Here is a 266,003-nt window from a genome sequence, read left to right on the forward strand (position 1 = left end):
ACCATGAGGTTAGATTAAGGGAAATAAACGACAGCCTGAGGAAGAAAAACCTACGTTTAATTGGGGTTCCTGAGGGCGCCAAAAGGGCCAGAGGGCCAGAATATGTATTTGAACAAATCCTAGCTGAAAACTTTCCTAATCTGGGAAGGGAAACAGGCATTCGGATCCAGGAAATAGAGAGATCCCCCCCTAAAATCAATAAAAACTGTCCAACACCTCGACATTTAATGGTTAGGCTTGCAAATTCCAAAGATAAAGAGAAGATCCTTAAAGCAGCAAGAGACAAGAAAGCCCTGACTTTTATGGGGAGGAGTTTTAGGGTAACAGCAGACCTCTCCACAGAGACCTGGCAGGCCAGAAAGGGCTGGCAGGATATATTCAGGGTCCTAAATGAGAAGAACATGCAACCAAGAATACTTTATCCAGCAAGGCTCTCATTCAAAACGGAAGGAGAGATAAAGAGCTTCCAAGACAGGCAGGAACTGAAAGAATATGTGACCTCCAAACCAGCTCTGCAAGAAATTTTAAGGGGGACTCTTAAAATTCCCCTTTAAGAAGTTCAGTGGAACAATCCACAAAAACAAGGACTGAATAGATATCATGATGACACTAAACTCATATCTCTCAATAGTAACTCTGAACGTGAACAGCCTTAATGACCCCATCAAAAGGCGCAGAGTTTCAGACTGGATAAAAAAGCAGGACCCATCTATTTGCTGTCTACAAGAGACTCATTTTAGACAGAAGGACACCGACAGCCTGAAAATAAAAGGTTGGAGAACCATTTACCATTCAAATGGTCCTCAAAAGAAAGCAGGGGTAGCCATCCTTATATCAGATAAACTAAAATTTACCCCGAAGACTGTAGTGAGAGATGAAGAGGGACACTATATCATACTTAAAGGATCTATTCAACAAGAGGACTTAACAATCCTCAATATATATGCCCCGAATGTGGGAGCTGCCAAATATATCAATCAATTAATGATCAAAGTGAAGAAATACTTAGATAATAATACACTTATACTTGGTGACTTCAATCTAGCTCTTTCTATACTCGATAGGTCTTCTAAGCACAACATCTCCAAAGAAACGAGAGCTTTAAATGATACACTGGACCAGATGGATTTCACAGATATCTACAGAACTTTACATCCAAACTCAACTGAATACACGTTCTTCTCAAGTGCACATGGAACTTTCTCCAGAATAGACCACATACTGGGTCACAAATCGGGTCTGAACCGATACCAAAAGATTGGGATCGTCCCCTGCATATTCTCAGACCATAATGCCTTGAAATTAGAACTAAATCACAATAAGAAGTTTGGAAGGACCTCAAACACGTGGAGGTTAAGGACCAACCTGCTAAAAGATGAAAGAGTCAACCAGGAAATTAAGGAAGAATTAAAAAGATTCATGGAAACTAATGAGAATGAAGATACAACCGTTCAAAATCTTTGGGATGCAGCAAAAGCAGTCCTAAGGGGGAAATACATCGCAATACAAGCATCCATTCAAAAACTGGAAGGAACTCAAATACAAAAGCTAACCTTACACATAAAGGAGCTAGAGAAAAAAAGCAAATAGATCCTACACCTAGGAGAAGAAGAGAGTTAATAAAGATTCAAGCAGAACTCAACAAAATCGAGACCAGAAGAACTCTGGAACAGATCAACAGAACCAGGAGTTGGTTCTTTGAAAGAATTAATAAGATAGATAAACCATTAGCCAGCCTTATTAAAAAGAAGAGAGAAAAGACTCAAATTAATAAAATCATGAATGAGAAAGGAGAGATCACTACCAACACCAAGGAAATACAAACGATTTTAAAAACATATTATGAACAGCTATACGCCAATAAATTAGGCAATCTAGAAGAAATGGACACATTCCTGGAAAGCCACAAACTACCAAAACTGGAACAGGAAGAAATAGAAAATCTGAACAGGCCAATAACCAGGGAGGAAATTGAAGCAGTCATCAAAAACCTCCCAAGACACAAGAGTCCAGGGCCAGATGGCTTCCCAGGGGAATTTTATCAAACGTTTAAAGAAGAAACCATACCTATTCTCCTAAAGCTGTTTGGAAAGATAGAAAGAGATGGAGTACTTCCAAATTCGTTCTATGAGGCCAGCATCACCTTAATTCCAAAACCAGACAAAGACCCCACCAAAAAGGAGAATTACAGACCAATATCCCTGATGAACATGGATGCAAAAATTCTCAACAAGATACTAGCCAATAGGATCCAACAGCACATTAAGAAAATTATTCACCATGACCAAGTAGGATTTATCCCCGGGACACAAGGCTGGTTCAACACCTGTAAAACAATCAATGTGATTCATCATATCAGCAAGAGAAAAACCAAGAACCATATGATCCTCTCATTAGATGCAGAGAAAGCATTTGACAAAATACAGCATCCATTCCTGATCAAAACTCTTCAGAGTGTAGGGATGGAGGGAACATTCCTCAACATCTTAAAAGCCATCTACGAAAAGCCCACAGCAAATATCATTCTCAATGGGGAAGCTCTGGGAGCCTTTCCCCTAAGATCAGGAACAAGACAGGGATGTCCACTCTCACCACTGCTGTTCAACATAGTACTGGAAGTCCTAGCCTCAGCAATCAGACAACAAAAAGACATTAAAGGCATTCAAATTGGCAAAGAAGAAGTCAAACTCTCCCTCTTCGCCAATGACATGATACTCTACGTAGAAAACCCAAAAGTCTCCACCCCAAGATTGCCAGAACTCATACAGCAATTTGGTAGCGTGGCAGGATACAAAATCAATGCCCAGAAATCAGTGGCATTTCTATACACTAACGAGACTGAAGAAAGAGAAATTAAGGAGTCAATCCCATTTACAATAGCACCCAAAAGCATAAGATACCTAGGAATAAACCTAACCAAAGAGGTAAAGGATCTCTACCCTAAAAACTATAGAACACTTCTGAAAGAAATTGAGGAAGACACAAAGAGATGGAAAAATATTCCATGCTCATGGATTGGCAGAATTAATATTGTGAAAATGTCAATGTTACCCAGGGCAATATACACGTTTAATGCGATCCCTATCAAAATACTATGGACTTTCTTCAGAGAGTTAGAACAAATTATTTTAAGATTTGTGTGGAATCAGTAAAGACCCTGAATAGCCAGGGGAATTTTAAAAAAGAAAACCATATCTGGGGGCATCACAATGCCAGATTTCAGGTTGTACTACAAAGCTGTGGTCATCAAGACAAGACAGTGTGGTACTGGCACAAAAACAGACACATAGATCAATGGAACAGAATAGAGAACCCAGAAATGGACCCTCAACTTTATGGTCAACTAATATTCGATAAAGGAGGAAAGACTGTCCATTGGAAGAAAGACAGTCTCTTCAATAAATGGTGCTGGGAAAATTGGACATCCACATGCAGAAGAATGAAACTAGACCACTCTCTTGCACCATACACAAAGATAAACTCAAAATGGATGAAAGATCTAAATGTGAGACAAGATTCCATCAAAATCCTAGAGGAGAACACAGGCAACACCCTTTTTGAACTCGGCCACAGTAACTTCTTGCAAGATACAACCACGAAGGCAAAAGAAACAAAAGCAAAAATGAACTATTGGGACTTCATCAAGATAAGAAGCTTTTGCACAGCAAAGGATACAGTCAACAAAACTCAAAGACAACCTACAGAATGGGAGAAGATATTTGCAAATGACATATCAGATAAAGGGTTAGTTTCCAAGATCTATAAAGAACTTATTAAACTCAACACCAAAGAAACAAACAATCCAATCATGAAATGGGCAAAAGACATGAAGAGAAATCTCACAGAGGAAGACATAGACATGGCCAGTAAGCACATGAGAAAATGCTCTGCATCACTGGCCATCAGGGAAATACAAATCAAAACCACAATGAGATACCACCTCACACCAGTGAGAATGGGGAGAATTAACAAGGCAGGAAACAACAACTGTTGTAGAGGATGCGGAAAAAAGGGAACCCTCTTGCACTGTTGGTGGGAATGTGAACTGGTGCAGCCACTCTGGAAAACTGTGTGGAGGTTCCTCAAAGAGTTAGAAATAGATCTGCCCTACGACCCAGCAATTGCACTGTTGGGGATTTACCCCAAAGATACAGATGCAATGAAACGCCGGGACACCTGCACCCCGATGTTTCTAGCAGCAATGGCCACAATAGCCAAACTGTGGAAGGAGCCTCGGTGTCCATCGAAAGATGAATGGATAAAGAAGATGTGGTCTATGTATACAATGGAATATTCCTCAGCCATTAGAAACGACAAATACCCACCATTTGCTTCGACGTGGATGGAACTGGAGGGTATTATGCTGAGTGAAGTCAGTCAGTCGGAGAAGGACAAACGTTATATGTTCTCATTCATTTGGGGAATATAAATAATAGTGAAAGGGAATATAAGGGAAGGGAGAAGAAATTCGTGGGAAATATCAGAAAGGGAGACAGAACATAAAGACTCCTAATTCTGGGAAACGAACTAGGGGTGGTAGAAGGGCAGGAGGGCAGGGGGTGGGAGTGAATGGGTGATGGGCACTGGGGGTTATTCTGTATGTTGGTAAATTGAACACCAATAAGAAATAAATTAAAAAAAATAAAGTAGGGATTGGGGGGACAGTCTTATGTGACTGAAATCTTAACCTATGGCATCTGATGTTATCCAGATAGACAGTGTCAGAATTGAGTTAATTTCTCAGATACGTTGGCAGTGTTCAAGAACTGCTTGGTATTGTAGGGGAACCCCCTCAAACATTGGACTTGAGTCTGGAAATATTAGACTAAAGTACTGTAAATGTTAATATATGCATAGAAGCATTCCAGAAGGCATGTATACAAACCTAATGTGCTAAGAGGAATTTTTCTAGGGGCTGAGATTAAAGAAGACTCTCACTTTCTATGATAAAAAAAAATACTTTCTCCCATCCCTGCCTCACTGGGCCTTCATGATCACTAGAAACCCCTGGATTTCATTCTATCTCTCTGGCAAATTCTTGGTTAGTCTCTCCTCTTTATCTATTAAAACTCTGAATGTTGGAATTATTTATTCTCCTTTAATTCTATACCACCTGCTGTATCCATCACAGAGACACCCATGGATTCAATTATTATGTATATGGAAAAAATGTAAAGTCTCTAACTACAATATTATATGCCTAGCTTTTTTCTTGACTTTTGGCTCAAATGGTTCTCCTCAGGTAGCTTAAGATCAATATACTCAAAATCAAACTCATCATTCCAATTCTACTGCTCCCTCCAAAATACTAGCCCATCATGTTTCCACTTTAATAAGTGGTACCAGCCAGAAACTGGGAATCACCCTTGAACTTTAGATTTTTTGGGGGGAAAAGAATTGTTATTATTTTACAAAATGTCTTTATGTCCTAACTGAATATTAAAAGATTACTCCAAATTATGATCAAGAAATAAGGGACAGTACAAAGGAAGGATATAATTGCTTGCATAAAAACAATGAGAATAATTAGTTTTAAATTATTATTTTCTGGAGTGCCTGGGTGGTTCAATGGTTGAGTATCTGCCTTTGGTTCAGTTCATGACTTCGGGGTCCTGGGATCAAGTCCCGCACCAAGCTCCACATAGTAAGCCTGCTTCTCCCTCTATGTTTCTGCCTCTCTCTGTCTTTCATGAATAAGTAAATAAAATCTTTTAAAAAGTAATTATTTTCTTTTAATAAAGCAATGTGTAGTGAGTGAAAGGTTATATGTAAGAAGGAAAAAAGTAAGGCTGAATCACAAGGTTTAGGGACATAACCTGTGGGCTAATGACAATCAGGTATAAACTTGTAATGGCAGAGAAGACTAAGAAAGTCATAAGATAAAGATGACTAATACTTTAAATGTGATGCTATTGTTACATTCTTCTGTGACTCCCCATTTTGAATAAAAGTCTGATAATGCTTTATGATATCACTAGCTACTAGAAATAAAGAAATGAGTTTTAAACAAGATTTGAGGAAAGAGGGGACAGAAAATCAAAGGACATGTATCATATAATAACCACTGAGAATTCATAAGAGACAAGAGGTAAGTATCAGATCACTAAGATGCATAGTTACATATGAGTCTTGAGATACTGCAAGAAGAAACAAAGAACTAGATTTGTCAGTTTTGTGGTATGGGACTTATAATCATTTATTTTAAAAGTTCAGTGAAGAAGACAACTTTAGAAGGTTGTAAGATTTAGGAGTACATGGGCTTCTGATCCTTAGATTATACAATGAACTATTAAACCTACTTCCCAAGTATCTCCTTAAAATATCTATTTTACTCTGTTTCTATATCCACCATCAAAACTGAAATGTTCTCTGAACTTTTCTTGCCCTTTACACTTTTTCTCCCTTCAAATCCATCTTCAACTCATGTAACACATCTTCCCTTTGTAAAGCTAACCAGAGTAGACACTCTAAAAATAATATTATCTGATATTTTCAGTCTTTTAATAGGCAAATATAATATTCTTGTAGTTTATGACACATTTGGATTTACTTCTACCATATTATTAAGGGTTTATGTTTATTATGCTTATTCCTTGCTTATTTTTTCAACATAAAAATAAAGATCTTTGTTAATATTTATTAACAACAGGTTTTATGTTTATTATGTTTATTCTTTGCTTATTTTTCAATATAAAAAATAAAGATTTTTATTAATCTTTATTAACAACAGATTGATTTTTATGTTCTTACATTTTTACTTCAACTTTATAGATATACTGTTTTAGGGGTAGTCCCGACATTCTTAGTATGCATGTCTAAATTTTCTTGTGTTTCTAATTTCCTAGGTAATTTGTATCTTTACCAGTATCTGCAGAACTATGAAAGAATAAAAACTCATGCACACCATTTCCTCTACTAACCTCAGGGTGTTCTCTTTCTTCTGCTTAAAAATTCTGTACCTGGATCTTTTACTAACTTAGTTAACTACATCTTTGAAATTTTATTTCAGCTAAATATTACTTTCACCCTTCCCTCTTTCACCTGGTAAGATTCTGTTATATATTCTCAATGAGGTCTACATTTTTTTATATATAGCATTTCCCACAAATATTACAAAGCTTTAATATAATTATTGTTTATTATTTATCTCCTCCACTAGACTGTAAGTTCCAAGAGTACACAGATACATGTTCACCAATATCATTCAACATCTAAAACCATATCTAGCCCATGGTAGATTTTAAATAAATACATGTTGAATTAAATTATTTAAACACTGATAGTAAGGCTAAATTTCAGAGTACTGACATTACTAAATTTGAGAATATATCTACTCAAGTCTAACAAGTTGAGATATTTTGAACTTTAGAAGGCTCCAAATGCTAAATACACATACCACTGTAGGTTTAATTTTAAAATTCTTATTATAGGGGTGCTTAAGTGGCTCAGTCAGTTGAGTGGCAGCTCAGGTCATGATCTCAGGGTTGTAGGATCGGGCGCCTCACTAGGCTCTGTGTTAAGTATGGAGTCAGCTTGGGATTCTCTCTCTCCCTGTGCTCCTCCCCTTGCTTTCCTTCTCTCTCTTAAATAAATAAATAAGTGGGAACAGAAAGGGAGACAGAACATGAGAGACTCCTAACTCTGGGAAATGAACTAGGGGTGGGGGAAGGGAAGGTGGGTGGGGGGTGGGGGCGAGTGGTGATGGGCACTGAGGGGGGCACTTGATGTTATTCTATATGTTGGCAAATTGAACACCAATAAAAAATAAATAAATAAATAAATAAATAAATAAATAAATAAATAAATCTTTTTAAAAATCTCATCATAGTACTTTCTTTGAAAGGATTTAATTATAGTTTCCTTTAATGTCAGCCATTGTTAATATCACTGCTTGAGTCCCTTTCCTTCATTGACAAAAATATCTTTTTTGTCCAACTTCAACCTGAGTGTTTCTTCTCAGACATTTGCCTAAAGCTATTCTTCATACATATAAACGTAGAACACAAAAGTACCTCAAGTGATAGTGAAGAAAGACTAATATTAGAGAATATCAAGAGAATAATCAGTTTAGGTATCAAAAGGTCTCCCCAATTCCAGAAGAATGGCCTGGAGAATGTATGGAGTTGCTCACAACGAGGAAGCACAGAGAATGCAGTAGACTGAAAGCATGATTATGAATGAGCATGGGAATGATTCTAGAGAATGAGGCTGGGGAGGGAATCACAGAAATTTGTACAAGCGAGAACGCTCACAAGCAGACAAAATGTGGTCAGATGAACAAATTAAATGGCACCTTCTAGTTTACAAACAGAACTTTGAAAAAAAAGGTGGTTTTGCAGGGAGGATTCCCTATTTTTGGTGATCCTTACAGCTTAAGGGAGACTGATTACCGCAACTCTGTCCAAGCCTAGCTTTTCTTTGTGCTAAGTATTTGAAGTTCTGATCTTTAAACTCAGTTCCTCCAAATGAGAAGGAATACACAAATAAATTCTTAACAAAGTAATAGGAATTTTAGAGTAGAACAGATGGGAATAAAATGTTTATTTTTCAAAATGTAAAATCAGTAAGCCATAAATACATTTGGTGGCCACAGACATGAGGAATAGCCCCTTAAATTTGAAATGCTTTCATTTAATATGCAACAGGTCATTTCCATCAGTTCTTTTACATCTAAGTTAACGCATGCTCTTGGGACTCCCATCAGCTAAAATAACCACATCTTTCCTCTCCTGCCACACTAGATCTTGTAAGGACCCATGTGAAATGGCAATGTTGAGCTCCCTAGTGGATGAGGTGTTTCATACAGACACTTTTACTTATAATATAAACCATGTTTTTCAAGAATTTTAAAATAGTTCCACTTTCCTTGATTGCTTTAATTACTTTTCAGTGGGTGGTTAACAATACATAAATCTAGAAAAGTGAGTTATTCTTGACCTTTTTCTTTTGAGAAGCTGAGGATTTATCTTTTCATACATCAAATTTTTTATATTTTTACTTTTAGACCAATTTTTAGAGTTACTGGTGAATAAGGTAATTGAGCTTCTGAAAAGGTGCTAAAACAAAAAGACCCATTATTAGTTTAAGACATGGAATTTAGTAAATGTGAATTCATGATGACTACTTTAGTTAAAAGTATATAGCACCAATAAGATAGTCTCTATACTAAAATATCACAAACTCATATAGGAAAAAAGTATTTTCCTCATAAATTCTTGCCACTGTCTTTGATTGAAAATTGGCTGAGCCACTTCCCTGAAAGCTGAGCTTGCTCTTGTTGCTCATTCTTAGTTAGGAATCACCTAACCTAAGCTAGACTATGCAGCCAGCCTCAGGTTTCCAGGTCAACCATGTAGCTCTTCTCCAAGTAGATCTCATCTCCTTGGACAAGAGAGTTAGCTGGAATATCCTTCTCTTGAAGGCAGAAGTGCAAGGGAGCCAGACCACTCAGGCAATTGCTTTCTGTGGCTTTGGTCAATCACATTCACCTATATTCACTGGCCAAGCCCAAAGAGCAATAAAAGTATATAGCCCGCTTTCTGTAAAAGGACTTATAAAATTACATGACAAAGGGTATGAATAGAGAACAGTGAATAATTAAGATACAGTAATTCAATCTGCCACAGGCATATTTTTAATTTTACAGATAATTTGATTCTCAATTGCCCTTCAGTAATAGAAATGGCTGAGTAATTAGTGTGTTGGTTAAAACTGAAAAATGTCTACATATCTTTAATTTATTCTACTTTTACTCTTCTGCTAAATGAGATCATTCTTGTAGATATGAATCATGGGCATGCAACGTAGAAAAATGTAATATTAGAAAGTATAATGGGGCAGCCCGGGTGGCTCAGTGGTTTAGCGCCGCCTTCAGCCCAAGGCCTGACCCTGGAGACCTGGGATGGAGTCCCATGACAGGCTACCTGCATGGAATGGAGCCTGCTTCTCCCTCTGCCTGTGTCTCTGCCTCTCTCTCCGTGTGTCTCTCATGAATAAATAAATAAAGTCTTAAAATAAAAGAAAGTATAATAATTATAAAACTTTACAATTAATAAAATAGCAGGTAGATAAAAATGATTTATAGTGTTCCTGCATATATGGGAATACTGAAAACTAAGGTTTGGCTTTACACAGAAAACCAAATTAAAAGATCTGTACTGCCCGAGGAAAACTGCAGTCCTTATAACTCAAAGGTTGAAAGATTTATTTCCCTGTGGACCAAGCTTTCAGCAGATCAACTAATAGAGCATGCTCTTCTCTTCTGCTGCTGTGTGCAGGAAGAAAAATGTGTCGATTATGCCATCTCACAGTACTGTATACACAAAGTCAACTTTATGGGCTGGTCTAACCTACAGTGTAGGACTCAGAAATTGGGAAGCAGAAAATAATCAGTCTCTGTCCACTTGGCAGGATGAACTATCATGAGGGCCAGTGGCTGGCAGACAGCATTTGGAATCCCAAGTGGCTCTGGCTTCACAGCTTCTGATCAAAGGAATGAAGCTCCTGAAACTCTGTAAAGTAGGAGAATCAAATTACTATGTAACATATGCTCTAAAATTTACAAAGAGCTTAGAGCAATGTAACCTTCCCCTTCTAGGCAAGGAAATGAACACCATTAATATGTTTAGGTTTTACAATACTGCAAAGGAAGGAAAATGCCATTAATATCATCAAATGAGTTTTCTTTCAGCACAGGCCTTTTGGCTTCTTCCCCTACAGAATGATTTTTCTGTGTGGAGCCTCTATCAGGTTAATGGCAGACTTCTTGAATAGTAAAGCAATAACTCAGCCCCTTATTACTAACCAGCCTTCCTTTAATTTCATGATTTGTATATTAGTATGAAAAGATATATAATTTTTGGGATTATTTCTATGTATTTAAAAGACCTATTAATTCTAAAACACATGGTTATTAGGTAAAATAACAGCTCCTTCCAATGTGAAGTGATAACATTGCAATGTATCATTGTGCTTTAATACTGACAGTGACCTTGGAGATGCTAAATCCAACTTTACACTGTGGTAGGAATCTCTTCAAAAGTATCTCTGAAATGGGGCAGCCTGGGTGGCTCACCAGTTTAGCACCACCTTTGGCCCAGGATGTGATCCTGGAGACCCGGAATCAAGTCCCACGTCGGGCTCCCTGCATGGAGCCTGATTCTCCCTCTGCCTGTGTCTCTGCCTCTCTCTCTCTCTCTCTCTCTCTCTCTCTCTGTGTGTCTCTTGTGGATAAACAGATAAAATCTTTAAAAAATCTCTGAAAGAATGTCATCCACATTCTGATGGAGCACTTTCAGTAAATGAGACTCTTACTAAGAGACAGAACAAAATGAGGCAGGAAGCTTAGCAATATCTGTCAAATTCTCCGCTGGTCATTTCTTCAGGTCCATAAAATAAACTGTAAAACAAAACAAAAAAGAAAGGAAAAAACAGGAATGAATAGATAAAAAATTTAAAGCCCTGAATAAGAAATTTAAGGTATTTTCATTTCAATTTTTTAAATTTTAATCTAATTTAATTAATTGCATATTTGTATCTTCTCCTCCAGATTATAATTTTGAAGAAAGAGGAGAAGATGTGAGAAATGAATAGTCAGCTATATTTATGGTGCTGAAGAAAGAATTTGGTTTTCTGGAACACATCCTGTGATAGCAGAACAATGCCTGGCAAGAAACAGATTATGTTTGGCTAAAGAGACACTGGCACTATCAAGAAATATTAAAACTATATTTGAGAGGGAAGAAAGACCCAAGTAAAACTACAAACCAGGTAGGACAGAAAGAGCAGCAGGACAATTGAAATGTGGTCTATTGGTCAATAAAATTAACACAAAATTTTGCATCTCTTTTTCAGGTCACAGAACTCATGTTACTAGTCTTCATATTTCACTCAAGTCAAGGAATTAGGAAGATTTCTCAAGGTATACAAGTGGACATATTTGCTACCTTTCTCTTTTTTAAAATGGGACAACAGGTTTTTTTAAATTGAAATGTAATTCATATACAGTGTTATATTAGTTTCAGGTGTACAATAATTCAATAGTTCTATACATTACTCAGTGTTCATCACAATAAATTGACTCTTAATCCTCTTTATCTATTTCATTCCTCACTCTATCCACTTCCCCTCAGACAACCACCAATTTGTTCTCTGTTTAAGAGTCTATTCTTTTGTTTGTCTTTTCTTATTCTGTTTTGTTTCTTAAATTCCACAAGTGAAATTATGTGGTAATTATATTTCTCAGTCTTTCTTAGACTTATTTCACTTACATTGTATCCTCTAGATCCATCCATGTTGGTAAAATGGTAGTATTTCACTCTTTTTTTTTTTTTTTTTTTACAGCTGAGTAATTTTCCATTGTGTATATATAACACATCGTTGTTCATTCATCTACCAAAGAATACTTGGGTTGCTTCCATAATTTGGCTATTGTAAATAATGTTGCACTAACATAGGGATGCATATGTGTTTTTGAATTAGTATTTTCATGTTGCTTTGGGTAAACATCCAGTAGTGAAATTACTGGATCATATGATAATTCTGTTTTTAATTTTTTGAGGAGCCTCCATACTGTTTTCTACAGTGGCTGCACCAATTTGCATTCCCACCAATAGTGCAAGGGTTCTTTTTCTCCACATCCTTGCCAACGCTCGTTATTTCTTGTCTTTTTGATTGTAGCTATTCTAACAGGTAGAGGTGGTATCTCACTGCAGTTTCAATTTGCACTTCACTGATGATTAGTGATGTTGAGCATCTTTTTTGTGTCTGTTGGCCATTCATATATCTTACTTGGGAAAATGTCTATTCAGGTCTTCTGCCCATTTTTAATTTGGATTATTTGGTTTTGGGGGGGTTGAGTTGTATAAACTCTTTATATATTTTGGATATCAACCCCTTAATGGATATATCTATTGCAAAAATCTTCTCCCATTTAGTAGGCTGCCTTTTCATTTTGTTCAGTTTTCTTTGCTGTGCAAAAGCTTTTTATTTTGGTATGGTTCCAACAGTTTAATTTTGCATTTGTTTCCCTCGCCTTAGGAGAGTGATCCAGAAAAATGTTTCTACAGCTGATATCAAATAAATTACTGCCTATGTTTTCTTCTAAGAGTTTTATGGTTTCAAGTCTCATATTTAAGGACACTAAGCTGTTTTGAGTTTAACCTTGTGTATGGTGTAAGAAAGTGGTCTAGTTTCATTCTTTTGCATGTAGCACCCAGTTTTCCAGGCATCATTTATTAAAGACTGTCTTTTTCCCCTTGTATATTCTTGCCTCCTCTGTCATATATTAATTGACCATACAAGTGTGGATTTATTTCTAGGCTCTCTAGTCTCCTCTGTTGATCTGTGTATCTATTTCTGTGTTATTATCATACTACAGTTTTGCAGTATAATTTGAAATCTGGGATTGTAATAACTCCAGCATTGTTCTTTTTCAAAATTTCTTTAGCTATTCAAAGTCCAATACAAATTTTAGGATTATTTGTTTCAGTTCTATGAAAAATGCTATTGTTTTTTTTATAAAGATTGCATTAAATATGTAGATTGCTTTGAGTAAAAAACATTTTAACAGTATTGGTTCTCCCAATCCACAAACATGGATTATCTTTCCATTTATTCTAAATGTTAAGATATGAGAATTTTCCAGCAGGGTCCCAACTTTAATACAAACATATAAAAAGAAAGCAGAATTTTTCCTGGGCTTGTCTCCATTTGAAAGTAATAGATATTCAACTGTCAGAGAGGTTAGTTCCTAAGAAACTGATTCTCCCATAACTAACAGCTATAAACCTAGACAATGACGACGACAACAACAACAACAACAACAACAACAACAACAGATACCTGAAGACTCGGGAGATTGGATAAAAACAGGAAATTTGTGAATTGAGGTCAAAATTTGGAGCAAACATTCAACAGAGTGAGTTTCTTTCTTCTTTTGTTCCCCCTCTCTACTGTGGGCATATATAGTTTGACCTTGGCTGTAAGTCAAGTAACTCAAATTCTGACAGAGAATTTTACCATCTTTCTGGAACCAGAGGAAGAACCCCTGGGGCAACAATAGCCTCTAAAGATTGAGAAAGAAGCTCCAGAGGTACCCAGAGGTACCTAATTTCACCTTAAGTCCATGCTGTTCCCTAAATCACTACTATGTGGGCAAACTATAAGCAGCTAACAACTAAGGTTTAAAGAACTGAAATGATATCTGAGTTGCTGCCCTTATTTTTGTCTACCCTACTTAATTCCCTGACAAAAACAAACATATCAACACTTTGGAGCTTACCACATAATCTGGAATCCATCATATTTACAATGTTCAGAATATGCAAGAAATTTACTTAACATAAATTAAACCATGAAAATGGGACATAACCTAAAGTGTAAAGACAAATATAAGATATCAAACTCCCACCCAAAGGTAATAGAGATGCTGAAGATTATATGACAAAGACTTCAAAACAGCTATTTTAACTCTGCTTAGTGGAATAAAAGCACATGTGCTCATGATGAGTGAAATGACAGGAAGTCTCAGCAAAGACATGTCAACTATCAAAAAATAATCAAATATAAATTTTAGAATTAAAATATGTAATATCTAAAAGTAAATTCACCAGACTGTCTCAATAGCAAAATGAGAATGACAAGGGGAAAAGTTAATGAAGAGCAATCAAATAATACATTCTGAAGGACAGAGAGGAAAACAGATTGAACGAAATAAATAAGTAGATCTTCAGAGATTTATGGGAAAATTTCAAAAGTCAATTATATAAGTAATTGAAGTACAAGAATAAGAGGAAAAAGAAATAAGTGGAAAAATATTTGAAAAAATTATGTCTGAGAACTTCCAAAATTCAATGACAGACATACATGTACAGATTTAAGAAACTCAGCAAACTCAAATATGACAAAATCAAAGAGAACTAGACATAGGATTATCATTTTTAACCTGCTGAAAATCTTGAGAGCACTCAAAGAAACATGAAACATTAATTATAGAGAAGAACAACAAATTGAACACCAGCAAACTTCTCAACAGAAATCCTAAAGACTACACGACAGTGGAGCACCTTCTCTGAAGTGCTGAAATAAAAACTAACCAAAGTCATATATCTAATGAAAATATTCTTCAAAACTGAAGGCATTCTTTTTAAAAATTAATTAAATGTTCATGTTTTGGTCTAATTCTGAACTCTGTATTTAGTTCCAGTAATCCACTGATGTGTTTTTACTCCAATACCACACAGTGGATTCAAGTAATTCTTGAAATCAGGAAGTATTAATTCCTCCAGATTTTGTTCTTTTCTCTTTTTTTTTAAAGATTGGTAATAGCGGCAATGTCCACAATAGCCAAACGTGGAAGGAGCCTCGGTGTCCATAGAAAGCTGAATGGATAAAGAAGATGTGGTCTATGTATACAATGGAATATTCCTCAGCCATTAGAAATGACAAATACCCACCATTTGCTTCGATGTGGATGGACCTGGAGGGTATTATGCTGAGTGAAGTAAGTCAGTCGGAGAAGGACAAACATTATATGGTCTCATTCATTTGGGGAATATAAATAATAGTGAAAGTGAATAGAAGGGAAGGGAGAAGAAATGGGTAGGAAATATCAGAAAGAGAGACAGAACATGAAGACTCCTAACTCTGGGAAATGAACTAGGGGTGGTGGAAGGGGAGGAAGGCGGGGGGTGGGGGTGAATGGGTGACGGGCACTGAGGGGGCACTTGACGGGATGAGCACTGGGTGTTATTCTGTATGTTGGCAAATTGAACACCAATAAAAAATAAATTTATTATAAATAAATAAATAAATAAATAAATAAATAAATAAATAAATAAGAATAAAATAAAAAATAAAGATTGGTAATTACAATCATCATTGCTCGTAATGAAGTTTGCTTGCTTTCATGTTTCTAATAATCTAAAAATAATATGCAACATATTCACTATCATTTTATGACTCATACAAATTTTAGTGTTCACCTCTTCGTTTGCTTGTAATGTGGATACAGAGTATTCGCCTCTCATTAAGTATTTCATGTTTAATGATCTTAGATTGTTCTACAGTGAAAATGACAATAATTGTCCCAAATATGTTTGCATCTTTGTGGAAGTTTATTTACAATTTAAAAAAAGCATTGTTTCAGGTATAATTTATAAATTATATATACTTTTATAGAATAAACAAGTTTTTATTAAGTTTTTAATCTCATGAAAATAACACTATGCTTTGTACTATCTATTACTAATGACAAAAAGGTAGACATAGGCTTAATATGCAAAAGTTTGTGCCAAATCAAAATGATTTCACATACTGTATAAATAAAAATTTTATGGTTCAGATAGATAACAATGGTGACAAGTCCATTATACTACAGGTCCAGTACATTCATGACAAAAACATTTACAGCAATCAGTGTAATATGTTAGTTCCTGATAGTTATTTAGTTTTTATTAATTTATTATATTAAAATATAAGTATTGTGAATACTAAATACTTTGTAGTCTTGTTGACTTTAATTGCATCATGGTACAAAACGTGTGCATAAATTCATGTGTAGCTAGTTAAAATATTACATACATAGTACAAACATAGTCATTCTAGTCAATACTGGGTATCCAAAGAATTTTTCCTTAAAAGGTTTTCATTTGTTTTTTGTTGTTGTTGCTGAAGTTTAAGAAACACTGATTTACAACCACAACATTAGGAAAGTAAAATCTTTTTTAGGAACTATAGTCTTAACTTTATTCAAAAGAGAAATATTCTTGAACATAAACTATTTTGGGGATGTGAACATGAACTATTAAACACAAATATAATAGTGGAGGGAGAAATAGTAATTTCCAAAGTCGTCACAGTTGCTATGAGTTATAATTTTATAGAAAGTCCTATTAGTCATCACTGTGTGTGGGGTCTCTAACGAATTTCAGTCTGTTAACTAATTGGCTATAATTTCAATCACAGAGTATTTTGAAATGAAGTAATGATTAAACTTTACACATTTCTGTCAAAGGGTAACAAATCAGTTAATGAGAGGCCATGTAACTGCACTAAGGCTTAGATTATAAAGTCATATAATAAGCATTATAAATGCCACAAATTTGAATGTAGTCTGTGTTTTAAAATAGTCACAAATAAAAAACCTGGTGCCTCTACCTTATAGCATCGAAATTCTTTGGACTGCAAGTGAAATACATCTAACCTGATCTAACGAGCAAATAAAGGATCCACTGGCTTATGTAACCACAATAGGAGCAGAGAGAAATGAGTACATGGACTCATTTGCAGTAGAATTTGCAATGTCTCTCATCTTTGGTTCTCTCACTTGGTTAAATTGAATATCCCCTTTTCATAGGATTCAAGAAGTTGCAGGTTCATATCCTCTAACTTCTGAGAAGAGAGGAAAGGACTCTTTCTTCTCTCACTTCAATTTGAAAGTTTCCAGGAAGAGGTGTGATTGCCCAGACTGACTCTTTTGCTCATTCCTGTGCCAACGGCTAAGACTAGAGGCTGGAGGTATTTTTAATGTAATCATACACTTCCATTGCTCATGACTCCACTAATCACCATGAATAGGCAGAAAATCATTTAAGAATAGGTGGCTTCGACTCAGAAATTTGGAAGTAGGATATGTGATGGTACAAAAGAGAATAATGTCTCAAGAGAGGAGGTATTTTTCAAAGGAGACTAAGAGGCAAATACATTTTACAGTCAACCTTTGGTTGAACACACTCCAGACACCCAATCCCCACCTGCCTTCTTTTCACAATTCCAATAAGGTCCCCAAATTAACAAAATCCATCAGTAGTCATTTGCCCAAATAATGGTGGGTCCGTGATGTCACCAATGCCCTGGGCTCCTTCCATATTTCTTTTTACCACCTTTAACACATAGCTTTCATTCTCACATGTCCGTAAGTTAAATCTCTTGAATCTGTGAATTGGCTTGTACAACTTTAGCCTCACGACCACATGCTATCAGGAAAAAGAAAACAAGGGGTAGGGAAGGAGAACCAATATTAGAAAAGCTTAATTGTCATGGAAAAGCTATCAAATTTTAAGCTTGTATTTTTTTGGACAAAAGTGTAACATAAGGTTATGAGTTCTACAAAGAAAGCCGGAAAATGTTTTCTAGCTGGGCAGCTTGCTGCATTATACAAAATTCCGATAAAGAAGAATTTTTATTTATTTATACGTATTAAGTAATATTTTATTTATTTATATTTGTTGTATCAATAAAGAAGCAGCTTAGCAACTGAAATTGCGATAGCTCTTCCCTTTAGCACCAAGTTCAGGATTTCTTAGTAACTTTCATTTCCTTCAACTTTTAGACTTAGCTCTACAAACCTGTGTGATTAAAAACAACTGTAATCAGTTACCTGAAATCAAATGATGTTGAAGGTAAAACCAAAAGGAAAAAAAAAAGCTTTTCATTTTAGAAAAAGTACAAAGATATCGATATGCAATAGTCAGTAATTCATGACATACACCACATTCCACTGGACTAGGCAAGAAAGGACTCATTTCTTGGAATTGGACAGACCTCCCTGTCAGTCACTCAATTCCTCCCAGGTTCTACCTATTATAGGAGCTTATCTAAACAAACTGTCTCTGCGACTATGACTAGCACAAGTTGAGCAGCCACTTTTTGTTTCTGAAGTCCCTGAAAATCTCTTCAGGGCTTGAACAAGCATGGCCTTCACCCCTACTACCAAATACACATACCTTTTGAAATCAGGGACAATAAAAACTCAAAAATGTCTTTAAAATCAGTTTTCTGTCAATCTTAAATGGAATCAATTAATAACCAATACCAGAAATAGTGCTGGATCATCATTTTAAAATCTAGGCCCAATATTCAGAGGTCTGTCTATCCCTCTAGAGTTTTGCTTCTTAACAACAGGGGAAGTTCAGACACTGTATAAAGTGATTTCAATATGTACCAACGAACTAAAGCACAGTAATATATGGCATAGAGGGATAATGACCATTGCTCTAATTTTTTCTTAAAATAGCTTTCATATGAAGAGAGTACATAGAGGCAATCAAATGCAATGGTTGAAACACAGATTTGATGTTGAACGGTACTGGGTTTGAGACACAACTCTCCCAATTGGTAGATGTGTATGACTTTGGATAAGTTATATTTATGTTCCAAAACTAATTTTCTTACTGGTACATTAGGGATATTAGTATCTATATCATAAAATATTGTTAAAAAGAACTAATACATAGTGAATGCTCAGTAAATTTTAGTTATTATTATTTTGCCATTATTAAGGTTCAAATAGATTTGTTAAGGCGAAGGTACACACTACTACTCTACGAAATCAGGAGCCCTTTTTATGCAAGATTTTCTGGATATATTTTTCAAATATATTTTTGTAGCAGAACATTAATCAGAATATTGGATTTATATGCAAAAGCCACTGCTATCCCCTCTATCTACTGTGGTAAATCTACAATGGTCTAGAAAAATTGAGGTGAATGAAGTGAGAAAGAACAGCTTGCTCCAGTTCCTCCCCTGTGTGCCTGGCACCCAGATCTGGATTAAACATTCCTATTGCTGAAGGTATTTAGGAATCTGGGGGCTCTTGAGCTAATTGTGAGAAAATGCCCTTGATACACTGATTATGTGAATTTTTTCTTAGTAACACTTCTGTAATCCTAAAACATTTAAAACAGAACTAGGCATTAAACAAGTTAATGCCATTCTTGTGAAAATAGTTTGGGACAACCTATAATAAAATAAGCCTATGGGAAGAGATGAATCTCTGTAGGAAGAGAGCTAAAAAAGAAAAATAGGAAATTCTAGCAAAAACACAGAGATCAAAAGCAGCAATGGAGCCTAGAATGAAGCCTAGAAGTGAATCAGTCAAACTTGCTTAGGCTATATCAGGAGTAGATGAACTTCTTGTCCCTTTTTGTCAAGGGAAAAGAACAAGCATTTTGGGCTTTGCAGGAGAAGATGAAAAATCAAGAATATAATGTAGGTAGCTTTATAACATGAGATAAATACCACAAAAATTTTATTGATAAAATTTACAATATAAAAGTAATAATTGAGTACAGTTTCTTTCGTTTTTTGTAACAAAAGTCTAGCAAAAAAATGAAGTTTTTTTCTCGAAGGGACAACACTTTGCTTATTTAAGGTTCAAAGTCAGTGTTCCCTATCATGAAGTTGATTGAAAATTTTCATTTGTGATTTGAATCATGCTCATTTCTATACTGAATTTTGTCTCTTCCAAATTCGTATGTTGAAGACACAACCAAGAATATGACAATATTTGGATATAGGTTTTATAAGGATGTAATCAAAATTAAGTGGGGTCATAAGAGCGGAGCCTTACTTTGACAGGACTGCTGTTCTTATTAGAAGGAGAGACACCAGGGATGCATGAGCACATAAAAAGACCAAGTGAAGACACAGCAAGAATGCAGCTGTCTACAAGCCAGAGTCCACACCAGAAACTAATCCTGCCAACACCTTGATCTTGGACTTCTAGCCTCCAACACTATGAGAAAATAAATGTCTGTTGTTTAAGCTACCTGACTAATACAATCTGTAAAAACTGTTAACTCAGTGGCCATACAAAAACAGTGGCATGTAGGAGTTTGCTGATCCTAACTAGATGATCAAGAAAGAAACTATTTCTAGAAAATTTCCTTGGAATAAAACCAGTGATGTAAGGTAGTACATTCTAGCCCCATGGATAAGATCTTGCTCTAGAATCAGGGGCACTTAAGGCTCTAGCAGGTCCTCAATGAAGCCTTCTTTGGTTAGTCACTGTATAGGAACAATATTCCCTCCTAAAATTCAGAGATCATACTGTCTGTATTTCCCATTAAGAACTTACCCTCAATATTGTTATTAGACTTATACTGCTCTATTATTGTCACTTAACATTTTTTGTCTTCTAAACTATCATAATCTTCCTGAAAGGAAAAAGCAATGCCTTACAACCATCTGTAAATAAGTTAATTATTAAACGACCAGCATAGGAATTGGATTTTGCTCGGAGATATTCATATTCCCTGGTATTTTATAGCTATCTGGCTATTAGCTTTGCTTTACAACATGAACATGTATGGGTATGTCTCAAGTTATCCTAAATTACATTCTGTTTTAAAAAAGGAACAAATCGGGCAGCCCAGGTGGCTTAGCAGTTTAGCCCCGCCTTCCGCCCAGGGTGTGGTCCTAGAGACCCGGGATTGAGTCCCACGTCAGGCTCCCTGCATGGAATGGAGCCTGCTTCTCCCTCTGCCTCTGCCTGTGTCTGTGCCTCTGTGTGTGTGTGTCTCTCATGAATAAATAAAATCTTTAAAAAAAGGAATAAATCCATTTGTATGTCTTCCTTGGAAAAATGTTTATTGAGATCCTCTGCCCATGTTTAAATTGGTTATTTGCAGGAGTTTTTTGTGTTACGTTGTATAAGTTCTTTATATATTTTAGATGTTGACCCCCTGTCTGATAGATCATTGGATTAAGAGAGTATATATACTAAGTGAAATAAGTCAGAAAGACAAATTCTATATGATTTCACTCAATATCTATAATTTAAGAAACAAAATATATGAACAAAGAAAAAAAGATACAACAACAGACTTTTAAATACAGAGAACAAACTCATAGTTGCTGGAATGGAGGTGGGTGAGGGAATTGATGAAGTAGATAGAGAGCATTAAGAAAACAAATACTGGACAGCCCGGGTGGCTCAGCGGTTTAGTGCTGCCTTCAGCCCAGGGTGTGATCCTGGAAACCTGGGATCGAGTCCCATGTCGGGCTCCCTGGACGGAGCCTGCTTCTCCCTCTGTCTCTCTGCCTCTCTCTCTGTGTGTCTCTCATGAATAAATAAAAACTTTAAAAAAAACCCAAATACTATGATAATCACTGAGTAATGTATAGAATTGTTGAATATATTACACCTGAAACTAATACAACATTCTCTTAATTATTCTTCAATTACAAAAAAAGAGGAACAAATCTGTTTCAAATATTTTTAGGTTAAATAGACACATCTAACTTTTTTTTGTTGTTTTCTCTCAACACCTCTTACACCTCTGGAAAGAAGGGGATTGATGGAGGACAGTTGACAGAAGGTGGGTAAGAGTCCGTATATAGAGGTCCTATCCTAGTGTCTCATCTTTTTGGTGGTGTAGCATTAAAAATAACTGTGGAGGGGAAAGAGAATCTCACACATATAGTAATATGTTAGGTCACTTTCTTCTAGTCTGTCAGAAGACTAGAAGACCCATGCAGCAGTGACATCTTGGCCAAACTGTGTTCTGTCACTAGGAAGCTGCCCAGGAGGCTGAATGCATCCCTTTCTTGAGACACTAACTAAGGTATAATATCATATACTATCAGACAATATACCTAACTTTCCTCACCTCACCATAGCCAAACATTTATTCAAAATTCAAATCCACTTTATGTCACTCAAGAAAATATAACATCATAACAAAATTTTCTGTAATTCAGCAGATCATCTAAAGGATTTCCCATAATAAATTGCAATAATTGGAGGAAAACTGAGTCAAGAGGATTTTCATGGTTGTATCTTACCTTAAAAAACAATATTTTGAAATGGTATAACAAGGGACATTATTTGTACCTCAAATATATTTTCCTCTTCTCCCAAATTAATACAATTATTACATAAGCACAAACTAAAGTCTTTATTTCTCAGCCTCCTTTGCAGTTCTGTATAACCATTGGACTTAGCAGCCAACGTGACGTAGACAACAGTAATATGTGAGAATGTCTAGTCCCCATGCAATGGATAAGTAACATATAGCCAGAGGATCCCAGTAAAATTAAAACTTTAAGACTCTAGATAAATCTGGACTTTAGCATCCAAACTGATCTATACCACTGAGAAGACCAATAGACTAGGGCATCCATTCAGTTCACAATTCCTAGTACACTTTGTCAACAGGTAAAACATAGATTGTATTAAATTCTTCCCAATATTAGGAAGTCCCTTGCCAGCTCCTGGAGGAATCTGTCTAAAAGTGGGGTGAGGAAAGGTATCTCCATTCACAATACTACATGTGAAATGATGACCAAATAATTTATACAGAAAAAAAAAGGTATTAATGAATCATATAAATACAGAACTCAGAATCTCTTTGAGCCAACTGGCAAGTCATGTGGCAGTCTGCAGGAGGGGGGATGAAAACCAAATCTCAGAGACCAAGGTATTATCACTAGGGGGAAAGAAGACTAAAGCACATGAAAATGGGTTGCATTCAACAAGCCCCAGTTATCACTGTTCCAAAAGACCACTCAAAGGCCTCACTGATAGAGATCAGTGTGACTGAGTCAGAGTCAGAAAAGATCAGTGAAGGCCAAGAATCTGAATTCTGAGAATCAGCTAAAGATACTATCTCTGCCAATGTGAGCAAGGGATATAACTACGGGGGGAGAGGGGGAGAGTGAGTTTTGGTTCAGAAATCATGATGAGTCAAGAGGAAAAAAATGGAGCTACAATCAGTTTTATAGTGGTTTTATTCTTGGATATCATCATTTAATTAGAACTCTGCATAGGGAATTTTAATAGCTGAAAAAATATCTCAATAACTCAGTTTCAAATCATTTAACTAGAAATATCAATCTCTCTGGAAGATATTTTGGTTTGCTTATCAAAGTCTAACTTCTAAACTATTCTACTTTACTTAGCTAAATGATACACTTAGAGTAAAATACCAATTATTCAAACAAATTACTTAAATATATAAGCAATGGTGAGAATTAACAACAGTATTATAGCTAGAAACCTTTTCTGGAAATTGATTTTCTCTTATTAAGTCTTGAGGTTTTATCCTATTTAAAAGCAAGTTTTCACAGATTTTATTTTATCCCATAAGACAGCAAATTTTTAGCTACATAAGAACTCCTCTCTTTGAATGTAGTATAAATTATACCTGTTAAATTATTTTTAAAATATTTTACATATGATTTTCTAAGTTGTATTTTATTGATTCTATTTTATCAATATGCTTTTTTAAATCCTATTTAGGCAAAAACTGTTTAAACTGAATACTAAGAACAATACATACTTGTGAAGAATTCAGCTTCTTTTCTAAATGCTTTTTAGTTATATAAATAACCATTGCTTTTAGCAGGTTTTAGAAATAACCGAGTTTCTTCTTAAAAATAGTTTTAAAATGTGTGATTTTATTTAAAAATGATTTTAAATTTATTTTAAAAATTTCAATATTACGATCTTTTTTTTTTTTTTTTAATTTCCTAAATCCTTGAGAGTAAGTTAGCAGTAGAATACCTTGGTACTCCAAACGTTTTAAAGTGCAGTTCTTAGCAAAAAGGATACACCCTAATATAACTACAGTACAACCAACACTGATACATTTGGTGGCAATTTTACTGAAGTGATCCTGCCTCCTTCACACTATAAACTGTCAGGCTGTATGCAATATCCACAAATTTCACTCTTAATTTTTTTTTCTCTACATATTTGTGATTCTTGCTTTCAACAGTAAACCTGTGGACATCACTACATTGCAGGGGCCTCTGTGTGGACTTGTTGGTACAAAGAACCAAACTATGGGTCTCCTGGGCCTTGAAGTTGAGTGTGTGTGTGTGTGTGTGTGTGTGTATTATGTGTGTGAAATTTGAACAATCTCCTCTGAATGTAAACAATCTCATGTCAGTGCCACTGCTACTCATTGGAGATGTTTTCTTCATTCTTCTTCAGTCCCACATATTTTGCTGAATGACAGCAGCATCCACATCTCATGCAGATGCTCTCCTTATTTGGACTTTGATACGCCAAACTAGGCCACTCCCAGCATGGTTATTCCCATTCTTAAATAGATGATCTTTCTAAACTACTTGAGTGATAAGATTCTGCACTGCGTGGAAATACTTTGCTCATTCTATATTGAGTATATCTTGGAATGATTTATTCAGCAAGAGAAGAAAGAAGTAAGGAAGGAAGAGAGAAACTAAGCAGTGGCAGAGTATTTAAAACTATATTTAATTCTTCTCTTTAAATTTTATATATATATAATTTCAAATTATTTAATTAATTAAAATTATTTATATAAATAATATGGTTCACATATATCCTTTTATAACTACTGTACTCAAGGTTTTGAGAAAAAGTTCCTTAAGAAAAAAGGCATTTAATATATAAGAATAGGAAACGCTAAAAGACAGAGTCCTATATCTCAAAGAATATTCAATTAATACAAATTAATTATACCAGATGAAAATCTATATTTTTTCCCCTATGGAAACTTCACTCTCAAGTAATAAAAGTAATTATACTTCATAGATAGGAGGGATCTGAGAAGTTCTAAAAATAATCTTCTACACTGTAATAAAAGACTTTCTAATTGTTAAAGCAAAGTCCTTTCCTGCTCCTGATTTGCAAGTCACTGACTTAGAGATGCTGCTTGGGTTCAACCAATAATAACTACAAAAGGAAAATTTAATTAAAAGGCCACTTTATAATTAACGAAATTACCTGAAATGGAGATGAAACAACTCTAAAATTCTTTCTTTTTTTCTGAAGTTATTTTCAATCCATTGTAGTTACCTTCATCTGGATCCTGAGCCACAGGCTCCTGGATACAAAATAAGGGAGGACTGTCTGAGAATTGACCCAAGGAGGATTAAAAGCTCTGGAGACAGTTATTGCATTTTAGGAGCCATGGGCTTGTCAAAAGACTGGATAAAAATGGAGGAAACAAAGCAAGTCAAACTTAATAATACCAATTTTATGTATTTTGGACCAGAGTCTTCATTGTTAGTGCTTTGATTTTTAAACTGGAGCTGCCCAAAGTTGTCATTACACTTCTGTTGTGATTACTTCCTCAAAAGAGTTTAGCTCTTCAGTCAATTTAATAATTCATATTCACTGGTCACTAAGGTTATATTATCTTCCAAATATTCCTAGAAATTTTCCAAAATCAAGAACATTCAGAAAGAAAAGGAGAGTAAGGTTCTGTATCATGATTTTGGAAATTCTGCTTCCAATATAACTGCTTTTTCTTGTGATTTAATTAATTTTCTTTGTAGAATCCTTGAGAATTATTTTCCTTTATTTTTGAAGTCTAATCATTTTATTAGCATATTTCTCAAGGTTGATGATTCCAGATAATTTTCCCAGTTTCCTAGAGGACCCTTTCCATATATGGGTTCAGGCTTTCTATTTCTGGAAATATCTTTTCAATCACAATTATAAAAATTAATTTTATGCCAATGTGGTATTTTAAGCTTTAGAAACTCCAATTATACAAATACTATGCCTTTGTTGCCTGTCTTCCATTTACCATGCTCTTACTTGCTCTTCTCACCTCTTTACTTTTTGTATTCTTGGTTGTTCCTCTGCCTTTCTTAAATTATTATTTTGAGATTTTGTTAAATTTCATTCTTCATGCAGTTGTTATTTCTGACATGATTTTTTTCAATACCTTCCACTTTTTTACTGAATTTAATCCATCTTTCCTCATTTTTTTTCTTTTTTCTGATTTTAATTTTTAAATTTATGATTCAAGATATTTTTGTTTTTTATTTTTTTCATAGCCCTAAAGGCTTGAGTATATTTAACTAAGTTTGAAGTGTTCCCTCATGGTCATTTTTTTGCTACATGTTTTTCTTCTTGTTATTTTCTGGAGAGATGAAGAGTTTTATCAAAGTTCACTAAATTTGTTTTCTGATTTTTCTAAGAGTTCTGTGCAGAGGGATGCCTGGATGGCTCAGCGGTTGAGTATCTGCCTTTGGCTCAGGGCATGGTGTCAAAGTCCTAGGATCAAGTCCCACATCAGGCTCCCCATGAGATGTCTGCTTCTCCCTCTGCCTATGTCTCTGCAGAGACACATGAATGTGTCATGAATAAATAAAATCTTTAAAAAATTCTGTATAGATTTATAGAGTTTTCTTTTTTGTTCACTGTTGTGAACTGTGGGTGTTTAACAAAGCTTCTAGCTCAATGGCATCCTCTTTTGTCAGTTCAGCAAAATACATCAAAATCCAGACCTTTAGCAGGATTTTTTTTTTTTTTTTTATGGTTAGGGAAGAGCTTGTGTCTTTACTAGTTGGTTCTTTGTTCCTGATAATACCCTAAATTTTCTCCTTTTTTTACCCAATGGCCCAAAAATTCCTCTCATTTTTCTTTTCTCTGCTGCTCTTCTTGGTCTCTTCTTATTCACTGCTATCATGTGAAGATTTTTTTCTTTGGGGTTTGACTGACCTTTTTCTTTTTTTATTTTCCGTTACTTTGAAGTTCAGTCATTCTTTGTTTTCAAGTCATACTTAAGGCAATTTGCTAATTGTTTTTTTGCTGTTATTTTTGTTGTTGTTTTATGTTGCCTTTTTTATAGTGTTGAATTATACGGGGTGGATATATTGAAAGATGCAGATTTAGACAGTTGTTTTTATCTTCAGCTACCTGGAAGTTCTTTTTCTTTTAAGTTTCTGTTTTCATTTGGCCTATGACCTTTAAGCAATGTTATTTAGACTGAATTAAGTGAGCAATTTATATTATTTACTATTACTATCTCCTCCAGTAATCAAATATACATGTTACGTTAACAAGGATGAAATTTAGATTGTTCGTAATGCACTATAACCAATAAAGTGAAACTTGAACAAAATAATATCTAATCCTGAAGTTGGAGATTTCCATTCAATTAAACACAAGGTAGATGTGCTGTGTAATCAAGGAGAGCCTTTTATATTACCAAATTATACTCCTGCTGTACCTTTTATGTAGTTATAGACAAAGGAGTTCAGTCTTATGAATTTCAACTGGGTAGTTTTTACTAGTAATAAATTAAGTTTGAATACATTAAAACATTTAAATGAAACTGCACTATATTACCCAAAATGAGGTAGGTGTAGGTCATTAGAGCATAAATTATTACCCATTTTAAAAATTGCTAGTTTCTTGTTTTCTGGCAAGAAAACAGTGAGCCATTTTAGTGACTTGGCAAAGCCAAGTGTATTTTAGCACAGTTTCAAGATAAAAACAACTTGTCATGTCAATAGCTGAGGCAAAGAAGTTAATGAGATGTAGTTTAGTACCAATATATTCTATTTTGCCATGCAACTGAAGAAAAAGTAGTGCTAGGTTTGACTCTACATTTTACTTTACCAATGACAAATTACAGTGATTAGTGGAAATAACCCTTATCTAAATAATAAATAATGTTCTATTTTAAAATTTGTTCTCACTTGCACTCAGCTTCTTCTTTCTAGTATCCTTATCAAGAAAAACAAACATCATTTTCCTCTCTTCCAAACGTCTATAAGATGCTAATGTTATCTGGAATTTACATGATGAATTGTTACTAAAGATGTTCAAAATCCTTCCACATGTATTGCCCCAGGGCCCATCTTCAGCCACATCACAGCCATCTCCTCCTTTTTTTCTCTTTATCCACTTTGCCAAAGGTACTAATTTTTCTTTATTTCTGCATTTGTGGTTGCAACCAACTAATCTATCCTTTGGGGATTTCTCTTCCTCAAAACTTGAAGTCAAATGGGGATGCTGTCTCCCTTGTTCTTTCTCTTCTTTCTTGCCACTAAAAATAAACAAGCCATTGGATTTTACTGCTAATCACTAAAAGGAAAAAAACCAAGACTTCACAAAATTAAATACAAACAAGTTGCCAAAATTATAAATTTCCTACTTCATGGTTCCTGGAAAATGATTAATTTTCTTTTCTAAAATTGAAATTTGAGGCTTTTACACAAATTTGCCTGGCTATTAATTTTTATTCTTGAGATAAGGCTCATCAAATACATCAATATTCCTTATTTTTATCTGTCACAGTGCACTGTTTGAGATGCTCTTATAAGATATCCTACCTCCCAATCAGAAAATATCCCAAAGTTCAGCCCTCTTTTATTCAAGTGGGCAATTTGCATGTCATTAAGCTTCAGACTAAGCCAAAGGTTTTTCTTCTGGGTATCTTCTTGAGTCTCTTTGAATTTCAGCTCGGTCGTTTCAGTTTGGTTTCTTCTTCTTTTTTTAATAGAGTTTATTTTTATAGCAGTTTTAGGTTAATAGAAAAATCAAGTAGAAAGTACAGAGAATTCTCATATTCTCTCCTGTTTGTACACATGTACAGCCTTCTTCACGATCAACATCTCCCACCAGAGTAGTGTGTACATTTTTTATAATTAATAAACCTATATTATATTGACACATCATTATCATCCAAAGTCCACCACTGACATTAGAGTTCTTGGATTTGCACATTCTATAAGTTTGGACGAATGAATAATGACTTGTATTCACCATTATAGTATCATACACAATAATTTCAAATAATTTCACTGCCTTAAAAAACCCTCTGTGCCCGCCTATTCATTCCTCTCTTTCCTGATCCCCTAGCAACCACGTATTCTTTTACTGTTTCCATATCTCTGCCTTTTCCAGAATATCATATAGTAGGAATCATACAGTGTATAGACTTTTCAGATTGGCTTCTTTCATATAATATGCATTTATGTTTACTCCATGTTTTCACTTCCTTTTAAATAAGTTTTATTTTTTAGAACACTTATAGATTCAGTTTTGAGCAGAAGCTAGAGAGGTTTCCCATACACCTGCTGCATATATGCACAGCCCCTTCCATTACTGATGTCACCCAATAGAGTGGTATACGTGTTACAATTAATGAATCTACATCGATATATCATAATCATGTGAAGTTTACAGTTTATATTAGAGTTCACTCTTAATGTAAATTCTATGGTCTTGGACAAATATATAATGACATGACTACCATTTTAGTATACAGAGCAGTTTCATTGCCTTAAAAATCCTCTATGCTTTACCTATTCATTTCGGCCTCCTCACTAATCCTGGCAACTTTGAACTTTTTACTTTCTTCATAGTTTTGCTTTTTCCAGAATGTCATATAGTTGGAATCATATAGTAGGTAGCCTTTTCAGATTGGCTTCTTTTATTCACTATCATGCATTTAAGACTCTTCAATATATTCTCATTTCACTGATAGCTCATTTCTCTTTTGAGCCAAATAGTACTCTATTATCTGAATGTACCACAGTTTATTTATTCATTCATCTATTAAAGGGCATCACAGTTTCTTCCAAGTTTTGCCATCACTTTATTTCTCTTTACTATGCATATTTAATAGCTTGAAATTTTTATTTTTTTAATATGGGTGGATGCAAACTCTCTAGTTCTAGGAATGTTATCAGATGGTGAGTTGTAGGATCCTTTTCAAGCTAATCTTGTGACATTCCATAAACACAATGCTGATGTATTTATTTATCCCCATCCAGGAGCATATCTCTTCCATCTCTAAAAATAATAATAATGCCTTGGAATATTCTGAAATCAGTCAATTGGTAATAGGTTGACATTTTTTTCAATTTTTTAGATCATAAACTGAATATATTTCCTCTCCTTTTATAAATTTTAGAAAACAACCAGATCATGACACAGTGAATTCCTTTCTACAGCTTAACGTCACTATAATTTTTGGAAAAAAAAGAAATCTTTTGAAATAAGGGGACCTATTTTGAAAATTGGTGTATTCTAACTTCTTTTCTCTAATACCCTTAATGAAAAAAATACAAAGAAATGTAGGCATGAGGGGTGCCTGGGTGGCTCAGTGATCGAACATCTGTCTTTGACTCAGGTCGTGATCCTGGGGTCCTGGGATCGAGTTCTGCATCAGGCTCCCTGCAGGGAGCCTGCTTCTCCCTCTGCCTATGTCTCTGCCTCTCTCATGAATAAATAAATAAATAAAATCTTTAAAGAAAGAAATGTAGGCATGATTTTTTTTTTATGATTTGTTTATTTATTTGAGAGAGAGAGTGCAGGGCGAAGGGCATAGGGAGAAAGAGAAAGAATCTGAAGCAGACTCCCTGGTGAGCATGGAGTCCAATGTGGGGCTTGATCTCAGGACCCTGAGATCATAACATTAGCTGAAATCAGATGTTTAAATGACTAAGCCACCCAGCACCCCTACATGATTTTTATTCAAAGAAATTATATTTAAGTATTTTAAAAAATGAATCTTTTTTCTACTGTTGGCTCAAATAATGTAGTAGCATTGAACTGTCAAGATACCAGAAGGCTACATACCCCTTCCCAAAAGATCTTCATCTTTCATAATATCCTGGGTTAATTATCTGTGCTGGTCAATATAGATAGAATATTCCCAGAGGTTCTGTATCCGAAGACTGAAACACTTGGAGGAAAGTAACTTTGGAAATTTATATTTTAATAAACAGCTCATGAAAATGCTTACATTGAAAGGAGAATTTTCTTCCAGTGCAAAAGAATGTTTTTTTTTTTTCTACACTGATATTTTAGATATAAAGGATTTTTGTATCATTTTATCCCTTTCCTCAACCTGGACTAAGAAGAGGAAACTTGTCTTGTATTCTTTGGGTGACAAGGCTTATTATTGCCTCACTCTGGTCAGTCGATTTCCTAGATCCAACACTAGTAAATGTTCTCATACTTTGTCTTTTCTCATACGGTTTCTCTGTTTTGTACCTCAGGCTTCACCTTATCCTCTTCCCTTACAATGGAGATTTCTTTGAATGTTTTTCTGTCCCTTTAATCTGGTGAAATAACATGACCTAAAAGAAATACCAATATGAAAACATAGGATACTACAAATAGCACAGTGTGCAATTAAAGAGAGGTTGGCCATGTGAAGAAACTCAGAAAGAACATAAATAATGTGTAAAATACATTCACAGAAATTTCAGTATTTGTGTTGTGAAAGTCAGCATATAATTATGGAATGCTTCACAACTTGGCTTTTGACCTGTGTACACGAGCAATGCACCATTAGACCTTATTTGTCCTGAAAGATTAAAGCAGACAACAGGACACTGACAAGGTATTCCTATGAATTTCCTAAATCATCCTAAATGAACATTAGATTTTTTTGCTACATATATAATTTCCAAATGGTTTATCTCATATGCCTCTGAGGTAGTTAAGATTAAAGCAAATAATCCTGAAATCTTGCAAGGAATTATTGAAGCTGACAAATGCTGTATGGAATTTCACAAGCTTCCCTTTCTAGGAGAGAAAGCTGAGTGTGCAGTACTTGAGGAATCAGGAAATAAAGACACCTGGTTACAATTTATCTCCATTTTCTTTGGCTAGAATGACCTTCTTGTCTTGTGATCTTTTATTGCTCTTGACTTCCCTCATTAACTCTTTCAAATACATTACTGCATTATGCTCTCAAAGTTCACAAAGGTGCAGCAGATATAGGACTTAAAAACACTGTGTAGTATATAGATCAGAAGCTTTGTGTTGTTAGACCCTGGTATTAAGCAACAACAGTCATCCTGTGTAAGTTTAGGTAACGTTTGCCCTCTTCCCTTTCCAACCACCTACTGTTGCTTTGTAAGGTATCAGGGGAAGGCATGTCAAGAATTGTTTCTGTTCAGTAAAAATCCCATAGCCTATTGGCCTTGCTTTAAAAAAAATCAGCAGTAAAGGAGACTCTGCATCTATAATTGTCTTACTTGGTTGACCAGAAAATCTGGCCTCAAGCTACACCTACCCACAAACTGTTTGAAGCTTTCTTTCCAAGCCCAACATCCCCAGAGTTTCTGTTGGAATGAATAGATTCATTGAAATGCATCTGTATATATAATATTAAGAAATTTGAAAATTGTTGTATTCTAACTTCTTTTCTCTAGTACCCTTAATAAAAAAATACAAAGAAATGTAGGCATGAGGGGTGCCTGGGTGGCTCAGTGATCGAACATCTGTCTATTAAAGACATTAAGAAATGTCCTTAATATTAAGAATATTAAGAATTTTAAGAAACTTTTCTTTTAATATTTGTTCATTTTCCCTCCTACAATGTAACCTTTAGACTATGATTTCAGTACTTCCACAATTTACCAAAGAGAACTCATTCTCTTCTGTCAAAGATGTTTAAATCATTAACTTTAGCCAAGGAAAGTCTCTTGGGAATCAGATCCATATATCCAACTACTTACTGAACCTCCACCTGTAGGCTTCATAGTCATCTGAAACTAAACACTTCAAGAATTCAAGTTGCCATCTCCTCCCAGCTTTTTCAGTCGTTCCTTTACCTCCTTCTATAATTTTTTGGTACCTAAATGATAGCTATAACCCTGCATGCACTTGACCTAAACAAAAACTTTGAACTTTATCTTGGACTACTACATTTCACTCATGCTCAGATTCATCAACTGTTAAACATGTTGATTTTATCTTCTATATAGATCTTGAATCTATCCACTTCTCTTACAAATATTGCTTTGAACAAACCAGCAACATATTTTAGTATCTTTTTTTTAAGATTTTAGTTATTTATTCATAAGAGACATAGAGAGAGTGAGAGTGAGAGAGAGAGAGAGAGAGAGAGACAGAGAGAGAGAGGGGCAGAGACACAGGCAGAGGAAGAAGCAGACTTTATGCAGGGAGTCCGATGTGGGACTCGATCCTGGGACTCCAGGATCACACCCTGGGCTGAAGGCAGGCACTAAACCGCTGAGCCACTCAGGCATCCCTATATTTTAGTATCTTAATTTAATTCCTTTTTCTAAGCTTTATACATTCTCTAATCCATTATTCACATTAGAGTCATAGTATCTTAAAACAATCATCTTGTCAGTTTAGTGATTATGTCTAGAAACACTCTTTTGTTCTCTCAGAAATAAAACCAAATTAAGTACGATATCTTGCAACATCTTAAATGATTTAGTTAGTGCTTGAATTTTCTCTAGCTTCATTTATTATAATTTTTATTTAAAAACAAGCTTACATCATTTAAGTCATCATGAATTTATTAACATAGAGCTATTTAGTACCACAAACTAGGTTCTTAAATTTTTAAGTTGTTACATTCTATAATGAAGAATTATTCATTTTAATGGTAGGCACTTATCTCTCCAAAAAGATCGCACTATTGCCTAACAGCAAATCAACTAACATCATTGATGCTAACAGCTGAAAAATATTGAAGATATATTTAAATATCTATTAATCATTAGTTAAAAATGAGAAAAAAATTAGTGAAAATAAGGTGACACCGGTTAATATAAAGTGAAGATTTAACAGGTAAAAAAATATTTCATAAAAAATTACAAAAGAAAATATTCTTTAACTCTGGTATAAGGAAACCTTTCTAATTATGATTAAAAATCCAGAAACAGTAAAAGAATGATTAATTGGCTACCTCTTTTTTATTTGGCATAACAAAAACACCATGAATGAAACAGAACTGTAACTGACAAACTGAGAGATAATATTTGCAACACATATCACAGAAAAGGGTTAATAAATAAAGGACTCTTAAAAATTGAGAGAAAAATTACAAAAGCCTGAAAGTATAACAGACAAAAATAGTGATGAATAACTCTCAAACAAAAGATGAAAGTATTACCTTCAAACACATAAAAGCATGTTTAACATCAAACATAATTAGAGGAAAGCAATATAATATATCAATGAGAGAACTGTTTTTACTTACTGAAATAGTAAATTGGAAAAAATTAAAAGAAAAAACAACACATCTATTGGTAGGACTGAAGAAACTGATTTTATATGTTACCAGCAGGAACATAAATTTATAAAATCTTGTGGAAGAGAATTTGGTAAAACCTACCAAAAAATATGTATGTATTTACTCAATGACTCAGTAATCACAATTTCAGAAATTTATCAAAAAATACATCTCCAATAATAGTAAAATACACATGATATGCTCAAGGATACTCATTGCAACATAATTTGTTATTGCAAAGTCCTGGACACAATATAAATGTTCCTACATGAATTCTGATACAGTGTATCTTATAGAGTATTATGCAACTGTGAAAATAAACTGATATGGAGCAATTTCCAGAATATTGGTTAAGTGAAAAGGCTGTCAAGAAAAGTATCTTTAGTGTGTTACCTTTTATGTAAGAGAGAGGGGAAAATAAAACGTACAAGAAACACAGAACGGATAACTAGAGAGTAATAAGATTGACTACTTTCAAAAGTGAGTATAAAATGGCATATTTCCTATTTTCTCTGAATACATATCTGCACTGCTATCCAAAAGTAGAGCATACATATGAAACTTTCTTATAAACCACAATAACCTAAAGCAAAGAATATGCCCCATTTTCTGAAAGTTCACATTATACCATTTTGCTTTCACAAAAGATCTATATTAATTAGTACCTGTTTTTGTTTTCCTTTTGAAAGAGATCCAAAGATTTCCACTTAAAAAGTTTTTTATTATACTAGTGCAGATCTTTTATAAAACTATGAAAATGGTGAAATTAAAGCTGGATAGGCACAGAAAAGTGAATCTGTAGGTAACAATAGAGAATGAATTGTCATGAAAAATTGGGACTGATTGTATGTACCTCATGGGACAACTTTTAAGTTATTTTTAAAAAGATTTTTATTTATTTGAGAGAGGGAGGGCAAGAGAGAGAGTGTTCACAAGCAGAGGGGAAGGCAGAGGAAGAAGCAGACTCCCCATGAAAAGGGAGCCCAATGTGGGACTCGATCCCAGGATCTTGGGATCATGACCTGTGCTGAAGGCAGATGTTTAAATGACTGAGCCACCCAGGTGCCCTAAAAGTTATTTTTAACAAGTATTTTATAAATGTTAGGTTTTTTTTTTTCATGATTCTACCTATTGGCATTCAAATATATATAAGGATGGATGGATACTCGACCTTCTCATAGTCATGCTTTTTTGGAAATTTCCATCATCTTCAAGCAAAATAAATATCAGTTTAATATTGGAGGCTATATGCAAGATTGACTCATCATTCCATGCACTTGCTTTAAAAATTTAGTCCTGTGCATATTATGGTGTTTTTACTGTGCATATTTAAATTTTTCATGCATTTTTTCTACAGCCAATAATCAGCGGTGCTTTTTACCTGAGTTTTATGTGATTTTATTTTTTTTTGAGATTTATGTGATTTTAATAAAACATGGATAGTTGTAGGCACCTGCTATTTGTGGTTTAAAATAAAAAGTTTTCTTGCTTGCAAAATAAAATAAAGTGATTCAATGTGAACTTTTGGAAAGCAGAGGATACCTGTATTCCTTTTCTCTACATATCTGACCTTCTTTGTCATGTTAACATTTCATATATACAAAAAACTAAATAAAATACAAAAATACACAGAACTCCAAAACTGAACACAAACAAAAACATATTAATCTAAATGTGTTCAAGTGAACAACATTACAACTGGAAGAGGGAAGGGTTGATACCAAAACTGAGTCACTTTTAATATCATGGTTAGATTACACACCCTCAAGGTAAATGCAAAAGAAAATAAATAGTTTCTACAAACACTCAAAATAAATTGAACTCCAAGTGGATGATTTCTTTATGATAAAAGCATGAATAAACAGTTCTGAAATCACATTCTATGCTTTCTAGGACTAAACACATATGTAAAAACTGTAGAAATGAGAGATAGGGTTCTCAGAGAAGAGAGATACAAATATGCAAAATAAAAAGACAGACTAAGACCTGTGGATCTGAATTGGGCTTGGCAATATCAGTGAGAAAACTGCTGTTTCTGTATTCTAAAAATGCAGAAAAGCAACAATTCCCCAGTAGCAATGAAAAAATACTAGGATTTTTTATTTCTAAATACTACTTTCTCCTTAAAAGAACCAAGAATCCCTGGGAAAATGGCTGATTCCAGAACTGGGGTAGGAAAGCACTATCTTTTCCTTTTTTTATTAATAATTGATTCAGTCAAGAATCATCAATAGATGCTAACAATTAGTTTAACGAGAGTAAGAAGATATTTATAATGTTTTTGCATATCTCTTCACAAGGTACTTAATAATCACAAAATGTAAAATAGTTACATAACAGGGCAGAAATTTGACAGAAACCACTTCAACCAAATGATCTACTTAACATTGCCAGTAAAGAGACTAATCAACAGCAAGTGCTTCCAGCTATAATATACTGAGAACTTAGCATATTCTATGGTTCTGTGGTTCTATGGCATTTCTACCCAAAATTCATGCTCTCAATATGAGTATCATGAGAAAACACCAAACACACGAAAATTGAGGGATATTGTAAAAAGTAACTATTTTCTATTCTTCAACTATCAATGATGTAAAATACAAAGAAAAAATAATAAATTAAGAGAAACTGAAGTGATATGACAACTGAATATAACACACGATTTTGGAATGATTTTGCTTCAACGTCATTAATATAGATATTGGTGAAATCACCTAAAGTCTAGCATTCACATTATTTCCTTCTTTGAAAACTATACTATGGTTATGTTCTTGGGAAATATTTTATTGTTTATGATAAAGAGACATCATGTCTATTATTTATGTTTTAATGGCTTAGAAAAAAATTTTCTGTCTATCTATGTACCTAGAAAGAGTGATAAAGAAAATATGGTATAAGATGTTAGCATATGAAGACTTTTGACAAAAGGTATCCAAGAATTCTATGTATTACTCTTGCAATTTTTCTGTAAATCAGAAATTATTTTGAAAAAATTTAAATAGGTTTCAGTGGATCATAAATAGTTTTCTCAGGAGTACATTAGTTTCTTTCCCACTAATAACTATCTACATTTCTTCAAAATCTATTTCTGTTTTTTTTTCTTCTATTCTGGATTTTTTTTAATAGAAGGTGCCAGCTACTAATAGTCTCCAATAAAATGGTAAACATTATAGTAAATAGGATAAGAAGGTACTTAAGACCAAGTTTTTAAGAAGGCAAAGCTATTAAAAAGTAACGGAATAATATATTCATAAATAAAGATAGTTATATTTAAAGTAGTATTTTTACTTATATTCACTATTATAGGATGTTTGTCCTATAATGTATCCATGGCATTTTACACAAAAGGAAACTGAATTATTGACAAGCTGAGTGTCCAAGTTCATAGAATTGGGAAATGGCAGCTTTGGAAATAAGACAGATTTCTCAACTGTACTGCTGTGGTGGTTAGGATTTGGCACTCTCTCTCTTATTGGCTGGGTCTGAGTCCATGACAGAGAAGTTCTTGCCTGAGGGAGTATAGTTCAGTGTTCCTGAGATCAGGACAAGGACTAAGGAGACTTGTATACCTAAACCACCTCTGTTGCTTTATAACTATGTAACTTTGGGGAAATATCTTCCAGCTCTAATTTGAAGTGTAAAAATACTTCCCCAACTTTGATTTATTAAAATTAACAATAAATTAAAAGATTAACATTAAAACATGTATTTTAAAATGCAAACATCCATATCTCACAAATACAGCCCAGATAAATACTGAGTTTTTCAAAATCAATTCATAATTGAATGTCAAATTTGCAGATAAGCAAACAATGCTGATAAGAAAATAAATTATACTTTTTGAAGAATGATAAAACAATACACCTTTAAAACTATAGCCATTTGTATACACTTTCTCTAAAAAGTATACCAATAGGAAAAGTAACATGGCACAGTGGAGGAAGATAGCAGCAGAGTAGAAGGCCCTAGGCTTGCCTGGGCCCATGAATACAACTAGGTAACTACCAAATCATCCTAAATACTGCAGAAATTGACCTGGAGACTGGCAGAACAAACTCAACAATTAAAAATAGAGAAGAGGCTACCTCAAGATAAGTAGGAAGTGCAGAGATGGGGCTCAGGAAAAAAATGGATCATGCCTCCAGTGGTGGGGAGGGAGCCTTCATTGCAGAAAAAGGCAAGAGATGGACTATCATACAGGGGAGCACAGGGAAAAAAATGAAGCCTCATAGCAATTGGCTTGGAAGCCAGAGGGCATGAATTTTGTTGAGTTCTTGCAACCAGTAGTGTTTAAAGAATGGAATTTTAAAGATCAGCATGCTTGGTTCTGAGAGAGCTTGCATTAGAGCTGCTCTTGGAGAAAACACAGGGCAAACAACCCACAGACATATAATGTGAAAATACCCATTTAAAGAGTGTCTGGACCACATAGTCAGGAGGTTAGTTCCTCATCTGGGACCATGTCCCAGAGATGTAGCATTCAAAGAGAGACCCATTCAGGAACAAATAAACTAGCAGGCACCATTTCTCTGCCCTGTCCCTCAGCACAAACACAGAGCCACCTGCAGGAACCAGCAATGTCTACACTCACTACCTAATTTGCTTACTCCATGCCCTGCACTGCTGTGTTCTTGAGGAACCACTCCTCTCAGCCACACTTACCTTAGTGCCAGTGTAGCAGGATACTTCCCCCAGAAGAGTGGCCCAAACCACTGCAAATACCACATCTCCTATCCACGAGTTATGTAAGGCTTCAGTTTAGAGGGTGGTGGAAACAGGTCTCAATTCACAAGCAAATTGGAGCACACTTAGGTAAAAGTGCCACAATTAGGCCAGGGACCAAACACTGCCCACAACAGACAAAGAGAGCCTCTGCAGATGACTGGCCTGAGGATAAAGTGGCTAAGACACAACAATAGAGAAAATGCAGCACACACTGGAGTAGCAGACCCTGGGGAACATGAGACACTACACTGCAGGGCTCTATAGGACCTTTCTTCATAAAGCTAGTACCCTCAAGAACAGGAGATATAACTGATTTTCCTAACAAATAGGCAAAGAAACAGAAGAATTTGTCCCAAATGAAAGACAAGGCCAAGGCCATGGCTGGAGATCTAAGTGAAATGTATATAAGTAACATGCCTGGTGGAGAATTTAATGCAATGATCATAAGGATACCTACTGGACTTGAGAGAAGAGTGGAGAACATAAGTGAGACTGTGATGACAAAGATAAGGAATTACATAGTAAAGAAAGGGTTCGATAAATGAAATAAGAACTGCTTGATGGGGAATGAAGAGCAGGGTACAAGAAACAGAGGAATGAATTAATGACCTAGAAAATACAGTAATGGAAAATAATGAAACTGAACAAAAGAGAGGAAAAAGGAGTATGCACAAGGAGACTAAAATCAGGGAACTCATTGACTCCATTAAATTTAATAGCTTTTATATTACAGGGATCCCAGAAGAAGAGAGAGAAAAGGGGGAAGAGAATTTATTTGAAGAAATAACAGCTGAAAACTTCCCTAATCTGAGGAAGGAAAAAGATACCAAGATTTAGGAGTCTCAAAGAACCAACACAATCAACAAAAGCAGATCCACAAAAAGACATTTTGTAATTAAAATGGCAGAATAAAAAAATTAAAAAAATAAAAATAAAAAATAAAATGGCAAAATATAGTGGTAAAGGAGAAAATATTTAAAGCAGCGAGATAAAGAAGAAAATTACATACAAAAGAAACTCCAAAGGCTATTGGTAGATTTTGCAGTTGCTAACCTTCCAAGCCAAAAAGGAGTGGCATGATATAAAGTCCTGAATGAGAAAAGCCTGAAGTCAAGAATATTCTATCCAGCAAGGCTATCATTCAGTATAAAAGGAAAGATAAACAAAAGGAGCTGTGACCACTAAACCAGTCCTAGAAGAAATATTAAAGGGGGTCTGTCTGAGTGGAAAGGAAAGACTACAAATGGCATTATGAAAGTAGGAAACATAAAAGCAGTAAAATGAATATTTCTGTAAAAAATCAGTAAGAAACTCACAAAATCAAAAGATGTAAAATATGACACCCTATACCTAAAATGTGGGGAGTAAAGGAGTAAAAGAATGGGTTCAAACTTAAAATAACATCAACTTATTATATACTGCTACATGTCAAAGATGATATACACAAACAATGGTACCCACAAATGAAAAACCACTAATACATATACACAAAGAGGAAAGAAATAGAAATACATCACTAAAGAAGACCAGTAAACCATGAAAGAGAGAAAAACATCACTGGAGAAAAATCTTCAGAAACAAATACAAACCAGGTAATAAAATGTCAATAAATACATATATCAATAATTACTTTGAATGTAAATGGACTAAATGCTCCAATCAAAAGACATAGGGTGATAGAATGTATAAAAAAGAGACCCATCTATATGCTATCTATAAGAGGCTCATTTTAGGGCAGCCTGGAGGCTCAGCGGTTTAGTGCCGCCTTTAGCCCAGGGCCTGATCCTGAAGACCTGGGATTGAGTCCCCCGTCGGGCTCCCTGCATGGAGCTTGCTTCTCCCTCTGCCTGTGCTCTGCCTCTCTCTCTCTCTCTCTCTCTCTGTGTCTCTCATGAATAAATAGATAAAATCTTAAAAAAAAAAAAAAAGAGGCTCATTTTAGACCTAAAGACATCTGCACATTGAAAGTGAGGGGATAAGGAACATTTATCATGCAAATGGATGTCAAAAGAAAGCCAGAGTAGCAAAACTTCTATTAGACAAAACAGACTTTAAAACAAAGACTATAAAAAGATACAAAAAAGGACACTATATACTAATAAAGGGGAAAATCCAACAAGAAGATAAAAATTATAAACATTTATGTACCCAATATGGGGACACCTAAATACATAAAACAATAATAACAAACCCAAGGGAATGAAATGATAATAATACAATGATAGTAGGTTATTTAACACCCCACTTACATAAATGGACAGATCATCTAAACAGAAAATCAGGGATGCCTGGGTGGCTCAGCAGTTGAGTGAGTGTCTGCCTTTGGCTCAGGGCGTGATCCCAGTTCAGGGACCGAGTCCGACATGGGGCGGCTCCCTGTGAGTAGCCTGCTTCTCCCTCTGCCTATGTCTCTGCCTCTCTCTGTGTCTCTCATGAATAAATACATAAAATCTTAAAAAAAAAAAACAAAAACAAAATAAAAAAGCAAACAATGGCTTTGAATTACATAACTGGACTAGATAGATTTAACATATATTTAGAACATTTTATCTTAAAGCAGCAGAATACACATTCTTTTCAAGTACACATGGAACATTCTACAGAATAAATCACATATTAGGTCACAAAACAAGACTCAAAAAATTCTAAAACAGCAAAGTCATACCATACCACAGTGCAAGAAGTTAGAAGTCAATCACAAGAAAAAAATCTGGAAAGACTACAAATACATGGAGGTTAAATAACACCCTATTAAACAATGAATGGGTCAACCAGGAAACCAAAGAAGAAATAAAAAAAAATACACGGAAACAAATGAAAATGAAAATACAATAGTCCAAAGCATTTGGAACACAGCAAAAACAGTTCTAAGAGGGAAGTTTATAGCAATACATGCTCAAGATAAAAATCTCAAATAAATAACCTAAAATTACACCTAAAGCCCCTAGAAAAAGAGCAGCAAACAAAATCTCAAAACCAGCAGAAGGAAATAATAGGGATTAGAGCAGAAATAAATTGTATAGAAACTAAAAAAAAAAAAAAAAAAAAAAAAAAGAACAGATCAATTAAACCAAGAATTGGGGTTTTTTTTGTTGTTGTTTTGTTTTTTTAAGATTTTATTTATTCATGAGAGACACAGAGAGGGGCAGAGACACAGGCAGAGGGAGAAGCAGGCTCCATGCGGGGAGCCCAATGTGGGACTCGATCCCAGGTCTCCAGGTTCAGGCCCTGGGTTGAAGGTGGTGCTAAACCGCTGAGCCACCTGGGCTTCCCCCAAGAGTTGTTTTTTTGAAAAAAAAAAAAAATCAGTAAAATAGATAAAACTTTAGCTAGACTTACCAAGAAATCACTCAAAGTCACAAATGAGAGAGGAGAAATAACAAAAAACATATCAGAAATACAAATAATTATAATAGAACATTATGAAAAAATATATGCCAACCAATTGGACAACCTAGAAGAAATGGATAAATTCGTTGAAACATATAATCTACAAAAGTGGAAACAAAAAGAAATAGAAAATTTGAATAGACCTATAACCAGTAAAGAAATAGAATCAGCAATCAAGAAAACTCAACAAACAAAAGTCAGGACCAAGTGGCTTCACAAGTGAATTCTGCTAAACATTTAAAGAAGAAGTTAATACAAGAAAGAAAAGGAAAGAAAAAAAGAAAGAAAGAAGAAAGAAAGAAGAAAGAAAGAAAGAAAGAAAGAAAGAAAGAAAGAAAGAAAGAAAGAAAGAAAGAAAGGATGGACTTAATATATTCTTTTCAAACTCTTCCAAAAAAAAAAAAAGAAAAGAAAAGAAATGAAGGAAATTCTCCAAATTCATTCTATAAGACCCGGCTTACCCTGATACCAAAATGAGAAAATCAAATCACAAAAAAGTACTGTATTCCAGTATTTCTGATGAACTCGGATGCAAAAATCCTCAACAAAATACTAGAAAACAAAATCCAACAACACATTTTAAAAAATCATTCACCACATCAAAAGGGATTTATTCAGGGCTACAAGGGTGATTCAATATTTAGAAACCAATCAATGTGTTACATCACAACAATAGAAGAAAGGATAAGACTCATATGATCATTTCAATAGATGCGGAAAAAGCATTGACAAAGTACAACATCCATTCATAATAAAAATCCTCAACAAAGTAGATTTAGAAGGAGCATACCTCAGCATAATAAAAGCCATATATGAAAAACCCACTGCTAGCAACATCCTCAATGCAGAAAAACTGAGAGCTTTTTCTCTACAGTCAGGAATAAGACAGAGATGTCCACTCTCACCAAAGTGGGGCACCTGGATATTGCATCAGTTAAGTGCCCAATTATTGGTTTCAGGCTGAGTCATCATCTGAGTGAGGGTTCTGAGATTGAACAATGAGGTAGGCTCCATGGTCAGGGAAGAGACTGCTTTAGACTCTCTCTCTCTCCCTCTGCCCTTCCTGCCCCCTCTAAAATAAATAAATAAATCTTTTAAAAGTATAAAATAAAATAGTACTGGAAGTCTTAGGACAGCAATCAGACAGCATGAAGAAATAAAAAGCAGCCAAATGAGCAAGGAAGAAGTAAAAGTTACGATATTTGCAGATGACATGATACTACATATATAAAACCCAATGATTCCACCAAAAGCTGCTACAACTGATACACAAACTCAGTAAATCCATAGGATATAAAATCAACATGGAGAAATTTGTTGCATTTCTATACACCAATATCGAAGCAGTAGAAAGAGAAATCAAGGAATTGGTCCTATTTACAACTGCACCAAAACCCAGAAGATAACTAGGAATAAACCTAACCAAAGACATAAAAGTTCTATACTCTGAAAACTATAGAATGTTTATGAAAGAAATTGAAGATGACACAAAGAAATGGAAAAACATTTCATGCTCATGGAATGGAAAACAGATATTGTTAAAATGTTTATACTACCCAAAGCCATCTACACATTTAATGCAATTTCTATCAAAATGCCAATACCATGTTCATAAAGCTAGAACAAACAATTCTAAAATGAGTGTGGAACCACAAAAGACCCTGAATACCCAAAGCAATCTTGAAAAAGAAAATCAAAGCTGGAGGCATCACAATTCCGGACTTCAAGTTACATTACAAAGCTGTAGTTCAAGACAATATAGGACTGGCATAAAAACAGACACACAGAACAGTGGAACAGACTAGAAAACCCAGAATAGACCTATAACTACATGGTCAACTAACCTCTGACAAAGCAGGAAGGTATATCTAATGGAAAAAGAGTCTTCAACAAATCGTATTGGGAAAACTGGACAGCAACACGCAGAAGAATGAAACTGGGCAACTTTCTTACATGACACACATAAATAAATTCTAAAGGATGAAAGACCTGTATGTGAGATAGGAAACCATCAAAATCCTAGAGAAGAATACAGGCAGTAACCTCTGGTGTTGGCCATAGCAACTTCCTACTAGACACCTCTCTAGAGGCAAAGGAGAAAAAAGATAAAATGAACCAACCAAAACAAAAATTTGAAAAAAAAATCAATGTATAGAAAAAAGATAAAAAGTTTCTGCACAGCAAAAGAAATGATTATCAAAACTAAAAGAGCTTACAGGATGGGAGAAGATATTTGTAAATGACATATCTGATAAAGGATTAGTGTCCAAAAGAACATATCAAGTCAATACCGAAAAAAACAAATAATCCAGTTAAGAATTGAGCAAAAGACATGCACAGACATTTTTCCAAAGAAGACATCCAGATGGCTAAGAGACACATGAAAAGATGCTCAACATCACTCATCATCAGGAAAATGCAAATCAAAACCATGAGGAGATATCACGTCACATCTGTCAGAATGGCTAAAATTAACAACACAGGAAACACAGATGTTGGCAAAGATGTGGAGAAAGGGGAACCCTCTTAAACTGTTGGTTCCAATGCAAACTGGTGTAGCCAGTCTGGAAAACAATATGGAGGCTCCTCAAAAAGTTAAAAAATAAAACTACGTTATGACAGCAATTTTACTACTAGGTATTTCCCAAAGGATTAAAAAATACTGATTCAAAGAGGAACATGTACCCTAATGTTTACAGCATCATCAACCATAGCCAAATTATGTGAGGAGCCCAAATATCCACTGGTTAATGAATTAATAAAGAAGATGTAGTATATTTATACAAGAGAATATTACCTCAACCATCAAAAATAATGATCTTGCTATTTGCAATGACATGGATGGAGCTAGAGTATGTTATACTGAGAGAAACAATTCAGTCAGAGAAAGACAAATACCATATGATTTCACTCATATGAGGGAATAGAGGGAAGCAAACCATAAGAGACTCTTAAGTAGAGAACAAACTGAGGGTTGATAAAGGGGCATGGGCTGAACTAATGATGTGTATTAAAGAGGGCACTTCTGTTGAGCACTTGGTGTTACATATAAGTGATGAATCACTAAATTCTACTTCTGCAACAAATATTACATGTTAACTAACTGGAATTTAATTTAAACAAAAATTTGAAAAAAAAATCAATGTACAGAAATCCATTGCATTTCTATATACCAATAATAAAGCACCACATAGAAAAATTAAAGAATCAGTTCCATTTAAAATTACACCAAAAAACATTATCTAGGAATAAGCCTAGCAAAAGAGGTGAAAGACTTTACTATTCTGAAAACTATAAAACACTGATAAAAGAAATTGAATACAAAAAATGGAAAGATATCCCTACCTCATGGATTAGAATAAATATTGTTAAAATGTCTATACCATCCAAGCAATCTACACATTTAGCGCAATTTCTATCACAATACCAACAGCACTTTTCATGGAGCTAGAATAAACAATCCTAAAATGCTTATGGCACCAAATGCTTTGGCTTATAGCCAAAGCAACCTTGGAAAAGAAAATCAAAGCTGGAGGCATCAAAATTCTGGACTTCAACTTATATTATAAAGCTGTAATGATCAAAACAGTATGATACTGGTACAAAAATAGACACATAGATCAATAGAACAGAATAGAAAATCCAAAAATAAACCTACAATTATATGGTCAGGTAATCATCAACACAGCAGGAAAGAATAGCTAATGGGCAAAAGAAAGTCTCATCAACAAATGGTACTGGGAAAACTGGACATCAATATGCAGAAGAATGAAATTGGACCACTTTTTTACACCATACACAAAAATAAATTTGAAATGGATTGAAGACCTAAATGTGGCACCTGAAAACATAAAAATCCTAGAAGAGAACACAAGTAGTAATTTCTCTTACATCAGGTATAGCAACTTTTTTTCTAGATAGGTACCCTGAAGCAAGGGGAACAAAAGCAAGAATAAACTATTGGGACTTCATCAAAATAAAAAATTCTGCACAGAGAAAGAAACAATCAACAAAAGTAAAAGGCAATGTATGGAATGGGAGAAGATAATTTCAAATGAGTTATCAGATAAAGGCTTAGCATCCAAAATATACAAAGAACTTATAACACTCAACAACCAAAGAATGAATAAATGGGCATAAAACATGAACAGGCATAAAGATGGCCAACAGACACATGAAAAGATGCTTATCAGCACATATCATTAGGGAAATGCAAATCAAATCTACAATGAGATATCACCTCACCCCTGTCAGAATGGCTAAAATCAACAACACAAGAAGCAACAGATTTGGGTGAGAATATGAAGAAAAAGGAGACTTCGTGCACTTTTGGTGGGAAAGCAAACTGGTGCAGCCATGCTGGAAAACAATACAGAGGTTCATCAAAAATTTAAAAATAGAATACCCTACAATCCAGTAATCACACTACTGGGTATTTACCCAAAGAATAAAAAAACACTAATTCAAAGGGATCCATGCAACCTGTGTTTATAGTAGCATTATTCACAATAGCAAAATTATGGACAGCCCTGTCCACCGGTTGATGAATGGATAAAGATGTAGCACCTGCATACACACACACACACACACACACACACACACACACACTTATTCAGTCATAGAAAAGAATGAAATCTGCCATTTTCAATGACATGGATGGAGCTACAGAGTATAATGCTAAGCAAAGTAAGTCAATGAGATTAGACAAATATCATGATTTCACTTATATGTGGAATTTAAGAAACAGAACAAAAGAGAAAAAGAAAGAGATGGAGACAAACCAAGAAACAGACTCTTATTTACAGAGAAGAAACTGATGGTTACCAGGTGAAAGGTGGGTGGGACAATGGGATAAAATAGGTGATGGGGATTAAGAGTGCACCTGTGATGGCCACTGGGTGATTAAAATTTTAAAAAATAGAAAAATGCCATAAGAAAATAATCTAATACATACAAAAAATTATAAATAGAATACAAAAAACCTGAAACAATGTTAAGTTCTAGTAATAGTGGATTGATTAAATATAGAAGTGAATATAGATATTAAAATAGAACAATATTTACCAAACTTGTATTAAGAAACACTAGTCCCTGGAATGTAGAATATTTTATAGGAAAATATTTAGAATCTGTAAAACTATATAAAGCTAGGTGTCATAATTCTCAAATATTTTAATATTTTAACATCCATTCTGTTTCTCCACATAGAAGGAGACAAGAGACATTTACGGAACGCATCTAAATTTAATTCAATCCTGGAAACCTATTTTTATAGATAATTTATTAAAATCACACAGAATAATGGTTAACAGAAGAATGTATGATAAATACTGTTGAAGAACATTTAATGTTGTGGCAAATATTCAAAATATAGAACTAATTTAAATGTATGTCATAAAACATATACAGATTATATAAAAAGCTATAGGAGAGTGTGTGTATGTGTGTGTGAAATATATGTGTCAAAAAATTAATAATCTTGGTTTGAGAAATGAGAAGTAAATATTTCTTTCTCATGTTTAATTGAAAATATTCTGGGGATCCCTGGATGGCTCAGCGGTTTAGCGCTGCCTTCAGCCCAGGGCGTGATCCTGGAGACCCGGGATCAATTCCCATGTTGGGCTCCCTGCATGGAGCCTGCTTCTCCCTCTGCCTGTGTCCCTCCATCTCTCTCTCTCTCTCTCTCTCTCTCTGTCTCTCATGAATAAATAAATCTTTTAAAAAATATTCTATAATGTAAATAAAGTACTTACTTGATTCAAAATATTTCCTTCATGTTACCAAATGTTGGTATTTGTATCTTTCTCCCCTATGGTTCTTTATTCTTCCATCCCTATGTTGTTGGTAGTTTTTTAAAGAGACTCTACATCCTATAATCCATCACTTAGTATTATTTTGGACCCAAACTGAAAAAAAAATTTGTCAGTGTTTCTTCCTTCATAACGTCCTCTTCTTTGTTTCTACAGTGGAATTCTGCACATCTGGTAGATTTCCTCTCCCAGCTTCCACATACGTAGTCTCACCTCTGCTCCACTTTTTTGTGTTTCCATAACATGCGTCCAGACATCTCTGCCAAAATCATCTCTCAAATGCACTGCCTTGCCCACATCACTTCCTTCTGTAAAATCCTTCAAAGACAGTATTTCTTTGCATATGAAATTCAAATTATTCGTATACATTTTCAAACAGCTTTTATCTGCACATAAATATCCATGAGGTCTCTCATCTATCTACTCCTGCATACTGACCTTTGGTTAGTAAATAAAATAACCACATTCATGTCAACATTATTTAAGCATGTTTTTATATGCTTCTTTCCTTGTCACTAAATTATCTCTTCAACTTTTATGTTTCCTGAATGTTTACATAAAGAAGGAGGAAATTATTCCAACATTTATTATTATACACAGAATGCCAAACAAGTTGACTTAATCTATATCATCTTCTAAAATGTAACTGGAAATTAAGTAATTCTAAGTCAAAGTACAATGATTTTTATCAACTAAGAATTTAGAATGTTCTGCTAAATTCTAAGTTGTACCATTTTCTTCCTTCCTCCATACTCTTTGACTATGTTTTACTGCCAGCATGTTTTTTTTGTTTTTGTTTTTGTTTCTTTTTTTGTTTTGTTTTGTTTTCTTTTTCTAATTTGTGTCCCTGGTAAGTGGCTAAAGAGTAGGGAGCAATGTTTCTTTTTGTTTCCAAAATGAGTCCACTAAGGTTTTTTATTGTTTCTAACAGCCAACCTCTGTAGAGAATTAATTTTGTCCTTGCTTCCTAGATAGTTAAATTTCTCTTACCAATCCTGACAGAGGGTTATAAACTTCGTTATTTTATTAAGTAAAAGAAAGTAACAGTGAAAAAAACAAAAGGTATACCATCTACAATCAGCATCATATAAAAACAGAAAGATATTTTAGTATCAAAAAGGTAGAGTTATGGGTTTAATTCCCTAAAAAGGAGCCTGTCATTTCCCTAAAAGGGCAATTGGCTATCATACATGGACATATCCAAGAATCAAAAGAAAGGAAAAAAATTATGATACATGTACCTAAGTACACATACATGGGCAATAAAACCATAATCTAACATTTTATCATATTACATCATATATCATTGCTTTCTTGATATGTTGTTGAATTTGATGATCTCTATTTTATAACACATACATAGAATAACTTTAATCCCATTTGTTCTAGGATTTTATTAGTCATCGAAAACCTAGTCAATACTGATATACTAATTTGCTTGGGCTGCCATAACAAAATACCACAGACTGGAATGCTTAAACAACAGAAATGTATTTTCTCAGAGTTGTGGAGGTTAGAAGTCTGAGATTAAAGTGTCATCAGGGTTGGTTTCTCCTTAGGCCTCTCTCCTTGGCCTGTAGATGACTTCCTTGTCACTGTGTCTTTGCATGGTCTTTCTTCTGTGTAAATGCATCCCTGGCATCTCTTTGTGTCCAAATTCCTCTTCCTAAAGGACACATGCCAGACTGAATTTGAGCCCACCCTAATGGCCTCATTTTAGCATAGTTACCCTTTAAGGGCCCAATCTCCAAATACAGTTAATTATATTCTGAGATACTGGTGCTAGCTTTTCAACACAAGAATTTTGGGGAGATACAATTCAACCCATATCAACTAGCAATATCACTAAAAATAGAATATCAACCCAACTAAAATTTGTACTTACATTTGTACTTTCTCTCAAATTAAGAGATAATTTAGTCCAACTGATATTAAGATAGAAAAATCTAGAGCCTTGTACATGTTAGGTTGAACTCTCCGAGGGAAAGAATGTTTAGTTTTTCCAGGAACTATATTTTTAGTCATTTAATAATAATTACCCATTCTTCTGATATTGAGAAATAAAATGTTTTTCTAATTTTTTCTTTTTTTTAAAGATAGTGTTAGCCACTTAATTTAGTGGTTTTTCAACTCTAGCAATGGCATTCAGGTGACACTGAGATCAACAGGATGTGTTTTCCCTTCAGATTCCTCTTACAACATGAATCTGTGGTCTATGTATACAATGGAATATTACTCAGCCATTAGAAATGACAAATACCCACCATTTGCTTCGACATGGATGGACCTGGAGGGTATTATACTGAATGAAGTTAAGTCAATCGGAAAATTATATTGTCTCATTCATTTGAGGAATATAAAAATTAGTGAAAGGGAATAAAGGGAAAGGAGAGAAAATGAGTGAAAATATCAGTGAAGGTGACAAAACATGAGAGACACGTAACTCTGGGAAATGAACAAGGGGTAGTGTAAGGGGGGGTGCTCAGTGGAGAGTCTGCTCTCTCTCTCTCTGACACTCCTCCCCAGCTCGTGTTCTCTCTCTAATGAGTAAATAATCTTTAATAAAATAAAATGGGAAACTTGAAGGCTGTCCAGCATGGTGTGAAATGGGAAATTTTTTAAAATGTTCTTGTATTCTTGGTTGGGAAGTGAACTTCATCTTCAAGCACTGAATTAAAAAAAAAATCTTCTGACACCATTACAACTCCCATTTGTTTAAACATAGACATAATATATAACTAAGATTTTACTTCAAAGTGAAATTTTCACTTTTTTCTACACTTTTGTTCCAAAAAGCGCATATATGGGTGTTTTTTTTTTTTTTTTTTTTTTGCGCTATTGTGTCATATTTCATTCACTTTGTTTAGTAGATATAGGTCAGACTTTTGGGTTGTAAGCAACAGACAGGAACTCTGAGTAATTTCAACAGAAAAGTTATTCAGTTAGGTCACAGAACTGAGGATGAAAAACCTGGCTCATAAATAGGACAGTTGTTCCTGGCATTATGCAGCCAGTTTCCTGCAGATGTGGGCTCTATTGAGAGTCCTGCTGATACCAAAAGTGTCCCTCATACCATCAAATCTGCAATGATCTTACCCTGTCCATTGACCCAACTTGGAACATGTTCAATATCCAAGGTTCCTAGAAAAATTCTTGGAAAAGTGTTCCCAAAAGTGTCTTATTGGTGGAAGTACAGATATGTATTTGCATCTGAACTAAAGTATATAGTCTATTCATTTCCATGGTGGAGGTAGGTACTGGAAATCACCCTTTAAAAGACAACCCACATGGTAGATGAGTAATTCCACACAAGGAAAGCACTCTATGGACTCAGAGATAGAGAAGCACACTATATTTGTCACATCACCTAATAAGTTCTCATGTGGGCCTGGAGAACATGGAAGGAAAATCCTTTATGTGTGTTAAGTTCAATCAATTTCAAACCAAAATTTGGAGAAAACTCCAAATCTTAATTTACAGATTAAAAAACGGTTAAGTGTTATTAGGCATTTAAAAGTAGCAATAGCTTCTTTGGTAACAGGAGTTTTTCCTCAAGCAGTAAGTAGAATCTAGATACAGAATAGTATATTCATAGAAAGAAAAGCCTCAGATATTGTCTTATTTGAGCAAAAATTTCAACGAATCCTAATATTTATGTCTAGCTTCATTGCTAAACTCCGTTCTCTCATAAATGTATTCAGCTGTAGAAGTGTCACAGATGAAGTAGCTTGAAGATCTTGTCATCCTAAATACATAGAGGCTAAAGAACACCTTCAAATTTTGCTTCAAACTGTGCTACGTAAAGGCTGCTTAATAATAATCAACAAAGAGGATGTTTACTTAAATAACTAACATTTTACTCAATTAATTCCCTGGGTTATCTAGTAGTCATTCTTCGGAAATTCTAAACTGAAGAAATATTCCAAGAAAATATAATGCATAACAAACTATCCACCTACCAGAATTTAAAAGTGTTATAACTTGGTCATACTTGTTTTTTTCTGTTTTTATACAATCACTAACATGTATTTAGGGAACTCTGAAGTCCCTTTCCCTATGTCTAGTCACTTTCTCTTCACTTGAAATAAACATTACCATGAACTTAGCATGTATACTTGCAATCTTTTTAACACACATATACATATGTATGTTTTATTGAAGAGCATGTAGTATTGTTTTTATAAATGTAACATAAATTTTATATCTTATAATTTTATAATTCCTTTATCATTATGTTTTGAGATTTATTTTTGTTTTGTTAATTTTAGTTCATTTATTTAAACCAATATGCTGTATCCCATCTTATAAATGTTTTATCTGTCCCCTACTGATGGACATTTTGTTTGTAACCATTCTTTTTGTTTTCACCAGTAATGCTGCTATAAACATTTTTGTACATATCTTTTTGTGCACATGTCCTACAGTTTTTCTAGAAATGTACATTCTGGGTTACAAAGGTATGAGACACTTTTTATTGTGCTAGATGACTGAAAATTTTTTCATCTTGTATTATTTTTAAATTAATTTTTAAAAGATTTGTATTTTTACTGATCCTTACAATTTCTAGACATACCTTCCTCTTTTTGCTTTTATATCACAGAGGTAGATTTTTCTAGTAAGATAAAATGAGTAATAACATAAAATGATTTGTCTCAGGATTACAGTTTTGGGTAATTATTTAATTTGCCAATGTGTTCATTTTTCCTTGCAAAGTAATTTTGTTCTATGACTGGAGTCCCTTTTCAAAGTCAGGGGAAAATGCTTACTCATGAAAATTAAAGACAGATTTTCTTTTGGAAAAAGTATCTCCAAATTTACCAGCACAAATTGGCAGAGCCAAGAGTATTTATATAAAGTTTTGGGAAAACAAAACCTAATTAAAATTACTAAAATTAGACAAATAAAAAAATCCCTTAGTCAAGAGTTTAAAAAAAAAAACACATACTGAGTTTTGAAGATTTTAATAGGATAAAGTGTTTGATCATACAAAAAAAAACCTCATTATATTTGAAGAGAATATTTCACAATGGCTGTTACATAGATATATATTTATGAATTTCCTTTTCATCTATTCAAGTAAAAACTTTCTATTTTATCCTACTATTTCCATCTGTTTGATCAAGAACTGAGGAAAAGTAGCAACTTGGATTTGCCACTGTTTCTGTTGGATTCTGAAAATAAAACATAAGCTACTCCATAACATGGGTGACTTGCCATGGTGAGTTTGATTTATCTAGTAAAAGATAATGGGGCACTCTTTGTTATTGGGTCTGTGCCATCAGTTAGGATTTATTTTCCATCTTTTCTTGTTTCTCAATATATTATTTTCTAAATATGCAGTTTATAAAAGCAGAGGGGTAAGTTAATTCCAACATCTCTCTTCACAACTTGGGCTGACTTCGAAAGTTAAAGTGGAGAAGTCGGTTTAAGAGAGAGAGAGAGAGAGAGAGAGTGTTAAGGGAGGTGCTCTGCTTCTCTCACTGCTCCCATTCTGAAAAAGAGGAAATGCCCCCTTACAGTGCAAAGATCCTATCTGGTTACCAGCCAAATATATTCTGCACTCTCAGACAAGGGGAATATTTGAGGTCTAGAGGTAGACAATCTCTGGGGAGAGTGAAGTGGTTTTGTTAATGTAAAGAAAAATAAATTTGCTTGAATATTTGCATGTTTCCACTTATGTAGTGTATTGACTTTCAGCTCTGCACAGAATTTGGGCAATTCAGTGAATGTGAAGTTCCTGAGAGTTGAGTTTTCTGGAGATTAAAATGGGATTTCTTCTGATTTACTACTTCTTTCAATGCTAATATTAATGCACAGTCTGATTATCTGTTGTTTATGGTAGTTGGATGGATGACTGTTTTAATGGGGCAGTTGACCTATGTCATTTTACAAGACATTTTTAATATTAATATGTTATGATTCTATCAATTTGGCTCAGTAGTTGGCAAAAGCATCAAAGGAGGAACAGGTTCTGAAACACAAAAGCTGGGTAGAATTTTTATGTGTGATGACATATGTGAAAGATAAGTCAGTCAGAGAGCTAACCTGAACAAATGTATAACGGTGATGTTCATCCTGATATATGAAATTGCTCTAGGCCAAAGAACTGATTTGCAGCAATATTGAGATTAGAAACCAAATTTCCCCACTTCTGAGTGATCATTCTAACTTTATCAGCAGAATGAGAGAAAGTTACAGTTAACTTTCATAAATAACAATATATAAGATATATACTGTACATAGAGAAAATATATAGAAAATATAAAATGGGAGCAAGAGAGCTTTTTAAAGAATAAATAAGAGTATAAATAAAATATAATAGAAGCATGTGATTTTTATGTTACATTTTAAAAATTAAAGAAATATCCAAGTATTTATCACCAAACTGTTATCTATCCAATCAATATGGACAAACTCACGTTTATTAGTTCAATTAGGGATATAAATGCTTCATGAAACTGTCACTATGTTTAAGATCCTCGTTATCACTACAAAAAACATATCCATAATTCAACATAACAATTTGTCTAAGGGTTAAATGTAAATATCTTAACCAAATTATGATTTCAGGCAGTAGCAAATTAACGATTATATTTAACCTGGCAAAATCAGAAACAAAGATTTACACACACACACACACACAAACTTACTGAAAAAGCTAAGCTTTCACCTCCAGGGTAAGTCTGGTGTTAATGTACTTTACATCCTTCTAACTGCAATCTAGCTGGGGCCCACTTGCCTTAAGTAAACCAACCACCTCTTTTCAGCCAAAATTGAGCATAACATTCATTCAATTTCATGGTGTTTCAACGTGTACCTTTTAGAAATGATGAAGTAAGGGAAACTAACCCCAAATCAACTACTGAAGCCCATTAAAGTGGGCTTATTTGCATACTTTGGCTTTATATGGATAACATGCTCCAGAGAGCTGTATGAACTTCTGGGCTGAATGAGATACAGGGTTGCGGCTGATGTTTTCTTGTACAGACCATTCAGAACTCACATGCTAGCAAAAGTGTTGTTGATGGGTCTGTCATAAATCAGCACTTCTTGGTTATTTGAGCACACAAAGAGGTTCAGAAGTATTGAATCTGGAAACTTCAAGGAGTTCAAGGCCAATATAAGTGTGCCATTTAGAAAAATGAATCTATGTAGGCTTTGGTTATTGATATTTAATTAGTGCTCTTGGGATTTCACTCCTCCACCACATGATCCACCTTTCTGATATAAAAGTAGGAGACTTTATAAAATAAATATTGATGGTTTATTCAGTGTAGGATTTCAGCTTGTGAGGGCTAACAGAGAGCCAAACAACCCAGAAGAAGTGGATTTTGGCACAGAAGAAGATGGGGAAAAAGGTCTGTTGAGTGATTGACAGGTCAGATTCTAAGAGGAAAAAAAATCACTCCAACTCCAACACAGATAATAATGTACTTCTGAATATTTAAGTACATCCTGTTATTTTAAAGTTTAAATAAAAGTAAAAGAATCACAAAACTAAACTTAAAAATACAAATCCAATCAAGATAATCAGATAGGATTTTTAACACTAAAATTACAGTTCTACACTATCAAAAGTTGTATTTCATACTTGAAAAATTTCAAACCTGTGTGTTGCATAGTCCAAGGTCAGAAATCTTTGACAAGAGTGACTTCTGGGTGCCATAACTTATCCATATTATTCCTCAATTTATGTATATTTGCGTACAGAACACTTAACATTTGAGAATTTCTATAAGCCAATAAATGACAAATTAAAGAGAATGAGTTATTTGATGTTTAAAAATTTTATGAAGCATATATTTTTGGATAACTTGACTTTAATGTTACATATATATATATGAATAAGGAGCATATATTTTGGTCAAGTATAAAACAACTGGGGCAGCCCAGGTGGCTCAGCAGTTTAGCGCCATCTTCAGCCCAGGGCATGATCCTGGAGACCCGGGACTGAGTCCCACATTGGGCTCCCTGCATGGGGCCTACTTCTCCCTCTGCCTGGGTATCGGCCTCTCTCTCTTTGTGTGTGTCTCTTATGAATAAATAAATAAAATCTTTAAAAAAATAACTGTACTTTTGTCCATGCATTGGACCCTATTTTACATTGTTATCATTTGAAAAAATCCAAATATTCAAAATGATTTATCAGATACATGTGAGAAAACACTGATTTGTAAAATAGGTCACAAATAGAAGATATTTAAATTTACCCTGCAATTTCAATACCTGCTCAAGAGTCTATATTTATTTTTTGCAAACACTGTATAGCACTTACTATGGTTCGACCTTCCTGAGATGAAAGGAAATATATATATTGGTCCTTGCCCTCAGTTCCTGACACAGAGTTCCAAATCCCTTGTAATTACCTAACTGATAAAGAGTTACAAGCATATTTTGTTCTAATATTTGCTTTTTGGTTGTGACTTCTAACACAAAACTCCTAAATCTTTTGGAATATCCTCGGTTATAGTCGTGTCTTTAATTCTAATGAGGCTACCCTAGATGGGCTCCTAGATGGGAGGTGGTCATCAGAGAGACCAAGCCATATTTAGAACCTTGGATTTTCAATCCCTCCCCTCATTCTCCAGAGAGGTGAGAGGGGCTGGCAGTGGAGTTAATGATCTGTCATGCCAAATGATGAAGCCTCCATCCCAAAAGCATAGGTTGGGAGAGCTTCCATGTTGCTGAATATATGGAGATAGGAGGAGAGTGGAATGCCTAGAGAGCATGCAAGCTCTTCATCCTTTCCTTTTCCTTTGCCCTATGCCTTTCTTCTATCTGCCTGTTCCTGAATTACATCCTTTCATAATAAAACAGTAATCTAGTAAATAAAACATTTCTCTGAGTTCTGTGAGCCATTCTAGCAAATTATTGAACCCAAGAAGGGAGTCATGGGGACCTCAATTTATAGCCAGTGGGTCAGAAGTACAGGTGACAACCTGGAACTGGCCATTGGCATTTCAAATGGGGAACGACAGTCTTGTGGGACTGAGGTCACAATTTGTGGGATCTGATAGTAACTTCAGCTAGATAGTGTCAGAATTGAAATGAATTCTAGGATGCCCTACTGGTGTCACAGGGAACTGGTTGTGTTTCTCCCAGCACACACATTTGGTGACCAGAAATGTCAGAAGAAAAGTATTATATATGTGAATAGTAAAGAAAAAAACATACAGGAGGAGAAGTGAGTTTTACCCACAGAACACTGTTCCATACATTTTATTAATATTAATTCATTATTCACCATAAGATCCATATAATGTATTATCTCTGCTTCACAGATGAGGAAATTAGGCTGAGGTTATGAAATTTATCCAAGGTGACATAGATAGTAAAGGGCAGGTCCAAGTTCTTAAACCACATTCCACTGACTTACTACTCTTCACACGGATCTACTCAAGAGAAGACTATGTGGGACTCGAAGCTGGGCAAAGAGGAAATGTCATTAAATTTGAATTACCAATAATATCTAACTGTTGTCACTCTAATTTGTCAGATATGGAGATAATCATTGAACATATTTGACAACCAGTTTAAATTTGCATTTGGAATTTTCATTGAAATGGTTAGAGGTATGAATTACAACTACCTCAGTTATTTTTCAGGAAAGAGAGACATTATTGTTAAATTTTTAGTTCTAAGACAGTTTTTCCATCTTATTGAATGAAGACACTTATCTTCTGTGACATGGTAACATTGTTACAGATTTTGGAGAGGCAAATTAATTTTTTTAGCTGTTAAATCAGAACAAAAGGCCCTCAAAGTATTATATTTATTTGACAGATACTCAGCAAATGGAGTCTGTTTCTCAAAACGCAAATAGTTATTTATTGTCTCAGTCGAAGTATTTGACCAACCTCTCACTTTGGCAGAATATTATCATGAGAACATATATTTATATTTTAGTTGTTATTGAACTCCTCATCACTGCAAGTTAAGCTTCTGCTCAGAGTGGATTCATCCAAACCCTGCCTGGCATTTCACTAAGGGCAGTGCACATGTCTGTGATATAGTAATGGACTCATAAACATAGGTAGGCCTGAATGTAAAAAAGAAATGAAAGGCAAGAATCAATATATTGCTACAAATTTAATTCATGCTACTTAAAAAAAAAGATTTTTATTTTATTTTATTTTATTTATTTTATTTATTCAGAGAAATGCAGAGGGAGAAGCAGACTCCCTATGGGGAGTCTGATGTGGGACTCAATCCCAGGACCCCAGGATCACAACCTGAGCCAAAGACAGACATGCAACCACTAAGCCACCCAGGAATCTAGTTGATGCTACCTTTTTGTTTTCAATCAAGAAATCCAAATATATTTTTTAAATTAAATACAATTATTTAAGGACTACATAAATATGAGTCAACATGATTGTTCAAGTAAAAAGTTTTATGGTATTTTATTTGGTCTTTGGATATTTTTATGAAATGTAATTTAGAATGGGTATTTACTGTAGTTATTTTTACCAATTTAAAATAATTTAAAAAGTATAAAAATAATATAATTTGTTCCCATAATTTATGGGAGATCCTGAAGGACCTTCTTAGAAGTGGACCCAGTAGAAGAACTCTGTTCTAAAACTTCACTCATCTTAGGAAGATGAGGATATTTGGTTCACCCAGTTAGAATATTTCTGTTATACTGGCATACATTGTTTTATATGCGTTGGACACAGTTATAGCCCTTTAAAAATGTAGATTAAAGAAAACAATATGAAGAATATCTGTTTTACTTATCTGGTATATACATTTAGAAAATCTGAAGCTTGATCTGAAGTATTATGATATCTATCAGGGGCACCAAGTCTCAGCGTTTACAGATAGATGCTGACAGGAATAAAGTGCCAGGAAGTTCTAAAGGAAGACATTGGTTATGAGACTTCTCAGGACAAAAGACAAATTGGGCAATAGCAGAATCTCTAGTTAAACAATATAAAATTCTCTACACTTGTTGTTATGCTACTAGATATTAGATTTATTAAATTATGTTGTCTCTTTCCTTGTTTACACTTCATTATAATCTCTTTGAACAGACACAATTTAGATGTTTGCTTCACTTCAAATATTATTACCAATATTATCATACCATTATTACCATTGCTATGTATGGAAACTAGAGTCTTGTTAGAATCCAACAAGTCTTTCTTGAATCAAGCTCTATTTTTTGAGACCCTGAAACAAATTCAATGTAAACATATTTACTTTACCATACGATATTAATTCTACTAAAAAAAACTTATATTACTTTAAAAATATTACTTATTGGGCTGTCTGGGTGGCTCAGTCACTTAAACCTGATTTAGTTCAGGTCATGATCTCAGAGTCGTGAGATCAAGCCTTGGTCGTGAGATCAAAATAAAAGTAAAAAATAAATGCATAAAAATAAAAGCATCACTTACTACTAGAGAAATAAATGTTTATAGACACTCTAATGCTTAATTTCTCCAAAGAGCCTAAAACATTTATGTATTATGACTGAAATAAGAATTTGTTAGTTGGTTTTCTTCTGTTTGGACTGTCAGAAAAAGGTTTTGAAACGAGAAAAGAAAATAGCCTGAATTTGTTCTTGCCACAACAAATTTTTCTTCTAAAATAGGAAAGAATCTCTACAGTTTAAAATATACTCAAGAAAATACAAAAATGGATTTATCTGCAAGAGAACCACATACCCATGGAAAGTAGTAAGTTCCACATATCTTCTTTTCAGAGTTCGCTTTAAAAATTCCATGATCTCACTAATCTCTCTCTCCCATGAGTCATTTAAAATTAATAATATTTTACCAAATACAAAATCCAAATTATTCTTTTGGTCTCTAGAATGACTAGTTAGTATTTGTGGCACATTTGTGCATATGTCATTTAAATTCTAATGCATGTATTCATTTGTTTATTTATTCATTCAAAACATATTTACTCAGCTTCCATCGTACCTGAAACTGTGCAGGGCATTGATTAGTATTGAATAATAGATTTTGTGATTTTTTTAAAGGTTCAAATTAGTCAAAGCAAACATTCTTAAAGATAGAAATGTGATTTATTATGATACTAACAAGATTCACTCTTGAGGGTCTAGTTCTCCCAATATTGGTATTATCTATAGGTATATCATTCTTCTCTATTCTTTTAGAAGCTCCTATTATGAATTTCTTTAAATGTATCTATCTGCCTAGTAGTTCGTGAACTACAGTATGTTTTGGAGCAGCTTATACTGTCTTTGATTGAGTTAATAATTAATAACTAAGACATAGTTGTCTTTTTCCGCTGTATCCCAAATCACCAGGCATATATCACGAACAAAATTATAGTAAACATTTATTGCTACATTTTCCATTCCCAATCCTTCATTTTGTCCATTCAGATCTCCAAAAAGACTGACACTCTCATGATGCCTCTGCCTACTGTTATACTCAGGTGTATTCTCTTGAGAGATACCCTGATCAACTTCCTCCTTCTTTACATCCCTTGGCTCTCATCAAAATTTACCTGTTTTGCAATCAATAATATAATCCTCTCTAATTCCTAAGGTAAGAACTTTTTAATCTAATAAGGTCAATGCGTTGTTTCTATGAGATGAATTCATTATATATAGAGCAGAGCTCTATGCCACAAACTCTAAAGTTGATGACATCTGCTTTTATTTATTCATGAGACAGGACCACATCTGTTTTTTAACAGTGATTTCTTGAGATGATTTTTAAGCCTGAACTGATAAATATCCCCTTTTATAAACTTTTACCCTGAAAATTTTCAAACATTCATAAAATTAGAAAAAAACACAATGAACTCCCATGTAGCCATTATGTAACATCCATTATTACTGACATTTTGCTAATTGCATGTAATCTAATCTCATTTTTCTGGAGCATTTTAAGGCATCCCAAATAACTCATAATTTCACCTATTATAAATACTTCATAATGTAGTTCTAAATAATAAATACATATAACCACAATGTCAATATCACCTCCAAAAATTGACAATAATTTCTTAATATCATTTCCAGTTGCTTCAAAAATGTTACTTTATAGTTGGCATGATCATATCAGTACCCAAAGAAGCTCTGCATATGCCAAAGTCAATATTTTAATAGTGAATATTATTGTTTAGATAGAAAAGTTATGTCTACACCACAGTGCAAGATAAACACAATGGAAGACTGTTTCATGTAGTAACTAAGTATCTTAGCTCTATAAATCAGTCTGGGCCCAGATCAGGGGCTGTGTTACAAGCTGCATAATATTGGATAAATTATTTAGTCTCTCTGAGCCTACTTTTTGAACTGTAAAATAGGAGTTGTGACCATTTAATGGGCATGTATATTTATTTACCTTATTTTTTATTTGAAAAAAAATTAAAGAGTTTATTTATTGAGAGAGACAGAGAGAGCATGAACAGAAGGAGGGGCAAGGGAGTGGGATAAGCAGACCCCAGAGTGGGAGAGTCTGAGTCGGGGTTCAATTCCAGGATCCCAGGGATCATTACCTGAGCTGATGTTAGGCATTTAACCAACTGAGTTACCTAGGTGCCTCTATACTTTAAAACAGTTTACATGGTCCTCAGAAATAGTTTTAATAAATGCATTTATTTTATTATTTAATGTAGGTGGATTTTTTTCTTCCTATATGTGTGTGTATGTTTACATTTTGCCTTAGAATGTGAAAATCTTAAGGTTTTAGGCACCAAAGAAAAATAATCACAACAGAGTTAATTCTTCCTGAACCTTAAAGAAAGGAGATCTTTCCAGGTAGCCATATCAGCTAAGGTTTTAGAGATACAGACAAACTAAAACTAATTGACACCAGCCTTTCAACATGATTAAGAAACTTTATTGGTGAATTTTCATAGTATCTGCAGAGTCTGCATGTGTCCCAAGTTGATATGCATATTCCACTTACTTAGAATATCACAGAAACAACACTCTAGGGTTTTAGATGTTCCTATGAAATTCAATTGATTAAAAGTTTGAATGCTGGCCCTAATTTGTTTGAAACCAATAAAAAGTGTAATTGTGTTCATTTACTCAAAGATACAAGAGTGTCACCTAGAGCTCAAGTTTCATCAACTATAGGCACATGGACCTTAGGAACCCAGTATATAATGGAACAGGCATATACTACTCATCAAAGTAACAGAAAACATAATGATTTTAAATTTTATATGACTTTCTTATGGAGCACAATATGATGTTTATTTTGGTGCCACAATTTAGGTTTTTAAAATATTAGATTGTTATATCAGTAGTTTTGATAGTTCCTATCAGTTTTTCCTGAAATTTTGTGTATCATCATAAAACAGCATTAACATCTGGTGAAATCTGAGTAAACTGCAGGTAATATTCTAAGAACAGGTTAAGGGAACTTATATAGTGAATAATAATGCAATTATATTTTAGGAGATTGCTGTATGTTAGTGAACTTTGTTCTTTTTTTTAAATTTTTATTTATTTATGATAGTCACAGAGAGAGAGAGAGAGAGAGAGAGAGGTGAGACATAGGCAGAGGGAGAAGCAGGCTCCATGCACCGGGAGCCCGACATGGGATTCGATCCCGGGTCTCCAGGATCGCGCCCTGGGCCAAAGGCAGGCGCTAAACCGCTGCACCACCCAGGGATCCCTGTTCTTTATTATCTCTAATACTCAGGAATTCTATGAGTGAGTGATTATATTCATTTTATAGATGTAATTAAATCATAGAGTAATGTTTGCAACACTGCCACGCTGGTAAGTGTGGGAGACCTTATGATATGTGTAACTGATCTTCTTGAGGTGATATTGTACTAGATTACATGCCACCTAATTCCATAGTACTTCAATCATGTCAATTGTCAAACCAAAGCACAAAATGACCACAGATTAAAGATAACAAAATATGTCATTTGTCTCCTTATGACCTTATAACTGAAACCACCTCAAATATCTATGCCACAACTGTAGTTATAACAGGCACTAACAGAAAAATTAGATAATCAGATTACCTAGAAATATGTTTTACTCATGAAAGAACATGTTATTTTTTTAAAGTCATTAAATGATAGTAGTATTAGTATCTCTTTCACTCTTAATGAGAATTTATCAACTATTAACTTTGGCATTATCAACATTTTGGGCCGAAAATTATTTTATGTCAGGGACTTTACTTCAATTTTTAAAGAGAATATGGTCTGCAACCATCTATGCCCAGCATCAGAATGTTGAAATTTGTGTGGTGATTCTTGAGGAAGGCCCTCATATATATATATATATATACATATGCCAAAATAATGTTGAAAATACTAGACTCGGATAGGTAGTGGAGCAGAACAGTTGTGAATAAAACCAGGTCTTTTCTGTTGTGCTTAATATCTAACAGTGTGAACCATTACTTTTAGTCAAAGTTTAAGAATTACGTTACAGCAGAAATGAACTTCAAAATTATATTTCTGGTAGATATAGGCTCTGGTACGATGTTTTCTACAAAGGCCTGATCCTAAGATTTTTCTATTTGCAAAGGCTAATCATTTATATGATTAAAGTAGTATAGATTTCCTATAGTTTTATGGTTTATCTTCATTTATGTTGTTTTTTGAAAATTGATATCTAATTTTAGGTGGGGCATTTTAATGAACAGACAAAAAATAAGCAAGTAAGTTCTATACTACCTCAAATTAAGCAATTCTCTCTTCTCTTTTTTCTCTCCTTTCCCTCCCCTTTTTCTGTCTCTCTCTCTACATATATATATAAATATGTGTATATGTATATGTATATAGTTAGGTGGTAGAAAAAGGTTAGAAGTAGAACAAAAGGATTGAAAATTGAGCAAAGATAATCTATATGGGGTCAGCCCGGGTGGCTCAGCGGTTTAGTGCCACCTTCAGTCCAGAGCCTGATCCTGGAGACCCGGATCAAGTCCCATGTCAGGCTCCTTGCATGGAGCCTGCTTCTCCCTCTGCCTGTGTCTCTGTCTCTGTCTCTTTCTCTCTGTCTCTCATGAATAAATAAGTAAATAATCTTAAAAAAAGATTATATGGTAAAAAAATGGAAGCAATATTGCATAGTGAGGGGGACTTCATTGACATTTCAAAGATAAATTTTGTATAATTTTAACTAGTTGTATGACTATGGGTAAGGTCTCATAAATATCTTTTGGAAAAAATAAAAAGCTGAATAACTGAACTGTCAGAGTTTCATTTTCCTTCTATAGAAACGAATTATATATATACTCTTCATATCACTCAAGAAACTTACAAATATTAAGTGAATTAATGAGGTCAGAAGTACATTATTTGCAGATATAAAAGATGTGTATTATAGAAACCCTCTCAATTTCCCATTAAAATATCCATAAATTTATAGAGTGACAACAACTATTAATAGTACTATAAGACAACATTTAAGTCATAGCCTGGACAAAAATCTCAACTAAATGCCTAGTCACTCCTTTTTATTTTCTAAATTATTTTAGCAATACTCACTAAACATGGGGTTCAGTTTTTCTATTTGAAGTTTCCTCTACCAGTATAATTTTTTTAGTCTTTGCATTTGACCTTGTCTTAGTAATATCAACAATAATCCCAGAATTCAATAAGTACTTTTTAGTGGTTAGAAATTATCATTTTTAAATTTTCTTTTAGTAAGCTCATAGTTCTTTTACATTTATATATGTAACTTTTTTCTTCTTTGTGAATAGCAAAGCAAATAAAAAGAAAGTAAATGAAATACATTGTATGGAGAATTAATTTAGTGAGCATGTATAATTTTGCCTGCAAATAGCATTAAGATACTAAGCTACTGGAGATAGATTATTTGATGTGATATATTAGCATCCCAGAAAGCAAGCTACGTATCAATTCAAATTCATTAAGTCTAATACAATTTCCCCCAAGTCATACAAGAATCCTTCATGATGAAACAATAGAAGTAACAAAAAAGCTTATATACATGAAATTGACTTCCTGTGTGTATATAGATAGATGATAGATAGATAGATAGATAGATGTGTGTGTGTGTGTGTGTGTGTGTGTGTGTGTGAGGAAGCTATATGATATTTATTTTTAGTTGAATTTTTGAGAAAAAAATGTATTCAATCACATCAAAAATGTATTTTAAGTAGAAAACACTAATGCAATAGAATAGGTATGGATAAATTTTATAAAAGTTTTTAAATGCACAAGGATGAAACAAATATCAAAAGGAAAACTGAAGTATTCTTTAAGAAAATGAAGTTACTTCTGTTAAGTAAAAATTCACCTTATTTCAACTGCTTTGTATGTTCATGTTCTGGCATATTGGGTTTTCTTCAAGAGAAGCACTAATTTACTTTGTAGTGTGGAGAAACTTTCTATTAGTATTTACAAACTCAATGCTGCCTTGTCTTGTGAAACATGCTATTAACTGTTAATCCACACAACACCCCTTGTTAAATAGCTCATTATTATTATCTTCACTTTCCAGCTGAAGAAACACACCAAGAGAGGTCACAGAGTGAGTCAAGGCCAGGATTAGCAATGAAAAGCACCCAGTTGTTGGTGCTTTCCTTGGTCTACCCGGCCACGCTAAATAGGTGAGATGGCCTGCCTGGATAGCCACAAAGAATGGGAGCTGACCCAGAGCTTGTGTAACCAAACTCCTTATTAAAGACAGCCTGTGTAGTCCTTGCCTCTGGACTTCTTACAAGTTGCCCTAAATTTGAATTGGTGGGGCCTTCACTAATATTCTTGACCTAGATCCTGAACGTTGCCCTTACTATTCCTCACCTCATGTCACCATCACCACTGAAACCCTATGAGTTTACCTGTGGTTTGCTCTACTCTGAACCCATTTCTAAGGAGAGAAAGGTAAATAGTACTGAGGGCATTTTACAACCTAGGTGATATTTCTGGAGGGACTGGAACCTGTATTAATTCTCTGAAAAATTGAGACCAAATTTATCATCTTTGTGGGTTTTTTAATCTAAATGTTTGAGAAAAAATAAATGCACATGTAATAAAAACTAAGTGAAACTCTGGACAGTGGCTACAGTAGAAGCAAGATAGAGTATATTTTATGAAATATTGGTAGACAAAGGAGACATAAATTTTCTAAATAATTAATTTGGAATTGTTAGGAAGTCATTTACAGTAGCAAGTACTTTAAGCTTAAAAAGAAGTATGATCAAGAAAATAGAAGATAACTCTTAAAACCATCAATAGCCAGCACAAATACAGGGCTTTGTTGGAACTACATAGCTTCTATGTTTTTTGAAATGTGGAAGACATGGGTTACCAGTAATGTTTATCAAAAACATATTCTTGGGGTGCCTGGGTAGCTCAGCGGTTGAGCATATGCCTTTGGCTCAGCCCATGATCCCAGAGTCTAGGGATCAAGACCCATATCCAGCTTCCTGCAAGGAGCCTGCTTCGCCTTCTGCCTATGTCTCTGCCTCTCTCTGTGTGTCTCTCATGAATAAATAAATAAAATCTTAAAAAAAACATATTCTTATTTTAATTAATCTAATATCTTATTGAGAAATAAAGACAATTAAGGTTTACCTATTGGAAATATATCCTACTAGTATTAAAATATTTAATATATTTGATGTAACTGATGAAATTTATAAAATGTTTTGCTTTGTATCATGAAATGTGGTTCTAAGTCATTTTTTCTTTAACTTAAATGAAATGGAAAAAAATTCCCCAGGGTGGGGGAAATAATAAAATATGTTAAAATTGACAGGAAAAAAAAATAGAAGTTCAAATTATCCCATTATTTAGTAAAGCAACTGAATATGTTATTAAATTTTTCATACTAAAAAAAATCACATTTTAAATCTGGACCAGATAGCTTCACTATTAGCTATTCTTCCACACATTTAGGAAGAGATAATAATTCTTTTTTTTTTTTTTTTTGAGATAATAATTCTTCAGAACACTTTTACAGAAGAGCAAAACAAGGCACAGTCTCCAGCTCACCTTATGGGATTAACATAGACTTTACTCTAAAATTTTAAAAGGACATAATGAAAAAGGAAAATTACTGACAAATTTTTTTGGAAAACATAGTTGAAAATCTCTAAATGGAATGTGAATAATCAAACTTTTATAAAACAGATAACATAACATTATGTAGATTTATTTTAGATCTGAACAGCAGTTTAATATTCAAAAAGCAATCAATTTAATTCAACACACTGACAGAATAAAGGAGGGAAATGGTATAATTATATCAATAAACCAAAAAAAGCTTCTGATAAAAGTCAATATTCTTTCATGATAAAAACTTTAAGCAAACTAGAAATAGAGGAGAATCTTCTTAATCTGGTAAAGGGTATCTACAAATGTCTACAGCATACATTATATTTAGTTAAGACATATAAAAAATTTCCCATCAAGACTGAGAACAAAAAAGTCTGATATCATCACTTTTATTCAACCGTGCACTGAATGCACTGGCCTGTGCAATAATATTATCAACAGAAATAAAAATTAAAAGTTTAGAAAAGAATAAATAAATGGACACTGTTTGCAAATGGCATTATTGTGTACACAGAATATCCAGAAGCATTCATAAAGTGTTAGAATCAGTAAGTAAATTTAGCATGACTGTTGGATTAAAAAAACAATTAGAAAATAAAAATTTTAAAAGAAAGCATTAATTTTTGCATCAAACATAAAATTCATATATATTTATCTAATAAAAATTGTGCAAAACCTTTGCACATAAAATTACAAAATATTACTTAGAAAAATTAAAGGAGAGGTAAATAAATGAAAGAATTTACTAAAGATTGTAAATATGTCAATTCTTTCCCAAATTAGATAGATTAATTAAATTGATTCAATTCAATCCCAATTAAAGCCATAATTTCATTTTTATAGACACTGATAAGTTTATTTTAAAATTCAAATGAAAATACAAAAACATCAAGATGAAGCAAGGCAATCTTGAATGAAAATAAAGTCAGAGTATTTACATTACTATATATCAAAGCTTACCAAGAAATCATAATAAGACATTATGATATTGACACAAGAATAGAAAATCTGGCCAATGGCATATATAATAAAGCATCATATAAACAGCCATAGACTTATGTTAAGGGTGACATTGCATTGCAGTAAGGAAAAATTATGTTAATAAATCTTAATCTTTATGTCCTGAATACACCAAAATTGATTCCAGATGAAGTGTAATCTAAATGTGAACTACAAAACAATAAAGGTTGTAGGCAATAATATACGTGAATGTTTTCATGACCAAAATTGTAGCTTTCTTAATGAGGAAACAAAAGGCACTAGCCAAAGATAACACTAATAATTTGTGCCTCATAGAAATTAACAGCTCCTATTTATCAAAATATTCTATGAAGACAATTTACAAGGCAGAATGAGAAAAAAACATGTATATTTATATACATATACATTATATATACAATACTTAGGAAAAATAAAAAAACTATATAAAAAAACTTCTACAGCTCAAGAAACATAGATGACCCCATAGAAAAAGAGTAGGCAAAAGATTTGGAAAGGCATATCACAAAAAGGCCACCTAAATGGCTAATAAACCATTGTTTAAAAGTGATCAGTACTATTAGTCATCAAATACATACAAATTAAATCTACTGTGTGACAGATTTGTCTAATATGTACATGAGGAAAAGTATAAATTCCTGATGAATGAAATAAAATAAGAACTAAATAAATAGAGAGGTATTCCATGTTCATAAATAGGATTCAGTGTTGTCAACATATCGTTCTTTCCAACTTGATCTATAGGTTCAATAAAATTCAATCAAAATCTCAGCAAAATATTTTGTGGATATTGACAAACTGATTCTAACGTTTAGATGGAGAAGCAAAAGAATCAGAATCAACAGTATAATACTGAAGAACAAATCTGGGGACTCACAGTACCTGACTGAGACTTACTGTAAAACTACAGTAATCAAGACAATGTGATATTAATGAAAGAATAGAGAAGTAGATCAATGGAACTGAATAGCAAAACCAGAAATAAACCCATGCAAACACAGTCAGTTGATTTTTGGCAAAGGAGCAAAGGCAATAAATTAGATAGAAGATAATCTTTTCAATAAATGCTATGGAACAACTAGACATACACTTCTTGATGAATAATGAATCTTGATTCATAAAAAATGAATCTAGATAATTTAGACTGACTTTATGCCCTTCACAAAAATTAATTCAAACTGGAAAAAATTCAAAACTATAAAACTAGAAGATAACATAGGAGAACACCTAGATGACCTTAGATACGATGATGACTTTTTAGATACAACACCAAAGGCACAATCCATGAAATAATCAATAATCAATAAGCTGGATTTCATTAAAATTGAAATTTCTGTGAAAGGCCATGTCAAGAGAATAAGGGTATAAGCTACAGACTGGGAGAAAATATTTGCAAAGACTCATCTGATAAAGGGCTGTTATCCAAAATGTACAAAGAGCTCTTATTTTCTCAAGATTTATTAGAGAGAGGGGGAGAGAGAGAGAGCACAAGCAGTGTGGGGAGGAGCAGAGGGAGAGAGAGAATCCCCAAGCAGACTCAGTATGGAGCACAGAGCCCAATGCAGAGCTTGATTCCAGGACCTCAAGATCATGACCTGAGCTGAAATCAAGAGTCATACACTTAACCAACTGAGCCGCCCAGGCATCCCCCAAATATACAAAGAATTCTTAAAACTCAACAATAAGAAAATGAACTACTGATCTAAAAATGGGCCAATGATCTAAACAGACACTTCCCCAAAAAAGATATGCAGAGAGTAAGTAAGCATATGAAAAGATGTTCTACATCATATGACACCAAAAAAGTACAAATTAAAATAATAGGGAGATATCACTACATAGTTATTGGAAGGGACAAAATATAGAACACTGACAACACCAAATGTTGGCAAGAATGTGGAGCAATGGGAACTTTTATTCATTGTTGGTGAAAATGCAAAATGGTACAGACAACACTTTAGAAGACAGTTTGGTGACTATACAAAACTAATATATTCTTATCATATGATGAAGTAGTCACTCTCCTTGGGAATTACCCAAAGGTTGAGAACATATGTCTACACAAAAAACCTGCACACAGATTTTTTTTAAAGATTTTATTTATTTATTCATGAGACACAGAGAGAGAGAGAGACAGAGAGAGAGAGAGACAGAGACAGAGACAGAGAGAGGCAGAGACCCAGGCAGAGGGAGAAGCAGGCTCCATGCAGGAAGACTGACGTGGGACTCAATCCCGGGACTCCAGGATCACACCCTGGGCCAAAGGCAGGTGCTAAACTGCTGAGCCACCAGTGCTGCCCCTGCACACAGATGTTTACAGCAGCTTTATCCAGAACTGCCAAAATTTGAAAGCAACCAATATGTCCCCAGTAGGTGAATGAATTAATAAACTGTAAAACAATAGAATTATAGTATTCTAGATTATAAACAACAGAATATTATTCAATTCTAATAAGAAATGAGCTATCAAGCCATGAACAGACATGGAAGAAACTTAAATGAATATTGTTAAGTGAAAGAAGCCACATACTCTAGGATTCCAACTATATGACATTCTGGAAAGAAACAATTGTGGAAATGGTATAAATAATTGGATCACTGTGGGCAGGGGATAGGATAAATAGGTCACTGAGGATTTTCAGGGCAGTGAAAATATCCTGTATCATATTATAATGATGGATCCATGTCCTTACATATTTGTCTAAGCCACAGAATATACAACAGGAAAAGTAAATCTTACTGTAAATTATGGCCTTTGGGTGATTACGATGTGTCAGTGCAGTTTTTGCTCCTAATAAAGGTACCACTGGTGAGAAATGTTGATAATGGGGAGGGAGCATGCATAAATGGGAAAGAGGGCCTATGGGAAATCTGTACCTTCCTCTTGGTTCATTGTGAACCTAAAACTGCTCTAAACAAATTAAAGTCTTAAAAAAGATTACATAAAACACACACACACACACACACACACACACAAGGACACCACTATCTATCTGCCAGAAATGCTGGGGGCAAGTATGGTCAGTGAGAATATGAATAAGTACAATGCTTTTGGATAGCTGTCTAGCAGTTTATCTCCTAAAGCAAAACATGCTAATATCTCATGACACAACAAATACACTATTGGATATTGAAAATTTGAATATATATGTGCACTGAAAGATGTTTAAAAATTAACAATACCATTATCTGATATAGTGAAATACTGGAAACAACCTAAATATCCATGAAGAGAAGAATTAATATAATTTTAGAATACTGGTATTCTAAATGGAATATTTCATGGCAAAAACATAAGAAATCTATTTCTACAAGCAACAACATAGATAGTCTCACAGACATAGCAATGAGTGGAAGAAAACAGACATATACATAAAAATACTGTATAATTACATTTATACAAATGCCCCCAATAGGCAAAACAATCTGTGTGATAGAAGTCCTAATAGCTGTTCTTTTGGGGGATGTGGGAGGAGCATGGTTGCTAGATGAGTATAAGGGAAGCTTCTAATAATTTTGTATATCTTGTTCTGGGGGGTAGTTATATATTAAATATATAAAAATAATAGAATATTCTATGTAAGAGTACATTTATGTATGTATATATATGTGTATATATAACACACACACATATATGTTACGCATTACACATTCTTAGAAAATGTAAATAAAACGCAGAGATCAAAGACAAAGGGCATAAAATATTTTCCTTTTTTTTCACAATTGTATAACAATGACTAAATCCAGTAACAAATCTAATCTAAACAGACCAAGGTGAGGCTAAGAGAAAAATAACTACTACTTAATCCTACAATCAAATTCAACAATTTCTATTACTTGTCAATAGATATTTTCTCATTAAGCAGCCATTGTTCATAGATGCCAATTGTTTCAGGTGAATTTTCAAGGTAAAAATTTCCTTCTGTAGGTATATATTGCCTTTCTTAAATCTAGGCACTACTGTACAAATAAATTCTCAAGCCATAAAGGACATCAAAACAGCCAACATACCAACACTATTAAAAAATAAATCCAAAAAAAAATAAAAAATAAAAAAATAAATCCAAAGTACACATTTTTCTTGCCATGAACCAAATTCAAAATGTGTCCAGGTTATCTGTAGTGAAGCTTGAGTGTGTTTTATTCCCTTCTTGATTCAAAACACCAGAGAGATCCTTCATGCCAGCTGGTTGCAGCAGAAGCCAAACACAGAAATGAAACAGCAAATTATAAAGCCACCAGTGCTGCTTCCCACTTAAACACCCTGCCCTGTTATCAAATGTCATACTGTTCCTCATTCCAGCATCCTCCCCTTAGATTTGGCGATCTAACATTTTAATTTTAAGCACTCTATTCCATAATAATAAAATAAACAAAATTTTCTAAATCTACTGCCTAGATGCAGGCACAGATACTCTTTAGCTTTGCACACTATTACTCATGTCCTGAGCTAACTTTATTATGGTTACTCTGATTATTAATACTTTCCTGGCTAATCAGTATCTTTGAGACCTCTCCATATTTAGCCTCAGCCATTCTATTTCAGTCTCTTACCCGCCCCATTCTTTTGCAAATTTAGGATGAAAGACAAACAGACCAGGTCTAATGGGGCATTATCACTATCCTTGCTGCTCTGAGCTCTTGGGACTCAGGTGAAAAATCTCATGATAGCTTCATTATCATGGGTTAAAGAGGTAATATGTGTCCCTAAAGAGAAGCATATTCACTCATTCATATTGCAAGTTGGAATTAGGTTATAAGAAATCTCCCTTTTATTTCAGTTTAGTATTTCATACTGTTGAGGCATAATGTATACACAGCAGTACCTGTTCTGATCCATATACTGTCTTTGTCTTTCAAAAACAACCTAATAAATATAACACCATATTCTAACAATAACTGAAAGAGTTACAAAATCTTACCACTGAAAAAGATAAATCAAATTATGAAAGAAATTGTGTGTCATCCTTGTGCAGGGGCCATGCTAATCTTCTCTGTATCGTTCCAATTTTAGTATATGTGCTGCCGAAGCGAGCACAAATTACAAAAGAAATTTACAGACGAAGACATGACTAAGAAAGATCCATGACTTGCTCAAGATCACACCACCACTCACTTGGTATTAAGTAATGCTTGTATTTTATTACTGTGTTATAGAGGTAAACAGAGAAACAAAGGGAGTAATTTCTAGCCCTTGGAAAACTGGGTAGAAGAATATTCTCAAAAATGTTTTACTGATGGGGTGCATAGTAACAACTTTTGAGACAACTGACTTATGTAGGCTATACTACTTTGCCAGCATGCTATTTAGTAGAATACATATCTGTTATATATATATACATATACATATGTATATATATATGATATTTAGTAGGATATATATGTTATATATCTGTAACATATCTGATACATGTTATATCTGTTACATATATCTGTTATAAATACATAGTATATATGAGCATATTTCCTTTATCAAAATATGAACTTCTTGGTTTAATAATCCATATTTTGTACTCTTCAGTGTTAACCTTTTCACATCTAAAATCTGGAGAGTATGAATTAGGTCAAACCCTATTCAAACCCTAATCAAGTTTAGTTTTCATAGCATGAATATTCCAAATTTAATGGATCAGTTTTGCTGAGTCCAGTTTTGAATTCTTTCAAGAGTGGTAGCACATATCTAAACCTGCACTGTCTTTCAGATTCCCAAATCGATTCATGCAACAACTACCAAATAACATATTTCAATAACTACAACACACTGGCACTATTATATAAATTCCTATAAGAAACACACTGATGGATCCCAATTACCAAGGGAAATTGACTGGTGGTTTGGTGTAAGCAAGGAGGACTATGTTTGGAACCCAGGAAATTTTCTGAGGTTTCTTTTTTTAGTACTTCCATGCCAACTGTAAAGATTAATGGAAAACTATGGGAACCAGAAAAGGAACTGATTGAGGATTCAGACCTTTCAGGAAGGCAGGAAGGAAGACTTGGATCTATATCACCAGTTCCAAGAAACTGTGATTCTACCTTACATTCTTTTAAGGTCCCATAAAAATACGTAAGAGCTTTAAACACTCCCAAACTGGAACAGGTATTTGCAAAACCATTCCTCGCTTCCCTGGATGGTCACCAAGATGAAGTCAATGCTTGGCAAAGCATCCAAAGAGGCTGGCTACTATCCTTTCTGGGGCATGTGATGGAGAGGTTAGAATTTGGAACTTGACAAATGAAAATGTATCTGTACAATACAAACACATGAGGGTTTTATAGAAGGAATATGTACTCTTTTATGTGGGACTTCTTTTATTTTACTGTTGGTGATGACAAAACCGTGAAGTAGTGGAAAATGAATAGACCAGGTTATGGAAAGGGAGGAACCAGCCATTGCATAAATATTAGAAAAGGGAGTATATACAGGAATTGATCATCGCTGAAAGAAGCTGTTTTTGCAACATGTGGACAACAAGTAGACATTTGGGATAAACAAAGAGCCAATCCTACATATTCAATGACCTGGGGGTTCGACAGTATAACTAGAGTTAAATTTAATCCAATTGAAACATTTCTCTTGGGGAATAGTACTTCCAACAGGAATACAGTGCTTTATGATATGAGGTAAGGTATTCCTCTGAAAAAGATCATCTTAGAGATAAGAACGAATATGATCTGTTGGAATCCTATGGAAGCTTTAATTCTTACTGCAGCAAATGAAGATTACAACTTATATACTTTTGATATGTATGCACTGAACACTCCTGCAGTGGTACATAAGGATCACATATCTGTAGTGCTTGATGTACATTACTCTCCCAATAGGAAAGAGTTTGTGTCTGCCAGTTTTGATAAATCTATTTGAAACTTTCCTGTGGACAAAAATAGAATCAGGGAAATCTATCACACAAAAAGAATGCAACATGTTATCTGTGTAAAATGGACTTCTAACAGCAAATATATTACATGTGGATCTGATGAAATGAACATTTGTCTGTAGAAAGCTAATGGTTCTGAATATTGGGTATGCTTACATAACAAGAAAAAGCAGCCAAGATTACAACCAGAAGTCAAAAGAGAAATTTCAGCATCATTCGCATATAAAGTGCCTTGCTTGTCACCAATTTCTATCAAAATCTATCTACAGCCATATCCAGGAACAGCACATCATGAAAGAAGCCTGTCAACGAAAGGAAGTGAATCATCTCAAACACCGCAAGCCTGGATCTGTTCAGATTGTGTCAGAAAAGAAGTAGTACTTAGTGACAGTTGTGAACTAATACTTGGTATTCCCACCAATCCTGACATATAATTATTTATTACATTTTTATTTGCAAACTTAGCAAATAAAAATACTCACTCTAGAAAATAAGTTGAGTTACATGTATAGAACGCTACCCTAAAAAATTAACCTGAAAAGTAGCTTAGTTGATATCCAACATTTTATCCATGATCTGCTTTCTTATTTCATTGAGGAATACAGCATTTGTCAATCTAACCTACTTTTACTGTTAGAAAATGCAGATATACCTTCACTCTGATCTATTATTGTAGATATACTATACGTTTGGATTTACATTTAAGCCCAAACATCTCTTTTGTTAACTTTAGTATTACTTGGGATAATTATTGCAATGATTCTTCCTATGATTATCCATAACATGTGGAAGAATTATGTCAGAATTTTTTTCAATTCAATAGATTTTCTGTGCTTTATTTGAGTTTTCGGGACTTTAAAGATGATCACTTATATAACTTTTATAAATAATTATAATTTAGAGTCAAGATAATGAAACATCCCTTTTCTCAGAAAAAAATTCCTGTAGGGAACAAATTGTGTTGACTGTTTCCAAATCAAAACATTTTTCATTATTAAGGTTTGCTGATTTTTTAATAACATTATCTAAGAGTGTTACTGTCTGCCATATCTATTTGTTGATTTTTTGTCTTACATTTTATCTAAAATGTAAGCCTGGTGAAGGCCAGGGGAAGTCTCCCCAACTTCCTTCTGGGGAGACTTCCTGTATCACAAAAGCCAGAAAGATTAAACAAACAAACAAACAAAACCTTTTCCTGAACAGATTCCAGGTAAGTTTCCACATGTGGCTTATATTCTTGACCCATATACATGGGTCTGTTCACATGTGGAATTATGTTAAACATGGGGAAAATAGCTGAGCTTGTACAAGGCATCCATTTTGCTGGTGCAAATCTATCAGGTCTGATGAGGCTTTGGAACCTAGGGTTCTAGAAGTTGCTCTCTGATCTTGGAACTGCAGCTAAAGTGCTAAGACCTACACTAATTAATTAAACAAGTCTTTCTGATTCTCCATCTCCTCTCTTTGAAAAACTTTTTTTAAAAATAAAAATTGTATACATTTAAGGTGTATAACATGATGATTTGATTACCATCTTTTTGATTGTGGCAGATATGGCAGTCAGTTATGGAGGCCCAGCCATTCGAATGGTTTGGAAAAACCCAATTTCTTATATAAAATCCATTTTTGCTGAAAATATAGCAGTTTCTGATTCTCACAATTTATTTTTGACTGATACAGGGCATTCAATTTTTGTTGACTGGAAGAATGCATACAGTTGCAAGGAGGCATAAAATACATTTAAAAAGAAAACACTAAAAAGGAAGTTCATTTGTTGTGCTCCTGGGGAGGCAGACTCTAAGACAGCAATTTGCACACAGTTAGTTCACAGGCTAGTATTTTCAGGATCAATAACTGGCAATGAAGGTGAACTGTGATGCGTATCTAACAAAGGCATCAGCAATCATACCATGAAATGCTAGAACTAGAGTGGTTTTCGTGAGTTTCATGAGTTGTCAACAACTATGAAGAGTGACAGACTTACTATACCCTTGAGTCAACTAGTAACTGGATGTGAACTGACTTCTTCCCAAAGAGTATGTTCATGGGCTAGGCAATGCTCTGCTTGGGCTAGGGAAATTCCTAAAGATAACTTTCTGACTCATTTGGGAACTGTCACCCACCAACACTCCCAGGAGCTGGGGAAATGAATAGTTTAGTTCTGGGAGGGGGCAAGGGTGGATCTGGACAGTACGCCCTGGCATCCAACTCATAAAGAAAGTGTTAAAGAAAAATTGCCATGTGACTTTGAACCAGAAAACCTGGATTTGAGTACCATTTCTTCCACTTACTAGCTGTGGAAATTTGGAGATGTAATTTAACTCTCTGAATTTGCTTCCTTGTCTATAGAAATATAATAATAACATATGATTATATATATAATAATATTACATGTTGAAGGTTTATTATAAATGCAAAAGAAATGGCAATCTGCCGATCTTTCAAAAAGGTAAGTGTAAACTTAGTAGCTACTAGAGAATTCATACAGGTCTTAAAATTGCTTACTGAACTCATTGAGCTGTACATTACTAACATGCACACTTTTCTACATGTGTATTTTACTTCATAACAAGAAACAAAAAATGCTCACCTAGAGGGTAATCAGAATGAGTGAATTTACTATTCACTTAAAAGGTTGGCCACCTTTTAAGAAAAGTGTGTCAGTGTATCCTAAGGATGGTTTATTTATTTGTATTAAAACTAAAATCTCAGTTATTATTTTTAAGGAAGTCAGGCTCAAAATGACATGGCGTGTTTTTAAATCACTGCTTGCTTTACCCATATGGACATATTGGAATAATATAGAGAAAATTACAGAGAAAGTAAATCAAAGAGAAAGACAAAAATATAGTACATTTTGTTCATTCATTCTTACATTTATGAATTTATCAAATAATGGGTTACTGTGAATAGACTTTGTGGAATGATTCAAATATCATTAGGACATGCGTTGACTTTAAATGAAAATAAACTATCCAATCCTTTTGTTCGAGCATTATTTCACCTCGACAGGCCTGGAAGGGCATTCCAAATTAAGAGATATCAAGAGCTAGGTTCCCAAAACTAACCCCATTCCCCACTAAACTTTTCATCACTGTTATGTAGCATGTTATTTTCTTTAAAAAAAATACATTAAATTGAAACCATGGTTCCCCGTAAACTTCTCAACATAGTCTCCCACAGTTCCACTTGTATGTTAAGTTTCAATGCAGTAATCAAGGTCCTATGATGTATATCCCAAAGACAGCATGGTGATGGTGGAGGGGATAATATATGGTACCATCTACACAGTTTCCTTTATACTTCTTGTGACAGCACCTGTCATTAGAAGTATTGATAGTCACATATTTTTTACTTTCTGTCAAGACCCAGTGTGGTTGTCTCTTCTTCCTCAAGTGGATGAATAAATAAATAAACCATCCTCAGGCTAAAACCATAACACACCTCTCTTAAAAGTTGGCCAACCACTGGTTCAGTGAATAGGGTACTAAGTTTTCTTGTATCCGATTACCCTCTAGTGAGCTTTTTTTTTTTTCTTTTCATAAAATAAAATACCATGTAGAAAAGTGTAGAAACTCAGATTTACTGAGTCAGATTCTCCAGGGACAGGGTCCTATCATCTTTGCTTTAATACATTACTCCCCTAAAATGAAGAAAGATGGGACTAAGGAAACAGGGTTATGCTATTGCCTTGACTGTTTAATGCAGGTAAGCAGAAAATGCTAGTTAACTTGCTAGTGACATACGTACAGATTTACTACTAGAAAATAATAATTAATTCCTTATTTACTAAATAAAGTAAACCATCTTTTTCTAAGTATATGTAAACTTCAGGTTGTCTTGTCTCTTAGATAATGAGGTAATAATTGCATCTCCCACATTCAATGAGCAGTTACAAGAATTGTCTTGGAGGTTTCCTGATGACAATTTTCCCTGCTTTAATTGTTCTATACATATAATGGCTATAATGAGTAAACAGAGGGAGAAGCCAACTGAAGAGAACACTGTGTTTTTTATAATCCTCTCTTCTGACTTCCATTTACTTGGCTTTATTTTCCAATTGGAAATGGTGAAGTCCTCAATATTTTCTGAAAGCCAGAAACAATGTTTACACGACCTACATAATTTACATGGTAAATTCCACTTCATGAGTAACTAAATTTTAACTTCAGAAACAATATTACCTTCCTGAGTTTTCAAACAAGAAAAGCCACCTTTAAACATGACCAAAGTCAGCAGTCTTTCAATCTTGAAAATCAACAGATTAAAAAAAAAAATGATCCATTTTACATGTTGATTTAAATAATGATTCATTTTAAGTTTCAATAAGCCTTTGATTATCTGCTATGTACCAGAAACTGATTTATGTAATCAATGAAACCAGAGCACTTTTCCCCCTTTCTCTGTGGTGTATAAATCTGACCACTGTACAACTCTCATTTTATTCAAAAAAATTGGACATGTGTGAATTTCAAGAGAAATTGGAAGCATGATAGTATGATAACAGATAATATAGAGCATTGCAACCCAGGAAAATTAGCATGTAAGAAAGTAGTTAGAACTAAAAGAAAATGAGGAGACAAACATGAATTTATCTGAACAAAATAACTTCCATTAATTTTGGTCTTCTGATGCTCATGCTTTCACATAATTACTAGGTTAATATGAGTCATTACTAAACATTATAGGAAAGAGAAACTCTAAAACACTTGGATTCCAATAAGCACAGTGGTAAATATTAAAGAAACCAACCATGTGGTAACTTGTCTTAAAATACATAGAAGGGGTGGTAGAGTATAATGGACATAAGCCTAGTGTTTGGATTTACACTGAACTAAGTTGATTCCAAAGTCAATCCAAGCATACCAACTTTGGACAGTTCACTTAACCTAACTGGATGCAACTCCAAATTTAATTTCTAGTTCTACCACCTCTGACAAACTAATTGTCAGATTGGAACAAGGTCCTCATTTTAAGACGATTATTTAAAATATCTATCTCACAGAGTTTCGTATCTAGTAAATGTGACTGTATTAGTATAACAGAACAAGATCCCTGTGCTATGTACCCTTCACTACTATCCTTAACTCTATTCAGCTGTGATACTATGAAAAGTGATCAATATTAGGAAGAGGCCCCCCCATACAAAAGACTCCTGTTTTCCTCCTGTAACAGAAAGAAATAATATTAGCTCCCTATATCAGGTATGAAAGTCAGTCTCCCTCCTCCATCATGGATATATGGATATTTATCTTAGCACCAAGTAGGTCTAAAGGAAATCTTGTTGGAAGAATACAATATTCTAAAACATTTTTTTTTTGTATTCCAGGTGTGTTCCTGATAAGCTAGATCATTCTGTTTCATAATGTATTATATAGACTTACACATCCATTCAGATGGGGCAGGCACACATGTTAAGAAGCCACATTCTAGTACAGTGCCAATCACAATATAAACATTCAATAAAGGAGTTGGCCATGTTGCAGCCGACTTTATAGACACAGGGGCTGGTCCAACAGAAAGAGAAAGTATTGATCCCAAACATGTTTCTGTCTCAAGCACTGGGCTGCAGCACAGACAGACAGATCCTGGGTGATAGGGAAGATGAGGAGAGTGGGTGAACAGAGAAAAGTTCTTAAGATTTCTTGTGAGAAATATGGCAAACAGACAACTTCTGCTTTCCTCCAAAATAAAATAATTCATTCCAGGCAGTATTTTTATACTGAAAGCTTTCACACTTCAGAAGTATTATTAATTGCTCTTTTGCTCTGACAAAGACATGAACTAAATCCATAAATCCATAGTGTGTTTTATCTACTAAAAAAAGGTTATAAAGCCCAGAGCTTGAGGGAATAAGAGTGTGCAAGAGTGTCACATATTGTGTGCTTTCTCATAGGAAGTCTTGATAGCACAGAGATATCACACCTCTATATCACACCTTAGGCAAGTTACTTACCATTTACAAACATCAGTTTCCTTCCCTTGAAGTTGAGAATGAAAAAGATAATAAAAACAACTTTATACTATCACAGGGAGGAAAATATGTGATTTTAAACTAAAGAAACTTACTCTTGATTCTGCCTTCCAATCGGGTGGCATATTTTTTTGTGCCTAACAAAGCCTGAGAGAATGACACCATTTCAAAGAATTTACTTTAGAAAAAGCTTTAATTTTAATGCTTCTGGGAATGCTTTATACCAACAAAGTGTAGAAAAACAAAGAGAAGTGCTCTTTGTTTTAGAAAGTTCCTATGGGATCCCTGGGTAGCTCAGTGGTTTGGTGCCTGCCTTTGGCCCAGGGTGTGATCCTGGAGTCCCGGGATCGAGTCCCACGTCGGGCTCCCTGCATGGAGCCTGCTTCTCCCTCTGCCTGTGTCCCTGCCTCTCTCTCTGTCTCATGAATAAATAAATATTTAAAAAAAATTTTTAAAAAAGAAAGTTCCTAAAAGAGTTTTTTGGATGTACAAAATAGACCGTGAAAATAGTTTGCAGTAGAGAGTGAAAAGCTTAAATTTAAGAACAGCTACTTCAAATTCTCGTATTCCGGTATAAGAACAATCAAAATCGAACTGATAAGAGTAACACCAGTTACACATGTTCCAAAAATAAGATCACTGGCTATTCCAGCAAATCTTCGTTTATAAGATCTTTCTTCCTAACTTCTGCCCTAACATCATCCAGTAACTAATACCCCAACCCCCAAAGCCCTAGAAAAACCCTTCCCCAACTCTGGCTTTTGAGATACTCCTTCAAACTGATCCTCTCTTTGCTCGGGGAGTTTGGAAGCAAACTATTTTCCCTGGAACTGGATATAAGAGAGCTTTGACCAATTCTAGATGAGAAAAAAAAATAATTGTTTAATAGACAGTGGCAGAGTCTGTAAAAGAGGAGGGAATCTAGGAAGAAACAGAGAGTCCATTAACATGAGGGGGGCAAGTAGAGACCAGTAAGAAATTCCCAAAGTTGGAAACAAGAAAAGACATTTTCCAAACAGCAATCTACTATTAAATATTTAATACATTGCTAGCTTATAATGTCAACCCACTCTGCTTACTCCAACCTTTGTAGAAGTTCTGTTATGTACAATACTTTATGTTATTGCTAATTTACTTTCTAGATAAACTAAATAGATAGTGACTAGGGACAAAAGGAGTTGTCTCACATTTATTTTGACATAGCACAGAGAGAAAAGAATTGTAGCCCTTGGGAGTGAAATTTTCTCATGTTATTGAGATATAATTATTTAAAGGTACAACCAGGTGATTTGATACATGTATATGTTGTAAAAGGATTACCACAATAAGGTTAGTTAATACACCTATCCCCTCACATTTTTGTGTTGGTGAGAACATTAACATTCCAGCACTTTAAGAGAACATTTAACATTCTAGCACTTTAAGTATCTAAAAAAGTTTTGTGGGATGCTTGGGTGGCTCAGTGGTTGAGCGTCTGACTTTGGCTCAGAGCATGATCCCAGGCCCTGGGATCAAGTCACACATTGGGCTCCCTGCATGGAGCCTGCTTCTCCCTGCCTGTGTCTCTGCCTCTCTCTGTCTCTCATGAATAAATAAATAAAATCTTAAAAAAAAAAAAAGTTTTGTCAACTACCATCACCATGCTATACATCAGATCCTCAGAACTTATTCATCTTGTAACTACATGTTTGCACCCTTTGATCAACAATCTCCCCATTTCCTCCATCCCTTAGCCTCTGACACCCACCATTCTACTCAGGGAGCAAGACTTTAGAGAGGAAATAAATAATTCATGAAAAAAAACAAGCATTTAATACAAAAGATAATTAAATAAATGTAATTCCTGATAACCCACAAGAATATTGAATTCTGTATTTTTCAAATTACCAGGATTATATTCCATAGCCAATCTATTTCAAATATTAAAAGAAAGGGTAATTCCAGAATGTCAAAGACTTTAGAGATACCCAGGCTACTGACACCATGCCACTGCCACATGAACATTCAATGGGATGACAGAAGCAAAAAATGAAAAATAAATGTTTGCTGTTATTTCAAATATTAATAATTACCTTATTCTTAATGTCAAGGTATTTGAGTGGATTAGCAGAGAGGAGTATGGTAAAAAAGAATATAAAGAAGGAAGGTGTATTAGTTTCCTATTGCTGCCGTAACAAATTACCACAAATTTAATTTATTATTTTTCAGATCTGGAGTTCAGAAGTCCATAAAACAGTTTTACTGGGTTAAACTCAAGGTGTCAGCAAAGCTGTGCTCTTCCTGGAAACTCTAGGGAAGAATCTTCTTCCTTACTTTTTTACCAAGGTCTGGAGGCTACATGCACTCCACAGCTCATGGTCCCATCACTCCAACTTCTGCTTCTCTGAGTCTGATACTCCTACTTCTCTCTTACAAGGACTCTTATGCCTATACGGGGCACTCTCTGGTTAATACAAGATAATCTTCCCATCTCAGAAATCCTTATTCATATCTGCAAAGTCCCTTTTACCCTGTAAGGTAACATATTCACAAGTTCCAAGGATTAGGATGCAAATGTCTTTAGTAGGCTGTTATACTGTCTACTGCAAAGGTAGCTAAATGATTGCATAAAAATAATAGGAAGGAAAGCATGACAGCACCGGAGAGAAGTAGCAGGTAGTGATGTGTGCATGTATACATCTATGTGCATACTCAGGAGAGCAGGGCAATGGAATTCTTATCGATGCTGGTCTTTTCATTCAAGAGGCAGAGTGTAATAAAAAGTGCTTGGAATTGGAAGAATTGCTTTGAGTTTAAATTCTACAATATTCTGGCTTTGTGGTATTGAGCAAACCATTTACTCTCAATGAAAAATCACAGTAAATTTTTTTTGAGTGAGTACTTTTTGCAGGCACTATACCAATAAATGCTTCACCTGCACCCCCTAAGTTACTCATTATTGCTCCGTAAAGGTTGGTCCCCTTGTAAAAGGAAGAAGCTGAGACTAGATTAGCATAGGCATCCAAAGTCACTGAAAATTAATCTCAATAACTGACTCTAGGTTTATCATTAAAATAAGGTATGAACAGCGCCATCCTCATGGGCTTGCTGTGTAAATTAGTATGTTCCAGGAGAACACTAAGCTGTTATAAAATTAAATGGTGATATAAAATTATAGTATTTAACCAGAGAATTACATGAAACAACACTTGTAAATGATCCTAGTGGGTGCCTGACAAACAGCAAGTATTTAAAAAATATTATTTCCCTCAGCCTCATCCTTTATTCTTAGAAAAAGATTCTTTTCAGGGTGGTAGATGTATTGGACCTTGGAATGGCATACACAATTTCACATTCTTCTTGTTCAAACCTGGAAGTCACATTAGCCTCTCCAGATACAGTATTTTCCCCTTTTCTATACCTCAAATTCTTTATTTCCAGTTGATCTTTCCTATAGCCCTGAGGAATTAGAAGAGTGTAAACTTAGAGTGCAGGTAAAGTATATGTCAGTAAAGGAGGACTTAGAAGGAAAGAAGAGCATGGTCTAAACTTCCAGGTTCAGGAATCAGAAGGTCAGAAGAACTCACAATTAAAGTCTTCTACTCAGCAAATGAAATCACTTCCACTGCTCACTTTCCCTACATTTTACGCACTTGTGCTTTCATGATAACTTGCAAATTATCAAATCAGCTATTCATACCATAAGGCAAAGAAGATTTCCAGTAGAGAAATTTATTTTTAAAAATTCCAAAGGATAGAGAAACAGAGATGGCCTAAATTCTGCTTTGTACATTTGTAATAACACTATCAGTTCCTTAACAGATCAAATAAGCTTTTATGGGTCAGTCAAGGAACTTAGTCTATTTTGGCATTACTTCCTCACCAACATCACATGTATCATAGTTATAATAACTTAATAATTTACTGTGTCCCTGAAGCAGAACCAGTACTCTGTAAATATTTCATTTCAAAACCACAAAACAACTCTATCATCATGCCTATCATCCAAGTCAACTCTTAATTGCCGAAGTTTTCACTCTGACATTTTCCTAGTGAGTTGACACTACTAGCTAAAAAAGAGTGTACATATGTTACACACTATCATGTCAGCCCCAAAAATCATCATCTAGAATTTATTCTTCTCATTTGGGCATAGGCAATAGCATTCCTAGTCAAGATTAAATTTGTATTTAGTTCTGAATCCTTTAATTTGGATAGAATAATGTAGCTTCCCTTTGAGAAAAAGCATTGGGCGGAAAGGATTTCAATCCGTTCTTTCTTGGTTTTCTGATGGCATAAGAGTAGTTGTGGTTTGAAGTTTCTGTTTGAATAAGGAAGGCTTCCATGGAGATGGACTTGGAGGAAGGCATGGAGATTAATGATAAAATTTGAAGCTCAGAAATGTGGAGCCCACCCTTGCGCATATTGCCACAAATGACACCCTAGGTCTAAAAGTTCTAGGTCCAGGAACCAGGTCAGAAGAAAGAACCACTGAGATGAGCACCTTGACAGCAGTAAAGAGAAAGCAGACTCCAACTCTATGGACTATAAGATAATTCACCTGGACAGGTCGCCCCATGGGCAAGAATAAATACTCTCTTATATATGCTTTATAGCCGAGGCCAGCAATTGCCCTGAAATACTGAGTGTAGAAGCCTCATTTTACCAGTGCTTCAAGTCCCTGCCCTCTTACCTATTTGGCCATTCTGTGGATAAACTTCCTTTACTATTCTTGGGTCCAGAGGGCACCATGGGACATCAGTTGAGGTAAGGAGGAAGGTGATTCTTTGTGCATTGAGGCATATCTAAGACATGCTAAGGAACCCTGAGCTGGTTTGGGAGAGGAGTGGGCACAGCCATTTGTCATCATGTAAAAAATAATGGTTGTTTTGACATTGGTCTCCATTTCCCCTCTTTCATTGACAGGAGCCTGATTTGCTTTGGGGGATTACTCATTCCTTGCACAACTATCAGATTAGAGAAAGTGACAAGGGCTAAAAAGACCCAAAATGATTAACAAATGAACACAACAACAACAATAAAAATCACTCTACACAGAAAAAACACTGGATAAAAGTCAACATCTATTCAAAGTTTAAAGAAGGAAAAAACTTACAAAAATTTGCCATTAGTATGAAAATGTGTATTTAATAAATACAAAGGATCTACAAGAAAAAAAATCTTCAAAAACCATAATACTAAATGGTGGGACTATTAAAAACTGTCCTCACTATCAGGAGTGAGACAGAGATCTTCACTATCGATGCTTCAGTTTAACATTGTATAAGAATATATTTTGCATTCTGTATTTCTATATAATATATTTTAATTTTCAGAGATTTTCTTTAATAAACTGTATGAATTCTTTAATAGTTTTGTGAGACCAGAATAACATTTACTAATTTATGACTTATCTAAAACTAGTCTTAATCCTGAGCTTTCAGTTAATTAAACCAATAATTTCACTTTTAAAGTCAGTTTGAATTGGTTGTCTGCTATTTATCTCCAAAAGAGATTCTGCACTGATACAGATAGCATTGTTTCACTTTAGTTATTAAATATTATACTCTTGAACAGCCCACAACAGTGTATATTTTAGAACGTGAACTTTACAAAGGTCTACCTTTTAAATGCTGGAATCCCTCCAAACACAACGCCTCAATAAACACATAAAATATAAGCAAAAGCAAAAATTTTCTTCCAGATAATTGCCCTGAGTCTATTCACCTCTACTGTCCTACTGTTCTTGCCTATTACTTTGAACTCTTTTCTGCCTTGGCTCTTTATACCTTTGCTTTATGAATCTGCTTTTGGTGGTTAATTTGGAAGTTTGTTAATCCTTCCTCTTGGCTTAATTCATTTCTGAACTCTGAATGTATTCATGGAGTGTCTGGGAAGTAAACTTCTTCTGTTGGTTTGGTGTAGCTAAGGTCCAATCCTATCGCCTCCTATCAATAAGGAACCGTTCCTAGAGAGGAGGATTTCTTCATTGAGTCTTATAGGTATGTCATTTTTCCTGTAGAAATATTCAGAAATGAAATTTTATAATGCCAAAGGAACCTTTAAAATCACTGTATACATTATTTTAGTAGAGAGGAATCTAAAGTTCAGAGGAATAGTGTGGCTTGTTGAGATCACAAAATTAGTTATATGTATCATAAATCAATACTAAGAGCACCTGGGTGGCAGTCAGCTGAGTGTCCAACTCTTGGTTTCAGCTCAGGTCCTGATCTCAGAGCCATGAGCTCAAGCTCCCATCAGGCTCTGTGCTCAGCATGGTGTTTGCTTAAGTTTCTCTCTCTCTCTCCCTCTGCCCCTGCCCCCCCCCACTCTCTCTCTCTTTAAAAATAAATACATCTTTTAAAAAATCAATACTAAAAGTGGTTTGATTGTGGTTAAAATGTCATTTATGTCCTTTAATGACAATATAAATAACAATGAAGTACTAATAGAGAGCAGGGAACTTTTCTGTCCTGTGTATACCTGGGAGTGAATAAGTGATTGAATCATCACTGAAAGTGAAAGCTCTTCTTTTGTTAACACTTTTTAAAACCACCTATTCACTGTTTTGATAGAGAAATTTAGTGATACTCAGAACTGGTTTAAATAATCTAAACTTTAAAGGTAAAGATCTAACTAGTCTCCCACTTCCTACTGCTTATATTATTTTTTGCCTAAAATAAGGACTTTGTAAGTAGGACTAACTTGGAACTGTTCCTCAAGTAATTATCACTTCTTTGAATTTCTTCCTTAATATCGAGTCTCTATTCAAGCAGAACTATTAACTCACCAAAAACACAATTTTCCCCCATATTTATCCACATTCTATTTAACTTTTTGGTTCATTTACAAGAGCCTCTAAGGAATAATAGATGAAGTGGCTCAGAAAAAAAAACCATTCTGGCCATGTCTATGGAAAGTGAGGGAAAAGAGTAGAAATGTACATTCACTATCAAAGTGAATTTATCCCTTTTCTGATTAAAAGTTGGGGCAAATCTTGGCCTAGAAACCAAGAATTTTGTTTCTGACCAATTGTTCCACTTGTGCTTTGAGTTACATCCCAATCTCTTTTCAGAACTGGAGAAAATTCATTTCCTGTATCTTTATCTCTTGTTGCTTACCTAATACTTCCAATCATCATTTAAGTGGATCAACCTTTTAGAACCTAAAAATCACACACTTATGAAAAAAATTAATGAGAACAAAAAAACAAAATTCTCTTTCCCCAATTATTATCCTTTGTTTCTTTCCCTTTACAGTCAAACTTCCTGAAATAACTAGGCACGCTATTCCGTCTTCACCACATACCTACTTCTCAATACACTCCTTTTTTTTTCCAAATTTTTATTTAAACTCTAGTTAACATATAGTGCAATATTAGTTTCAAGAATAGAATCCAATGGTTCATCACTTACATACAACATTCAGTGCTTATCATAACAAGTTCAATACACTCATTATTGAATTCTATCTCCATCACTCCTGACTTCATTTTCTTGCTAAAGTCACCGGTAACCTACCTACTGCTAAATGCTATTTCATTTTTTGTCTGCATATTGTGAAGCTTTTAAGCTACATATTGTACAGTTGGTCATTCCTTCTGGGACATCACGCTATTTTGGTTTCCTCCCTGTAGTTCTGACAGTTCTTAAGTCATCTGTGCTGACCAATATAGATTCATGGTACTTTATAAAATGGCAGCCATTGCATCTGTTTACTAGGATTATTGTAAGAAATAGAGATGTTATAGAGGAAAACCCCTACCACAAAATTATAGAATATAAAATATCCTCAAATGTTATTAAAACATTTATTATATTCTTATATGATGATATAATTGTCAAGACCGTCCATTTTGCAAACTCTTGATCTAGAGACAGCCATTCTCTATGATTAATACAAATATATAGTCAGAGCTAACATATTTTGATCAATTCAACCGTTTCAGGACAGATTAATGGAATCCTTTCCAACTGTAAAAACTCCCAAATTGGGGGTCAGGACAAAAGTTCTTTAATAATAAGTTATTTTATGAATTTAAAATATGGTCTTTAAATTGATATAAGTATAATTAATTTTGAAAAATGCATGTAAGACTTAATTTTGGACTTCAGGAGTTCTAGGGATGAGTTATCCTTTTTTCTTCACAGAAAAATTTTTTACTTCTTTGGTAACATATACTGCCCCTGTGAACCCATAGGTAGGATAATCAATTAAGCTTGAGCAGTTTTAGAACTATAATCCCCCTTATCTTCAAGAGTAGTTATAATAGTCCAAATGGAACCAATCAATTATCCCCATTCCTGGTTTTATTATTTTTTTTCTATTCCTGGTTTTCATGTCCCTATCTCACTCCCTCTCCCTTAAGGTTGAGAAAAAACTATAACTTGCTTCTAACCAAAAGAATATAACAAAGGTGACAGGATGTCACTTCCCTGATTATATTATGTGAAACAGGATGTCACTTCCCTGATTATATTATGTGAAATCCTAACTTCCTCTTGTTAGAAAACTTTCTCTACTGACTCTAGCTTTGACAGAATAAGCCACCACACAAGTCCCATATGGCAAGGAAGTACTTTGAGTAGTTTTAAAAGTCTCCTAAGAGGACTTTGAGTTCAAAAAGCATTTAGTAGGACATATATAAAACAAACTTAATTGAGATTTCCCAAAGTTGACAATTTCTATGAAATTATTAAAAATGTTATTTTCTGGATTTTGTAGTGTTTGTGGCCTTTGTAACCTTTTGTATTTATTTTAAGTAATTTTATTCTATATCCTTTATCTTATAGATACAACCCAAATAGTATGAGCTTCAGGCTCCAGAAAGCCTAGGTTTTGTCCCTGTTTAGCATATAAAAAATACTCTGTAAATATTGGTTGATATTTTTAAATAAGTAATAGTTAATGTTTCTGTATTATGTATCTAGGACATTCTATTTCAGGATTTTACATATAAAAGAATTATCTGGAGGTCAATAACTACTGAGACAACTGGGCTTTTCCTTTTTCCAAAATCAGTACTCATAATATAACTTTGTTTTAAAAAATTACTCAAGATTTAGGTCAAAGATGAAGTAACCACATTAGAAACTCTGAAGGAAAAAGTAAAATAGAGAAAATATCCAAATGTTTCCATTTATGTGGGTGGCAGAGGTAAGGTTAGTGTCCAGATTTTCCTTCTCAGACTATTATCCAACAGCTAACTTTTGCTTTTTTAAGAAAAGTAATGCAATAGTTTTGAAAATGACAGAAAATTGCCACGGTCTACTGAAAACTGAATGAATGAAAAGCTTATTAAATAAGCAAAAGGATAGTAAAAAAAATGAATGTTTTTACTAATTCAAAAAAACAGTTCTATCAATATCATTTATTCTTTTCCTATCTTTCAGTAAAAACTCTTCTAACCAATTTCTTAGACTATGAAATAGAGAACCCCCCCCCCCACCCAAGAACACTTACTCAGATCAGATAAATGTACTTCCACTTCCTGTCCTTAAGAGCTAGCTGCTGGCCCTTATTCCAGTCAATATTATTGTGTTTGCCTTACTGTTGACGTTAAGGTCTTGCTATTTCTCATTATGGAAAGGAATATGAGATGGTCATTATGCATAGGAGGAGAATCTTAGTCCAGGATAATCCCATTGGGATAAGGAAGTGATAGTAGAAGTTATGATGGGAATTATTATTCGGAACAGACCTCATCAATGGAGTCCTAAGCTTTGCTATAGTATACTCATAAATCAAAGTATAGGAATCATAGTACAAAATTGGGTCGTGTACAAGGAAGAATCATGCATAATAGAAGCATCAGTCTTCTGCGAGAGACTAATTTACTTTAATCAATTCAGGTGGTCCAAAACGAGGTAGAAACTTTGTTTCATCAAAGGTCATACAAGAAGCATCAGAGAAGTAATCCCCTACTCTGATAATTGCCTTTTTTATGCCTAATATTTGAGGGCATCAGATCTATACCTGTACCTCCAGTCCACAGAAAATAATAAATGCTGTTTAAACAGGTGATTGCCATTGTTTTGCTTATAAAAACCTTAATCGTTGAGCTATATAACATATTCCTGAGAAATTAAGTGAAGTAACAAATCTGAAAGCCTCTAGTCCTATACTTCTTGACAAGCATGCCGTGGGTTTTTCAGAGTCTAAGAATAAGTAATTTAATGTTCCCAGCTTTATTGAGATATAATTGGCATACAAAATCTGCCTATAATTAATATATGCAATTAATGAGCTTGGAGAAATATATATATTTCTATATACACACACACACACTCATGTTACCATCAACACAATCCAGGTAATAAACATCCATCCAAAAGTTTCCTTTTTTCTCTTTGTTATTTGTTTGTCTTATGGTAAGACACTTAACATGAGATATGCTCTCTTAATAATTTTTATGGACATAATACTTTATTATTAACTATAGGCATTATGTTATACAGCAGGTCTCTGGAACTTAGGCATCCTGTATAACTGTTAACTTTACAGCCACTGAACAAATACCCCATATCCTCTTACTCCTACCCCTGGATAATCATCATCTTAATGTCTACTTCTATACTGTTGACTATTTAAGATGTCTCATTTAGGAGGAAGCATGCAGTATTTGTTCTTCTGTGACTGACTTAATTTGCTTGACATAATGTCTCTCAGGTTCATCAACAGATGCATAGATAAAATGTGGTGTATACATACAATGGAATGTTATTCAGCCATTAAATAGAAGGAAATTCTACTATTTGCCACAACATGGATGCACCTGTATGAATATAAAATTATAACATTTTAAAAATACCTCAATAAAATAAACCCATTGGCACTGTGACTATCAAGTGAACTCAGACTTAAAGGACAGTCAAATGAGCTCAAGAAAAAGCATTTTGTTTGAGTTCCAAACTATCAGAAATACAACTAGTTTTACATATGACTACAGAGAATATTTTTATATACCTGGACCTTCCCTTCTTCCTTCCTCCCCATCTTCCTCCCTCTCTCTTTCCTTCCTTTCCTTCCCTTCTTCCTTTCTTCTTTTCTACAGTGTTTTCTGATATTGGCATCCTATGGATACCATTAAATTATTGTCAAAATCTTTACTGATAAATAAAAGGAAACAAAATAAGGAAGCTAATACATTAGGAAGTCTAATTGGATGAAGAAAGTAAAAATAGCAATCCTACCTAAAAAATTTTGAGCTAGAACTTTCCTAACATGAATGAATAATAAAGACAAACCTCATAAATATTAGAGATAATATTTTGTTCCAATACCAACTTTCATTGTTATAATTGGTTAAGAATTTAAAATTTGGTCAAAAGTAGTTAAAAGCAATCTTAATTTGGTGTTTTAAAGAAAGCAACATGGAAAAAATATATAAAACAACCTTTTTAGAAATTCATTTCATAAGTATTTTGAAAGCTCTAAGTTAATGAAGGAACTTTTCATTCAATATGTAAGACTTTATTTGGGGCATAATGTTTAACCTCTACTTATTTAACATGAAAGATGATTTTATGAAAAGTCATAAATACATGGACCTCTTCTTTAAAAATTTATTAAAGAAATGTATCTAGTTAGAACCATAGTTTCTAATTTGATATTATGGAAATGTAATGAACTCAACTGCTTTTTAGATTCTATAGATAAAAAAATGCATGGTAAATCATTTTTATCTTTCAATAAATTAGCAAACTATAATTTCAAGTTTGAAAGACATACTCATTTTCATAAATAAAGACAATAATCTCTTAACTGAGAGCTATCAGATTTTGGTGATATTTCACAACCTTAGAGATATCTATTAAGAGATATATACACACAAAAAAATTTACGCATAAAAATTAAACCTAAAGTTTTATTCCAGCTTTCTAAAATTTTGAATTGAGACCTTTTCATTAAAAAAATTTAAAAGTTACAGGAATTTATGCCTAAAATAATTCTCTGGAATAGAGTTTGGAAACCAGATTTAGCTGCTAGGTAAAAAGGAAAAAATGTTCTATGTTGCCAAATGAAATAGAAATGGTTATTAAAAAACAAAAAGCTGATGTTTGAAAACTTCCTTTCCTAATTAAACATGTGAATATGCCTCAAACCACCTTCCAAATCCTGACTGGATTTGAGATATGAAATTTGCATTTATTATTTCATATTGAGCATTGTTGCCAGAGAAAAATAGCCTGGCTAACTTTAATTCCAAAGAAAACATTTTATTTCAGCAAATATTTAGTTATGCAAACTTTTCCAGCTCCTCTTTGAGATATATTATTTATGTCCTGAGATATAAGAACAAAGTTTTTCTTTCTTTTCTCTCTTTTTTAAAATATTTTATTTATGAGAGACACACAAAGAGAGGGAGAGACATAGCGGGAGAAGCAGGCTCCTCATGGGGAGCCCAATGTGGGACTCAATCCCGTCCCCAGGATTACGCCCTGAGCTGAAGGCAAATGAGCAACCACTGAGCCATGCAGGCATCTCTGAACAAAGTTTTTCTTAAAAAGTACAATTTTTATCAATGTGAATAAATATTTACCCAAAAATATATGATGACTTATTGTACAAATCAAATGTAATCATATACTTTTGTTTGATCTTAATTTTTCCTGCATTCCTACATTTCAGTATAATGATTGGTACAAGCAATAAAAAAAATGTTGCATGTAATAAAAATGATTCCATGTTCTGTAATGCCAGGACCATCCACATAGGCTTAGTTTATTTAAGCCTGGTCCAGTATTTAAAAGTGCTATGAAAGCTACCATTAACTGTTTGCTGGATTTTTGCAAACTATTTCTCATTTAATCTCCACAAAATAATTTTTAAAAATATGGCTGTGTAGGGGTGAGACAGATCATTGGCTAGAAGATATGAGACTTGGAGAGTGCTTCTCTTCCTCCTCTTCCTCTTCTTCTTCTTTTGGAAATGCTTGTATAAAAGCGAATGGGATTTAGGATGCAGACAACCACATGAGAATGTTACTTCTACCCTAAGGTAAAATGTATAGCTGACAAAAACATAATTTTGGCATTTTCTTAAAATGTTAAATATACATCTAATGTGCAAACCAGCCATTACATTTTTAAGTATTCAACCATGTAATTTCAAAACATATATTCACACAAATACATATATGCAAATATTCATAGCAATATTTTTTGCAGTAGCCAAAACATGAAATTAACCAAATGTCAACAAGACTAGTGAATAAACAAATTCTGGTATATTCATACAATGGAATACTACTCAATAATTAAAAGACAGGAAATACTAATACAGGAAGCAATATGAACAGGGGTACCTGGGTGACTCAGTGGTTGAGCATCTGCCTTTGGCTCAGGCATGATCCCAGGGTCCTGGGATAGAGTTCCCCATCAGGCTCCCTACAGGGAGCCTGCTTCTCCCTCTGCTAATGTCTCTGCCTCTCTCCATGTCTCTCATGAGTAAAACAAATACAATCCTTTTGTAAAAAGGGAAGCGACATGAGCATCTTGGGAGTATTAAGCTAAGTGAAAGAAGTGAGACACAAAAAACTTATATACTATTTTATTCCAATGATAAGAAATTCTATATAACATAAACTATAATGACAGAAAAAAGATTGGCGGTTTCCAAAAATTGATGTAGGGGAGGCAATCATCTCCAAAGACACACAGGGCAATTCTTTGAGAGATGAAAATATTGTATATCTTGATTGTGGTAGTGGTTTCCATGATTGTATGCATGCCAAAACACACTGGATTTAAAGTAGGTAAATTTTATTAAATATAAGTTACACTTTTTTTTAGGGGGAAGATTCCATTGAGAAATACATTTGATGCATACAAGACTATGAATAGATAATTAAAAATAAAAGTTTATTGACAACACAGAGGAGACATGAAACAAAATGCAAAGGCAGTACTGACCTAAGTAAGAAGTACAGCGTAGCTCTTGTTACAATAAGGAGGTTAGGGTAGGTACAGATGCAGACATGTATACATGTTTGGTTGCAGCTCTGATATTCCCAGCTTTGAAGTAATATGCTCTATCCCCATAGTACTATATTCATGTTGCTAATAGAAATGAGATTACATTCAAATTATTGTTGTATTTTGAGGGATCACTATGTGAAACTTGTATAATCAGAAGATCATGAGAATCTCTACCAAAAGGACTCATCAGTCATTGCATTAGATAGGTTTAGTCAGGATAGTAGAAGCCACTCTAGATATCTTAGTAGTAAAGTAAAACGGGAAATCTGTGATTTATAAAAACAACAAAAACAAAACCTAGAACTAGGGAAATGAGATCAGGAATGTTGCTTTTAGAAATTCAGAAGTGAGAACATCACACAAAAGCCACCATCAAAACTTATGGCTGGCTGTCATATTAAAATGAATGATTCTCAAGAGATATTTTGGAAGCTGCAGGCACAATTTCCCTCAATGTGCTGTCTGCCAGCCCCCATATGTCTGCCTACAGATGCTGCCAGAAAATAATGGCTACTCCCAGAGTTTATAGAAGTGTCTCCTGTTTATGGAATCTAATTGGAATCCTGCTGGCAAAAAATCTAGTTTCCAATCTTTTATCTTTAACAAGATAGGGAAATGTCTAGAAGTATGGAGATGATACTTAAACAGTAACTGTCATGGTATCATTTTACTCAATGAAACTTCCATGGTCTGTGATTGGGTCTTATTTCGCAGATGAAGAACTTTGATCTTTCTAGTTTCTCAGAGTTGCTGGACTTGGGAAGTTTAACTCAAAATATTTAGAATTATTTTATTTAATTATTTTATTTTAATTATTTAGAGTCCTAAACTAGTGCATCAAACAAATATAACTGTTACCTGAGCCATTTTAATAGGAGCAAGTCTTCCTACTTGTTGAATGGTCACCATGCATCAGGCTCTGGGCTAGACTTTATGCATTATTTAATTTAAACCTCATATTAACTCTAGGAGATAAACATATATTTACTTACTGATGAAGACAACTAGGATTTAGAAGTTAAGAAGTTTACCAAAGTTCTATTGAAGAGTACACTGGGAATTGAAGCAAACTCTCTAAGTTACTGTAAGTTACTGTACTGCCTTGAAATATGTGTTTCCACATGCTTAGTAGATTAATGCATTATCCATAATCTGCTTATTCTACATATAAAGCAAAATTATATGTCAGCCTGAAATCAGAACAGAGGACATTGAATAATCCAGAAGTAGTAGCATGTGCCTAACTCCATTATCACTAAAAACAACAACTGACTTTTACTTCTCATATATGCTGGCCACTGTTTTTCTATGTACTTTACATGTATTAACTCATTAAAGGCAGATATCATTAGTATCCTTTAAAGATAGGAAACTGAGGCACAGAGAGATTAAGTCACTCAACCAAAGAAACGTAACTAGTAAATGGTGGGCCAGGCAGTCTGGCTTCAGATGCTTTTCAAATCTTGTTTTGAAATTCTTTGTCTCTCAAATACCCACCGCTTCAACATGGATGGAACTGGAGGGTATTATGCTGAGTGAAGTAAGTCAATTGGAGAAGGACAAACATTATATGGTCTCATTCATTTGGGGAATATAAAAAAATAGTGAAAGGAGAGAAAATGAGTGGGAAATATCAGAGAGGGAGACAGAACATGAGAGACTCCTAACTCTGGGAAACAAACAAGGGGTGGTGGAAAGGGAGGTGGGCAGGGGTTAGGGTGACTGGTTGATCCCAACACTGGGCACTGAGGGGGGCACTTGACAGGATGAGCACTGGGTGTTATGCTATATGTTGCAAATTGAAGTCCAAAAAAAAATACACATACACAAAAAGAAATTCTTTGTCTCAGATCAAGACAATGTCTTTGAATGCTGATGAATCGATATTTAGCCATAGTTCTAATTTTCTCATGAATGTATTTCTAAAGGAAGTCAATCAAAATTTATTTGATTCATCAAAAACAAAACAAAAACTAAAACAAAACAAAAACTAAAAACCTGAATGAAAGAATGTTGCTACCAAACTTGCCTTTAAAAAAATTCTCTGACCAGAAAGGAAAAGGTAACAGAAGGCTTGAATTTCAGAAAGCAATGTTAAACACTATGCTTCATATAACAGGTTTCTCATGAGTTTCTAATAATACTTGATTGTTGAAGCAAAATTATAATACAATGTGATGTGGTACTCCATGCATACAGAAGAAATACTTCAGATAATTATATTTTCAAAGTAGGAAAGGTAAAGTATCTAATGAAAGTTTTCTACAAAACTTAAAGTGGCAAAACATCAGTAACAGTAGATTTATTGTAACGCTTAGAGCAACCATTAAGACAACTCTGTAAGGAGATATACCCAAAAATATTATAAATAAACCAGAATGGGATCCTAAAAAAGAGTTCAAATAATTCATAAGTTTAAAAAAAAAAGAGATAAAAATAGAGGAATAATAAACAAAGGAAACAGAAAACAAAATGGCAAACAAGACTTTACATGTTGACAATTATCTTAACTCTAGATCATCTATACCAGTTTATTTTATTTTTATTTTTTTATACCAGTTTAAAAAGAGGCATTAGCAGAGCGGATTAAAAAAAACATGAAAGACTCCTAACTCTGGGAAATGAACTAGGGGTGGTGGAAGGGGAGGTGGGTGGGGGGGGTGACTGGGTGACAGGCACTGAGGTGGGCACTTGACGGGATGAGCACTGGGTGTTATTCTATATGTTGGCAAATTGAACACCAATAAAAAATAAATTTATAAAAAACCAATAAATGTAATCCAAAAATATGCTGTCTACAAGAAACTCATTTCACATACAATGAAATAGGTAGACTAAAAATAAAAGAATGGAAAAAATTATACTAAGTAAACAACCAAAAAGAAAATAAAAGAGGAGTTGTCCAATGACATCAGATAGAATACAAAGAAAATTATTAAAGCCAAATGGGTATATTTATAATTTAAAAAAGGGTTACTTTACACCAAAACAAAGCATAGGCTGTGGCTTCATGAAAAATAGCTAAAACTCATCAGAATAGCTCAACTATTTTTTTTAAGATTTTATTTATTTATTCATAGAGATGCAGAGAGAGAGAGAGAGAGGCAGAGACACAGGCAGAGGGAAAAGCAGGCTCCATGCAGAGAGCCTGACGTGGGACTCGATCCAGGGTCTCCAGATCACGCCCTGGGCTGCAGGCGGCGCTAAACTGCTGCACCACCGGGGCTGCCCAGAATGGCTCAACTATTAATTAAATGTGAAAAATACCAATCCGTAAAGGTTTCTGAGTAACTTTCATTGTGAATAGTGTGGCACTATGGTAAAGTGAATAAACTATCTCCCATTCTGATGTGTATCTTTCAAAGCCCCTGTAGATTTATATTGATGGATAATTTATGGTTGCAGTTCTCAAACTTTAGCATGCTTCTGAATCACCTCAATGCTTGTTAAATCACAGGTAACTGGGTCCCAATCCCATGGTTGCATCTCAAAGTTCCCAAATAATGCTGATGTTGTTGGTTTGAGAACTACCCTTTGAGAGCTACCACCTTGCCACATCACCAGGAGATCAGTGGACAATTAAATGTTCATTTTAATTCATCACTGGACATTAGAAATGTTCTTGTATCTCAACTATGTCAACTATTTTTTAACAATGATGCTAACTAAAATGAAGTACTTTACATATTATTACAAGTATATTCTAAACAACTACCAGCACCATATAAACTAAGCCAAACGAAAGAGGCAAATACAAAAAGAAATCACTCTTTTAAAAGTCAATTACAGTATAGCACTATATACTTGAAACAGTAATATTACAACAAAAATTGACAACTAGAAGGAGAGCTGGAAAATAATGTTCAAAGTGGAATTGAGAGGATCAACATGTCCATAAACAGTGGACAGTAAAGTAAAACAGTTGCCAAAATATAATCAAGCTGCAGACACAGTGAAGTTCTCTCACTCTGTAATTGTTCCCAAAACTGGCTGTAACTGAACTAGCAAAGATGGTTTACCCAGCTTTTTTGTTAAGAGCTTAGCAACATAAGTCATTAAGTAAAAAGTCAGTGTTATCATGTGTTTCTCAATCTATCTCTAGAACTCCTTTAAAATCATTTAAAATGGGTAAAGAGCAATGAAAGAATTGGTATATGCAAGTCTGGTATGTCAGTGCCTTGACACATGCATGTGATTCTTAAAGCATTTTTTCAGACACAGAGTCATGGTAATAAGCCTCAGATTCTGAGAAACACAGCATGTTAAAATAAGAGATGGTGAAAATAAAAAGAACTATAAATAGTAACTGGCTATAAAACCAGCAACTATAGCAAAAAAAAAAAGAAAAAGAAAACATATTTTTATACATGTATACATATTCTAAAAATCATTTTAATGTTGAAATTGTCAGATTATATCACATATATATAAGAGATTGTTAAAGATAAATTCTGAAAAGAAAGAATTGTATATAGAACAATAACTAAAAATAATGATGCTATTTTTAACAGCAGTCACTTTAGTTGGCCTTTCACTGGTTTGAATTACTACATTATTTTCAGCACATTCCTTCCAACATTCCTCATTTCTACTCCAGTATTTTTATTCTGACATGCACTTTCTTATCTTATCATTTTAATTTTTCATGCAGCAGACCTACAATATTTTATTTCTTTTAATGTAGTGATAATTTGGTGGCCTACAAACTAGGACAGTGGATTTTAATGTTTCATTGTCAGTGACCTCTATCTAATCTTAGATAAACAACTTGGCATAAGATTATCTGCCTATGTAAATGTAGATAGGAAGTAAAAGGAAATCCTAAAGGCATGCTCTGAACCAATTTGAATAATAACCTCTATTCTTGAAAATACATATTCCTTGAATGTAAATTTATTCCAATTTCTTTGTATGCAGGACGATATCTGTAACATTCCAGGAATATCATATAGTTTCATACCACCTATGATTTGCTTCTGTAATTAATATAATATTATCAGTTTTCTGGGGGCACCTGTGTGACTCAGTCTGTTAAGCACTGAACTCTTGGTTTTGGATCAGGTCACAAGATCGGAGTCATGAGAGTTCAAGCCCTACATCGGCCTGTGTTCAGTGCGGAATCTGCTTGAGATTCTCTCCCTCTTCTCCTCTCTTCCTCTCTACCCCTCTCCTCATCCTCTCTCTCTCCTTCTCGCTCATAAATTAACTAATTAACCAATCAAAAAATTTAAAAAATATTAAGTTTTCCAGAAAAGAGGATCTCTAGTAACTTTCCCATGTTTAATTTTGTAAATATATTGTATTCTCTTTTCAAGAATTCAGATCTCTATCCAAGAGTTCAGTGACATCAGATAAGGGTCTAGAAAAATTGCAACAAATACTTCCCTGTGCTTTTCCTTCTGTATATTATTGAGTAACCAGTGCTATGTTGTTTGCTGTAGGTAAAGACACTGGAACTTGTTCTTGGGAGGCCTGCATTTTAAGCACTTTAAAGTTACCAAATATTTGAATAGCCTTGGGCATACTAATCATTCATTAAAAAATAATTATTGAGTGCTTGAGTGCTAGACATTGGGAATACTACAATTAAAGACAAAGTCTGTCCTTAAGTTGTTTACCAACTGGCAAGCAAAAACAGTTATATTATAGTTGCTAAATACTAGATAAGGTTAATTATAGGTTTCTAAGTATCTCAAAGCAGGATCACTAATAAACTATGGTTAGTCATAGGAGGCCTCCTAGCTTGACATGCAAAGACAAACTCAACTTGATCGGGCTGCCTGGAAACAGACTTTGAGATGGAGAATCATATGCATAAGAGGATGTAATAATGAGTTCTGCTAAAGAGAAAATCTGGAAAGGATATCATGTGTCCATTCATAACTAGTGTGTGTGTGTGTGTGTGTGTGTTTGTGTGTGTGTGTGAGAGAGAGAGAGAGAGAGAGAAAAGGGGCAGGGGGAAGGCCAGGGTGATTTCTTAGTTTCTGACTTTTTTTTAAAAAAGATTTATCTATTTATGTTAGAGAAAGAGGGCATGTGGGGGGGGGGGGAAGTAGAGGGAGAGAATTGTCAAGCAGGGAGTCCACTCAAGGCTTAATCTCAGGACCCATGAGATCATGACCTGAGCTAAAGCCAAAAGTCAGATGCTTAACCAAATGAGCCACCCAGGCACCCCAGTTTCTGATTTTAATGACTGGATTAACATGGTTGTCATTGACAGGCATGAAAACACAAAAGGAAAAGTTTATGGAATATCCAGATGAAGATGTTTAATAAAGAGTTGGAAATGCAAATCTGTGTACTAATGATTTGGGTAACTTACAGAAAAAAATAGAAACAATTATATAGATTAAAACAATTTAGGAATAGTGTAGAAAACAAAAAAAAAAAGATGAAAACCATTATTTAAGGTTGCACTAAAGAGAAAGAATCTGTAAAGTAGATTATAAAGAAATAGTTCTGTAACTTTTAAAAATGAACTTGTAAAAACTATAAGAACAGGCACTTTGCCTCTCCTATCTTCAATTGGAGATGGAAGTAAATTGTCTGACAAGAAAATTCCTTGGAAAAAATAAATTACTAGACAACTACTATTACTTTATTTAGGTGACTATTCAACTTATACACCTACTTCTCTCACTGGTTCTTGTCTCCATATTTATTTTTCTGCCAGAACCTTAATCTTAGGGTTACCTCAAGATTCATTCCTGGTTCATTATTCTTTTTCCTCAGTTTCATTTCTTGGTTTACCTCTTCTCCTCTAAAGATTTCAAATGCCATTTATATACTTAGAAGTTTGAAATATTTCCAGGTCTGGCAAATTTTCTGAGGCTGAGTCACATTATGAGCTCCTAAAGAATACAGTCAATGATGTGCCCACTAAAATCCCAATTTAATTTGCCATCTTCCTCAGAACTTTTATTTCTATATTCTTGATAAAGTTAGGAGTACCATAGTCATATAGTTATCCAAGTCAAACTTGAGAACATATAGACTCCTCCCTTTCTTTAAATTCCATAGTCATTCTTATGATTATATATTTTTTAAATTAATAAACTGTATTTTTAGAGCAGTTTTAGGTTCACAGAAAACTTAAGTGGAAAGTACAAGTAATTCTCATTACCCCATCCCTGCCACACACACAATTTTCCTCATTATTCACACCCCTACCACAGTGGAACATTTGTTACAATCCATGAAACTCTCTTGACAAATCCTTATAACCCAGTCTATAGTTTACTTTAAGATTCACTGGTGTTGTAAATTCTACAGGTTTTGACAATTGCATAACGGCATGTATCCATTATTATAGCATCATATAGTAATTGTACTGCCTTCAAAATCTTCTGAGCTACGCCTATTCATAACTCCCTCTCCACTAAACACTGGGAATCACTGATCTTTTTATGCTTTTCATACTTTTGTCTTTTCCAAAATGTCATATAGTTGGAATCATAGAATATGTAGTCTTTTCAGATTGGCTTTTTTCATTTAGTAACATGCAATTAAGGTTCTCATGTCTTTTCATGGCCTGATAGCTCATCTCTTTTTAGAGCTTAATATTCCATTGTTTGGATGTACCATTGTTTATTTACGCACTCATCTGCTGAAGAGATTCTGATCACTTTCAAGTTTTGGCAATTAACATATGTGTGCAGATTTTTGGGTGGGCATAAGTTCTCAACTCCAGGAGGCACAATTGCTAGATTGCTCCATAAGAGTATGTTCATTTTGTAAGAAACCACCAAACTGTCTTCCAAAGCTGCTGTATCATTTTGCATTCCCACCATAACAAATGAAGACTACCTGTTGCTCCACATCCCGCCAGTATTCGATGCTGTAAATGTTCTGGATTTTGGCAATTCTAATAGGTGTATAGTAGTATCTCGCTGTCATTTTATTTTTTATTTAATTTTTATTTTTTAAAAGATTTTGTTTATTTATTAGAGACACAGAGAGAGAGAGGCAGAGACATAGGCAGAGGAAGAAGCAGGCTCATCTCAAGGAGCCCGATGTGGGACTTGATTCCAGATCCCAGGAATAACACCCTGAGCCAAAGGCAGATGCTCAGCAGCAACTGAGCCACTCACATCCCTCTCACTGTCATTTTAATTTGCAGTTCCCTGATGGCATATGATGTTGAAAATCTTGATATGCTTACTTCCATCTGTATATCTTTTTTGGAGAGGTGTCTGTTCAGCTCTTTGGGCATGTTTTTTTTACAACGGGTTGTTTTCTTAATGTTGGATTTTAAGAGTCACTGTATATTTTGGAGAACAGTACCTTTTGCAAATATTTTATCTCCATCTGGGTTTGTCTTCTCATTCTCTTGACATTATCCTTTACAGAGCAATTTTTAATTTAATGAAATCAGGCTTAACAATTCTTTCTCTCTTGGATTGTACTTTTCATGGTGTATCTAAAAAAATATCACCATACACAATATCACCTATATTTTCTCCTATGTTACCTAAGAATTTTATAATTTTGCATTTTACATGTAACTCTATGATACATTTTGAGCAAATTCTTATGACAAGTATAAGGTCTGTGTCTAGATTCATTCATATCTCTTTTCAATCTACCTTCTCCTCACCATCCCCATTACAATTTCCTTAGTCATTGCCTCAGCAGCCCTTTCTGGACTGTTGCATTATCCGCTTAAGTTCGTCTTCTTGAAATCAGGAAAATCTATCTAACAAGCAAATCATGCCACGTGACTGGTGAAAGCCTCCTCTGGCTTCCATTCCTAAAAGGCTTTTAGCATGATCTTTAGCATATCATACAAAGCCTTCGTATCCTCTACTTCTCTAGTTTCAGTTCTCAACCACCTTCCTCTAAAGTCACACATTATTGAACTATAATTCCTTGCATGAAATTTGTAATCCACATCTCTTTGCATTCATGAATATTATTCCTTTTGCTTGTTTTCCCTTCTGACTTTTTCTGTGGCTAAAACAATAATCCTTGAAAGCTCGATCCAAATATACTTCCCCAAGACAGCATTCCCCAATTCTACATCTTACTTTAAATTCTGCACACATTCTCTGAACTTCTCTAATGCTCTTATACACTCTTGGATATTCACACTTCAGAGACTTTATTGCTATTGCATGTGTTTATATGTCAGTATCTTCTCAAAGATAGCAACAATGTCTAAATCATGTTTGCAGATTTATATAGTCCCTGGCACAGGCTAAATCCTTCAGGAATATGTGTTGAGCTGAATTGAAAAAAGTAAATAATAATACCAATGTAGTACTACTAATGCCATCCCACCTGCACTATTCCAAAATATCTCTGATTTAACTTCTCACCTTTTGTTCCTATAACTGATGACTGAGAACAGAAGAAATAAAAGAAGGGTAAGTATTAAATTCAAGTTTAATAATACCTTCTGTTCTGGGCTTTATTTTTCTTTTAAAGCCTGTTAGACTCTTGCTTTCTTAAGCACCAAAATGAACTGAAATAAATGATGCCAAAATGGCTCACTCTTTCACCACCAAAAAGTGTCCAAAATCTGGCAGTTGTGCCAAGAACTTGGAGTGAGAAGGCCTGTTTACTATTTCTGGCTTTGATTCCAACTTGCTGAATGTCCTTGAGCAATTTCCTTAACCTCTCTATTTGCTTGCATTTCCTGTACTATAAAAGATGCCTATGAGTACTTCACATGAGACTCATGGGAATCCTTATTTGAAAGGCAGTACAGAAATGTTTTTATTTGCATCTCTTTGAGAGCAAGGTACTTGGATATCAGTAAAAAGAAAGGCACCCTCCCAAGAGATTAAAATCAAGAAGCAGAGAAAACTTGAAATCAAGTTAGGTGATGAATTGCAAAGCCTATTCTGTTTTTTAACATGAGTAAGTTTATTGCCCCAAACCAGTGTAGATCATCACTTCAAAACAAGAAGGCTTTATTTTCCAGTCATTTAAGGCAGGCCAACCTGTGTGGCCACCCTACAAGCTAACAAAATATGTTTTTGTACAGCAGCATGTATCCTACTTTTATGTTTATACAGTCATGTACAGTACACTTGCTTAAAAATTATTTTCCAAAAAAAATGACAAGTTGTTGAAATTTACTCTTCCTTAATTATGTACTTTTAACTACACAGATAGTTGAATACATAAAATTTACTTTGACAAGATATAAAGGGCCGGACAAATCAATATGGATTTTGAATATGGAAATCTAGGGTATTTTATTAAGTTATTTTTATGACATGAATGGTAAAATCTAAGAAAATATTCCACATGACCTCTTATGTAAAGGTTATAAAGTAGATATTTATAAGGTTTTAAAGGCCTTTATTAAAAAAAGATTTATTTGAGAGAGATAGAGAATGCAAGAGTGGAGGGGAGAGGCAGAGAAAGAGGGAGAAGCAGGCTCTCCTGCTAACAGGGACCCTTATGTGGGACTCAATCCCAGGATGCTGAGATCATGACCTGAGCCAAAGGCAGATGCTTAACCAACTGAGCCACCCAGGTGCCCTTAAAGGCTCTTTTATTGTTGTTAATAGAGGAGAAAATACAGTTCTCAGGCCAAGCTATAATTTGTTAGAAAATATAAAGGTTGTGATAGAAAGCCTAAATAATGTATTTTCTATATTCTGATGCAGATACAAATCCAAAATATCCTTTAACTTTATAGCAAACTGATATAAGAATTAAACATTTCCATATTGCTTGTAACTAAACTTCCGGATTAAAGGCAGCTAATCATCTCCAGTGGCCTCTTTTTTTATACTGTCACATGAATAAGGAAGGGTTTTGGTTTGTTTGTTTGTTTGTTTGACAGAGAGATAGTGAGAGAGCACAAGCACAGGGAACAGGCAGAGGGAGAGAAGCAGCCTAATGCAAGGCTCGATCCCTAGACCCTGAGATCATGACCTGAACCAAAGGTAGATGCTAATCAACTGAGCCACCCAGGCACCCAGGTTTTAAGTTAGAAAAGAATTTCTTAACTTTACTTAGAAAGCTAAGCCTATCTCCTCTATTTCATCTGTACATTCAGGCTCTTTCAACAATTAGCCCTGAGTCTTTTATACACTGTTGCCAGGAGAGTTAGCTTTGGAAGGCCAAAAATCATAAAGTCTGCATGGTGACAAAAATAACTTTGATAGTTATTCACTGTTTTAAAATAACTACACAGGTGATGCCTGCTGCCTGGGTGGCTCAGCGGTTGGCTGTCTGCCTTTGGCTCAGGGCGTGACCCTGGAATCCCAGGATCGAGTCCTGCATCGGGCTCCCTGCATGGACCCTGCTTCTCCCTCTGCCTGTGTTTCTGCCTCTCTCTCTCTCTGTCGTTTATGAATAAATACATAAAATCTTTAAAAATAAATAAATAAAAAATAACTATACATTTACTCTAATCTTTCATAAATTGCTCCTCATCTGACATTCCTGTTTTATCTTTTAAGGAAGTCCTTCTTCCTACTAGTGAACATTTTTACCACTGTGATCTTATTTCAAAATCCAGATCAAAGCCCATTGTTCCATCCTCCTATGCTTTCCTTTGTCCCATGGCACATCGTTTAACTCTCACTATAATACTTATCATGCTGTAACCTTATGAGAAATGGTTATGATTTATTAGAGTATAATACAAAACACAATACTCATAGCACATAGAACAACCCTATTTAATTGGAGAAGATTATGTCTGAAAAATCCAGTGTTTTAAAGTCGCTGTTTTAAGACTCCATGCTGAGGTAGAAAATCACTCACCCATTCAGTCACTGCTTAACTGAGCATCTACTGGATAGTTAGGACTTTTTAAATCACCAGTGGTAGAGATTCATGAGTTAGCTAGCAAGCTTATTTGTAAGGCTATAGTTACGTTATGTGATCAATGATAGACAATGAAATGAAACTTTATTTAACATAAGCAAAAATAAGTTTTTAAAGACTTATTTATTTGACACAGAGTGAGAGAAAATGCAATGAGTAGGGGCAGAGGGAGAGGGAGAGAGAGTCTGAAGCAGACTCTGGCACTGAGCACAGAGCCCCATGCCAGGGTCAATCTCACGAACCTGAGATCACAACCAGAGCTGAAACCAAGCGTAGGATACTTAACAGACTGTGCCAACATTAGCAAAATTTTTAGAAATGAGAATAGTCATTTCTGATGAGATTGTGGTTAAACAGATGTTCTTATGCACTATTTTCAGGGCATAAATTAATGCAATACTTTTGGAAACCTATTTTATTGCATGTATAAGAGCCTTAATATATTGATTCATTTCGATACAATAGTTCTACATAAAATAATTTACATTTAGATAATTATTTGAAACAAAATTTAAAATACTACTTTACAAAAAAAAAGATTATGTTACAAAATATGTACACATGCAAGGACATCCTAAAACTTTAGAAATAAATGCCCCATGATAAAACATAGATAATTATGAGATAGCTTTAATTAGAATATATGTAGCAAGTTATTTCATCTTTCCATTTTAGCAATGAAGTAAATGAAATTTTTTCTAGTCAACAAATACTGAGTATTGATATGGGACAGAATATTCATGACATTCTGTTATAACATTTAACCAAAATATGAAAATCTCTGTCCTCAAGTAAATCACATTATCATGGACTGAAAATAAAACAAAATAAAATATCTACATTATGTTGTGCTCTTTACTAGATAATTTCATACTCTATTTTGCTTACACTCAGAACAACACTGAGGGGTAGAAACCGAGGCTCAGAGAGGATAAGCAATTTGTCCCAAATCACATAGCCAAGTAGCAAGGCTAAGATTCAAACCTCTATTTATCTGATTTTAAAGCCAACAATTTTTCTCCAGTTAGATTTGTCAAATTTAGGGCATTTTTCAGTTCTCTCTTTTGTTAAATTCCCCTTGGGGTATGAATCCAATCCAAAGTTGCTATAGGACTGTTTTAATTAATGACTTTTGGAGGATGGTAGGGGGTGTTCATTTTATCTTTTTAATTACATTTTTAAAGGTGAAAAATTGACCTTAAGGCCTTAGCCTGGGGACAGATATGCCAACCACTGGAAAGGTTGCCTTGGAATTAAATAAAACAGTTCTCTAATAGAGCTGTAGAGCTGCAACTTAATGAGAACATTTATATAAGCTTTTGGAGTAAACTCAGTGCTCACTGGAAATCTACTGTATTCAGTTTCTGCTTTTAATACACACTAATAACTCAGAGTCCCCCTAGGAGAGCTTGAGAATTTGGTGTAAAATAAATAATATGGAATTAGTTTCTCTGGATTCATTCCCGATTGTCACAACTAACAAATTATTGATCCTACAAATTATTTATCAAAGGTAAAGTTGGCAGAAAAAAGTAAAAATATGCCATCATTCAAAATTTAATGATGTAAACAGCTAGTCTTACTCTAGCCTCACTAGGCTAACTTGCCAGTCTACAACCTATGCCAATCATAATAAGCAAGGCTGACCTCATGCCAAGATGTTGGAGTATAAAGCTGAAGCTATTACAAGGTTTCCATTCTATAATTTCGTATTAAGTTGCTCTACTCTTTTCCCCATGTAAACAAGTGAATTTTTTCACATATGAGGTATATTAAGTTCAGAGATGAACTGGATAATCATCTGGCTTTGATTGTACAACTGTTTAATGTTCTCAGTATAGATAAATTCAAGTCTTGAGTGTTTTTTTGAAAGGTGGTGATTTAAGTTTTTTTATCTAAAAATGTTTCACTGACAACAACATAACCTAAGATTTTGGCATTACCTTTTCAAAAGTTCACAGGAAAAAGCCTCATTCCAAACTCACCAACCTAAGTATAGACACACATGTAAAGAAGAAGAAGAATTCATCAGCAATAACTGGCCTTCATTAACTTTCAAATTTTGGTAGAAATTATTCTAAAAGGAAAACATTATAACTCAGAACTATCAAAAGAAGATATAAACTCCTGATAATGTTGTCTGAGAAGGCTTATCGCTCTAGGAGGTGATCCTTACCTTTATAGATCTCATCTTTTCTTCCACATGAAGCAATACAGCTCAGATATCTATATCCATATCTTTATCTATATCTATGTCTATGTCTATACATATACACACACCCTCACTTTAACAGTAAACTAATGAAATGACAGAATTTTAATTTTTAATTTTAATTTCATTATAATGAATATTGCTATGTCATACTAAGGATCAAGATATGTATTTCTATATTAAAATACAGTTCTTCCCCCCCAAAAAAATTAAATGCTTGAGAGACAAAATCAGTAGAGTTAAGGCTTCTTGCTGAATATGGAATTTAAATAAATGAGACTGAATATACTTAGAGGCTGTTTACTCCTTTAGGGAAAAGTCCATAGAATGATCTTTGGTCCACTGTAGAGTACAAAAATTTCATTTCAAGAATTCTTGTGTCTCCCAAGTAGTGCTTCATGTCATCATATTGTGGTAAGCAAATGATGACAATTTTTAATTATGAAATATTTTAATTAGAAAACAGTAGTTTCATTAGAGGTAAAATACTGATTTCTCTACATGTGTTATATCCACATATTTCCTTTCCAAAAATGAATTGGCAAGGCTTTGAAATGTTTTCATCAGCAATTGCAGAAAGAAACAGGTTATATGTAGTTAGTGATCTTAACTCAAATTTGAAAATTTGGTCCAAACTCAAATTTGAAAATTTGGTCCAAAGAATGTTTAATTATTAGAATAGCTCTTCAAGCTAACCCAAGAGAAGTTGTATATTTCTTAATTTCACTCATGTAACCAGAAAATATTTACAAATTGATTCATTTCAATTCAGTCCAACAAATATTTATTGAACAGCCACTACATGCCAACCATTGTGTTGGCCACTGGAGGGTGAAAACACAAAGAGGTAATTATTACCCAGACATTAATAAATGACTGGCAGTGGGAACAAATTTAGGTTTAAAACAGCTTTGGTTTCTCTATGATATCTTATTATCATAAGAAAAACTATATGCTTCAGAAATTTTTTAAAGATAAGAGAAAAAATGTAAAAGTAAAATTCCAAATGGAATTCAGCATTCATTTTCTAAAAATGTCTATTTTCCCCAAAAAACAAAAAATTAGAGGATAAAAACAAAATATAGAGGTAGAAAAATAATCATGGTATTAAGTTATTATTGTCACTCAAAGTGGAAAATAAAATTTCAGAAATTGAATCAGTTAAAAATCATATAAAAATGGAATATTATGACTAATTTGAGTGGCATTTTTTCTAACTACTCTTTAAATAAATCACATAAGTTCTAAACATTAAAAACAAATAGAAATTTATTTTCAGTGTGAACATTTGGAGGTTTATATGGAGCATCAGAAAAACTGGCAAAAGTTAGGGCCACACAGATTAAATTCTGCATACCATGTTCCTTGTGCCCCCCTACATCATTCCATAAACCTCTAAGGATTATGAACCCTGCTTCTGGTATTAACTATTAACTAATGCTCTCCTTGTCATAAGATTATGGTATCTGCCAGCACACTTTTTTAATATTCTCATTTGAATGTTGACATTTTCACCTATTTCATTATCGGGGCATACTATTGCCTTTCTTGGACCTGCCTAATGTCACATATTTCCCTTACAAAAATTTCTCTCACTCCAGCCATCTCAATATGTATCATGTTCTCTCTGACTCAAGGGCTCCCTTACATCTTTCTTCTGTCCCTCAAAGTCCATTTGTAGGACAAACCAGTTTAAAATTTCTCACTGTGGTTAATATTTCCATCCCCATAGCCCTTCAAGACATTATAATGATCACAAATTTGTATTTGATCAATAATATTGACAATAATGACAAACTGATTAGATGGGAGACAAACTGGAGCCAAGAAATCTATCCAAAACTCTACTTCCATTATCAAATGAAAAGATAATTAGGGTTTGAGCTAAGGCAATTTTAGAGTCAAAGTGTTGACTGTTCTACCATCATAATCCTGCCCACTAAGCTTCATCTTCTGATTTCCATCTCTTCTATTATATCTTTTGAAATAACAGATGACCTTAAAATGATATATTTGCAAAGCCTGAGTTTATTTTCTATCATTTCATTAACCTCTTCCTTAACCCTGTATCTTCAGCTTCATCTTTCTGTCTAGTCTAATTTAAATTGTTTTGAAAAGTATTGATTGCCAAACGCCTATAATGGCTGGAATGAAATAAATAATAGTAATTTAGCATATTTATATCAAAATTTCATATAAAGAGAACTTCTGAACTTCCTTTTATTTATTCCAAATACAAATTTTCCAACTTTAAAAGATAACATATATGTAGTAGCCTATGGTAGCTTTTGTTTTATCTATCCAGAATGTCCTATCATTCTTTTTCTATTAGAAACAATAGCCTCTTTTTTGGGGGGGGGATAGCTACCCCCACCCCATCTCTATGAGGTTTAAGTAGAACTGTCAAACACATGCCCTCCATCCCTCAGCAGATACAGCAACAGCAACAGACAGATTATGTAAGTCTGGTCAGTCTAATTTCAGTTCAGAAATGACTAGTGACCCAACTCTATCCAGTAGTCATTGACCCAACACTGATTCCTCTCAGAAAATGTCTGTTAGAGATAGCAGGAGAGGCTCTCTTTCTTATGGGGCCAATATGCTGAAAGGAACAAGTCTAGACATCTTTGATGACATCTCACCCAGCTTTGAGATAATAAGAGGGAATTAGGGCAGTTTATGAAGAGTTTCATAAATAAATATGAGACACTGATGCATAGAGTGATTAAACCATCATTTGTGCCTCTAGAATGAGCTCTGGAATAAACATATGCAGAGTAAAATGTCTGGGTTTCAATTTAATTTTAATAGAACTCAACAAAATATCTATGTGCCAAGAACTGTTGTGTTTGTGTGAGGAAGACTGCAATTAAATTGGTTCCAAGAGCCTGGTGCCTGTATGCTCCCAAGGCAGGCACATTTCCTTTCCAAGCTTCCAGCCAAGCACAAACCTAAGTGCAGATTCATGAGCCATTCTTTCTGAGAAGGCTACTATAAACTCACACAGTCCCTACCTAGAACACTAACCATTCCTACAGTCATCAGTTCCTCAGCCAGGGTCTCAATAGGTTCCTGGATTTGGAAGAAGTTTGTATTCTCCAAGTCCATGCCCACATTCCACTGCCCACAATCCCCAGACAGAGGCCTAAACAGAGAACTCCAACACTGAGTATGAAGGGCGGTGTATCAACAGCACAGCTGCTTCACCTTTCCAGTTTTGTCTTACTGTCCTTCTCCATCAGAAATATTTACATCTAATTGTACTCAGTGTTTCTACCCCAGGCAACTTCCCTGGGGAGCCCTAAAATATCAACAGCTAATCAAAATCCAAACAAAATATAGGTTACTCAGATAATTTTTGGAAAATTGGTAGGAGTGGGAGAACACACCACATTAAGCAGAGACTGGCATAGGCTTGTAGGAAGATACTTAGGTGGAAAGTACTATCTGACCTTTTTGCATTACATGTGTAATCTGACCAGTAAGAAGCAAGAGACTGGTTCCCAGGGCTTTTTCACTGAGATAGAGGTAATTTTCCCATAGTTTTCTGACTTCTTCAACCTCCATCCAAGGAATCCACCAGATAGTTCAAGTATGCCTTTTGCTCTCAGCCTGCAGAGACCCTACTCTTCACTCCGATATATCTGGAGGTCAAACTGAGAAAGCCTCTGTAAAACATCCTATGATTCTATGGCTGGCCTACTGCCTATCCTACTGGGAAAGGCCTGGGCCCAGAGAAACAATTGTGGGAACAGGCCTCCTATCTTGAAAATGATGCCAAGCATATTAAAAGCATTCAGTAATGTGAAGAAACCTGACTTCACACAATTCATGAAAATGTTCTGTACAGCCAGAGTGCTCTTAACATCTTCCCCTGATTCAGGTACACACCCCAGGCAACTTAAGAGCCTGAACCTAAGACTCTTCCCTTGCCTTAGCACTTGTCCTTTTAGTTGTCCTGTTACAGACCCCAAGGTCATGTACACTGTGCCTTTTTTTATCAAGGACACTGCCTTTTATCTTTTTGGGTTCCCTTGTGCTCATACCACACAGGTCAGTGTCATTCTATTTCCATAATCCAGCCAAAGAAAGCTCATTGGACACCTATTTGCCTCAAGAAGAAAAATATCTGTGCTAAAAATCTTTTTCCAAAAATATCTTGAACGTAACTGAACTAAATGAGCATTTCACTTTTCTACCAATGACTTCTTAGAGTCAATGAATATGATTGTGTTTATATTTCTTTGTATGAAACACAAGTGCATAAAGCAGATTTCACAGGATTAGAGGTAGAATTGGTAAAGCAGGCCTGGAAAGTACAAATCCTGCCAGACAGGTTCCAGAGATGGCATGTCACTATTACTCATTCTCTTCTCATATCAAAAATCCAAAAAAGTGAGAATTACCTCTTAGTTACAAATATCTGTATTCCCCCAACCACATATGATCATGTCAATTGATATGCTTAAATACAAAAATACTCCTAATATCCAATATATTAAGAATAAATATCCTAGTCATCCTATGTATGTATATAGCTAAAGCCACTTGTACCATATGTAATAGATAAACATGCATAGAGTGAAAGAGATGCTGATGGACTCACTCAAATTCAGTATTGTTTTTCTTGCATCTAAGACTTGCACATGAATTAAATCAGAAATCAGTGGTTTGGGAGATACATATAGTACCAGCAACCAATCAGTGAATGTGACTATGTCATTGAGGAAAAGGAAGAAAATTTAATTAGGTGTTCTAGGCAAATCAAGCCACCCACGAGTGTATTTTCTGGACATGGTGGTATTTTTACTGGCATGGCATAGTTACATGATGCTGTTTTACTAAGTTAATATATTTTTTGAACAAAAGTTTGACCAAAGCAGTTGGCAAATATCAGATCTTTATTTTTTCAGTTGAAGAGGTGGTTCAGAGGAGGCATCACTTTGACGTTTGTCATGTATAAATGGCTGTAGGTTCTAAAATTGCCTAAAAGTGCACTACTGGAGTAACATTAAGAATTCTTAGGAGGGAAAAATTAAAACCTGGTGAAATCTGAAAGGCTCGCCAGGAAAACTGACACTCTATTTCATTTACCATTCCATTACTATTAATAATTAGCTCATCTTCCTTAAGAGAAAAAAAATGTTTCAGATGGCCAGTGATGAAATGAAACAATTGGAAACATTAAATAGATTAGGCAGCGAGAATCAATAAGCTAGTTAGCACTGTGCAAGCACTGTCAATAGTATGAAGATTTATAAGATGTGATCACTATCAAGACACATTAAAATTGGAAACAGCTAAAATATGTAGCAAAGAAAACAAGATGGTATATAATGTTAAACTGTACAGCAATATTCTTTCTCACCATCTTTGCCTGGTTAATTCTTATTCGTCTTTAAGATTCATTCTACAGGGCAGCCCCAGTAGCTCAGCGGTTTAGCGCTGCCTTCGGCCAGGGGTGTGATCCTAGAGACCCGGGATCGAGTCCCACGTTGGGCTCCCGGCATGGAGCCTGTTTCTGTCTCTGCCTCTCTCTCTCTCTCTGTCTCTCTCTCTGATGAATAAATAAAATCTTTAAAAAAATTAAAAAAAGATTCATTCTACATATTGGGTCTTTCAGTAAGTATGCCCCAATTTACCACACACTTTCCTTGTCCCAGCCCCACATCACACTGGGTGGTATTTCACTGCACACTATGCCTATCCCTAAAGTATACTGGAGGTCACACTGTTATCATTACAATCTCCCCAACTGGGCAATGAGCTCTTGAGAGTCACATCTTTTCATTTTTGTTTTCCAGTGCTTGGCATCACTGGCAGTTGAGTAGGAGCTCAGTAGGTGTTTGGTATATTAGTGTTAAACCATCAATGGAGACAGAAGGAAAAGGAGGGGATACAGAGGTAAGGTATATAGTGAATACGGATTTTAATATTTATCAATCCCTGAGTTAAAATGGACAGCTCTCTCTTCTCTGCCCAGCATCCCTCTTTCCAGAACAAAAGGACTCTTTTCTTATCCCTTGTGAGTCTAGGATGCCTACCCGTAATCATAGCCATGTGACCCCAAGCTATGTACAGAAATCAGTCAAAGAATTGAATATATAACTCAACAATAGCTGATTAGAACCATTTTTTTTTTAAATGCACCACCTAGCCACAGGGATGAGAGAGGGTCCTTCTTCCTTTTATATGTCAAGCTAGAAACCTGTCATCTACTACCTTGTCCTCCAGGTGTGTAGCACTATATGAAGGAGCAGAAGATGGTCAAGAAGAGAGGCAAGATTCACCAAGAAAAAGAATCACGGCAAGCATCAGATTCAGATTTGAACTTGCGATGCACATTGGTTTCATTTCAGCTAGAGTAAAAGGTATCTGTCACTTACAACCAATAGGAGCCCAGCCTAATCAATAAATTTATATTAAGCAGTACAGTAAACCTCTCCTATGATTAACTTTTAAATTCCCAAATGATCTTCTATGATTAACATTATTATTACTCCAGTTTTAAAAATCAGTAAGTTGAAGCTCAGAAGAGTCAAAATTATCTTGCTTATAATCTCACAGGAAATGTGTCAAATTTACCTAGAGAGATGCCTGGGTGACTCAGTGGTTGAGCATCTGCGTTTGGCTCAGGTCATGATCCAAGGGTCCTGGAATAAATTCTTGCATCAGGATCTCCACAGGGAGCCTGCTTCTGCCTCTACTTGTGTCTCTGCTTCTCTCTCCTTCTCATGAATAAATAAACAAAATATGTTTTAAAAATTTACCTAGATATTCTGATTTCAAATGCAGTGCGCTTTTCATTATACATTGCTGCTTTGGGTTAGAGTTAAGACTCCAGCTCAAATTTACAAAAGCACAAAACATGCTATGATGCAAATGTATAGTAGGTTGACCTAGGCTGAGTCTATCCCTCTGAGAATGAGGGCAGGAGAACAATAACTGTCCTCATTTCTGTGCAGAGTACAGGGTGGCTTTTGCTCAGAGAAAAGCATTTTTATCTTTTCTCCCCCTCTGGTCTTTCAGCAGCCCCATATGAAGTCATTCATACCCAATGTTATATGCTGTTTCAGCATGAAGCATACTCTACCCTTGAGAGGTCATATTTCAAGAATGACGTGATTTGTGTGTATAGGGTGGGGGATGGGAAGGTAAGGAGAAGAAGGAAAGGCTATGTATATATTCATATAAGGAACTGGGGCTTCCACCTGGTTGAAACACCATATAAACACATTATTGTTAGTAAAATTGAAGACCTGGTTAAACTGGAAAAACATAAGTAAGAAAGACTTTTTGTTTTAAATATGGAAACAGAAGAAGCCATAACTGAAAATAAAGTGGGGTTCCTGGATAGTCAGTCTCCTGTGTTTTTAGTTGGTGAAAGTCAATGGAATCCTTTCATAGCAAGCAAAAGTTGGCTACAGGGGCAGCTGACATTGGAAACATAGCACAGAGCTCATGTTTTGTGGAGTTTATTGACTGCTTCCCAAACAGAAGAAATAAACAGAGGACTGGGTTTTTAATTTTAGGATCTATTTGCACCCTACTAAATTAGAGAACCCAAATGACGTCTGCCCAGAGGAGCTCCTGGCTGCACCAGTGCTTTCTTTCTAGCTTGACAAAAGAGGATTCAGTTCTAAGTAGGCACATATCACTCCCTTGGCCACAAGTACCAGTCAAGTCCTTGGGATGAAATAGAAAATAATGCTGTTGCCATTGTGTTTGTGATAATGTTACAACTTTAGCTCTGCCAATTATTGAGCTTGAATCAGTTTTAAGAAGTCTATGCAAAAAACAAGTTATGTACTTAAAGTCACAAACCACCAAGTTTGCTAACCTGTGGCTTGAAGGGGGGGGGGGGAGAGCTTACAGCTTCCCTCTCAAATTTCCCAATTAAATTTAATTTTGAACTTTATTTTATAAACATGTATCAAACATTTTCCATATATATTATTTTCTTCTTTAGACAGAATATAGTTTGTTTAGATATTTTATGACTACATTATCTCTTTTTAAAAGATTTTATTTATTTGCGAGTGAGAGAGAGTGCACATAGGAGGAGGAGCAGAGGGAAAGGGACAAGCAAACTCTGCACTGAGCACAGAGCCCAATGTGGGGTTTGATCTCCTGACCCTGAGATCGTGACCTGAGCAGAAATCAAGAGTCAGATGCTCAACTGACTGAGGCACCCAGGCACCCATATTGTCTTTTAACATTAGAATGAGAGTTCAGAGAGTAAGGAAGAAAATTTTCTGTGTATTTGTGGGGCTGAGCATACTATCATATAGTAACTATACAATAAACAGTCATAAAACAGAAAAATAACGTGCACACACATACCTGTGAAAGATGGTGTGCTTGACTTCAGAATGATGTATTTTTAGCAACAGTTTTGCTCTGTATTATCTTATGACTTCCATAAAAATTAATGAATTATTATAAAAGACTTAACCTAAAATCTGTAAAGTGGCAACAGACAATGAACAATAAACTACGGATTTTTTTTCTTCCCAAAGTGGCTAAATTGTATAAGAGTCCATGTAGTTTTATAAACTTAAAGGCTTCCAGATGATTTGAACACTGCTTACCCAATCAGAAATAAATCTTATTCTAAAGACAGATAATAATTCCTGGATTTTTAGTTAAATGCTTCTATAATTGTAATGTTGAAAGAGAATGGTATTGATATTCTACTATCATTTTTTTTTACTTATGTAGCGACATAAAAGTTAAAAAACAAAAGGCAAGTTTTAAGAGACTACATTTTATTGTAATCTCAGGAAGAATATAGTTGAAATGATTCTTCAAAATAATGATTCATAAGTCTTCTTCCTTCCCCAAATGGAGGCACTATGGGGAAATTATGCTTTCGGGAAGTAGGCTTTTAGCATGCTTTCATGTTGTGGAGTCAAGCTGTTTATTTAAATCTAAATAACTTCTTCCAAGATTCAGTTCATAAATTCACAATGTAGGATGTTTAAAATAAAGACTACTTCATACACATGTATACTGTATGTGTTTGCCGATTTCCTTTATTGTTAGAAAAAAAATACCATACAAAGACATGGATTTGAAGAGTGGAGGCCAAAGTTACTAGTTAAGAAAAACAATACTATCTCTGTATCTTAGTGTTCTTATCCCCAAAACAGAAATATTACCTATTCTATCTACCCCCCAAAGTCTATGTAAGAATTAAATAAAACTAACTTGCATTATAGTGTTTTTAGAATTCTAAAATACTATATAAACAAAAGATATTATATTCAATAATACAATTAAACTTGAACTTTCAGATAACCATAAAAAGTAAAAATCCAGGAAAATGTGGCAACTAGCCAAATTTAATTTAATTAAAAATATGTGTTAATTGAGTATCACTATATATCAAACAATATTCAAGCATTTGAAATATGGTGAACAAAACAGACAAAAAACCCTGCCTTTAGGGAGTTTACCATCTTGCTGAGAGATGTGTCAGAGGGTCTGTTTTTAGAGAGTGAGGATATACATTTAAATGTGGGCAGAGGGATCCCTGGGTGGCGCAGCGGTTTGGCGCCTGCCTTTGGCCCAGGGCGCAATCCTGGAGACCCGGGATCGAATCCCACGTCGGGCTCCCGGTGCATGGAGCCTGCTTCTCCCTCTGCCTGTGTCTCTGCCTCTCTCTCTCTCTCTCTCTCTCTGTGTGACTATCATAAATAAATAAATAAATAAAAATTAAAAAAAAAAATGTGGGCAGAGAAGAAAGTTATTTTAAATCTTTTTTTTTTTTTAAGATTTTATTTACTTATTCATGAGAGACACAAAGAGAGAGAGGCAGAGACACAGGCAGAAGGAGAAGCAGGCTCCATGCAGGGAGCCTGACATAGGACTCGATCCCAGGTCTCCAGGACTAGGCCCTGGAATGAAGGCGGCACTAAACCGCTGAGCCACGCCTGGGCTGCCCAGAAAGTTATTTAAATCTTAAATGTACTGTTTCTCCCTTTTGTTTCTATGAGACCTAGCCTAATTCATATCAAATGGTGTATACAGGTTTTTATTTCATTATATAGAGATGTATTGAAGGAAGGGAAAAAATAGGTGTAAACTTCAAAACCACTAAGTCCATTTTAGTTAACTAAATTAACTCATGAGAAGCCATTATGAGTCAAGAATTATGTGGAATTGCTTTACATGACAGGTGAGAGGGTTTGAGTCCCCTGGTAGAAAAGAGGGCCTGGAAAAGAAATGAAAAGGATAACAAGATGTAAAACATCACCAATCTGGCTGGTGTTGTCCATTGGGACAAAATATGTATTGAATTCAAATAATGGAATGCCTAACGGATTACTAAATAACAAGAACTTATATTCAATTTTGAATCATTTTTGTTGTTTCAATTTAAATGCTTTCTATTAGCCTACACTAAAATAAGGTCCACTATACCATGCACACGCTTGGGTTTTAAGAAACTCAAGTAGAGTAATTTTTTCTTCTTTTTTGCATCTGTAATGGTGAAGCAAAGAGCATAGAGAACAACAGTCCCAGAAAGTAAGACATGAGTAAAGATTAACTGAGACCAGGAACTGGGATCCCAGTGTCACCATAAAAAATAAGATCCTAGAAATGCACAGCAATCTAAGTGAAAACTCCGAGATACTGCCTCCCGTCTTACACATACAGAAACAGAATATCGATTTGTGTGTCTGAGTCACGTTTTTGCAAATATCATGCAAATTTAAATGGGTGGCTTCAGTGAATGTTTTTCCAACATTCCAACATATTGTTTTATTCCAATGGAAAAGATTTCTTAAACAAGTAGAATCACAGAAGTAAAAAGCAATATACATTTAGATGGCGGAAATCTACAGATACCTTGGTGTAGTTGGGTCATAAATTCTGTAGCCAGAGTAGCAAGTAATAGGGCTGATTGTAAAGGAGACCCATTTCATAGTGATGGAAAGCTTTATATGGATCAAGGAGAAGCTTGGAATACCCCCACAGGCAATAGAGAACCTTGGAGATTTAAGCAGATAGGTGATTTATGACTTAGTAAAATCACTTGGCTTTGTGAATAACATGGTTATAAGGAAGATAGGTATAGAGTGAAAAAGACCACTCGTGAATCAGTTCAGCAACAGGATTAGCAGCCCTTCAGTTATCTAATACTTGAGTAAGTAGTTACATTCAAAATTTTCTTCAGAGGCCTAGCATCCCTGCCAGTGTAAAGTACTGAGGAGTAAGGAAATGCTGCCTAAAAAAATGGAAACTCAGATTCAAGTTAAAAAAGACAAAACCACAGGAGGATGAGTTTGGTATTTTCTTTTAACTAATGAAAACATCAAAAATTGCTAATACCCACAGTTTTCCAGGAAGAAAGAATTGCTTTACATGGCGCTTTCCTGCCAAAGTTTTCTTCTCCCCTACTTTTTAAAGGACAGCCTTTGGGGCACCTCATACACTATAAATTCAGTATTTGAGTAATTATTTTAGTTCTATAAATTTTGTACAGAAAGTTAATTTCTCTTACAAAAAAATCTTACTAGAGGGTGACTGACAATCAAGGGTGCCAGAAAATTAAGATTTAAAAAATGTAATTCAATGTGTTCAATAGATAGAAAGGAGGATCTTTAAACTATGATAAACTGGAAAAATAATCATGAATATATACTGCAAACAAAATTGAATACAGAATCACTGAAGACTAACTTCTTAAATTTCCTACACAAAAGAGCTTTTTAATTATGTTTTAGGGGTTAACACAAAAAGAAAATGCCTAATGGTTAAAGACGACCAAAAGAAGGCCTATCTATTCAAATGCTATTTTCTTTCAATTTCTCTGTCAGAGTAGTCAGAAAAAATGACTAAGAGGAAATTAATTCTTCCAATCCATGTAAAAGAATACCTTTCCATTTATTTGTTTCTTCAATTTCCTTCAGGAATGTTTTATAGTTTTCAGTGTACAGATGTTTCACCTCCACAGTTAAATCTATTCATAAGTATTTAATTTTTTGCATACTATTATACATGAGATTGTTTAATCAGTTTCTTTTTCAAATAGTTCATTTAGTGTATATAAATGTGAGTGATTTTTCTGTTGGTTTTATAACTTGCAACTTTACTAAATTCATTTATTAGTACTCAAAGATTTCTTTATTGAGTCTTTAAAGGGTATTCTATCTATAAGATCATTCATCTGTAAACAGAAACTATTTCACTTCTTCCTTCCGAATTCTAATACCTTTTATCTCTTTTTCTTACTTTATTGCCCTAAGACTTCTAGTACTCTGTTGGATAGGAGTATAAGAATGGGCACTCGTGTCTAGTTTCTGATCTTAGAGAAAAAGCTTTCAATCTCTCACCACTGAATATGATTTTAGCTGTAGGCTCGTCATATGTGTCTTTTATTATGTTGAGATATGTTCCTAATTTGTTGAGGAGTTTAAATCGTGATTAGTTGTTGAATTTTGTCAAATGCTTTTTCAGTATCTATTGAGGTGATCATATAATTCTTATACTTCATTCTGTTAATGTAGCTTATCACATTTACTGATTTGTGTACACTGAACCATCCTTGCATCCCAGGGATAAAACCCACTTGATATGATGAGTGATCCTTCAAATGTACTGCTGCATATGGTTTGGTAGCATTTTATTGAGAAATTTTGTATCCATATTCACCAGGGATATTGGCCTATAGTTTTCTTTTCTAGTAATGTCCTCTTCTGGTTTTGATATCAACATAATGCTGATATTATAAAATAAGTTTGGGAGTATTCCCTCCTCTGGATTTCTTAGAAGAGTTTTGAGAAAGATTGGTGTTAATTCTTTAAATGTTTGGTAGAATTCACCAGTGAAACAAACTATTTGGTCCTGAACTTTCTTGGCTAGGAGGTTTTGGATTACTGATTAAATCTCCTAACTAGTAATTGGTCTATCCAGATTTTCTATTTCTTCCTGATTCAGTCTTGGTAAATTGCATGTTTCTAAGAATTTTCCCATTTCTTCTAGGTTGTCTAGTTTGTTGGCATATAATTGTTCATAGTAGTCTCTGACGATCCTTTGAATTCATGAGCTATCAGTTATAATGTCTCCTTTTTATTTATAATTTTGTTAATGTGGGTTTTCTCTGATTAGTCTAGCCAAGGATTTGTCTTTTTTTAAATTTTTATTTTATCATTTCAAAGAAAGAACTCTTAGTTTGGATAATCTTTTCTATTTTTTGTTGGTTCTCTACTTCATTTATTTCTGCTCTCATTTCTATTATTTGCTTTTTTCTGCTAACTTTGAGCTTATTTGTTCTTCTTCTGGTTGCTTATAGCAAACAGTTAGGTAGTTTATTTGGGATATTTCCTACTTCTTAATGTAGGCAGTAATTTACTTTTAGTCTATTTTCTGTTATTTAGATCAGGTAAACCCTTTTGATCTGTTATCAAGTTAATAATTTTATCCTCTGCCATCTCCACTTTTGTAATGAAACCATCCAGAGAGTTATGTGTTCAGTTATTGTATTTTAGAATTCAATAATTTCCATTTGGTTCTTTGATATTCCACTTTTTAACTGAGATTTTCCCTTTTTTATTCATTTGTTATAAGAGAATTTTTATTTTTTTAATATCTATTCATTTTAGAGAGAGCATGAGCTGGGGAGAAGAGGAAGAGGGAGAGAGAGAAGCAAGCTCCTTGTTTAGCATAGAACTGAACACAGGGCTGGACATGAGATTTGATCTCAGGACCCTGAGACCATGATCTGAGTGGAAATCAAGAGTCAGATGCTTAACCAACTGAGCCACCTAGGTGCCCCAGTTTCAAGAGAATTTTAAATTGCTTAAGTGCTCTTATGAAGGCTACTTTAAAATCTTTGTCAGATAATTCCAACATTTGATTTGTCTCTATGTTGCCACTGTTTTTTCTCATTCACGTTATGGTATTTTCCTGGTTTTTGACAGGATTTTTTTATTGCATCCTGGATTTTTTGATTTTGTAATATAAGAAAATGAAATACACACATACAAATTTATTTGTGCTATTTTCAGGGATTTTACATATATTTAAATAAGTTATAAAATATATTTATAAAAGACTTTCCTCCTGTTGAGGTATAGCAAGTAGTTATTTAAGACTTGTTTCTTGCCTGGTCCTACCATACCACCCCACATAAGTGGGATACCTATTAATGGAACATTATTTTTTCCAAGTAGAGGTACAAGAGCACTTCCCTACCGGGTCCCATGCTATTCAAGGAAGAGAAAGGGAAAAGCAGATACAAACTAGTACTACATCTTACCATGTCATCAAATGCTGGGGCGGGAGGTAATAGAGGGGTAGGTAGCCTGTTTTGCATTACTTTTTTCAGTCTCCTTGATGTCAGGTGGAGGTTCACCAACCACTGGACCACACTGAAATTATCCGGTTGTAGTGAGGCGGGGATAGGAACACTGCCTGCTTCTGCTGGATGGGGAATGGAGATCAGTTTCCCATTCAGCCTCAGTACCACTACTCTAGCAAGGGAACCAAAATATCTCCTGATTAAGCTAGTTGAGAATGGAAGGTCAGCTGCTTGCTTGGGCCCACCAACATCCAATGGAACAATCAGCATCACTGGATGCTGTGAGGCAGATACAGTATGGAAGAGCAACTTCACCCTCCACCTCTCTGAAACCATAGGTATATGGTGGTTGTTTGTTGGTGTTAAACTGCAGTAAGGGAGGTATTGCCACAAATGTGTTGTCAGACTTTTTAAATCTGTACCCTCTAGACTAGAGGTTTCTGCACTACTCTGTCCAGAATGCATGAAGCAAAAAGAAAACCCAAGGAACTCCCATCCAAATAGTGAGTTCAAGTCTGAGTTTCCTAAGCAACCTATCTTCTTTCTGCCTTTGAGAGATGTCCTATGCTTCATTGTTGTGTGTTATGTCCAGGAATTTTTAGTTGTAAGGGAGAAGAGTTGGACAAATGGGCTACTCCATCCTGGTAGACTTCTTGAAGGATACTCTCAAAATAGTTTCTCCTCTTATTTACTACATCTAAGGGTATTTTCAGTGTGTGTCTTTGTATGTAAAACCTTTTGAGATTGTGTATGCCTGAGAATATTGCTCTGATATCTTCACATTTGAATTTAATTTGCTTGAAAAGTCTAAAATTTTAATTTATTTTCAAAGCATAAAAAATGCTATCCTTTTGATATTTTACACCTAGTGTGCTATTGAAATCTCTGATGTTCATCTGAAACTTCTTTTCCAGTTTTTTTTCCTTTCTTTCTAAAAATATTTACATTTTCCCTTAATCCTTTTAAAATTCACTGCACTAGGTGTGAATTTTCCTTTTTCCTATTTTGTACTCTCTGAATACTTGCAACCTCAGACTTTTTGTCTTTTGTTTTCAATCCTGGGAAATTTTGTTGTTTCCTCAATTTCTTTCTACTTTCATTTTTCTCTCTTCCGGGATCTTCAGTGCGAATTTACATTTTTTTAAAAGATTTATTTATTTATTCATGAGAGACACATACACACACACAGAGGCAGAGACACAGGCAGAGGGAGAAGCAGGCTCCATGCGGGGAGCCTGAAGTGGGACTCGATCCTGGGTCCCCAGGATCATGTCCTGGGCTGAAGGCGGCGCTAAACCACTGAGCCACCTGGGCTGCCCTGAATTTACATATTTCTATTTCTGGTCTCACTATCTCTTAGCATTTCTTGTATTTTTTCTATAACTTTATATTCTTTTACTGCTTTCTGGGAGAGTTCCTTAATTCAATCTGTCCAGCCTATTCATTCTCCAGCTATATCAATTCTATTATGAATGTGCAGAGATACATTATTTATCTGCCCTAAGCCAAAATCTTTAACCCTTTGATGTCTGTTCCATTATTTGAATTTGCTACGTCTGTCCTGTCTTCAATGTAACGCATCTATATCATGGATATTATTTTTACGCCTATCCTTTGAATTCTAAGTTCTAGCAATATCTTATCTTGCTTATACACATCCAGCTCGTCAAAGGTATCTGAACTGTTCCTTAAACAATGTTTATGAAAATTTACATATCTATACTCTTATATTGCATTTGTTTACAGAAAAATCTGATTGAAAGGTTGATGTTGGCAAGTTTTTTCTGTCTTGTCTATTCACAGATGTCTACTCATCTGTTGATACTACAAGAAAAAGTGGTTTATTGTTCTCTCTTCACGCAACTTAATCTGTACATATTCAGTTTATGAAAGGGGTTTGCTTGTAGGACAAGTGTAATGACATTAATAACCTTAAATATTTTAACCTTTACTTGTAGTTATTTTTAATGGTGTTTCCTGAAAATATATTTTTATTACAAGAGCTTAAATATTTGTTCCTGATCTTCACCGTTATCTTTCCAAAAATGAAATTTTTAGGTTTTATTACATAAAGTATAGAATAAATTATATGCACCTAGAACATACAAATACATGTTTTATTTACTATTATGATAGTTATGGTATGTTAGTTATGGTTATATTATTCTTAGGAATTCACTAATACTTCACTTTGGTTAATACCTTATAATTAAACATTCTTTTTTTAAAAAAAGATTTTATTCATTTATTCATGATAGACATAGAGAGAGAGAGGCAGAGACACAGGCAGAAGGAGAAGCAGGCTCCATGCCAGAAGCCTGACGCAGGACTCGATCCCGGGACTCCAGGATCACACCCTAGGCCAAAGGCAGGCGCTGAACCACTGAGTCACCCAGGGATCCCCATAATTAAACATTCTTAATGCAAACAAACATAAATCTTTATTTTTAATTAACATATACTATTTCTTTCACTTACTCTGTATTAGGTTTTGAATAGAAATATTTTTCAACATCTGTTCAACATCAAGTCCTCTCAATCTGACAATTTTTACCTGAGTGAAACAAATTACTAGTTTCTTGTGAAGACATAACTGGAAATGATAGCTAGTATACATTTATCTGTAACATTCTGAAGAAGACTCCAAAGGACGAAAACAGATTGGCTAAATTTGGCTCAAAAATGTTGAGAACAAAGACAGCATTTCCTTAACTATTATGGTAGCATGTTTCCCTGGAAGTAAATTTTCATCTTGTCTTGTGAGAACTGCATTTCTTCCAAGTATAAATAATTTATAAGAAGTCAATACTGTTGATATTTTTATTGAAACACTTTTTCCATTGTATTGTGTTGTTTTAAAAATCCATGGAAGCAGCAGTTAGGTGGCTATGAATTATACATGAATATTTTCCCCTTTGATTCATCATTCTAAAATTTTTATTTTTTTATTTTTAAGGAAAAGAATTGTTAAATCCTTTCCCCTCTTTTCCCCCTGAACTTTTCCATGTCTTCTCCCTCTCCTTCAACCCAAGTTTTAACATCTATGTTTCTCCTTTCCAGTCAAGGGCTCCAACCAGTGGGCAAGGCTGCCAGTAAAGTAAAGATTTACTCAACGTGTGAGGATGTGGATGAATATTGGCTGCTGCATGCACAGGCTAGCTTTCTCTGGCAGTGCTACACTAACAGCTACTGTCAAATAGAACATCATATTGACCAAAAGACCTGGGGAAGAGCCATTAGAACCAGTAGAAATTACCTGTGGCTCAGTATAATTTTTTGCTTTTTTTTAAACTCCTTTTTTCCTTACAGGATTGTCACAGATCTTCAATTGACACAAGGAAAATGCTTAAATGGTTTAAATAGGATGACTCATATAAAGAAGGAAACACAATTCAACATATGCAATAAAGATTATATTTATTAATAACTACTAGTAAAAAGCATATAAAAGACTTACTCATATTCTCATTTTCAAATGTTTGCAAAATCCTCACATTTATTGTATTACATGCCAAATGCCATAATTTCAACACTTTATCATCTGTGGTGTTATGAGGCAATAGATAAAAAGAACAGATAAAAAATAATGCATATATAAGAAATAAATTGTCTTGTGCTCATACTTAAATGATTCTTAATATGTATATACTGTATGTGTATACATTCTTGTATATAAATTCTTAAGTGTGCCAATATTTATGGACACTGTGATGCATAAAAATATTTTTAAATTATTAAAATGTAGTAATAGTTAAAGAAACCCTGATTTATACTGCAACGTCTCCTAAAGGCTGTACACATTCAAACTAGATCTTGCATTGCAATGGACTAACATTCCCTCAGATAATCTTAAGTGGGTCCACACCACATCACATGCATTACTACTTCCTTTTTATATAAAGTAGAGAGTGGATCAGACATTTCAATTGATTACACTATTTCAACAAAGGAATGGTACAATGATGAACTCTCTGAGAATAATATGTTCCGGATACACATTAACACCTAACTCTGTTGTATCTAATTTACACAAGCCTCCAGACCAGCTGTATATACATTTCTACTTGAAGTCACAAACAAACCTGTCCAGATACTTAATTTCTTCTGCATTTGCCCTGTCTTTATTTTTCTGTTATGTTTACCTTAACTTTAGGTATTCCAGGCTCCCGCCTAATTTAGCAACCAAGAACTGATCCCCACCATTTTTTGATCTTCCAGATCTTGGATTCTCCCAATGTCTTGAAACTATGAAAGCAAAATTTGATGACTCATTGACTTTGGTCCTAAGTGTCTGCTCTATCTGTGTAACTGTTAATAGCCTTGTTTCAGTTTGGCATCAATCAAATTAATGGAGGATAATTCCCCAGGTATAGCCAGGTATTTAAAAGTTTTTACTATTTACAATAATGTGATGAATATGTGGAGCAGATAGTTAGGAACTAAGTGAGAATATAAACTAAGTTAAGTGCACAATTCAATGTTGAAACATATTTTGCTACACTGGTCTTTTTGGTGCTGACTACAACTTATTGCCCATTTATATTAGGTAATTTTTTGTGATATGGTTTATACATTTATGTCATCAAAGTCCCATTTAAATGGACTAGGGCTGGTTTTGTAACAGGGGATAGAAAAAGAAAAGGAGGTGTCAACGGGCTCTGAGATGTATATGGGGGAAGTAGGGATACCAGCACATCACAGAGCATGACATATGACCTCAGGTCATAGCCTCTAGGGATACACTTGGCCCAGTTTAACAAGAAGGATAGAAATTATGGTGGCAGGAACTGCAATTATGACCAAAGCAAAAGCATAGGGTGTTCAATATTATATCTTTGTTTCTCAAACTGAACTATTTAATTTACCATAAAAATGACTTCTTACACTGAAAATATAAATTATGAGACTGGGAAAATTTTAAAATAGGAGCAGTAAGCCACACCAAACATTAAAAATATACTACAAAATAAATTAATAAAACATGCTAGTACTGGCTGATAGATAGCTAATCAGAAGAGGATAACAGATCAGAAGATAGAGTCAATAATTATATCAAATATTTATAAAAATTTAGTTAAAAAAAAGAAATTTATTTAAAATACAACAGTATTTTCAAACTTATGTAGAAAAGATGAATTATTCAAAAAACAATATTACAATAAACAGCTTTTTGGAAAAATATAGCTGGATTTCTCCTTCCCTCAGTTCTTATCCCAATACAAATTTCAGATTGATTCAGTATTTCAACATAATAAATGAAAACTTTCAAGTGCCTGAAGAAAATACTGAAGATTTTTTTGACATATGCTTGGAATAGGATGACCCTTCTAAGCAGATGACACAGAATTCACAAATTATTAAGGAAAAGGTTTGATAAATTTAACAACATACAAGTGGTTTAAATTAAAAGGAAGTGTTATTTCTTAATTAGAGTGGCATAATGTTATGAGTTCACATGCATGTTTGTACAGATTCATAAATACAGATAAAGATATGCATATCTGTGATTGTAAATGGACATGAAGCTTACTGAATTTATAAAGGGAAACCAGGAGTCAGAGTAATATATTTTTCATCATACATCTTTCAAACTTCTATATTCTTTTTCTTTGTCATCATGGGTTACATTATCTCTTCTGAATATAATACAATTTATGAAAATAAACGTGTGGCCTTCTGGTTCCAGCCATAGTAGTTTAGCTTGTTTTGGACTAATCCTCCAGCACAAAACGACTATAAAGGCTGGAAAAATTTATAAAGCATGGATTTGAAGGTTTTGGAAAGCTTCCAATATAGAAAAGGCTCAAAAAGCTAACCTCCTTGAGAGAATGGAATGTATAACACGAGATTCATATTCTCTCTGGCCTTGTTTACTAAAGTCATTTTCTAAATATCAGACAAGGGAAATCACGCATAGACAGGAAGTCCAAGTCTTGCTGCACTGAGCAGAGTGAGGGCAGATTTTGGAGCTGTCATACTGAGTGCCATTTAAAGGACAAGCACCAGGGGAGAAGGAAGCCCCAGAGACAGAATTCAAAAATTATAATACAAATCTCCCCTAAATCATTGGGTGACTTCTAAACTGTAGTCAGAGAATAAGACTTAGAAAATTTTTGTTAAGACTATAGAGACAGCATGTGAGAGGTTAAAATGCTAAAGCAGAGATCACAACAGCCACACAGTGTTCAGAGAATAGCTGGAGCTCAAACTCTGCCAAGGTGGGGTGGTAAAACCCAGGCTGTAATCTGAGACCCCAGAAAGGTAATGCTGTAATATTAAGGGCTACACCTTAGGAATAAAAACAAAAATAAAACAGCCCTAACAAAGACTAACACCAAGCCTTAATAGGACCAAAAGGATCCACTAGTGCTCTGGCTGTTTTCCAAAAGAAAATTCAGCCCACCTGGAGGAAGATAACATTTTGAATTTCTTTTTTTTTTTTTTTAAGATTTTATTTATTTATTCATGAGACACACACAGAGAGAGAGATAGAGAGAGGCATAGACACAGGCAGAGGGAGAAGCAGGTTCCACGCTGGGAGCCCGACGTGGGACTCGATCCCAGGTCTCTAGGATCACACCCTGGGCCGAAGGTGGCGCTAAACCACTGAGCCACTGGGGCTGCCCAACATTTTGAATTTCTATAGTTTTGATCCAGTCCAAACATATGAGGCATGCAAAATGAAAATAAACAAATGACTAAAAAAGAAAAATAAGAAAGAAAAAGAAAAATCTATAGGTGATTTAGATGTTTCAGTTACTTGTTAGTTATTAGGTTGTCAAAAAATAAAGAGAAAGAAAAATTTTAAAAGCAGCCAAAGAAAATCATACTTTGCTTTCAAAGGAGCACCTAAATAAAATATAAATAAATAAAACTTCCAGCTTCAGGATCATCATTGGTATGGAAGGCAGAAGACAATGGAATATCTTCAAAGTGATCAAAAAGAAAAAGACAATCCATCTAGAATTCTAACAAAAATACCCTTCAAAAATGATGGCAAAGTAAAGATGTTTCAGATAAATAAAAACTGAGCAAATACACAATCAGTAAGCTTCACTAGAGGATAAGATAGTTCCTTATATTGAATAAATATGACACTATATAGAAACACAGAACATCAGAAGTAATGACAAACATTGGAAAAGTAAATACAAATGAGTATTGACTACTTTGGTGAACAACAACAATGTCTTATAAGGCAAATCACAAATGCAGAAGTAAAATTTAGGAAAATACAAACCCAAAAGGCAGGAGTGCAGTAAACAGTGAAATTGAAAGTGTTTGCATTGAGAAGTGACAAATGTGCTGAATTAAAGGTAGACAGTAATATGTAAAAAAATGCAAATTATAATTCTAGAGATTAAAGTTAGACAATAATACACAAAAATGCATATTATATTCTTTAAAAATTAACACTGTAAGAAAAGAGAGCTAAATTGTTAATGGAGAAGGAAAATATGGAACCGTGAAAATCAATTTTAAACAACCTTTGAAAAGGCGTCAAGAGTCAAGAGGCTAGCATGGAGCTCTCCTGCCCTACTATTCCTATTTCCTGCAAACCCAACAGGAAAGTTGCAAGTCCATACTATTTTAGCTACTACTTCACCGGGGAGAGGAAAAGATTCTTCCCTTTTCTCTACCACAGTTCAGTCAATGAGAGGCCCAGTTTAGCCAATGTCTGAACTCCCTGTTACTCCAATGGACTTAAAAAATATATATATTTATTTATTCATGAGACACACACAGAGAGAGGCAAAGACATAAGCAGAGCCTGATGCAAGGCTCAATCTCAGGACTCCGAGATCACAACCTGAGCAGAAGGCCGACGCTCAACCAATGAGCCAGCCAGCTGCCCCTATTCCTGTGGACTTTTTGTTTACAACGGCCTCACAATTTCCCCTGTTCTTCCTTGAAAAGGTGTTCCTTTGCTTTGTTCTGCAGACTTGCCTATGGTTTTGCTGTAGTTTGCTTGTCTCAGATTGCAATGCTCTACTATTCCCAAAATAAACCTATTTTTTTTTTCTGGTTCAATAACTGGCAGTTTTATTTATTTATTTTTACTTTTTAAAAGATTTATTTATTCATTTATTTAGAGAGAGAGACAGAGAGTTATGGGGAGAGGGAGGAGAGAAAGTATCAAGCAGACTCCTTGCTGAGCACAAAGTCCTAGGTGGGCTCAAATTCTTACATCTTGAGATTACAACCTGAGTCAGAAATGAGAGTGGGGCACTCAACCTACCGTACCACGCAGGTACCCCAACCGACATTTTTATCTTTAAGATTAACAGAAAAATTAAATTAAACCTGATTCATCCAAAAGTAGATGAGAGGAGGCACAAATGAATAAAAAACAGATGTGCAAATGGAAAATATATACCAGCCATAGGGGGTAAATATATTTCAGAGCTGGTCAAGGAAAAATATATAACCACAGGTGGAAAGAGCACACACAAACTTTACTGGGCAATGAATGCTCTGACAAGTTTGCACGGGGGGACAGCCCTCACAACATGAGACTGCTCAGAAGCAAAGTTCAGGGGGACAGAGGGGAAGAAAAGAGAACATAGTCGAGGGGCCAGGGGATCTCATAAGGGACTTACGTGTCTAAGTGATGTCCCTTAGGAGCCCAGTGGGGAGCCTGTCTGGTTACTGGAAGCCTCCTCTGCAGTAAATGACTTCTTCAGGGCATTTGTTTAGAACAAAAATACCTTCACACTTTGTACATATTCTGAAAAAGATGTTTACATACAGAGATTAGACTGTCTATACAACTAATGTAAAAGATGCTGGCTATAGGAGGAGAAATAATTATTTAGAGCACAGAATCCAGAGCCATATTTTCGCAGTTCGAATCCTGGCTCCAGTATTTATTTTTGGGGTGATTTTGAGAAAGTTACTGAATGAACTCTTCTTGTCATCCATAAAATGAACATGATAATAACAGCATTCTCCTCACTGGATTTTAGTGTGTAATATATGAGTTTAGGTAAAAACTACTTAGGACAGTGCCTCGCACAAACACTATGTAAAATAGCTATTATTCATATTGTTTTTTTTTTTAATTTTTATTTATTTATGATATTCACAGAGAGAGAAAGAGAGAGAGGCAGAGACATAGGCAGAGGGAGAAGCAGGCTCCATGCACCGGGAGCCCGATGTGGGATTCGATCCCGGGTCTCCAGGATCGCGCCCTGGGCCAAAGGCAGGCGCCAAACCGCTGCGCCACCCAGGGATCACCTCATATTGTTTTTTAAAAACACTTGATACGCTTCTAGTTCACACAGAAATACTACTTGTCTGGTTGCTTTGTAATGTCTTTGAGAGTGTATATATGGTAAAGATGTATTTTACTTTTTAAAAAATAAGTTCTTGGGCAGCCTGGGTGGCCCAGCAGTCGAGTGCAGCCTTCGGTCCAGGGTGTGATCCTGGAGACCCCGGATCGAGTCCCACATCCGGCTCCCTGCGTGAAGCCTGCTTCTCCCTCTGCCTGTGTCTCTGCCTCTCTCTCTCTCTGTGTGTCTCTCATGAATAAATAAATAAAAATCTTTAAAAAAAAAAGTTCTCACGCAACAAATAAATATGCTCCTAAATTGACACATTTAAATACCCAATTAGGCTTATTTCTTATTAGTGTGGCACTCACCCTCACATGTACAGTATTTGATTACACTGCAATGGCTTTGGATATTTTCTGAAGTTTGTGAGGATGTATTCAAAGTATTTAGGCATCAGGACTCTAACATTTGGTTTGTGCTCTTATTTCTGGCTGTATCTCAGGGAAATATAGAGAATATGATTGGAAATATAAAGAATTTATTTGAAATTAATCACGGCTCTATGTGACTTTGGTGAAGGTAGTGCATATTCGATGTTTCCATCAGCAAACTGGAGAGAATCAATGGTGGCTACGTGAGCTCTCAGACATTTACCCAACACAGCATCACTCTGTGACAAATGGAAATTCACACACACACACAAACTCACACACAACACAGGCAGAGGTTGTCCGACTTCAGTTCTCAAAGGAGCCTAAGATGTTTTTGTTTGTTTGTTTTGTTTTGTTTTGTCGATTAAAACCATATCAAAGTTATGGGGCAAACTTCCAGCACATCTGTTCTGGATAATATTTCCATAATCATTTCCTTCCATCGAACATCTCAGCAGTACCAAAGCAACGAGCCAAGGAGGAGCAAAAATCTTATTATTAGGCAGTAACAACACTCTCCAATTCTTTTCTTCCTTTCATGTATGATAAGTGAAGCCAATTAAAAACTTCTGGTGGAGTTCTTTCAATTAACATAAAGGTCCTTTGTACTCAACAGCTCGAAAATGGACACTCACCTCTCAGCCAAGTGCAAATACGGGACGACCTGGGGTCTGACTCCTGCCAGGTCCAGGCCGCGCCCGACCTGGCTCCGGAGGCGGAGGCGGAGGCGGAGGGCGGAGCGGGCCACAGGTGCGACGTCCGGGGAACACGCCGACCGCCAAGTTCCAGGATGCCCGTTGCCCTGCGGCCAGATCCCTCCCACAGGGGCTGCTTGGTCCCGCCATCAGGGCGCTGTCGGGAAGTGGGCCGAGGGGCACCTGGGGGAGCTGACTTCCGCCGCGGGCCTCCGCGCCGGCCCCGCACCTCTGGCTCACGTGGCGGCCTCCGCGGCGAGGGGCACCCAGGAGGAGGAACCCCGGGCCGGGAGTGCCAGCATCGCGACTGCGCACGCGCGGTGCTTGCTGACTTGGCGTTCAGGCTTCCCGGGACCTTGCAGGATCTGCGTGCGTTGCGAAGAGCGAGGGCCCCCCGAGGGCGCCAACTTGAACACCCAGAGCTGCGAGGTTCCCTCTTCCTCCTCCTGCTGCGACGGAAGTGCTAAAGCCACGAACGCCAGATCTCGCGATACCTCAGAGCCCACGCTCCCCGGACCCCAGAAGCCAGCGCGGGCAGCCCGCGCACAGGGAGGCACGTGGGAGTTGCGGTTGACGGGCAGGTGTCAAGGCCGCAGGGCCTTACCGAGTGTCACGGGATGACCCTTCCGGACTGAATCCACGAGACACAGTGGCAGCGCCCTGGTGCTTTTAAAAAATTGAAACTGAAAAAAAAAAAATAATAAAAATAAAAATAAAAAAAATAAAAATAAAATAAAAAAATAAAATAAAATAAAATATAAAATAAAATAAATAAAAATAAAAATAAAAAAAATAAAAATAAAATAAAAAAATAAAATTAAAATAAAATATAATATAAAATAAAATAAATAAAATAAATAAAATAAAATAAAATAAAAAATAAAAAATTGAAACTGATCTAATTTAGCCTTGAATTCTATTATATTGGTGAAACGATCACATTATTTGGCTGAATTATTTCTTCAGTTCCTGAAAATTATGGTGCCAGCGTTGAAATAGCACCTCGGATAACTGTTTTAAGTCAACCTAAATAATAGGATTCTTCGTGCAGCACATTAGTTTGAACTCCAAATCTGAAGTCTGGTACATTTGCAAAACAGATAGCTCTGTTTGTTTAGCTCACTATGTTCCAAGAGTTTACAGTTCTTTTTAGATCATTTTAGAAGTGCTAGAGAACTCAGTATTCCAAAATATTGAAATATCTCCCAAATATTGAACTCAATATTGCAAAATGTAATATTGAATAGAAAAGCATACATTATAATGAGCCAATTATCTTAACAGATGAGGAGACAAATCTTGGAGAATTCTGCTTTGCGTGAAATACACAGATCACTTTTATTACATGCAGATATTGAAATACTGAAATATCTCCAAATATTGAACTCAATATTGCAAAATATAATATTGAATAGAAAAAGCATACATTACACAGATCACTTTTATTAGATGCAGATATTGAAGTATTGAAATATCTCCAAATATTGAACTCAGTATTGCAAAATATAGTATTGAATAGAAAAGCATACATTACAATGAGCCAATTATCTAACACATGAGGAGAGAAATCTTGGAGAATTCTGCTTTGTGTGAAATACACAGATCACTTTTATCAGATGCAGAACATTAAAGAAATAACACATGGTCTGGTAAACTGTAAAAGTTGAAACAATAATGTTAATACTATTTTATAAGCATTGACCTCTGTTTTATATCCACATTTAGAATGTTCATCAATGAACTACTTTCATTAGTTATAGTATCTTCTGCTGTGATAATATGAAACAATATTCATTTATGTCATCAAGAATAAAATTAAGAACTGTTGGAATATTCATTTAGCAATTTTGACCATTTATAAAATGTAAAAATCATTGTATCTCTGGGGTAAAAAGATAACTGTTAAAATTCTCAAGGAGCTTATCCTTAAGTTTAAAGAACTAAATATAATACAGGGCAAAAATCTAAAAATTAGTATGGTCAAATTAAAAGGGCATAATAGAAAGCATTATTTAATTCTTACCAGGAGAATTGCAGGAAGATTCCTAGAGGATTTCACTTTAAGTGTGAAAGATCAGTAGTGTAGGATGCCAGATACATAGTTTCGCCAAGGTAAATAACAACAGAAATTATTATATTAATAAGAAGAACTAACATATATTGATTGCATACTATGTGTTTGATGTTAAGTACATTTTGCATAATATCTCAATTCTTGGAGCAAACCCTATTAGGTACTATTCTTTCCATTTTTCAAATGAGGTAATTAGAGTGTAGAAAGTTAAATAATTTACTCAAGGCTGCATCTTGTGTACAAAAGCATAGGCAAGCAATATATACAAGATTACAGGGGTTCTTAAATGTTTTTATAAGATGATTTGGTTTTCCTAGGAAATAGAGTAATTCCAGTGAAAAAATTAAAGATGGATTGCAAAGGAATGGAAAGAAACTAAATGAGGCTCCAGTTGAAGACAATGTAATAGTATAGGAAATTTATGATGAGCATCTAAACTAAGGACATTTATGAGAATCTTTATACTGACAAGAAAATATAGGGCTTCCCCACTGGGAGGGGGAAACAATGGGGAGCAGAAGATGAATATGGGTAAAGTTTTCATTTCAATCATGTTATTTAAGAAGGTGTAATGTGTCTTTCGGGAAAAAAATGTTCCCACAGATCTGCTTTAAATTTTTAGTTTTTTAAGCTACAGATGCTTAAGTTTTGACTACCAAATTTTGAACCACTTAATTTCTGGCCAGTGCTTGATAAATGATCATGATATTATTTCTTTACCATTTACTCTCCAGCAAGGTCTATATGAGCCTCTCTTGTTTTTCCATTATTCAGTTCTCTTGTTTTTCCAGATGCCTGTATGCAATTTATCTCCCTTTTATCTGATCCTAAACACGTAGTCATTTATTTTCTGAAAATATATGAAGTATTTATTGCCTTGTCAATTTTAAAAAATTACTTTACATCCTTCAGTCTTTCCTCGTTTTATTCAAATTTTCACCTGATGCTTCTAAATAAGTGATTGTCTTCTCTTTCATTACAAACACCTAAATAATCAAGTTGACTTTGCAGACTTCTAGTATTAAGGATGTTAATCACATTAATGTCAATAACCCCAATTTAAAAGACTTACAATAATTTTAATTTAAAATTATTTCTAAATCAAAATAAGGAATAAAGGGGACTAAAAATATTTTGAAACATGATTAATTTTAATATGTTTACAGGGAAAGAGTAAATTCACCAGCAGAAAAAAAAAATACCAAAATTAACATTTTACAGGTTTTTAGTCTCAAAGCACAATACATTTTTCATAGAAACAAATATATCACCATCATAGGTACCATAATATGGCAATATTTATACACAAGGCCATTTACCATTAATAAAATCAGTGGCAATGGTGATGCAATACATTAGTTTATCTTTGTTAAAATTTTGCTATCATACTTCCTGGCCTGCAGGAGTATTTGCCAGGATACAAAAGAAAAATGTGTGACCTCACTTTGAACAATACATAGAAAGCTCTGGCTGCCTGTGCTTAACCCTAGATTTACAATATTATCACTAGGAATGTTTCCATACCACTACTCTACCAAGGAAACAAATAACGCATTCCACTTACTATTAAAGCCATTCCCAAGGAATCAAACATTTTAATAGATTCATTTGGATATCAAGGTATTATTTTATACAAAATAAGAAGTGCAATATTAGGACATAATATTTGATCTGCCTAAACTTAACAGAAGAGAAAAACTATACAGGTATTACGTGGAAAACAATTTCCCAATTTCAGATTATTTGGAGTAGGTAATGGCATAGTATTGAACTGGGGAAAATGTGATAATATGGTTCTTTTCATTTTTCAAGAGTTGATTTTTTTTAAATGCACCAGATGATTTTCTGAGGACCATTCACATTCAATGTTTAGATTCATTTTATTAGTGGCATATACAAAGCACCATATAAAATAACACGTGAAATGTAGAACAATCATGACTATGTAATTAACTATAGAAATAACTGCTAAGAAAATATAGCAATATTTAACACAGGATTTCTAAAACCATTACATATTCATTACTTTCCCCAAAGCTAATACTGTCCCATGTTTAATTTTTACAGAATTTATCTATCAAGATTTATATGCATTTGGCACTTTTGGGGGGGAGGGCTGAAAATAGTTGATATCTTCTGTACAGTAATGTTACAATTTTATACAAACTTTAGAAATATGGCATTTGGAATAGTCTTTAGGATCCTCTTCCAAGTGTTCCACTTCACACAACAGCAAATACTCTGAATGCCTTTCCTCCTGGAGGATTCTGTAAACTGCAAAAAAATACAGAAAGTATACTGATGTCACCTCCACACATAATCCTCCAAATAAATCATGCTTACTTATGACAGTCAAGAAAGCAGCTCTATGAATCCAGATGACCAACTTTCTTAGGCTACTATAATTTATAGTTATTGGAAAGCTTGAGTGAGGATGACATAATTCTTTAAATCTTGGCTCTATACTGGGCTGTAAGTTTACTAAAATTTAAGATGCACAGTGGTAATAATAGTATTTTATATAGAACTTAACAGATTCCAGATCATGTTTTCCTGAATTACCACCTTTCATTTTAATAAAGCAGAGTTAGGCAGCTGTTATTCCATTTTACTGGGGGAATATTGAGATCCAGGTTTACAACTGACCAATATGGTTAAAAGTTTACTGCAAGTTAAGAGGATAGTGATACTTAAGCAATATTCTAGAGTACTATTATTTTTGAGCACCTACCATGAATTTCCCAGATTAACAGATGCTAAAGGCAAAGCTGTCTTTTTTTTTTTTTTTTTTTACGGTGGCACTCAGATGGTTATGTGGAAGGCAATCTAGATACCCTGCAAAGCATATCCTTCAGTATCCTTTAGAGAAACTACCGTATATATAAAACTTCCACTGGCAATTTTAAATAACCCAGTAAATATCTAAAAGTTAGGGATTTTTCAGTATCTATACAATATACATGAAAGTTAATGTTACTTCCCCACGTATAAATGATTTGAAAAATGTGTATAGTTCTTTGCTCTTAACTTTTTAAAGATACTTGATAAAGTAAGTTATATGAATTTTCCTAAACCACTAAAATATATAATACTAATGGACTGAATAATATGAGATGACCAGAAGGTATTCATTTATGTAATATTAGATATCCAACTTCAATCAAAAAAAGAATATGGTTCTGGGGAAAATCAGACTCATTCTTTTGTCAAACACTTTGTCATATAACTGGATTAGAGAAATATCCAGTGCCCTGCTCACCTAGAAAGAATTACATATAAAAACTAATCTAGAAAATCCAAAGAGGATGAAAGAAATTTCCGTATTATAAAATCAATTAACAAAAGAGTGGTTCTGACTAATAATCCGATTTTCATGTTGATTTTTATAAGCCTGTAAGAGACAGGCACCTCTGGTACTACAGCTTCTCCCATTCCTGGAAGACCAACTATTTACACAGTATGCAAAGGAAACACACTGACGCAGTCACATAACTCCAAACCCATGCTAAAATGAGTTGGTTATAAAGTAAGCATAAAGGGGTGTGTGTGTGTGGAAGGAGAGAGAGACAGAGAAGGAAAGAGAGAGACTATAAATATATAAAATACATGTGTACATTTTAAATTTTACCTTTCTGAGAAGATTCCATTCTGAAAAGAAGCAGTGTAAGTCTTTCTTTTGTCCACAGGCATGACGTCAACATAACCACCATGATTTCGAACCACCCCAGCATGTACTGCTGCTCTGCAGATACTGGACAGCTGAGGGGATGAGAAAAATCTTTTCGTTATTAGGAAATTCCTGCTGAACTTACCCTGACTACTCTTCTATTAGGCTGAAGACACTGACACTTGTCTCTATATGGATATTCAGCAGTTACAGGTTGATGTTTTGTGCATAAAGGAATGTTTCAAAAGTCACAAAGTTAAAGCAAATTCTGAACAAGTCTGAAGCAGATCTTAAGGGTGGCTACAATGGTAAAATCCTTTCATCATTTAATCTAACAAACACTTGCCTTTCCAAATAGCAGGCTTTTTCTGAAATGAAGCAATCAGATGCAAATTTGCCTCTTTCATCTCTTGAAGGGCCTATTTATCATTCTTAAATTTCAGCCTTGCTAGTCCCAACTAGAGTCACTGTGACCAAATGTTCACAGGCTTATTACCTGTACCTCATTTATGTTTAGTTTTGACTTAGAAACAGATCATAGCTCTGTATATCTTTATGGTCCCTTTTCCAAAATACAGGTATATGTTAAATGGGGAGTTTTCTTCTATGAAATAATGTAATCTACTCAGAGAAAATTTGCCCAAGAAGAAAAATATAAAGAACAATCATAGCTTCTTATCTATATTTGCAACATCTATCACCCTGGTTTAAAGGGTCGGATATAAAGTACTAGGAAAGTGCTATGATTATTTGTTCCAGTTATATAGTCTTAACTGAATTGGATTTCTACGGAAGAGAAAATAATTTTCAGGTCTATGGATTTCTAGAAGTCGACTCTTTTCCTCTGCCCCATTAAAGTCTTTGCCAGATTTTGACATTTGCTTTAATCCTAATGTTCTACTGAAATTTGTCAATAGCTGAATACAGCCTGAGGAAATTCCACAAAATGAAACACTTGAACTGTTTCGGTAGAAAACAATCCCCCTCATATCCGAGGGGTCTTTTCTGATCCCACTGGTGTGTTCTTTTTTTATCTCTATGCACATGTGAGTGACTTAATGTGCTTTTTTTACGTTCACATAAGCATGTGCATCTTACATGACCTTGCTTTATTACTGTGCTCTGAACTTTGTGGCATCAGTCAGAACTTATTAGATCAGAGAGAGCCTGAATGCCAAGCTGTTTAATCCTTTTCATGTTTTTGCTATATCACAAAATACCATATATCTAAAACCTCGTATCCTTACTCTAAGGAGGCATTTTATTCAGTTTAAAGTCCCTCATTGAATTAATGTTTGTATCCAATATGGTTCATAAAAGATGAAGTTAAAAATAATTCTGTACACATTTCAGTATTTATCTTGTTCTGTTAAAAGAGTATTATCAGCATTTTCCCTAAGGCAATAAAAGTGCTTAGATATAGCATTCACTAAATCCAAGCACTTAATATGTTTTGAAACTATTGTTTTGCCCATAACTATGCAGTCAGCAGGCATTCCTATTTGAGTTCAAAGGTCAGAAGAGATTTTCTTTTTACGCCGCACTTCGTAAGAATTAATATATCATGAAAAAAAATTTATCTGTGAAAACACTGAAACATTTTTAATGAATTCAGAAATTAACTTTATTTGTAACAAATGAGAAAAGTTCAAAGGAATAGAAGGTACAAGTTGTAGCCATGTAAACAGAGAGAGACAGAGAGAAAAGTGGGGAGGGATGGAGAAAGAAGATATCTTTCCATATCTTGTATTTAAAGAGATCATGTATTTTGTGGTGGGTGGAAAGATTGGCAGTTAATGGCTGAATCTCCATCTGACTCTGTGCTGACCACACATAATAGTTATCTTTGTATTTCCAACTTACTCTTAAAAGGATCTACATAATAATACATAATCAACTCTGCATTGCATAATAATACATAATCACCTATGTACTGCACTAAGTAGGAAGATAAAATGACCTCAAGATATAAGTTCTAACAAAACATTAACTCTAGAAAAATAGATGGCTTATAAGCATAGAAGTGTATAGGATATTTTGAAAGATTTTCATCAGGCATGACTAAAGGGACAATCTAAAAAGAATACCTTTTGAAATCTCTGATGATTCTAGATAGGCTTATTCATGTACATTTACCTTTTTTTTCTTTTCTTTTGTACCTTTTTTGTTTTCAACACATATTTATGTGCAAGGTATGTGCTTAATTTCTAATGTCACTGTGTTCTCTAAGTTTGTTAAGGCAGGATGTAATTATGTCTTGTTCACAGGCTGGCACACATCAAATTGTTGATGAAAAAGTGGTGCACAAATTGCACAGCTGTCACCCTCAAGGAACTTCAAAATAATAAGAGATGAAGAAACAATCATAACACTAACAGAATCAGCTAAGTGCTAACAGGAAAAAAATAGTCATAGGGGTTGAAAGACAGGCTACATTATATATGTATTAGGAGATCCCGCAATACATTCCACAGAGGAAGTGGCAATAATTTAGGATGTGAAGAATGACCATGATTTTAACTAACAGAAAGACAAGAAGATAAGCACAACATGAGGACTAATAAATTAGATACCAGCAAGACATTTCAGCTGCAGATAAGTGCAAAGCTGAAGTCTGGGAGGGATTCAGATGTGGAGAAAATTTCAGAGCTAAAGCTGAACTAAAAACAAAAAACTGACCTCAATGAACTCACCAACAGAAATAAGGTGGTAAATACTATTTCGGGCCTCTTTTCACAAACCTATTTCCATAGTACTCTATTGCATATGTGCTTCAAGAATGTATTTCCTGAATTGGTTTTTGCAACTCTCTGGTTTAGGAATTTGTAATTTTTTTTAAATGTCTGCCACATAAAATCTAAACTCTTCACCATGCATTCAGACTCTCCATTTACATGTTTCAAGACCCAGACCCCCACCATCTCTCACACAAAATTGGCTGCAGTCCCTTTGATCACCTGCTCAGAGATAAGCAAATCTATGTGTTATGCATGCATCTCACCTGCTGTCACTTCTTAGTCTTTGTAGATGCCATTCATCCCACCTAGAATGTGTCCCTCATCCAGTTTATCAACCCATACTTGAATTCTGGTTCAAAGAGCACTTGTCCATACTGAAGCCCTTCCAGCTAATTATCCTTGTCCAACTCCGTAATGTTGTCTATTATAACATCCTCTCAAGTGGTTTCCTTTTGGAAGTATTTTAACATATTATATGTGATTGATTCTATGCTACTTAACTGCTCCTTTGGCAGAGAAAGATATTGTTTATACATTTGACGATTTCTTAATTATCAAGTTAACACTGCAAATTACTGAAGAACCAAAAGGAAGATTTAAAAAAGCAAAATGAACTTTTCCTTCGGAAGGATGTCTCTGTACTATTTAGTAAGTGTCTGATGTACAATGTATGGGTAGGATATAAAGAAAAATATAGTAAAACAAATTATTATGCACTCATAATAACAAATTATTATGCACTCATAATTGCAAAAGGATTGTCATTTTCAGTGTTATTGCTGACCAGCTTCTCTGAGAATGTCTATCAACATAGAATCTGTTCTCTTATTCTATGTATAAATGTACATACATACATTTAAATGTATATATACACATACATACACGAAGACAGAGCTGCATAAATTAGGATACTTACATCAGAATAAACTCTAGTTCCAATTACACGAGCATAATGTGGATTTGCCTGCATACAGTTACGAGGACAGTAGACTCTGAAAAACAAAATACACATATATATTTTAAGTAGCTGGTTATTTCAGTCATTCTTACTAGTAAGGCCACAAACAGGCATGCACAATAGTTAGCAGCATTCTCAACCCTTCTCATCTTTTTTTCTTCTGAAATAGGTCAATTTTACAAGCCAGGCAGTATATGCAATTGCTTCTGCTTAATTTACCCACTTCTAGCTTTTGGCACAAACGTGTTCTTTTCTTTTTTAACTTAGCCAGGAAGCTTTCTAATTTAGGGATTAAGCAGAAAGAAACATCAGGGTGCATCTCAGAGTATCTGGGAATTGGTTTCCAACGTGTCTGTAAGAATTTGGTAAACAGATAACTTGAAAAACTGACTCATTGTCTGCCTCATACATTTCATAGTTTCTTTCTTCTGTGTTCACACCTCTGGTATGTGGTTTTAATTATGATGATAAATTATTGACTCCCAAATTTATACCTTCAGTCGAGACCTCTTAATTACAAATTTGCATGTCCTATTGCTTATTCAATATATCCACTAACCCTAATAACCATTTCAAACTCTAGTCTTTATCATCTGGTGTCTAGCTTACCACTATAGGTTCTCCTATGATCTCCTTGCTTCCAACCTTGCCCCGTCTATTCTTTTATCCCCCTACTTAAAGCATACAGGTCCAAGCATATCATTCCTCTGCTCCAAATACTCCAGTGGTTTTCCATCTTATTCAGAATAAATGACAAGATCTTTACAAAATGGCCAATAAACCCTGCATATCCTGTTCCCCCACTACCTTTCTGATCTTATATCCTCCTCTTCCACTTTCTCCCCCAGATCCAGTCATACTGCCCTAATAGTTATTTCTCAAACGTACAAAAATAGTTTTTGCACTTATCTTTTCCTTTGCATGGAATATTCTTTCTCCAGATACCCTACTGCCTTACTGATATCTGATTGGCTTAGCTCATTTAAAAAACATATCCAAAGGCCTTTTATTTAAACACAGGGTCCAATTATCACTGTTCAATCAATTACATGTTTAAAAACTCACTCCAAGAGTTTAAGAAGCTATCAAATGGAACTTTTTTTTAGCAATGGGCTCTTTGATTCATACATACAGATACACAGACACTCATGAACTAAAAAGAAATTAAAAATTACAACTGGAGAAAACAGAATTCATTTTAGTAAGTAGTAAATCAGAGTCTCAGCAAAATGACTACATGAAAATCCTTGTGTGATAAAGGAATCAATGATTTTCCCAAAACTATTCCAAAAAAACTTCAATTGCAACTACCTTTTCCAATTGAAGCTATTCCTTCTTAAGATAGCTCTTAAGAAATAGCTGCATTTTGGGACCCTTGCGTGGCTCAGTTGGTTAACTGTCTGTCTTCAGCTCAGGTCATGATCCCAGGGTCCTGGGATCAAGCCCCATATTGGACTCCATGCTCCAGGAGTAGTATGCTTCTCAGCTCTCCCTCTGCCACCCTTCCCCACCCCACGCTCATGTTTTCTCTCTTTCTTTCTCTCTCTCTCTCTCAGATAAATAAAATATTTAAAATAAAAAAAGAAATAGCTACATTTCTTATTTCTAAAATTTATATAACATTGTACACTTTAGCATATACACGTTTCTTATAACAACTAAACTAGAACCATTTAAATATAAATAATAAATGAGTCTGAGTTTTTATAACCTTAAAGAGCTGACTTTTATAAAAGATGCTATGGGGATTTCTATAGGAGGAATGTTGTCCCCGTTGACTGCAATGTTTCCTCCAGGTGTTTGAGAACAGCTGGGCATTCACTATCCATCCTGTAGTCATAAAATCATCTGCTCTGCCTTTAGGATCACACTGTGCAAGCTCTACCTTGACTATACTTAGCACTTAGTTTGTGAGAGGCAAAGGTCAGTAGCTCCAAACTGAGTTAGCTTCCACTTAGGCAAGTTCAGGTCAAAGACCGAAGGAGATTTTTACTTGCTTGTGTTCTACTCCCTGGTTTTAGCACATTATGTACTTCTGAGAATGCAGATAGTGACCTGGTACACGTTCCTTTATACACAACTCAATTGTTATAAGTATTGATTAAAAATTTTGATACATTTTAATGATACCTGCTTTTACATCTTGAACACTCAATAAGTTTCAAAGATAGAGTTCTTTATAAATATATGTAAATCAGGATATGATTTCTGCCCTTCCTCTCTGTGCCCCCATCCCCAGGCAAGGAAAAAAAAAAAAGATTTCTAGTAACACACACAAAACATATGATATTTAGAAGGTTATGGTATTAAATAATAGAGATTGCTTATTCGGCGCTCTTTGCCTGCTAGGGAATCTCTCAAGGACACAACTGTACAGGTAAATATTGTTTCTTCATCCTTGTCTTGAGCTAATTTCCTTTCATGTATTTGCTCTTGGCATTTTCTCCAAGATTTATGTCCCAACTTATTTAAGTTACATGAAATTCTGAAACAGATGTACCAACCAGATGGTTCCCTAAAAGTTATAAACTGTTATATAAATAATACCATGATAGCATGCATAATTTATGAAACTGTTAAAAATTTTATATAAGAAAAGACAACCCTTGGTTTTACTAGACTTTAAAAGAAAACAGGAGGGAGACTTTCCAGACTACTATAAGGTCAAAATTATGTATAATTCATACTTCTACCAATTTGTTGTGTGGATAACAGTATGAGGTAAGTTTATTTTTTTTAAGATCGCATTTATTTATTTATTTATTTATTTATTTATGAGTACCCACACACAAGGGGAGGGGCAAAGGGACGGAGAGAGAGAGAGAGAGAGAGAGAATCCAGAGCAGACTCTATGCTGAGCATGGGGCTCAATCCCACTACCCTGAGATCATGACCTGAGTGGAAATCAAGAGTTGGATGCTAAACCAACTGCCCACCTAGGCACCACGACTAAATTTAGCTTTAAAAATTTCTCTCTTGGGGAAATATTTCCCTTCCTGGAGAAACCAAAGAAATACGAAACATTTATCAATATTTACATCAGTGATTTTTATTTCTTTTGGAACAATATTGCCATAAATTTTTCCACAGATATTAAAATAACCATTTACTGAGCATTTACTAGAAGGAAGCTTTATGCTGTGATGCTCTACTGAGATTTTACTTACTATTTGGTCCTCATAAGCCTGTTCACATGGCAGAGATATGGCCTAGTAGCACACTGCATATAGCAGGTATTTAATAAATATTTATAAATGGATGATTCTAAAATATTTTGGGTTTTTTTCATATCTTAATGGTAGAATTTACCAGCTTCACCTACTTGTAAGTAGTAACTACTTTTTATATCATCAAGTCTTTTATTACCTTATGAACAACCAATCTCATTCTTTAAGCAAAACACTGCTTTATCTTTAAAAAGCTAAGTGATGAAGCTGTTCCAAAATAAACTTTTCCACAAAAAGTGAGTTCCCTCAATTTTTAGTAATTACAGTTTATCAATTACAATTCTATCTCTAAATCTCATTACTAGTTCTTGGAATTATCATGTGCTTTCTTGGCATTAATGGAGGAAGTGTGGATAGAAATAAGACTGGATATGAAAAGACATATTTCGTCTTTCCTATGTATGGTTATGACTTATGGTCATAATACTTCTAACAATTTTCACCTTTGTGAGGTCAAGATAAATGAAGTACTTTTCCACTATTGTATAGTAGATAAACTCTATTATAATTTTCAAAAAGATAGTAAACAAAACAAAAATAAAAGAAAGGAGGAAGATGGGCTTTTTGACTTACCAATCACACTTAAATTTATCCAATTTAGGAACTGGATGGCAATGCTTAAAAATATGTTACATCATTGTAGGTGTTGTAGTAATGACTTGTGATAGACCAAATGTTGGTGTCCCTCCAAATTCATATGCTGAAGCCCAAGTCCCAATGTGACTGTATTTGGAAATGGGCCCTTATGGAGTTAATTAAGGTTAAATGAGATTCCAGGAAAGGAGAGTCTTCTCTCTCCTTCTCTGTCTTTGTCTCTCTTTCTCTCCATCCCTAACTCCCCTGCCTTGTGAGAACACAGAGGACAAGGCAGCCATCTGCAACAAGGAGAGAGGCTTTGGAAGAAACCAAACCTGCCAACACCTTGATCTTAGTCTTCCATCTTCCAGAGTTAGGTAAAGATAAATTTCTATTTTTTATACCACCCAGTCTGTGATATCTTGTAAGAGCAGCCTGAGCAGACCAAAACAAGTCTTCATGGCACAGGTGAACATACAGAGTATACCCACAGCCCTGGTAGTATGAGAGAGCCAAAAGCACTCTGGTATTTGCAGAAAGCAGACTTGAAGTGCCTAGAGTGCAGAAGTTTGTGATGAACAACTGCTCCCTTCTGCTTCCCAGCTCAAGACTAAACACCTTTCGTATCTGCAGACAGCCGAACTCCAGGCAAAAACAGGTATCACAGAGTAAGAGCCCCATCAATGTATATTCACTGGTCAAGAAGAATGAGAAAATTTAGAAAACATTACCTTGGACAATGTGAAGCAGGCTTATGAAACGGACAGAGCTGTTCCACAGTTGTTTCACAAGTGATAGCCTGGACTAAAGAGTTGAAACAGGAAACAGTAAGCAAATCTTTGGTAACAATAACATGCAACATGGTCTTAAGAAAATAAGATTTAAAAAAGTGCTAACCTGTTACTTTAGAGACTGTGAAGGAATTAGCAGACTGATATTTGCTGAAGATAAAAATATAAAGATGTCAATCATTTTTTAAATGAATCATCATCAACGTAACTTTTGGTATTATTTAGGTCTATGAATACTTTGTTTCTCCTGGAGCATTCTTACTTAAATATATAAATAAGCAGCAGTATAAGATTGCATCATCTATTTTAAACTAAGTTGATATTATCTTCAAGTAGGAACCAAATCAATGCCAACCAAATTAATCATTCTTGATATTGGAGAATGGTCTCTTCTCATGATCAATCTCAAAATGTATAAATAACAGCATAAAAACCACACAGATTTATATCTACATACTTGTTTTAATTAAAATTTTTAAAGTTAAAATTAGAACTCTAAACATACAAATTCTGTCACCATAGAACTAAATTATTTAATCTCTCACAATAGTAAATACAAGGTAGTATTGTGAAAAGACTACTGAATCATCAGTACCTTAAAGGAGCGTGTTTTATTCACATTTTTGTTCCCCCAAGTATCTTGTAAAATATCTACAATGAATGAACTCCCCATTATATGCATTGTGCATCATTAAAAAGCAGGGATAGAAGAACAGGTAAGCTATTATATATCCAAATTTTAATTGGTTTATTTATACCCAGATTTTCAGAAAAATATCTATTACTAAGGCTTATTTGTGATAGTATTCTAATGACACACTCTTCACATTTCAACAGTTTCTGTTATAAATACAATAAAAAACTAAGTTCACACAAAAACAGTAAATAGGATAAATATTCCTTAATCCAACACCCAGTGTTTGGTTTACTAAAGCTAATAACTTTAATTATTTGTTGAAGGCAATTAATAAATGCCTGCTGAATCACTAAGCTAATCAATAAATGCTTCTATAAAGTTTCACTTAAAGTAATCGCTAATGACTAAAACCACACATAAAGCCTTTGAACAAAATTGTATACATTGAATGTCATTCCACCAAATCTGTAAAGGTTTTTAATAAATTCTTTCTTATCATTGTGAATCCTCTACTTGTGGAGTTTCATGCAATTCTATACTTAAAATAAACTATGTCATATATCTTAAGCCATTCCATATGAGGCTCAAAGTTTGTTTTTTTACATAGAAGAAAAACACTACAAAGCTATTTCAAAAGGCCACATTGTTCTAATTTCTATAGAGTATATATCAAAATATGTAGTCTTCTAAAATATGTTTCATATATTTAATACAAGAAACATTTCAAAAGTTAATGCTTTTATGTTGAGTTAAATTACATTGAGATGGACAAGGGTACATGTATATGACATATTAGAGAACTTTTCAGAATGCTCTTCTACCTATTAATCTATCTCATTAACAAAGTTACTGTTGCATAAAATAAACCATTTTCCATAAGAAGGGCAAGGAAAATATGCAAATCAATGAGCCTTCTCTGGAGTATTTTCTTTCACAGCTGAATAATCTGTTGCTTCACATCAGGAAAAACTGTAACTTGTACATTCTTAATGAAACTCCACAAAATGTGGAGCTTTAACATGTTCTTTATCAGTAAAACTGTTCAACTCTAAATTTACATACTTTGGCTCCTTTTTGTCTGGAAATTACAGAGCTCAAATGAGCCTTGACAATGACCAACTTCTCTATAAATTCTTCTATGCTTGGCTCTGAAAGAATTTGCCAACTCATTATTACAATTTAAAATCATCTCATCCAACAGGTCATTTGGGTACTTACCCAATTGTTTGAACACCATTTCTGTTGGATTTGATGAAATAATGTTTTCTTCCTTGTCTAGTGATATCTACCCAACCACCATCATTGTCTATTATACCATAATGAATTGCAGCTCTACAGATGCTGGATTGCTTGGAGAGAAAAAAAGGAAGAGAAGGATATTAAGATGTTAAGAGTTCTGCATAGGACACAACTAATTACTATTTACATGACTTTAAATTAAATGAACATATCTGAGCAAAATATCTATACTTATATAAATTGTTATTTTTGCATTTAAAAAATCAAATATTATAAAAAAAGATCCTATTCCAGGATCATTGTATTTATCGTACTTACCATTTCATAATGTACACTGCCAATAACTTTAGCTTTACTATCCAAACAGCCAGCAGGGCATTCATATCTAAATGAAAGAAGTTGGAACAAAATTTAGTTTCTCTGAATGTCAGTGTAAAATGAAAGTCTCTCTTATGTTTTGTCAGGTAATTTTGAGAATCAATAACAAACATTACCTATTGCAGGTTGTTCCTTTGCACTGATCTCTTAATCTTACTTCACAAGAAACAATCTGGGCTGAAAAAGAGAAAAATACCAAAATAATTTAGATAATGTAAAAGCTGTTACTGTTCATCACAGAGAGTCTAATGTCAAGCTTTTGCCATCCTAAAACTGTCCCAATTAATAAAATACAGTTGCATATGCCATCTATGTCAACTTTAAATTTTGTGTAAATACTGCAGAGGCCTTACACATTTGCTGTGTGCTTATGACTTCATTTCTGTTACTATCGTCTGCTCTTGTCCGAACGTGGGTGTCACGGACTTGGGACTGTTGCCGTTCAATTTCATTTGTTTCTTCTTCTCGAGGAGGGTAGTATCTGTCTGAGCCTTCTGTTAGAGAGAAAGGATTTAAGAACTGTGAACTCATCTGAAATGTGCACAAATTATCAAATAATGATATACCTAATCATATACAAATGATAGTGATATACACAGTCTATGGCTGTGTAACATTTAAAACTAGAAAAATTCATAGTTTTTGACACTGGTGTTGACTTTAGGTGGTCTACTGCATTGGAATACATGAAATACATGGATAAGGTTTTGAACTCTTGAATCATTTATGCTTCTATGGGCTAACATTAAATGGAGTCATTTCTAAACTCGCTTTATATTTGAAAGTGGTATCAGTGATTGCCTTTCATAATGGTACCATTTAGTCTACGCAGTGATCTAATGAACTATTTATGTGCTTAGTGTATTTGAATGCAGTTTCCCAAATGAAATCATTTTGTTAAGAGGTTCACATTTAAAATTTTCAAAAGGGTCACGTTTAAAATTCTCCCCAAAGGAAATTCAGCCTAAAGAAGGCTTGCCCTTTTAATTTACTACAATGTCAGTTTCCATGGAAAGTTTTTCCCTTTTAGAAGAAAACTTAATGTGCAAAAATTTATACTTAACAATGGAGAATTTAATTTTTTTCCAGGTTGACTTATATCAAGGCTTTAACAGTGAAATACTTTGGAAAGGTATGTTATTTTCATGGATGTCCAAGAACTCAGAACATAGAAAAGGGAAGTATGAATTCAGAGGAGAGTCAATTTTAAGTAAAATAGGGGTTTGTTGGTGAAGGGGCAAGTAGGCTGGAAGTTTAGGGATATAGAAGACGGAAAAACACGCACACAATGAAAAATGCTTCCACGAATGAAAAATGGCTCATGTAACAGAGTGAAATAAATTGTTACCTCTCATCAGCTCATTATACTAATGAGTATTTGGTTGTCAAGGAAAAAAGACATCTCTTTATGAATACTAAAAAAAAAGTTGCATTAATTTATTTTTTTTAAGATTTTATTTATTTATTCATTAGAGACACAGAGAGGCAGAGACATAGGCAGAGTAGCAGCAGGCTCCCTGCAGGAAGCCCAGTGTGGGACTCGATCCCAGAACCCCGGGATCATGAGCCGAGCCAAAGGCTCAACCACCGAGCCATCCAGGCGTCCCTAATTCATATTTTCTAAAACAGTCTACTTTAATCTCCATTTGGTCGTCATTAAGAAAAAAGTACAAGGGAATAGAAATGTTCACCTGGATGCCCAACAAGACAGGATTATCACAAAGCTTTGTCATATAAGTTTTCTCTTCGTGTGCTGTAAACAGGATACCATATTTATATGTACATTTTGGCATGTCAAATACATTTCGGAGCACTGCTTTTACAACAGTTTTTTTTTTTTCACGTATAACAACAGTTTTACAATACTACTATAGCTTTTTAATTTGTTACTTTGGCATGAGAAATTATGTATTCTGTAGTAAGGAACACAGAATCAGTATAATTCACTGAGCATGATTTAGTAAGATTCATGGATAGGTATTTTGGCAAAAACTCTTGAAGTGCTAAAACCAAACTGTATTAGACTGCTAAATCCTTCAAATTGAAGACACTTATAAAAATAACTCTAGTCAATAACATACTAAGGTGTTTTTTAAAAATGTAAATGTATTTGGGGATCCCTGGGTGGCTCAGAGGTTTAGTGCCTGCTTTTCTGCTCAGGGCATGATCCTGGAGTGCTGGGATCGAGTCCCACGTCAGGCTCCCTGCATGGAGTCTGCTTCTCCCTCTGCCTGTGTCTCTGCCTCTCCCTCTCTCTCTCTCTCTCTAATAAATAAGTAAAATTTTTTAAAAATGTAAATGTATTTGTCACTCTGGGGTAATTTCAAAGTAGAATTAGAAGTGGTTATCTGAAAAAATAAAAAATAAAAAAAAGAAGTGGTTATCTGATAGAATGATGAAACTTTAAGAACATATTAGGAATGACAGACTTCCTAATATTTTATTTTGAAAATATTTGAAATGGCTTCAAAATATTTCAAATAGAGTTCTGGGAACTTTACACATAATAATAATAATAATAATTTGCTGTTTTTTTAAGGATTTTATTTATTCATGAGAGACACACAGAGAGAGAGGCAGAGATACAGGCAGAGGGAGAAGCAGTCTCCCTGCGGGGAGCCTGATGCAGAACTCCATCGCAGGACCCTAGGATCCCGACCTGAGCCAAAGGGAGATGCTCAACTGCTGAGCCATTCAAGTGCCCTCATGTAATAATTAAATGTGCTTTTTGCCTTTTAAGTACAAATGCTGGATTAAAACATAAATCACACGGATATTATGACACAACGGCACATACCTTTATAGCACAGATTTTCTCGACAGCCACCTCCAAAACTGGGTGGGCAAGCAGAACACGGACGTCCATGTTTATAGGGAGCATGGCCCCACCAGTTCCCCCTTAAAAAGATGATCCATTCTATTAAGAGGTAGTCTAATATAGAATCATTTAGAAGACACTGTAAAATATTACTATATTCTAAGTAATGATTTTGATGTATAGATTTAAGACATTTATATCTTCCATCACAGAGTCCCTTCAGTTACTAGGTTTATATATGAACTGCTGCCTCATTCTTTTGAAAATATTCAAAGTAAAATGCTATGTATACTGTTAAAAATTACAAATTTAAACTTTTACAGAATGCTAAGCTCTGTTATGAAATATTCATCCCTATTCCATTTGTTTTAATGAAGAGATCTGAGACTTAGATTTGACCCTAAGTACAGGTGTAATATTTTCAACATAATCATTCAATGTTCTTTACAAAGGTGAAAATACATTTCTCAGTTAATCTGTCATTTTTTATCTCTTATAAATCCAAAGTATTAAAAATATTTATGTAATATAATAATGTAATGAGTAATACTGAAGACATAAAAATATAATTCCTGTCTTCACAAAGATCATATTTTCAATCTTTATATTCCTTTAAGCACTGATTTTATGCATCGGGCAACCATAATTGTTGCCATATTAAGTAAACAGAGTTAAAACAATACATTTTACTCAATAATTCACAATGAAAATGAGAAAAAATTGAAAATATAAAGTTACTTCATGTGGTCAGGCAAAATTTACATATAAAAGTAATGTTTTGTCTACTTACTTTGGGGAATAATTGCACACCAAATAGACAGCTTTGGGCCATATCTGCCCCCAGATGTTCATGTTATGACACAAATTAATGGCACAGCCTATTCTGCTACTTGTTGCCCACACCACCTACATTAAGAGAAATTTTCAGAAAAAGTAGGCTGAGACAAAATAAGACAATATATCTCAGAGAGAAATGTATAAAACTCAACTTGAGAAATGAACCTTTATCATTCATGATGTAACAAGGCAATGTCAAAAGAATATTTTTCCTGAAACTTTGGGAAGTGATTCAATTTAAAGAGTACTACAGGGCAGCCCCGGTGGCTCAGCGGTTTAGCGCTGCCTTCAGCCCAGGGTGTGATCCTAGAGACAGGGGATCAAGTCCCACATCAGGCTCCCTGCATGGAGCATGCTTCTCCCTCTGCCTTGTCTCTGCCTCTCTTTCTCTCTCTCTCTCTCTCTCTCTCTGTCTCTCGTGAATAAATAAATAAAATCTTAAAAAAAAAAGAGCACTACAGGTAAATAACCCTGTCTATCTGTTAAAGGTAAGTATCTTCAAAATATGTGTTTAGTAAATAGTTCAAAAGTTACATCCTCACAAACCTAAATTGCTGTGTTCCTGTTTCTATGAAGAGGCTTACCTAACAAAGAATAGAATTTCTCATCTTAAACTGTACTGGAATAAAAATGTAGAGGCTCAAACTTCTTATACAATGTATATTTTAATCGCATGACTGCTTATTAGGGAATTCAGTGCTAATCTTACTCTTGTCACAGGCAAAGACGGAACAATTTGCTTTATATTCACTAATAATCAGCTATAGAAATTCTAGTAACTCAGATCTGTGGTGGGATTTATCTAGTTGAATTTAGCCTCAGTTGTTTGACTTAGAGGTTTACAACTAATCCAAATACCAAAAGTAGACACTTAATAAAAATAAATAAATGTACATAAATGCTGCACATATGTAAATATTGAGTGTCATGGTAAATAAAACTATATTTTTATTTTTTTGGAAAATAAAAAATAATGATACCTAACGTTGAAGATGGTAAACTTCTCCCCATGCGCATTTCCTGGGGCCAGATTAAAAATGTTTCACACAGAAAATCACTGAAATACTGTCTTTTTTAAATTGATGTTTGGACTTTTCCTAGTAACTACTTTTATTATTTATAGAAATCGATAAGTCTATTCCACATAAATCAATATTTATGTTTTTTAAATAATCATACCAGATTACATTAGACACAAGTTTAGCAGCATAAAACACTTAGAAAAATGAAGTATAATATACCCAAAACATACCTGTGTATAATGAGTACACACAGGACCGGAACATCTGAATGGACAATATGGGTTGCATTCATGTTCATACGGGTAGCTAAAGTCTCTTACTTCATCATACCATGCTTGTACATGAAATGTTGGGGGCCTGTATCTATTTGAAAGACAATAACCACTGAGAGTAAGTAAAGTTGGAAAAAATGTAAAACCAAATATTGCAAAATAGATTGATGAAGTTTGGTAGAGAGATAGTCTTCTGTAAGTTATACATGTTAAATACTTATGCCCATTACATTACTAATATGTCAATGATTTAAACAAAAGTAAGTCTAAAATATTGCTGGTCATTCTGCTATGACATTTTTAAAAATTATTTGTATTATTTGTATATTGTGATTATTTTTTTTCCTTAGGCTCTAAAAGAAATTTTAGAAAATTTTCAGTGCTGAATTAATAAGCATTTCAAGCCTTTATGTTAATCAAAAAAAAAAGTTACATTTTACGCTACCTTCCCCAGTGTGCTCCCAAATTCTGTCCAATTGACGGAAGCAAATTTGCAGGTCCATGTTCCCATAAACAAGTTTCAGCCCAGGATTCTGCAGATCTTTCCAGTTCTACATCCCAAGTCTATAGTTTAAAACAAAAACAACGTACAGATACAAACATATAAAGTATATGTAGAGTCTGGACATTTCTTCAAAATATTGTATGTTTCAGTTAGTTTCTTCCCTTCCTACTGCTTTGCAAAGTCAACATCTTAGTGTGCGTTCTCAATATCTCTCACCTAGATTTTTTTGCGCTAGTCTCCTAACTAGTCTCTTTGCTGCCATCTCTTTTCCCTCCAATCTGCCCCAAGGTATTTAGACTACCTAAGTGAGCACAAATACATCTAGGTGATTGCTCTAAGCACATTCAATAAATTCCCATATACATAAAGTCCAAGATCTCCTTGGTCCCATTGTTCCTTATAAAACATGCCATTTCTTGCTCTTGCTGGCATTGTTTCTTGTCTTAAAACATCCTTCTCCCAATTATTTGTCAGACCCCTATTCTTTCCTCATAACCCAGCTTTACATAATACACTCTAGATACCTTGTATACTTTCAGATGCAGGTTTCTCCCTCCTTGGGGCTCTTTTTTTTTTTAATTTTTATTTATTTATGATAGTCACACACACACAGAGAGAGAGAGAAAGTGAGGCAGAGACATAGGCAGAGGGAGAAGCAGGCTCCATGCACCAGGAGCCCGACGTGGGATTTGATCCCGGGTCTCCAGGATCACGCCCTGAGCCAAAGGCAGGCGCTAAACCGCTGCACCACCCAGGGATCCCAGCTCCTTGGGGCTCTTAAAACTTTGTAATACTTCTTCATTTAGCAGCTATTAGAATGCAATGTTAGTATTCGTCTACATGTCCATCTCTTTCATAAGACTATGAGTTTCTTGGAGGCAGTCATTTAATTCACTCCAGTATCTTTGGCCTATTTTTTGTGCTTTGTGTCTATCATATAGACAAGATGATTAATAAATACTTATTGAGTATATGAATGATTAATGAATTTGATTCCTATAAAACATATATGGATTATTATATATAACATTCAATGAGGGTGATTAATTTTTACTTTTAAAATAATTTACAAAGAAATATTTAAAATTACAAAATTATTACTGAAATTATTTTGAATGTCCTCGGTTTAATGTTCAATTTTTTATTTAGAAAACAGGCAGCATAGTGGTTGTAAAAACATAGGTAGAGCTAGGTTCAGTCTTGGCACAATAACAGAACTCTGGGCATGTTAGGGGATAGGAAACTGGAACATGAGGACCCAACCTAAGGTGATAGCAATGAGACTGGAGAAATGCAGACAAACTGAAATCATGTTTCAGAATTTAAATTCCTAGAAGTTGATGGATGACTGAAGGTAGGTGGTGAGGGGGGGGAAAAAAAAAAAGAAAAAGATGAAGATGATGAAGGTTACCAAATTAGGAGAAAGAAAATACAGGAAAAGAAATAGATTGTTGCCATGGAAATGTGTTTAATGTATTTTGATGTCAATTTTTTGGGTGCCACATGAGATGTGTGTTATACATACAGCATGTATGCCAAGGAGAGAGTGGAAAGATATGACTGGGGTTCTGGGGAAAGAAATCTGTGAAGATATGAATTTTGAAGTTATTCATCTAGAGATGACTTTCTTCAGGAAGATGATATAGAATAAAAAGAGAAATGAAAAGAAAATTCTGGGATTATTAACCTTGGAAAGGGAGAAAAAAACAATGAATTAGTAAAATAAACCAAGGAAATTGGGATCAGAAAGGTGAAAGGAAAACTGTAAGAGAGTTCAATTATAGAAGTAATGGGACAAGGATTCTAGGAGTAGAGTGGGCAACAAGATCAAATGCCACAGAGAAGTCCAGAAAGACAAGAGCTGCTAAGGGCTAATTCATGATTTCAGATCAATGCTTAGGAGAAAAATCAGAGCACATGGGCACATACTTGGCTGGAAGGAGAAAGAAGAGAAGACAAGTATGCATTACTTTGTTAATGCTTCAGAAAGGAAAGGAAAAAAAAAAAGAGAGAGAGAGAGAGAGATGTCCAGAAGCTAAAAAAAAAAAGTAACATGCCAGGTTCTAAGGAGAATTTGTTTGCTTTGATTTTTTTAAAGTGTGGAAGAAACCTAATCATGACTGTAGGCCAAAGGAAGGCACACTAGGGAAAAAGCAGCACAAAAAAAAAAAAGAAAAAAAAATGGTGTGGTGATTTTAAAACACTCTTTTCCACAAAGGTGGAGCTAAATTCCCTTCCCCTCCCTTCAATTTGAGCTGGATGGTAACTCCCTTCTAATACACAGAAGGACACTACAAGACTTCTCAGGCTAGGTTAGGAAATACAGCCTCTCTACAGTCAGTTCATTATCTTTTAAGACACACATCTTGGGGCACCTGAGTAGCACAGTGATTTAAACATCGGATTCTTGGTCAGGGTCCTGATCTCAGGGTTCTCATCTCATGGTTGTGAGACCCAGCCCTGGGCTCCATGTTTAGCGTGGAGTCAGCTTGGGTTTTGCTCTCTCTCTCCCTCTGCCCATCCACACATATCTTGACAGACCTGAGCCAAGAAATTGAGTCTAGCTACCCTGAAGGGGTAGCTGGCAAAATACTGTAGAGAGATCACACAGAGCCTAAAAAATGCAAGAGGGGTTTTGGTGGTTTGGGTTTTCCTAGCCCATGCATGAGGTCTAGCAGTTTGCAAGTCCAGGTCACTGCAAACTAACATGTGAGAGACTCAGAGTATGAACCACCCATCTGAGCTGGTAAAAGAGACCATAGTGATTAAGGGACAAGCAGGGCTAGACAGGGAAAGACAGACGGGAGGGGAGGGGGGGCTACGGAATCAGGTTCACAGAAATCCCAAGGATGCTGAGATATAAAAACCAGAGATAAGGGAATAGTCTAGAGGACTTGGCCCTGGATATTAAGGAATATCTTTCTTTGACAGCTGCAAAATAATCACAGAAATTCACCAGACCACAAAGAAATAAGTCATTAAGGATGTTATCAATAGTTCTCGCTCAAACCAAGACTGCACAAGAATCTCAAGGCCACAAGCTTCCTAGTCAGTTCTCAATAAAAGACTGTCATTAAAAGTGGTTACCCTCAGTGGCAACCTTGCCGGGACCCCTCTCACTTCCAAGAGCTTTCTCTATATCCTCACTTAATAAAATTTTTATCACTTTACTCACTCTTTGTCCACAAGGTTCATTCTTCAACTCCATGAGACAAGAGCCCAGCTCTCTCACATCATTAAGACCCTTATTCAAGGCCAATCTACTCTTGTTTTATACATGATTCTACAATCTCAGATGTTAGTTTTTCTGAAGACATTGAAGATGGATGCTTTTTGTAGAGGATAAACAACCAGCTCCCAGTTCACAAATACATTATATTGCAAAAGTTTGTGTACATATCTTTGTACAGACATTGAAATAAAATCTAAAGCACATCATTCAAATGCTTTAGGCTAAGTTTTCTTATTTGCAAAGTGAGTAACAGAAGATAACTCAGGTCCCTTCAAGGACTAAAATATTCAATTACTGAGTATGTACTATGGATAAGCTGTTTTTTAAGCCATGGCAATTTTTCTATGTAATGCACTAAAAATATGAGGGGGAATCATTATCAAATGAACTATAATATAATGTTAAAATAAGGACACATTATTTTAATATAAGAACTGAAGTAGAGGAGCATGCAACTAAAATTTACTACTAATATTTAACAAATATTAATTAGTGACAGTTTGTAAAGTAATTATCTATTTAAAGAATATAATCAAGCACAGGTGTTTAGGTAAATTCAATAATACAAATCAAGAAGACTCTTTAAAAAACTTAATGAAAATACAGCTGTCCTGGAGGAAACATTATTATGAAAACACTGTATTTTCATGCCCTAATGTTATATTACATGTTTTAAGGGCACCAATAATTCATAACTCATCCCATTTATTTTTTTGTGGTTTTTCTTTTTTTTACATTTGTTTTTATTTAAGTTCAATTTGCCAATATATCATATAACACCCAGTGCTCATCCCATCAAGTGCCCTCCTCAGTGCCCATCACCCAGTTACCCCATCCTCCTACTCACCTCCCCTTCTGCAACCCTTTGTTTGTTTCCCAGAGTTAAGAGTCTCTCAGGGTCATACCCATCCCATTTAAATGTAAGTTAGTCTCTACACGTTTCTATTTAAGTTCAAGTTTGTAAATAAAATCAAGATGGCTTGACAGACTTTTTTTTCTCTATGAACTATTCACCCAGCACTAATTTAAAGCCAAACCACACTTAAAATTACCATTTCTTTATAAAATGGGTACTTGAGGTGTGTAGAAATGAAAACCACTCTATTTTCCAATTACATCTGTAAGCTGTTCCTCCTTAGACCACAGTCAAGTGTTCAATGAATTTTTATTACTAAAAGAAACATTTAGAAAACTACTAAATTCTTTGTCTCCAATGATATTTTTAAAGCCAGTTCAACATGAAGGTTTTATCATTTCTTCTGTGTATTTGTGTGCCTATCTGAGGAATCCTAAATGTTAACAAAGGACTTTCAAAAGTAAACCTAGAAATAAAGTAATTTTGGTAATAAAATATTAAACTGGTAGAAATCAGAAAGTATGTAGCTATCTAAACACGTACAGAAAACCAGGACTGCTATCCTCCTGTGAAACATGAGTGGACATATACAATTCATATTCCTATCATAATACCTGCAATCCTGCTCTAATAATAATAATCCACAGTGAGGACAGCTGGAAATCATTCAAATATGTAGTTTTTAACAGAATTAATATTGGTAGGTTACCAGTAAGTTGTATCACTGTACATTAGCCAAAAATTGTCATTAGTGAATATTACCTTTTCCTTCTCTTTGTTACTGAGAATAGTTCTCTCTTAAAATTGCTTAAGTATTTTCATATGTATCTTCTTGACCACAATAAATTTATAACTCTTTCTAGATTAATAAAATTTGAAAATCCATGTCCCGGCTGGGATCTGTATCATGATAATTAGTCTACCAAAGAGAATACCCTAGGTGACACTAAAGTAAAGTAGTTTCATAGAGTTAGATTCACCAACAAAGAAAATATATAAATGATTAAAGACATTTTAAATAGACCAGCCTTAAATGGTCTGACACCTTTAAATGCACAAAGAAATTATTAACTAGAAACTCACATAATTTCATAACTGTAAAATCTCTTTCTCAGTAGAGAGAAATAGGATTGTAAGATTTTCTACCATTTTACAAAATTCTACCTAAGTGGACAAAGCTATAATAGGTCTTTTCAAAGACATGCTGAGAAAAATGCCTTTAAATAGTAAAGATAATTTTTTTTCCAAAACAACTGGAAAATATAATTAGTGTTGCATTAGCTAACAAATGGAAAGAATATCTAAATAATATAGAAACAATACATTATACCTTCTAATACATTATACTTTTTGCAAAATTTATATAGTTTTAGTGGATTTCCAACAGGGATAAATGCAATAGACAAAATTGATCTTTGATTATCATACTATTAGGTAGCCTAATTAAATGACAAACATTAGTCCATAATATGATTTGCAATTTAATATAGACTTTTTAAATCTGCATTGCTTTATGGCAAAGTAACAATATTATAAAAACACAGTGGTTTGAAAAAGGCAATTATGTTGGAAGTCTGGTCTAGGCTAGAAACTCTGGTCTACTTCTACCACTGAAAACTTGAAATAGCATGATGAAATTATTTTAAAAAATTATCTTAGCATTTGCAATAAATTTTGACAAAAGGAATTTCACATTCTTGTTTTGGAACATATATATCTACATACCTAATTCAGAAAACTACCCTTACATCTCCAAGCCTACCTCAGTCCTGAGCAATCAACGGCTGACAGAAATAATAATAGTATGCTAGCTTTCAATGGTATTGAAAATACCCTTTCCCTAGTGCTACGTCTTCTGGACACAAGCAAGTAAGGTCATTAGTCATAAATTTTCCTCTCGTTTTCTTGTATAGACAGTAAAAATAACCTTTTATTTGTTCAAAGTACTTCAATGGGTAATTCAAATAAATACACAGGGCACCTGAATGGCTCAGTTGGTTAAGCATCTTCCATCAGCTCAGACCATGATCCCAGGGTCCCTCCTCGCTGAGCAGGGAGCCTGATTCTCCCTCTCCCTCTGCCTGCCACTCCCCCTGCTTGTGCTTTCTCTAAAATCTTTTTTAAAAAATAAAATACATGATACACTCTGGAAGAGTTTTCTTTCTTAATTTATGTACTTTCAAATTTGTCTCTTGATTATGTCAAGTTTGGTTTCTGTTTCCTTATCTGAAATAATAAAAAGCTAGAATAAGTCTTTTCAAATTCTTTCAGCTTTAAAATTCTATTATTTTGCACTTATAGTTTCTTATAGAGTGCTCTTTATTGCTTATAGAAATGGATAAATACTTGCAAACTCTAAAATAATCTTTCTTATGACAATTAAAGGCATTTCTAAGAAGCAAAAGCTATTTTGTGATTAAAAAGTGGGCAGATAAAAAAAAAGTGGGCAGAGGATTTGAATAGACATTTTTCCAAAGAAGACATGCAGATGAGCAACAGAAACTTGAAAAGATGCTCAGCACCACTAATCAGGAAATGCATATCGAAACAATAATGAGATATCGCTCACACCAGTCAGAATGGTTAGCATTAAAAAAAAAATAGAAAGAAATAACAAGTGTTAGAGAGGATGTGGAAAGAAAGGAACCCTCCTGCACTGTTGGTGGGAATACAAACTGGTGCAACCACTGTGAAAAACAGTAAGTTCCCCTCCAAAAAATAAAAATAAAAATACCATAGAATCCAGTAATTCCACTACTGGGTATCTAACCAAAGAAAACAAAAACATGAATTCAAAAAGATATATCTACCCCTATGTTCGCTGTAGCATTATTTACAAAAATAAGGTATGGAAGCAACCCAAATGTCTATCAATAAATGAATAGATAAAGAAGTTATGTTATTAGAATACAACAGACTATTACTCAGCCACAAAAAAGAATGAGATCTTGCCATTTGCAATAACATGGATGAACCCCTAGAGGATGTTACGCTAAGTAAAATAATTCAGTCAAGTAAAGAAAAATACCATATGATTTTATTTATATGTGGAATCTAAACAAACAAACAGAAACAGAAACAGACTCATAAGTGCAGAGAACAAACTGGTAGTTACCAGAGAGGATAAGGTTGGATAAATTGGCAAAATAGTTGAAAGGGATTAAGAGACACAAATGGCCAGTTATAAATAAGCAGATGAAAAATACAGCATAGAAAATGCAGTAAATAAAACTATATAACATTATGTATAACAGATGGTAACTATAGTTATGGTAGTGAGCACTGTGTATCATATAGAATTGTAAAATTAGAATATATAGAATTGTCAAATCTGTTGTGAACCTGAAACTAATATAACATTGTATACCAACTACACTTAATTTTTTTAAAAAAAAAAAAGCTGTACTGTGACTTACAAGATTGCAAAACCGAAAAGGTTTCAGATCTTCCAATTATGAATCTAGAGAAAAGCTCAATTATTTCTGAATTATCCCTATTTAAGAAAGTTTTAATATTGTCCAAAACAGATAAACTGAAACGTAACTGAATATGACAAGAATATATTCTCAGTAAGAAGTTAAAACCAGGCTTCTTGCAGTTTAATGCCGAAAACACAATGGTAAAACCTTTGACTTCTACATGTAATTTTTCTGCACAGCCAAACAGCACAGTATTTTTTAGTCAGCTAGTACATTTTTATAAAATTGATATAGTTTTATGGATTTTCAAGATATAATATACATGTAACATATATACAACTTGTCTGCACAGCTAAAGGGAACAAGAATTTTTCAGCCAGCTCATGAACGTAGATGTCGCTGGAGAAAACCAAACCCTAAGAAGTTAGGTCTTTCTAAATACCACCTATGAAAGATAATTCTTGCTGTGCTATCACCTCTGGAAAAACAGGTTTGTAAATTATCCATCAGGTGTCAAAAATAAATCCCTCTCCAAATCACTGTTGTGTTCTCCTATTTGAATAAGAAAGTGCAATCCAAAAATCTGACAGGATAAATTGTCAACATGATCCTCTTGACAGCAATAACTTGACCCTCAAAAAAGAATCTGTTATTCTATGCGAGTCACACATTTGACACTTCACGAGATTTCAGATTCAAATTCCAAACATAATGCCTCATTATACCTTCTTTGCTCCCTGTTGGTGGCATTATCTGAACTACAATGAAGAAACTGACATCAGTGAAATAAATAAATAAGCAAGTCAATCTATGTTCAAAGAATGTATGATGGTTTTGTGTGTGTGTGTGATAAAGTCCTCCGGTGTAGAAAGCACTATGGAAATCTGCAGCAACGCATTCCTTACAACTCTAAAACTACCTCAGGTGTTTAACTACTGTGCTTCACCTGTCCTGAAAAGACTTTGTAGTGACAGGGAAAATGCACAAGGCTCAGATTTCAAAGGGAACACCTGTGCTACTATGCACACAGGCCAGATACTGAGAAAGCTGCATTACCTCCGGGCATTGCACTTCTGAGGGTTTCCTGGAAGTTACAGAGATAAGAGGCAGATGTGCCAGTATTTTACTTAAAGCCCACTTTAAAACAAGGCCTTAAAACCTTAAAAAAGTAGCAACCTGTAATTTCAGGAACTGCCTCTTCATTTCTTTAAAATTGAAATATTATTGAAATGGAAATTTAATGTGTGGAAAAACACACAAGATGATTTCAATTAAATCCACAGTTTGAATATTACACAGGGAGACTGAAAGTATAGTGTATGGAAGAATGTCCTTGTGAGACAGCAGAGCCATTAACTGAACACAAGTCTTACACAGAAATGTCTATTGATTCATCTCATCTCACTGCCAATGCCCACACCAGTCTGGCCATAACTGACTCACATATGTACCACCCCTATTCAACAGGACCCTTAACAACTGACTCTGAAATTTTCAAGAGTCCATAAATCACCAGAAGATCTTTTTTTAAAATGTTGATTCTCAGGGCATCTGGGTGATTCAGTCAGTTAAGAAGCTGACTCTTGATTTTGGCTCAGGTCATGATCTCAGGGTCCTGGGATCATCAGGCTCCTTGCTCAGCAGGAAGTCACATTGAAGATTCTCTCTCCTTCTCTCTCTGCCCCTCCCCACCCCCACCTCATCCCCGGGGCCATGTGTGTGCACTCTCTCTCTAAAATAATTTTAAAAAATTCAGATTCTGATTTGGTAGTTTAGGAGACAAATCTAAACTATAGTATTTCTATATATATGGTCCTAGGACCATACACTGAATAACCACACTTAGAGTTACAAGGTTCTAGCAAGGTTCTAGTCCAGTTTCTTGGCCAACTGAATCCATTAGAGATTTTCCCCAAAAGGAACTGTCCTTTTTCTGCTCTCCTACTTAGTTACTTAAACTTTATCCTTTCATCGAAGTCCTATTCACAATCTCTCTCCTTTTGAAAGTCATTCCAACTATAATATTCCATTTATCACACTCTTCTTTGAACCTTCTTAAACATGTAATTTATCAGTTACTATATATTCCCCTTGATTTGTCTCCATTGTTTTGGGTCTTAATTCCCAAACTAGAATTCAAAACAAACAAACAAACCTGTGTCTCACACTTTTTTGTGTGCTTTTCATGGCACCTAATATAAAACATGGCATAAAAATACATTGCCAGTATGTACTCATCAATTATCTCTTGTCCCACAACTGGCCTGGGAATGAGCAATAACTTAGAACAAAGACATATGACCTAAATTCTATGCTTCAAACGTACATGTGTGACATAAACTCAGATGGAAGGGTATTCATAATGTACCTATGCTAAACAAAAGGTAAACCTCTGAAAAGCTGACCTGTTGGATTATTTTTGTACATGTCATATCTTTGTTTTAATTTTGTGATTAATCCAAGGTGATGATGCTTTCATTATTTTTGTTGTCATTTAAAACTGAAGTAGTTAATCTTCAAGACTATGTTCTACATGTTTGAGGAGACTTTAGTATTTAAGGAAACCCTTTAGTAACTGAGAAAGTACCATTTATCAGTTCTCTAAGTCTCCATTTATAGCACTGGGTCAATTTGCAAGAAATAACACCTGTGTTTTAGTTATTTATAGCTCATAAATTTTAGATGGATGCAAGATTGATCAGTAAGTCAAGCCTAGAAAAACAGATGATAGGAAAGATAACCTCTCATAACAAATCACTCTACAGTATCTACTTATGCATTAGTTTATATTTTATATTTCAATATTTCAACATAATGGGTTTTGAAAGTAAATATTAATTGCTTCTATTTATTGTACTTAGAGATGCTTCTCTACTTCTCAGAAAGTAAGAAATGGGTTAGCAAATGAAAAACTTCTTCATAGGCAGATTAGTAAAAGAAAAAGCTGATAGACACATAGAAACCGAGACTTATAATTTAACACCATAACTTTAATTTAAACCAAACACTAATACCAGAAACATTTAAATGAATACGTTTACATAGTTTTCATGAATATGCTATAGTAAGTTGCTCATTGTTCCTATAGTGAGAATTTTGTTAACTCTTCACTAAGAATTCCTCTCTCAAGAATGATAAGTTGGTTTGTTTCCCAGCAGTCAATAAGAGCTATGTACACAGTTCCCTGTTTTCCTTGGCTGCTGGGAAACTCAACGCTAATTTAATAACCACAGCATGGGATCCCTGGGTGGCGCAGCGGTTTAGCGCCTGCCTTTGGCCCAGGGCGCGATCCTGGAGACCCGGGATCGAATCCCACGTCAGGCTCCCGGTGCATGGAGCCTGCTTCTCCCTCTGCCTATGTCTCTGCCTCTCTCTCTCTCTGTGTGTGACTATCATAAATAAATGAAAAAAAAATAAAAAAAGACTTTAAAAAAATAATAATAATAATAACCACCACAGCAATCAGGTTTTTAGGTGTCCTTCAGGAATATGCCTTTAGCTTTTTCTTCTTCAGTAACTGAACAATGACAAAGATGATGATTTTAAGAAATATGATTTTCAAAAGTCCTTATTTTGAAAATCTGAGAAAGAATATGTGTACAATATTCTTCATTTGTTTCCCTAAGCACCATTCTTTATGTCCCGAAAGGCTGAATTCTACATAGTAAGTCTCTTCAGGCTCTCTTAGCCTCTGGATTCCAATTGGATTTGGCTAAAGGGAGACACAAACAGTAAGTCAGAGGGTGTGAGGTGAATTTAAGTCTGTATTACTCCCTCACCAACTCTATGCATTCCCTTGGAATTCTATGCCTCACTGTGATGGTGACAGTGTCCTGTCATACAGCCCTACTTCCAGGCAATAGTCCTGACCAGGCTGTGACATCACCATTCAAGCCTAGGTGACCCCTGTCTCTTATGGCTCACTTTAGGCCTAGCCACAATTCTGCATATAGATCTTCATTTTTTTTTCTGGTGAACTCTTGTTATTGTGGCATTTTTTTCCTGCTAAAAAATAATATTTGAGAATTAGACTATCTCACAAAATTTATATTAGCAAACTGCCTAACGTATTAGCCGATATCTATTAGATCTTAATAAATGTTATCTTATTCCCTCATTCCTTTAAGAACTTGCTAAATTTTCTATGATTTGCATAGCCTTTTAATGGAACATTGCTGATATCCATGTGACTAAGGAAGAAACTCAAATCCAGTATTTTGAATGACTGAAAAACAAGATAATCATTGTCACCTAAAATCCCAATGAAAAAGTAAGTAATCCCCTTACAATTCAAATTTAACACAATATTAATTACACAAAGTTTAGAGTAAGTTATTCCCGGATTTGCTTTGAGTCTATTAACAATAAACATTGAAACCTAAGATCTTTGTTCCTATTAAATTTCTAGGATGATAGTTCCACAGGAGCCCCCAGCTACCTCTGAAGTTTAGGTATATATGATACACAAAAATACATACAGGAATAATTTTAAAAGTGTTCACAAACCTCAAGTTTATAAATCCATTGTCATAACTTTCACTTGCAAAAACCAAATGAATGCTGCCAAATTATGTCAAAGAAAATGTTTCTTTTTCTTTCTTTTTAGATATGAATGGAAAGATGAGTAGGGTTATGCCGCTCCAATCTGTTCCATTTACATTTGAACAAGGTTCTTTTCATCATACATAGAAAAAATACATCCCCAGATATCTCCATAATAGAAGCTTGGATCAGTTTTAACACAGTGTGGCTACAATGTCCTTGCCTTCAAATCACCTGTACACATACTCTTGTATCAACCCCTTTGCTAAGAAGGTTCTCATCCTCCAAATGCTCTCTTCAAACCCCCCACCACACAATAACTATAACATCTTTCAAATGCTATTTTAAAACATACCTCTTCTATGAAGCCCTTCCTGATTATGGCTTTATTCTGAAATTCTTTAAGGTTTATAGGCACTTTAAAATATATGAATTGTAACCACATTATGATTTACATCTTACAAATAGTTCTCTGGGAAAAGCCTTTTTTTAAGATTTTATTTATTTATTCATGAGAGACACAGAGAGAGAGGCAGAGACAAGGCAGAGGGAGAAACAGGTTCCCTGCAGGGAGTCTGATGCAGAACTCGATCCCAGGACCCCGGGATCATGGCCCGAGCCAAAGGCAGACGCTAAAGAACTGAGCCACCCAGGTGTCCCATCTGGAAAAAGTCTTCATAGTCTGGTCCCTATATCTCCTGAAAGAGTCTCTGGACTTGCTGAGGGGTCTAAACATCCTCACTTCATGAGATAGAGTTATCCATAAATCAATGTAACTCTCAAAGTCACTGAAATCCAGTGCCAATTTAGCCACCTGTCATACTTATTAAAGACTGACTTTATCTGACCCAAATGCAACTGCACTTAAAAATACAAAGTAAAACATTAAATATAATACTTCATTAAAAGGAATGTTTTTTCAATTTTAAGAACATTTTCTCGTCAGAATTAATCAAATTCCTTTACATTCTACCCATTTTAAAACTGTTGTTGAAAATCTAATCATTTTTTCATTTATTCATGTCAGTTTTACCCCTTCCAACTAGCATGAATTGAGCTTGGAGTATCTGTCAGCCACTCACCAGGGAAATGCAAAAATTACTAAAGCACAGCCCCTTTACATAAAGGAATGGAAGGTTAGATAAAGAGTCAGGATGCAAATATCAGAAGCAGAGGCAAATACGAAATGCTATGGGAGTCCGGGAAGTGAGTGGGAGTGCACCTAACTCTATATGGAAGGGTTTAGACAAAAGTAGATTCTTAAGGAAGAGGAAAGAAAGTCATTAGAGAGAAAACAAGGAGGTTATAAGCCAGCCTCACAGTGCTAAGGTGATCAGGTTTAGCAAGCTCTGTACAGCATCAAAAAAAAAAAAAAAAAAAAAAACCCAAAGCATATGGAATAATGGCATAGATGCTCCTGTGAAATGGTGATGCTTTTCGTTTAGTTTTCTGTGTTCACAGACTTCTTGGTGAACAGACCTCTCTGCTTTCTCTTTCTAGGCAGCAGTTCTGATGCTCAATCCAGAGCCACAGCTCCCCCAGTACTTCTAGGGCTCTGGTTTCTCTTCTCTGGACAACAGCTGATCTTATGATATACAGTCAATTATCCAGTTTTTCAGATACGGATCTGCCATGTCTTGAGGAAATGTAAGATGCATTTTTGTGTTTCAATCCCAGCACCTTTACTGGATTGCCCCCTTTGCAGGATTACCTTCTATTGTCTAAGGTACAACAATATATGTGGTAAAGTCTACGAACAGGAACTCTTGTGCTCATTCCTGGGTCTTATTCAATAGCTCATTATCCTTCTATCCAGTGGCACCTCTGTACTAGCCCAATTTGACATTCTACTTTCTTCCTCCTCACTCATATGCCCTCTTTATTTATCCTATCATTGACTGCACCTCTCTTGTCACCATCCCACAGAACTGTCCCATTAGCTAATTTTAAGATTTCATTTTCCACTTCTCCTCCATTTAGACTGATTTAAATATTAGGCAATGGGGAATTTTACCATTCAAATGTCTTCCTTATCTTTGGTAAGTTCTAGTAACCCACTACTCCAAGTCACATATTTGAATTGGTCCCATAATTTCATTTTTGGAATTCCCATATATCTATCTGTATTTAGCATTCAGTTTGCAATCTGAACCCCAAACATACTATTTGGTCTGTATCTATATTTGATTAGGATTATGTAGTATCTGAACACTTTAAAACTCAAACTCCACTAACATGTCTTTAATCACCTCTTTCTCATATCCAGAAGCTGCCTTAGTCAAATGTCTTCAAAGGTCAAGCAGGTGACATCACACAAAGTGGTTGGAAAAGAGTGATGGGACCTACAGCAAGTCAGAGCAGGAATCATTATTTTAAATGTCCCCATTTTTTGGAAACATTCTGACATACTTATATAGGAAACCTATCTATATCTGTCAGTTTTTAAACTTAAAGCATTATGAACCAAATGAACTGCAAACATCTCAAAGCATCCCAAACATTTGACTCCACATGGATCTTCATGCAATATGTCCAAAATTACCATTTTGTAATGTCCTATCCTCAACACTCATCATTCCTGCCTTCTCCATCTCTGCTGATGATCTCGCTTTATAATCTCACTGGGAAAAAAACAGAGGCACCCATATGAAAATTCTCTTCTTTCTCTTCCTCATCAAATACACCAAACCGTGTATATAAGCTTCTGAACCTACAGTCTCAGTGCTTCCTGTTAAATAAACGAGGTGACTTTGTGGTTATATTTTCTCCCTTCCATTGCCAAGTATTTTCTCAACTTATTCATTCTCATTAATCTACAAATATACTCTTTAAAAAAAATGGAAAAAAGCCCATATTCCCCTCTACCAATAGCTAGTTTCCCTTCTCTGATCTTCACAGCAACATCATCTTAAAGAGTTACTTGAGGTAATTTCTCTACTACCTCACCTTCCATTCTCTTCTTCCCACTTGAGTAAGACTTCCAGTCATACCCCATCACTGAAATTACTCTTACTGAGATCACCCACAACCTCCATGTTGGCAAGAACATTGTTGGCTTTTCTTCATTTTACCCAGCCTCTCAGCAATACTGAAACACTGACTTCTACCCTGATGAACTCTTGTGCTTTCTGGGACACCAGGCTACACTGTCTTTTCCTCCAATCTTGCTGACCACTTTTTCTCAGCTTCCTTTATTAGTTGCTCTTTTCTGTTCAACCTCTACATATTCCAGGACCTTAGGGCTCAATCCAAGGCATTCAACTGGCATTTGTCCATAAAATCTTCTCCTTGAAGGATTTTGTTCAGTCAGTTAATGAATAACATCTACATAATTTCCACATTTTATCTCCAGTCCCACCTCCCTACTGACCATTAACATCCAAATAAAGATGACATTTGGCATCACAATGAAGCTTGACCAGGAAGAAACTTGCAATTTCATCGTCACCTACTCCTGTCTGCTTCTCAGAAAATAATTCTACCATCCACCAATACGCTTAAGTAAAACCTATGAACATTTCAGACTTCTCCTTTTCCTTCATCCTTCACATTAAAGCTATCAACCAAACCATTGACAATGCCATGAATCATATCTTGAAACCACCCACCTCTCGCCATCTTTACCACTATCACCCTGGTCCCAGTCACCATCCTATCACACCCAGAATATAGCAAGGGCTTCCTAACTGTCTCTCTGCTTTCAGCCTTAGCTATCCTTCAGACCACTCTCCATAATGTGGTGAGGAATAGTTTTTGAAGTGGAAACTGACCAGGGCAATTCCTTGCAAGGCATTCTCCAATGATTTCCATCTCACTCAGCATAAAATTCAAAAACTTCCTCACCTATAAGCCAAAAGGACTTCTGGCCCATGCTACCTCATTTTCTAACACCTTACCCATTGTGGAATAAAATTCAGTCATACTAGCCTTCTTTGTGACCCCTGAAAAACCCCACTTAATTTTGGATTTAGAGACTTTGTGTCTGGTATTCCTTCTGCCTAGATTTCTGACTTTTGTTTAGCTGACTCCTTCTTGTAACTGAGCTCTCAGCTCAAGAGCCACCAACGCAGGGAAGTCTTCCCCAGCTCAAAGTCCACCAACATGATTAGCTCCACCTTTATCCTTCTCTATCATTCATTCTCCCTATTTTCATTAAGTTGTTGAACTTTTTATACACTGATGTATTCTCCAGCATCAAGAACAGTGCCTGGCACAAAAATGCTCAATCAGTATTTGTCGAATTAAATGCTTTCTTTTTAAAAAAAAAAAAAAATTTATTTATTTATTTATGACAGAGAGAGAGAGAGAGAGAGAGAGAGAGAGAGAGGCTGAGACACAGGCAGAGGGAGAAGCAGGCTCTGTGCAGGGAGCCTGATGTGGGACTCGATCCTGGGACTCCAGGATCGCGCCCTGGGCCAAAGGCAGGCGCCAAACCGCTGAGCCACCCAGGGATCCCCCGAATTAAATGCTTTCTAAAACACAAGGTTATCAATAACAAATTGGTTTAATCAATTTTAAAAGCTTTTCTGTAACTTATTAAAATTTTGAATGCAACAGACATACAGGAAAATAAGGAAACAGTTACTTAGACATATTGTAATACCTTCACTAGACAATTCATTACCACCTGAATTTGTACATTTTCGTCCAATGAACCAGTATTATATATAACAATATGTAAGATATATATGTCAGTTTTAGAAATATTTGGTTTTAACTGAATTAGTAAAAATTATCAAAAACAGAATTTAAATTTTAAATCACATATAATTATTTGTATAAAATCTAAAAGGACTGTGTAAGAGGACACAGCTGAACAACAGCAAACAATGTTCTTGAACTAAATGTCATTCAAAATTTGTAATTTATAAATTATTAAAAATGATTATTTTTTTTAATGAAGGCATTCAGTAAAAGTAAAAAAAAATAATTACTTAAAGAAATTGCATTGTCCTATTACCATCATTGTAAATTTGGGATATGTTCCCTATTTGAGTTATGTCTTTTAAAACTAAGTTGAAAATTTTTGGTTAGAAAACAGTTAACACTGCAGATACCACCTGGCCCATAAAAAATGAAAGACACATGTTTGATGAATAAGTGAATGAACATGCATGCTTATTTTTTTCATCCCATTCTGCCCAGCTGCCCTTGAATCATTATGAACTTACCCAAACTGTTTTTTCAGGCTTTCAATGTGGCCTCCATATTGTTAAACTCAAACCTCCTCATTTTATTTAATCTTTATAACCATCATCTAACAGAACTGATCATGACTTTTCCCTTTCTTCATTTAGCTTCCAGGATATCGTGCTCCCAGATTTTTTGTTATTGTTTTTTACTAATTTTTAATTCTCTTTGCTGTTTCTCCCCACCTCTCTTACCTCTACACTATAAAGTATATCTAGGGCTCACTTCTCAATAATCTCTATCTATACTCACTTCCTTAATGATCTACCTCTCTTCATGGCTTTAAATACCATCTAAATGCTGATAAACTCTAGTTTTATGTTCCAGATTGGATTATATCACTTTTGTCTAATTGCATACTTGACAAATTCACTTGGATATTTAAGCTAAATTTTAAGTTTATACGTCCAAAATTGAGCTCCAGCTTTCTCTACCAAAAGTTGATCTATCCACAGTCTTCCCTATCTTAAAAATATGGTAACTCCAATACTTCTAGTTCCTCAGGCAAAAACTATACAGCCATACACCATATCCAAAATCTGTTAACTCCAAAACGAAATAGAATCCTAATGATAACCCCCATGATAAAGAAATGGGTGATTACTGGACAAGAACTAGGCCACAGTCCTGTTCTGCTTCTCATGCTAAAGTCCTCTTCTTCTGTTGTTAATGGAGGGAAAGAGAGAATAGACTGGCTTTTGGAAGAGGAGAGAAAACTATGTGGGAAAACAGCAGGCATCCTTATCCCGGGAAGTAAGGAGGCAGAGGTTGGTTACACCTCCTCTAATCTCTTGGAATTTGGTTGGCAAAATGGGTATCAAGTAACTGGGTGACTTCTGGGATCTCTCTAAACATTCTGGAAGCCACCAAGTTGAAAGACACAGAATCTTGCCCATTGATCTTTAAACCAGAATAGAAAATGACATCAATGGGACGCCTTGGTGGCTCAGCAGTTGAGCTCAGGGCATGACCCCAGAATCCTGGGATGGATTCCGACATCAGGCTCCCTTCGTGGAGCCTGCTTCTCCCTCTGCCTATGTCTCTGCCTCTCTCTCTCTCTCTCTCTCACGAATAAAATCTTTTTTTTTGAGATTTCCCCCCAAATCCTCTGATCATCTTAATCATTTTATTTTGAAAATGCTCATCTACTGTAAATACTCTACTGATTACTTTTTTCTAAGATTTTATTTCTTTATTCATGAGAGAGACAGAGAGAAGGCAGAGGAAGAAGCAGATTCCTCACAGGGGACCCAATGTGGGACTCAATCCCCAAACTGGAATCATGTCCTGAGCTGAAGGCAGACACTCAACCACTGAGCCACCCAGGCATCCCAATAAATGAAATCTTTTTTAAAAATTTTTATTTATTTATTTATTTATTTATTTATTTATTTATTTATTTATGAGAGACACAGAGGGAGAGAGAGAGGCAGAGACACAGGCAGAAGGAGAAGCAGGCTTCATGCAGGGAGCCTGATGCGGGACTTGATCCCAGGTCTCCAGGATCACGCCCTGGACTGAAGATGGTGCTATACTGCTGAGCCACCCAGGCGTCCCGATAAATAAAATCTTAAAAAAAAAAAAAAAGAAAAGAGAAAGAAAAAAGAAACTGCCATCAATTTTCAAGAAACTGGATTGAGTGGATTTAGATCTTGCGTCAGATGCAGAAACCCCCAGCCTACTGGCTGCCTGGCTCACCAAGGCAATTTCATTAGTCCAGCAACCAGGCTTCCTTGAATTTTTCAAGACTGATGTTATGATTACAAAGGAGTTTTGGTGTGTACTCACACTCTTGCCACTTCTCACCACCTTCATGTCAACCAGCCAGCAGTGTTAAGTTGATTACTGCAAGAGGTTTGTCTACCTGCTTACACTTTTGCCCCACCTCCCACCACCCAACTTCTATTCCCAACAAAGCCAAGTGATTCTGAATAAGTATAAGATTATAGTATTCCTCTGTTCAAACAGTTCAGGTGGCTTCTTACTGCTCAGACTAAAAGTGAGTTTCTACAATGATCTGTATCTGTCCTTCTCAGTTAAATTTCTGATCTCATTTTCTACATTACTTCCCACCCTCACTCTGTGTCAACAACATGGGGCCCTTTGCTGGGTATGGTGATTTAGGGTCTTCACACCTATTCTAGGCAAGGAAGAATGTTTGTTGTGTTTACTTCTGGGTTCTAAAGGTGCCTGCCATATGGTAAACTGCTAAATGAAGCAATAAATAACAACAATTTCAAAATTTTGTGGCATTTTCTTGCTTTGAGTGTTCCATTCTCCTACTAAAACTACTTCTCTTTCCTTTCTGAGATCCTAGGTTTTCTTACATTTAAGGAGGCATCTTTACGCTCTCAGAACTCCAGGGTAATAACTAAATTACATAAAACTGGCCTTAATGTCACTTTCTTCCTATCAGTATTACCATTTACAATGCAACTTCTGAAAAGAAAAATACATTAAATATAAGTATCATTGTCTTTAAAAAACAATAGCTATCTATTCAAATTAAGGTCCAGTTTCTATGATTATCTACTATACTAAAGTATACGAAAAAACAGTAACAACTAGACTTTACTTCCTGTGTTAAACATAGCCATAGGAAAAAAATCTAAGTGACAAATCGGAACCAAGCTATTACAATATGCACCATGGATCAAAAGTACCAGTAGTTTTTTGGCTCAGAGACTGGATGCCTAGCAAAAGGAGAGGTATCCAGATGTATTTTGTTTTACATTTAGAAAAGTGCTAAGCCAAAGTTCTGACCATAGTTTCGCCCATATGTGAGGTGAGAACAAGCAGGCACAGCCACCAACCCTCCCAGCAGTATCTGTCAACGGTTCCCTAAAAGACATGGAAATAGATTTAAGAGCGGAAAATGGCTTATATAATTGGCCCATGTGTCCCTTTTTAGGCAAAGTATCCTGGCTGCTAAAGCGCATTCTAGACTTAGGTACCCTTTGCATCACAGTGAATTACTTGGGATTTCAGTCATTCTATAGTGTTGTAGGGGGTCTATGTCAAAAATTTGTAGCAAGAGGTAAATATCCACTAACTCATTTTAGTATCTGAATTCCAGAACATTTGAACATATTTATTATTATCTCATTAGCTCCATATTATAGGATAATTTTTAGTGTACCATAAATATTTTAAATATTGACTTATTTGAAACATTTATTCCCTCATCTCTAGCATTTCCAATTTCAGTATATCTCCGGTGTTACTGATATCCTACCTTCCACAACTTTTATTATTTTAATTCCTCTTTCTTATCTGTCCTTATATTTATCTCATACATAATCTTTACTCTTCCATCCATCCCTTCATTCAACGTATATTTGTTGAACAATCAACAATATTCAATCAACGAGTATTTAGTGAGTACTTCTATCCATCAGCCACAGGGTTATAAAAATAATTAAGGTATGATGCTTATCCTTCTAGGAATTTTAAGTCTTAGAAAGGAAAATAGACATGTAAATATTTAATTCCAACAAAATTTTGATACTACCAATACATTTTAATAAATGCTTTAGGAGCATAGTAGAAAGGCAGAGGAATGCATGCACCAGTGACAGCTTTGCAGAAAGACAACATTTGAGCTTAGTCTTGAGTAAGACATTATGAGGAGACAGGAAATGCAGAAATTCTGGGCACAGAAGAAACTGATAAGCAAAGAGACAGAGGAAACACAACCATCCTTAAGAACAGTGAATAGATAAATGTGAACACAGATTTAGATATACACAAGGGAGCTGAGGGCCATGGGCAAAACTGACAGGATATACCTCCTTGTATACATTAATCAAGGTAAGCTTCAACTTGTGAGCATCCAGAAGTTAACAGAAGTGTCATGCAGCTGAGTAACCACTATTATAGAAGTGTTTGAGGAAAAAAAAAAAACAGACTTAGTAACAATGAGGAAGGTGGACTCAAGTAAAAAGTAAAAATAAAGTAGGAACAAACTGGTATAGTCTGCTGGGTGAGAAGCTGTGGTACCAATCTTTAGGTGACATAATTAGCAAAGCTTAGGATGAAATGGAAGAGATGAATTCAAAAGACATTTCTGAGACAGAATCTACAGAGTTTGGCAAGTAATCGTATATTTATGTTTGCAGGTATATGTTATGTGAAAGTGGGAAGAATGAGAGTGTGGCAAGAGCTGGGGATGGGCCCAATTTTCTATTTTGTAAGATGTTTTGCTTTGATTTGCTTACAGAAGACTCAGCAAATGTTGATGAGATCCACTAAGAATCCAGGAAAAGAAGCAGGATCACAGATAAGGGTGGAGGTGGTTCATTTTCTTTTCAGACACCTTAAGCCTAAACTAGTAGGCAGCAGGAAATATGAAAATGAAGCTCAAATATGAAAGCGGAGCTCAATGAGATGACTGTTGGATGGAGATAAAGACTACGCTATGGACTAAATACCATCAATATATGGATGGTATTTAAAGTCAATGGAGTAGATATGGTCCTGTAGGAAGGGAGATGGCCAAAAGGAAAAACCTGAAAAACAAAGTTTCAAGAAACGAAGAAAACAAGAACATGTTGATGAAATAACTAGAAAAACAAAACAACCAAAGGATAAGGTGAAAACCCATGGGAAAGGAAAGGCTTGAAAAAAGACAGTATGTGCAACAGTATCAGATGTCTTATTATAGATTGTGGTTTTATTCTTTACACCAGTTTTACTAACAAGAAAAGCAATGCCAAGTATGGTTGCTGGCTAAGTTCACATCCCAATAAGCAGCAGAGGCAAAGTGAACGCACTGCTACTGAAGTCCAAAGCTAGTATTTTTTTCTTTTAAAAATCTATTGCCTCCTCAGCAACAAGAGTTCTAGTTTCTCAACTTACCCAAAATCAAGTGTAAAAAAAATTATAGGACTTCTTCATTTATGAACTTTTAAAAAGAAAGCCAATTAGGGGGATCCCTGGGTGGCGCAGCGGTTTGGCGCCTGCCTTTGGCCCAGGGCGCGATCCTGGAGACCCGGGATCGAATCCCACATCAGGCTCCCGGTGCATGGAGCCTGCTTCTCCCTCTGCCTGTGTCTCTGCCTCTCTCTCTCTCTCTCTCTGTGACTATCATAAATAAAAATTAAAAAAAAAAAAAAAAAAGAAAGCCAATTAGGGAGCCTTTCAAATCATCACTGATTTCCATAATCAATAATTTATTTCTCCCCTTCCTTATCCTGCCACAAGTCTGTGTTTCTTCAACCTACTCTTCTTCTGGAAGGTTCCCTGGAACAGCACTTGTCAGTTTCTCTTCCTCTAGTTGAGATATGCCCTCCACTCTCTGCCATAATTTAGGGTCCTGATCACCTTCCAGGAACACCTATTAACCATCTTCCTCACTGATTAACTCTCACCATTAGGAATATTCCATTATTTTGGGCTCCTTTGGCATTATTCATACACTTTAGCAGAGAATTTTACAACGTTGTTTACTTGAGCATTTTCAAATGTATCTATTCTTTCTTCTAAATCAGCCTATAAGCTCTTCAATGGAAGATGTGGCTTTCCAGAGTCCACTTTTAACCCTATTATTTAAATGAGGGTAAGAGTAGGGGTAGGCATGTGATGTTAATAAATGCGGATGTGGCTTGGCTGCCATAGGTTCCAGGATAAACAGTACACTAAATAAAGCACCAAGTGTGAATAAGGTAATTGGCTATTCACATTTTTAATGTGATATGGCAAATAGCATACAAGCAGACAAAGTCGTGGCACCTGTAGGGTATTGCGTATTTTACAGGAAATAGCTCTTTAAGCCAAATTTTAATTTTGTTTTCTCAGAATTAATATATTTTAAATAACTATTTAAATAAATATCATTTTCACAAGGTTGATCAACATCTGTACTTCTGCTGCTATATATGTTAACAGTATTTCAAATAAAATAGAAGTGTTCTTTAAGACTTCCCCTTAAATGTGTATTCTAGAAAATGTGTTCCAGTATACTTGGGCAACGAAGTCCTTTGCAGCCCAGTTAATGGCCAAGACACAGTTCCAGTGCTAATAGTATCTAAGGGCAACACAACATAAACCCTGGCTGGTTTCTAAATCTACATTTCAAGGATAGAATGAAACCAGTGAAACTAAAAAGAAACTCATATAAACAGCCCAGACTAGACATCATACAATAGGCAGTTATTTTCTTTGGATTTGTTTCTGTGAAAAACGAATCACTGAACTAACTTCTTTCATTATTTCCATATTACTTAAAACACACACAAATATTCTCAGATTTCTTTTTGTGGGTTCAAACTCCCAAGGTTTTCCTTATTTTAAGTAAAAAGCAACGGAACACCTATCCACATGGAATAAGCATATGGTGGCCTACTTGGAAAGGCTCCATAATTGGCTCTTTCTGTTTGAAAGCTCACAGTGAAGAACTCCTAGAATTTTTTACTTCGGACAAACATTTTAAAATATACAAAAAGGAGAAATGTATCATAGCCTGCACAGAATTTTGAAAAGAGCTAACAATTTCCTTATGTATTTTATTTAAACAGTATGGGGAGACATAGAATTAACTATCAGTCTATAGTAACATTTACTAAGACCTTGCAATATGCCTGACAAACTTTACTACCTAGGTTATCTCCTTCAATCCCCACAACAACCCTCTGAGGTGAATATACATGCTAGACACGAGGGAATGGAAGTAGAAAGAAATTAAGTTTCCCTAAATCACACAGCTAATGCATATCAGTGCCAAATTTTAAACCTAGATCACCAGATTGCCAGGCCCCATTCTTAACCTCTCATGCATTTTCTTGAGTGCTACCTACTTTCTTCAGGGTAAATTGTTTTTCTAGTTAAAGTTAAAATAATATGCTAAATTTTGTAATGGGTAATGTGAATTTAGAACTTCCATATATCATGAAGGTTGCCTAGAGAATATCCATCAGCACTAATGTGAATGCAGAAGAAGAAAAACTAGAATGCAATAAAATTAGCTATGCCCTACAATGTATCCAAAGGAGAAATGTAATTCCCAATGTTTATTACACATGTGTTGCTATCACCAATGATTATTTATCTCAGTTTTTGCTAGTACATTCCTAATTTTAGTATAATAGATATTTGAATTTTTTTCTAAATTTTCAAGGTACAAATATATTAATGAGCTATATCCTAATAGCCTTTAAAAAGTAAGTGTGTGTGGTGCCTGGGTGACTCAGATGATTAAGCATCCGACTCTTGATTTCGGCTCAGGTCATGATCTCAGGGTTGTGAGAGCTAGCATCTGGCTTTGCACTGGGCAGGGAACCTGCTTAGGATTCTGTCTCTGCCTCTCCCCACCTCTCTAAAAAAAAATTAAAATAATAATAATAAAATGTAAGTTTTATTATTGTTTGCTACTGTACTCTAAAAATAAATGAGATTATTAAGGATAAGTCACATATATATTTTGTAATCTTTGTCCAAGCTTGTTTTCACATGACAAAGTGCATAAATAAATCCACAAGAATAAATAAATCCACAAGAAAAAAAAAAGTCATTTCCAAAGCACTCCTTAATATAAAGCAACCAGAAAAGTGTACAATTTACAAGGTAATTTACATACTGGTAAGCAGCAAGGATCTATTGGAAAGTTATCACCAATCCAGAAAACTACTTCAAATTATTGGTCCCTGACTTTTCAGATCCACCATTCATAAGTTCCATCAGCTAGGAAGAGGAATTAGGAAGCAGTTGGTTCCACTAACTCACTTAAAAGCAAATGTGTTAGCTGTTCAGCATTTCAGTATAGGAATCTTCCTGGTAAGAGTAGAATTCAGAGTTTTTAGTAGGAACATTGCATCTAAAGGTATTTAATTCTACTATGAAATTCAAAGAGCTCTTAGAATAGAGGGAACACTAATAAGAATATACAGAGGAAGATACTCCCCCAAAAATCTTTTTTTTTTTAATTTCATACAGGACAAATGGCAAAGATTAAATAACAGCATGAAGAAATTTAACCAGGAAGACTGAAAGCATTAATAAACATTTTTTGTACATACCATTTGAATAATTTCCTTACCATATACTGCATATTAGATGCTGTTGGATACACCTGACTCCGTAGTTTATTATGAAGGTCCAAGATACTCTGCATGTCATTGTCTGTGATGGCCCTCTTCCCTCTTTGCTTGGCCATCCACCACTCACCATCCTCATCCACGTACTTTTCCAAAAGTTTCTCCAATAAAGTAGCATTGGGAACCACCATGGCTGGAATTGCTCTAGCCATGAATAGCACTGTGGTCACTCTGAGCCACTCCTGCGCGGTACACTTCATAATGAATGATCTCAGGATTTCCCCGGGAAAATCTCCAAGACAGGCTCTTCCACTCCTTTTGGCTATAACGACATGCAGTGTGATTAAGGTGAAAATCTAGGCAGGTACTAACTTTCCAATAACAAAAGTAAAATAGCAGTCACAAAGGAAGTGTGCCAGATGGATTGGTTTACATAACGCCAACAAACGGACATGGGTTTTGGATTGGAGAGAAGTTATTTTTAAAATAACTTCTCTCCAATCCATTTTTCCTCCAGAGGTTTTCCACGATGCATTATTTTCACCAAATAGACAACTATATTTACCAAGATAACACGCAAGAAGCCAAGATAAATGGCAAAAGTAGCCCCAAAGAGTCAAAGCTTGAGATTCTATTTCTGAATGGAAAAGCTTTAAGAGGCTACATATTACATACATACAGCTTGCAAAGGGGGTATCATCCACCTTACAGCGTTTTCTATCAACCTAGAGGTCCAAATTTCGCTGTCTTAAGGTATTATTTTATACCAGAGTCCTAGCTCCAGTTCGCAGACACTCAGGATGTCCACAACATGCTGAAATTGAGGTGAATGTTTTGAAGGAGTAGAAAATGTCATTCATAGGTATATCCACGGGTATATGCATCTAGAGGGCCCATGGGAACTAATGCGAAAGAATGGCCTGGGAGGAAGTCTCCTCTTCCCCAGGCGCAGGGCAAGAAGAATTCAATCATATTTCCTAGAAAGTGTGTGCCCAACCTGCGGCCCGCACCCGATAAAGCTAACAGGTCGCCAGCACCTCTAGCTCTTCCTCCCACGTGCCGCAGGCGCGCGCTCCCCACTTAACCCAAACGGAAAGCGCACGAGGATGAGGAAGAGGAGGAAGAGGAGGGAGAGGAGGGAGAGGGAGAGGAGGAGGAGGGAGAGGAGGAGGAGAGAAGGGAGAGGAGGAGGGAGAGGAGGAGGGGAGGAGGAGGGGAGGAGGGAAGGGAGGAGGAGGGGAGTAGGGAGAGGACAAGGAGGAGAGGAGGAGCAGGAAGAGGCGAGGAGGAGGTGGAGGAGGAGGAGGGAGAGGAGGAGGGGAGGAGGAGGGGAGGAGGGAGGGGAGGAGGAGGGGAGGAGGGAGAGGACAAGGAGGAGAGGAGGAGCAGGAAGAGGCGTGGAGGAGGAGGAGGGAGAGGAGCAGGGAGAGGAAGAGGAGGAGGAGAGGACGAGGACGAGGAGGAAGAGGTGAGGAGGAGGAGGGAGAGGAAGAGGAGGAGGAGGTGGAGGAGGAGGAGGGAGAAGACGAGTAGGAGAGGAGGAGGAGGAATGAGAGGAGGAGGGAGAGGAGGAGGAGGAGGTGGGGAGGAGGAGGTAGAGGAGGAGGAGGGAGAGGACGAGGGGGAGAGGAAGAGGAGGAGGAGGTGGAGGAGGAGGAGGGAGAAGACGAGTAGAAGAGGAGGAGGGAGAGGAGGAGGAGGTGGGGAGGAGGGAGAGGACGAGGACGAGAGGATGAGGACGAGGAGCAAGAGGTGAGGAGGAGGCAGAGGAGGAGGAGGAGGGAGAGGAGGAGGGGGAGAGGAAGAGGAGGAGGAGGTGGAGGAGGAGGAGGAGGTGGAGGAGGAGGAGGAGGTAGAGGAGGAGGGAGAGGTGGAGGAGGAGGAGGGGAGGAGGGAGAGGACGAGGAGGAGAGGATGAGGACGAGGAGGGAAAGGAGGAGGAGGAGAGGAGGAGGAGGAGGGAGAGGACGAGGGGGAGAGGAAGAGGAGGAGGAGGAGGTAGAGGAGGAGGGGGAGGTGGAGGAGGAGGGGAGGAGGGGGAGGAGAGGATGAGGGATGAGGACGAGGAGAGGAGGAGGTAGAGGAGGAGGAGGAGGGAGAGGAGGAGGAGGAGGGAGAGGAGGAGGAGGAGGAGGAAGCCACGGTCACTTGGAAGCACCAGCTCCCGCAGATCTCCATCGCTGCAGCTTTGCAAGCAGCCCACTCACCCTCCGCGTCCGCCCATTCTCTACAAGTTGCCTTTTTTTTTTTTTTTAAGTGGAGTTTTAGAAGGGAAAAAAGGTAGACGGGAGAAGGTGGGAGCGACGCGGTTTAGAAACGCCCTTACCTCTCCAGCGTGGGGCTCCCGAGGCGAGCGGGGCGGAGCAGCACGGCGGCCTCCCGCAGCCGCCCCAGCCCGCGCACAGTCGGGTCGGGAAGGGCCGGGGCGCGGCGGAGGGTGGAGGGCGGAGGGCGGAGGGCGGAGGGTGGACGCGAGCCTGGGCCTCCGGCGCTCGGCGAGGACCTGCAGCGGGCCCGGCGCCCCACGGCGAGAGGCCGGACCTGGGGCTGCGAGGGAGCTGGGGGTTGGCCGGCCAGGGGGGCGCCGCGCGTCCGAGCGGCCGCGGCGGGAGCAAGGGGCGGGGACGCGAGCGCGTCTGCGAGGCGACGGCTGGCGGCGGCCCCGACTCCCGCCCGGGGCGGCCGAGGTGCGCAGAGCCGGGCGCCGAGCGCTTCCGCCGCTCCCGCGAGCTCCCGGGCATTTATTGCGGCCCCTGCGCGCGCACGTGACGTGAGCGCCCCTCCTCGCCCACCCCCACCCCTCCCCGGCCTGGCCCCGTGCCCGCGGCGGAGCGGGGAGCGGCCGCCCTGCTTCTCCCCCGGCCCCGCCAAGCCGGGACGCCTGGCCTTTGTGGGCGCGCTTTGGGCGGCAGAGCCCGGCGTGCAGGTCTGGACCGTGCGGGAGGCGTGGGCTGGGAGGGCCCCAACTCCTCCCCACCCCACCCCCACCCCCACCCCCACCCCCAGCTCCTCTGCTTCCAGAGGTCTTCCTAGTAGCTTCCAGACGGGATGCAAGGATGACTTCAGCAACCCTGACGGGAGGGGAGGCGCCCCCGGGAGCCTGCGGAGGGGGAGCGGGGATGGCTTCGCATCTCAGGCTCCTGGAGATGCAGAAGAGGTGCTGGGGGGCGGGGTGGGGAGGAACGGCTTTACCTTTTATCCCCAACAGGAGATCACTTCTGTTTCCAGGACCCAGTGTCTAGCATAGAGAAGCTGTTCCTTTTGGTTCCATTAAACCTTTATGATGACCAGATGGGGAAGGAGTTTCATAGAGGGATGTAGTTAGGGATGTGTCACTTGGGATTGCCTGACAGTTGAGAGTCTCACTTTATCTATAAAACATGTGGCATTTGCTTCCCAAGTTGACCAGAGCACTTTGTTTTTCTGTTTTTTTCTTTCTAATGATGTAGGTATTTTTGGAGTTGATATATGAAGGCTACCCTCAATTAATTCATCAGCGTTATATTAACAGGGATTTAAAACCCAGCCCTAGAACTGATAGTGAAATGAGTGCCGATTTCCCGGTTGTCCATATTGTAATCCGGAGTAAAAAAAAAAAAAAAATGCTATCTTTAAATTCATGAAGACTCGCCCTACTGACTATGGTACTGTGTCTACAAGTAGGTTTCTTTAAATTAAGAAGCATTTATTTAATTCATTTACCTTTGCTTGCCTCATAGTGACCCATGATTCTAAGTCCTTATTTCTAAATGCTACAGTATATATAGCATGTGATCAAATGAAGTAAAACATTTTGATAGTAACTCCCAAATCATCCTGAACTGCTACCTCTTTCCACAACATACTTAAACTTTATCAAACCTAAAAACTGAGATTTAAGCCTCTAGTGAACTTGAGACCTTGCTTCCTCTCACAATGAAGAAAAGGGAGGCATCATCTATTAGGACACAGGAGGTGAAAGGTTTTGGTGCACACATGACTTTCATTGAAGGCTTTTGCAGCTTCATAGCAGTTTAAACACAAAAAGATTGTTGCTTTGTACTTTTTCAGTTATTTATAACTCTTTTGCACAGGATTCAGAAAACCCGCTTTCCCTCCTGGAAACTACAATTTTAATGTAGTATTGAAAAGTATACTAAGTATCAAATTAAAACATCTTGAGAGTAATAACATTACTTGAAATATTTTCAAAGTGAATTTGAATTGGGATGCAGGGAAGTAAGATGATAAGGACCAGAAGCTAAATGCATTGACTCTTGAATGTTTCCGTCACAAGCATTTCCACACAATATACAAATCAGACACCTAAAGGATTGCATTAAAAAAAAATAAGATTTGGTTTTAAGGCTTTATTTCCAAACTTTCCAGACAAGAAAAAAAAAAAAAAAGTTTATATCCCTTGACTCAGCATTTAAATTGGCTTCCAATTTGGTACTTCAGGTCATATTTTTATGTAAAAGAATGATTCAAATATTCATTATATTAAACATTAATTTTTGGATAGCACAGCTTTTCGATCTGATTTAATATATATGCCTGAACTGTTTTGAAGAGAAGTGACAATATTCTTGAACACTTAAAGATGGTATTTTCACATTTTTATTTGTTATTGAGAAATCTGTATGTAGACAGGGGAAACATCTTCTCCACACTGAATTCATGTAAAAATGGCACTTTGGTTTGTGGCTAGGATGTTACTTATAAAGCCATGGTTGTTTTTAGCATTACTACTTTCTTGTGGCAGAGGCTGTTGATTGCCTAACCAACAACCAACCTTCCACTCCTTTCTTCCAACCTTCCAGTTTACTGAAGCGGTCACTCTCTCGCATGCTGTCCAGCTGGCTTCTTTGGGAAGTGAATGTTGATTAGTTAAAGCCAATCATCACAATTTATCCCTGCTACAGTGACTGGTTTAGCAGGGACATGCCTGCAGGGACAACCTTGGTTACTGAAAGGGTGGAAGAAATCATCTTAGGTATGAGAAGAAGGGTTGGCAAGGTTTTCTTTGAGATAAAAAGAGATACAAAAAGAGAAAATGTCCCTGAAGGTGCTGGTAAGTTTGTGAAATTTAGAGACAGCTGTTATTGTGCAAAGAAGGGCAAGCCTGAGAGCAGAGACCTTGGACGGACATATTGCATCTGACTCTCTTTGCCACTGACCAGTCACTGAACACCTACTCTCCATTTTTCTGCTGACAAGAGATAGTAAATGCATTGCTTAGGCCACATTGACTTGGGTATTCAGTTACCTGCAGCTCTAAGTACTCTAACAGACATATCCCACCAAGAAGATACCTTCCTCTGGAAATGTCATTTTGTCCACGCTGCTATCATTTTCTGCTAATGTCCATACTTAGGTGGTATGTTTCAATATATTCTTATGTGTTTTTCTATCCCTGCCCTTGCAAAAGTAGGTACAGGCATACCTCAGAGATATTGTGGTTTCATTTCCAGACCATTCAATAAAGCAAATATTGTAATAAAGCAAGTCAAATGAATTGTTTTGTTTCCCAGTGCATATAAAAGCTATGTCTATACTATACTATAGTCTATTAAGAGTGCAATAGCATTATGTCTAAAAATACATATAAAAATGCCTTAATCAAAAATATTTCTAAAAAATGCTAACAACCATCTTTTTACTGATGGATGTTGAGTGTTTACTGAGTGCTGATGGCTGCCAACACATCAAGGGAGCAGTTACTGAAGGTTGAGGTGGCTGTGCAATTTCTTAGAACAACAATGAAGTTTGCCATGTTGATTGACTCTTCCTTTGAGGAATGATTTCTCTGTAGCATGTGATGCTGTTTGAGAGCCTTTTACCCACAGGAGGACTTCTTTCAAAATTGGAGTCAGTCCTCTCAAACCTTGCTGCTGCCTCACCAACTAAGTTTATGTGATACTCTAAATCCTTTATTGTCATTTTAAAAACCTTCACAGCATCTTCAATAGGAGTAGACGCCATCTCGAGAAGCCATTTTCTTTGCTCATCCGTAAGAAGCAACTCCTCATCCATTCCGGTTTTACCATGATGTTACAGCAATTCAATCATAAATCATATATTCAGGCTCCACTTCTAATTCTAGTTCTGTTGCTATTTCCACCCTATCTGCAGTGACTTCCTCCACTCAAGTCATGATCCCTCAAAATCATCCATGAGAATTGGAATCAACTTCTTCCAGACTCCTATTGATACTGATATTTTGCCCTTTTCCCATGAATCACGCATGTTCTTAATGGCATCTAGAATAGTGAAATCTTTCCAGAGGTTTTCAAATTTACTTTGCCCAAATCCACCAGAGAAATTATTACCTATGGAAGCTATAACCTTATGATATGTATTTTTTTAAATAAGATTTGGAAGTCAAATTACTCTTTGATCCATAAGCAGCAGAATGGATGTTGTGTTAGCAGGCATGAAAACAACATTAATCTCATTGTACATCTCCATCAGAGTTCTTGGATGATCAGATGCTTGTCAATGAGCAGAAATATTTTATAAGGAATCTTTTTTTCTTAGCAATAGGTCATACCAGTGGGCTAAAAAAATTCAGTGAACCATGTTGTAAACATGGTAGATGTGCTATCATACAGGCATTGTTGTTTCATTTATACAGCATAAGCAGAGTAGATTTAGCATAGTTCTTAAGAGCCCCAGGATTTTCGGGATGGTAAATCAACAGAGGCTTTGACTTAAAGTCCTCAGCTGCATTAGCCCCAACTAAAAAGTGAGCCTGTCCTTTGAAGCTTTGAAGCCAGACATTGACTTCTCTCTAGCTCTGACAGTCCTAGATGTCATTTTTTTCCCTAATACAGGGCTGTTTTGTCTACATTGAAAGTCTGTTATTTAGTGTAGCCACCTTCATTAATTATCTTAACTGGATCTTCTGGAGAACTTCCTGCAGCATCTACATTAGCATCTGCTGCTTCACCTTGCGCTTTGATGTTATGGAGATGGCTTCTTCCATAAACCGCTTAAATCAATCTCTTGTATTCACAGCTTGGCCTACTGGCCAAGAGGCCTAGCTTTGGGTCTGTCTCTGATTTCAGCATACCTTCCTCACTAAGATTAATCTTTTCTAGGTATTTTTGTTATTATTATTCAAAGTGAGAGATGGTGATTCTTCATTCACTTGGACACTTAGAAGCTATTATAGGGTTATTAGCTTAATTTTAATATTGTTGTGTTTCAGGAAATTGGAAGGTTCAGTAAAAGGGAAAAAGACCAAGTAATGGCCAGTCAATGGAACAGTGAGTCCACACATTTATTAAGTTCAAAGTCTTATATGGGCATGGTTCATAGCACCCTAAAAGTTAAGTTACGGTAGTAACATCAAAGATCACTGATCAGAGATCATCATAACAAACACAATAACAAGGAAAAAGTTTGAAATATTTTGAGAATTACCAGAAGTGTGACGTAGAGACAAGAAGTGAGCAAATGTTTTTGGAAAAATGGCATGATAGCCTTGCTTGACGCAGGGTTGCCACAAAACTTCAATTTGTAAAAACGCAGTATCTATAAAGTGTAATGAAACAAAATACGATAAAATGAGGTATGCCTTTATATTCATCTGTATATATTCATCTATATGTATTCCCCTGTAGGCATTTCATCTGCTGTATGGTTTCATGACCCTTAAACCTGAATCTCAAGCCAAGGCCCTGGTTGTTCTGTTAATATATCATGATAAGCCCATCCTCCCTAGTGGGTTTTAAGAGATGGAATCAGTGTAGTGGAATGTTTTAAAACATGGAATTTTAAATTAAGATGCTGGAGTTAAGCTCCATGACATGCTGCTAGTTGTGGAATGTTGATTATGCTACTTGGCCACTATGAACCCTTGATCCTTCCTCTTAAAAAGGAAACATAGGGGTACCTGGGTGGCTCTATTCTGTTAAGCATCTGTCTTCAACTCATGTCATGATCCTGGAGTCCCAGGAGCCAGCTCCTGGAGGGATCCCGCTTCTCCTTCTGACGCTCCCTGCCTTGTGCTCTCTCTCTCTCACTCTCTCAAACAAATAAAACATTTTTTTAAAAAAGGAAATAATAATAGTAGCTATCTTAAACTTTGTTACTTTGTGTATTAAAATGAGTTAATAATAAAAAAAAATAAGATGAGTTAATAGGGGTGCCTGGGTGGTAGAGTTGGTTAAGAGTGAGACTCTTGGTTTCGGCTCCACTCATGATCTTGGGGTTGTGGGATCCTTGAACTCCATTCTCAGTACAGAGTCAGCTTGAGACTCTCTCTCCATCTCTCTCTCTGCCCCTCCCCACTGCACATAAACTCTCTCTCTAAAATAAATAAGTGGATCTTTAAAAGAATGAGTTAATGCATGGGAGCACTAAAACAGTAACAAGTAAATAGAAAGTTCTCAATAAGAGTTAAAAATTATTATAAGAACCAAACTAGAGACTTTATATATGCTATTTTATAAACTCAATGGGATTTAATCAAAGTACTGTGCAGATTAGAAATTTAACTTTAAATAGAAGACAAGTAACTGGCCAGGGTGCCTGGGTGGATCAGTCAGTTAAGCAGCTACTTTCAGCTTAGGTCCTGATCTCAGGGATCGAGCCCCACATTGGGCTCCCTGCGCAGTGGAGAGTCTGCTTCTCCCTCTCCCTCTGCTGTGCCCTCTGCTTGTGATCTCTTGCTCACACACACTCTCTCTCTTATAAATCAATCAATCAATCAATCAATCTTTAAAAAATTAAATAATTGGCTATAGACATGATGAAAACAATCTAGAATATTTCTGGCAAATTTAGTCAATTTTCTTCTCACTGCACATATAGAATTTAATTCAGCTTACCATAGGAAACCATCTCCCTTCTTATTCAAAGCAGATCTTATCCAAGATCTGAAATATATATATATATATATATATATATATATATATATATATATGTATATATATGTCTTTCATATATATGATTGACTTTTAATAAATGCCATACTAGTCTTTCTATTCTAACTGCAAGAATATAATCAGTTATTAAACTTGATTATTGAAATGTAATATACATGCATTAAAATGCAAAAAATTAAGTGTGCAGCTTGATGGAATTTTACAAAGTTAAGACACCTGTGTGAAAACAACTCAGATCCAAATAGAGAACATAGTGATTTTAATGAAGTTCATTTTATCAGTCTTTTTCTTTTGGTAAGTGATGTGTGTGACCTGTTGGGGAGATATTTACCTATTCTTACGTCATGAAGAAATTTCTCCTATGCTATCTTCAGGCTTTATTATTTTATACTTTACAATCAGGTCTTTGATCCATCTAGAATGGATTTTTGGAGAACTTTTTTTGAAATTGGACTCCTCTACAACCACTGAGTTCAGTGATTCATTTTTAAGATATCTTCTTTTACCACCAGTGCTGTCCTTTATTATCTGGAAAAAAATGTTTGTCAATAATTTCCAGAAATACTTCTGTGCCTTTCTTGATCCTGTTCTCACTGCTGGAAGTATCTTCCATTTATTCTTTTCTGAGTTCCCACTCTCTAACCATTTTTCTCCACAAATATTTTAACTGATCCAGCCAACGATTATCTCTGTTATTTCATTTTCCTCTAACTCTTATTAATATCTATGGTATAAATGATCACTATTGAATTGATGTACTTATCTCTAACAATGCCAAGCTCCTAGAGAAGGGAGATCATGTTTATGTGACTTTTGTATTATTTACAATTTAGATTAAGTAAACAGATGAATTGGATTGTTAGAATATTCAGTATTTCTCAGAACGGTACACACATGTCCCTGGATATACAAGCCTGTGGTAAGGAGAACTAGAATCCACAAAACAAGGCACATAATACTAGAGATGATTTTTCACTTGGAGCTTTTTTCTTTAAGGAAAACATGTTGAAAAAATGTTTATTCATAAATGAATTGCAAAGCAGATGTGCAATTCAGATTAATTTTAAAATGAAAACCAAGCTTGGCATAACTTTTTTAAAAAAGAAGAATGCAATCCACTTTTAAGCCATTCATTCTTTTCAATATGTCACTTCTAAACATTAATAGGAAAATTATGTTTGCTAAAGTAAAGAGAAACAGGTCAAATGTTAATTAAAAATTATATTTCAGAATGATACACTACTTAACTGATATCCTCCTATGTATGTTTTACCTATTGATGTCTTGCTCATACTTCCATAGATCTCTTTACAACTTATATAAAGACAGAGGAAGGCAAACCAAAGCTTCTCTTTGCTCATTTATTTTGTTTCTGAAATTCCACATTTGAGTAAAATTATGTGGTGTTTATATTTCTCTGACTTATTTCACTTAGCATAATACTCTCTAGCTCCATCCACATATTGCCAATGACAAGATTTCATTCTTTTTGTGGTTTAGTAATATTTCATTGTGTATATATATACCACATGTTCTTTATCCTTTGATCAGTCAACGGATATTTGGCCCGGTCCATAATTTGCCATCATAGGACTACCCTACCATCCAGCAATTGCACTACTAGCTATTTACCCAAAGAATACAAAACAGTAATTCAAAGGGATGTAGCTTCCTTCATCTTTTAATAATCACTGTTCTATCTAGATCTGCAGAAGTGATTCACTATGTGCTGGGTCTAGAGTTTGTCTTTCAGGTTTACCAGGAAGGTCTGTTGTAAGGTAAGCATTATAAAAGGAAATATATTCATCCGTTCATTTACAGAATTAATGTCAAAGACAGGTTTTTCATCCTAATATAAGGAGAATGAAAATGTTCTCCACTATTGTTAGCTAACAAAACCCCTGAAGTCCACTTTTAATGATAATTTTAAAGGATCACATTTAACAAAAGTGAAACAATTAAAATGTCTGATGTTTTCTACAAATACGGACTCTCCACAATTAAAAAATATATATGGTTATAAAATACAAAAAATCACATATATAAAGTATATATAAACACATATGTGTGTATTGTATCTGAATGTCAAATATATTATTTTGCTAGATGATGAGAGAGATGAAGAAAATTTAATTTTAAGTTGATAAGTTGTAGGGGAAAACACTGGAAATATGGAAGAAAATGTGCAAATTTTGATTTGATATATGTTACCTTCGGTTCTGCTCCTGAATATAAACCCAAGAATTAATACAGATGTTAAAAATGCTTTGATCTAAAATAGTTGAAATAACAAGAAACTGAAGGCTTTGGAAAATCGTAACTTTATAAATAATAAACAGAGCACATGGGCAAATAAAAATATGCTGAAATAAACAGCTTCGCAAACAGATCTGAAACATTCATAATCTCAATATTGTGTAGCTGAATTTACACGAAGTGACTTTTGCTTCTGCTCCTGTCTGGCTTTGTACTGTACCTTTAGCTTCAGGACCCATTCTTGGTATGTCAATGTACCTCACTCTCTCCTAAATATTACTACCTCCGTGCTCTTTGCCCAAATTCTTCCCCAAATTATAACATTGTTCTGAACTACTGCATGGATATCTCTGCCCCTTTCTTTAAAGGTTTCATCTCAAATCCCAATTCTTCCAAGAAATCATTCTAATTGTCCTCCTATATAAATATTCTATCTATCCTCTAAAATCTCTGTGTATCTGCAAACATCAAAGGAAAAACATTTTTAATAGTAAAAGCATACTTTTTAGACCTAAAAAGGCCCTATTATTTTTAAGTGGAAGGGTTCATTACACTGGTGATTCAGATATTAGAAGCTTTAAAATATAAACCCTTTTATTTAAAAGAAATACTTAAAAATCTAAAATCATAAGAAACTCAAAATAAGAAAAATGAAACTTAATATATACTTGTTAGAATTTAGGTGAAAATGTGACATTTTAGGTATAAAATGTGACATTTTTAAGGAAGCGTCATGCTTTTTTTTGAAAAGCACTCACTGAAAACCTAGCATATTTTAGCTGGTGTTAAATTGAATTATTTGCCTACAAATCTTTCTCTTGCCATTGACTTTGGTCTTGTCCATATTGCTTTGCTCAATAGAACGCAGGTAGAAACTGAGACTTTTGGAGGCTTGGTAATTTCTACTCAACCTTTTGGAGCTTCTGTCTTCTGTCATGAGAAGAGCACGCCCAGACACCTGTTGCTTTTTTAGTTCCCAAACCTTGGAGTTCAGCCTTGTCCAACTGAGGCCAGCCAAGATTAGAGCCAACCTTTCAGATTTATTTAGAAGTAAATACTTCTAAAAGCTCCTAGGGTTTTGTTGTGTGCTGCATAAAACTATCACAGCAAGACTGTTGAGTAAATATTTTTATATTTAATGCATCCATATTATAACAATCCTGTGAAATATATATTGTTGACGTTTAGAAAGACTAAGTGACTTGCACAGAATGAAAATAAATCTTTTTCTTAAGACCAGTGTGCTCACCACAACCCCCTCTTCCTACCTCGACCCCACTGCTCTTTTCCTTTCTTTTTCAGGTACAAGTAAAGAATCTTTTCAAATGCAAATGTTGGTAGTAGGGAACAGGAGGTAAGGAGTAGCAAACTAATAGAGAATATCTATGCCAAATATATTTTGTTTTGAAGTTTCCAATTCTTCCTCATGGCTAAATACCCTCATTTGTGACTTTTAACAATATGAGAATATTTTTGTGAGCCTTAGCAAAATGCTGATTTATGTATCTTAACAAAATTACACTGCATGTAAGTAGTACTATATATGTAATCTAATGGATAAGCGTAAAAGGCAGATGGTGGGTGAAAGGTTAGGTTGTATCATGAAACCACAAATTTCAAGAATTTGATATTGCCCCTCTTTCGCAGAACTGTATCACTCCTTTAAAAGGTTTTTAATTTAAAAAGTTTGTTAGGCAAATTTTTGTTTTAGTCCATCCTAGGATAATGTTATATTTTAAGAAACAATAGTGTTATATATTTTTTTAAATCACATTTTTCCACATTATAGAAAAACAACCTTGGGAGACTGGTTCAATCCTGAGCAGAACTGTTGAGTTCAGAAGGGTCTGACGGTGCAAAGAAGTATATTCAATTGAGTGAGGAAACGAACAACAGGAAGCATATAGGCTCAAATCCAAGGCAAGACATATTTCTTGATATTGGAAAAAGGGAAAATGAAGTACAAAGGCTCTCTGCCCTCAACAATATTATATAAAGGAAGTTATGTTCTGAAAAGTAGAATCAAGCTGGTGCCAGGCAGGAAGAGGTAGGTGTGCGTGTTTTGAGATGTGAAGAATGGCTGTTATCCAGATGGCAGACAGGACGACTGAAGGAGGAATCAGAAGAATTCAAGACACGTTCTTCGTTTTGCCAAAGCAGCAGTCTATCCAAGTTTACTCAAGATTTAATACTTTAAATTTGAGGTGAAACTTTAATTATACATTTGGAATATTTGAAAATTAAGATTGCCTGTAGTTATAAAAAGAACATCTGGAAAGAAATATGTAAGAAAAACCATTACTTGTGCAAATCCCATAAGACAAATTCAATTTCTATTTCAAATTAATAGCTTATCTGTTAGTAACAATTCAGCTCACAGACCATCTATTAACAAGATGAAGCACTTCTCCCACATGTTGAACAAATTGCCTTCGCTTTATCAAACCAGGTTTCCTGTTCCACTTCTGGCTTCTCAGAATTTGTTTAAAGTCTGCCCTTGGCTTGCTTTGTTAGACCAAGGGATAGGAATAGAATTGGAAGAATGCAAACACAAAGAAAACGAATTCCAAGTTATACAATATACTCTTTTTTTCACTGTTTCCCTTTTTACTATTCTATCTGCTATAACTCTTTTCCTATCTCTTTTAAAAGACAACTCATTTTTGTGTCATTCTATTTTAGTTTTAATATCAATGTGTTTGTAATTTAAGTATGCATTTTTAAAAAGATACTATTTATGTATTTGACAGAGGGAGAGGGCAAAAGCAGGGGGAGCGGCAGGCAGAGGGAGAAGGAGAATCAAGCTCCTTGCTGAACAAGGAGCCCAATGCAACGCGGGGCTCAATCCTAAAACCAGGGATCATAACCCCAGCAAAGGCAGACGCTTAACAGACTGAGCCACCTAGGCGCCCCTAAACATGCATTTAACTAGGAATCATTTCTGCTTTTTAAAGCTATTTAATTTGGTAAATAATACCTTGCTATTGATCTTCAGTTTGTGGCATAACACTGGCATCCCTTACTACTGTTGCCATCTAAGGGAGATTATAATATCTTTAAACAGAAGTAGCTCTGTTTTGGCATTTCATGAATACTCAGTAATTATGACTTACTACATGACTTTGGTTGCTTTCCATTGGCAATCAACACCATGAAAATACCTACAGAGGGCTTCAATAAACCTCTGCAAATGCATTTTATTCATAACTTTAGTTTTTACTTACTCATCTGTTTTATAATAACATAGAAAATACTTTCAGGTGGTATAAAAATGAATAGCTTCAAATTATTATAGTCATAATGATATATAAAAAGGCAGGTTAAAAAGAATTTTCTTTATTCATGTTTATTGAAAAGTAATCTCCAGTTAAAAAAGATAACCATTCACCATTGTTTATGCATTTACTAAACCAGCTTATTTGCAAAGCATTGTTAATTTTTAAAAATTAAAACTTCACTGCCTTCGAGAGTTTTATTATGAGAAAATGTCATAATTTGGTTTGATGTGGTCTGTTCTGAAATACAAGAATCGTGTCTTTTATTACCATAAGAAAATAGTGAAATCATCTAGTCTTCAGGCTTAACCACTGGAGATACTATTTCAAAAGACAAAAGTGTTCAACATACCAATTTTATTTTTATGTGCAGTTATTTAAATATGACAAACTCAAAGGCTCTCATGCCTGCTAAGGGCAACTAGCAACATTGGTTCCGTATTCTGAGATAATATTTCCCCCTATTTTGTCACCTTTATTAAGACTATTTTCTTTGGTTAATAGCTATTTCTAGATTTTTGGCACAAGAAATAACTTTTGTTTCTGGACTCAAGTCTGCTAGAATCACAATTTAACCCATAAAGCTGAATAAATTCAAAAGAATGGAGGACTCAGTACATGAACATTTTCTATAGCCCTTCGTATTTTTTATAGAAGAATAAATTTCTAATAAAATCAATCACTCAGCTTTGCATTTATTCTGTCTAAAAGTTGATTTCTTAGAACTCTAGTCAAAGCACTCTCTACTTGGTTGAGCTTCTCGTGGAATTATTACATTACCTTCAAGAAAATTTGAATATTAGTCCTCAAAGCTACATTAGATCAAATTCTCAGGCATATTTGCCAAAGTGATGGCCTTTTACCTACTGTCAGGATCAGACACCTTATCTGCCATGGGTGCTCATAGTATAAAGGGAAAGTGGGGGAGACATCACCGGGAAAGTGAAGTTTTAATGAATTTAATGGGTGAACCATCTGATTATAAAACTGGTCTGTCGGGTTCTACTCCATTAGTCTATTTAGGTGGCAGATTTTCAGAGATATTCTAATTGTTTTGTACAGAACCCAGTTTATGGGGATGAAAATTCCATAAATGTATGAGGATTTCAATTCCTTCCATGTAGCAAAGTCATATTCTTTTTGACTTCTGATCTCAAAGCAGGTAAAATACATCTACATAGAAGCCAATTCTCCCAAGGACAAACCTTGAAGTACGGAATGATCCTAGCTACAAATTCAGGTGATTTTGGAAATTTGGGAAAAGTAGAAAACGATTTCAGTAATGATTCAAAAGAGGTAACTTAAATGAGACCTCTTCTGGTCAAGACACTTATTAAAAGATTAGGTATTGGGGAAAGCAATGCTTTCAAGTTGGAGCAGCATGGTTGGCAAACTTTGGTGGAATTTGTTTTAATAATGAACACTTACAATAGATTTTCTATGATTCTATCTCTCCAAGTTCATATTTTTTCAGAGATCAAATATATATGGGAACATCATGATCATTGATTTGGAAACTCAGCTGGATTATAATAAGGATTTTAATGACCATTCAAGTAGTCAGCAAGTCAAGAATTCAGAACAAAGTTGGCAAAGAGCCACTTCATGCTTAGATAGCATCCTATGATGATTTCTGCACAATGGAAGTGAGGTTGTTAAAGATCTCTAAGTATGACCTGAAGGAAAAATAGTCAATGCTATCCATGTGTTTGGCTGCAGACCTTCTTGTTAATTACATTCTATTAATAAAGTACTTTCTACCTGTCATTAAAAATGCTCACTGGTGCAGGTATTGACTATTTGAACCAATGCATCAGAACACAATAATCTAAGGCATATTTGGAAATTTGGTATATAATAAGTATGGCATTAAATATAAAGAAGTGGGACTGGATCACTCAATAAATGGTCCTATGAAAAATTGCTTTAATTGTGGAAAAATAAAATTCTGTACTTATTTCACATCACAAATATAAACAATATCAGTTTCATTAAAGACATTCATAGAGGAGCTTGAAACTTATAGAATAAATATAGGTGGGATAGCTTTTTAATACTAGGAGAGGAAAGAATTTCTTCCAAGATAGAAAAATCACAATATCCAGAAGAAAACTTGACATATTTAACTATTATAAAAATTAATGGTTTTTGTATAATAAAAGAACCATTAAAAGAGTTAAAAGACAAACCACAGATTAAAAGAAGATAATTGTAGCTTATATAACTAATAGATTTATATTCAGAACAAGCAAAGAAACTAAAACATTATTAAGAAAAACAGAAATGACCCAATCAGAGAAAATGACCTTAGAACAGAAGAAGAAAATTGAAAGGCTAATAAATTTCTGAAATGTATTACCCCATTATTAATGAGGAAAATTCAAATTAAAATAATAAATATCATTTTAAATAATCCTGTTGGCAATATCAATATCTGACACCAGCATGCAGAAAAAGACTCTTAAACTAACATAATATTTACTATACTTATGATAGTCTCTGTTAAGGACATACTACTACTAACACAAATTTACATATGGATAAATTATAAAACATGTAAGTACTACTTAGTGATAAAAAAGAATGAAATCTTCCCATTTGCAACAACATGGGTGGAGCTAGAGAGTCAAGTCAGAGAAAGGCAAATACTATCTAATTTCACTCATGTAGAATTTAAGAAACAAAACAGACAAGCAAAAGGAAAATAATAAGAGAGAAAGTCAAATCAAGAAACAGACTCTAATAGAAAACAAACAGATGGTCACCAGAGGGGTGGTGAATGGGGGAGATGGGTTAAGTAGGTGATGGAGATTAAGGAGTACACTTGTCCTGATGAGCACTGGGTGATGTATAGAAGGGTTGATTCACTATATCGTACACCTGAAATTAATATCGCACTGTATATTAACTACTGGAATTAAAATTAAAACTTTAAAAAAGTATAAAACATGCGAGGCACCTGGGTGGCTCAGTGGTTGAGCGTCTGCCTTTGGCTTAGGTCATGATCCCAGGGTTCTGGGATCCAGTCCCACATTGGGCTTCCTGCATGGAGCCTGCTTCTCCCTTTGGCTATGTCTCTGCCTCTCTGTGTGTGTCTCTCATAAATAAATAAATAAATAAAAATCTTTAAAAAACTTATAAAACATGCATAGGAATGACACATAATAGCATAGAGTAGAGAATGCCTTTAGGAATAATGATAGAGGAATGCAATCAGGGAATACAGTTCCAAAAAAGGTATGTCTGTAACTGTTTGTTATCTTTTTTTTTTAAGATTTTATTTATGTATTCATGAGAGACACACAGAGACAGAGAGAGAGGCAGAGACACAGGCAGAGGGAGAAGCAAGCTCCATGCAAGGAGCCTGACGTGGGACTCGATCCAGGGTCTCCAGGATCACGCCCTGGGCTGAAGGCAGCGCTAAATGCTGAGCCACCTGGGCTACCCATGTTATCTTTTTAGTTGAAAGAGATAGACAAAGACAGAAACAGACAGAAATTGGAGCCAAGAGGATCATTATTAGATTGTGTGCCTTCTGGTGTGTCCTCACCTCTGTCCTTTAACAGTCTCATCCCACAACTTGTGCTCTTAGTATCTCTATAAATGCTCATAGCAAGTTGAGATTATTATTATTATTCCACTTAATGTAGAAGGAAACAGAAACTGCAAGATATTAATTTATTTGCTTTAAGCTAGCAATTGAGGAAGGCATAATTAGAACCTACATTTGATATGGCTCAAAAAAAAGTCTGGCAAAGCATTCTACGAGCTATGACCAACTAAACGAGGGGACACACTGGCATCATCTGTAGCACAGAGGGAAGGCTATGTGGTCCAGGAGGTCTAATCCAAACTCTGCCCTTTATGAGCAGCATGACCTCAGGAGAGTCACATAAACTCTCAGAGGCTCTCTGAGACTTCTCTACTCATCTCTTAAAAAAAAGATGCAATAACACCTACTGCAAAGAGTTGTGTGGGTCAAATGTGATGCTAAATATAATGTACTTTATCAATGCAAAGAGAGGGACAATTTCCTTTAGAAAATGAAACAATTTCTTCTGCTTAGAACTTAGCAACCCCCAAATTTCCATTACCTAGCCCAGTGTTTGCACATAGATACCATTCGATAAATATTTGTTGTGATGTTGACTAGTCCACACAAGAACCTAGAAGTCAGTCATAACTGGCAGCTCTCATATAAAGGAGTAAAGGATCTCAGGTGGATATATTTGGGCTTGTTGCTAAAAGTCATTCATTTAGAAAGTAAATAGGAGAACACGGAGGAGGCTGTCTTGTTGGGATCTCAATAGACTCCCAGGACAGAGGGAAAAGCAGGACTGGGAGGATATGCATATCATATATTTCTTTGCTTTCTTCCTTAAATACTCAGGATAAAATGCGGAAAGATTAGGAAGTCCATAAAGTTTATGAAGGTCAGGATAAAAGTTCCTATGTGTAGCAGATGCATGATGGAAGGTGCCCACGTTCTGACAAGAAGCAATTAATTTCATTGGGTATAATCAGGAATCTACTTGTCCTTTGAGTCAGAGCCTGAGCTTTTGTTGACAAATCTATCAACTTAGAAAAATCTCGGGGCTCTCTTTAAGAAAGAGAAAACAAAATTATGAAACAACAAAATTCAACAATGACTATTATTTAAAATGAAAAATAAATTAGAATTCGCAGCAAAGTGCAAGTTTTAAAAAACCAACAAACCATACTAATATCTAATATAAAATTAGAAAGAGAACATAGTATATTTATCAATTACCATATGAAACACTTCTATAATATATAACCTTTGAGTCTTTGGATGCATAGTCTTTGATTGCCTTTTCAAAGGCAACAGTCTTGTGGTATTTCTTTTTTTTATCATTGACGTATGGTTGATACACAATGTTACCTTAGTCTCATGTCTTGTAATATTTTCTAAAGGGACAATGGAAAGGTATTTAGTTTTTCTTCCAGCATGGTTGATCAAAGAAGCCATTTCCAATGCAGACAGCTTGTTGTAAGCTGGTTGTAATAACAACCATATCTAGAAGAGACTGTGAATCACATGAATATATTCTAAACTGAATAGGTAACTGTCTAACTCAACTCCTATTTTCCCAACAGTCCGGGGAACACTTCAACATCAACCCTTTAAAAAGTGTGATAAAGGGGAGTTCTTAACAAGCTGTCATAAAAATACAGTATTTTGCAAATTTTACAAAAATATAATACCACGTGAATGTATTTCTTGAGATTCTGCGAGGGCAGAATGATGCAAGTGATGCATCATGAAGCATTATCTTCATCAGCTTCAGTTAATCTTTGTTCAGCTTGCCCTCTGCCCACCAAGATACACCATGGAGTGTAAAATCAGGATGTTAGTAACTAAGGGTTAGGGAGAGGAGGAGCATCCCTCCCAGTCCTGTTAGTTCTTATTGCCATTATAATAATCCTAGTTGTCAATCCTCCCTGAAAACTGGCCAGAACTCCAAGTCTGCTCTCCAGTGGAAATTGTAAAAAGAACACCACCTTCCTGCCAAAGCTCATGCTCTTTCACTGTTAAAGAAATTAAAATCAGAATGCCATTTCATTGATGTTTAAAGTAACTTAGCCTGACAGAAATGGCTTTTTGTTATCTTTGGAGAGAATTTTATTACTCCATGATAATGGATTAGGTAGATGCTTCACCACTCAGGCTTGAAAAGTCTAACTGGCACTATTAAAGCTCTGTGTTACCAAACTGTGTGCTGAAGGAAAGATTGGAATGCAACACATGTGAATTCGATTGCCTATTGGGTCGCCATTAATGTTTCCTTCCATGTGCTACATGGAATCTTGGTGGTTTACAGAATCTCTGTCCACCTGGGTTATCACTGCCAAGCGACATAACATACATGTTGTTATAGCTAGAAGACACATTTGGCATAAAGGAAAATAGGGATTGATGTGAGATGCAGCTCTCTTTTGCCTTTCCATCTAGGCTACAAGGGAGAAAGAACCAAGAACCGGAGGTTCAACTAGGGACAGCTTCACAAGGCAACAAGAAAAAAAAAAAAAGAAGAAGAAAACGAAAAAGAAAAAAAAAGAAAGAAAAAGAAAAAAAAAAAAAACCTTAAAACCAAACCACAACCATGCTCATACTAACCTGGCCCTGTGAAGCCCTAATTCCAGTAACACCCTTGGATTGCATCCACTCTTCCCAAGACTCTCTCCAAGACCGAATGAGTTGAGTAGTGCCTTTTTGCTCAACAGAGACAGTGAAGAACAGATTAAGAAATATGGTAAATCTCTTGGTTCTTCTGGGCAGAGGAGCAGGGTGACCAGCTTTGAAGGATACATTGATTCTTCTGACTCATGGGCCTCGGGTTGATAGCATGTGGATAACAGAGTCACCAAAATTTACCTTCTTTCATGGTAGCCTCTGAAAAAATCATTCCTGTACTTAAATCTAACAGGTGCATTTTATTTTACACCTGTATGTTCATGATTTCATATTTCATATATTTTCCATAATTCTAATAGTTAATATGGATAAGCGATTTGTTATTTAAAGGACATATACAGAGAAATGTAATAATCTTCAAAAGCATCTTATCTATCATGGCTAGTTTAGTCATGAGGCAAATCAGGCTGACATAAGTATTTTTCTCATCATTTAAATTGAAAAACAATCTTTGACACATTTTTGGGCAAGGTCGTCTAAGACAATATGTTGAATATATCATTGGTAATAAAAAGTGAAAACAATGAAAATTTATATCTGATATCATCCCTTTCCTCCAGTCTTCAAATGTCTGGTCTAAGGTAATTTTATATTGGCCATGAATCCATTTCCACATGTTATATTTATTAAGATATTAAAAAACAAGAAGTAAAAGATCAAAAGCATTATCTCACACCACTTAATCTGTCATTGGTTAAATAGTAAAAAATGACATTGATGCAATGGAAGAAAGATGGATAGCAATAACTATCTCAAGGCCATTAAACTATCTTTTGGCATTCTCTTTCTCTGTGGTTCCATCCTAACTGTGTCAATAGCTTATTTAATTTTTTCAGGAAAGGAAGGTAATTAAAAAATGATTTGTTCCTCGAAATTTATTGAAGTTTCTTATTATAATTTAGAAACTCTAATTTTCTTACCTTTTAAGGACATTAAAATTTAAGGTTCCAAAACAGGTCCAGATAAAACTGTAGCTAGCTTTCAAAGGTTCCATGTTGGTATAAATTATAGGAAGGTGGACAGATCAAGTGGAGACTAGATAGATTGCTCCCTCTTCTGGCAAATCAATATATTTGAAACATAAAATATGAACGTTTGGCACACGGTTTGCAGTAGTTTTAATTGTTCAAAGAAATAAAAGTTACTATAAACTATTTAAAAACAATTATAATTAATAGAGTCCCCAAACTGAAACCTTAAAAGGTAGCTTTAAAATAGGATCTCTGAGGGCTAAAGTGAAGTTCTCTTGCCCTTGGTAAACAATGAACATTTTTTATCCTAAAAACACTTAAGTATGCTGCTGACCATTACTCTCGCATACAATTACAATTCAAATTAAAACTTGAGATGTTTCATAAGCACTATATTGTAGCGAGGGTGGATAAGAAAGGAAAGCACTGAAGCAAAAATATGTTTTTCTGATTCTTTATGAGGAGGTCCAAAAGAAGATATTACCAAAACTCACTTTCCCCTGAGATTGTATTTATTTAATTTTGCCTCTTGATCAGCAGGGCAGATTAGGGACTGGGTATAAATGTGACAGAGCATGTTATAGCCAGAGGAAAGCAAACCAGACACTTTGGAATAAAGGATAAAAATGAAAATTTTTTATCCTTTTCTTTGTCTTGTTTGTTCGTTATTTCTGAGAGTCATTCATTTATGAGTGGATTGTGTCTAAAGTCAATTTGTAAATCATTGATTTGGAATTTGTAATTTTTTTCGGAGAATCAAGACTATAAATGATGAATAGTTTTATTTTTATAAGTTATTAAAAAGCCTAATAAACATGTAACATAGTAGAAAAGAGACTTTTTTTTTTTTTACTTTACCACTTGTTATCAAGAGGTAAGAGTTACTCAGGAAAATATCTCAAGAGGCTCCTTTGGAGGAGGAAAAGCTATAGCCCTGAGGATTTAGTTTGCAAAGAAGCACCAGATTTGAAATTTGCTGTGTGCTGAGAAATAGGAGAGGAACCCGGAGAGCAATAAGTGAAAGGGGTGCAACAGAGTAGAAGACCACCTTGGGGAAAATAAAGGTGATCAAAGGAACTATCAGGAGAATAATGAACTTGTAATAGTAGTGATGTCTTCTTGGTCTTCCCCAACCTTGATCTAAAGTAGTGAGAAGGCTGGTGCCCTCTAGAGGACCATTCTTGAAATGCGTTAGGGTTTGAAGTTTGGGGAATTAACTTAGTTTCATGGTTTGGGGGTGGGGAAGATGTCCCTGGTCTGGTGTGGTCACTGGCCTGGATACTAGGCAACCATGAATGTTCTTATTCAAAGTGGTCTCTCAAAGTAGTTCTGTAAATAAAACATGTCTCTCCTTCCAGGTGCTACAATAACAGTTTCTTCAAATCGGCTACATTTACTACATGTACATGTTAATTTGCCTTTTCAACTTGGGTTAAGAACTTACCACTATTTGTGGCCGTGTTTCTTAAGAAAAAGAAAGAGAAAGAGAAGGGGAGAGAGAGAAAGGGGGAGAGGGAGAGGGAGAGGGAGAGAGAAACAAGAGTGTACAAATTACATAGTGATTGAACAAGTCTCTACGTTAGCTCTGCTCACCACAAGCATAGCCCATTACAATACCATTGACTGTATTCCCTATGCTGTACAGTTCACATGTTGTTTATTCTTTTTAAATCTTCTATGATTTGAGGTTTGAGATATCACTTTGGTATAGAATCTTCATTATTTTATCTCTGTTCCTAAGGGCTGTTTCCTATCAAAATTGAAGGACAGTTTTTAGGCTGCTTTTAAACAATAGAGACTGAATGGTTGCCTTAACATATGGTGCAGTTTTAAACAGGAGCAATGGTTTCTTTCTTTCTTTTTTTTTTTTTTTTTAAGATTTTATTTCTTTATTCATGAGAGAGACAGAGACAGGCAGAGACATAGACAAAGGGAGAAGCAAGCTCCTAGAGGTGAGGCTGTGTGGGACTCGATTCAGGGATGGCAGGATCATGACTTGAGCCAAAGGCACACATTCAACCCCTGGGCCACCCAGGTGCCCCAGGAGCAACGTTTTCTCTTTTATTTATGAAAAGTCATTAGGAATTAGTTTGATGCTACATTTAAAAATAAAGTTCAGTTTATTTGCAAGTACTTCCTTATTTCTTCCCTTCAACAGTTAGTAATGTTTTTTGGCACAATATACTTACTTCAATTATGGTTATTTCCACCTTCTTATTACACACAAATTACTCTGGTTTGTTATTATTTGTCCTAACAGTTTCCTATTTCTTCTAATTGTCTTTATCTCTTCTTTCCAAATGTTTTATTATAATTATGTTCAGCCATCATCATCTTGTCTCCCAGTGTAGTCAACTAGGAGTTTTAACAATACAAATGCATAGTTTTATTATACATTATTTTCCTTCTATTTCTGCTTGCTGCTTTTAAACATTATATTTTCAGGTTAAAATTAGATTATATGAGATACACACTGGCAATTAAAAAAAAAGGGCAAGCTATCACTTCACACAAAAACATGGTAAAAAGGTAAACAAATCTTCCCTAAATTCTGAACAAAACCCTCCCGCATTTTACATAGTCGTTGCATCTCCAGAAAATTCAGAATATACTAAAACCAAACAAAAATTCCTGTTTTTATCAAGAAGAAAGATTTCAGCTCACATAATTAAAATCACATTTTTCATTGTTGAAGCCTAAGAAGACTTTTGAAAGATATGCATGATCTGGAAAAATTCCTTATTGTGGAGGATGGTTCTACAAAGTGAACTGTTATATTACATCACATTTTTCTACTTTTAAAATTAATTTTTATCTCTATTATATTTAATTTGAAAATTCTGTATTTGATATAGATAATCATGACATGGTAACTTACATAAACTTCTAGTTATTTTCAAAACTAAAAACCTGACAATATTACATCAAAATATGTGAATTTCCCAGATATCAGTTTGGTTTCATATAAAGAAAATCTATAAAGTCTAATTAAATGATTTTTGATGAAATATTTTTAATTAAATTATTTTGATGGTTTCCTATTTCACGTATGGGACTTTCATCCACTTTGAATTTATTTTTGTGTATGGTGTAAGAAAATGGCTCTAGTTTTATTCTTTTCCATATCACTGTCCAGTTTTCCCAACACCATTTGTTGAAGAAGAGACATTCCTTTTTCCACTGGATATTCATTCCTGCTTTGTGAAAGATTAACTGACCATTTAGTTATGGGTTCATTTCTGGGTTTTCCATTTTATTTTATTGATTCTGTGTCTATTTTTGTACCAGTATCATACTGTTTTGATCACTACAGCTTTGTAATATAACTTGAAATCCTGAATTGTGATGCCTCCAGATTTGATTTTTTTTCAAGGTTGCTTTGACTACTCAAGGTCTTTTGTGGCTCCAGGCAAATTTTAGTATTGTGTGTTTCTGCTCTGTGAAAAACGCTGTTGGAAATTTTGATAGAGATTGCATTAAGTGTGTAGATTGCTTTGGGTAGTATAGACATTTTAACAATATTCATTCTTCCAATCCATGAGCATGGAATGTCTTTCCATTTCTTTGTGTCATCTTCAATTTCTTTCATCAGTGTTTTATAATTTTCAGAGTTCAAGGCTTTTAAAATCTTTAATTAGATTTATTCCTAGGAATCATATTGCAAAACTAAAACAATTTGAACAAGAAATAAAGAAGAACTTGATATAACTAAGTGGAGATAGAGATATAACGTAAAATATCCATGAGTCCATATTGATATTAATGCATGAATAAGTCAATAAATGGGGAAGAATAAACAGTCTTTCTAGCAGAAAAATCCAGGTAATTACTATAGCTATCTGCCCTCATAGTGGAGCATAACTCCCCACCCTTAAGAATGGACTTGTGCACCATGACTATCTTCTAAAGCATACAGAATGGAAGGAAGCATAAAAAAATAACTTTACAAGTGGAGAAACCTGACAAATATTACTTCAATCAGGTAATCAAGGTCAGTATTTACAGTGATAAATCATGTTGAGAGTGTGAACATTTGATATGATGTGATGAAAATGGTACTTTACCTCTGTGATCTTCCTCCCCAAATGACAAAACTACTGTCGAATCATGAGAAACACCAGATAGATCCAGACAGATCTTCATTAAGGACATTCTACAAAAGATCTGACCACGATTCCTCATGTCTGTGAAGGTAATTGAAAATAAAGGAAGTCTGAGAAACTGTCACAGCCTAAGTAACAAGCCTAAGAAGACATGGTGCTAACTGTATTGCGATATCCCAGATGGAAATTTGGAACAGAAAAAGGACATTAGGTAAAAACACAGAAAATCAGTGTTATGTTTTAGTTGATAATAATGTGTCAGTATGTGTCTACTGATTGTAACAAACATAGCTTCCTAATATGAGATATTAATAGCATGAGGTATATGGGAATTCTTACTATCTTCAATTTTTTATGTTACAATCTTCCAATTACTATCTATAATTTTTAATCTGAAACTATTCTTAAATAAAATGTTAATTTAAAAAATGTCTTTAATCATAGATCTCATTTTCTAAATAATATTACCCAACAAAAAGAACCAGAGTTTCTTGGAGAAATGCCTTTTCTTCAAAGGGTGAGACATGATATATGTAAGATGAACTTGGAGCATTCTTTTTGCCAGAAAAGTAAGGCAGCATTTTCCTCAAAAAACTACAAAACAATAATAACGAAATAGAGGTAGGAACATGAAAAAAGAACATAGGAGTCAAACCAAAAGAACTCCAAATTGCCAAAAGTAGGACAATTTAAGTAACAAAATTAGTAATTAGAAAACATGAGACAAACACAAATACAAAGACATCCTACAAACTACCTAACCAGCACTCTTTGAAACTCTCAAAATCATAAGAAAGCAAGAAAAAACAAACTGTCACAGATCACAGAAGAATAAGGAGATACGGTGAGTAAATGCAACATGGTGCCCTTGATAAAATCCTAGAACAGAAAAAAGGACATGAGAGGAAAACTGGTGAAATTCAAATAAAATTTGTAGTTTTGTTAATAGTGTCATACCAATGATTTTTTTAGTTTTGATAAATGTGCCCTGAGTGTGTAAAATTGTCACCATTAGGGGAAGCTGAGTGAAGGGTATGTGGGTATCGTATCTACTATCTTTGCAACTTTTCTGCACATCTAAAACTATTTTGTAGTAGCTGTCTTTTTAAGACAACCAAGAATTAGTAAATCTATTGACTTTTTGAATCTGGATATGAGGAAATCAACAAAAAGAAAGGTGGATGGGGGATGGGGTAAATGAATGCCAGGCAATGAGGAAGGTACTATACTATATGTTGACAAATTTAATTTGAATTTTTAAAAATGTAAAAAAAAAAAAAAAGGAGGTATTTTGAAAAACTATACTTTGTGAATAACAAAATATCCAATAAATATATGAAGACCACATCTGATGATTGGAAAAAATGAAGTTAATATACTCTTATCTAACAAATCCCAGGTTTTAGACAGAATTTAATGGTAGACTTTTTCCATTTAAGCTGACCTTATACTATAGAACTTACATATTCCATACGAACCATCTTTTGTCACTTTTTAATATAATTTGAAATTTACCAACTGAAATCACTTTATTCTACAATTTTCAACCAGCCTGCTGAAATATCCAAGAGAACATGGGTAACTGTGATTTACCCCCATTCATTTACTTATTTGATAAATACTTGGTGAGCATCTACTAAGTTGATGAGTATTTGACTTTCAGAATACGTACTGCTCTATTAACATCAATTCTCTCATATCCATGTGAAATGTAACTCTAGTTATTGACTGCTCCATCAGTGATTAGGAAAATTTTCAAGCTCTGTTTATTATTGCATCATTGTGAGGGATGAGACAAGAAGAGTAGGAGTCAGCTTGTTATGAGGAATGTCCAAATGAATACTATTTTTATGATTGTCTCATTTGGGAAAAAAGAAGTCTAAATACGGTTAGTTTAGAATATGTTATTTTTAATGATTTTGAGCATATAATTGAGACCTGGCCATGGAATTATTTTGATTTCAATTCATAAATTCAAAAACTGAAGGGAAAAAAACCAGTAGAATTGACAAATGAATGCCTTAATTACAAAAATGGATATTTTTCAGAGGAATCACAAGGGTTTAAAATTGACCAGAGGTAGAATATTTGAATAGCAAGTGATCATGAGAGGAACTAAGATGGTTGCCAAATAACACTACTCTACCCCCAGAGAAAACACTGGCACAGGATGACTTTAATGTAAAATTCTTTCAAAATTTCATGTGATAAGAATACATATTCTATTTAAAATGATCCACAAAAAGAATTATTTTTACCTGAAGACACGTATAAAGCTAACACAAGCCTAAAAAACATTATAGAAATACCTCAAAGTTTACAAAAAATTAGTAGAAAAATAAGGAAAAATGGAAAAATGGAAAAATTAAAAACAATACATCAATATTACTGATCATTTGTGACTCAAAATCTAAAATAAAATTTAGCAAATTGAATTTAGCAATATATTAATATAATCATTCAGTATGGTCAGGTAAATTTTATTCTAAGAATTCAGTGTGATTTAACATTGAGTAGTTAGTTGATGGGCATTTTCATTACAAACAAGGCAGTTGAAAAAATTATATGATAATCCTGATATATTTTAAAAGTTATTTCATAAATCTTCAGGTTTATTTTAGATTTATAAAGGTATTAATATAACGGGAATCAGAGGATGATTTAGAAAACTCCATTTCAAACTCAGAACCAAGATTGTTTAGGAGTTTGGATTAATATCACTCCCATTAAAATAATAGTGTAATAATAAAGATAAGGTAATTACTGTAACAAACAGTCCCCAGATTTTAGTGACTTACCTAAGAGAAGTTCTCAGTCTGACAGTTCTACTAGGTAGCTCCTTTAAGGGGTAACACGAGAATTAGAATCTTCCTTTTTTTTTTTTGCCTCAACATCCACTAAGGAATCAAACTTTTTCTTCTAGCCTCAGATGAGAAAAGAGAAGGAAAAAGGAAGATCACTGGGGAAGTTTTTAGGGAACAGGTCTGGGAATGATGTCTATTATTTCTGCCCACATCCCATCTATTTATATGGTCTCGCCTGACTACAAAGTTAGATGGAAAATATAGTCTAGTTGGGTACTGAAAAGGATAAGGGGTTTGGTAGATGCACAGCAGTCAGCAGAAGCTACAGCTCCCCTATATCACTCTAAAACCATCATTCCGGAAAATGTTAGCTAATACAACCATCTCATATAGTTACAGATTGGTAAAAATACTGGCAAAGGTAGGAAAAATTATAAGGCATTTTTCCTAATATTTAGAATCATTTGATTAAAAGTTTATGTTTATGTTAATGTTAGAAAGCAAAAATAAGAAATGTTTAAGAGATGCCCTATAATTATTTGGATGACTGCACAAAATACTTGCTTAAGCCTTAGAAGAGAGTGTGCAGGACTTAGAGAAAGTGTATGGAGGATTTGTTATTTAGACAAAGTGTACAGTACTTAATACATACTTTAAAATATTTTCAAGTTCAACAATCAATGTGGGTCTTTTTTTTTTTTTCCATTTCCCTGAAGAGTTGGGAGGAATTCACTGTCACTCAGACATGACTAAGGAAGTTTCTGGAAACTGATAAGATAATCAGCTTTATAATTTATCTTTTTATAACTTAAATTTTGAAGAACGCCATCTGATTATTTCTAGTGTGTTATTCATTAATATAAAGAGCTATTTTTCCTTTTGAAACTTCCACTGTAGATTTTTATTTTGATCACAAATTTTACTTGGCTTTGGTTCTTTTTCTCATTTCAGGACAGGCTGGTATTTGAAGTGTATATCCCCAAATTTGAAGGAAATATATATCTATCTGAGGTACTATAATAATCTATTTTTTTACATTCTCTGATGTGTTTTGAATCATGCATGAGGTAATATTCACCTTAGTGTGAATTCTCCTAGAGGATGAGTTATTAATGTTAGTGAGAAAACAAAGAGTACCAAAGAGTTAACAAATACAACATTTCATGAAAGATTTTATTGTTAGTGTGATTGATATAAAATTGCTGAATAGAACAGAGTAACCATTTGTTACTTTCTATTGCAACATTATTCCAAAAGGAGTGAGAAAGGAATTAGGTGGTAGAATGGGAAGGGTAGTAGTCGAGCATACCTGACACTTTTTGCTCTTGGAGTCAGACGTTTCATCATAGCAATCCACCTACTTACTAGCTGCTTGTCTACCTTACTTTCCCTCTCATAAAATAGGCAAAATAAAGAAAATCTCCATGGTCTGTGGTGAGGATTAATTGAGATATCAAAGCACCTGCCATATAACAGCGTATTCTTGTTGATTTTTTTCCTTCATTGGGTCACATAGCTAGTCTGAAAAAAGTAGGACTATATGTCAGTAGGTGGCATGAATGTGACATATAAGAAACAAAATAAATGTGTGTTGAAATAGACAAAAAAGATGAGTAAATATAATATTTGATATTATAAAATGGAAAAGGAGATAGTTTTGGTCAAAGACTCTACACAAGACTTCTCAAATTATATCCATGTGTGTGCAAGTAAGGTGGCCTCCTGTACTATTCAACAAATAGTACTTCTCCAGACATTCTCTTTCCAGTGTCTAATCCTAATTATATATTCATTTGTAATTATTCTCCATTAATGAATATCTACTTGAGGGAGATTGAGGATTAAGGGATGGGCTGCTGGATATTTAGACAATGATAGAGTCAGACTATCTACGGAATTTGTGATAGAAATATTTACTTTATTGAGAGCACCAGGATATAGAGAACTATTTACTCATTTATTTATCAAATAATTACTGAGTCTGTACCATATACTTGGTACTATTTTAGTTATCTAGAGATATATTAGTGAATGAAACAGATAAACTTAACTACTCTCAAAACATTATACCCTAGAAGAAATTATGCAAGTATTAAATAATATAATAAATAGTGAATTATATGACATTCCATGAAAAAATGTAAAGGAAGGCTATCTGTACTGATCATGGAGGAAGTGATATTTAATAGGCAAATAAGGTGGATTTCACTGAGAAGATGAGATTTCAGCAAAGAACTTGAGGTGACAGATCAATCTAATGGACATTTGGGGGAAAGGGACTCTGCACAGGCATTAGGAACAACTGGAGGAAAGGTCCTGAGAGAAAACATACCTGGAGCAATATCAAGAGGAAAAGGTGGTAACACATGACAAAAGAAATTAAGAGAGACTATATCATGAGGGCCCTGTGAGCCTTTGTCAGACTTTGGCTTTACCCTGAGTGAAATGAAAAGATGATGTAGCTTTCTGAAAAAAGTTAATATGATAAGGCTTAGATACGAAAAGGTCCACTCTGAGAGCTATGCCAAAAAGAACTGTAGGTAGACAGAGACAGAAGCTAAGGGATACAGTAGGAAGGAACTGTAGAAAACCAAGTTGTAGAAGTGATGACTTGCAAAAGTTTACCAACAGTGGTCAGATTTGGGGTATATTTTAATGGTAGAGCCAAGAGATTTTCCTGGTGGCTTGGAAGTAGGGTGTGTGGAAAAGAGGTTCAATAGAAGACCAAGGTTTCTGTTATGAACAACTTCAATGATGGGGTCAACTGAGAGTAGGGAGGTGAAGTTAGAGCAGTTTTAGGGGAAATATTAGAAGCTTAGTTATAGAAATATTAAATTTCAGATTCACATCAAGTGGTGGCAGGTGGATTAATAAATCAGAAGTTCAGGAGAGAGTTCTAGGGTAGAGATATAAATTCTGAGCTTGTTAGAATATAGGTGAGATTTAATATCATTTATATGTGATGAGATCACCAAGGTGGAGAATACAGATGAAGAAGAGAAGAGTACCAAAAAATTAAGCTCTATGGGCATATTGTACATGGATAATTTCACAGTAGTAAGTATAGTCTGGAGATCATGCCTCCTTACTGGATTAGGGACTACTGATGACTCCAGACAGAGTGTGCTTACTTGTAATGGAATAAACAATCTAATTTTGAATCATCATAACCAAAGCATAAATCCTTAACAAGCTGGGGTGGTGTGAGTTTGTTAGGTCTTGGCCAAGGCCCTTTGAAAGAAGATGAGAATAAAAATAAAAGGATAGCCTGATTAGTTGGCTGATTCCAATCAAATGAAGATAATTCCAGGTAATTCACAGGACTTTGCTACAGATGCAACAAACCAATTTGTTTTGCATTACTGCCAACATTTATGAATTCACTGAGTTCTGTAGTCCCTTGCAAAGATTTTATAATCTGAAAATTACAGAAGGACATTCATGCAGTGGCACAAGCGTAAAAACATCATTCATGCCAATGTTATTTTCTTTGGCAGAAAGTTTATGAGTTCCTGTTTCAACTTTAAACAGCAGGAGGGTATACATGACTCATAGAGTTTATTTTTTACCTTCATTTACTAATAATTGTTTTAAATGGGAGCTCTCAACTTTTCAGAGTGATGATTGAAGTCCTGGGAATAAGCTTTATACTTTTCAGAATTTCACAAGAAAAAACTGCTCTGATGATGACAATGACAGACAGAGAGAAGGATTGGTAAACTGTTCTTTTGTTGTTGTTTTGTTTTGTGTTTGTTTTTTAATCAACCTACCAGTAGCAACTCTCCCAGCAAATTTTTGCTAGTCCCCCATCTGCCTTCATAGAAGTAATCATGTGATCACTCTCTGTAATCACATGATCAATGGGTTCTGTAAGAAGGTTTCAGTGACACGGGGAACTAATAAAACGGGAACTAATAAAATGGGGAACTAATAAAAAAGGACAATATGTTTTTACACTTATGGGCTAATGGGTCATCTCCTGTGCCCCCAGTAGGAGAACCAAGAAAGTTCAGCAGACAGGAAAAATTAGAATCAGCTGGTAAAAGGCCTTATTTGGACAAATAAATATGGAGTTGATGGGATTAATTAGATGAAGTTACTTTCTAAATAAGTAGACTTTTTTCAAAATAAGGAGGGCATTTAATAACCATTTCTACCCTTTTTTGTAAAGTTTGACTTAGGAGTTGTCTTGTCCATTCAATGATCTATCGCTCATGTACGTGCTTCTCAGAGTCTGTTCGGTTCCCACATCTGCCAGCTGCTTTGCTTCACCTCAGGCACAGCTGGTCCATTCATCTGCCTATTTGCTCAAGTTATTGAAAGACTTGACCTTAGTTTGCCTTATGAGATTTCTTATTAGCAGTGCATGTGCTTTTGCCTCTGATTTCATTATTTACTCATTATTTAAGTCAAAAATAAAAGAGCACTGCTTCTTAATGCAATTAAAAGTGACTTGATTAAAATAGAAAATATTCTCTTTCTTTTTTTAAAAAAATACACAAAATTTCTTTTTTCTCTCTTTTTAAAATCTAAATTCAATTAGCCAACATACAGTAGTCTCAGATGTAGTGTTCAACAATTCATCAGATGTGTATAACACCCAGTACTACTCATCATATCACTTGCCCTCCTTAATGCCCATCACCCAGTTACTGCATTCACCCACCGACCTCCCATCCGGCAATGCTCAGTTTATTTCCTATAGTTAAGAATCTCTCATGGTTTTTCTCCCTCAATTTATCAATCTTCTCCTTTATGGTTTGTGCTTTGGGGTCTATCTCAAATATTTATAAGTAAATATTTATTTATAAACAAATCTGTCAACATTTTCCTAAACATTTAAAATGTTTATTTTTCATAGTCAATTATATAATATGACTAGAAAGTATTGATACCTTTAACCCGTCTCCACTAATTTACAATGTCACCTTTGACATACATGTATGAACCTATTTATTAATTTCTTTTCTATTCCATCAGTTTATTTGCCCATTCTTTCACAAATACCACACTGTTTTAATTACTATTGCTTTTAGGGTCTTTACTTACTCTCTGATAGAGGAAGCACTTCCACTTCAGCATTTGGCTGGAGGTTTTTGGTCATCTGTTCTAATATGAATTTTAAAATTAGCCTTTACATTTACACAAAAATTGTGTTGTACTTTTATGTGTATTGAATGAACTTGAAAGAATTGGTACCTGGATACTACTGAGTCTTCTCTTACAAGTTTTACATCAGTGATCTTAAGTAAATTTTATAGATTTCTCCATAAACATCTTACACATATTTTATTACATTTATTACTATTTGCTATATATGTAGTATATATACTATCACATATATATATATTACTACATATATTTTAATATATACATGCTATATATTGATGAAGACATAGCAAAGGGGCAGAGAAGCCAAGTGAAAGATATGGGGAGTAGTGACATCAGTCCCAGCAGTGACTCAGAGGAGGAAAAGGAGAGTGAAATACGCACACAAGTGGAACTGAAAGAAAGCCTCTCCTATGCGGGGGGAGGGTCATTGCAAAAGGACTACCCACGGTCCTCCGAGATCTCCCTACTCAATGATCCCCCTACCAGTCTGTGGGCACACCTCAACCCCAAGCGCTAGGTACTCCCCTTACTCTGCTACCATACCCTCCTTTTTTTCCTACTAGCTTTCTTTTTTCTTAAATGTGTGGCTCCCAACCTTAGCAAGTTAGCTCTATTACAATAAATCAAAAACTTGTTACTATAATGCCTCCTTCTAGAAAACAAAGACTCCTATTTATCAGCTGTCAGAATCAAAATAAACAAAGTCTTATACCTTTAACAAAGAAAGTATTGGTGACTTTAAATGCTGGAGCAGTCTCTTTTCATCAAACACCATGAAAAATTACAGTAATGTGGTATCACAAAAAGAAAAAGACAATTTTCCATCAAGCAGACCCAAAGACGTGGAATATTGTAATCTCACTAATAAAGAATTCAAAGTAGCTGTTACATGAAAATTCAACAAGATATAAGAAAACACAGGAAGGCAATGTAATGACCTCAGGAATAAAGTCAATGAACAGAAGGAGTATTTTACTAAGGAGATTGAAATTCTTACAGAAATTCTTGGGGTAAAGAACTCAATAAATGAGCTGAAGAGTGCATTAGAATGCTTTGGAAATAGAGCACATCAGCTGGAAAAGAGAATTGGGGAGCTCAATGCTAGGACTATAGCAATGATTCAGGTAGAATAGGAGAGAGAACTAAGATTTTTAAAAAGTGAAGAAGCCCTACAAGAACTCTCAGACTCACTCACATGAGCCAATGTAAGATTAATGGGTATACCAGAAGGAGAAGAGAGAGAAGGGGGAACAGGTGGGTATTTAAAGAAATAATAGCTGAGAACATCCCATGTCAGGGGAAGAAACCAGATATACAAGTGCATGAAGCCAATAGAAAAAAGATCTTCTCCAAGACACATTATATTTGAACTATCAAAAGTCAACGATAAAGAATTTTAAAGGCAGCTGGGTGGATCGGGGGAACCCAGTAACCTGCAACAGTACTTCTGCTAGGCTATAAGCAGATTCCTCAGCAGAAACTCTGGAGGCCAGGAGAGAGTGGAATGACATATTCAAAATAGTGAAAGATAAACAGCCAGCCAAGAATACTCTATCCAGTAATGTTATCCTTCAGATATGAAGGAGAAACAAAAGCTTTCCCAAGCAAACAAAAGCTGAGGGAGTTCACTGCCACTAGACTTGCCTTTCAAGAAATACTGAAAGGAGTTCTTCAAGCTGAAATGAAAAACCAAAAGTGTACAAAATTCTAAGTAAGGGAATAGTCAGAAAACTCTAACTCTTTCTTAGAATAGTATTTTAAGATGATAAATTAGATTCGATCAACATTTTAAATTTCTGCTTATCAGAACAGTTCCTAAGAAAATAAATACATAATCCATACCTCAGGACAAAATATCCATAAAATATATACATGGCCAAGAACTATATATATATCACTTAAGAATAGATAAATATCCCAAATAAAAATGGGTAAATGATTAAATCGCCCTTCACAAAAGAAGATAAATCAATAACCAACAAATACTTAAGTGCTCAATATCATTAGACACCAAAGAATCTAAAGCTAAAACCACAATGAGATATCATTGCATAGCAACAATAATGGCTAGAATTTAAAAGAATGACAATACCAAATGTTGACAATGTTTTATAAGGAAACTGGAACTCTTGTACATTGTTGGTAGAGATATAAAATGATACAAATACTTTTGGAAAATCTGACAATGGCTCATAAAACCAACATTATACCTCCCCTAAAACCAGTAATTTCATTCCTAGATATTTACTCAAGAAAAATAAAACCACATTTTCACAAAAAGTTTTGTGTGTCTTAGCAGATCTAGTTAAAACAGCTTCAAACTGAAAGCAACTTGTGTCCATCAACAGGAAAATATATAAACTAACAGAGTCTTGCAAATGAATGGCACTCAGCAATAAAAAGGGAACCAACTACTGATACACAAAACAAAAATGGATGAATGCCCAAACCACACTAAGTGAAATGAGTAGTACATAAGGAGCGTGTGCTACGTGTCTACATGTGAAAGTCTAGAAAACGTGGTGCTTGGGTGGCTCAGCTGGTTAAGTGTCTGCCTTCAGCTCAGGTCATGATCCTGGGGTCCTGGGATGGAGTCCAGCATCGGTATCTGGTCAGTGAGGGCTCTCTGCCTGACACTCTGCGTAATTGTGTCCTTTTTCCTCTTTCTCTCTATAAAATAAATAAATAAAATCTTTTAAAAAAAGAAAGTCTGGAAAACAATATATAATCAATGTTTTTTTATTTTTATATAACCAATGTTTGATGGAAAAATGAGAAGAGTGGTTTCTTCTGGAGTAAAGATTGGAGACTGGGAAAGAGGTGAGGAAATTTTCTGCCATCATCTTAACGTTCTATATCTTGACAGGAATGCATTACCCACGTGTATTCATTAGTGAAAACTTTGCAAAGTGCCTTAATATTTGTACGTTTTGTATCTAAATTTATATAATTTTAAGCAAATAATTGAACTCCAGCTAATGACATGAATGCTAAAGTAGTTAGGCACAAGTGTATTGATATCTGCATCAACAGAATGAGAAAAATGAGATAGATTAATGTTGGCAGGAGGGATGGAGATGTGATAAGGCAAATGTAGTAAAATATTAATGATTAAATCTACATTATGGATAAATGTTCACTCTAAAAGTCTTTCAATTAATGTTTGAATTTTTAAATAAAATACCAGGGAGAGTTGATGCTGAATATTAGCTACAATATACCCTTGACTAAGTATAAATTATCCTCAGAATGTATCATAATTTTTTTTAAATGTGCATCAACAAAATGAAAATATATTTTTAAAATTTTTGGTTTGTCTTCTGTTGGAGAATGTGGTAAAAAAGAAAAAAAGACGTGACTGTCAATGGACCCATGAACTGGGCCAGGCACTCTGACTCCTCACTGGCTCCATTGTCCTTGGAATGCGGATTCCACTTGCCTTTCCCACTCCCAGAGGCTGCTCTAAGGACACAGCCTTGAGATGGTGATGTGATCTTGAATCATCTGCATGGTATATGTGACTGAGCCCAATAAGTCCTCTTTATAACTTTTAAGATTTGGAGAGTGAGTACAGGGATCCATTCATCCTGCCACCACCAAAGGCATGCGTCATATGTAAGTTCCCTTTGCTATTACTAAAACTACCACCTACCAACCTGGAATGGACTACCTCTTTTCCTTTGATCTCCCCTGCCCTCTGTGTTTGGGGGCTGCTTTCAGATTATACCCAGGAAGCTCCTGAGAGGGTTGTGAACGTACATCTTCTAAAGGGGATGCTGAGTTACTGCATGACACCTCTCACATTGTTTGAAGATGGTTATTGAAGTACACTAGCACGTATGAAAAGCTGTATGTAATGTTTTTCAAAAATGATTTCTCAAGATTTGGGTCTCCTCCAATGTTCACATTTCTTGCCCTTTATCTACATCTTTCTCCAAAATAAAAACCTATCCACCAATATTGCCAAGTCCTCTTAAATTATTAATAACCTCAATAATATGAATACCTTATTGGCACATTTCAGTTCAATCCAGGGGGAGAAAATCTTTGACTAGTATGAATTTTAAAAAATAATCCTATCATTTTTATCTCAGTCCTGTGTATTGATTGAGACTTATAACTATTATAGAGAGTAAGAATGGAAGTCCCTAGATATATTTCTTGAATAGAATCGTCATTCCAATAGGCTTATTCTCAATAATACAGGGAAATTTCATCTTACTCAAAAGGGCACATACCTTTATCTCCAAAGTACACAGGAATGTTTAATGTAAATTGATCTGTACATGAGAAACTTAAAAAAAAAACCACAAAGGATTTTGGATACAGATGAAATCCAATAGATGGCAGTGAAATACAGAAAATTCACTGATTCTTGACTTCTTGCTCGATTGCTTTCAGCAGTAAGCTGCTAGTCTATTGCCAATTAAAAACTCCCATAAATTGTAGAATCTTTTTAGAATCCTATTACACTTTTAAAATACTGTGAGGTCTTGGACAAGGAATAGCTCCAACTTTACTGGGTCCATGAGGATACTGTGGCTTTGTGGGATGAAAGGACTTGTTTGAGGTTACATAAGCAAGTTTGTGGTAAATTCAAGTGTGGCATCAACATGATTCAATGGTCCTTGTGTGAATTCTAAATCCATCTCACAGCTAATGATTCTTGAAAGATGAAAGCTGTATTTAATTAATACTAATAATCCGTGGGTAGAAAAATGGTGCAAGATGAGCCTGGAGATGGGCAGGGATTATGCTATACAGGACCTGTTAGGCTCTATTAAAGATTAGAGGTTTCACTGTTAAGTGCAAAGCATAATACAATGGAGCTTAACTCTAACTTTTCATTTTTATAACTATTTGAGGAGTTAAAAAAAAAACAAAAACAGCCCACTTCCCTGCAGATCTCCAGAGATAACCGATTTGATTTTTCTGGGAAGGGAGGGGTTTGGGAATTGGCATTTTTAAGTCTACCCAAATGATTCTAATGTGCAGCCAGGGCTGAGAACCTCTGGCACAGTAGTAAAGACCATGGGCTTTGGAATCAGAGAGTTGGAATTTGATCCGTGTTCGCCCCACTTCCTAGATCAGCGAACTGTTTTTTTTTTTTTTTTTTTTTAAGATTTTATTTATTTATTTGAGAGAGGGATAGAGAGAGAAAGCATGAACAGGGGGAGGGCAATGGGAGAAGTAGTCTCCCCGCTGAGCTGGGAGCCCAACCTGGGGTTCGATCCCAGAACTTTGGGATCATGACCTGAGCCAACGGCAGGCACTTAACCGACTGAGTCACCCAGGCACCCCCTTAGTGAACTTGTATGCATAATTTCATCTCTTTAGGCCTGAGTTGACACCAGTGTAAAAGGGTGGTAACAGTTTTACCTATCTCATAGGATTAGTTTTGGAATTACATATAAATTGTGACATTTCTGATCTTTTACTTTAAATAGTTCTATGAATTCAATGTATATGTGACTGCTTTTGAATGTGTTCTTTGCCTCTCGTCTGTGGAATTCTATTTTACTTTTATTATTACTGTGGTATTTTCTGTTAGCATCGATTCATAAATTGCAAAGTTGACATTTATATGATTCATTCAAAGACATTCATGGTGACATGAATACACATTAGTATTATCAAATTTGAAAGTAATGCTATTGAATCAAATGGTATTTTTCTGAATAAAGTCACCATAGAATTGTTTTTTACAGCACAGGTGTAAAGATTGCCACATTGAAAGGAATTTGTCTTCATATTACTGAGGCTTAAAACCATTTATTTAACTTTCAGTTCTGTCAGTCAATTCAGGCTGGTCTCAGATGGGCAGTTCTGGTTTCAGGTGATCGTCACTGCAATTCTTCATGAGTCAACGCTTAGCTATTGGGTCTGCTCTGGGCTGGCTCCAGGTGATTTCTAATCTTCCAGAGTGCTAGTTTGGGTTTCTTCTCATAGCGTGACAGTGTATGCAAAGTCTCTTGATGCCAAGGCTCAAAATTGGTATATCATTATTTCCGGTGCTTTCTGTCGTCAGAGTGAGTCACAAGATCAGCCCAGATTTAAGGGGTAGGAAATAGTTCCCATCCCTTTATGGGGAGAGATGCAAGGGAGGTAGACACAGAGAAGTGTGAAAGATTGGGGCATTTTTGCAATTTACCATGGTCTTCTTTGGGGTTTCCCCCCAAATAAAAACTCTAGTTAATTACTGGGAATTACAGAGACAAATATCAGTTAATTTTGAGGAAGAACTTTATCATGGTTGAAATGATGAGCTCCCTGTCACTATGAGCAATCAAACTTGGCTAGATGCCATTTTGTACACATAATGTGGGAATGACTGATGCATTAGTTGGAAGATTTGATAAGAAGCTATTGACATCATCTTTGAATTTTAAAGTTTCATCCTTTGAGATATTGTATTCTGGAAAATGGAAAGTCAGTAAAAATATAAATTATAGGTGAGTGAAAGGATCAAATAAGAAAGGTAAATCTAGAAAATTTTAGATAAAATATCAGAGGATATCTTTATGACACACACTAAAAAACATTAAAAGCTGTTCATCTTCATGCTAATAATAATAAGGTAGGTAGAATAACCAGGGGAATGTAAATTAAATGATAATGAAATACTATTTATTACATACTTCCTAGATTAGAAAAAAATAATTAAAGATCTGTCCCTATTAAGTATAGGTAGGAAGGTGGATCAATAGGAACTCATGCCTCTCTTTTGTTGGGAGTACAAATTAGATGACCACTTTGGAAAGAATCTAGCATTTTCCTATAAGGCAAAGATAGGCATAATGTGTCAGCCAGCAATTTGATTCCCAGCTTAGGAGAAAATATTTCACATGTGCACAAGGAAGCATAAAAAAGAGTCTTCAGAGGAGTATTATTCTCAATAATAATAATAATACAGAAACAAGCCAAATGTCCATCAGCAGAATGAAAAAAATAGCAGTGTATTCACAGCATGAAATACAATTCAACACTGACATAGAGGAGATTATAGCTTCAATTATTGTGGTTTCTACAACAGTGTCTTAGCTCATTAAATATCAACCTTTTGCCCGGATGCCAACCTCTGTGTCTGCAGTCCTGCTCATCTGCAAATGATAATGATTAAAGGCAGCACACTATTCTGACATGAGTTAGAACTGATCAGCTATGTGGGGCTCCATCATACTGCTGAAAGGGATCTGGAAATAGTCTGCTGTTTCCAAAACAAATATCCTTAGAAGATAGTTGTAGTGAAAAGAATTCAATCCTAGACTACCTGCTAAAGCATCAACTGTGGTTTCTCTGCCCAATCCACACTAATTAGGATTATTCTGACTGACTGGATTCCTACCTTCATTCCTACCTTCATCATTCAGATGTTTGCTTGGACTAGTGCTCACACCTCTCCCTTGGCTCTTCCTGCCTCACTATCCCTAAAACTATTTCTAGCATTCTTCTAGGGGATGTGTGTGGAGGGGAGCATCTCAACAGTGCTGATGAATTAATCCTCCGTGGTTACATCATCTTTTACCAACCCAGTGACCCCAAGTAGTGACTTTAGCTTGAGTTGAACTCAAATCCAAATGTGTCTCTTGGTCTTACTGATTTAGACAGAGGACCCCCTGCTGGCATGGGCCAGGCCTTCTCCCCAGATTGTTGCCCATGCTCCATGTATTCAGTTCCATCAGATTTTGCTCACCTGCTGCCTACCTAGAAGGACCTTCCAGCACATCCCATGGTATAGCCATGTGACTTACAAAAACTGGTTACTGGGATATCTGGGTGGCTCAGCCGGTTTTGCATCCAACTCTTGATTTTGGCTCAGGTCATGATTTCAGGGTCTTGAGATCCAGCCTTGCCTTGGGCTCTGTGCTCAGTGGGGAGTATGCTTGAGGATTCCCTCTCTTCCTCTCGCTCTGTCCTTCCCTACCCCTGCTCACACACATGATTTCTCCTTCTATCTCTCAAATAAATAAATAAATAAATAAATAAATAAATAAATCTTAAAAAAAAAAAAAAAAACTTGTTTTCTACCAGTTCTCCTGGGGAGTCCTTCATGATTCACATCTTGTTAACTTACTGTCACCAAGTTAACTCTTAATTCTACTCTGAAAGACTGATAACTCCATCCTCAATTTCTACCAATTATTACAGAAATTTAATTCATGAATATTTTTCCACATGTATATTTCTTGCATTTCAATTTTTTTAATTTTCTTCCTCTATCCTACACATACATACACACCTACTCATTTTGAACATAATACCCTGCATTATAGTAAGCACACTACAGGTGTCACTATTTTGGAAAATAAGTCTCTTTAAGGCTTAACTGCTTAAATACACAGCTTCCTGGAATAATTTAACTCTCTAAACATCACTACAGTTATATCCCTTGAGCTGCAAACATCTTATAGGCAGTTAATTTGCTGGTTGCCCAAGATTAAAGTTAGAATTATAGCATTAACCGGAAAATTTTCTAACAAGTCTCTAGATATAATAAAGCATATTAACCATGAGCCTTTCGTTTTTCTCTGTGATTGCTATCTTTGGAAGGGGCTTCCTAGTGTAAACAAGGAACTAATTAAGGCATTTTGAAGCCATTGGCCTCAACTGGAGTGGAGAAAAAAAATGTTTAAGAGAAGAATCTCAGAAAATGGCTAGAAGAGAGATATCTGTGGAAAGGGTGTCAAAATAAAGAAAAAACAATGGTGGGTCGCCTAGGTGGCTCAGTCGGTTAAGTGTCTGTCTTTGCCTCAGGTCTTGATCCCAGGGTCCTGGAATGGAGCCCCAGGTTGGGCTCCCTGCTCAGTGGGGATCGTGCTTCTCCTCCTCCCTGCTCTCGCTTTCTCTGTCTCTCAAATAAATAAAATCTTTTTAAAAAGGAAAAAATAATGATTATTGAAATAAAACAAACACTATGCAAAATAAACACATTTCTTTGCTACCTAAGCTGATGGGAATCTTAATATACAAATATGAAGGGCACCATAAGATTTGATGGTAGTATCATCAGGAACTGTCTTGGGATGGGAGGCAGGGACACAGTTCCAATAGTTTTTCAATCCTTTGTACCACTTCAGCCCCATTTGGTAAAGTAGAGAAGTTGTCAGAAGCAAGTGGAAAGAAGGTTCAGAAAGATAAAGAAAAAAAAATTCCTTGTGAATTCAATTAGTATGTACTGAGTCCCCACTGCATGCCACAAACTTTCCCAGGCACCAGGGTATGCCACTGCACGAAGCAGACAAAAATCCATGTCCTCTTGGAGCATTTTGTGGTGGGAAAACACACAGAATAGCACACATTGCACGTCATTTTTAATATTTGGTGTAGCTGAAAGGGCTTGTGGTGAGTGAAGAAGACAAATATTCATGTGATGTTGTTTAAACAGTATTTATAAGATCATCTGGTTCCTCTAGACTTTCAATATTTTTACTGCATTAAGTGCTGCTATATGCCAGAAACCAGTGGAAGCACACGAAGGCAGCCTGCAACAGCCTTCTGCCCATTCCATCCCCCACAAAGCAGTCAGAATGCTTACAAAGTAAACAGACAAAGACAAATAAAAGTAGGAAGGAAATGTAGGGAGGAAGAGTAGGAGACAGAAAGGGAGAAGGGAGGGCAAAAGGGAAGGAGGAAGGAAGAGATGAAAGGTGGAAGGGAAGGACAGGAAGAGGGGAGGGGTGGAGGAAGACAGGAAGACAGGAAGTGGGGAGGAAGACAGGAAGGGAGGAAGAAAAAGGAGAAAGGAGTGACAGGATGCATGGTAGGAGGGAGGGAATTAAAAACCAAATCTGATTACATATTCCTTGTCATGGGACCCTAAGGATGCTTCCCTTCATTCAGGATAAATTCAAATTCTGTCTTGATATACAGGAGTCTGCATAATCTGGTCCCTCTTACCCTCTTCACATTACTTCACTCTCCTTCTCACCTGAGGTGCACTAGCCAGGCTGCCTTTTTTTTTTTTTTTTAGTTTCTCTACCACCAAGTGTGTACCTGAAGGTCTGGTAGGAAGTGTTCCCTGTACCTGAAAGACCCTGTTGCTGGCTCTTCAGAGAGCTGGTTAATTCAGATCTGAGCTCAAATACCACCTTTCTGATCACATTTACAAACCATGCTTTATTGTTCTACCTTATTTTCATTTTCTGTGGATCCCTCTCAATATCTGTTATATTTCTTAATTATAACTTTATTTATCTACTTATCAAACCCCATTAGAATCTGAGTTCCATGAGATCCTAGATGTTGTCCATTTATAAAAGATGAGTGGGTATCATTCTCCCTCACAAATCCCGATATAATGTGAGAAATACAGTTAAATAACATTCTTTTTATTGAAAAGAAAAAAAATAACCATTTGATAGGTACACGTAGGATTCAATGAGACATATAGAATGATGGAAAAGTGATCTGCACTGGGACTATCAAAATATTTCCTGAAATAAGTAAGCAGTAATATTTAAAGTAGCAGACTTTGAATACAGGGAACAAAAGGGAATAATTTTTTTTCTGGGTTGAAAGATCAGTAGAAGAATTCCACATCTTAGAAAGGGCTACAAAACTCTCCCATGTTACCAAGAACAGGGACTCTCAGGAGGTCATAGTGAGAGTTACAGTTATACAAAACCCATGATTTGAACTGAGAACGTCCTTCATAAAGAAGAAGATGCCCCCTCCTTCACATACATCCAAGGAAATAGTAGAGTCCAGGCATCCATCAGAAGCTTCTCTCGGGGAGTAGTGAGTATGTCTCATGATCTAGAAAACAAGGTGCCAGTGAAGGATCTATGTAGTTCATCCACTAAGTGAAGTGGCTACTGACAACTTCCAATTTTCATTTACAAGGTAGAATGGGAGGAACATGCTAATGAAAATAGAAATAAACCTTGGCAATAGAAAAGATGTAAGAGAAGCAAAGACCTTGAGTTTCTCAGTGGAAAAATCAGTGTATCTATTGTTTTAAGCAGTAGCTGTGAAGCACCTGCTGTATGCCAGGAGATAATGTCTATAGTGAACAAGGCAGATAAAGTCCTTACCACAATGTGTACATTTTAGAGTGTAAAGACAAGAAATAAGTATATAAATGAGTAAATATACAATATGTCCTACACTGAAGAGTGTGATTTCAACCCATCTGCCCGATGACCAGGTTTGTTCTCCACAGAGCCCATGTGTAGCTCAAACTGGAACAATCAGAACTTCTATGAACATCTTTCCCAAACAAAGTTGGGAGCATTATGTTTTATAAATTTTTGCAACTTTTAAAAACTTGCCTCAAAATCTGATAAGAATCATTGCAATGCTTGAGATAATTCTATTATATATATATATATATATAGCTCATGATGAGATATCCAAGATCACTTTTAATTTCTCTTCAATGTGCCCTGTCACTCAGGTGAATATTGGACACATTCTAAGGGAATTTAAGAATGTTTATGTAATAGTAGTCCATGTTTCAGAAGAACATGAAAAGTGCCCACTCTCTTGCAATATTTCCTACTATACACTCTTGGATCAGATGGACTTTTGCTCTAAACTATAGCATTTATGGCATTCATATGTCTTCAATTTTGACTCTGGAGGTAGTATTCATGGGAAATGAGATTTTATCCTGAAGCTAATGAAGTATTCATTTAGAATACAAGAAGTTGGACCGTGAACAATTAAATCTGAGGTAAAATGTGATTGTATTAAAACAGAAAAATCTATCTGAAGAACATTCTGGAAAATTATCAAGTACTCTTGACATGGAGGGTGAACTGTGGAAAAGGATAAATGCATTTATCCCTATGAAAAAATTACTTCTGTCTTCTCAGTCTTGATTTTTCTGATAATATACAGAGTTCTCATTGGGCAATATGTTTGACAGCATCATAAAATTAGAGAACCTCCCAATTTTTTCATTTCCCTGCTGTTTTCGCCTTGTTTTAAGTTTCACTTACTTCCAGTGTTGGTGCATATATACTTTCCACGATTCCTCGTGCTGAGAAATATGACACTGTGTAACTTTCAGTGTGTGACTGGCTCATAATGAGAGAGCCTGGAAAGAATCAAATATCTTAAGCAAGAATAAAACATGTCTTTCCTTCTCTGAAATCCTTTGACTCTTATGATTCTTTAAAAGTATTTTCTTTCTTTCTTCCCCCAAATAGACTATTTAAACTATACTTAAGAATGTTACTAACTATAAAATTTATTAAAGATGGACAGAAAGCCATTATGGTTTATGGAGCTCTGTTTACTATAGTTCACGCTGTAGAACAAGTATAGAATGGTTCACGGTTTCCCCTTTCTATTAACAATTCAATGGAAAAACATTCGATAAAAATTGAAATAATTAAGTGGAAACAATGACTGTAGAATTACGATTTCAGAAGAAGATGTTTCTCCAAATGGGCAGTGGGGATGGCAAGCACTTAGTTTTCTATGGACATGTCTTTTGTTGTCTTCATAAAGTCTTCATGAATGTTTTCATAAAGTGGAAACCAATACCTTCCATATTGCTACCAGGAACTACACTAATCAAGAAATCACAAACCCGTGTTTGGAGGGGACTTTGTAGCTCTGAGAGATTCCAGAACTCATAATTAGCACTCCTACAGAAAAGTTATGAACAAAGCCACATTTACTCATTTGTCTTATTCTGCAAAGGATTGTGATCTCCAAGGGCAGACACAGCTGGGTTGAACAAAATAGCTACACAAATTAAAAAGAAATGTTAAGAAGCTTATATACGTAAAGCCAATATGTTTCACTTATGATCATCATCTAGTACTGCTCCATGTGCTAGTATAACAACAAAAAAGTAAATATTTAAAAAGGAAAGAAAAAGAAAAAAAAAAGGAGGGAGAGGGGGAGAGACAGAGACAGAATGAGAACTACATCAAACTCACCGACCCATGAAGATAATTTCCATGAGTAAGTGAATATATTACAGGGGGCTATACAAAAGTGAACAAAGCTGCCCTGGAAACAGTGAGTTGTTAGATTTGTTACCATATTTGTGTTCAGGTCAACAGTAAATATATTTTCTCAGGGACAATTACCTAATTGAGTTCTGGTATAGCAGAAAGGACAACAATCTTGGTGTCAGAAGTTTCATTTCAAAATCTACCTTAGCCATTACCACTGTGTCCCTTTTTTTTTTCTCACCTGTGCAATAAAGCTAGTAAAGCAGCCTAGGATTCCACCTCTCTCACATCTCACTTATCCAGCTCCACTGCAATCACACTGTTGCTGCTTCATCCTTGGGTACCTGCTTTACCTAATATCCTCCTAACTGGACTCTGCATATTCTTCCAACTTATTCTCCAATAACCTTCTAAAGCAGAAATATGAATATGCCACACCCTCCATTCTTTACTTCTATTCAAAGTTAAAGACATTAGGAATTTTAATTATCTAAACAGTAGTTATGTCTTGATATGGAAAGACTCTTAATCGAGAGTTGGCACCATATTTACTCTTCAGGACAGAATTTCTTACTTTGGAAAATGTCTTGTTGCACTAAAGAGCAGTTCTCATAATTTCTGGTATTATGAGCCCTTCTACACTTAAAAAGTATTGGGGATCCCAATGGGCTATTGCTTCTTTGTGTTGTACCTATTCATCTTTACTGTATTCAAAACCAATCCTGAAAGTTTCTAAAAAACTAAAGTTAAAAAAAAAATAACCAAACATTCCATTACCATGAGAAGGATGCTGTCATCTCATGTCTGTAGCACCTAGAAAATTCCACTTAACCCTCGTGAGACAATGAAAATGAAAAGGCACATCATTTCTTAATAACACAATGAAAATAGTTTTGACCTTGCAGAACCCCTGATGACCACATTTGTAGAATTGTTGCTCTGAGAGCAAAAGAATCCTAGGAATTCACAGGAATCTGGGGAGGGTTTCAGTGTTCCACAAGCCATGGAGTTAGCAGTCATCTGAATATGCTTATCAAGATCTTAAAAGTCTAGAAAACCCTTAAGTGGCATAAGGGTTAGGTTTATGTATAATGATAATACATTGGAAAGAACTCAGTAACCAACAGTAATTGGATGATGTAATAATTTTATGGTTAGGCCAAATCCAAAAGCTAAAAATAATGGTTTCAACAAATATTTAATGGAAAGTAAAACACGAATACATTAAGAGAATAAAACAAAACTTAAATGATTTAATTCAAGTGATAAATGTAATATATACCCTTAAAACACAATCAGAAAATATGCTCGAAGGAAATATATTTCAAAATTGATTTTCTCTGGATGTAGATTAATGAAAGATTTTCCTGTCTTTACAGTTTTCTGTATTTATTTACATTTCTACTCCAAATGCATTATAGATCAGAAAATTTATAAAACCAGAAAATAATGTTTAAAGATCTTTTCATAGTTTATTGTTACTTTTGGGATACAATCCAAGATGTTTAGCTTTGCTCACCAGGCCACTGTGGTGGTTGCCCATCTTCCCAGCTCAAACTCCTCCTCTATATCCATGATATACTCATCTTTAGTGATACTGGCCTGCTCAGAACTCAGGCCATGGTCTTCATGACTCCATACTTTTGAGCACACTTCTCTGGGTATATGAAATACACTTTTACCTCTTTTTCCGTGTGGTTAAACATCACCATTCAGCACTTGGCTTGTCATTCCTTTTCTTTAAGAAGTTTCTCCTCATGCTTCTGTGGCAAACTTTGCATGTGTGCATTTCTGTGTTAGGTTCTCTGTTTCTCCTTCTAAATGGAGAACTCCTTGGAGTCAGGGACTTTATTTTTGTTATTTTGTTTCCTGTTTGTTTGTTTGGTTTTGGGTTTTGGTTGTTTGTTTTCCTATACCTAGTACTGAGTAGCAGATTGAGTGAGAGCATGGGGGAAGCTGGAGGAGGAACATGTTTCTCTGGAATACAGTCTCCCATGTGTTGCCTCTTCAACAGTATTTGAAGTAACATGTTGCCATTGCTGTTGTTCAAACTGATTTGAAAAATAGATGAAATAGCATGAGACCCAGAAGTTGAGATATGTAGAGAAGGATTCGGGGATTAAGGCTTTTTTATGTGTTTCCTTTCTTTTTTAAAAAAAATATTTTATTATGTTAGGTGGGGAGAGCACCAGTAGCAAGGTGCGGGGAGAGGGAGGAGGAGAAGCAGGCTCCCCGCTGAGCAGTGAGTCCAATGCAGGGCTTGATCCCAGGACCCAGAATCATGACCTGAGCAGAAGTCAGACGCTTAACCAACTGAAGCACCAAGGTGCCCCCCTATGTGTTTCTGACAAGACATTATCTTCTACCCCCAACCATGGCTCATTTCCTCTGATCTTTAAACCTGGCAATTCTTTGATTAAGAATGGATAAGTTCTCATGAAGTTTTCTTTTCTTTTAATGACTGGATAACAAATGAAGGAATGACTGGTGAGGAAAATTTAAGCTGTGATACATTATTGAAGCAAAGCCCATTGCAATAATATTTTATTGACATAGACATTTATGAATAATAGATGGCTGGAGACACTCAGGTAGCTGCTATATTGTGAATAAAGTGGATCATCAAATGGAAGGAAGATGCACAGAATGAAAAACACTGTTTAAAGAAACACTGAAGCACAATTTCACATTCTGGACCACAGTTGAAGTCGGCCAGGAAACCGCAGTTGGAAACCAACTAACCCAGCACAGAACAGTCCAACTTTGGATAGCCTAAGAGATAAAATTTAATGTAGGAAATAGTGCCAGAAACCAAAGGACTTTCTTAATTATCTTCACCATAATGAGGAAAACACTTTTGAGCAGTGATCAAACTCAGTGTGACAATCTCAGATGCAAAGAGCAATGTGAAACAAATACCTGTATTTGTTTATAGGGGATTCAAACTTTTAGCAACATCTTTAGTTTTCATAATAGTGGCAACTTATTTGCTCAGTAAATTTTAGATGACACAAGGTTTCATCAGTACATTCATGGCTGGAAAGAAAATTCCAACCTATTTATTTAGAAGTCCATGATGAAAAAGTTTAATATATATGTATGAGCATAATAGTACAATTGTGGTTTTTCACTTCAACTTGTATCTGGATCACTTAGCCACTTTGAATTTCAGGGTTTGGTTTGGTTTTGTTTTCTAAAAGTTGAGGGGTTGGTATAGATGACCTGTAAGATAACTTCCAAGTCCAAACTCACTCTATAATTCAGTGATGGATTTAATCATTCTTAATTCCATTTTGTTCTGAGATGTTAAGAATTTGAACTCATAGGGGAAGAAAGATAATTTTCAAATAACACTAAATCTGATTTAAAACCACAGACTCCAGAGAATTTATTATATATATATATATATATATATATATATATAATAACCATATCTCTATCTTTATTCAATTGTCCTTTTATACTGATTGGCTGGTTGTTTCAAAATGTAAGCCTAATGGGGTTAATTAAGGACCTCAAATATAATTTGAAAATGTTTACAGACAGCACATTTTAGGTTGCCAATCCCATCTGTGGACACTGCTATATTAATGACACAATATTTGTTTTAGAGGTCATAGTGCTATTTGCCAGGTTAAACATTTGTAATCTGGATCCAGCTTTAATATACCCTTTCAAAGAAAGCCACAGGCTGCTATACACTACATCAACAGTACTCTTCAATCGAACGGTTTGTCAGGATTACAGAGGCAACTGAGCCAACAATAACAGGCACCTTCCGTGTGGATGCTAATTAGAATGTTGACATAGTAAAACCCCTTACTAGGGACAAGTCAGTGCTCAGTACTCACAACCCAACATCATACTGAAGGCAAAGCTGTTAATAGAACTTGTCCCCAGAATGACCAATGGTGGAGCACAAAGAGCTTCAGCCCCTTTTGGTGGTGGTGAGTGTGTGGTGTAAACTCCTGGCTGCACACTGCCTTCTGATGACCACACAGTGGTTAATTTGTATTTCTCCTCTCAAATATCATTTTTAAAGGTCTATCTTCTGTTTACTAAACTATACATAGGTAAGCAACATCAGAATAGAGACCTAAGCGTGCACTGCATTTCAGGTTCACTATCATCATACTTTATAAATGATTTCAAGGATGTATAACTTTTATTATACTTTCTATGATATTCTAGATTTTTGTGTTTATATAGTGTCTCTCACCCTTTTGGGCTTAGCATTATTGCACATACATCTCATGATCTCATCCACATTTCTAGCATTCCTCTGAAATATGAAAGAGATGTTTTCAAAAAATTTACAACAATATAGACAAAGAAAATAAGACACAGAAAGATAGAACTTGTCAAAGTTAAAAGAGGAGTTTTAGCAGGATACGATAGCAATAGCAACAAAAACAAAAAGGCAATGAGATGGAATATCAAAGGAGGTAAATGACTTTTAAGACTATGCTTCCCCAATAACTTCTAAAATCTCAGAGTTGTGGGATATAAAGACAACTGGCCAAGCAACCATTATTAGGCATCTGTGACATGCCTGGTTGTATTTGCTACTTTTATAGTACACTAATATTTTACTTATATTGAAAAATTAATCTTACTTGGATATTGTCAGAGTAGAAACAGTATAAAATTACTTCCCTCTTGTAACTGTCATGAAGTAAGTTCTATCTCTCATTGTCTCTACGGTGACCAGAAACTAAGATGGTCCCAGATGATCCCAGTGTCTAATCCCTTCCTCTTGAGTGTGCAGTAGCCTAGTGACTTGCTTCTAATAAACAAGCTATAGCAAAAGTAGCAGAATGTCACTTTTGTGATGAGATGACATGAGATAGTAACATTAAAGCCTTGTTGGCTTTGAGGAAGCTAGCTGCCATATGGTGAAGCCTTATGAAGTTGAGGGTGGCCTCCAGCCAATGTCCAGTGAGAAACTGAGGCCCTTAGGTCAGCAACCCTCAAGGAATTGAGTCTTGCCAACAACCGCACAGGCTTGGAAGTGGATCTTTCCCTGCGAGAGCCTTCATATGAGACCACAACCTAACTGATGACTTAATTGCAGCCTGTGGGAAACCCTGAAGGAGAGAATCCAGATAAGCTATGCCTGGACTGCAGGATAACAACTATGTGTTGCTTTAAGCCACTAAGTTTGTGGTAATTTGTTATGCATCATTAGATACCCAATACTGTCTCTGACTTAGTGAAAATATGTTTCAGGTTTGAGATTTATAATTTACTTCAAAGGATGTCTTGGCCTAATTGCTGGCACAGGATAACCCACAAGAATTTCACACCCTAAGGATATGCTAGTAAATAACCAGATACTAGAAATCACTGTTCATTTTCATGTCTGAATTAACTTCACAATAATTACCTATTGTCGATACCACTAAATGTTACATAAAATGCACTAAAATCTTCTCCACATTAGTCTATCACAGAAGCTCTTTTCTGTATTGAAATATCTATTAAAGTAGAAAATTTAACTTGGAAAAATATTTTTATCTAATTATAGCATAGAAAAGTATAGGAATTAGAGATCAGATCAGTGAATTCATTCTAGGAATGTTATTCGTAAAAGTCAGTTTGTGTGTCCCGATGCTGAAACTTAATCAAAACTATTTTAAAGGTGGGGCACCTGAATAGCTCAGTCAGTTACGTGTCTGACTCTTGTTTTTGGCTCAGGTCATGATGTCAGGGTTGTGAGATTGAGCCCCATGTGGGGCTCTGTGCTGAGCATGGAGCCTGCTTAAGATTCTCTCCCTCTCCCCCTACTCCCTCCCTCTCTTAAAAACAAAACAAAACTATTTTAGAGTCTTAAAAACCACAGTGAAAGTCCATGACACTGTTTGGAATAAGGAGGCTACCAGTGCTATTAATTGCCATATAATATAATAATCCTAAAATTTGGACCCAAATATAAATTCTGGAGCTTTATCTCAACTTCCACATGCTAATTTCAATGTACAGTGGTGAATTTCAAAAAGTTAACATTTACACTATTCACAGGATTTCTGACTTTACACCCTTGGTTTATATTAATGAACCACTGTAACTTTTGTACATTAAGAGCTCCTATTTTTTTAAAAAAATGTTATTGCATCATACATGAAGACTCTTTATTACTTTATTATGCTAACTACACTTTCCTAAAATGAATCCAGTTTATACCATCCATGACCTGCTAAAATATTCCAGATGCAAAATAAGAGAGTATATTGTCTCCCAGAATCCTGACTAAGGAGATGGCCTATTTTGCTTGACCATGGCTTTGCTACATGGTGCCACTGAGTTCACGTATTGCATTGACCTTGGGAACAGATAACTTAGAACCCACTATGTGGCCTTGGGCAAAATACCTTTCCATTGTAAAACAACAACAACAAATAACAATAATCTTTGTTTTGAAGACTTATAATAAATTTAAGGAGGGAAAATTGTTTTAAAACTCAAAACTAGGGCTGCTTGGGTGGTTCATTGTTGAGCGTCTACCTTCGGTTCAGGTCGTGATCCCAGGGTCCTGGGATCGAGTTCCACATGGGGTTCCCTGTGGGGAGCCTGCTTCTCCATCTGCCTATGTCTCTACCTCTCTCTGTGTCTTTCATGAATGAATAAATACAATCTTAAAAAAAACCCTCAAAACTTACTGTAAAGAAGGGAGTATATAATTTCTTTCCAGATGACTTTATCTATAACTATGAAAATATGAAAAACTCAAGGGACAATTTCAGAGAGTGACACAAAAAGAAATCTGAACTTTTCTGCACAAAGAAAATAAATGGCAATGTTGGTGTGAAGGAGACCACATAAGAGAGGGGGTGGATGTGGGGCAAGACAGGAGAATTAGGAACACAGTGTTTCAGTGAAGAGGTGGATGGCCATGGAGATCTGCAGGAAAATGCCAGCAACAAACAATTCCAGTGATGAGTGTTGTGAAGTGATGCAAGTTATTCTTATTGCTTCCAAACTTAATAGATTCTCTCACACACAGAGATTCCTACTGTGGATATTGTCTGGGGACCACATCTGGCCACGGGAATGGGGGGAGGTTGGTTTGGGGATGAGAACAGCTAATGGGATTCAGTGAACCAGAACTGGGAACAGAAACCTGGAGGGCACAGGGATCTGGAGAAAGAACTGAGGGAGATCACAAACCACCTAGAATTTAGGGAGAAGAAACACCCCCAAGGAATACAGGAGAGCGAGTTTAAACTAATTGTTTATGAATCTCAGAGAATACAGTGACCCCAGCTGACATCAATATTATTTAAAAATTTAAAATACCTGGAATAGAGCCGATTTCAGCACTTTGTGCTTGACAAAAACAAAAGCTGAGACAGTCTAGGGGAGTTTAAGAAATCACTTTCCCAGATTGTTGGAAATCAGTCAGAGATTTAGAGATTTTGACTTACTAAAGAAATTCACCTGTTTGGATTTGAATCATTTCTAATCATTATATGGATGTGTGAATTGATTCAATGTGGGGAGTACTATCACAATGTGAATACATATCAGATCATCACATTATATATTTTAAATATTTTACAATTCTATTCATCAATTAGACCTCAATAAAATAATAATAAAATCAGTTATAATTATAACAGCTTATTTTTCAGTTATATTCAGTATTATGTCTATACAAACCTATAAGTATTAAGAAAAAATTAAATGCACTGAAATTCTGTTATTAGTATATATGCTGTGGAATTTATAACAGTCTTCTGCCTGTGGGCACTAACTGTTCCCTCTCCTGGAATTGCTCCTTCTCTTACTCCCTCCCTCTGTTCAAATCCTGTCCTATGTGTTAGGCCTCCCTCAATTGTGCTCTTTAAAATCACAATGTTCACCTTCCCAGAAAATGGCCCACCTCACTGCCTGCTTTATTAATTAATTTATTAATTCTCTTCCAAAGCATTTACCACTACCCAACGTATTGTGTGTTACTGATTTATTTTTTGACAGTTTTCTTTCCATAACATAAGCTTCATGACTTTGACAATTTTATTCTTTTTTTCTTCAATATTGTTTCTCTGGTAGTACAGTGCTTGTCACTAGTAAATATTCGATGACTATTTGTCGAGTAAATAAATGAATTACTGAATCCTTACCTGGGAATGACATTAGGAAATGGCATACCGTCTGTTCTGTTAGCCCTATTTTTGAGTTTATGTTACAGGTTTGGAGTTGCTTGCTCACCTGGTATGACATACTTTACCTTTTTCCACTTCATTCATCACATTTTCAAAAAAAGGCTTTGCTACAACAGGACTTGCTCGTCGTTTCCATCCACTTATTTTCAATTCAAATTTACTTTTTTTTAACTTTTTAAAAATTGTTCACAATTCTACTACCTATTAACTGTTGACATCCAATTTTATTTTTTTTCCAAAGATTTTACTTATCTATTTATTTTAGAGAGAAAAAGAGCATGTGCATGCAGGCGAGTAGGGGAGGAGCAGAGGGGGAGGGAGAAGGACAAGCAGACCAGGTGCTGAGAATGGAGCCCAACAAGCAGGGTTCAATGCCACAGCCCTGAGATCACAACCTGAGCTGAAATCAAGAGTGTGATGCTCATGCTCAACCAACTGAGCCATCCAGGTGCCCGTTAAATTCACATTTTAAAGGCAAAGGTTTTTTTGAGGTTATCACTCTTAAAAGATATATATGTTTTATGTGTGGTGATGAAAGCTATTTTTTTAAACTGGGAAAATGTAGTTGCTGAAGTTTATCCATTTTATTTTAAATATATTACAGGAGAATTTCCATGGCAGGGAAGCACATTAGTGGTTTACAGTGTCAGTGAGGCTTTTTCTATAGGGGACTTGTTTGTTTTCTTTCTGTCCCAGAGAGATTCTCAGCCACTGCCCTTGAAGTCTGCCAAGCTGTTGTTGCTCCCAGGTCTTTTACCTGGGCAGGCTCCTCCTCCCTCTAGGACTACTCTGCTCAAGAGTCTCTCCCAGGTTCCTCCCCCTTCTATTATCAAGATTTCATACTTGATACCACTATAGAAGCTAAAATTTTAGAGACCCTCCTAGCACAGGCCCCTTCCAAGACCCTGTACCTAATTTTATATTTATATTTTTTGTACTCTTTTTCTTATATCCCTCTACTGCCCGTACACATATCAAGTTGTGTAAGCTTCAGACCCCATGTTGAAGTCAACTCAGGCTACTAAAAGAAAAATACCATAGACTGGGTAGCCTAAATAAGACATTTATTTCTCACAGTTCTGAAGGCTGGGAAGTCTAAGATCAAGGAGCTGGCTGATTCAGTTGCTGGTAAGGTCCCTCTTCCTGGTTATGTCCTCAGAAGGTGGAGAAAGAGAAGAGCTCTGGGGGTTCTCTTTAATAGGAGGTTTAATCCCATTTATGAAATTTTCATGCTATGAATGATCTAATCACCTTCCAAAGGCCTATCTCCTAGTACAATCACATTGGGAATTATGATTTCCACCCATGAATTTTGATTGGTGGGTGGGGGGAATACGAAATTCAGACCGTAACACCCCACAAAACAGATCTGTCCTGCTATTGCTCCATAGAACTTTGTAGAGCTGAGGCACATGGGTGGCTCAGTCGGTTAAGCCTCTGCCTTCGGCTCAGGTCATGATCTCCAGGTCCTAGGATGGAGTCTGCATCTGGCTCCTGCTCCCCAGGAAGTCTGCTTCTTCCTCACCTTCTGCCCCTCCCAGTCTGCTTATGCTGTCTCTCCCTTTCAAATATAAATAAATAAATAAATAAATAAATAAATAAATAAATAAATAAATATCTTTTTTAAAAAAAAACTTTGTAGAGCCTAAAGAACTGACCGTATGTTATCATAAATACTTATCTCTATGTGGATTGTATTTATGCAGAATATGACACTCTTGAGTCCAGGGTTCCTATCATATATCCTTTACTCCTGAGTGTGTGGTATGCAGCAGTCTCTATAGTGGCCCCTCAGTAAGATCCTGGGAAAATGATTTTTTTTTATTTAATTTTTATTTATTTATTTATTTTTTGGGTGGGAGAAATGATTTTTTGAAGAAGAAATAGCCTCAGAGTTTCATGATTCCATCTTACTACCTTCTCATCCTATGATACAGGGCTGCACATTTTCTTTCTGCTACCTATTCAAACGGTTTCTTTTGGTTAAGAACTGGCTTCGGAAAGAGTAGTCACATTTTGCATTTCACTCCTCAAGTCTGAGTTAAACTGTTTACAGACTGAGAGAGAGCCCAGTGTCATGGAAAGCAGGGTGAAATTTTTAGCTTTAGATCTAGAGCAACCACCTACTATTTGTAAATTCTGGAGGCATCTCTTTCCATCTGTAAGCTTTAGTTTCCTTATTTATAAAAGACAAACAAACAAGCAAACAAACAAACCAAAGTGGGAGAGGAGCCCAGGGAAGAGCAATATTTGACCTGGTAGGATCACAAGCTATTTGGTAATCAGATGAAATTATATATATGAAAATCCTGTCACAACATGAATGTAAAGTGTTAATATTATTTTGAAAAGTAGAGGGAGAACCCTATTTATATAACTTTATTTATATATAAACATGGGTTAGCATTACTCTTTAGTTAAATGATTATGATCTCCCAAGTTCACAAATTTAAACTCCAGAATCATAAAGTGATTCAAAGATCAAAAGAAAAAATACATAAATGTACTCATAATTAAAATGTCATAATAATAAAGTTTACTTGCTACTTTTGATTTCTCAGGGCTTAGAAACAAACAACTTGCTCAGCATATTTTGGCAGAACTTCTTTTTAAAAAACAAGACGGTTAACTACCAAATTATGAGAACAGCAAATGGAAAAAAACAACCGTAATGCTGCTAAATAAAGATATGAACACAAATTCTATATTGGAAATCAAACTAGTATGTTTTAAATTGAAGGTTCTGTGGGTTATTTTTTTATTTTCTTCTTATATTGGATAATTTTTCCAAGAGTCTTATTATACTTATAAAGGAGTTCCATTTTTTGGTTCTTTCCCCAAAAGTATGAGTATTTTTTTTAAAAAACTCTGTGACGTCTATTGACAGAGAGAGATAAATATGTTCGTCTATTTTAGTCTTATTTAAATACATGTGGTACATAAAGGTGTGATTCATACTAAAAATACATATTCCCTGTTAAAAAATTGTATCTTCAGAATATAACATGTAGAAACGTAGTAAGAAACTTACAATTACACAGTGTATATGAAATAATATTCCATAGCCATGTACTTTTTAATTGGGGATATCAGTGTGTACTTTGCTGACCAACTAGGAAGAAACATAAAGGGAATCATCTCTGTGGGATGAAGACAGATAACTATTTTTAATAATTCGAATCTCTAAGGTTTACCCAAGAACATCCCAGGGTTCCATCAGTTCTGGGGGATCACATTGGTGAATCCACTGCTAACACCATCACACGTTAGTATTTCTAAAGTCAGTTTGTTTAAAAAAATCCCCCTTTATTGCCGGATTGACTGGTAGTTTTAAAAAGATTTTACTAGTGAAGTCAATGAGAAAAACAAATTGAAATAAAATATTAAAACAAAGCAAACAAAAACAAAGCACTGGCTTACAGAGCACAAAATTGCTATGCTAAGATAATTGAAGTCTCCTCAGGCTTCTTGGCTGACACTAGACAAGCAAGCACTCTGGTTCCAGTTCTTTCACTAATTGACTTGACTTGGTTGAAACTCAAGGACATTGAGACTCCAGAACTGAAATAGTTTCTGGAGCTGGTGTGAACCAAGCCCCTAGCAGAAGCTTCTCTGGGATTACTTTCTGAATTGAACAGGTCGCTTTGAAACTCTGGTTCCAGGGTTGGGTGTATTTCTCCATTCAGCTTCCTTAACTTCCTTGGAGATAGAAGACATTTCCATTTCTGGTCCCTAATTTCTGCCTTCAAGTTTTGAATCACTTTTTACTGACTCTATAGGCAAGTAAGCTTATACCCAGCTCCTTATATTCCCTGGGCCCTCTCTTCTGTTACACTTCCTGCTCTCCTGTTTGGCTGATTTGAAACACATTTTTAGCCAGTGCTTCTCAAATTATTAGAAGGCAAAAAAAAAAAAAAAGTGTTTACATGTGAAAAGGATTTCATGGTGAAGTAAGTTTGGAGAAGTGAAACAGACATCTTACCAAAGAAGACATACAAATGGTCAACAGGTACATGAGAAGTTACTCGATGTTACTACCCATCATGGAAATGCAAATAAAACCATAGTGAGATGCCACCTCACACTTGTCAGTATGTTTTTAATCAAAAAGATAAGTAACAAATGCTAGCCAGGATATGAAGTAAGGGAACTCTCATACGCTGTTGGTGGGAATGTAAACTGGTACAGCTACTATCGAAAAGGGTATGGGAATTCCTGAAGAAATTTAAATTAAAACTATCATATGATCTAGTAATCTCACTTCTGGGCATACATAGGAAGGAAAGCAAATCTTTATCTCAAAGAGATACCTGTATTTTCATTTTCACTGTAGTATTATTCACAACAGCCATGGGATGAAAAATGTGATACATATATTTAGTGTTCATTTTAACATTCACATTATAATAATGATGTTTTAGATCTTTATTTAACAAAAAAAAAAGTGATATTTTGCAAAGATGCAGGACAGAGAAGTGGTTCCATACTAGAAAGTTACTATATACTGTTTTTGAAAATGGAGGTAAATAGTAGTAATAACAGGAAAAAAAAGTTAACACTGTTCCCTCTGGGAGCAGGATTGTGGGATTGTGGGGATGCTCTCTGTCTCCTGTTAGTGTGAATAATAAACCTTTTGATAATATTTGCTTTTTCAATCAAATGTCTATATCTGATAAAATAAAATTTTTGATAAAAATAAAAAAATTCTTAAAAAGTAATTTAAAAATGCTATAAAACTTCAACATACAGTCACTATAACTGTCAAATAAATGGAACAGACAGGGAAGACAATTAGCCATGGAGAACTCAGAGAGTTTACAGTTTTGCTGTCATGAAAGTAGATTTGTAGACAACAAACAGTGAGAAGTTCCCTGTAGCAAGATCCAAGGTTATTGATGGGAGAGACTAGCTACAGAGCAGGTGATGATGAGCCTTGAAGATCACCATTAGTTGCTGGAACTACACTATGGTCAGTAAGAAACTAGCTGGGCTTATAAACAGAGGAGAAAGAAAATTAAATTTACTTTTTAGAAAGATACCTGGCACCAAACTATAGAAGAGAAGGAATTTGGGAATGCAGAATAATAAATAGCTCCTGCAAGGGTTTTGAGACATGATGAGAGTCACAGAGACAGTGGAAACAGAGAAAGATCCAATTCAGGAAATATTTCTAAGATAAAATCAGTAACACCATGAAAAATTGGATGCAGAGAATGAGGGACATAGTCCTGGGTAATTCCAAGCTTTCTAACAAGGAAGTTGAGACGCTGGTGACCCATATAGTGAGACTACAAAAAGAAGACATAAATCTGCTTCTGAGGATCTCTGAAAGAATCAACAGAACATATGTTTCTCTGAGGAAGGTGGCAAACCTGGGGGGCTGGCATGGGCACATACATTAACAGTAAGAAACTTAGATGTGCTAAAAGTAACTTTCTTTGTTTCTCCATAATGGAAGTCACCTTGGTTTATAAGACTTCTATTCCAGTTGTATAGCAAATATAACCTTGCTATTTTAATGTAACTCAATTGGACCCAGATAGATTTCGGTCAACGTTAGGTAACTATTTGGATTCTTCAAGGATTTCTTTAGCTTCCTCTTCTCTTTTTCTTATTACCAAGAAAAGGGAGTGATCTTGGTTCTTGGTTCAGGATACCTCGTAAGGAAGCAGAGGTAGATGTGGTGGCTTGTGAATTTCCTGGCACCCAGGGAACTGTATTCATTTTATGGTCTTACATGTCCTTGCTCACCTCAACTTGTCCCCACTGTCTTGCACAGTGACCTCAATCCCTAGTGCATTTGCTGCCAATGTCCATGGTTTTGCTACAGACCCCACTTCTTAGAGCCACAAGTTATTTATCTTCCTCTCCCTCGATGAATGGTCATTTCTTCTCTACTGACCCTCAAAGCTATTTCCACACCTTGCTCAAAGGGTTTTTGAATTCTCCAGTATTTTCCCTACACTATAGGCTGAAACTCGTAAGCCCACACTGCAGACACCTCCCACAGACTTAGCAACCCTGGCAATCATGTTGAACTCTAGGCTTTCCTTTTAAAAACTCAACATACATATAGGAAAAAAAATACTTTTCTCTCTTAAACTGTCAGAATTGTTCTTTATTTTTCTCTAACTGAACAAAATTTATTTCTTAAGGATTTATTAGCTCTCATTTATTTGAGCTATGGAGTTGTTTATGCATATTGCATGGCTACTTAAAACATAAGCTATGTTTTCAGTGCAAAATTATTAATAGTTAATTATTATATTTAGGTCTCTTGGGTCCATATTTACTTTTCTTTACTTATCACTGACCCAGTGTTTTTATTTCAATTTTTAGTATATATTCTTTCTCTCTCTCTCTCTCTCTCTCTCTCTCTATATATATATATATATATATACACGTATATCTATCAATAGAGAAATAGATATAGATACAGAAATATAGCTAAATAGATAACTTTCAATGATATCCTTTAATGGGGATGGGAAGGCCCCAGGATACATAAATCTGACAAGTGGAGACCATGCCAAAACTATGGATATCAATAAAATGCACTAAGGACTAAGACTAGTGGTTAAAATATAGAGGACAGATATTTACTTTCCTGAAAGTCAGCAAAAACAAATGATGGCACACATATTAGATACTCCACTCATAGCTATTTCAGGACACATCAATGTTTCACTATATACCCCCTAGTGAAGGAAAATAGAAGGAGCTTTGGTGGAGAATTCAGAATTGACTAAGTAGTTACACAAAATAGTTAAAAATTGATCATAAAGACAATTTTAATTTTTTTCAAAGAATAGAGATAGCATGCATATTTTTCTAACCAAAAAAAAATGTATCTATACAAATAGGAACTAATAGCAAAATGAGATAAAACATACAAGACACAACCTTCCACCTGGAAACTTAAAAAAAAAATGTTTTCTTAATGCATCAGTGTGAAAATAAACTAAGTGAAAAATGTAGTGAGTTTGACAATAAAGAAAATTCTACATTTCAAAACCTAACGGATACAGCAAACTAAGAGTAAATTAATAGCTGTAATCAGGGCTGCCCGGGTGGCTCAGCGGTTTAACGCCGCCTTCAGCCCAGGGCCTGATCCTGGAGTCCCGGGATCTAGTCCTACGTGGGGCTCCCTGCATGGAGCCTGCTTCTCCCTCTGCCTGTGTCTCTGCCTCTCTCTCTCTCTCTCTCTCTCCCTATGTCTCTCATGAATGAATAAATAAATAAAAATCTTTAAAACAAATAGCTGTAATCATTCATATAAACAAGTGATGCATAAAAATGAATAAAAATTCAACCACAAGTTTGAAAAAAATAATAAAATCAACCCAAAGCACAGAAGAAATATGTGAAGATAAAAATAAAATTATTTAAAAAGCAGCAAAAATATTATATAATAATTCTGAGTGTTTGTTGAAAATGCCGAAATGCTAAAAATGTAGATAATCTACACAAATTCAGCATGTGCACATGCTGAATGTATAATTACAGATAGTTGGGAATTAAATGAAGTATAACATATTATCTTGCTTAAAATTATGCAATTATATTTAAAAATCTAATTAAAGTTAATTTTTTCTATGAAATCTACCTGAGAAGAGCTAGAAAATGGAAAGCTATAATAGCTGCAGAAAAAAATATTGAAAGCCCTGCTCCTCACACAAAACATAATAAGCCCAAATGGCAAAATATATAATTCCTACTGAAGCTTTATTTATTATCATTTCAGAGTATTGCAAGCAAGGAAAATATTCACAGTTTTTTATAAATCCAGTACAACATTGGCACAAAAAGCAATTAAAATATAGCCCAAAATTAATTTTATGTCATAGAAATTTAGGAGGTTCTGCTTGAAAACAATACTAAAAAGAACTAAAAATAAACACTGTGAAAAGAGCAATTTTTAATAGGTGTTCCAGACAAGGAGCTAATATATTTAATAATCAAGAGATTATCCAAATGTGGAAGCAAAAAACCAAGAAGCAAATAGGAAAATGGGTAAACACTTGAGATTATTTTCAATTTATGTTAAAAACCACCCATGAAATGAAAAATACAATTTAACCTATAATTAGGCATCATTTTTTTTCTGATCAAATAGGCAAAAACTGAAAATTATTGATAAAAAATAGTATTCTGGCTAGGGTGTGGATGTGAATTAGAGATAAATTTAGCAGTATGCAATAAAAATTTTAATGCATTTCCCTTTGATTTAATAATTTTACTTTTTATACTTTAAACCTACAGGTAAATGCACAGAATGCATTTCAAAATTCATCTTAGCATTTTTAAGGTCATAAAAATCAGACCAACTGAAATGTCCATCAATAAGTTAAAGTATGTAAATTCATAGAATGTGTACATTTCATATTCATTAAAAGCAACGAGTCAGTTCTGTGTTATTGGTGGGGACTGACTTCCAAATATATTAAAAGAGAAAAAGCAAGATGCAGAATAGTCTGCACATGTTATTGCTTGTGCCAGAAATAGACAACACAATCATACATGCATTCTTTTATTTGCATTGAATGTCTGTAAGATGATACACAAGTAACGGGCAAGGACTACTGCCTCTGAAGAATTATTTTATATTGTTCAATTTTGTTCTTAATGTGCTCATGAATTATCTATTTAAACAAAGAAAAAAAAAAAAACAAAGAAACAAAGAGAAGGAAGAGAGCAAGGGAGGAAGGAAGGAGTCACTGGAAAAAGGCAATGAGTTAAAGTTTTAGACCAGCTAAATCTGTGCTGCATCCAGGGATATATTTTGAGTAAGCAGATGCAATTCCTGTCTAATGAAAAGAAAGAGACACTGGACTTAAAAAGTGGTTTTGGGGGCACCTGGGTTGCTCAATGGTTGAGCGTCTGCCTTCAGCTCAGGTTGTGATCTTATGTCCTGGGATGGAGTCCCATATCAGGATCCCTGCGGGGAGCCTGCTTCTCCCTCTGTCTATGTCTAGGCCTCTTTCTCTGTGTCACTCATGAATAAATAAATAAAATATTTTTTAAAACATTAGTGTTATTTTTTTCAAAGTAGGAGAATTTGGAGGAATGGGTAAGATCACTAGAGAGAATAGAAATATTAACACAGGAAATATGAGGAACACAGCAATGAAACAGCAGTCGGAGGAAGAGGGGCCAACAAATATCACAGATGAATGGCCAGAGGAAGGGAAACTACAGTAGGATGGAAGGAGTTTCAACAAGAAAACACACGCCCTTCCACATGTTCTCACCACTGAGAAAACCACATGGCGTGCTGTATGAGCAGTGAGGGTGGAATCCAGGCCAGAAATCCTTTTGTTCATATGTTAAGTATAGTGCATTGACGCTCATGGGCGAATCGAAAATACTACCTTTTGAATTGGTGAAGTAAGCTGCATCCCTATTTAGGATAACTCTTATTTTGCTTTGTAGGGGACTAACAAAGAGTCCTACAAAAATCCAGCATTTGGTCTCATGAATCAAAGGGTGAATCAATTTACAGCGTTTGACGTAATATAGGATATCAGGAGGTAGCTGTCGAGCCAATGTTGAATAAGCACAGTTGCTTTGGCGAGCTCAACAGACAAAATGTGAATAGTTCAATAGTTATAATATATCCTGCAACTGTAAGTTAAATCAAGCAGCTATTAAATTGAAAATTAATCAGCTATGAGAGAGGGTTCCACTTGTATCCTTTCTTCTACCTAATTGTAAGCAGCTAGTTTAAGACATGTGCTAACTTTCCAGATGTGGTGCAGGAAAGCTTGGGAAACGGGAAAAGGAGGATGGGATTAGGGGAGGGGCTGTTCATGCATCACCACCATTGTGTCACAGATAATTGTGCAATTAACAAAGAAAAATACACTCAATTGAGCAATTTCTAATTTCCATATTAAAAGTGATTTAAGATGACATTTAATAAGTAGCTATTATAAAGGAAAGGAGGCACTTTGGCAGACATTTTGGCAGTTTCTTACAAAAGTAAACATATTCTCACCATATGACCCAGTAATCACTCTCCAAGGTATTTGAATTGAAAACTTACGTCCACTTAAAAGCCTGCACATGAATGTTTATAGCAGCTTTATTCATAATTGCCAAAACTTGGAAGCAACCAAGAGATCCTTCACTAGGTGACGGAGACAAATTGAACAAGGACCTGAAAGCTGCCCCTTTAAAATGAAGTCATTAAGAAAGATAGCAATCCGGGTGCCTAAGTGGCTCAGTTTGTTAAGCATCTGCCTTAGGCTCAGGTCATGATCTCAGGGTCCTGGGATCCAGCCCCGTGTTGGGCGCTCTTCCCAGCGGGAAGTCTGCTTCTCCAGACTCTGTGCTCCCCTACCCTGCTCATGCTCTCTTTCTCTCTCAAATAAATAAATAAAAATTTTTTGATCATGCTTTCTTTCTCTCTCAAATAAATAAATAAATAAATAAAATATTTTTTATAATAAAGGAAGATAGCGATCAATCAAAAATCTTGGAATACTTAGAACCTGACACCATTGTTGAGCCCCTAAATATGAAAAGAATATATTTTTTTCTTTTTACAACTTTAGGCAATTTTAAGAAATATTTGTTGTTTTATTTGTTAGTTTGTATTTTAAAGACTTTGATTTTGGACATTTTAGATACCTTGTAATTGACTATATTTCAGGGAGATGTGGACACAAATGATTTGTATGAAAAATTTTTTTTGTATATTTCCTTTTTGTCACTATTTTTTTTCTTACATAACCAAAATACACCAGAGGTCATCAGTTCAAACAAAGCCACAGCCCATTTATAGTTTCCCCCAACTATGCCCACTATAGATTAACGCTGTTGTTGATTGGCTTTCCAGTTTTAGATTTGTTTTAGCTTTGCTGAATAGTAAGAGAGATCTTGAGCTTTGTGTGATGGGTGCAGTTGGATGTCAGTGAAACATGACTTCCTCAGAGGGAAAAAGAGCTATTGGCCCTAAGATAACTCTTAAACCTTGGTATTGATGAGTTAAGTGTAAATGAATCAGAAATGTATTATGTTTCTCTTGAATTACTTGGGGATTTAAAAATTAAGAAGCTAACGGCTTGGCAAAATGTGTTAGGAGATTTTGCCAAACCCAAAACATTAAAAAAAAAAAAAAATTGTCTGGGTATTTTCAGAATTCTAACTGCCACCAGTTTTGCCTATAACTAATTTTTGTAATTTGACATTTAATCATGGAATCTAGTGAAATCAGATAGAAAATTCTGAGGAAAAGTAGGTTACTACCTCATTGTCACTTATTAATACCATGTTTTTTGTAATTAGTTCCAATACATTTAAAATCTACATTCAAAGCCAAAATTTTCTCTTCTATCTGGGTTCCCATGCTGCCTCTTCCAGTTACTAGCTGTTTGACCTTGAACAAGGAGCTTAACCATTCTGTGCCTCAGATTCCTTATCTTTAAAATGAACATTGTTGTGATGCGCACTGGGTATTATATGTAAGTGATGAATCACCAAATTCCACTCCTGAAACTAATATCACACTAAATATTAACTAACTGGAATTTAAGTAAAAACTTGAAACAAAAAAGAGAAGAAAAATGAACATAATTATATAGAATTACCTGCACATATATTTAAGCTCAATAAATATCAGTATTTTTAGATGGCACAACTGCTTTAGTTACCAAAGACAAGCCAGTTATAAATAACTTTGCTTCCCTGATCCCTACTGGGGTTGGAAGACTTAAATATCCAGATTCTAGTTAAAGTATTTGGCCTCAAGCCTCTGCCCAGTTTTGATTATGAACGTTCTAGTTCCTCCTCTCGTCTCTATACCTTTCCTGTGAGGTTGCCCTTATACCCCATTTGCAAAGGAAAAGTTGTGGTCACTAGATGTGTATGGGTGGTTGAAACCATGTTCTATTTCTCTGCTCCTACAGTCCCAAGATTTACCACATGACAGTAACTCCATCCCTGGTTCCCTCTGCTGCTCTTTCTGGGGAAGAAAGGTGCCATCATAACACATCCCTCAACTCCTGCATACACCCCCACTTCAACCTTTGACATCACCAGTAGAAGCGTTGTTATCAGAAAGAAAGTCATAATCTCATTTTGAGGTGATGGCAGTTCCCTGAGACAGTACTCAAACCTAATCTCTTGTCATTCATGCATTTATTTATCAAATATATACTGAGAATGATTGACTATTTGGTCTATTAGAGGAACCATGTGTTGTTGCTGTTGTTGTTTTCAGAGATGGGGAGAGAGAGAGAGAGAGAGAGAGAGAGAATCTTAAGCAGGCTCTATACCCTGTGCAAAGCCCGATGTGGGGCTCGATCTCACAACTCTGAGATCATGACCTGAGCTCAAATCAAGAATCAGAGGCTTAATCAGCTGAGCCACCCAGGCGCTCCTAGAGGAACTAGATTTTATAAAAGACAAGGAAATCCATTTATCCTTGCCATTCAGAAATATGCTATGTAGATGATGAGATGATGCACCCACAAATCATGGTGCTATAGAGCAGACTACCTTTAAAGGACACACTGAATGAAACAGGCATGTTGGCTGAGACCTGTCTGCAAGCTGAAGGGGTCCCTAAAAGCTCATGGAAAAGGTGGACTAGAAAGCTAAATCTTACGAAGTCAAACAGTTTTTAAATAGATTGAGGGAGAAGGCAAGGGCATTCTGAGAACCCAGAAGACACAAACTTGAGACTAATGGGAGGGAATTCATATGGGACAATAAGACACAGCTGTCTGGAAGAGAGCATGGTAAGAAAGTAGACTAATGTCTTTGAGGATGATCTACACGTGGAGAATACACACAATAAGTCATGCTTCAAGTATGCACAGTCCTAAGTGAAACTATTAGCTGGTGTTTAATGACTAAGAACACCCAAGATAAACTTGGGTACTGAAGGGGTGCCTAGACCTGTATCTCTAGTTCTCTTGGTAGTATCCAGTAGCCTGTGGACGCTGAATTTAAAGCATCCTGTATCTTGTCAATGACAGTAAATAATGTAAGTTTTTGGATAGACCATGATAACCTGACATGCTGACTGGTTTGCCCATCCAGTTGCCTAGCTAGTCAGTGACCTGAGTGAAAAACATGTACCATTTCCATCTCCTCTCCTTTTATGCTCTGAAATGCTTTTATTTCTTCTGAGTCCATACACTTTAACAGACAAAAAAAAAATGGAATTGTAGTTTATAATGCAAACTATGTATCTGAGTTTACCTACCATCATGTTGTATGTTCTACTATTTTTTCAATCACTGCAAGCAATTTGCTCCCCTTTCCCCATATCCAGATAGTGCTCAGTGCTGTAAAAGGGAGTGGATAGAATGACATATAACCTCGGTTATTTTGGGGCAGCCCAGGGGGCTCAGCGGTTTAGCACCACCTTCAGCCCAGGGTGTGGTCCTGGAGTCCTGGGATCGAGACCCACGTCGGGCTCCCTGCATAGATCCTGCTTCTCCCTCTGCCTGTGTCTCTGCCTCTCTCTCTCTGTGTCTTTCATGAATAAATGAATAAAAAATCTTTAAAGAAACAAAATAAAACAAAACAAAAAACCTTGGTGATTTTGTAATGAGCTTCCTTCCCATCAACTCTTCAACACACACACGTACATACACAATTAGTACATATTCATTTTATTCCTTCAGTACTTATCAAGCACCTAATAGTTCCAGGCACTATTCTAGGCACTGAGAAAGTAGCAGCAAACACAATAAAGAAATTCTTGGGAGATTCATTCTAGCAGGGGAGAGAGAATAGAAACAAACACGATTATATCATTTGTCTTGTGGGCATAAGTATTACGAAGAAAAACAAGCCTGAGAAGATGGTCACCATCACATACTACACTACCACTACACTGCTAATCTTTGTTTACAGGATAATTTTTTTTGTCTCTATTAATCTAGAGGCTTTCATTCTGCCCAGAGTTAGAACTGCAAAAGATGATACATAAGTGACTCATATTCAAATGTTTTCCTTTTATGAATGATGAAGCTGTAGTTCATGACAATAAGTATTTCTGTTCCATTTGAACTCAGGAAGTTACGTATAACTTCCTAGTGTAATTAAAATGCTCAAGAGCCTGAATTTTGGTGCCCTAAGAGTCTGAAAATTGGCCTCAACTCTCCTGAGTTTTTTCACCCAGGGTACATGAGTGTTTGTATGTAAAGGAAACTCCAACTGACCCACTTGCTAGACTATAGTTCCCAATTCCAAGGAAGGAATTTCACAAATGTGTGTGATTACACACAGGAAGGGAGCAAGTGACAAAGGTCAGTTGGATGTTGTCAGCTTTTCTAGGAGGAAAAAAATCTTTTATTAATGAAGAACTTACCTGCATCAATTGATTAATAAAAGTGCTTTATAAATGCTAGTGACATAATCTAGCTATAAGAAATTTTAACAAAACTTTTACAAAGATTTACAGAAAAGGGCCAAGAAGAATTATACCACTAACCAGAAGAACTTGTTCTGTAAACCTTGCAAAGGCACTCTTGGTACATGCTGTTCCCTCTGCCTGGAATGGCCTTCCCTTTAATTAGTGAAACTCACCATTTACAATTCATTTTGTGATCTACCTCTGCTTCTCTGATAGCATGCCCATGTAGATTTCAATGCAGTTGTTCCAACCCAGCACTAAGCTTTCCTCTGTTGCTTATTTTTAAATCAGAAATGTAATAACTCAAACCTGACTCTCATTTCCATTTTTCATGGTTGGTTGAAGTTTGTCCTGAAATCTGTTTCTCAGTCATGTGAAAAGGGAGGCTCATTCAGGAGTCACCAGTGTTTCCAGGCAGATTTGGAAGTTATAAGATCAGAAATTATGATCACCATTGTTAGACTGAGGTGTAGGTTGAAATATAATATGATATTCTTTAGGTTAAGATTTCACATTACTATAGAAGCAATGAATCAAATGGAGATTGATGAATTCATGCATGCATGCGTGCTTGCAATCATGCATTCAGGCATGGTACTAAGCAGAATAAAGAGTTATTATAAATTCTTAAAAATTATCTAAACACATGATATAGGAGAATAGAATTGCCTGCCATTAAAGAATTTGAGAATTTTGGTCAGAATTCTCATGGAAAATCTGAGATCATTGAACTGAGATGAGACATCTACAATAAAAACATAAAATAATATTTTAATGGTTTTCTCAAGATTAAGGAGAAGATTGCTCTTCCAGGCTTCTAATAGTTTTGCTCACTGGCAGGATTTTTACTAAGAATCTTGTAGGTCAGTTTAAATACTTGCCCATAAAAAGAAAGATATTAAATTGTGACTTAATTTTCATTATTCCCCTCTGGGATATCTGGCTAAAGTTGAACCATATCATAAAGTATTTAATTGCTTTTTTAAATTATTTTTTAATTAAGGTGGTTAGTCTATAAAGTATTGAGACTTAGCTCTGCAACATTAGAGAATCCAACTTGTTGATTTTGCCACTTATATTTAAGATGATAATTCCTTTTCCTCCCTAACTTTGTACAATTACTAATTAAAAATTTGACTTTTTCAAAATTAACTGGAAAGGCTCATAAAGCAAATTATAAGGTCTTGTGGTAAAACATGAGCATACATATTACCACAAAACTCTGGATTTAAAAGCCTCTGAAAATAAGTCTTTTTTGTGTGGCTTTTTTCATTCAGTATAATTATTTTGAGATTCATCAGTGTGTCTTTTTCATGTACAGCACATAATTCCATGCATAAAACTCTAGTAAAATACACACAGAAAGCCAATTATGGGCCTTGGAATCAACAAGAGGGACTTGTTGGCTTCCTCAGAAGCCAATACAAAAGAGCATGGGAAGGTTTGACAGTAATGTAGATATTCTGTTCCCTATTTTATCATGCTGATAGTTCCATAGGTCCACACATATGCCAACACTTACCCAGTTGTATAATTTGAATATGTGGGAGTTTGTTGTGTGCTCACTATAGCCTGAAAGAGCTGCTTACAACTCATAAAAATAAGCTTTTCACATTCTATATTTTTGCAATATAAATCACACTGGTGCTTCTTAAAATTAAAGTACATTAAATTCATTAATTATATCATATTTTCAAAAATGTTGCCTTTCAGAGTTTATGAAAACAAAGGAAAACGTTTCAAAACTTTCACTAAACCCTACATGAGCATATACACATCCAGATGACAAAACCTCAGTCCAATTTTTGGCTTATTTTTAAGAACTAATAGAGCTGAAAATAATGACTTATGCCCTTCAAAAAGGCATAATAACCCTCTAAATCCGAAATTCATTGTTATGTGGTCAAGTTCTAGTGCATGTGATATTTGGGGCCACCTGGCTCTGTTCAAGTCCCTTCTATGAAAGCACTATGAAAATCAAAACTGGGTGAGACCAATGGCTAACTAGACATCAGAGTATTCTTTGTGAATATCAGCTTTTGTGGAAATATCAGTTTTCTGACACCATCAAAATTAATAAGTAGCTATTGGTAATACCAATCTATATTATGGTAATATGAGTAAGTCCTATTGAAAAAATTGTTGTGTGTTCTCAACACATGAAGTTTTGGTTGGTGGATGCTTCTGGCCAATAGAATTTCTTGATTGTCTGTTTTAAAGTGCCCCTCATGCTCTGAATGCAGCCGATCCTCACAGCCTCAGCTCCTGCCTCCGTCTCATGGGACCTTGGCTTCAATCTCATGATGCTACTCACAGTTTCTCAAAGGTACTAGGGACTTTTCTACTTTTATCTCTTTTCCTATACTGCCTATCTCAAACCACAAAGTACATCTGGAAAAATCAGTTTCCAAGCACCAGATTTAACATCAAATGAAATAATTTCAGTTAAAAAAAAATAGTGTCCAGTGGCTCTGTATAAATTAACTGTGCAATAAGTGGCAGTTAAATAACATTTTTATTTCTCAGCTTTTAAATGGCAACATAATTATTATAATATATTTAGTAAGTCAATTCATTATCTGTTTAGTGTATTTAACAGCCCTATTAGACTCTATCCTCAAGAAGTTCAGGGACAGACTACATCTTACCTGTGTCCTTGACAGCTCACTGCATTATGCCTGCACCTGGACACTTAATAAATACTAGCTGAATCAAGTTGCCTTGACATTTAAACAAGGGTTTGAAGATATTCAGTGACTCCTAGGGCATATCATCTTGGTGGAATATAAAGTATTAAGTCATCTACTCTAGCTTTTCTCTTTTGTTGTAAGCAGGTAATTAACATAAGAAAAAGAGTATGAAGAAGCTGAGATACATTTGCACACTTGGAGAATAACATTGCATAGCTTTTTAGTCTGGCTCCATCAATCCCAAGATTTGCTAGGTCAGGTGTGGAATTTGCCAATTGATCATGTTTTAGGCAATGCTTTAAGTACACTGCAATGTGATATCAAGTTTCAATTCAAATTTGCATATAACAAAGTTAGATTTTGGATTTCAAAAAGATCAACAAGACTATAAAATGCTGAATCAAAGTAGGATTATTTGGGGGAAAAGCAGGGGAATGGTATTCTGAGGATTTTCTAAATATCTGCATTTCTCCAATTTTCCTCAAAGAAGCAAATATAACATGGATGTTCTGTTTTGATATTTCTTATAGTCTTGTGATATTTTAACATTTATTCAATATTAATCAATATCTGTTGACCAATCTATTGACCTCTCTATATAAAACTCAGTCTCGGGATCCCTGGGTGGCGCAGCGGTTTAGCGCCTGCCTTTGGCCCAGGGCGCGATCCTGGAGACCCGGGATCGAATCCCACGTCGGGCTCCCGGTGCATGGAGCCTGCTTCTCCCTCTGCCTGTGTCTCTGCCTCTCTCTCTCTCTCTCTCTGTGTGACTATCATAAATAAAAAAAAAAACAAAACAAAAACAAAAACTGAGTCTCCACTCCACTTTGCTATCCAGTAGAGGAAAGAGATAAAAAAAGTTAACTATCAAATTGAGAGAATAGGAATAAAGTATGCTATGAGGAAAAAGTAACAAGATCAGAGGTAGAAAATAGGGGCAACTTCACACAGCATGGCCAGGGATAGAATCTTTAAAGAAGCACTATTTATTTATTTATTTATTTATTTATTTATTTATTTATTTATTTTTAAAGATTTTATTTATTTGAGAGAGAGAGAGAGCACACACGTATGCATGAGGTGGGGGAGGGCAGGGCAGAGGAAGAAGGAGAAGCAGACTCTCCACTGACCAGGGAGCCCCAGGATAGGACAGGAGCCTTGGTCCCAGGACTCTGGGATCATGACCTGAGCCGAAGGCTGATGCTTGACGGACTGAGTCACTAAAGGTGCCCGTAAAGTGGAACTGTTTAAATGGAGTTCTGAATGATGAAAGGTAATTCATGTAAAAGTATGGGGAAGAGAGTTCTAGGCAAAGATGAAGGATATGTCTAGAATGAGGATGGAAAGCCCTGAAACAACTCTGTGGACTATTGTTAGCTTAGGCTGCACTGTGAGATGGGCAGATCTACCCAAGAAATTGCTACATTTTCATCAAGAGCAAAGACCATATGAAATAGCCAACATTTCTTGAGAGATGTCTATGGGTCAGGCACTGTTTGAGGTCCTTATGATTTTCTTAATCATCTTAACAACCTTATGAGGTTGTTTTTACCCCCATCTTATAAATAACAAAACTGAGACACAATGAGGATAAGTAAATTCATAAAGACTCAAAGCAAGATTCAAACAAGTCTTCTGTCTCCAGAGTCTATACCATTATGCTATTCTGCCTCTTTTATGTTCTGTAGCTTTTAGGAAGGTAGTATGGAAATGAAATCAAACTTGCTTGGTTAGTAATGGGATGGACCAGAAGAGGATATGAAATGATGAAATAAAATCTACAAAGCAATCTCTCTCCCACACATTCCCCTTGCCTTCTCATTTTGCTCCAGGACAGAGAAGAAGAAAAAAAAAATCAGGCATCAGGCTTAGTCCATTAGTCCAAAGAATATAAATCTGAAAGGAATTCTAAAGCAGGAATAGCAATTAAAAGAGGAAAAGACATGTATACACACACTGTTAGTAAGTCATTTCATATTCTGGTGCCCCAAAGTTCATTTATCTAGCAGTGGTGGATTGAACCAAAAAGGCAGACAATCAAACTCAGGGTTTCAAGTTGTATGTGTTGTTTCATAGAATTTTTCTAATCGATAATAGTTATGTAACGAATGAGAAGATGAACTGGAGTTGAGAGATGGAACTTTATTCAGTGGGAGAATTAGAAGGACAAATTAGGAACCCAGTCAAAATTGAAAAGGGAGATCCTGGAGAAAAGATGAGTTCTAATACTAAAGAACTGGGATACCAAGACACTAGAACGACCAGTAGTATTATGGACGTTAACCTATTACTGATCTAAATTCCTTGATGGTCTTTCTGCTTAGGTAGAAGGTACCAGACCCTCAGTGTTAGTGTATGTGCCTCCTGATCCAGTCTGAGAGTCATGACACTTGAAGACGGAAGAGGCACTTGAGGTTACTGAGCAACAAAGCAGAGGCTATCCAGTCCACCCATCTGTTTTGAGACCCACCACATGCCCGCTAAAGGGCTGGTCCCTTTGTGGCTATCTCCCCTAGCAAGCCAGTGGAGAGACAAAGGCACCCTTGGACTCTCCTTGACTGCCTTCCCCAAGCTGGACCCTTACAAATAGGAGAATTAAGCACAGTAAATGCTATAATTAAAAATAAACTAAACAATCATGCACACAATGTGTACTTCTGCCAATTAGGTATTCTTGAATGGATCCCAGCCAAAATTTTGGGAATACAGAGAAATAAAAGAAGCAAGCAGCCCAAGAGCATTAGAGACTGCTGGGGCAAGAGGATATTATGGTGTCTCACAATATCCTTCTCTTAACTCATCCCAACTCCCTTTCCAGAAATCTCCAGTCCACTCTTCCATTTCATTGCTCAGCTGTAGGTGTTAGATCTCTGTGGAATAAATGCAAAGTCTTTGACAACATAGCTTTTCCCAGCTATTCTCCTGGACAAAGTAAGTGTAGTAGACTCCACCAGAAAAATGTCTCCAGCTCTCTTCTTTATCTAAAACTTCAAAGAGGTATTTTTTATGTTGCTATGAGCTGAGACAGCAGAAACTTCCCCCAAAAAGTCCCCACGACAGTTGTGTGTGCATAAAGACAGAATATTAAGACAAGGGTATTCTGGTGTGTGGAAGATTTCATGTACCTTAGAAACTGCCAGTACTCAAAATACCAAAAAACAAAAGGCAGATGGGATAATTAAAACAATCCTGAGTGCCTGAGCAAGGCCTCAGCATCATGTATAAACTTAGAAACAGTACAAATCATTTAGTCACTGAAACACTTTTCCAATCACTGTTTCAATAAAGTAAATAGCTCCTTAAGAACACGAAGAGCTAATACAACTTTAGAGAACAAAGCCGGCCAGTTTTCCATTCAGTGTGGTGGCTGGAGTGCAGAGAGGGGGACTAGTATATTAAAATCAGGTGAACCCATAGACGTGTCTGAAATTGGAAGGTTAAAGGCAAATCCACAGCTGTTTAAATCCTCAAAGAAATAATGGGCTAATATCCCAAATGCAGAGATGTGTTATATGTAGGTCAAAAAGAGTGTAAACTTTTTTCCCAAGGTTCCTCTAAGCCAGAAGCTGGTTTTCTACCTTTTGAAACATTATTGTGTACAAGCAGTCACTGAGATCTCTGCTCAAGAACCAGCCAAACTGCCGGCCGTGGTTAGTGGAAATGCTTATTTGTTCTGGGAAGCAAAACTAGTGGGAGAAAAAAAAAAAAAGGCAACTTCTGAACAAAACACTAAAAAGAAACAGATCTGAGGAATCTGGTGAAATTGAAACTTTTAATCCAAGGAAGATAATAATGACTGAATGGAAAATAATCTTCGTACCCTCATATTTTCATTTCAAACATTGGAAATTATTTTATGGTCTAGAATTGCTGCCATCACAGTGGATAATTGTGCTCGATCGGCAGTTGCTTATTGGAGTTATTTCTTCACTTAACCTCAGTTAACTGATGGCAGCAAAAGAATTAGTTGGGGAAATTACTTTAAAGATAACTATTTCAAGTGAAAGCCTGACAACTGATCCTAGGCTCCTTTGGCTTCCACTGGAAGAGTGATCACATTGTAAATGAAGGGCGAGAGCTATACACAGTCATGGCTAGCTTCTAAGCTGAGTGGCTGAGCTATGCTCAGCAGGCTTGCTTCCAGAATTGCTTCCAGGTAGTCACATGATCTTACTAATGAACAAATTGGGTTACACTTTAGAGGAAATATCCATGTAGATATTTGTCCATTCATAGGCCATGTCCCAAAGTGCCATGTTGTTCTCCTTTTGGCAGATGCAGGTGGGGAAAAGACTGGTACCACTGGTACCACTGGGAAAATAGCTTTCCTACCTATTACTCATACTGAGCAAAGGGCTTCCTATGGTTTTAGTTTAATGGGTTCTTCTTCCCCTGTTGGATATAATTAGTTATTTATCTATTGTTAGCAGGAATTTTAATTGTCCTTTAATGTCTTCTCCATCCAATCCTCCAAGGAAACCCCGTATTAATTAATTAATTTTGTCTGTGTGAAGACTTGAAGTGGAAATGTGGTGAAAATTGTATCCACTTTTTTTAGTGAATTAATTTTTTATAACGTGAACTGATAGCAATAAAGATATCTTGTGTTCACTCCTTACCTGTTTCTTAGATCATTTGATCTCTCAAAGTATTTGTGTGAATTATTCATCAATGTACAGTGTAGTGTCTTTAAGATCTCAGATTCAACTCTTTATGCAAGTAACTGTGAACTTGAGATAGACAGTAGAAAAATTCTATTTCATGATGAAACAAACAGTAGTCGAGAAATAATGTGAATCTATCTGGCAGAGCAGGAGTTAACATTAGCTCCTTGTTATTATAAAAATGTTAACCTTGCATATTCTTTGACTTCTGTTTAATGAGCCTCAACTCTCAGTCTACCCTTTGTCCAATCCAGACATCCAATTAGTCTTCTGGAGTAACAATGTAGCACATAGTAAAAAATCTAGTCACCTAAATTTTATTGCATTGTGATTAAATTACATATTATTTCTATTCTTATATTCATGTTGGAATCTGGTTAGTTCTGGATTGGAAAACTATTCTTACTCTCTTGAAATTTAGAATGGAAAAAGGTATTCAAAACAACCAAAACCAAGTTTCAGTTAGGTGCTAAAGGTTTTTTAACTGTACATAAATGTGAATGCACTTTCATTATCATTAACATATTATATATTGGAATTGATTCTCAACAGTCTCTACATGAGAGTTCAAATTACTGAAACATATACTCTTTTAAGCTTGTAGGGAAAATCTCTGTTTGACAAGACTGTTACAAATTTGAGGAGATCTCTAAAATTGAAATATTTAAATATCAGAATTACCTACCAATATTTCAGTGGATAATGTGGGCAAACTGGTAGTTTCATGCACATTTTATAAAATTAAAATTGCAAAAATGAAAGATTTGTTTTGATTTGGGAGGAGGAAAGTCAAAATGTAAAAAATGTTTTATTTTACAAATGATATGATTACACCAGAAGTTAAATTATGGAGAGCAAAACGCCTAAATTCAGAAAAGGATCAAAAACACTAATGAAAAATTGATGATTTAGTGTCAAATAGTGGATCCAAAGGCTGGATCATTTCTCTTAATGTAATTATGGGTGAAAACGGCAACACATGAAGAATCTTTTTAAGACGTGGTTCCTTGTTTTTCTTCACTTTTATAATCACTTGAGTGTTATTACCTATGATAACAACAGTCATGATTTACAACCAGTTAACTAGAGGCAATGTCACTATTCAATATTTGTCAACTTTTCACTAATTCGCTACTCATTCTGTCAAGAAATCTACATATGAAATTGAATAAGGTTAACAACAGTCTGGACTTGAGTTGCTTGGGTTCAAATCCTGGCTCTAACACTTACTAGATGAAGACTCTCTTGCTTATATTATACAACTATTTTTTCAAGCCCTATTTGAAAAAGGAGGAATCTAAAGAATGTGATAACAAAAGAGGAAGGAGGTGGATAGTCTCATATGGGACAGTCATATAAAGCTGGTCCCCATCAGCCTGAGAGAAGATGAGAAATAAACCCACCACACAGGAGAGGACAGCTGGAAAATTTGCCTGACTTCATCTTGGCAGTAGGTGGTAAGAAAATAAAATCGTCCTTGAGAATTTGCAACCACAAGCTAGCCCTTACAGGACAAATGCTTTTAGTCCAACTCTGCTCTGTCTTTGTGGTCTGAAAAATCTGAATCAAGGAACTTAATTTAAAGTAGTTCCAGATTGGTAGCATCCCTATGAGACTAACTAAAGCAAAGGAAGCTCCTCTTAGAGGAACTTGGCTTTAACCCAGGCCTCATATAATCTACAGATAACATTCAAGTTGTGTGTGAGTAGAGAATAGAATTAGCAGATATAAAGCATAAAATAACTACATTTAATTTCTGCAAGAAATTAAAGAAGCCTATAAATATATAAAGGAAATAAGATGCTATAAATAATAGCCAAGAAATTTTCAGTTAAAGCCACTTGTACCATTGAAAATACAAAATCAAATGCTTTGTCATTTCTTAGAAATGTGTTTTTTTATATTGATTTTCTTAATAGTTTAGGATATAAAAACTTCTAGAAGTGCACTGTAGCCTGTTTCTCACAGTTTGTGCTTTGCCTTTCCATTTTCTTGATGCCATCTTTTGATAAGCAGAAGGTATTAATTTTAATGAAGTTCAATTTATCAATCTATTCTTTTAGTTTTAATGTTTATTGTATCCTGTTTAAGAATGTTTGTCTACCCCAATGTTGTGAAGATAGTCTCCTAACCTTTCTTCTAAAAATGTGATTGTTTTACTTTTTGCTTATATGCCTATAAATCTATCTCAAGCTAAATTTTGTATGCAGTGTAAGGTAGGGCTCAATTTTTTTTTTTTCTCAATCTTTCCCTAATGCACTGCAGTGGTGTCTATGTCATAAATCGGGAATTATATATGTATGTGCTTGTTTCTGGACACCCTATTCATTTTGATTTGTCTACTCTTGTGCTACCCTGACTTATCTACAGTAAGGTAAAAAGTAAGTTGTAAAAATAGTACTGAGAAATGGTGATGTACGTCCTCCAGTTTTACTCCTGCACTTCAAGATGTTCTAGGTTCCTCTAGGTTCTTTGCTTTTTCATATAAATTTTAGCTTCAAGTGATCAATTTTCATAAAAACACACTGGAACTTTAAGAGGGATTGAGTTGAATTTTTGGATTTATTTGGACCGTATTGTCATCTTAAAAATATTGAGTTTTCCAAAGCATTAAAAAGATATATACATTGACAGTCTGTTACAATTTCCCTCAGACTTTTTCTGTACTTTTTAAATTGAAGTATAATTAACATACAGTGTTATATTAGTTTCACGGGTACAATGTAATGATTCAACAGTTCTATGCATTTCTCCGTGCTGATTAAGATAAGTGTACTCTTTTTTTTTAAATAGATTTTATTTATTTATTCATGAGAGACACAGAGAAAGAGAGGCAGAGACACAGGCAGAGGGAGAAGCAGGCTCCACGCAGAGAGCCCGATGTGAGACTCGATCCCGGGACTCCAGGATCACGCCCTGGGCTGAAGGCGGTGCTAAACCCCTGAGCCACCCAGGCTGCCCCAAGATAAGTGGACTCTTAATCCCTTCTATCTATTTCGCTTATCTGCCCATTTTTTGTATTTTTTACTGGTAAAGCCTTTGCATATATTTCATTATATTTAAAACGAGGCATTTGGTATTTTGGTACTACTGTAATTGAATTTTTAAATTTTTATTTACTTTTGTTACTAATAAGAAATTCAAATAGACGTATATTCAGTGATATATTATTATTAATTCTAATTATTTGTAAGCTCCTTGGATTTTCTTTGCATGCAATTATATCTAGTGTTAATAATGACAGTCTTAATTTTTCTTTTGTATTCTTTGTATCTTTTATTTCCTTATCATTTTACCCAGGGTAAGACTTAAGTACAATGTTAAATAGATATGATGGTAATGCACATCATTGTTTTATTCTTACCTCAGTAGAAAATTGTGCAATATTTAACCAGCTTACATATAATGGTAGCACAAAGACATTTGTCAGTAGCTTTTATCAAATTAAGGGAAGTTCCCCCCCAAAAAATAAAAATATAAAAAAAGGAAGTTCCCTTCTTTTCCAAAACAATGAGAAATGTTTTTTTATGATAGATAGTATGCTAATTTTTATCAAATGATTTTTCTGCTTCTATTCAGGTGATGTATGAATAATACATTTTATTCTTTAATTCTAATAATGATAAGAATTATATTGATTGATATCTGCATGGTAAATAAACTAGAGGTTGCAAAACCAAATTTCTATTGGTCATAAGATGCATAATATACTATCATATATATATATGATATATTATATTATTAGATTTGGATATTTTATTTAGGATTTTAGTATCTTGTTTCTCGAGAGGTATTGGCTAATAGGTATTCTTTCATGTAATGTCCTTGTCAGATTGATGTACCAAGGTTATACTGGCCGCATAAAACAAACAGGCAAGTGTCCCTTATTTTACAACTTTTTGAAAGAGTCTTTGGAATTTTCCTATTATTTCTTCCTCAAATGCTTAGCATAATTCACTTGAAAAATCATCTGGTCCTGAAGAGTTCTTTGAAAGAATATTTTTAATTACAAGCTATTCAACTTTTTCCTTTCTTCTTATGGTAGTTTTGATGACTTTTTCAAGTAATTTTCTATTTTATCAGAATATTCAAATCCATTGGCATAAAACCATTTATGTTTTATTATTATTTTTATTATTATTTATTATTTTCAATATTTGTGAGATCTATAATTGGTTCTAGTTTTTCATTCTTGGCATATCTTAAGGATGTATTACATTTATTAATCTTTACGAGGATTAATTTTTTGATTTATCCATGTTTTCTATCATACACCTGATTTCTCTCTTGAATTTACTTTTTTCCTTCTACAATCTTTGAGTTTACTTTGCTGTTTTTTGCTAGCTCTTTGCGATAGAAGTTTAAATCATTAAGGTTTCACTTTTCTTCTTTTCTGCTACATACATTGAGAGCTATACATTTAGAGTTAAAACACTACTTTTGTTGCAGCACCCAAGTGTTTATGTCATTGTTTCATTAATATTCATTTAAAAAAAATCTTAATGATTTCCATGTGATTTCATCTTTGACCCATTGACAAACTCTTTAATTTCTGAACATTAGGGATTATTTTCTTTATATTTATCTCTTTTGTTCCTAGTTTAGTTCCATTGGTATCAAAGAATATACTCTATTTCAGTCTTTCAAATTATATTTATCTCTTTTGTTCCTAGTTTAGTTCCATTGGTATCAAAGAATATACTCTATTTCAGTCTTTCAAAATTTGCTAAGTCTTGCTTTCTGGCCCAGCATATGGTCCCATTCAGTAAATGGTCCATTGTTAACACACAGAACGTTTTTCTACAGTTGGATGAAATCCTCTATATGTATCAAATAAGTCATGTTGGCTGATCAGACCTTCTATGAGCTTCCTAATTTTTGTGTGTGCTGATTCTGTCACTGAGACATGTCTTAAACCCCCCTCTATGATTGTTGAATTGTCTACTTTTTCTCTTGATTCTATCAACTCTTGATATTGAAGCTATGTCATTTGGTACGTAAAATTTATAATTCTTATATCTTCCTGTAGAATCAAGGAATACTGAGTCTTTAATGTGATTAAAGACTGATATAGCTGGATTTTAAACTAACAGCCAGCTATTTATCTCCCATTTGTCCACCTCTTCTCTGTTTCTTAATTCTTCCTTTCTTGACTTATTTCAATTAATCAATTCCTTTTCATTTTCCTGTTCTATTAGACTCTTTTTCCTACATGTTTTATCATTCCTTAAATGACTGCTCTGGAGATTAAAATATGATTTCTTTATTTAAAAAAAAAAAGATTTGTTTATTTATTTATTTATTTATTTATTTATTTGTTTATTTATTTGAGGGAGTGAGCATGCAAGGTGGGGATAGGGGCAAAAGGGGAGGGAGAAACTTCAGCTTACTCCAGACTCCACACTGAGTGCAGAGCCCAATGTGGGCTCAATCTCAGGACCCTAAGATCAGGATCTGAGCTGAAACCTGAAACCAAGGATTGAACACTTCACCTGAGCCATCCAAGCATCCTAAGGTATGATTCCTTTTTTTTTTTTTTAAGATTTATTTATTTATTTATGATAGACAGAGAGAGAGAGAGAGAGAGAGAGAGAGAGGCAGAGACACAGGCAGAGGGAGAAGCAGGCTCCATGCAGGGAGCCCGATGTGGGACTTGATTCCGGGTCTTCAGGATCACACCCTGGGCCGAAGCCCGCGCTAAACCACTGAGCCACCAGGGCTGCCCTAAGGTATGATTTCTTAAATCATTAAATTAATACTGCTACTATTCCTCATCAATGTAAGAAACAGTTTAATTCTATTTATCCCTGAAAGAGAGGAAGATATGCATATCCAAGTATATCGGCATATTGATTATTTTGAATTAAAGTTACTTGAGAAAAATCCAGGGCAAGAAGGACACTATGACCCTCCTTTTTTTTCCTGAAAGCAGTAAGTAAATCTCCCATGTAAAATGTATCTTCCCTCTACCAAGAGGAAGAGAGACACCCTTATAATTAGGGTAGGGAATTTAGGGCTAAGAAGGCTTTATAAACAAACCTTGTTACTTCTTCATTAACTTATTACCCTAAATCTCTTTGTCTTGTCAATTCTTCACAAATTTATTGTTTGTCTGAAAGGTATAAAAGCTGCCTGCTTTGGTCACTTTTTTGAGTTCCATATTTTTATGGACTCCCATATGTACAAAGTGAAATTTGTTTTTCTCTTGTCAATCTGTCTTATGTCAATTTAGTTATTAGACCAATCAAAGAACCTAGAATGAAAGAAAGGAAAACTTTTCCTTCCCTGGACTATTTGCATTATTGCATTATTGTTGCAGTATTTTTGCATGTGTATTATTGGATATTTTATAAACTGTAAGAAACATCATTATTATTGTTAAATAGCTAATATTCATTTATATTTAATCGTATATTCACCTTTCTGATGCTTTTCATTTCTTTCTATAGTTTTATTTTTCCAGCTAGGATCACTTTCTTGATCTGAATATATCCTATTAATATGAATTAATCCTATTAATATTTCTGACAACATAGGTACTTAGCAAAAATTCTCTCAAATTAGTTTTCTTTTAATCTGCAGTTATGTTGATTTCGTCTTCATTTTTGTTTTTTTTTTTTTAATCTTATTTATTTATTCATGAGAGACATAGAGAGGCAGAGACAGAGGCAGAGATAGGAAAAGCAGGCTACATGCAAGGAGCCCAATGTGGGTCTTGATCCCGGGACTCTGGGATCATGCCTTGAGCCCAAGGCAGACGCTCAACCACTGAGCCACCTAGGCGTTCCTCATCTTCATTTTTGAAAGACTGTTTCTATTGGTATGGACTTCTAGGTTGGAGGTTTTCTACCTCTAATACAATACTTTAAAGACGTTATTCCTTTGCATTCCATCGTCTAGAATTTCTATTGAAAAGTCACCCATCAGTCATTGTTTTATTACTGACGCTGAGCTTTTAGTTCCTATTGCTTTTAAGATCTTTCTTTGACTTTTAGCAATTTGACTATGATGTACTTAGGGTAGTTTATTATATATATATATATATATATATGATAATTGGGGTTATAGAACTTTTTAAATCCTTGGCAAATGTCTCACAACACTTGGAGGAAAATTTCAGTAAATCAGAGGAATGTAAAACTCGCACTATCATTATGGATCACGAAAAAGTGGCAAAGGGAGAGAGGACTTAGTTCAGATGGTAGATCCTTCAGAAAGTTTTTGAAGAGCCCATACCTATGCACAGACCCTAGGTTCTCCTAGGTGTCCTCTCCTAGAACATTGCATTATAGCACATTTAATGATATACTATAGCTGTTTATCTTTTTCACTAGTGGAATGAGTAGACCGCAAATAATATGGACTCTTTGTTCCCAATATGTGCAGATGTGTATATATGTGAAACATATGAAAAATAGTTTTTATTAATTGTATGATCATATTAATAAAAATGACTTTATTATGTTATTATATATTTTTATTTTGTTTTTGCTCATTTAAAAATTAAGAAACTAGAAAATTGAATAAGTGCTTTAAAATTCTTTGAATAGTATTTGCTTCCTGCAGTCAATTAAGAAATAGTTATTTGAATTATAAAGTTATATTTTCCCCCAAATCAATAGATTTACTGAATAAAGGATCAACTCTTACATTGTAATTGATTCCTAAATTTTTATTAAATATAAAATACCTATAGTAGATTAACCTTTGAAAATACTTTTAATTAAGCATAAAGTATAACACTAAACAATTATTTAATATTTACAACCCTATATAAATTACTCAAACTCTTAAGTAGTCAATGTTTCTCTTCAACCACATTCTCAGATATCTTCAAGAAAATCACATCCACCTGCCTGTCTAACTAAAGGATGAATTATATTATTTTGTCAAAGGTTGGGGAACTTAAAATTATTTGCATATTCTTGACATAGATTTTGTTAACATGTATTGGTTATTGCTTCTATATTTAACATAAATAATGCAAAAGAAATACTAAATGTTCCTGTGATGAGATTGTTTTAAGTTCCTATGAGTTTTTTTAGCAGAAGCATGCTACTGCAGATAGTTACAAGAGTGGCATCTGTTGGTCACTCATGTATCTGCGAATACGTGACCATAGCACAAATAATGTGGTAGCTTGACCACATAGAAGCAATTATTTCAGCGGTGAAAGGCTATTCTGTAATAGCCTTTGTAATACAAAGATGACCCTGGCATAGACCTTGCAGCATAATGAAATAAGATTTTTGGAATATTTTTGAATATGCAATAAAGGAGGCTAAGAGGTAAATGCAATAATTTAGACACCGTTCAGTGTTATTGGTGCTTAAAGAAAAGCTTAAAGAACAAGCTTGAAGCCAAAGATTGCCAGAGGAGGTAAAATAAAGCCATGTGAAAAAGATGTACATTGAGGAGGACACACATATATGCATACACACATGTAAGCATCCGGACAATGTAAACTACGCAAGAAGAGACAGAGATGTTGGGAAGTTTAGGTTAGTTCCTCTGCAGAAAATGTGTGTGAGGCATAGCCAGAAAAAGCTATCAACAAAAACTCTTACCTCAGCATAGGGGAGGCTTAAATGTAAGGAAATGTTATTTGCACTTATTCTGTGCAGACAAGAA

The 266,003-nt window shown here is 35.2% G+C and overlaps 1 protein-coding gene, 2 long non-coding RNA genes, 1 other non-coding gene and 1 pseudogene across 5 annotated transcripts; 2 read left to right on the forward strand and 3 right to left on the reverse strand.

Annotated features, from left to right (window-relative positions):
* Positions 1–16,218: 16,218 nt before the first annotated feature.
* On the reverse strand, positions 16,219–134,407 carry LOC144300480 (uncharacterized). Of its 2 annotated transcripts, XR_013367156.1 has the most exons (3): positions 133,893–134,407; positions 132,152–132,279; positions 16,219–17,975 (listed from the first exon to the last, which is right to left on the reverse strand). It is a non-coding gene; the product is annotated as an uncharacterized LOC144300480 (long non-coding RNA). The 2 variants fall into 2 exon arrangements; XR_013367155.1 differs by lacking the exon at positions 16,219–17,975 and having other exon boundaries at positions 129,928–132,279.
* LOC144300117 (DDB1- and CUL4-associated factor 13-like) lies at positions 70,542–75,711 on the forward strand (annotated as a pseudogene).
* Positions 73,362–73,469, reverse strand: LOC144300696 (U6 spliceosomal RNA). The gene has a single exon (XR_013367499.1). It is a non-coding gene; the product is annotated as a U6 spliceosomal RNA (small nuclear RNA).
* Positions 134,408–135,379: 972 nt separating the features above from the next.
* On the reverse strand, positions 135,380–183,498 carry CRISPLD1 (cysteine rich secretory protein LCCL domain containing 1). The gene is made up of 15 exons (XM_077876514.1): positions 183,287–183,498; positions 180,963–181,282; positions 155,632–155,750; positions 155,145–155,277; positions 153,846–153,961; positions 153,035–153,135; positions 150,591–150,731; positions 150,354–150,414; positions 150,178–150,244; positions 149,839–149,969; positions 148,090–148,133; positions 147,924–147,996; positions 143,348–143,423; positions 139,655–139,785; positions 135,380–138,300 (listed from the first exon to the last, which is right to left on the reverse strand). Exons 2-15 carry the CDS (start codon positions 181,218–181,220, stop codon positions 138,249–138,251), a joined length of 1,503 nt encoding a protein of 500 aa, XP_077732640.1. The 5' UTR covers positions 181,221–181,282; positions 183,287–183,498; the 3' UTR covers positions 135,380–138,248.
* Positions 183,499–191,139: 7,641 nt separating this feature from the next.
* LOC144300482 (uncharacterized) lies at positions 191,140–196,062 on the forward strand. The gene is made up of 2 exons (XR_013367157.1): positions 191,140–193,443; positions 193,879–196,062. It is a non-coding gene; the product is annotated as an uncharacterized LOC144300482 (long non-coding RNA).
* The last annotated feature ends 69,941 nt before the right edge of the window (positions 196,063–266,003 follow it).

The sequence above is a fragment of the Canis aureus genome, chromosome 28, assembly GCF_053574225.1.
Source record: "Canis aureus isolate CA01 chromosome 28, VMU_Caureus_v.1.0, whole genome shotgun sequence".
Taxonomy (NCBI): Eukaryota; Metazoa; Chordata; class Mammalia; order Carnivora; family Canidae; genus Canis; species Canis aureus.

Excerpts from the sequence above, each read along its gene's own strand:
- CRISPLD1 (XM_077876514.1), bottom strand. The coding sequence starts at position 181,220 with ATGAAGTGTACCGCGCAGGAGTGGCTCAGAGTGACCACAGTGCTATTC. Across the intron at positions 150,732-153,034 it reads AGAAAATCTGTGCTATAAAG|AAGGCTCAGACAGATACTAC; the intron begins GTATGTGCCGTT and ends TCTCTCTAACAG. Across the intron at positions 139,786-143,347 it reads GAACTAGAGTTTATTCTGAT|CTGTCCAGTATCTGCAGAGC; the intron begins GTAAGTATCCTA and ends TCATCCCCTCAG.